The sequence below is a fragment of the Salvelinus fontinalis genome, chromosome 15, assembly GCF_029448725.1.
Source record: "Salvelinus fontinalis isolate EN_2023a chromosome 15, ASM2944872v1, whole genome shotgun sequence".
Classification (NCBI taxonomy): Eukaryota; Metazoa; Chordata; class Actinopteri; order Salmoniformes; family Salmonidae; genus Salvelinus; species Salvelinus fontinalis.
Genome location: NC_074679.1, coordinates 26,506,701 through 26,782,958, shown reverse-complemented (window position 1 = coordinate 26,782,958; position 276,258 = coordinate 26,506,701). Strand labels below are relative to the sequence as shown.

The 276,258-nt window shown below is 47.5% G+C and overlaps 2 protein-coding genes and 1 non-coding gene across 3 annotated transcripts; 2 read left to right on the top strand and 1 right to left on the bottom strand.

The window, feature by feature from the left end:
• The first annotated feature begins 74,723 nt into the window (after positions 1 to 74,723).
• Positions 74,724 to 224,275, top strand: LOC129811654 (latent-transforming growth factor beta-binding protein 2-like). The gene is made up of 41 exons (XM_055863125.1): positions 74,724 to 75,643; positions 84,006 to 84,079; positions 102,744 to 103,020; positions 145,311 to 145,531; positions 146,505 to 146,681; positions 151,252 to 151,455; positions 154,913 to 155,232; positions 157,838 to 157,940; positions 172,173 to 172,247; positions 186,616 to 186,738; positions 186,846 to 187,022; positions 188,493 to 188,936; positions 189,589 to 189,608; positions 189,796 to 189,832; positions 190,371 to 190,469; positions 191,427 to 191,552; positions 191,997 to 192,125; positions 192,302 to 192,421; positions 192,728 to 192,847; positions 197,252 to 197,374; positions 197,563 to 197,685; positions 197,796 to 197,921; positions 198,034 to 198,159; positions 198,275 to 198,400; positions 198,498 to 198,623; positions 199,154 to 199,279; positions 200,003 to 200,128; positions 200,480 to 200,599; positions 202,759 to 202,839; positions 206,459 to 206,581; positions 207,278 to 207,406; positions 216,819 to 216,953; positions 217,162 to 217,296; positions 218,193 to 218,405; positions 218,589 to 218,675; positions 219,170 to 219,298; positions 219,407 to 219,547; positions 219,791 to 219,964; positions 220,208 to 220,507; positions 220,630 to 220,779; positions 222,067 to 224,275. The coding sequence occupies exons 1-41, from the start codon at positions 75,180 to 75,182 to the stop codon at positions 222,252 to 222,254; spliced, it is 6,417 nt and encodes a 2,138-aa protein (XP_055719100.1). The 5' UTR covers positions 74,724 to 75,179; the 3' UTR covers positions 222,255 to 224,275.
• Positions 200,808 to 200,883, bottom strand: trnaa-ugc (transfer RNA alanine (anticodon UGC)). Its single transcript has one exon. It is a non-coding gene; the product is annotated as a tRNA-Ala (tRNA).
• A 6,924-nt stretch (positions 224,276 to 231,199) lies between the features above and the next one.
• Positions 231,200 to 274,429, top strand: LOC129811653 (protein lin-52 homolog). The gene is made up of 6 exons (XM_055863123.1): positions 231,200 to 231,303; positions 232,819 to 232,893; positions 232,976 to 233,013; positions 233,132 to 233,198; positions 233,308 to 233,391; positions 273,627 to 274,429. The coding sequence occupies exons 1-6, from the start codon at positions 231,285 to 231,287 to the stop codon at positions 273,680 to 273,682; spliced, it is 339 nt and encodes a 112-aa protein (XP_055719098.1). The 5' UTR covers positions 231,200 to 231,284; the 3' UTR covers positions 273,683 to 274,429.
• The last annotated feature ends 1,829 nt before the right edge of the window (positions 274,430 to 276,258 follow it).

Here is a 276,258-nt window from a genome sequence, read left to right as displayed (position 1 = left end):
AATTAAGGTCACGGTTATGAAAACTTAAGACACTAAAGAGGTCTTTCTACTGACTCTGAAAAATACCAAAAGAAAAATGCCCAGGGTCCCTGCTCATCTGCGTGAACATGCCTTAGGCATGCTGCAAGGAGGCATGAGAACTGCAGATGAGGCAAGGGCAATAAATTGCAATCGCCGTACTGTGAGACGCCTAAGACAGCGCTACAGGGAGACAGGACAGACAGCTGATCATCCTCGCAGTGGCAGACCACTTGTAACAACACCTGCACAGGATCGATACATCCGAACATCACACCTGCGGGACAGGTACAGGATGGCAACAACAACTGCCCGAGTTACACCAGGAACGCACAATCCCTCCATCAGTGCTCAGACTGTCCGCAATAGGCTGAGAGAGGCTGGACTGAGGGCTTGTAGGCCTGTTGTAAGGCGGGTCCTCACCAGACATCACCGGCAACAACGTTACCTATGGGCACAAACCCACCGTCACTGGACCAGACAGGACTGGCAAAAAGTGCTTTTCACTGACGAGTCGCGGTTTTGTCTCACCAGGGGTGATAGTCGGATTCGCGTTTATCGTCGAAGGAATGAGCATTACACCGAGGCCTGTACTCTGGAGCGGGATCGATTTGGAGGTGGAGGGTTCGTCATGGTCTGGGGCGGTGTGTCACAGCATCATCGGACTGAGCTTGTTGTCGTTGCAGGCAATCTCAACGCTGTGCGTTACAGGGAAAACATCCTCCTCCCTCGTGTGGTACCCTTCCTGCAGGCTCATCCTGACATGACCCTCCAGCATGACATGCATGACAATGCCACCAGCCATACTGCTTGTTCTGTGCGTGATTTCCTGCAAGACAGGAATGTCAGTGTTCTGCCATGGCCAGCGAAGAGCTCGGATCTCAATCCCATTGAGCATGTCTGGGACCTGTTGGATCAGAGGGTGAGAGTGAGGGCCTTTGCCCCCCAGAAATGTCCGGGAACTTGCAGGTGCCTTGGTGGAAGAGTGGGGTAACATCTCATACCAAGAACTGGCAAATCTGGTGCAGTCCATGAGGAGGAGATGCACTGCAGTACTTAATGCAGCTGGTGGCCACACCAGATACTGACTGTTACTTTTGATTTTGACCCCCCCTTTGTTCAGGGACACATTATTCCATTTCTGTTCGTCACATGTCTGTGGAACTTGTTCAGTTCATGTCTCAGTTGTTGAATCTTGTTATGTTCATACAAATATTTACATATGTTAAGTTTGCTGAAAATAAAAGCAGTTGACAGTGAGAGGACGTTTCTTTTTTAGCTGAGTTTACATGGACAATATCTTCAGAGACACTGGTCTCAGAACAGCTGTCATGAACAACAGAGAGCTATGGCATTCCATCATCCGACACATTGCACCACCATAAGCAAGCAATTAATTTACTCCATTATGGTACTGCAAAAGATCAATCAAGTATGCTTAGTTACATTGGTCAAATAATGTTCACCTTCATTGCAAATACCATTAATAAAAAATGAGGGAGGAAATTATGCAAAACGAGAATTTGATTTGAACAATGTTTTGGTGTAATTTAGTGATCAAAGCATTGAATTGATTCATTATTACCGTTCAAAAAGAGGTCAGGGACCTGGACCAATCCATGGCCCCCTGACTAGTGACTCCAAACTTTGAGAGCCCTGTGTCTGACCCTCTCTGATGTAGAGTGAGACTAAGGCTGTGAGTATGAGAATCCGGACTAGGCCCCAGCTCTCTGACTGCTGACTGAGCAGAGTGTGGTGGAACTACATGACAGTAATGAATGCAGCAGCCTGGCTGGCTAGTGAATACAGCATGTGCCCTTTCACTGCAACCCGGACGCACCAACCATCCTCTCCACACTCCAAAATGAAAGATTATTCCCAAAGACAGACAAGGTCTTGCTCCTTCCAGGATGATTTCTATTTTATGTGACATCCCAGCGGTCTGTCCTTGGACACAATCAAAGGAACGGAGAGGAGATTCCATCCGGCAGCCTCACCATAGCCTGGCCTCAATTATCCCATCTAGTGACAGGCCAGTCTCCCGGTGCAGAAATGGGAAGGCCTAATGTTGCATTAGAATTTCATTAAGATTACATGTAGAGCATAACCAGATGCTGCCTGACTGCCACATGCTGAGAATATCTGGAGCCCTGCTATTCACCTGGACTGGAGCTTCTAGTTGGCTACCAGACTGCTTTCATTTCCCTCCTACTATTGATTTATTTATTATGCCTGTCATTTGTGTGATTGGCATGTTATGTTTAGCTAGTGCATAAAAAATGACCTTCATAACAATGGACACACTTTCTTTCATCATTGCCTTGGCCTGTAGGCCTGTAAAGTAGTATGCCATCTCATCACTTTAGTCATTAGAGGTTTTTTGCTTTGTATTGGTGGAACATACTTCAAAATGTTCTTCAATTTGATGTTTTGGTGCTTCTAAAGAAAGCTGATTGAGGACCTTATTATTGATGATGAATGTGTTTGTTTTTTAGGGTGGCAGGTAGCCTAGCGGTTAAGAGTGTTGGGCCAGTAACTGAAAGGTCGCTGGTTTGAATCCCAGACCTGACTAGGTGAGAAATCGGTTGATGTGCCCTTAAGCAATGCACTTCATCCTAATTACTCTGGATAATAGTGTCTGCTAATTTATACAAATGTATGACCGTGTTATCTTGCAATTTGTATTTGTTTATCGATGTGCGTATTTCTGTTTTTTTCTGTAATTCAGGGCTCATCTGTAAAAGAAACATTGGTCTCAGTACAACTCCCTGATAAAGGTAAAAAATAAAATAATGAATCACATGATTCCAACAGAATACGATGTTCTCTCAAACACAAGGGGGCAGTATTTCTACATGAGAAGTAAAGCAGCAACAGCGTGGCAAGACTCCCTCCAGTCAGCACAGTTTACCGCTAACTCTAGAGACAGATCCCACTAAGAGTAACTGATGAGGGGCTTTCCTCTCTTCAACTGGCCAACACGCCTGTCCTGAAATCTCCAGTCCTGCACAGTCAGGAAGAGTTAGAGTCCAATGATTAATGGTTCAGATTACCGATGTCTGATTTATTTATCTAGTGAGTTGATTCACTTCAGCGAACCAGCCTACTCACACCTCATTGCTGTTTAAAAATAAATACGCCTTATTCAATAAGACCAGTTAAATACTTAATTAGGTCAACCAATTGAGTGTTCTACTGTGCACTGGAATGTGATAATTGAGTATACAGAAGTGATAACCGGTGCCAAAAGAAGGATTTGTGGCTGTAAATGGCAGGTTAAGACAACCATCACTGTGCATGGACTACATATATCCAGTGTAGAGCCAAGCCTAGCATTTAATGGTTTTGTTGTTGGAATGGGGAGTTCTCCAAACATGCAAAACCCCTGGCCCTCCACACTACATCCACATGCTCACAAACTGCCTGCCTCCCAGCAGTGTTGTGTTAATCCTATCAGGGCTAGGCGAAGGCATCTTGAAGCACTCGGAAACAGGGGTTCAGTCCCTCAGTCTTGGCATGCACCTGGGTATTTGCATAATTGCCCCTTTCAAATTCCCTGCAGAAATGCTCGATACATAAGGACCACAAATCAAAATGGCTGCCTCTGGCCCTCCATTGTGATATTGTACCATATTTGTTTGTTTGTTTGTTGATTTGTTAACCCCCTACCATGAGCAATATCGTGTGAAAATAATCTATGATGTATACAATGAATTCACAGAACCATCTTCATCAATAGGAATCCTTTGGGACCTCATCAATTTCTGACAATGTTCCAATTCTTAGGCAATGGTCTTAACAAGTGCAGTTGTGGGTGGTTAGCTGAAACCATTGGATTGCCTTGAAAGGGTTGAGCTCCATTTCCTCTCCCGACTTAACCATTCTATTCCTGAGGGGAAGTCTATCTGTTTGTCTGCTAGCCCATTACAGGATAATTGTGCACAGACAGTACTGTACCGTGTCGAAAAGAGAGTAGAAGTGTGGCCCGTCAGTCTTAATGTTTGAAGAACATGACTGATGTTTTCTCCTGCTGGACAGCCTCAGGGCCCTCTGCTCCCAAATCCAAAATGGGCTCCTGATTACCTGACTGGACGGCGCTGATTAACTGGCAACCTGATTGGCTGTAGGTATTTATCATCCGTGCTGATTGAGGGGCCAGTCTCAATCAGTATTAAAGGATAGGACAGGCAGGCAGGCGCTCTCCAGGAGCAGCCTTGGCAAGACTTCTCCATGGGCCTCCATCCTCCTCTCCTTGCAGGCACAATGGAGGACTGACTTCATGTTACGTGTGATCGGATCCTTAGGCCTAGGTCCAAACTGTGGAGAACGTCAGCCACATGGAGCGTCCTCCTCAAAATGAGACCAAATGCTCTCAGCACGGAGTAGAGCACAGCGGCTGGGCAGTCACAACAGCTCTGACAAAGTGATGGATTGACTAAATTACTTTGGTGGATATTTACCACCACCGGTTCCGTCCCCTCCAGAAATTCCTGCTGGACCGCTGCCAGGGCCAGCATTGTGTGGCTTTATGATATGGTGACAGTGTGGCGGTGACAGTGGCGTTGTGGGGGATTATGGGGGAAATGACGGTGATCCTGGGGGAGATGGGCTGCCAGGTGATGACGGCGCTCTGGCAGTTCACTGGTGGAGGAATGTGTGGATGGGATGCGGATGATTAAAGACCTCTCTTTCTCTTTTTCTCCTTCTCTCTCTTTCTTTCGCTCTCCCTCACGCTCTCTCTATCTCTCTCTTACTCATTACTTCCTCTCTCTTGTTTGCACTGAGACCTGGAACTCATCACCCTTATTGAGACGCTCGGAATGACTCCAATCTGAACAAGGCCTGGAGCAGAGACCAGAGACTGCTCTCGCTTACCTCATAGCAGGAGCTATGTACCAGGGTGAGAGATTTCCATACCCTCAGCTGCACCACCACTACTTGCCTACATACAGTACAATAGACTATAGGTGATGCAAGTGGCTGTAATGTATGTAGTGGCTTTAAATACAGAGATTTCTCATACTTATCCACAGGAGGTGAAGTCACTACAGTGTCTACAGAATGTGAGATATTTATGGTGTTTAAATGTTAATGTCAAAGAGGGAAAGAGAGGGGCCGTGAAGAGGCCACACACAGCTGTTCTCTCTAAAATGTAGCCTACGTCCTCGTTAAAAAACAACCGACACGGGTTATCTGCATAGTGCAGGCTGAGGTCAGACATGTACAGATTCTTTCATCCTCTTTCATCCAAAATATTTTAAAAAAACTAGCAATGGACTTGGAAAGATGTTTGGAGTTAGAGTAAATGGAATGCTCCCCAGTCTGTTACTGTCTGTGTTATATATTGTGTTGGAGTAGGCCACCTTGATTCATGGGGTTGCTGGTCCTGCTGGGATGTGCAGCCGTATTCTTTTCTGTGTCAGGAAACATTTACATTTAATGTCCTCATATTTCCTCTGCACTGCCTGGCTCTCTGAAGCTCAGTCCTCGATTGTTAGACGTCCTCAATTGTCTCTCTCTCCCCCAGCATACAGGGTCCCCCACCACCACCATATCAGGTATGAAAGGGTTATAAAGTGGAGTCCACCTTGTCTTTGGAAACAGGAACTGTGTAAAGGTAAATAAAACAAACACCATGGAACAGCACAGTGTTTTCTCCTGGTCACATAAACATGTCCATGTCAAATTGTCCCTTATACAGCAAACGCATATTAAAACACTTCATCTTCGCCCATGCAGAAGGACATGGTACAGTTTAAGACATTTTCTCCTGGTGTGTGTGCAAATGGCGGGGACCTTGGCCATGGGACGGCTATGCTTAAGTTCAAGGTCACAGTCAAAGTCAATGTCATGAATTCAATCTGCACAATGAGAGCCTTTCTGCCTGCTTGTATCACAAGCCTTTGGGGCTTGAGTGGATGTTTACATCTCTGAGGGCCTCGACATGCACCAAGGTCTGGCTGGCAGTGCCCAGGAATGGGTTTGGCACAAGCCCCTATTCCAACCGCAGTGACTGACGGCAGGCTTACAGAGTGATCCCGGCCACTCAGGAGGACCTGAACCCAGCCAGGTCGGAGCACTGCTACTCTTCAAAGAGTTGTTCAGACTTAACACAAATACTGTATGAGAGAGTGGATGTATCCGGTCTTGGATCTGAAGGGAGAGTACAGTACAAAGTGGTGCTATATAGCTATATAGTATAGCTGTTGTACATTTCCTGCTTCTGTTGCAGTTCCCCTGGTGACACACAGGGCTTCATTTACAGTATATTTGTTTTACTACCCTCAGTAAATCCTTGGAATGGGGTTCTGCTGTAACAGTTGATGACAATGAACATTGTGCTGACCAGTAACCTTATTTTATGGAAATTCAAAGTAGTGTTGGTTTAAGTTAGATTTAGTGCAATCTGCACATGTAAATTAGCGAGATATGCATTCTCTGTCTCTTGTAACCGAGCATGCTGGATTATCTGGATTATTTTTAACCCCTGTTCCTCATTGAGAGGCTAAACCTGGTTCTCTACTGTAGAAACAGACACACCACAGTGGTTGTGTTGTGGTCTGTGGATGAGTCTCTCCAAGTCAAGGAGCTGTGGTATGATAGTGGGAGCCTCCGTGCCAGAGAGAGGAGTGAGTATGTGCAGCACCAAGTGTCTCTTTGAGATTTGTAATCACACAGTTGATCTAGTCTGTGGAGAATGTATTCATAAAGTCTGTGGAGAATGTATTCTTTGCCCCTGCTTTCCCCCAACTAGAGAAGAGGAGGTTTTAAATGGATAAATATGCCAACAACTGAACAACCACAACAATAGCAACATCTGGTGACCACATGTATCATAAGCCCACTATCAGTGGCACCTCTTTGTGTGGGTCAGTCAGTAATGGTACTGTACTATGATACCCTCTCCCAATCACGTTTTGTTGCTAGAGCAATCTCACACAGTGTAGGAAGGAGGGGAAAACAGACAAAACATTTTTTACAGGCATTTGAAAGGAGCACTAAAGACAGGATGTAGAAATTTGCCAAATAAGGAAGCTGCTCAGCCTTGCGTTTAGCTCGGCCAGGACAGTGGTGCATGTGTCTGTACTGGCACTGAGCAGGGCTGGAGCTACGCAGGGGAAACTGAGGGACGTGCCTCTGCAGAGGAGGGCTGATTGGAGGATGGGTGGGGTGGAGGGAAAGGGTAGGTTGTGCTGGACAGAGGGACCAGGGGGAATACACCTGCTGGAAACTGCTGAGTCAGTGAAGTGTGTTCCTGTCTGTCTGGCCCTGGCGTGGGTGATATCCTCTGCCAAGCCTTCTCAACAGCCTACAGATCCATGGGACCACCCTGGTGGTGCGGTAACAGAGAACAGGGCGAGGCTCTGTTCAACACGACTGGAAGATTGACTGAATACTATTAGGTAACTATACTGCCTCCATGCCCACCACCACTCAATCTATATACAGCTATTATGTGTGGTAAGGCTGATTTGAGTCCAGCCAATTGTGTCTGCCATAGGTTAGTTCAGAAGTGTTTCTGCTTGACAGATTATGTAATGCATTTTGAGGGTGAAGACCCAAAATGACCCAGATACAGACACAGGAGGCGGATAGTACAATTCTCAGAATATTTATTATAACAAGGAGGGCATGCAAAAGGCAGGTCGAAGGCAGATAGAGGTTCGTAAACCAGGTCAGTCAGGCAGGTACGGGACGGCAGGCACGCTCAGGGTCAGGACAGGCAGAAAGGTCAGACCCAGGAAGACTAAAAAACAAAAACTTGAGAACAGGAAAAACGGGAAACACGCTCGTAAACCCTGACAAGACAAGATGAACTGGCAACGGACAAACAGAAGACGCAGGTATAAATACACAGGAGATAATGTGAAAAATGGGAGACACCTGGTGGGGGGTGGAGACAAGCACAAGACAGGTGAAACAGATCAGGCTGTGACATTGTCACGCCCTGACCATAGAGAGCCCTTGGTTCTCTATGGTGTTTAGGTCAGAGCGTGTTCTAGTCATTGGTTTTCTAAATTGGTAATTTTGTATGGTTCCCAATTAGAGGCAACTGGTAATCGTTGCCTCTAATTGGGAATCATATTTAGGAAGCCCTTTCTCCCACCTGCTTTGTGGGATATTGTTTTGAGTGAGTGAATGTAGCACTACGTTTGTTCACGGTCGGTGGTTTATTTAGAAGTTTCACTTTAAATAAATATGTGGAACTCAAATCACCCTGCGCGTTGGTCTGTCTTTCCACACGACCGTGACAGACATGCAAGGTAAATTAGCATGTGTATAATCTCACTGCTTGGAAGTATTTATTTCACTAGAAAATGAACGGGTTCATGAATGTCCTTGATTTCCACTGTCCTCCCAGTGCTGAGCTAATTCCTGATTATTGTATGAGGGCAAAGGTGGACAATTTCCATGCTTCTCTCCATCTCTCAACACATTATGACACTGTTGGTCCCTTAGTTATTACCAGGTGCCAGCAGGATGTGATATAATACTCACACCATCCTCTACTAACTGTCTTAGTGCTGTGGGTCAGTGCAAGAGCCTCTTCCTGTTTAAAAGTGTCAGCCACCCAATGTGGTGATGAGGATAACATCCAATGCCCTCTGGAGGATATTAAAGGCCAGATACATGTGAGATACATGAGAAGGCCCACAGCCATGGCAGACTGTTGACTTTGTTTGGAGTGGGAGCCGTGAAAGGAGCTGGCTGTATATTTATTTTATGGTGATTGGAAGAGAAGCCTCAGCAGCGGAGGTCCTCTGAGAGTCGTCACACTGTTCGAACCTGGAATATCAGGGAGAAATGTGTAAAAAGATCTGTCTTTTTAATAACTGCCTTTACTCTTTCAGTAAGATGATCCGTGCCTATTTCAAAGCTTTTTTCTTTACCAAGAAAAGTTTCTTGGACCCATTTCAGACTTTTTAGTAAGCTAAATTAAAATGTGTAACAAGGTTGAGTAAAGTTGACAGACGGCATTGTTATTAGCTTATATATTAAAGCAGTTGTAATTTCTCAGGCATTCTGACTGATTTGAGTGGTAGAATGGTCCTTGAATCAGACATCAAAGATGAGAAACATCTGGAGATGACTTAACTTTAAAATGTATTATTACTCTAATAATTACCAGTGACAACATCAAAGTCAGATGAATAGAATGCAATGGAATTATCTTGATGTCTAAAAGAGGGAGACATGCTGCCTCGGAATGTCAGTATGCACGTAAATTCAATTGAAAATACATACAGTATATTGCCCTTCTGTGTTGATTGACAGAGGAGTCTGACAGGCTTCTGATTTGTTTGCTTCCTTTGGACAAGGCTGTAGTTCAGAGAGGCCCGTTGGTGTTTCTTCTCCAGGCTGCAGAGATGCAGAACCTGGTCAGAGGGACGTTAGGTTATTGTAGGGTGGAGGCAGGTGGAAAGGAAATAGTAACAGCTGCTGGAGGCCCCAACTGAGAGGACAGTAGGTAAGTTAGGATTTATTTATGATTTGTGGCAGGAATAGATGGAGTATAATGCAAATTCTTACTCCCTCTCCCTATTTTTTTTTGTCTCATTCTCTCTCACACACATGCACACACTCATGCAGGATGGAGCCATTCTGACATCAAAGACTTGACTCTTCTCTCTCTGCTTTTTCCCCAGTGTCATTCTCCACAAAGCTAGTTAGCAGCGATAAGTCATTAAAGTGACCTTTTGAAGCAGCCCATTCCACACTGCTGCTGTCACAGAGGGGGCTCAACCTCCTAGCCGGGCTCTCAGCATGGGTCAGCCCAGCCTGGACGTAGATTCTAATTTTGTCAGATATGCCACACTGTGCAAACACACCATGGTTTGAACATATCCTTTTCCGTCCGACGAATCAATCTTTGATCCGTGTGTTGCTTCTTTAGAGAACTCTGGCTACACTAAGATTTCTGTGGCAAAAGAAAACATGTCAGCGCAGACTTTGACTATAAAGACTTCTGCATTGAGGTTTGGCATGGACATTAACTCGAATTAATGAGTTCATTTGTAACGCTGGGAGTCAGGAAGCAAGTTCATGGAGTGCATAATTTAATTTAAAAAATGAACAAAACAACAAACACGAACAACGCACAGACAGGAAACAGAAACAATGACGCCTGGGTAAGGAACCAAATGGAGTGACATATATATATAGAGAGAGAAGGTAATCAGGGAAGTGACAGTTCCGGTTGAGCGTAATGATGGTGACAGGTGTGCGTCATCACGAGCAACCTGGTGACCTAGAGCTAGGAGAGGGAGCACAAGTGACACTATTACATAATGGCATTCATTTAGTCCAAGGTTATGGTACTGTGTGTGGTTGTATTGTATAAGCTATTGTTAGGATACACGCATTACCAGTTAGCTACACTATACAGTTGAAGTCGGAAGTTTACATACACTTAGGTTAGAGTCATTAAAACTCGTTTTTCAACCACTCCACAAATTTCTTGTTAACAAACTATAGTTTTGGAAAGTCGGTTAGGACATCTACTCTGTGCATGACACAAGTCATTTTTCCAACAACTGTTTACAGACAGATTATTTCACTTATAGTTCACAGTATCACAATTCCAGTGGGTCAGAAGTTTACATACACTAAGTTGATTGTGCCTTTAAACAGCTTAGGAAATTCCAGAAAATGTCATGGCTTTAGAAGCTTCTGTTAGGCTAATTGACAATTTGAGTCAATTGGAGGTGTACCTGTGGATGTATTTCAAGGCTTACCTTCAAACTCAGTGCCTTTTTGCTTGAAATCATGGGAAAATCAAAAGGAATCTGCCAAGACCTCAGAAAAAAAATGGTAGTCTGGTTCATCCTTGGGAGCAATTTCCAAACGCCTGAAGGTACCACTTTCATCTGTACAAGCAATAGTACGCAAGTATAAACACCATGGGACCACACAGCCGCCATACCGCTCAGGAAGTAGACGCGTTCTGTCTCCTAGAGATGAACGTACTTTGGTGCAAAAAGTGCAAATCAATCCCAGAACAACAGCAAAGGACCTTGTGGAGATGCTGGAGGAAACAGGTACAAAGGTATCTATATCCACAATAAAACTAGTCCTATATCGACATAACCTGAAAGGCCGCTCAGCAAGGAAGAAGCCACTGCTCCAAAACCACCATAAAAAAGGCCAGACTACGGTTTGCAACTGCACATGGGGACAAAGATCGTACTTTTTGGAGAAATGTCCTCTGATCTGATGAAACAAAAATAGAACTGTTTGGCCATAATGACCATCGTTATGTTTGGAGGAAAAAGGGGGAGGCGAGCAAGCCGAAGAACACCATCCCAATCGTGAAGCACGGGGGTGGCAGCATCATGTTTTGGGGCTGCTTTGCTGCAGGAGGGACTGGTGCACATCACAAAATAGATGGCATCATGTGGGAGGAAATTTATGGGGATGTATTGAAGAAACATCTCAAGACATCAGTCAGGAAGTTAAAGCTTGGTCGCAAATGGGTCTTCCAAATGGACAATGACCCCAAGCATACTTCCAAAGTTGTGGCAATATGGCTTAAGGACAACAAATTAAAGGTGTTGGAGTGGCCATCACAAAGCCCTGACCTCAATCCTATAGAAAATGCGTGGGCAGAACTGAAAAAGCGTGTGTGAGCAAGGAGGCCTACAAACCTGACTCAGTTACACCAGCTCTGTCAAAAGGAATGGGCCAAAATTCACCCAACTTATTGTGGGAAGCTTGTGGAAGGCTACCCAAAACATTTGACCCAAGTTAAACAATTTAAAGGCAATGCTACCAAATACTAATTGAGTATATTTAAACTTCTGATCCACTGGGAATGTGATTAAAGAAATAAAAGCTGAAATAAATAATTCTCTCTACTATTATTCTGACATTTCACATTCTTAAAATAAAGTGGTGATCCTAACTGACCTAAGACAGGGAATTTTTACTAGGATTAAATGTCAGGAATTATGAAAAACTGAGTTTAAATGTATTTGGCTAAGGTGTATATAAACCTCCGACTTCAACTGTATATGTGCCATTCAGAGGGTGAATGGGCAAGACAGGGTATGGTAGTAGGTGCCAGGCGCACGCTGAACAATTTCCCTTCTGTATCAAGTATGGTCCACCACCGAAAGGACATCCAGCCAATTTGACACAACCGTGGGAAGCATTGGAGTCATCATGGGCCAACATGCTTTTGACACATTGTAGAGTCTATGCCCTGATGAATTGAGGCTGCTCTGAGGGCAAAAGATGGTGCAACTCAATATTAGGAAGGTGTTCCTAATGTTTGTTGTACTCAGTGTTTATTTGGTCTACATATTTGTATATGGCAGGATGCTATATTTATTTTTACCTTTATTTAACTAGGCAAGTCAGTTCAGAACATATTCTTATTTTCAATGCGGCCTAGGAACAGTGGGTTAACTGCCTTGTTCATGGGCAGAACGACAGATTTGTACCTTGGGAATTCGAACTTGCAACCTTTCGGTTACTAGCCCAATGCTCTAACCACTAGGCTACCCTGCCACCCCATATATATGTTATGATATATGTACAACATACTATACATTCCCAAATTAATTTGTTAACCTGTACAGCATTTATTGCAGTTCTAATTTTCATAATACATTTTCATACTTTTTTCATTCCCCCTTCACACAAGAACAAAGATGTCATAACAATAGAGATACTTTAAAAGTTGACTTAATGTAGTACTTTTGCGCCTTTGCCAAAGCTATTGAGTATTCTCTATTAAGTTAGGCCTTTATCAGTCCACACCACAGGTTGAATCCAGATTTGGTCCCGCATGCCTTTCTGAATATAATGAATAATACTTTGAAATGATTTCCAATTTAAAAGATATGTTTTAGCTGACACCATCCATCATTTTTTTTTTTTTTATTTATTTAACCTTTATTTAACCAGGTAGGCAAATTGAGAACACGTTCTCATTTACAATTGCGACCTGGCCAAGATAAAGCAAAGCAGTTCGACACATACAACAACACATAGTTACACATGGAGTAAAACAAACATATAGTCAAAAATACAGTGAAAAAAAAATAAGTCTATATACAATGTGAGCAAGTGAGGTGAGATAAGGGAGGTGAAGGCAAACAAATATATGTATAAATAAATAAAAATATAAAAGGCCATGGAGGCGAAGTGAGTACAACACAGCAAGTCAAATAAAAACTAAAAAAACACTGGAATGGTTGGTTTGCAGTGGAAGAAAGTGCAAAGTAGAGACAGAAATAATGGGGTTCATCATTAAACATGATGCAGTGATCTGATAAGCAGACCAGTCTCCAACCAGCAAACATGTCACTCCTCAGCAGACTGCTGGACAGATGATCTGACCCCTCACCAAGTGATCACAGCCAGCATTTATTCCGCTTCTCATCACAGTCACAGGCTATCCATAAGGGGGATGAAAACACAAATGTGGTTGAAGGAAACAGTAGGACAAACACAAACATGGCCACTACTACAGCCCTTAGCGTAATCCAACCCTTACGGAAATCACTGTTTTTTTCTGCGAACTCTCCTCTGCTGTCCATTTCATGAGTGAGGACATTCTGTCTTGTTAGAATGTGCATAGTCATGGTGCCAAATGCGACTGAGTCTGTGTTTATTTTCAAAGGGATCAGGAAAATGCTCTGAATATATCCATGGTAAACAGGGCTGTATATTAGTATCACAGGCCAGTCCTAATTTGTGAACACTGACTGGCTTTCATCAGCTCACTCAAAACACACTATATTTTCTGAAACAATGACAGCCTTATGGTCCTACTTCCACAGACACACAATTCATTTAAACACACTCTTTTCTGAATGAAAGATATGATTCCCAACAGCCATAGGGCAGCTGAAGAGCATTAACCCAACACCTCCCAGACAGTAAATTAAAAGTTGTAATCTACAGTATATTTGTAAAGTGTGTCACCGTGTATCTGTAACTCTTCTCATTCGAAGTAGGAAGTATAGCTACACTATCTGAGGTTCAATATAAAATATTAATATTTGAGAGAAAATTATGTAAATCAATGTAACAAGTTAAAATGCTTGTTTCATTTCTAAAGGTTTATCTGTGTGGCTGCTTTCTGCCCACATTCCAGGAGTCAGCCCAGTTAAGTACAAAATGCTGAAAGATAACTGTGAAATATTATTTTGTTCGTTCACAGGTTTTGATACTTGTTTTGTCTGTCATCAGGTGCCTGTCTCCAAAGCTGTCATTCTGTACCTTTTTAATCAACCTTTTCCCTACAGTCTCAATAGGACAGTTCCCAGCATGGGCCAAATTTGAAAAGGACAGTGAAAGGACTGAAACTGGGGGACTCACGTTGACAGGAGATTGTTTTGAGACCATCATGGTCTGGTGGTAATGCCACAGCCTCCTTGCCTACTCCCCTTTGATCCAACCTACCGCCTGTTGACACAACCTCTCTCTATCTTTACCCACTGTCATCCTCTCCTACTGTCCATCCACCATCAGTGCATACAGTGTAACAGATGACTGTTATAGTACTACTTCTCTAGTACAGTTCTATTACACCTGGTTCTGGCACCCTGGACCATAGGTTTTATAGTGTGTGTATTTTAAGTTTTATCTGAATGGAGAGCTATTCATAGTATTCCTGCGGGGTGATGGTTATGGTGTACAGTACATCTAGTATACATTTGTGCGGGTGTGGGGATGAATCCGAGAGGCCTTTGAGCAAGGAGGCAGCCTGACACCCTACTGATGTGTCCATGTTCCCACCACCCCCCAACCCTGCCTTCCTCAATTTATCAGGAAGGCACTAACATTCTTATGACTACTGGTTCAACCCATCCATGTAAGACAACAGCTATTGACAAAGTATCTGAAAAGCTACTGATCATCCTGTGTTACGGGTGAATGTTGGAGACTGAGCGGTGTTTGGCTGCAGGTCATTCACGATATCTGGTGTCATGAGGGAGAAAGAAGTGAGTGCACAAAAGAAAAGCACCTTTCCTGGCACTTGGGCTGTGTAGTAGCATGTCTGTCTGCAGGCTTATTAAAACTTGGCTCCTTAATGACCGTTCACCCTTGAAGCCTGCTGGGTGCTCAGCAGCACTCGGGAACCATGGAGCACAGCGCCTCTCTTCCTGCTCTCTCCTGACTGCTCAACTCTATGTAGCCACCAAAGGCTGCATGGGGGAATTATGATAGTGATCTTGATATCAAGTTCTTCTAACATAAATACAAAAACTGTACAGTATGGTAACACACGGTGGTTGTTTCGTCAACATGTTATGCAGATACAGTACCAGTCAAAAGTTTGGACACATTGACTCATTCAAGGGTTTTTTCTACATTGTAGAATAATAGTGAAGACATCACAACTATGAAATAACACATATGGACTCTTGTAGTAACCAAAAAAGTGTTAAACAAATAAAAATATATCTTAGATTTTAAATTCTTCAAAGTAGCCACCCTTTGCCTTGATGACAGCTATGCTCAGTCTTGGCATTCTCTCAACCAGCTTCACCTGGAATGCTTTTCCAACAGTTTTGAAGGAGTTCCCACATGGTGAGCACTTGTTGGCTGCTTTTCCTTCACTCTGCGGTCCAAATCATTTTTCTTTGATTTTATTTCACCTTTATTTAACCAGGTAGGCTAGTTGAGAACAAGTTCTCATTTACAACTGCGACCTGGCCAATATAAAGCAAAACAGTGCGACACAAACAACAACACAGAGTTACACATGGAATAATCAAACGTACAGTCAATAACACAAAATAAAAAAAATAAAGTCTATATACAGTGTGTGCAAATGGCAATAGGCCATAGTAGCGAAGTAATTACAATTTAGCAAATTAACACTGGAGTGATAGATGTGCAGATGATGATGTGCAAGTAGAAATACTGGTGTATCCCAAACCATCTCCATTAGGTTGAGGTCGGGTGATTGAGAAGGCCAGGTCATCTGATGAAGCACTCCATCACTCTCCTTTTTGGTCAAATAGCCCTTACACAGCTTGGAGGTGTGTTGGGTCATTGTCCTGTTGAAAAACAAATGATGGTCCCACTAAGTGCACACCAGATGGGATGACATATCGCGGCAGAATGCTGTGGTAGCCATGCTGGTTAAGTGGGCCTTGAATTCTAAATAAATCACTGACAGTGTCACCAGCAAAGCACACCCACACCATGCGGAGATCATCCGTTCATCTACTCTGCGTCTCACAAAGACACGGCGGTTAGAACCAAAAATCAAACATTTGGACTCATCAGACCAAAGGACAGATTTCCACCGGTCTAATGTCCATTCCTCGTGTTTCTTGGTCCAACCAAGTCCCTTCTTTTTGGTGTCCTTTAGTAGTTTCTATGCTGCAATTCGACCTTGAAGGCCTGATTCACGCAGTCTCCTCTGAACAGTTGATGTTGAGATGTGTCTGTTACTTGAACTCCGTGAAACATTTATTTAGGCTGCAATTTCTGAGGCTGGAAACTTTAATGAACTTATCCTCTGCAGCAGGTAACTCTGGGTCTTCGTTCCCTGTGGCGATCCTCATGAGAGCCAGTTTCATCATAGCGCTCAATGGTTTTTGCAACAGCACATGAAGAAACTTTCAAAGTTCTTGACATTTTCTGGATTCGCTGTCCTTCATGTCTAAAAGTAATGATAGACTGTCATTTCTATTTGCTTATCTGAGCTGTTATTGCCATAATATGGACTTGGTCTTTTACCAAATAGGGTTATCTTCTGTATACCAACCCTACCTTGTTACAACACAACTGATTGTCTCAAACTCATTAAGAAGGAAAGAATTAAAATTAACAAATTAACTTTTAACAATGCACACTTGTTAAATAAAATGCATTCCAGGTGACTACCTCATGAAGCTGGTTGAGAGAATGCCAAGAGCTGGTGTGAGTTTGTGTTAGATGGGAGGCAAGGGTGACATGGGAAGGATTGGGCCACATAGGCTTGCCCCTAGTCGACTCCCGCTGACGCCATGACTTAAGCCTGCGGACAGTGCCCCTGGTGTGTGTGTGCGTGCATGTGTGTTTGTGTACACTGAGTGTACAAAACATTAAGAACACCTTCCTAATATAGAGTTGCACCCCCCCCCCCCCCCCAAGACTTAAAAATCCTTCTGTCAAATCAAATGTATTTATATAGCCCTTCGTACATCAGCTGATATCTCAAAGTGCTGTACAGAAACCCAGCCTAAAACCCCAAACAGTAAGCAATGCAGGTGTAGAAGCACGGTGGCTAGGAAAAACTCTCCTAGGCCAAAACCTAGGAAGAAACCTAGAGAGGAACCAGGCTATGAGGGGTGGCCAGTCCTTTTCTGGCTGTGCCGGTTGGAGATTATAACAGGACTTGAAAATTCTTTAACCTGTCTCCACCCCTTCATCTCCGCCGATTGAAGTGTATTTAACAAGTGACATCAATCATAGCTTTAAGGGATCATAGTTTTCATGTGCATCACACTAGGCTGTGTCTGTGTGTGTGTGTGTGTGTGTGTGTGTGTGTGTGTGTGTGTGTGTGTGTGTGTGTGTGTGTGTGTGTGTGTGTGTGTGTGTGTGTGTGTGTGTGTGTGTGTGTGTGTGTGTGTGTGTGTGTGTGTGGACAACATTACACAATAATAACATGGCTGCCCCCGTACTTCCTACAGACTGTGATTTACTAGCTGGGCAGTGATGAGGCACACCAGGGAGAATGTGTTTAAATAAGGATCGGACCCTTTTATCAATTTTTGCCTAAAATGACAGACCCAAATCTAAATGCCTGTAGCTCAGGACCTGAAGCAAGGATATGCATATTTTTGATACCATTTGAAAGGAAGCACTTTGAAGTTTGTGGAAATGTGAAATTAATGTAGGAGAATACAACACATTGGATCTGTTACATGTTTTTTTATACATTTTTTCTCATCTTTGAAATGCAAAAGAAAGGCCATAATATACTATTGCAGTTTAGGTGCGATTTAGATTTTGGCCACTAGATGGCAGCCGTGTAAGTGCAACGTGAGCCATTGCAATACGTCAGAAAATGTTATATCAAGTCTGCCCAAATGTGCCGAATTGGTCAATTTATACATTTTCAAGTACATAACTATAGAGAACATACAAAAATGATATGGTAATAAAAAATGTAAGTTTACACACCCCCAGGTAGGTCATGCATGATGGAAAATTAGCTTCCAAACAGAAAAGACACTAACCTTCACACATCTAGATTGACGGGGAGGGGGGGTTCAAACTTTAGAAGCGTTCCTACATTTGAATATAAAAATGTATTTTATCAAACAAAACTATGCTACATTTTATCTCTAGGACCCTCAGGATGACAAATCAGAGCAAGGTTACTGAATGTAAGTATATTATTTACCTTCAGAGGTGAATGTATCAACCCAGTTGCTGTGATAAAAGCATGGTATTTTTTCACTGTAATAGCTACTGTAATTTGGATAGTGCAGTTAGATAAACAAGAATTTAAGCTTTCTGCCCATATGAGACATGTCTATGTCCTGGGAAATGTTCTTGTTACTTACAACGTCATGCTAATCACATTAGCCCACATTAGCTCAACCGTCCAGGTGGAGGAACACCGATCCTGTTTAATGCAGTGTGTGTAAATCCCAGATTGGGTAATGAAGTTGTGAACAAGGCTGTGAGTTGTATTTACCGCTTTACAGAACACTTTGGTTTTGACGGTGGGACATAGCCTGTAGCATCTTGCAGATAAAGGTCTGATCCACAGCTCCACAGCCTGAGTTGATAAAGCTGCCTCTGCACTGACTGATATAGGTTGACACAGAATAAAAGGAAGTTCAAAGAGCTGCCATTAAAGTGGCATGACGAATGGAGCCCTTTTTCCTAACATCTGTCTGAAGCACTGTGAAGGGAAGGGCCTAGAGTGTCTTCCTGCCTGGAGGCCTCTGCAGCAGACCAGCTAGGTCAGGGAGAGGGGCCTGTTCCCCAGCCTCAGAAACACTGCCTTCCCCATCACACTTCTTCACTCCCATTCCTCTCAGACTGTCCTCTCACCCAGGATCACATGACCCTAACAAGGTTTAATTGATTTTCATACACAGAGACAGAGAGCTTCACTCTTAGTGTTGCTGAGGAGACAGCGCTTCACTCTCAGTGGTGTCGTTAGCTATCAGTGTTAGCCTTCTGAGCTCTGACCTGAAGGGAACCTTACCTCCTGCTCTTCTGGAGTCTAATGATTAGTTATGTTTAGTGACAGAAATCACTGTTGATCTCTTATTTGTGGTGTCATCCCTTGTTAATGTAAACAAGTTCTCAGAGGGCAAATCCTAACTTTCACTTAAGTCAATTCACTTTGTCATGCGTTGATGTCAATGGAAGACTAAGTGATTCGTCCTGTGAACAGAGCTCAAGTAAACCTCGTCAGCTGAGTGTGCTGAGTAAGCCTAAGTGGGATATGTTAAGGTTTAATGGTTTGAAAAATAATTAATTTATGATGCTTAATGGAAACCTATTAAGGTCAAATTTGCCTCATGTTGTGGGTTAAATCTCATCATAACGTTCTGACACTTAAACCTCATTGTTAATTGGGTTCAATTGAGGCTTATACTTTGTTGAGATCTCCTCCAATGGGCACTGAAGAGAGCACATGATGAACCTCAGCTCACAGTTAATCAAGCATGGCTTCTTTCCAGAACAAAATAACATTGTGGGAATGGTTGATAAATCCATATGGAACCAAAATTATATTTTTGTTGTTGTCGAATGTTACATAATATAAACATCTACCATAGTATGTTAAATGGATTATGTCAAATAAAATAAAATTGTATTTGTCACATGCGCCAAATGCAACGGGTGTAGACCAAAATAATAACACGAGGAACAAAAATACACAAGAATGGAGCTATATACAGGGAGTACCAGTACCAAATCAATGTGGAGCTATATACAGGGATTACCAGTACCAGATCAATGTGGAACTATATACAGGGATTACCAGTACCAGATCAATGTGGAACTATATACAGGGATTACCAGTACCAGATCAATGTGGAGCTATATACAGGGAGTACCAGTACCAGATCAATGTGGAGCTAAATACAGGGAGTACCAATACCAGATCAATGTGGAGCTATATACAGGGAGTACCAGTACCAGATCAATGTGGAGCTATATACAGGGAGTACCAGTACCAGATCAATGTGGAGGGGTATGAAGTATTTGAGGTAGAAATGTACATGAAGGCAGGGTGTGACTAGGCATCAGGAAAGATAATAATAATAATAATAAAATAAAGAACTGAGTAGCAACAGCATATGAGTGTATACGTGTTGCTTCCAGTAACCATATCCTAAAATACTCAGTTGATTTCCTGCCTCTGCTTGTAAAATAGGTACTTGTACGGCATCATGGCTGGAACACAGAAGTCCGACCAGTGGAGGTGGGCTGCAGAGGTTTTGTGGCGACAGCTACAACCAGACTGCTTAGAGACCTGGGAATTAAGGGCCAGAGCCAGCGTTCGGCAATCAAAGCTGTATCAGAGGTGGCAGAAGGCAGCAGTCAATGGCTCTGGATGAAGAGGAAAGACCCCAGCTGGGCCCCAAAGTGAGAAGGCCAGGAGGTATGCGGTCAACAATGCTTGACTCAGGGAGGAAGACGCCCCTGCCATGCATAGTCCCATGGGATGTTGGCTATCAACAACAAGGCAACTCCTATGACTAATTGGGAATGGGACGCAAGCGTAGGATTGATCACCCTGTCGCTGGCCGCCTTTGGGGAGGGTGTATAGTGTGAAAGGCCGAAACACCCTAGGAACCAAAGGTACACTACTGACGATGCGCTCCCCAAATTTCACCAGTCTCACTGTTCATGAACTCTTGGAAGTGCTTGCACAAAGGATAGTAACATCTCATCCTGTGTTCTTGGAATCTTGTCATCAATGAGTCAACCACCAAACATTGTGTATGCCTCATGTAAAGGTAAGTAAAGGTAAACACACATTTATGTTCATTAGTCAACTGACTGCAATGCCTAGTAGTATCAAAATTGACATTTTGACTTGTTTCGCAAATCCTTTCCTGCATTTGCTGCATTCCCCCTGTCCTACCCAGCTCTGTCTCTCTCTGACTTAAAGTATCAGGCTTTTGGCTGTTGTATGGTGGGATTGGGAAAGAAAAGAACAGTGAAGAACCAACAGACTATGATTGATTACTAAACACGTTTCAGCTTCAGTAGATTACAATTACTGTCAGGACAGGTCGCTGGAACAGTAAACTGTAATTTGTGTTTGTGTGCAGGGCTCTAAATTAACATTTTTGATTGTTAGCACTGGTGCTCCCAACTTAAAACTGTTTAGGAGCACAACATAAAAATTAGGAGCACCAGAAATAAAGATTTATTTTATTGATTGAGATATAGCCTATTTTATATACAGGGCCTGATTAATTCAGGGGCTTACTTGATTGGGTAACTGATTAATGCAACAACCAAACTGCCTAATAAATACACGTGACTGGTCAATTGTGTGATTCAGGGGCTGGGACCAAGTCCAAAGGCAAACAGGCAAAAAATATATATATATTATGTTATTTTATATATTATTATAATTTTATATCCAACCACAGGAGCCCGCACTCAATGCTCAAAATAAACCAGAGCGCATAATTTAGCCACAGAGGATCAATACTTCATCAGAAACACATACAGATATCTTAGAAAATTAAGGAAACACCAACATAAATTGTCTTGGCATAGATTCTACAAGTGGACCTAAACCATGCCAGGAAATGCAACTTTTGTGTGAGAAAATGCGTATATTTTTTAATATTTGCATGAAACTCTGTCGCCAATTGGATGGAAACCTAGTTGCAATGTTATAAATATGTGGAGATTTTAGGGGAATGTTTACACGTTTGACATCTACATTCACTCCTTTAACAGCAGGTGTAATTTCTCTAAGTAACCAGGTAAAGTACATGTTTGTCACGTTCTGACCTTTATTTCCTTTGTTTTGTCTTTATTTAGTATGGTCAGGGCGTGAGTTGGGGTGGGCAGTCTATGTGTGTTTTTCTATGTTGGGGTTTTGAGTTCGGCCTGGTATGGTTCTCAATCAGAGGCAGCTGTCAATCGTTGTCCCTGATTGAGAATCATATTTAGGTAGCCTGGGTTTCACTTTTGGTTTGTGGGTGTTTGTTTCCGTGTGAGTGTTTGTCGCCACACGGTACTGTTTCGGTTTCGTTCGTTTCACGTTTATTGTTTTGTATTTTGGAGTGTTCAGTTTATGTCTTAAAATAAACATTATGGACACTTACCACGCTGCATATTGGTCCTCCGATCCTTCTCGCTTCTCCTCGTCAGAAGAGGAGGACGACAGCCGTTACAATGTTGGATAAGAAATACCACGACAGACCTAATGGAAACAGCACATTTGTCTGTAAACTTTCCAAATGTTGACTGAACAAAAGACGATAGACTAGGTGGGATCTTTTTTTGTTGGTAGAATGAATTACGTGAGAAATTGAGGTGCAAACATCTTTATTCACACATATTGATAGTAGACTTGGAGTCACGCGATGATATTGTGTGGTCCTCCAACTACGATTTGGGAAAACATGTAATTTATTAGGCTACAGATGAAATAAGTTATGATGAACTTCACAGGGTGCTGAAAGTGCAAGGTGATGAGGTTGATGCTCCTTTCCAATAAATATCAAGGGTATTCTTCTGATGACATGATGATCGATGATTGGCTGCCGTTTGACAAATAAACATTATATTGATCTTTATGTCCATAACAATCTCATCATGTAGGCAATACCCGCACTGTATCTGTGAGCTGTTGGCTAGAGCACATGTGTCAAGACCAGAACGGGCACATTTGCTATATAACACCACATTGTTTGTGACAAAACTATCAGTAGAGTTGAAAATGCCTTAGAAACCCATTTAACTTGTATTTTTTATTCAGTACATGGGAATTTAACCGCAAAAGTTATTTTATGTGCTCTACGTCATTACGCACAACCTTTTATCCACTACAAGTCAATTTGATGGAAACATTTCTCTGGTGGGAAAATGTGCATATTGTTTTTATGCAGGTTTTAAAATATTCGCATGAAAATCTGTCGGCAATTGGATGAAAACCTAGCTACTGGGGTAAAAACTGTACTGAAATGTAAGTAACCTTCTGGAGATGATCAAGCAAATTAAGTGAATCCAATATTTTTTTCCTCACAGAAATTGTATTAAAATGCATTTTACTGCTCCTGGTTCAAGTATAAATCAGTTTAATAAGGTCTCTATGACATTCATCAATGTGAGCTAAAGGAAAGGGGAAGCAGTCTTTATGTTTCTCCAACCTCAGTGGAAGCTTTAGGGCCATGATGTTGTTTTACAACAAACTGCAAGGCAGTTTCATTTAATCTAATCCTTGTGCCTTTTTAAACAATTAGGTAATTGTTTATACATTCTGTGGAATAAACCTGGATGGTAGAGAAAAGGAAATCCATTAGAATGATGTGCCAGACAGTTGGCATCTGTACTGCAACTTCTGTCTCACCTTTCCCCCATTTCTTTTACAGTAAGAACCCTCCTTCCAATGGACTTCCAGATGTCATTCATGCCATTGGTTATGAAGATACAAAAAGTGTTTATGAAATTATGCCGAATAGAGACATCAGTTTCCATTAGCCGTGGCCACATTGTTGGGAGAAATAAGTGTGTGTTATGTTTAGTGCTGAGTACATTTTTTTTTAGGGAATTATTACAACGCAGCAGATATCCATTTCTATCCTCCTGGGTAGTAAAGCTGCTAATGTGGAAAATGCTTGACCCAGATTTTCCATGCTCTGCTGGTGGAGCAACGTGAATGGGGAGCATGGCTGTGATTCGAAAAAAGGAGCTAAAGGCAGCTTCAGAGCGCAAAATGACAATCTTATGTGGAATCCCAGAGGTGGACCCATTCCAAATAGCACAGTTGACCAGGCCACAGCAGTGGAGAGGACAACCATGGGGTTGTACCACTGGGTATGTACGTGTGTTGTGCTGAGGGTGAAGGGAGGGGGGAATGGGAGGGAGAGGGAATAGGACTTCAAAGACCCATCCATCACATCCCATAAACCCCCACAGACATCCCTCCTCTCTAGAACATGGGCTCTGGTAAAAGCCAATCAAAACATGATGACTCTCATTAAGTATTTGGAGTTCACCAGGGACTATGCAACAGGGCACTACACCCCCATCCCACAGCACAGGACACTCCCACAGCACAGGGCATTCCCCAATCCCACAGCACAGGGCACTCCCACATCCCACAGCACAGGGCAATCCCCCATCCCACAGCACAGGGCAATCCCCCATCCCACAGCACAGGGCAATCCCCCATCGCACAGCACAGGGCACTCCCCCATCCCACAGCACAGGGCAATCCCCCATCCCACAGCACAGGGCAATCCCTCATGCCACAGCACAGGGCAATCCCCCATCCCACAGTACAGGGCACTCCCACAGCACAGGGCACTCCCCCATCCCACAGCACAGGGAACTCCCCCATCCCACAACACAGGGAACTCCCCCATCCCACAGCACAGGGCAATCCCACATCCCACAGCACGGGGCATTCCCCCATCCCACAGCACATGGCACTCCCCCATCCCACAGCACAGGGCACTCCCCCATCCCAAAGCACAGGGCACTCCCCACAGCACAGGGCACCCCCCCATCCCACAGCACAGGGCACTCCCACAGCACAGGGCACTCCCCCATCCCACAGCACAGGGCACTCCCCCATCTCACAGCACAGGGCACTCCCCCATCCCACAGCACAGGGCACTCCCCCATCTCACAGCACAGGGCACTCCCCCATCCCACAGCACAGTGCACTCCCCCCATCCCACAGCACAGGACACTCCCACAGCACAGGGCATTCCCCAATCCCACAGCACAGGGCACTCCCACATCCCACAGCACAGGGCAATCCCCCATCCCACAGCACAGGGCAATCCCCCATCCCACAGCACAGGGCAATCCCCCATCCCACAGCACAGGGCAATCCCTCATGCCACAGCACAGGGCAATCCCACAGCACAGGGCACTCCCACAGCACAGGGCACTCCCCCATCCCACAGCACAGGGAACTCCCCCATCCCACAGCACAGGGAACTCCCCCATCCCACAGCACAGGACAATCCCCCATCCCACAGCACAGGGCATTCCCCCATCCCACAGCACAGGGCACTCCCCCATCCCACAGCACAGGGCACTCCCCCATCCCACAGCACAGGGCACTCCCCCATCCCACAGCACAGGGCACTCCCCCATCCCACAGCACAGGGCACTCCCCCATCTCACAGCACAGGGCACTCCCCCATCCCACAGCACAGGGCACTCCCCCATCTCACAGCACAGGGCACTCCCCCATCCCACAGCACAGTGCACTCCCCCCATCCCACAGCACTGGGCACTCCCCCATCCCACAGCACTGGGCACTCCCCCATCTCACAACACAGGGCACACCCCCCATCTCACAACACAGGGCACACCCCCCATCTCACAGCACTCCCTCATCCCACAGCACTGGGCACTCCCCTATCCCACAGCACACCCCCCATCCCAAAGCACTCCCCCATCCCACAGCACACCCCCCATCCCACAGCACAGGGCACTCCCCCATCCCATAGCACAGGGCACTCCCCCATCCCACAGCACAGGGCACTCCCCCATCCCACAGCACAGGGGCCTCCCCCATCCCACAGCACAGGGCACTCCCCCATCTCACAGCACAGGGCACTCCCCCATCCCACAGCACAGGGCACTCCCCCATCCCACAGCACAGGGCACTCCCCCATCCCACAGCACAGGGAACTCCCCCCATCCAACAGGACAGGGCACTCCCCCATCCCACAGCACAGGGCACTCCCCCATCCCACAGCACAGGGCACTCCCCCATCCCACAGCACAGGGCAATCCCCCATCCCACAGCACAGGGCAATCCCTCATGCCACAGCACAGGGCAATCCCCCATCCCACAGTACAGGGCACTCCCACAGCACAGGGCACTCCCCCATCCCACAGCACAGGGAACTCCCCCATCCCACAACACAGGGAACTCCCCCATCCCACAGCACAGGGCAATCCCACATCCCACAGCACGGGGCATTCCCCCATCCCACAGCACAGGGCACTCCCCCATCCCACAGCACAGGGCACTCCCCCATCCCAAAGCACAGGGCACTCCCCACAGCACAGGGCACCCCCCCATCCCACAGCACAGGGCACTCCCACAGCACAGGGCACTCCCCCATCCCACAGCACAGGGCACTCCCCCATCTCACAGCACAGGGCACTCCCCCATCCCACAGCACAGGGCACTCCCCCATCTCACAGCACAGGGCACTCCCCCATCCCACAGCACAGTGCACTCCCCCCATCCCACAGCACAGGACACTCCCACAGCACAGGGCATTCCCCAATCCCACAGCACAGGGCACTCCCACATCCCACAGCACAGGGCAATCCCCCATCCCACAGCACAGGGCAATCCCCCATCCCACAGCACAGGGCAATCCCCCATCCCACAGCACAGGGCAATCCCTCATGCCACAGCACAGGGCAATCCCACAGCACAGGGCACTCCCACAGCACAGGGCACTCCCCCATCCCACAGCACAGGGAACTCCCCCATCCCACAGCACAGGGAACTCCCCCATCCCACAGCACAGGGCAATCCCCCATCCCACAGCACAGGGCATTCCCCCATCCCACAGCACAGGGCACTCCCCCATCCCACAGCACAGGGCACTCCCCCATCCCACAGCACAGGGCACTCCCCCATCCCACAGCACAGGGCACTCCCCCATCCCACAGCACAGGGCACTCCCCCATCTCACAGCACAGGGCACTCCCCCATCCCACAGCACAGGGCACTCCCCCATCTCACAGCACAGGGCACTCCCCCATCCCACAGCACAGTGCACTCCCCCCATCCCACAGCACTGGGCACTCCCCCATCCCACAGCACTGGGCACTCCCCCATCTCACAACACAGGGCACACCCCCCATCTCACAACACAGGGCACACCCCCCATCTCACAGCACTCCCTCATCCCACAGCACTGGGCACTCCCCTATCCCACAGCACACCCCCCATCCCAAAGCACTCCCCCATCCCACAGCACACCCCCCATCCCACAGCACAGGGCACTCCCCCATCCCATAGCACAGGGCACTCCCCCATCCCACAGCACAGGGCACTCCCCCATCCCACAGCACAGGGGCCTCCCCCATCCCACAGCACAGGGCACTCCCCCATCTCACAGCACAGGGCACTCCCCCATCCCACAGCACAGGGCACTCCCCCATCTCACAGCACAGGGCACTCCCCCATCCCACAGCACATTGCACTCCCCCCATCCCACAGCACTGGGCACTCCCACATCCCACAGCACAGGGCAATCCCCCATCCCACAGCACAGGGAACTCCCCCCATCCAACAGCACAGGGCACTCCCCCATCCCACAGCACAGGGCACTCCCCCATCCCACAGCACAGGGCACTCCCCCATCCCACAGCACAGGGCAATCCCCCATCCCACAACACAGGGAACTCCCCCATCCCACAGCACAGGGCACTCCCCCATCCCACAGCACTCCCCCCATCCCACAGCACAGGGCACTCCCCCATCCCACAGCACAGGGCACTCCCAACAGCACAGGGCACCCCCCCATCCCACAGCACAGGGCACTCCTCCATCCCACAGCACAGGGCACTCCCCCATCCCACAGCACAGGGCACTCCCCCATAACACAGCACAGGGAACTCCCCCATCCCACAGCACAGGGCACTCCCCCATCTCACAGCACAGGGCACTCCCCCATCCCACAGCACAGTGCACTCCCCCATCCCACAGCACAGGGCACTCGCCCATCTCACAGCACAGGGCACTCCCCCATCCCACAGCACAGGGCACTCCCCCATCCCACAGCACTGGGCACTAACCCATTCCACAGCACTGGGCACTCCCCCATCCCACAGCACAGGGCACTCCCCCATCCCACAGCACAGGGCAATCCCCCATCCCACAGCACAGGGCACACCCCTCATCCCACAGCACTCCCCCATCTCACAACACAGGGCACACCCCTCATCCCACAGCACTCCCCCATCCCACAGCACTGGGCACTCCCCTATCCCACAGCACACCCCCCATCCCACAGCACTCCCCCATCCCACAGCACACCCCCCATCCCACAGCACAGGGCACTCCCCCATCCCACAGCACAGGGCACTCCCCCATCCCACAGCACAGGGCACTCCCCCATCCCACAGCAAAGGGCAATCCCCCATCCCACAGCACAGGGAACTCCACCCCTTCCAACAGCACAGGGCACTCCCCCATCCCACAGCACAGGGCACTCCCCCATCCCACAGCACAGGGCACTCCCCCATCCCACAGCACAGGGCACTCCCCCATCCCACAGCACAGGGAACTCGCCCATCCAACAGCACAGGGCACTCCCCCATCCCACAGCACTCCCCCCACCCCACAGCACAGGGAACTCCCCCCATCCAACAGCACAGGGCACTCCCCCATCCAACAGCACAGGGCACTCCCCCATCCCAAAGCACAGGGAACTCCCCCCATCCAACAGCACAGGGCACTCCCCCATCCAACAGCACAGGGCACTCCCCCATCCCACAGCACAGGGAACTCCCCCCATCCAACAGCACAGGGCACTCCCCCATCGCACAGCACAGGGCATTCCCCCATCCCACAGCACAGGGCACTCCCCCATCGCACAGCACAGGGCACTCCCCCATCCCACAGCACAGGGCACTCCCCCATCCCACAGTGCACTCCCCCATCCCACAGCACAGGGCACTCCCCCATCCCACAGCACAGGGCACTCCCCCATCCCACAGCACAGGGCAATCCCACAGCACAGGGCACTCCTCCATCCCACAGCACGGGGCACTCCCCCATCCCACAGCACAGGGCACTCCCCAATCCCACAGCACAGGGCAATCCCCCATCCAACAGCACAGGGAACTCCCCCCATCCAACAGCACAGGGTACTCCCCCATCCCACAGCACAGGGCACTCCCCCATCCCACAGCACTGGGAACTCCCCACAGCACAGGGTACTCCCCCATCCCACAGCACAGGGCACTCCCCCATCCCACAGCACTGGGAACTCCCCACAGCACAGGGCATTCCCCCATCCCACAGCACAGGGCACTCCCCCATCCCACAGCACAGGGCACTCCCCCATCCCACAGCACAGGGCACTCCCCCATCCCAAAGCAGTCCCCCATCCCACAGCACAGGGCACTCCCCCATCCCACAGCACAGGGCACTCCCCCATCCCACAGCACAGGGCATTCCCCCATCCCACAGCACAGGGCATTCCCCCATCCCACAGCACAGGGCACTCCCCCATCCCACAGCACAGAGCACTCCCCCATCCCACAGCACAGGGCACTCCCCCATCCCACAGCACAGGGCACTCCCCCATCCCACAGAACAGGGCACTCCCCCATCCCACAGCACAGAGCACTCCCCCATCCCACAGCACAGGGCACTCCCCCCATCCCACAGCAAAGGGCACTCCCCCATCCCACAACACAGAGCACTCCCCCATCCCACAGCACAGAGATCTCCCCCATCCCACAGCACAGGGCACTCCCCCATCCCACAGCACAGGGAACTCCCCCATCCCACAGCACATTGCACTCCCCCCATCCCACAGCACAGGGCACTCCCCCATCCCACAGCACAGGGCACTCCCCCATCCCACAGCACAGGGCACTCCCCCATCCCACAGCACTCCCCCATCCCACAGCACAGGGCACTCCCCCATCCCACAGCAAAGGGCACTCCCCCATCCCACAACACAGAGCACTCCCCCATCCCACAGCACAGAGATCTCCCCCATCCCACAGCACAGGGCACTCCCCCATCCCACAGCACAGGGAACTCCCCCATCCCACAGCACAGGGCACTCCCCCATCCCACAGCACAGGGCACTCCCCCATCCCACAGCAAAGGGCAATCCCCCATCCCACAGCACAGGGAACTCCACCCCTTCCAACAGCACAGGGCACTCCCCCATCCCACAGCACAGGGCACTCCCCCATCCCACAGCACAGGGCACTCCCCCATCCCACAGCACAGGGCACTCCCCCATCCCACAGCACAGGGAACTCGCCCATCCAACAGCACAGGGCACTCCCCCATCCCACAGCACTCCCCCCACCCCACAGCACAGGGAACTCCCCCCATCCAACAGCACAGGGCACTCCCCCATCCAACAGCACAGGGCACTCCCCCATCCCAAAGCACAGGGAACTCCCCCCATCCAACAGCACAGGGCACTCCCCCATCCAACAGCACAGGGCACTCCCCCATCCCACAGCACAGGGAACTCCCCCCATCCAACAGCACAGGGCACTCCCCCATCGCACAGCACAGGGCATTCCCCCATCCCACAGCACAGGGCACTCCCCCATCGCACAGCACAGGGCACTCCCCCATCCCACAGCACAGGGCACTCCCCCATCCCACAGTGCACTCCCCCATCCCACAGCACAGGGCACTCCCCCATCCCACAGCACAGGGCACTCCCCCATCCCACAGCACAGGGCAATCCCACAGCACAGGGCACTCCTCCATCCCACAGCACGGGGCACTCCCCCATCCCACAGCACAGGGCACTCCCCAATCCCACAGCACAGGGCAATCCCCCATCCAACAGCACAGGGAACTCCCCCCATCCAACAGCACAGGGTACTCCCCCATCCCACAGCACAGGGCACTCCCCCATCCCACAGCACTGGGAACTCCCCACAGCACAGGGTACTCCCCCATCCCACAGCACAGGGCACTCCCCCATCCCACAGCACTGGGAACTCCCCACAGCACAGGGCATTCCCCCATCCCACAGCACAGGGCACTCCCCCATCCCACAGCACAGGGCACTCCCCCATCCCACAGCACAGGGCACTCCCCCATCCCAAAGCAGTCCCCCATCCCACAGCACAGGGCACTCCCCCATCCCACAGCACAGGGCACTCCCCCATCCCACAGCACAGGGCATTCCCCCATCCCACAGCACAGGGCATTCCCCCATCCCACAGCACAGGGCACTCCCCCATCCCACAGCACAGAGCACTCCCCCATCCCACAGCACAGGGCACTCCCCCATCCCACAGCACAGGGCACTCCCCCATCCCACAGAACAGGGCACTCCCCCATCCCACAGCACAGAGCACTCCCCCATCCCACAGCACAGGGCACTCCCCCCATCCCACAGCAAAGGGCACTCCCCCATCCCACAACACAGAGCACTCCCCCATCCCACAGCACAGAGATCTCCCCCATCCCACAGCACAGGGCACTCCCCCATCCCACAGCACAGGGAACTCCCCCATCCCACAGCACATTGCACTCCCCCCATCCCACAGCACAGGGCACTCCCCCATCCCACAGCACAGGGCACTCCCCCATCCCACAGCACAGGGCACTCCCCCATCCCACAGCACTCCCCCATCCCACAGCACAGGGCACTCCCCCATCCCACAGCAAAGGGCACTCCCCCATCCCACAACACAGAGCACTCCCCCATCCCACAGCACAGAGATCTCCCCCATCCCACAGCACAGGGCACTCCCCCATCCCACAGCACAGGGAACTCCCCCATCCCACAGCACATTGCACTCCCCCCATCCCACAGCACAGGGCACTCCCCCATCCCACAGCACAGGGCACTCCCCCATCCCACAGCACAGGGCACTCCCCCATCCCACAGCACTCCCCCATCCCACAGCACAGGGCACTCCCCCATCCCACAGCACAGGGCACTCCCCCATCCCACAGCACAGGGCAATCCCACAGCACAGGGCACTCCTCCATCCCACAGCACGGGGCACTCCCCCATCCCACAGCACAGGGCACTCCCCAATCCCACAGCACAGGGCAATCCCCCATCCAACAGCACAGGGAACTCCCCCCATCCAACAGCACAGGGTACTCCCCCATCCCACAGCATAGGGCACTCCCCCATCCCACAGCACTGGGAACTCCCCACAGCACAGGGTACTCCCCCATCCCACAGCACAGGGCACTCCCCCATCCCACAGCACTGGGAACTCCCCACAGCACAGGGCATTCCCCCATCCCACAGCACAGGGCACTCCCCCATCCCACAGCACAGGGCACTCCCCCCATCCCACAGCATAGGGCACTCCCCCATCCCAAAGCAGTCCCCCATCCCACAGCACAGGGCACTCCCCCATCCCACAGCACAGGGCACTCCCCCATCCCACAGCACAGGGCATTCCCCCATCCCACAGCACAGGGCATTCCCCCATCCCACAGCACAGGGCACTCCCCCATCCCACAGCACAGAGCACTCCCCCATCCCACAGCACAGGGCACTCCCCCATCCCACAGCACAGGGCACTCCCCCATCCCACAGAACAGGGCACTCCCCCATCCCACAGCACAGAGCACTCCCCCATCCCACAGCACAGGGCACTCCCCCCATACCACAGCATAGGGCACTCCCCCATCCCACAACACAGAGCACTCCCCCATCCCACAGCACAGAGCACTCCCCCATCCCACAGCACAGGGCACTCCCCCATCCCACAGCACAGGGAACTCCCCCATCCCACAGCACATTGCACTCCCCCCATCCCACAGCACTGGGCACTCCCCCATCCAACAGCACAGGGCAATCCCCCATCCCACAGCACAGGGAACTCCCCCCATCCAACAGCACAGGGCACTCCCCCATCCCACAGCACAGGGCACTCCCCCATCCCACAGCACAGGGCACTCCCCCATCCCACAGCACAGGGCAATTCCCCATCCCACAACACAGGGAACTCCCCCATCCAACAGCACAGGGCACTCCCCCATCCCAAAGCACTCCCCCCATCCCACAGCACAGGGCACTCCCCCATCCCACAGCACAGGGCACTCCCAACAGCACAGGGCACCCCCCCATCCCACAGCACAGGGCACTCCTCCATCCCACAGCACAGGGCACTCCCCCATCCCACAGCACAGGGCACTCCCCCATCTCACATCACAGGGAACTCCCCCATCCCACAGCACAGGGCACTCCCCCATCTCACAGCACAGGGCACTCCCCCATCCCACAGCACAGTGCACTCCCCCATCCCACAGCACAGGGCATTCCCCCATCCCACAGCACAGGGCACTCCCCCATCCCACAGCACAGGGCACTCCCCCATTCCACAGCACAGGGCACTCCCCCATCCCAAAGCAGTCCCCCATCCCACAGCACAGGGCACTCCCCCATCCCACAGCACAGGGCACTCCCCCATCCCACAGCACAGGGCATTCCCCCATCCCACAGCACAGGGCATTCCCCCATCCCACAGCACAGGGCACTCCCCCATCAGACAGCACAGAGCACTCCCCCATCCCACAGCACAGGGCACTCCCCCATCCCACAGCACAGGGCACTCCCCCATCCCACAGAACAGGGCACTCCCCCATCCCACAGCACAGAGCACTCCCCCATCCCACAGCACAGGGCACTCCCCCCATCCCACAGCATAGGGCACTCCCCCATCCCACAGCACAGAGCACTCCCCCATCCCACAGCACAGAGCACTCCCCCATCCCACAGCACAGGGCACTCCCCCATCCCACAGCACAGGGAACTCCCCCATCCCACAGCACAGAGCACTCCCCCATCCCAGAGCACAGGGCACTCTCCCGTCCCAGAGCACAGGGAACTCCCCCATCCCACAGCACAGAGCACTCCCCCATCCCACAGCACAGGGCACTCCCCCATCCCAGAGCACAGGGAACTCCCCCCATCCCACAGCACAGAGCACTCCCCCATCCCACAGCACAGTGCACTCCCCCATCCCACAGCACAGTGCACTCCCCCATCGCACAGCACAGGGCACTACCCCCATCCCACAGCACAGGGCACTCCCCCATCCCACAGCACAGTGCACTCCCCCATCCCACTGCACAGGGCACTCCCCCATCCCACAGCACAGGGCACTCCCCCCATCCCACAGCACAGTGCACTCCCCCCATCCCACAGCAATGGGAACTCCCCACAGCACAGGGCACTCCCCCATCCCACAGCACTGGGAACTCCCCACAGCACAGGGCACTCCCCCATCCCACAGCACAGGGCACTCCCCCATCCCACAGCACAGGGCACTCCCCCCATCCCACAGCACAGGGCACTCCCCCATCCCACAGCACAGGGCACTCCCCCCATCTCACAACACAGGGCACTCCCCCCATCCCACAGCACAGAGCACTCCCCCATCCAACAGCACAGGGCACTCCCCCCATCCCACAGCACAGGGCACTCCCCCATCCCACAGCACAGGGCACTCCCCCCATCCCACAGCACAGGGCACTCCCCCATCCCCCAGCACAGGGCACTCCCCCATCCCACAGCACAGGGCACTCCCCCATCCCACAGCACAGGGCACTCCCACATCCCACAGCACAGGGCAATCCCCCATCCCACAGCACAGGGCAATCCCCCATCCCACAGCACAGGGCAATCCCCCATCGCACAGCACAGGGCACTCCCCCATCCCACAGCACAGGGCAATCCCCCATCCCACAGCACAGGGCACTCCCACAGCACAGGGCACTCCCCCATCCCACAGCACAGGGAACTCCCCCATCCCACAACACAGGGAACTCCCCCATCCCACAGCACAGGGCAATCCCCCATCCCACAGCACAGGGCATTCCCCCATCCCACAGCACAGGGCACTCCCCCATCCCACAGCACAGGGCACTCCCCCATCCCACAGCACAGGGCACTCCCCACAGCACAGGGCACCCCCCCATCCCACAGCACAGGGCACTCCCACAGCACAGGGCACTCCCCCATCCCACAGCGCAGGGCAATCCCCCATCCCACAGCACAGGGCACTCCCCCCATCCCATAGCACAGTGCACTCCCCCCATCCCACAGCAATGGGAACTCCCCACAGCACAGGGCACTCCCCCATCCCACAGCACTGGGAACTCCCCACAGCACAGGGAACTCCCCCATCCCACAGCACAGGGCACTCCCCCATCCCACACCACAGGGCACTCCCCCCATCCCACAGCACAGGGCACTCCCCCATCCCACAGCACAGGGCACTCCCCCCATCTCACAACACAGGGCACTCCCCCCATCCCACAGCACAGGGCACTCCCCCCATCTCACAACACAGGGCACTCCCCCCATCCCACAGCACAGAGCACTCCCCCATCCCACAGCACAGGGCACTCCCCCCATCCCACAGCACAGGGCACTCCCCCATCCCACAGCACAGGGCACTCCCCCCATCCCACAGCACAGAGCACTCCCCCATCCCACAGCACAGGGCACTCCCCCATCCCACAGCACAGGCCACTCCCCCATCCCCCAGCACAGGGCACTCCCCCATCCCACAGCACAGGGAACTCCCCCATCCCACAGCACAGAGCACTCCCCCGTCCCACAGCACAGGGCACTCCCCCGTCCCACAGCACAGGGCACTCCCCCCATCCCACAGCACAGGGCACTCCCCCCATCTCACAACACAAGGCACTCCCCCCATCTCACAACACAGGGCGCTCCCCCCATCCCACAGCAATGGGAACTCCCCACAGCACAGGGCACTCCCCCATCCCACAGCACAGTGCACTCCCCCCATCCCACAGCAATGGGAACTCCCCACAGCACAGGGCACTCCCCCATCCCACAGCACAGGGCAATCCCCCATCCCACAGCACAAGACACTCCCCCATCTCACAACACAGGGCACTCCCCCCATCTCACAACACAGGGCACTCCCCCCATCTCACAACACAGGGCACTCCCCCCATCCCACAGCAATGGGAACTCCCCACAGCACATGGCACTCCCCCATCCCACAGCACTTGGAACTCCCCACAGCACAGGGCACTCCCCCATCCCACAGCACAGGGCACTCCCCAATCCCACACCACAGGGCACTCCCCCCATCCCACAGCACAGGGCACTCCCCCATCCCACAGCACAGGGCACTCCCCCATCTCACAACACAGGGCACTCCCCCCATCCCACAGCACAGAGCATTCCCCCATCCCACAGCACAGGGCACTCCCCCCATCCCACAGCACAGGGCACTCCCCCATCCCACAGCACAGGGCACTCCCCACATCCCACAGCACAGAGCACTCCCCCATCCCACAGCACAGGGCACTCCCCCATCCCACAGCACAGGGCACTCCCCCATCCCCCAGCACAGGGCACTCCCCCATCCCACAGCACAGGGAACTCCCCCATCCCACAGCACAGGGCACTCCCACATCCCACAGCACAGGGCAATCCCCCATCCCACAGCACAGGGCAATCCCCCATCCCACAGCACAGGGCAATCCCCCATCGCACAGCACAGGGCACTCCCCCATCCCACAGCACAGGGCAATCCCCCATCCCACAGCACAGGGCACTCCCACAGCACAGGGCACTCCCCCATCCCACAGCACAGGGAACTCCCCCATCCCACAACACAGGGAACTCCCCCATCCCACAGCACAGGGCAATCCCCCATCCCACAGCACAGGGCATTCCCCCATCCCACAGCACAGGGCACTCCCCCATCCCACAGCACAGGGCACTCCCCCATCCCACGGCACAGGGCACTCCCCACAGCACAGGGCACCGCCCCATCCCACAGCACAGGGCACTCCCACAGCACAGGGCACTCCCCCATCCCACAGCGCAGGGCACTCCCCCATCTCACAGCACAGGGCACTCCCCCATCCCACAGCACAGGGCACTCCCCCATCTCACAGCACAGGGCACTCCCCCATCCCACAGCACAGTGCACTCCCCCCATCCCACAGCACAGGACACTCCCACAGCACAGGGCATTCCCCAATCCCACAGCACAGGGCACTCCCACATCCCACAGCACAGGGCAATCCCCCATCCCACAGCACAGGGCAATCCCCCATCCCACAGCACAGGGCAATCCCACATCACACAGCACAGGGCAATCCCTCATGCCACAGCACAGGGCAATCCCCCATCCCACAGCACAGGGCACTCCCACAGCACAGGGCACTCCCCCATCCCACAGCAGAGGGAACTCCCCCATCCCACAGCACAGGGAACTCCCCCATCCCACAGCACAGGGCAATCCCCCATCCCACAGCACAGGGCATTCCCCCATCCCACAGCACAGGGCACTCCCCCATCCCACAGCACAGGGCACTCCCCCATCCCACAGCACAGGGCACTCCCCCATCCCACAGCACAGGGCACTCCCCACAGCACAGGGCACCCCCCCATCCCACAGCACAGGGCACTCCCCCATCCCACAGCACAGGGCACTCCCCCATCCCACAGCACAGGGCACTCCCCCATCTCACAGCACAGGGCACTCCCCCATCCCACAGCACAGGGCACTCCCCCATCTCACAGCACAGGGCACTCCCCCATCCCACAGCACAGTGCACTCCCCCCATCCCACAGCACTGGGCACTCCCCCATCCCACAGCACTGGGCACTCCCCCATCTCACAACACAGGGCACACCCCCCATCTCACAACACAGGGCACACCCCCCATCTCACAGCACTCCCTCATCCCACAGCACTGGGCACTCCCCTATCCCACAGCACACCCCCCATCCCAAAGCACTCCCCCATCCCACAGCACACCCCCCATCCCACAGCACAGGGCACTCCCCCATCCCATAGCACAGGGCACTCCCCAATCCCACAGCACAGGGCACTCCCCCATCCCACAGCACAGGGGCCTCCCCCATCCCACAGCACAGGGCACTCCCCCATCTCACAGCACAGGGCACTCCCCCATCCCACAGCACAGGGCACTCCCCCATCCCACAGCACAGGGCACTCCCCCATCCCACAGCACAGTGCACTCCCCCCATCCCACAGCACTGGGCACTCCCCCATCCCACAGCACAGGGCAATCCCCCATCCCACAGCACAGGGAACTCCCCCCATCCAACAGCACAGGGCACTCCCCCATCCCACAGCACAGGGCACTCCCCCATCCCACAGCACAGGGCACTCCCCCATCCCACAGCACAGGGCAATCCCCCATCCCACAGCACAGGGAACTCCCCCATCCAACAGCACAGGGCACTCCCCCATCCCACAGCACTCCCCCCATCCCACAGCACAGGGCACTCCCCCATCCCACAGCACAGGGCACTCCCCACAGCACAGGGCACCCCCCCATCCCACAGCACAGGGCACTCCTCCATCCCACAGCACAGGGCACTCCCCCATCCCACAGCACAGGGCACTCCCCCATCTCACAGCACAGGGAACTCCCCCATCCCACAGCACAGGGCACTCCCCCATCTCACAGCACAGGGCACTCCCCCATCCCACAGCACAGTGCACTCCCCCATCCCACAGCACAGGGCACTCGCCCATCTCACAGCACAGGGCACTCCCCCATCCCACAGCACAGGGCACTCCCCCATCCCACAGCACTGGGCACTAACCCATTCCACAGCACTGGGCACTCCCCCATCCCACAGCACAGGGCACTCCCCCATCCCACAGCACAGGGCAATCCCCCATCCCACAACACAGGGAACTCCCCCATCCCACAGCACAGGGCAATCCCCCATCCCACAGCACAGGGCATTCCCCCATCCCACAGCACAGGGCACTCCCCCATCCCACAGCACAGGGCACTCCCCCATCCCACAGCACAGGGCACTCCCCACAGCACAGGGCACCCCCCCATCCCACAGCACAGGGCACTCCCACAGCACAGGGCACTCCCCCATCCCACAGCGCAGGGCACTCCCCCATCTCACAGCACAGGGCACTCCCCCATCCCACAGCACAGGGCACTCCCCCATCTCACAGCACAGGGCACTCCCCCATCCCACAGCACAGTGCACTCCCCCCATCCCACAGCACAGGACACTCCCACAGCACAGGGCATTCCCCAATCCCACAGCACAGGGCACTCCCACATCCCACAGCACAGGGCAATCCCCCATCCCACAGCACAGGGCAATCCCCCATCCCACAGCACAGGGCAATCCCACATCACACAGCACAGGGCAATCCCTCATGCCACAGCACAGGGCAATCCCCCATCCCACAGCACAGGGCACTCCCACAGCACAGGGCACTCCCCCATCCCACAGCAGAGGGAACTCCCCCATCCCACAGCACAGGGAACTCCCCCATCCCACAGCACAGGGCAATCCCCCATCCCACAGCACAGGGCATTCCCCCATCCCACAGCACAGGGCACTCCCCCATCCCACAGCACAGGGCACTCCCCCATCCCACAGCACAGGGCACTCCCCCATCCCACAGCACAGGGCACTCCCCACAGCACAGGGCACCCCCCCATCCCACAGCACAGGGCACTCCCCCATCCCACAGCACAGGGCACTCCCCCATCCCACAGCACAGGGCACTCCCCCATCTCACAGCACAGGGCACTCCCCCATCCCACAGCACAGGGCACTCCCCCATCTCACAGCACAGGGCACTCCCCCATCCCACAGCACAGTGCACTCCCCCCATCCCACAGCACTGGGCACTCCCCCATCCCACAGCACTGGGCACTCCCCCATCTCACAACACAGGGCACACCCCCCATCTCACAACACAGGGCACACCCCCCATCTCACAGCACTCCCTCATCCCACAGCACTGGGCACTCCCCTATCCCACAGCACACCCCCCATCCCAAAGCACTCCCCCATCCCACAGCACACCCCCCATCCCACAGCACAGGGCACTCCCCCATCCCATAGCACAGGGCACTCCCCAATCCCACAGCACAGGGCACTCCCCCATCCCACAGCACAGGGGCCTCCCCCATCCCACAGCACAGGGCACTCCCCCATCTCACAGCACAGGGCACTCCCCCATCCCACAGCACAGGGCACTCCCCCATCCCACAGCACAGGGCACTCCCCCATCCCACAGCACAGTGCACTCCCCCCATCCCACAGCACTGGGCACTCCCCCATCCCACAGCACAGGGCAATCCCCCATCCCACAGCACAGGGAACTCCCCCCATCCAACAGCACAGGGCACTCCCCCATCCCACAGCACAGGGCACTCCCCCATCCCACAGCACAGGGCACTCCCCCATCCCACAGCACAGGGCAATCCCCCATCCCACAGCACAGGGAACTCCCCCATCCAACAGCACAGGGCACTCCCCCATCCCACAGCACTCCCCCCATCCCACAGCACAGGGCACTCCCCCATCCCACAGCACAGGGCACTCCCCACAGCACAGGGCACCCCCCCATCCCACAGCACAGGGCACTCCTCCATCCCACAGCACAGGGCACTCCCCCATCCCACAGCACAGGGCACTCCCCCATCTCACAGCACAGGGAACTCCCCCATCCCACAGCACAGGGCACTCCCCCATCTCACAGCACAGGGCACTCCCCCATCCCACAGCACAGTGCACTCCCCCATCCCACAGCACAGGGCACTCGCCCATCTCACAGCACAGGGCACTCCCCCATCCCACAGCACAGGGCACTCCCCCATCCCACAGCACTGGGCACTAACCCATTCCACAGCACTGGGCACTCCCCCATCCCACAGCACAGGGCACTCCCCCATCCCACAGCACAGGGCAATCCCCCATCCCACAGCACAGGGCACACCCCTCATCCCACAGCACTCCCCCATCTCACAACACAGGGCACACCCCTCATCCCACAGCACTCCCCCATCCCACAGCACTGGGCACTCCCCTATCCCACAGCACACCCCCCATCCCACAGCACTCCCCCATCCCACAATACACCCCCCATCCCACAGCACAGGGCACTCCCCCATCCCACAGCACAGGGCACTCCCCCATCCCACAGCACAGGGCACTCCCCCATCCCACAGCAAAGGGCAATCCCCCATCCCACAGCACAGGGAACTCCACCCCATCCAACAGCACAGGGCACTCCCCCATCCCACAGCACAGGGCACTCCCCCATCCCACAGCACAGGGCACTCCCCCATCCCACAGCACAGGGCAATCCCCCATCCCACAGCACAGGGAACTCCCCCATCCAACAGCACAGGGCACTCCCCCATCCCACAGCACTCCCCCCACCCCACAGCAGAGGGAACTCCCCCCATCCAACAGCACAGGGCACTCCCCCATCCAACAGCACAGGGCACTCCCCCATCCCACAGCACAGGGAACTCCCCCATCCCACAGCACTGGGCACTCCCCTATCCCACAGCACACCCCCCATCCCACAGCACTCCCCCATCCCACAGCACACCCCCCATCCCACAGCACAGGGCACTCCCCCATCGCACAGCACAGGGCACTCCCCCATCCCACTGCACAGGGCACTCCCCCATCCCACAGCACTCCCCCATCCCACAGCACAGGGCACTCCCCCATCCCACAGCACAGGGCACTCCCCCATCCCACAGCACAGGGCAATCCCACAGCACAGGGCACTCCCCCATCCCACAGCACGGGGCACTCCCCCATCCCACAGCACAGGGCACTCCCCAATCCCACAGCACAGGGCAATCCCCCATCCAACAGCACAGGGAACTCCCCCCATCCAACAGCACAGGGTACTCCCCCATCCCAGAGCACAGGGCACTCCCCCATCCCACAGCACTGGGAACTCCCCACAGCACAGTGTACTCCCCCATCCCACAGCACAGGGCACTCCCCCATCCCACAGCACTGGGAACTCCCCACAGCACAGGGCATTCCCCCATCCCACAGCACAGGGCACTCCCCCATCCCACAGCACAGGGCACTCCCCCATCCCACAGCACAGGGCACTCCCCCATCCCACAGCACAGAGCACTCCCCCATCCCACAGCACAGGGCACTCCCCCATCCCCCAGCACAGGGCACTCCCCCATCCCACAGCACAGGGAACTCCCCCATCCCACAGCACAGGGCACTCCCCCATCCCACAGCACAGGGCACTCCCCCATCCCACAGCACAGGGCACTCCCCCATCCCCCAGCACAGGGCACTCCCCAATCCCACAGCACAGGGAACTCCCCCATCCCACAGCACAGAGCACTCCCCCATCCCACAGCACAGGGCACTCCCCCATCCCCCAGCACAGGGCACTCCCCAAACCCACAGCACAGGGAACTCCCCCATCCCACAGCACAGGGCACTCCCCCATCCCGCAGCACAGGGCACTCCCCCATCCCACAGCACAGGGCACTCCCCCATCCCGCAGCACAGGGCACTCCCCCATCCCACAGCACAGGGCACTCCCCCCATCCCACAGCACAGGGCACTCCCCCATCCCACAGCACAGGGCACTCCCCCCATCCCACAGCACAATGCACTCCCCCCATCCCACAGCACAATGCACTCCCCCATCCCACTGCACAGGGCACTCCCCCATCCCACAGCACAGGGCACTCCCCCCATCCCACAGCACAATGCACTCCCCCATCCCACTGCACAGGGCACTCCCCCATCCCACAGCACAGGGCACTCCCCCCATCCCACAGCACAGTGCACACCCCCAATCCCACAGCAATGGGAACTCCCCACAGCACAGGGCACTCCCCCATCCCACAGCACTGGGAACTCCCCACAGCACAGGGCACTCCCCCATCCCACAGCACAGGGCACTCCCCCATCCCACAGCACAGGGCACTCCCCCCATCCCACAGCACAGGGCACTCCCCCATCCCACAGCACAGGGCACTCCCCCCATCTCACAACACAGGGCACTCACTCCATCTCACAACACAGGGCACTCCCCCCATCCCACAGCAATGGGAACTCCCCACAGCACAGGGCACTCCCCCATCCCACAGCACAGAGCACTCCCCCATCCCACAGCACAGGGCACTCCCCCATCCCACAGCACAGGGCACTCCCCCCATCCCACAGCACAGGGCACTCCCCCATCCCACAGCACAGAGCACTCCCCCATCCCACAGCACAGGGCACTCCCCCATTCCACAGCACAGGGCACTCCCCCATTCCACAGCACAGGGAACTCCCCCATCCCACAGCACAGAGCACTCCCCCATCCCAGAGCACAGGGCACTCCCCCATCCCAGAGCACAGGGAACTCCCCCATCCCACAGCACAGAGCACTCCCCCATCCCACAGCACAGGGCACTCCCCCATCCCAGAGCACAGGGAACTCCCCCATCCCACAGCACAGGGCACTCCCCCATCCCACAGCACAGTGCACTCCCCCATCCCACAGCACAGTGCACTCCCCCATCGCACAGCACAGGGCACTACCCCCATCCCACAGCACAGGGCACTCCCCCATCCCACAGCACAGTGCACTCCCCCATCCCACTGCACAGGGCACTCCCCCATCCCACAGCACAGGGCACTCCCCCCATCCCACAGCACAGTGCACTCCCCCCATCCCACAGCAATGGGAACTCCCCACAGCACAGGGCACTCCCCCATCCCACAGCACTGGGAACTCCCCACAGCACAGGGCACTCCCCCATCCCACAGCACAGGGCACTCCCCCATCCCACAGCACAGGGCACTCCCCCCATCCCACAGCACAGGGCACTCCCCCATCCCACAGCACAGGGCACTCCCCCCATCTCACAACACAGGGCACTCCCCCCATCCCACAGCACAGAGCACTCCCCCATCCCACAGCACAGGGCACTCCCCCCATTCCACAGCACAGGGCACTCCCCCATCCCACAGCACAGGGCACTCCCCCCATCCCACAGCACAGGGCACTCCCCCATCCCACAGCACAGTGCACTCCCTCATCCCACTGCACAGGGCACTCCCCCATCCCACAGCACAGGGCACTCCCCCCATCCCACAGCACAGTGCACTCCCCCCATCCCACAGCAATGGGAACTCCCCACAGCACAGGGCACCCCCCCATCCCACAGCACTGGGAACTCCCCACAGCACAGGGAACTCCCCCATCCCACAGCACAGGGCACTCCCCCATCCCACACCACAGGGCACTCCCCCCATCCCACAGCACAGGGCACTCCCCCATCCCACAGCACAGGGCACTCCCCCCATCTCACAACACAGGGCACTCCCCCCATCCCACAGCACAGAGCACTCCCCCATCCCACAGCACAGGGCACTCCCCCATCCCACAGCACAGGGCACTCCCCCATCCCACAGCACAGGGCACTCCCCCCATCCCACAGCACAGAGCACTCCCCCATCCCACAGCACGGGGCACTCCCCCATCCCACAGCACAGGGCACTCCCCAATCCCACAGCACAGGGCAATCCCCCATCCAACAGCACAGGGAACTCCCCCCATCCAACAGCACAGGGTACTCCCCCATCCCAGAGCACAGGGCACTCCCCCATCCCACAGCACTGGGAACTCCCCACAGCACAGGGTACTCCCCCATCCCACAGCACAGGGCACTCCCCCATCCCACAGCCCTGGGAACTCCCCACAGCACAGGGCATTCCCCCATCCCACAGCACAGGGCACTCCCCCATCCCACAGCACAGGGCACTCCCCCATCCCACAGCACAGGGCACTCCCCCATCCCACAGCACAGAGCACTCCCCCATCCCACAGCACAGGGCACTCCCCCATCCCCCAGCACAGGGCACTCCCCCATCCCACAGCACAGGGAACTCCCCCATCCCACAGCACAGGGCACTCCCCCATCCCACAGCACAGGGCACTCCCCCATCCCACAGCACAGGGCACTCCCCCATCCCCCAGCACAGGGCACTCCCCAATCCCACAGCACAGGGAACTCCCCCATCCCACAGCACAGAGCACTCCCCCATCCCACAGCACAGGGCACTCCCCCATCCCCCAGCACAGGGCACTCCCCAAACCCACAGCACAGGGAACTCCCCCATCCCACAGCACAGGGCACTCCCCCATCCCGCAGCACAGGGCACTCCCCTATCCCACAGCACACCCCCCATCCCACAGCACTCCCCCATCCCACAATACACCCCCCATCCCACAGCACAGGGCACTCCCCCATCCCACAGCACAGGGCACTCCCCCATCCCACAGCACAGGGCACTCCCCCATCCCACAGCAAAGGGCAATCCCCCATCCCACAGCACAGGGAACTCCACCCCATCCAACAGCACAGGGCACTCCCCCATCCCACAGCACAGGGCACTCCCCCATCCCACAGCACAGGGCACTCCCCCATCCCACAGCACAGGGCAATCCCCCATCCCACAGCACAGGGAACTCCCCCATCCAACAGCACAGGGCACTCCCCCATCCCACTGCACTCCCCCCACCCCACAGCACAGGGAACTCCCCCCATCCAACAGCACAGGGCACTCCCCCATCCAACAGCACAGGGCACTCCCCCATCCCACAGCACAGGGAACTCCCCCATCCCACAGCACTGGGCACTCCCCTATCCCACAGCACACCCCCCATCCCACAGCACTCCCCCATCCCACAGCACACCCCCCATCCCACAGCACAGGGCACTCCCCCATCGCACAGCACAGGGCACTCCCCCATCCCACTGCACAGGGCACTCCCCCATCCCACAGCACTCCCCCATCCCACAGCACAGGGCACTCCCCCATCCCACAGCACAGGGCACTCCCCCATCCCACAGCACAGGGCAATCCCACAGCACAGGGCACTCCCCCATCCCACAGCACGGGGCACTCCCCCATCCCACAGCACAGGGCACTCCCCAATCCCACAGCACAGGGCAATCCCCCATCCAACAGCACAGGGAACTCCCCCCATCCAACAGCACAGGGTACTCCCCCATCCCAGAGCACAGGGCACTCCCCCATCCCACAGCACTGGGAACTCCCCACAGCACAGGGTACTCCCCCATCCCACAGCACAGGGCACTCCCCCATCCCACAGCACTGGGAACTCCCCACAGCACAGGGCATTCCCCCATCCCACAGCACAGGGCACTCCCCCATCCCACAGCACAGGGCACTCCCCCATCCCACAGCACAGGGCACTCCCCCATCCCACAGCACAGAGCACTCCCCCATCCCACAGCACAGGGCACTCCCCCATCCCCCAGCACAGGGCACTCCCCCATCCCACAGCACAGGGAACTCCCCCATCCCACAGCACAGGGCACTCCCCCATCCCACAGCACAGGGCACTCCCCCATCCCACAGCACAGGGCACTCCCCCATCCCCCAGCACAGGGCACTCCCCAATCCCACAGCACAGGGAACTCCCCCATCCCACAGCACAGAGCACTCCCCCATCCCACAGCACAGGGCACTCCCCCATCCCCCAGCACAGGGCACTCCCCAAACCCACAGCACAGGGAACTCCCCCATCCCACAGCACAGGGCACTCCCCCATCCCGCAGCACAGGGCACTCCCCCATCCCACAGCACAGGGCACTCCCCCATCCCGCAGCACAGGGCACTCCCCCATCCCACAGCACAGGGCACTCCCCCCATCCCACAGCACAGGGCACTCCCCCATCCCACAGCACAGGGCACTCCCCCCATCCCACAGCACAATGCACTCCCCCCATCCCACAGCACAATGCACTCCCCCATCCCACTGCACAGGGCACTCCCCCATCCCACAGCACAGGGCACTCCCCCCATCCCACAGCACAATGCACTCCCCCATCCCACTGCACAGGGCACTCCCCCATCCCACAGCACAGGGCACTCCCCCCATCCCACAGCACAGTGCACACCCCCAATCCCACAGCAATGGGAACTCCCCACAGCACAGGGCACTCCCCCATCCCACAGCACTGGGAACTCCCCACAGCACAGGGCACTCCCCCATCCCACAGCACAGGGCACTCCCCCATCCCACAGCACAGGGCACTCCCCCCATCCCACAGCACAGGGCACTCCCCCATCCCACAGCACAGGGCACTCCCCCCATCTCACAACACAGGGCACTCACTCCATCTCACAACACAGGGCACTCCCCCCATCCCACAGCAATGGGAACTCCCCACAGCACAGGGCACTCCCCCATCCCACAGCACAGAGCACTCCCCCATCCCACAGCACAGGGCACTCCCCCATCCCACAGCACAGGGCACTCCCCCCATCCCACAGCACAGGGCACTCCCCCATCCCACAGCACAGAGCACTCCCCCATCCCACAGCACAGGGCACTCCCCCATTCCACAGCACAGGGCACTCCCCCATACCACAGCACAGGGAACTCCCCCATCCCACAGCACAGAGCACTCCCCCATCCCAGAGCACAGGGCACTCCCCCATCCCAGAGCACAGGGAACTCCCCCATCCCACAGCACAGAGCACTCCCCCATCCCACAGCACAGGGCACTCCCCCATCCCAGAGCACAGGGAACTCCCCCATCCCACAGCACAGGGCACTCCCCCATCCCACAGCACAGTGCACTCCCCCATCCCACAGCACAGTGCACTCCCCCATCGCACAGCACAGGGCACTACCCCCATCCCACAGCACAGGGCACTCCCCCATCCCACAGCACAGTGCACTCCCCCATCCCACTGCACAGGGCACTCCCCCATCCCACAGCACAGGGCACTCCCCCCATCCCACAGCACAGTGCACTCCCCCCATCCCACAGCAATGGGAACTCCCCACAGCACAGGGCACTCCCCCATCCCACAGCACTGGGAACTCCCCACAGCACAGGGCACTCCCCCATCCCACAGCACAGGGCACTCCCCCATCCCACAGCACAGGGCACTCCCCCCATCCCACAGCACAGGGCACTCCCCCATCCCACAGCACAGGGCACTCCCCCCATCTCACAACACAGGGCACTCCCCCCATCCCACAGCACAGAGCACTCCCCCATCCCACAGCACAGGGCACTCCCCCCATTCCACAGCACAGGGCACTCCCCCATCCCACAGCACAGGGCACTCCCCCCATCCCACAGCACAGGGCACTCCCCCATCCCACAGCACAGTGCACTCCCTCATCCCACTGCACAGGGCACTCCCCCATCCCACAGCACAGGGCACTCCCCCCATCCCACAGCACAGTGCACTCCCCCCATCCCACAGCAATGGGAACTCCCCACAGCACAGGGCACCCCCCCATCCCACAGCACTGGGAACTCCCCACAGCACAGGGAACTCCCCCATCCCACAGCACAGGGCACTCCCCCATCCCACACCACAGGGCACTCCCCCCATCCCACAGCACAGGGCACTCCCCCATCCCACAGCACAGGGCACTCCCCCCATCTCACAACACAGGGCACTCCCCCCATCCCACAGCACAGAGCACTCCCCCATCCCACAGCACAGGGCACTCCCCCATCCCACAGCACAGGGCACTCCCCTATCCCACAGCACAGGGCACTCCCCCCATCCCACAGCACAGAGCACTCCCCCATCCCACAGCACGGGGCACTCCCCCATCCCACAGCACAGGGCACTCCCCAATCCCACAGCACAGGGCAATCCCCCATCCAACAGCACAGGGAACTCCCCCCATCCAACAGCACAGGGTACTCCCCCATCCCAGAGCACAGGGCACTCCCCCATCCCACAGCACTGGGAACTCCCCACAGCACAGGGTACTCCCCCATCCCACAGCACAGGGCACTCCCCCATCCCACAGCCCTGGGAACTCCCCACAGCACAGGGCATTCCCCCATCCCACAGCACAGGGCACTCCCCCATCCCACAGCACAGGGCACTCCCCCATCCCACAGCACAGGGCACTCCCCCATCCCACAGCACAGAGCACTCCCCCATCCCACAGCACAGGGCACTCCCCCATCCCCCAGCACAGGGCACTCCCCCATCCCACAGCACAGGGAACTCCCCCATCCCACAGCACAGGGCACTCCCCCATCCCACAGCACAGGGCACTCCCCCATCCCACAGCACAGGGCACTCCCCCATCCCCCAGCACAGGGCACTCCCCAATCCCACAGCACAGGGAACTCCCCCATCCCACAGCACAGAGCACTCCCCCATCCCACAGCACAGGGCACTCCCCCATCCCCCAGCACAGGGCACTCCCCAAACCCACAGCACAGGGAACTCCCCCATCCCACAGCACAGGGCACTCCCCCATCCCGCAGCACAGGGCACTCCCCCATCCCACAGCACAGGGCACTCCCCCATCCCGCAGCACAGGGCACTCCCCCATCCCACAGCACAGGGCACTCCCCCCATCCCACAGCACAGGGCACTCCCCCATCCCACAGCACAGGGCACTCCCCCCATCCCACAGCACAGGGCACTCCCCCATCCCACACCACAGGGCACTCCCCCATCCCACAGCACAATGCACTCCCCCATCCCACTGCACAGGGCACTCCCCCATCCCACAGCACAGGGCACTCCCCCCATCCCACAGCACAGTGCACTCCCCCCATCCCACAGCAATGGGAACTCCCCACAGCACAGGGCACTCCCCCATCCCACAGCACTGGGAACTCCCCACAGCACAGGGCACTCCCCCATCCCACAGCACAGGGCACTCCCCCATCCCACAGCACAGGGCACTCCCCCCATCCCACAGCACAGGGCACTCCCCCATCCCACAGCACAGGGCACTCCCCCCATCTCACAACACAGGGCACTCACCCCATCTCACAACACAGGGCACTCCCCCCATCCCACAGCAATGGGAACTCCCCACAGCACAGGGCACTCCCCCATCCCACAGCACAGAGCACTCCCCCATCCCACAGCACAGGGCACTCCCCCATCCCACAGCACAGGGCACTCCCCCCATCCCACAGCACAGGGCACGCCCCATCCCACAGCACAGAGCACTCCCCCATCCCACAGCACAGGGCACTCCCCCATTCCACAGCACAGGGCACTCCCCCATTCCACAGCACAGGGAACTCCCCAATCCCACAGCACAGAGCACTCCCCCATCCCAGAGCACAGGGCACTCCCCCATCCCAGAGCACAGGGAACTCCCCCATCCCACAGCACAGAGCACTCCCCCATCCCACAGCACAGGGCACTCCCCCATCCCAGAGCACAGGGAACTCCCCCATCCCACAGCACAGAGCACTCCCCCATCCCACAGCACAGTGCACTCCCCCATCCCACAGCACAGTGCACTCCCCCATCGCACAGCACAGGGCACTACCCCCATCCCACAGCACAGGGCACTCCCCCATCCCACAGCACAGTGCACTCCCCCATCCCACTGCACAGTGCACTCCCCCATCCCACAGCACAGGGCACTCCCCCCATCCCACAGCACAGTGCACTCCCCCCATCCCACAGCAATGGGAACTCCCCACAGCACAGGGCACTCCCCCATCCCACAGCACTGGGAACTCCCCACAGCACAGGGCACTCCCCCATCCCACAGCACAGGGCACTCCCCCATCCCACAGCACAGGGCACTCCCCCCATCCCACAGCACAGGGCACTCCCCCATCCCACAGCACAGGGCACTCCCCCCATCTCACAACACAGGGCACTCCCCCCATCCCACAGCACAGAGCACTCCCCCATCCCACAGCACAGGGCACTCCCCCCATTCCACAGCACAGGGCACTCCCCCATCCCACAGCACAGGGCACTCCCCCCATCCCACAGCACAGGGCACTCCCCCATCCCACAGCACAGTGCACTCCCCCATCCCACAGCACAGGGCACTCCCCCATCCCACAGCACAGGGCACTCCCCCCATCCCACAGCAATGGGAACTCCCCACAGCACAGGGCACTCCCCCATCCCACAGCACTGGGAACTCCCCACAGCACAGGGAACTCCCCCATCCCACAGCACAGGGCACTCCCCCATCCCACACCACAGGGCACTCCCCCCATCCCACAGCACAGGGCACTCCCCCATCCCACAGCACAGGGCACTCCCCCCATCTCACAACACAGGGCACTCCCCCCATCCCACAGCACAGAGCACTCCCCCATCCCACAGCACAGGGCACTCCCCCCATCCCACAGCACTGGGAACTCCCCACAGCACAGGGTACTCCCCCATCCCAGAGTACAGGGCACTCCCCCATCCCACAGCACTGGGAACTCCCCACAGCACAGGGTACTCCCCCATCCCACAGCACAGGGCACTCCCCCATCCCACAGCCCTGGGAACTCCCCACAGCACAGGGCATTCCCCCATCCCACAGCACAGGGCACTCCCCCATCCCACAGCACAGGGCACTCCCCCATCCCACAGCACAGGGCACTCCCCCATCCCACAGCACAGAGCACTCCCCCATCCCACAGCACAGGGCACTCCCCCATCCCCCAGCACAGGGCACTCCCCCATCCCACAGCACAGGGAACTCCCCCATCCCACAGCACAGGGCACTCCCCCATCCCACAGCACAGGGCACTCCCCCATCCCACAGCACAGGGCACTCCCCCATCCCCCAGCACAGGGCACTCCCCAATCCCACAGCACAGGGAACTCCCCCATCCCACAGCACAGAGCACTCCCCCATCCCACAGCACAGGGCACTCCCCCATCCCCCAGCACAGGGCACTCCCCAAACCCACAGCACAGGGAACTCCCCCATCCCACAGCACAGGGCACTCCCCCATCCCGCAGCACAGGGCACTCCCCCATCCCACAGCACAGGGCACTCCCCCATCCCGCAGCACAGGGCACTCCCCCATCCCACATCACAGGGCACTCCCCCCATCCCACAGCACAGGGCACTCCCCCATCCCACAGCACAGGGCACTCCCCCCATCCCACAGCACAGGGCACTCCCCCATCCCACAGCACAGGGCACTCCCCCATCCCACAGCACAATGCACTCCCCCATCCCACTGCACAGGGCACTCCCCCATCCCACAGCACAGGGCACTCCCCCCATCCCACAGCACAGTGCACTCCCCCCATCCCACAGCAATGGGAACTCCCCACAGCACAGGGCACTCCCCCATCCCACAGCACTGGGAACTCCCCACAGCACAGGGCACTCCCCCATCCCACAGCACAGGGCACTCCCCCATCCCACAGCACAGGGCACTCCCCCCATCCCACAGCACAGGGCACTCCCCCATCCCACAGCACAGGGCACTCCCCCCATCTCACAACACAGGGCACTCACCCCATCTCACAACACAGGGCACTCCCCCCATCCCACAGCAATGGGAACTCCCCACAGCACAGGGCACTCCCCCATCCCACAGCACAGAGCACTCCCCCATCCCACAGCACAGGGCACTCCCCCATCCCACAGCATAGGGCACTCCCCCCATCCCACAGCACAGGGCACTCCCCCATCCCACAGCACAGAGCACTCCCCCATCCCACAGCACAGGGCACTCCCCCATTCCACAGCACAGGGCACTCCCCCATTCCACAGCACAGGGAACTCCCCCATCCCACAGCACAGAGCACTCCCCCATCCCAGAGCACAGGGCACTCCCCCATCCCAGAGCACAGGGAACTCCCCCATCCCACAGCACAGAGCACTCCCCCATCCCACAGCACAGGGCACTCCCCCATCCCAGAGCACAGGGAACTCCCCCATCCCACAGCACAGAGCACTCCCCCATCCCACAGCACAGTGCACTCCCCCATCCCACAGCACAGTGCACTCCCCCATCGCACAGCACAGGGCACTACCCCCATCCCACAGCACAGGGCACTCCCCCATCCCACAGCACAGTGCACTCCCCCATCCCACTGCACAGGGCACTCCCCCATCCCACAGCACAGGGCACTCCCCCCATCCCACAGCACAGTGCACTCCCCCCATCCCACAGCAATGGGAACTCCCCACAGCACAGGGCACTCCCCCATCCCACAGCACTGGGAACTCCCCACAGCACAGGGCACTCCCCCATCCCACAGCACAGGGCACTCCCCCATCCCACAGCACAGGGCACTCCCCCCATCCCACAGCACAGGGCACTCCCCCATCCCACAGCACAGGGCACTCCCCCCATCTCACAACACAGGGCACTCCCCCCATCCCACAGCACAGAGCACTCCCCCATCCCACAGCACAGGGCACTCCCCCCATTCCACAGCACAGGGCACTCCCCCATCCCACAGCACAGGGCACTCCCCCCATCCCACAGCACAGGGCACTCCCCCATCCCACAGCACAGTGCACTCCCCCATCCCACTGCACAGGGCACTCCCCCATCCCACAGCACAGGGCACTCCCCCCATCCCACAGCACAGTGCACTCCCCCCATCCCACAGCAATGGGAACTCCCCACAGCACAGGGCACTCCCCCATCCCACAGCACTGGGAACTCCCCACAGCACAGGGAACTCCCCCATCCCACAGCACAGGGCACTCCCCCATCCCACACCACAGGGCACTCCCCCCATCCCACAGCACAGGGCACTCCCCCATCCCACAGCACAGGGCACTCCCCCCATCTCACAACACAGGGCACTCCCCCCATCCCACAGCACAGAGCACTCCCCCATCCCACAGCACAGGGCACTCCCCCCATCCCACAGCACAGGGCACTCCCCCATCCCACAGCACAGGGCACTCCCCCCATCCCACAGCACAGAGCACTCCCCCATCCCACAGCACAGGGCACTCCCCCATCCCACAGCACAGGCCACTCCCCCATTCCCCAGCACAGGGCACTCCCCCATCCCACAGCACAGGGCACTCCCCCCATCCCACAGCACAGGGCACTCCCCCATCCCACAGCACAGGGCACTCCCCCCATCCCACAGCACAGGGCACTCCCCCATCCCACAGCACAGGGCACTCCCCCATCCCACAGCACAATGCACTCCCCCATCCCACTGCACAGGGCACTCCCCCATCCCACAGCACAGGGCACTCCCCCCATCCCACAGCACAGTGCACTCCCCCCATCCCACAGCAATGGGAACTCCCCACAGCACAGGGCACTCCCCCATCCCACAGCACTGGGAACTCCCCACAGCACAGGGCACTCCCCATCCCACAGCACAGGGCACTCCCCCATCCCACAGCACAGGGCACTCCCCCCATCCCACAGCACAGGGCACTCCCCCATCCCACAGCAAAGGGCACTCCCCCCATCTCACAACACAGGGCACTCACCCCATCTCACAACACAGGGCACTCCCCCCATCCCACAGCAATGGGAACTCCCCACAGCACAGGGCACTCCCCCATCCCACAGCACAGAGCACTCCCCCATCCCAGAGCACAGGGCACTCCCCCATCCCACAGCACAGGGCACTCCCCCCATCCCACAGCACAGGGCACTCCCCCATTCCACAGCACAGAGCACTCCCCCATCCCACAGCACAGGGCACTCCCCCATTCCACAGCACAGGGCACTCCCCCATTCCACAGCACAGGGAACTCCCCCATCCCACAGCACAGAGCACTCCCCCATCCCAGAGCACAGGGCACTCCCCCATCCCAGAGCACAGGGAACTCCCCCATCCCACAGCACAGAGCACGCCCCCATCCCACAGCACAGGGCACTCCCCCATCCCAGAGCACAGGGAACTCCCCCATCCCACAGCACAGAGCACTCCCCCATCCCACAGCACAGTGCACTCCCCCATCCCACAGCACAGTGCACTCCCCCATCGCACAGCACAGGGCACTACCCCCATCCCACAGCACAGGGCACTCCCCATACCACAGCACAGTGCACTCCCCCATCCCACTGCACAGGGCACTCCCCCATCCCACAGCACAGGGCACTCCCCCCATCCCACAGCACAGTGCACTCCCCCCATCCCACAGCAATGGGAACTCCCCACAGCACAGGGCACTCCCCCATCCCACAGCACTGGGAACTCCCCACAGCACAGGGCACTCCCCCATCCCACAGCACAGGGCACTCCCCCATCCCACAGCACAGGGCACTCCCCCCATCCCACAGCACAGGGCACTCCCCCATCCCACAGCACAGGGCACTCCCCCCATCTCACAACACAGGGCACTCCCCCCATCCCACAGCACAGAGCACTCCCCCATCCCACAGCACAGGGTACTCCCCCCATTCCACAGCACAGGGCACTCCCCCATCCCACAGCACAGGGCACTCCCCCCATCCCACAGCACAGGGCACTCCCCCATCCCACAGCACAGTGCACTCCCCCATCCCACTGCACAGGGCACTCCCCCATCCCACAGCACAGGGCACTCCCCCCATCCCACAGCACAGTGCACTCCCCCCATCCCACAGCAATGGGAACTCCCCACAGCACAGGGCACTCCCCCATCCCACAGCACTGGGAACTCCCCACAGCACAGGGAACTCCCCCATCCCACAGCACAGGGCACTCCCCCATCCCACACCACAGGGCACTCCCCCCATCCCACAGCACAGGGCACTCCCCCATCCCACAGCACAGGGCACTCCCCCCATCTCACAACACAGGGCACTCCCCCATCCCACAGCACAGAGCACTCCCCCATCCCACAGCACAGGGCACTCCCCCATCCCACAGCACAGGGCACTCCCCCCATCCCACAGCACAGGGCACTCCCCCATCCCACAGCAAAGGGCACTCCCCCCATCTCACAACACAGGGCACTCACCCCATCTCACAACACAGGGCACTCCCCCCATCCCACAGCAATGGGAACTCCCCACAGCACAGGGCACTCCCCCATCCCACAGCACAGAGCACTCCCCCATCCCAGAGCACAGGGCACTCCCCCATCCCACAGCACAGGGCACTCCCCCCATCCCACAGCACAGGGCACTCCCCCATTCCACAGCACAGAGCACTCCCCCATCCCACAGCACAGGGCACTCCCCCATTCCACAGCACAGGGCACTCCCCCATTCCACAGCACAGGGAACTCCCCCATCCCACAGCACAGAGCACTCCCCCATCCCAGAGCACAGGGCACTCCCCCATCCCAGAGCACAGGGAACTCCCCCATCCCACAGCACAGAGCACGCCCCCATCCCACAGCACAGGGCACTCCCCCATCCCAGAGCACAGGGAACTCCCCCATCCCACAGCACAGAGCACTCCCCCATCCCACAGCACAGTGCACTCCCCCATCCCACAGCACAGTGCACTCCCCCATCGCACAGCACAGGGCACTACCCCCATCCCACAGCACAGGGCACTCCCCATACCACAGCACAGTGCACTCCCCCATCCCACTGCACAGGGCACTCCCCCATCCCACAGCACAGGGCACTCCCCCCATCCCACAGCACAGTGCACTCCCCCCATCCCACAGCAATGGGAACTCCCCACAGCACAGGGCACTCCCCCATCCCACAGCACTGGGAACTCCCCACAGCACAGGGCACTCCCCCATCCCACAGCACAGGGCACTCCCCCATCCCACAGCACAGGGCACTCCCCCCATCCCACAGCACAGGGCACTCCCCCATCCCACAGCACAGGGCACTCCCCCCATCTCACAACACAGGGCACTCCCCCCATCCCACAGCACAGAGCACTCCCCCATCCCACAGCACAGGGTACTCCCCCCATTCCACAGCACAGGGCACTCCCCCATCCCACAGCACAGGGCACTCCCCCCATCCCACAGCACAGGGCACTCCCCCATCCCACAGCACAGTGCACTCCCCCATCCCACTGCACAGGGCACTCCCCCATCCCACAGCACAGGGCACTCCCCCCATCCCACAGCACAGTGCACTCCCCCCATCCCACAGCAATGGGAACTCCCCACAGCACAGGGCACTCCCCCATCCCACAGCACTGGGAACTCCCCACAGCACAGGGAACTCCCCCATCCCACAGCACAGGGCACTCCCCCATCCCACACCACAGGGCACTCCCCCCATCCCACAGCACAGGGCACTCCCCCATCCCACAGCACAGGGCACTCCCCCCATCTCACAACACAGGGCACTCCCCCATCCCACAGCACAGAGCACTCCCCCATCCCACAGCACAGGGCACTCCCCCCATCCCACAGCACAGGGCACTCCCCCATCCCACAGCACAGGGCACTCCCCCATTCCACAGCACAGGGAACTCCCCCATCCCACAGCACAGAGCACTCCCCCATCCCAGAGCACAGGGCACTCCCCCATCCCAGAGCACAGGGAACTCCCCCATCCCACAGCACAGAGCACTCCCCCATCCCACAGCACAGGGCACTCCCCCATCCCAGAGCACAGGGAACTCCCCCATCCCACAGCACAGAGCACTCCCCCATCCCACAGCACAGGGCACTCCCCCATCCCACAGCACAGTGCACTCCCCCATCGCACAGCACAGGGCACTACCCCCATCCCACAGCACAGGGCACTCCCCCATCCCACTGCACAGGGCACTCCCCCATCCCACAGCACAGGGCACTCCCCCCATCCCACAGCACAGTGCACTCCCCCCATCCCACAGCAATGGGAACTCCCCACAGCACAGGGCACTCCCCCATCCCACAGCACTGGGAACTCCCCACAGCACAGGGCACTCCCCCATCCCACAGCACAGGGCACTCCCCCATCCCACAGCACAGGGCACTCCCCCCATCCCACAGCACAGGGCACTCCCCCATCCCACAGCACAGGGCACTCCCCCATCCCACACCACAGGGCACTCCCCCCATCCCACAGCACAGGGCACTCCCCCATCCCACAGCACAGGGCACTCCCCCCATCTCACAACACAGGGCACTCCCCCCATCCCACAGCACAGAGCACTCCCCCATCCCACAGCACAGGGCACTCCCCCCATCCCACAGCACAGGGCACTCCCCCATCCCACAGCACAGGGCACTCCCCCATTCCACAGCACAGGGAACTCCCCCATCCCACAGCACAGAGCACTCCCCCATCCCAGAGCACAGGGCACACCCCCATCCCAGAGCACAGGGAACTCCCCCATCCCACAGCACAGAGCACTCCCCCATCCCACAGCACAGGGCACTCCCCCATCCCAGAGCACAGGGAACTCCCCCATCCCACAGCACAGAGCACTCCCCCATCCCACAGCACAGGGCACTCCCCCATCCCACAGCACAGTGCACTCCCCCATCGCACAGCACAGGGCACTACCCCCATCCCACAGCACAGGGCACTCCCCCATCCCACTGCACAGGGCACTCCCCCATCCCACAGCACAGGGCACTCCCCCCATCCCACAGCACAGTGCACTCCCCCCATCCCACAGCAATGGGAACTCCCCACAGCACAGGGCACTCCCCCATCCCACAGCACTGGGAACTCCCCACAGCACAGGGCACTCCCCCATCCCACAGCACAGGGCACTCCCCCATCCCACAGCACAGGGCACTCCCCCCATCCCACAGCACAGGGCACTCCCCCATCCCACAGCACAGGGCACTCCCCCCATCTCACAACACAGGGCACTCCCCCCATCCCACAGCACAGAGCACTCCCCCATCCCACAGCACAGGGCACTCCCCCCATTCCACAGCACAGGGCACTCCCCCATCCCACAGCACAGGGCACTCCCCCCATCCCACAGCACAGGGCACTCCCCCATCCCACAGCACAGGGCACTCCCCCATCCCACAGCACAGTGCACTCCCCCCATCCCACAGCAATGGGAACTCCCCACAGCACAGGGCACTCCCCCATCCCACAGCACTGGGAACTCCCCACAGCACAGGGAACTCCCCCATCCCACAGCACAGGGCACTCCCCCATCCCACACCACAGGGCACTCCCCCCATCCCACAGCACAGGGCACTCCCCCATCCCACAGCACAGGGCACTCCCCCCATCTCACAACACAGGGCACTCCCCCCATCCCACAGCACAGAGCACTCCCCCATCCCACAGCACAGGGCACTCCCCCCATCCCACAGCACAGGGCACTCCCCCATCCCACAGCACAGGGCACTCCCCCCATCCCACAGCACAGAGCACTCCCCCATCCCACAGCACAGGGCACTCCCCCCATCCCACAGCACAGGGCACTCCCCCATCCCACAGCACAGGGCACTCCCCCATCCCACAGCACAATGCACTCCCCCATCCCACTGCACAGGGCACTCCCCCATCCCACAGCACAGGGCACTCCCCCCATCCCACAGCACAGTGCACTCCCCCCATCCCACAGGAATGGGAACTCCCCACAGCACAGGGCACTCCCCCATCCCACAGCACTGGGAACTCCCCACAGCACAGGGCACTCCCCCATCCCACAGCACAGGGCACTCCCCCATCCCACAGCACAGGGCACTCCCCCCATCCCACAGCACAGGGCACTCCCCCATCCCACAGCACAGGGCACTCCCCCCATCTCACAACACAGGGCACTCACCCCATCTCACAACACAGGGCACTCCCCCCATCCCACAGCAATGGGAACTCCCCACAGCACAGGGCACTCCCCCATCCCACAGCACAGAGCACTCCCCCATCCCACAGCACAGGGCACTCCCCCATCCCACAGCACAGGGCACTCCCCCCATCCCACAGCACAGGGCACTCCCCCATCCCACAGCACAGAGCACTCCCCCATCCCACAGCACAGGGCACTCCCCCATTCCACAGCACAGGGCACTCCCCCATTCCACAGCACAGGGAACTCCCCCATCCCACAGCACAGAGCACTCCCCCATCCCAGAGCACAGGGCACTCCCCCATCCCAGAGCACAGGGAACTCCCCCATCCCACAGCACAGAGCACTCCCCCATCCCACAGCACAGGGCACTACCCCCATCCCACAGCACAGGGCACTCCCCCATCCCACAGCACAGTGCACTCCCCCATCCCACTGCACAGGGCACTCCCCCATCCCACAGCACAGGGCACTCCCCCCATCCCACAGCACAGTGCACTCCCCCCATCCCACAGCAATGGGAACTCCCCACAGCACAGGGCACTCCCCCATCCCACAGCACTGGGAACTCCCCACAGCACAGGGCACTCCCCCATCCCACAGCACAGGGCACTCCCCCATCCCACAGCACAGGGCACTCCCCCCATCCCACAGCACAGGGCACTCCCCCATCCCACAGCACAGGGCACTCCCCCCATCTCACAACACAGGGCACTCCCCCCATCCCACAGCACAGAGCACTCCCCCATCCCACAGCACAGGGCACTCCCCCCATTCCACAGCACAGGGCACTCCCCCATCCCACAGCACAGGGCACTCCCCCCATCCCACAGCACAGGGCACTCCCCCATCCCACAGCACAGTGCACTCCCCCATCCCACTGCACAGGGCACTCCCCCATCCCACAGCACAGGGCACTCCCCCCATCCCACAGCACAGTGCACTCCCCCCATCCCACAGCAATGGGAACTCCCCACAGCACAGGGCACTCCCCCATCCCACAGCACTGGGAACTCCCCACAGCACAGGGAACTCCCCCATCCCACAGCACAGGTTACTCCCCCATCCCACACCACAGGGCACTCCCCCCATGCCACAGCACAGGGCACTCCCCCATCCCACAGCACAGGGCACTCCCCCCATCTCACAACACAGGGCACTCCCCCCATCCCACAGCACAGAGCACTCCCCCATCCCACAGCACAGGGCACTCCCCCCATCCCACAGCACAGGGCACTCCCCCATCCCACAGCACAGGGCACTCCCCCCATCCCACAGCACAGAGCACTCCCCCATCCCACAGCACAGGGCACTCCCCCATCCCACAGCACAGGCCACTCCCCCATTCCCCAGCACAGGGCACTCCCCCATCCCACAGCACAGGGAACTCCCCCATCCCACAGCACAGAGCACTCCCCCATCCCAGAGCACAGGGCACTCCCCCATCCCAGAGCACAGGGAACTCCCCCATCCCACAGCACAGAGCACTCCCCCATCCCACAGCACAGGGCACTACCCCCATCCCACAGCACAGGGCACTCCCCCATCCCACAGCACAGTGCACTCCCCCATCCCACTGCACAGGGCACTCCCCCATCCCACAGCACAGGGCACTCCCCCCATCCCACAGCACAGTGCACTCCCCCCATCCCACAGCAATGGGAACTCCCCACAGCACAGGGCACTCCCCCATCCCACAGCACTGGGAACTCCCCACAGCACAGGGAACTCCCCCATCCCACAGCACAGGGCACTCCCCCATCCCACACCACAGGGCACTCCCCCCATCCCACAGCACAGGGCACTCCCCCATCCCACAGCACAGGGCACTCCCCCCATCTCACAACACAGGGCACTCCCCCCATCCCACAGCACAGAGCACTCCCCCATCCCACAGCACAGGGCACTCCCCCCATCCCACAGCACAGGGCACTCCCCCATCCCACAGCACAGGGCACTCCCCCCATCCCACAGCACAGAGCACTCCCCCATCCCACAGCACAGGGCACTCCCCCCATCCCACAGCACAGGGCACTCCCCCATCCCACAGCACAGGGCACTCCCCCATCCCACAGCACAATGCACTCCCCCATCCCACTGCACAGGGCACTCCCCCATCCCACAGCACAGGGCACTCCCCCCATCCCACAGCACAGTGCACTCCCCCCATCCCACAGGAATGGGAACTCCCCACAGCACAGGGCACTCCCCCATCCCACAGCACTGGGAACTCCCCACAGCACAGGGCACTCCCCCATCCCACAGCACAGGGCACTCCCCCATCCCACAGCACAGGGCACTCCCCCCATCCCACAGCACAGGGCACTCCCCCATCCCACAGCACAGGGCACTCCCCCCATCTCACAACACAGGGCACTCACCCCATCTCACAACACAGGGCACTCCCCCCATCCCACAGCAATGGGAACTCCCCACAGCACAGGGCACTCCCCCATCCCACAGCACAGAGCACTCCCCCATCCCACAGCACAGGGCACTCCCCCATCCCACAGCACAGGGCACTCCCCCCATCCCACAGCACAGGGCACTCCCCCATCCCACAGCACAGAGCACTCCCCCATCCCACAGCACAGGGCACTCCCCCATTCCACAGCACAGGGCACTCCCCCATTCCACAGCACAGGGAACTCCCCCATCCCACAGCACAGAGCACTCCCCCATCCCAGAGCACAGGGCACTCCCCCATCCCAGAGCACAGGGAACTCCCCCATCCCACAGCACAGAGCACTCCCCCATCCCACAGCACAGGGCACTACCCCCATCCCACAGCACAGGGCACTCCCCCATCCCACAGCACAGTGCACTCCCCCATCCCACTGCACAGGGCACTCCCCCATCCCACAGCACAGGGCACTCCCCCCATCCCACAGCACAGTGCACTCCCCCCATCCCACAGCAATGGGAACTCCCCACAGCACAGGGCACTCCCCCATCCCACAGCACTGGGAACTCCCCACAGCACAGGGAACTCCCCCATCCCACAGCACAGGGCACTCCCCCATCCCACACCACAGGGCACTCCCCCCATGCCACAGCACAGGGCACTCCCCCATCCCACAGCACAGGGCACTCCCCCCATCTCACAACACAGGGCACTCCCCCCATCCCACAGCACAGAGCACTCCCCCATCCCACAGCACAGGGCACTCCCCCCATCCCACAGCACAGGGCACTCCCCCATCCCACAGCACAGGGCACTCCCCCCATCCCACAGCACAGAGCACTCCCCCATCCCACAGCACAGGGCACTCCCCCATCCCACAGCACAGGCCACTCCCCCATTCCCCAGCACAGGGAACTCCCCCATCCCACAGCACAGAGCACTCCCCCATCCCAGAGCACAGGGCACTCCCCCATCCCAGAGCACAGGGAACTCCCCCATCCCACAGCACAGAGCACTCCCCCATCCCACAGCACAGGGCACTACCCCCATCCCACAGCACAGGGCACTCCCCCATCCCACAGCACAGTGCACTCCCCCATCCCACTGCACAGGGCACTCCCCCATCCCACAGCACAGGGCACTCCCCCCATCCCACAGCACAGTGCACTCCCCCCATCCCACAGCAATGGGAACTCCCCACAGCACAGGGCACTCCCCCATCCCACAGCACTGGGAACTCCCCACAGCACAGGGCACTCCCCCATCCCACAGCACAGGGTACTCCCCCATCCCACAGCACAGGGCACTCCCCCCATCCCACAGCACAGGGCACTCCCCCATCCCACAGCACAGGGCACTCCCCCCATCTCACAACACAGGGCACTCCCCCCATCCCACAGCACAGAGCACTCCCCCATCCCACAGCACAGGGCACTCCCCCCATTCCACAGCACAGGGCACTCCCCCATCCCACAGCACAGGGCACTCCCCCCATCCCACAGCACAGGGCACTCCCCCATCCCACAGCACAGTGCACTCCCCCATCCCACTGCACAGGGCACTCCCCCATCCCACAGCACAGGGCACTCCCCCCATCCCACAGCACAGTGCACTCCCCCCATCCCACAGCAATGGGAACTCCCCACAGCACAGGGCACTCCCCCATCCCACAGCACTGGGAACTCCCCACAGCACAGGGAACTCCCCCATCCCACAGCACAGGGCACTCCCCCATCCCACACCACAGGGCACTCCCCCCATGCCACAGCACAGGGCACTCCCCCATCCCACAGCACAGGGCACTCCCCCCATCTCACAACACAGGGCACTCCCCCCATCCCACAGCACAGAGCACTCCCCCATCCCACAGCACAGGGCACTCCCCCCATCCCACAGCACAGGGCACTCCCCCATCCCACAGCACAGGGCACTCCCCCCATCCCACAGCACAGAGCACTCCCCCATCCCACAGCACAGGGCACTCCCCCATCCCACAGCACAGGCCACTCCCCCATTCCCCAGCACAGGGCACTCCCCCATCCCACAGCACAGGGAACTCCCCCATCCCACAGCACAGAGCACTCCCCCATCCCACAGCACAGGGCACTCCCCCGTCCCACAGCACAGGGCACTCCCCCCATCCCACAGCACAGGGCACTCCCCCCATCTCACAACACAGGGCACTCCCCCCATCTCACAACACAGGGCACTCCCCCCATCCCACAGCAATGGGAAGTCCCCACAGCACAGGGCACTCCCCCATCCCACAGCACAGTGCACTCCCCCCATCCCACAGCAATGGGAACTCCCCACAGCACAGGGCACTCCCCCATCCCACAGCACAGGGCACTCCCCCATCCCACAGCACAAGACACTCCCCCATCTCACAACACAGGGCACTCCCCCCATCTCACAACACAGGGCACTCCCCCCATCTCACAACACAGGGCACTCCCCCCATCCCACAGCAATGGGAACTCCCCACAGCACAGGGCACTCCCCCATCCCACAGCACTTGGAACTCCCCACAGCACTGGGCACTCCCCCATCCCACAGCACAGGGCACTCCCCCATCCCACACCACAGGGCACTCCCCCCATCCCACAGCACAGGGCACTCCCCCATCCCACAGCACAGGGCACTCCCCCCATCTCACAACACAGGGCACTCCCCCCATCCCACAGCACAGAGCACTCCCCCATCCCACAGCACAGGACACTCCCCCATCCCACAGCACAGGGCACTCCCCCATCCCCCAGCCCAGGGCACTCCCCCATCCCACAGCACAGGGAACTCCCCCATCCCACAGCACGGAGCACTCCCCCATCCCACAGCACAGGGCACTCCCCCGTCCCACAGCACAGGGCACTCCCCCCATCCCACAGCACAGGGCACTCCCCCCATCTCACAACACAGGGCACTCCCCCCATCTCACAACACAGGGCACTCCCCCCATCCCACAGCAATGGGAACTCCCCACAGCACAGGGCACTCCCCCATCCCACAGCACAGTGCACTCCCGCCATCCCACAGCAATGGGAACTCCCCACAGCACAGGGCACTCCCCCATCCCACAGCACAGGGCACTCCCCCATCCCACAGCACAAGACACTCCCCCATCTCACAACACAGGGCACTCCCCCCATCTCACAACACAGGGCACTCCCCCCATCTCACAACACAGGGCACTCCCCCCATCCCACAGCAATGGGAACTCCCCACAGCACAGGGCACTCCCCCATCCCACAGCACTTGGAACTCCCCACAGCACAGGGCACTCCCCCATCCCACAGCACAGGGCACTCCCCCATCCCACACCACAGGGCACTCCCCCCATCCCACAGCACAGGGCACTCCCCCATCCCACAGCACAGGGCACTCCCCCCATCTCACAACACAGGGCACTCCCCCCATCCCACAGCACAGAGCACTCCCCCATCCCACAGCACAGGACACTCCCCCATCCCACAGCACAGGGCACTCCCCCATCCCCCAGCCCAGGGCACTCCCCCATCCCACAGCACAGGGAACTCCCCCATCCCACAGCACGGAGCACTCCCCCATCCCACAGCACAGGGTACTCCCCCGTCCCACAGCACAGGGCACTCCCCCCATCCCACAGCACAGGGCACTCCCCCCATCTCACAACACAGGGCACTCCCCCCATCTCACAACACAGGGCACTCCCCCCATCCCACAGCAATGGGAACTCCCCACAGCACAGGGCACTCCCCCATCCCACAGCACAGTGCACTCCCGCCATCCCACAGCAATGGGAACTCCCCACAGCACAGGGCACTCCCCCATCCCACAGCACAGGGCACTCCCCCATCCCACAGCACAAGACACTCCCCCATCTCACAACACAGGGCACTCCCCCCATCTCACAACACAGGGCACTCCCCCCATCTCACAACACAGGGCACTCCCCCCATCTCACAACACAGGGCACTCCCCCCTTATTTACTAGTTTAGTAAAGTCATTTCTCTATTGATTTATGCTTGACTGATTCTATATGAGTATGAGCGAGTCTCAGACTAAGTTTGACTGATGAATGGAAGGCCTCTCATATATGGAAAATGTATACATGCTGGAAAGTTATGGCAGCAGGGTCTTTCTTGGCCTAATTGTCTGCCAGCGTGATCCGCCCTTTGAATTGGTTCCAATGGCATTTATCAACAAGGGCCAAGACATCATGCAGAGCTTTGTTTATAAAGTGGACACTTCTAAATCAAATTTCCAGAGACATGAGGACTGTCTGCCTTCCCCACCATGTGCAGCAGAGACAAGCTGAGGTGGTGACTTAAGAACCCATTCACAATTAATGTGTTTGTTTATTTCCTGCCTGGCTAGAATGGAAATGTTGACCTGAACAGAGATGTTTTAAGGGCCCACCTGGGTTGCCATGGACAAAATAACTCTGATGTGATAAATCTGAGACAACTATGAAACAGTCCTCTTCATGTTGGTCTGGTCTATGTCCGAGGTTCTGCTGCCCTTGATCCAAGTCCCCTGGCCCAAATCACACTTCACTTCAGCAGCTGAACCAAAACCAGATGAATGAGGAGGGCATGGAGCTGGGCAATTAAATCTCAAGCACCTTAACATTGTGATTTATGCTAATGAGAGGCAGCTGGCCTGATCACATTTCAAATTTCAGTCGTTATGTTTGGTAAACGAGCTTCTCAGAGAGTTGGGCCGACAGAGCTGGATGGGACCGGCGGGAGACCCTGTTCACCTTCAGCCCGTTGCATTCCAGCTTACAGATGAGTTCAATCTCTGCAGGGAAGGGCCGGCAGGCGGCCCTCATGGGGCTCTCCATGCAGACCGCTCAGGAGGGAGAGTGAGAGAAGAGAGTCTATGAGGGAAGCCTGGCTTGTTGAAACACGGGCTCCATGTGTTAAAATATTGGCTTCCTCTGATTTCAGAGTAAGGGCCCCGTCCACTATAGACACAGTTTATTGCATGGCCAGAAGACACACAAACAGAGTCGCTGAGCCCCTGCCGTGCAACCCCAAACATCAGAAACAAGACAAAAACTCTGAGCGCTACCCACACAACACATAGTCCCCCTCAAGTCCCCGCAGAGACCTTACTGATCAGCCTCAACCAACACTGGACCCTGGATGGTCAGTAGGGTCATTGAGTCATACGTACGTATACCTAACAAACACAGACTCATAACACATGGAAAAATAAAGTTTGGTGGGATGAATTGAGTCCTTTTGTGCTGCAGAAAGGCCCTGACTTCAGGCCTTACCTCATTTGCTGCAGCTGGCCCCTGGATCCCTATAACACGGCCAGGAGTCATCCATATCACACACTTTGCTGTGGGAGTAGCATGTGCATTATGTACTGGCAGTGCCTTTGCCAAGAAGATGTTAAGAGCAAGCACTTGTCCAGTTCATGAAGGTTTGGGAGGGTCAAAGGGGTGATTTTCATTAAGAGGTTGTGGATTTGAGGGAGCTCTACTCGGAAGTTCTTAATCTGGTCACGTCATCTCTGTGTGGCTAGTGCATGAAGTCTTTTTTAACCTTAAACAACTCATACCCGCAAATGAATGAAACGATCATTCAGCTGTGAAATAATGCAGTGTGGATGTAATGCTAGTACTGGATGACATACTTGAAACTCATTGCCAAGGGTGCTGAGTTCTGTGTAACTTTGAAGTGTTACTAGACTCCCACTCTCATTTTAACAGAGTTGAGAAATGTTTCCACTTCTTCTCCACAATCCAGGAACTGAACAATGACACACGTACACAAACACAAAGTCTATATCGGTGTAGTGTAGTGCTCTCTCAAGCCAGTACTCGCAATTCCACATAAAACATTTAAAAAGCCAAGTATGAGTATCATGAAAGGAGAAGTGGCTGTCTTAAAGGCAGGTTACCGTTTTTCGTCTTATATCTTGTTCTGGAGGCAGCTCTGCAGAGTGGTCACAGGTTGGCACAACCACAAAGTCATACAATTTTGACTTTGCTGCTGGCCTATCTCGTGGAAATTGCTCTGTTCTACCTCCAGGACAAGACTCATCCCAATAAATGTCAACCTTCGCCCATGTGACCTAGTTCCATTGCCCCAATCTGACAGCACCTCATTCGTGCGGTACAAGCTGGGGAGGACACCTCAGTCTAAGCACATTACAGTTATCTTCCACCGCTTCCTTTTGGTCAGGGACTGGCTCTTCTATGTAAAGTTTTTACGATGGAGGTCTAAAATGATATCTGCTCCAAGGAGAAGCTGTAAAAAAAAAGATAATTAATAGAATGGATATTCTATTTAAGCTGTTCCAAAATGTTATTCCATCAAAACGAGTCCCATTTCTCTTTAGCTTATAAGATTTGTATTCCCTCCCCTTTTCCCCGGGTCTTGACTGCTGCCCAGCCTGAACAATATCTGTATTATGTCTGCAGTTGGGCAGATAAAAGGGAGCTGAGGACCTTGGTACAAATGGCAAAAGGTAGCTAAAAGATTGACATTCCACATGGTCTCCTCCATCAAGGGTAGTCACTGAGGCTGGTTCAAATTGAACACTTACAATTCCGGAGCCATGGCTTAGAATGTACTGTTGATACTTGATTACAATGAGGACCCTACATTCTGAGTGTAATGATACTGTTTGGGTTTCTAATGGGAACACTTGAACTCTGACCCCAAGGCAGCACTCTAATGGTGACGGCTCATTCAGTCATTGTGCCTCTGACCAAACTAACACAAATGTGTCACTACTGGAACAGTTCCACTGACAGGCAAATCCTTCAGTGTTTGTTCCCGGATAGAATTGATTAGAAGGTGTCAAATCCATAGAATATGATGACTCAATGGCCCCACAATGCTGACACAGCCTCAATGGCCTCTCATTTCACAGCACAGAGTGATCATTCAAGGGAGGGATCAGTGAGGCCCAAAGCAAAGGCACAAAGACCAGCCTGGCCTCAGAGCCATACAAAGCATACTTTACATATTCCAGAGCACCTCCAAGACGTATGACACCTACTAATTGTCTAGTTACTTTAGACAGAAACAAAAGTAGGAAGTTGGTCGGGGAGGATGGATGGGTGTAATCCGCGACAAGCTAGCAATCTGAAGGTTGCGTGTTCGAGTCACGTTAGGGACAGCTGTAGCATTTTAGCTAACCCTTCCCCTAAACCCTTATTCTAAACTTTACCAAATTCACCTAACCACCATGTTACGCTCGTTGAAAGATGAAGACGAAGGTGCAGCGTGGTAGACGTACATTTTACTTTTATTTAAAATTACACAAAAAAAATACAAAAAAATTACAAAACGAACGTAAAGCTCTGTAGCGCTAAACAGCAACTATACAAAGACAAGATCCCACAACTGAAGGTGGGAAAAAGGGCTGCCTAAGTATGATCCCCAATCAGAGACAAAGATAGACAGCTGCCTCTGACTGGGAACCACACCCGGCCAACAAAGAAATAGACAAACTAGAATGCTCACCCAAATCACACCCTGACCTAACCAGAAGTATAAAGGCTCTCTAAGGTCAGGGCGTGAGAGTACCCCCTCCCCCAAAGGTGCGGACTCCGGCCGCAAAACTTGACTCTATAGGGGAGGGTCTGGGTGGGCATCTATCCTCGGTGGCGGCTCCGGTTCGGGACGTAGCCCCGTTCCGCACGCTGATCCCTCCGCTTCCGTGGAACCGGACCGTGGATCCGGACCGTGGATCGTCGCCGGAGACTCCGGACCGTGGATCGTTGCCGGAGACTCCGGACCGTGGATCGTTGCCGGAGGAACCGGACCGTGGATCATCGCCGGAGGCTCTGGACTTGGAACCCCCGCTGGAGGCTCTGGACTGCAGACCGCCGCTGGAGGCTCTGGACTGCAGACCGCCGCTGGAGGCTCTGGACTGCAGACCGCCGCTGGAGGCTCTGGACTGCAGACCGCCACTGGAGGCTGGACTGCAGACCGCCGCTGGAGGCTCTGGACTGCAGACCGCCGCTGGAGGCTCTGGACTGCAGACCGTCGCTGGAGACTCTGGAATGCAGACCTTCTCAGGAGGTTCCGGACTGTGGACCGTCTCAGGAGGTTCCGGACTGTGGACCGTCTCAGGAGGTTCCGGACCGTGGACCATCACTGCAGGCTCCGTGCCGTGGATCATCACTGCAGGCTCCGGGCCGTGGATCATCACTGGAGGCTCCGGGCCGTGGATCATCACTGGAGGCTCCGGACCGTGGATCATCACTGGAGGCTCCGGACCGTGGATCATCACTGGAGGCTTCGTGCCATGGATCACCACTGGAGGCTTCGTGCGTGGAGCAGGCACAGGACGTACTAGGCTGGAGACACACACTGGAGGCCGGGTGCATGGAGCTGGCACAGGATATACTGGACCGTGGAGGCGCACTGGGGGTCTGGAGCACAGAGCTGGCACAACCCGTCCTGGCTGAATGCTCACTTTAGCCCGGCAAGTGCGGGGCGCTGGCACAGGACGCACTGGGCTGTGAAGGTGCACTGGCGACACAGTGCGTAGAGCCGGCGCAGGATATCCTGGACCGAGGAGGCATACTGGAGACCAGGAGCGCTGAGCCGGCACAACCCGTCCTGGCTGGATGCTCACTTTAGCCCAACACGTGCGGAAAGCAGGCACAGAATGCACCGGGCTAAGGGTGCGCACTGAAGGCACGGTGCGCAGAACCGGAAAACATGGTATCTGAACCGTGACCTACTCCTCATCGTAATTACAGGGAGTTGGTTCTTGTTCCCACCTTTGCTCCACTCGCCACCCCGTGTTGCCCCCCACTTTTTTTTTAGGCTGCCTCTCGGGCTTCCGTCGTCTCCTTGATTCCTGGTTTCGTCGTCGTTCCTCTCTCGCTGCCTCCGCCTGCTTCCATGGCAGGGTGTTGTCCCCTGCCATAACCTCCTCCCATGTCCATGATGTCCTCTACTCACTTTTCTCCCGGGCCCAGGATCCCTGCTCCTCCTGACCACGCTGCTTGGTCCTTTGGTGGTGGGATCTCCTGTTACGCTCGTTGAAAGATGAAGACCAAGGTGCAGCGTGGTAGGCGTACATTTCACTTTTATTTAAAATGACACCAAAAAAAAAAAAAAAATACAAACGAACATAAAGCTCTGTAGCGCTAAACAGCAACTATACAAAGACAAGATCCCACAACTGAAGGTGGGAAAAAGGGCTGCCTAAGTATGATCCCCAATCAGAGACAACGATAGACAGCTGCCTCTGATTGGGAACCATACCTGGCCAAAAAAGAAATAGACAAACTAGAAAGCCCACCCAAATCACACCCTGACCTAACCAAATAGAGAAATAAAAAGGCTCTCTAAGGTCAGGGCGTGACACACCATTTATTTTCCCCCCCATACTTCTTCTTTGTTGTTACAACGCAACAAGGTTCTTAATGATTTTCTGAGGTCCTTAATGATCTTCTTGACCTTCCTTTGACACCGGGTGCTGTAGATGTTCTGGAGGGCAGGCAGAGTGCCGCCGGTGATGCGTTTGGTTGCATGCACCACCCTCTGGAAAGCCATGCGGTTGAGGGTGGAGCAGTTGTCTTACCAGGCGGTGCTGCAGCCCGACAGAATGCTCTCAATGGTGCACCTGTAGAAGTTCATGAGGGTCTTAGGGGCCATGCCAAAATGTATGATACGTAACTTACGTCATCCAATTCATATGCTATTGTACAACCAGGTAAGATATTTTACGACCGCTATTCCATTTATAATGTAACCTAACGTAACATATCATACTGAATGGAGTATTACATATTTACATACATTATAATACGAAATGCACTGAGACCATGTTGCAGAGACAGACATACTCTCACACACATGCACACATGCATAGGTTATGTAATACATGTATATCAATTTGTATTTGTATAAAAAATATAAACAGTTATTTATGTGTATTTGCATTTATAACATGACTCTTGGTTGCAGTCATATACTACTAAATAGTGCACTGTTTGTATTGTAATTGTCACGATCGTCTTGAGGATAATGAGTGGACCAAGGCGCAGCGTGTGAAAAATACATCTCTTTTATTTGAGACAAGTGAAACACGAAACAAACACTTATAACAAAACGAAACAACAAACGACCGTGAAGCTACAAACGTAAGTGCAATACAAAAGCTACAAACGTTCTACATAGACAATTACCCACAAAACCCAATGCTTATGGCTGCCTTAAATATGGCTCTCAATCAGAGACAATGAACCACAGCTGCCTCTAATTGAGAACCAATCCAGGCAGCCATAGACATACAAACACCTAGACAAGACACTGACCCATTTAACATACAAACCCCTAGACAATCCAAAAACACATACATTCCCCATGTCACACCTTGACCTAACTAAAATAATAAAGAACACAAAGAATACTAAGGCCAGGGCGTGACAGTAATTTATGTTCTGAGTAACTGTACTGTTTGTCTACTGCCAGCTATCATTTTGTTTTCTGTTTGAAATTGATAGGAGTGGCTTGGTTGTCATGCTGGAGTTTTTTGAGGACTCTGTGGAAAAGCTTCAGAGAGATCGAGAGACTCTCTTCTAGAACAACACACTCCTACAGAGCAGCAAAGACAGTAGCAGAGAAACCCCTCACTAACTGACCCTCTGAACTCATATCAAAGCTCAACAGACACAACACTCAATCCACCAAACTCATTGAGCGCATGTACAGTAGGCTATGTTATAGACCTAGCAATTACCACCAATGCTTTATCAGATGATAGTGGTCAATTAGCCAGGGAGTGTTTACTGCATAGACAATATAACATGTTCTATATCTATGATGTTAGGAGCAACCTTAGGAGCCTCCCAGACAATAGAGGCCAGGGGCAGGCCAACCACCCTGACGCCCAGGGCAACACACCAGGGGATCGGAATGAGCACCATCGAATCAACCCCAGAGTCATAAGACAACTGCAGCTTCCGGTTTAATTAGATTTCCCATGGGCAAGAGGAGCAGAAGCGCTAATCAGCTCCAGTATATCTCCACTACACAGCCCATGTCAGCCCTGCTCTCCTCTCCTGACACACTGGACAGTACACAGCCCTGGTCAGCTCTGCTCTCCTCTCCTCACACACTGGACAGTACACAGCCCTGGTCAGCCCTGCTCTCCTCTCCTCACACACTGGACAGTACACAGCCCTGGTCAGCTCTGCTCTCCTCTCCTGACACACTGGACAGTACACAGACCTGGTCAGCTCTGCTCTCCTCTCCTGACACACTGGACAGTACACAGACCTGGTCAGCCCTGCTCTCCTCTCCTCACACACTGGACAGTACACAGACCTGGTCAGCTCTGCTCTCCTCTCCTCACACACTGGACAGTACACAGCCCTGGTCAGCTCTGCTCTCCTCTCCTGACACACTGGACAGTACACAGCCCATGTCAGCCCTGCTCTCCTCTCCTCACACACTGGACAGTACACAGCCCTGGTCAGCTCTGCTCTCCTCTCCTCACACACAGAACAGTACACAGACCTGGTCAGCTCTGCTCTCCTCTCCTGACACACTGGACAGTACACAGACCTGGTCAGCTCTGCTCTCCTCTCCTGACACACTGGACAGTACACAGCCCTGGTCAGCTCTGCTCTCCTCTCCTGACACACTGGACAGTACACAGCCCTGGTCAGCTCTGCTCTCCTCTCCTGACACACTGGACAGTACACAGCCCTGGTCAGCCCTGCTCTCCTCTCCTGACACACTGGACAGTACACAGCCCTGGTCAGCTCTGTCCTCCTCTCCTGACACACTGGACAGTACACAGACCTGGTCAGCCCTGCTCTCCTCTCCTGACACACAGGGCAGTACACAGACCTGGTCAGCCCTGCTCTCCTCTCCTCACACACTGGACAGTACACAGCCCATGTCAGCCCTGCTCTCCTCTCCTGACACACTGGACAGTACACAGACCTGGTCAGCCCTGCTCTCCTCTCCTGACACACAGGGCAGTACACAGACCTGGTCAGCCCTGCTCTCCTCTCCTCACACACTGGACAGTACACAGCCCTGGTCAGCCCTGCTCTCCTCTCCTGACACACAGGGCAGTACACAGACCTGGTCAGCCCTGCTCTCCTCTCCTGACACACTGGACAGTACACAGCCCTGGTCAGCTCTGCTCTCCTCTCCTGACACACTGGACAGTACACAGCCCTGGTCAGCCCTGCTCTCGTCTCCTCACGCACTAGACATGTTTGGGTTGGAAATTATCATGACTCTGAAGGGGAGAAGCTGAGCAGAGCAGGAGCGAGCTTGGTGGGTCCAATGCTCCTCTGTCAGCTGTTACTCAGAGGAAAGACAGCTGGCTTTGCTACTCCCAAACACACAGTGAAGTTATGATGATTGTCCTGCATGTAGTAACTTCTGTTCATTAATTCCCAAGAAACTAGGTCAAAGAAAGACAAACATAGCCTACTTCACTTACGTGGGATAGAAAACAAATGGACAGACCATGCATGCTAACCCAACTAGCCATTTACTGTTGTGATTTTTGGAAGATGTGTGTAACAGTAATGGTGTTGGCATGGTGGAGACAGGAGAGGAAAGACATACTGTATAAGTGTATCATTGTGGTTTGGATGGAATGATGCGGCCAACTCTCTATTGGTTGTTTAAGATCTTATGGGAGAAAATAAATGTTGCTTCCAGACAGTCAAGGACAGGGAAACTGATGATGCAGCATGAATGAAAGGGGAAGATGAATGGGATTTGTTATATAACTTCTCTAGTTTTCCAAGAACTCAAATTGAGCTTTAATTATGTGTGCATTACCCATATCCCCCACATTGTGTGACACAAAGATCATATTGTTATGTCAATGTTCAATTATGAGTGTTTGCTGTTCTACTACTACTCAATAGTTAGCCGTTTATTAAGTGCTATATTATACATGCATGACAAATTGACTTAATCTAGCATAGCCTACTAAATCTAAATTTGCCTTGATTAGAATGACCATTACAAAAGACTCGCAGAATATACAATTGTCTAATTCCCAGAAAATCTGAACGCTGTAGCCTTCTGTAGTATCCAAATTGCGTGCTACACGTGCGTTTTATTCAATGGCAGAATAGACGAGCGTATTTTATTAACACACAAGGAAATATTATATCATACTGTAACTTGGTAGAAATTGCGTGGCCGCTGGGCGCTTGGACCGAGGGGGGCTGAGCGTAGGCATCAATAAGACCACGAAGGGGGAGTTTCTTCTTGTAAAATGCACGCAAAGCCTCACAAAAATTCCCGGTGATTTCAGATCCAAGAAGGTGGTTTTATCCATGGGAGCACCATTCAAAGTCGAGAACTTTCACTTCGAGTAGTACTGCGGCTCCAACCCTGGAATCTCATTGCATGAACTATTACAGATGGATTAAAATGTATCTGAAATAATTTTAATAATCTATTGTTTTTGTAAGTACAGGGAAGCTTTACATTTTCGATTTTATGAGCATATGTTAATCCTGCGAATTGATATACTTATATTTGAGATATTGAATCCATTCTGCGCAATGCTTACCTGGACATTATGAAGAGCATTTTGCATGCTTGGGAAAGTATAGGCCTACATTGCAGCTACATAATTCTGTCCGCTTCAATTTAACCACTTGATATCGCGCGTGGCTATCGAAAAAAACTGAATCTTGATACGTCTCCAGCGTACACGCAGCGGCAATTACATTTTTGACAAAAATATGAACCGGTTGTGTTTTGCAGTTTTAGTGGTTTTAACCATTGCAGTTGTACGAATGTGTGACTGTCGGAAGGACTCAACAGGTGGTGGACAGGAGATGTGGGATCAGCTCCGGGCGCGAGCCAGGGGGCAAGGTCACTCCGCAGGGGGAGCGAACGACGCTGACCACGCCAGACCATCCAGAGAAAGCTCGCACAGGTCCTCTCACAATGTATCGCACTCCGGTCGCGTGGCTCCAGTCAGCTCATTATATCAACGAGATAACAGGCACACGACGGTAATTAAACCAGTTCCAGCTCCCAATACAGAAGCTTCCCACCCGGCGGACGATTCCACCGTTGCACTAGATGCTGCCCGTAGAGCCGCAAGACAGCTCCGTACCCATCACTCATCACAGTACAGACCCCGAATAATTTACAGACAGAGGAACAAATCCAGCTCCACGCACACCAGGCGCCTTGCAGGGTAAGATTTTGCTTGTTATCGGTATTTTGCCTGCAGGAGTGCGTTTGAGTTTGTCTACAGATGTAGGATCTTAATTTGAGCCAGTATGCTACAGCAGGAAAATAATCCTTTAGGGTTTGATACATTTTTCGTAAGGGAAAATCAAGACTGACATTTCAACGTGGAAATTACAAACTTCTCAAGCCTTTGTAAACCTCAAATACACTACAAGTCAAACACACTCCTGCAACAGTGTGATGAAATTAAGATCCTACATCTGTACCAATCATTTAAATCATTTTTTTTTAAACATAAAACCTGCTGTCTCTTCCCGGGGTTGTAAAGTGAGTATAGGGTTCAGTGAGTGTAGGCCTAGGGTAGTTATGAACACCTGTATCAAGGCTACATATTCGTCATTGGTGTTCAGAGACAGTGATTGATGTTGGTGTCCTGTGGGGAATGTCATGAATAAACACAAGTCTATTAGAGTGAAACTTTTGCTTAGTTGGTAGGCATACACTTGCTGTTACTCTGCTATACAACAATGATTGTATTATACCATCGAGCAGGGTTCCCCAACAGGGGGTGATTTTATTTGAACCCCCAAGTTTTCTGAGCAAAAAATATATGAAAACAACCCAAACATTTTTTAAACATCAAATCAAATCAAATGTATTTATAAAGCCCTTCTTACATCAGCTGATATCTCAAAGTGCTGTACAGAAACCCAGCCTAAAACCCCAAACAGCAAGCAATGCAGGTGTAGAAGCACGGTGGCTAGGAAAAACTCCCTAGAAAGGCCAAAACCTAGGAAGAAACCTAGAGAGGAACCAGGCTATGAGGGGTGGCCAGTCCTCTTCTGGCTGTGCTGGGTGGAGATTATAACAGAACATGGCCAAGATGTTCAAATGTTCATAAATGACCAGCATGGTCAAATAATAATAATCACAGTAGTTGTCGAGGGTGCAGCAAGTCAGCACCTCAGGAGTAAATGTCAGTTGGCTTTTCATAGCCGATCATTAAGAGTATCTCTACCACTCCTGCTGTCTCTAGAGAGTTGAAAGACCGTAAAAACACCAGCAAATCAGCTCCGAGTGATTTACATTTTTGAAATCTGTGCCAAAGTATTCCCCCACGTAATAAAGAGATGTGTGATTGTATGCAAATGTAAACAAGGTTTGAAATTATTAGGTTTTAGTCAAATGTTATATTTGTTTGGAGTTCTTGTGGTCAATTTGCAATCTAAAAATGATTTGTAATTATGTTCCAGCCCCCTGACCATCCGCTCAAGAAAAAATCGTCCCACAGCTGAATCTAGTTGGTGATCTGTAGCCTATGCAGTTGTGTGCTTGCTATCTGAAAACTGGGCGCTTATTTCACACATACAGGCTGGGAAACATTGGCTATATTGTATTCATGGATGTCAAGGGAAGCCAGGCTTCCCCTTTGTCTCTGTATGTGTAGGCCATCTATCTGATGCTGTCTGGTCCAAAAGAGTATGATATTGTTGCGCCTCTAGCATTGAGTGCAAGGGAAGCCAGCGAGCATTTGGCCTCCCTTGATATTTTTTTTGTATAAAATAATAGCCAATCAATGTTGAGCTAAACTGAATGAGCTCAACTGTGAACGGCCCTGGCGCACCAAAACAAAAGTGTCAAGGGAAGCCAGTTTGTATTTGGCTTCACTCCAATCACATCGCACGAGAGCATACGTTTTGACAGAAACTTTGCGCATCTCGTTGTGTTGTTGGCCTCCGGTGGCTAGCTAGCTAGCTAAAATTGGCCCTTTCCTAAATTAGCCATGGATGGAGATAGGGATTTGGACTCGGCCTTAGGCCTATATATCACGGTCGCAAGGCATATGAACTAACAGGTCATAGAGCAAGTAATGCAATTATCACGACACATAGGTTGTAATATGGCATTTTTTTCTGGCTTTGCTTCCCCAGTGATTTTACCCACCCACCTCTACTGTATATTGTTCTAGTCTAATCTAATTAATGAAATAACTCTATATATTGAAGAAAAATATAAACGCAACATGCAACGTTTCAAAGATCTTATTGAGTTACAGTTCATATAAAGAAATTAGTCAATTGAAATAAACGAATTAGGTCCTAATCTATGGATTTCACATGACTGGGAATACAGATATGCATATATTGGTCACAGATACCTTTAAAAAAAGGTAGGGGTGTGGATCAGAAAACCATTCAGTATCTGGTGTGACCACCATTTGCCTCATGCAGCGCGATCACATCTCCTTCACATAGAGTTGATCAGGCTGTTGATTGTGTCCTGTGGAATGTTGTCCCACTCCTCTTCAATGGCTGTGAGAAGTTGCTTGATATTGGCGGAAAGTGGAACACACTGTTGTACACGTCAATCCAGAGCATCCCAAACATGCTCAATGTGTGACATGTCTGGTGAGTACAGTATGCAGGCCATGGGAGAATTGGGACATTTTCAGTTTCCAGGAATTGTGCACAGATCCTGCGCCATGGGGCCATGCATTATCATTCTGAAACATGAGGTGACGGCGGCGGATGAATGGCACAACAATAGGCCTCAGGATCCCGTCATGGTATCTCTGTGCATTCAAATTGCCATCGATAAAATGCAATTGTGTTCATTGTAGCTAATGCCTGCCCATACCATAACCCCACCGCCACTCTGTTCACAACATTGGCATCAGCAAACCGCTCACCCACACAACGCCATACACGTGGTCTGCGGTTGTGAGGCCGGTTGGACGTACTGCCAAATTCTCTAAAACAACGTTGGAGGTGGCTTATGGTAGAGAAATTAACATTCACTTCTCTGGCAACAGCTCTGGTGGACATTCCTGCAGTCAGCATGCCAATTGCACACTCCCTCAAAACTTGAGACATCTGTGGTATTACAAATTTTAGAGTGTATTTTTATCACCCCCAGCACCTGTGTAATGATCATGCTGTTTAATCAGCTTCTTGATATTCCACATCTGTCAGGTGGATGAATTATCTTGGCAAAGGAAAAATGCCCACTAACAGAGATGTAATCAAATGTGTGCACAACATTTGAGAGAAATAAGCTTTTTGTGCATATTGAACATTTCTGGGATATTTTATTTCAGCTCATGAAACATGGGACCAACACTTTACATGTTGTGTTTATATTTTTGTTCAGTGTAATTTCTCTTTGGTCTCTCTCTCTGTTTTCATCATTTTCAGTCGATTCGCAAGTCACTGAATCTCACCTGAGAAATCATCCGAGCTAGGGAAACAGCACCCCTTTGTCTCAGTATGTGTAGCCCATGTATCTGATGCTGTCTGGACCAAAAGAGTATAACATATTGTCGCCGTAGCATTTGATTGATTGATACCAGCAAGCATTTAGCCTCCCTTGATTTTTTCTAAAAGTATTAGCCAATCAGCGTTAAGCTGAGCTAAACTGTGGGTTGCCCTGGTGCAGCAAAACCTCCCCCAAGGGAGGCCAGTTGGAATTTGGCTTCACACCAATCAAATCACTTCCTAAGCAAAATGTCATTTTCAGAAAAACGTGTCTGTTTCTGTGCTGCTTATGTTTATGTCCTGCAGTAGCTAGCTTGCTAAATCGGCCCTTTCTTAAGCCATGGATGGAGATGGGGATTTGGACTTTTGATTTAATTCTCTCTACAGGCCAATGATTATGACGGCGATTCTGATCTAACCATAAATTAATATGTTGTGCCACTGGCCAAACAGAACCACCATCGGTTGTGTCCATTAAAACCTATTTATTTTTGCTAAATGAACCCTTGTGCAGCCAACCCTGTTTGTTCCACAAGACAAAGCATGGCACACATAGGAGAGAGGTGTTTACATTATAATCAGAATGGACTTTAAAAGTTCACCTTGGGTTACAGACATTACCTGAATGTTAAATGGAATATTCTTGTTTGAGTATGTCATTACAGGGCCGCTCACCGAGCCCTATAGGAATCAGGTTATATATATGGCCAATTTCTGAGGGACACTTTATTAGCAATATGAGGATCCATTCTAATTGGGGGATGAAAGCACATACACTGCTGTATAGGCATGGTGAGGAATGCCTAGCGGACTCAATGTCTGACATTGAGTGCCCTGATTTCAACCCCCGTTCTGCTTTTGATATCTTGCTCAGGTAGGCTTTGTTGCTTGGTTCCAGAAAAGCAAACACAACACATACATTGGTCTATGGTTCCCATAGCCTTTCACAGGGAGATTTAGAGACACTCAAGCACCAGTGTGTTCAGCACTAGAGGTCGACCGATTAATCGGAATGGCCGATTAATTAGGGCCGATTTCAAGTTTTCAAAACAATCGGGAATCGGTATTTTTGGACACCGATTTGGCCGTTTTTTGTTGTTGTTTTTTTTACACCTTTATTTAATCTTTATTTAACTAGGCAAGTCAGTTAAGAACACATTCTTATTTCCAATGATGGCCTAGGAACGGTCGGTTAACTGCCTTGTTCAGGGACAGAACGACAGATTTTTACCTTGTCAGCTCAGGGATTCAATCTTGCAACCTTACAATTAACTAGTCCAACGCTCTAACCACCTGCTTTACATTGCACTCCACGAGGAGCCTGCCTGTTACGCGAATGCAGTAAGAAGCCAAGGTAAGTTGCTAGCTAGCATTAAACGTATCTTATAAAAAACAATCAATCAATCAATCAATCATAATCACTAGTTAACTACACATGGTTGATGATATTACTAGTTTATCTAGCGTGTCCTGCGTTGCATATAATCGATGTGGTGCGCATTCGCGAAACAGGACTGTCGTTGCTCCAACGTGCACCTAACCATAAACATCAATGCCTTTCTTAAAATCAATACACAGAAGTATATTTTTTTATACCTGCATATTTAGCTAAAAGAAATCCAGGTTAGCAGGCAATATTAACCAGGTGAAATTGTGTCACTTCTCTTGCGTTCATTGGACGCAGAGTCAGGGTATATGCAACAGTTTGGGCCGCCTGGCTCATTGCGAACTAATTTGCCAGAATTTTACGTAATTATGACATAACATTGAAGGTCGTGCAATGTAACAGGAATATTTAGACTTATGGATGCCACTCGTTAGATAAAATACGGAACGGTTACGTATTTCACTGAAAGAATAAACGTTTTGTTTTCGAGATGATAGTTTCCTGATTCGACCATATTAATGACGTAAGGCTCGTATTTCTGTGTGTTATTATGTTATAATTAAGTCTATGATTTGATAGAGCAGTCTGACTGAGCGGTGGTAGGCAGCAGCAGGCTCGTAAGCATTCATTCAAACAGCACTTTCGCGCGTTTTGCCAGCAGCTCTTCGCAATGCTTCAAGCATTGCGTTGTTTATGACTTCAAGCCTATCAACTCCCGAGATTAGGCTGGTGTAACCGATGTGAAATGGCTAGCTAGTTAGCGGGGTGCACGCTAATAGCATTTCAAACATCACTCGCTCTGAGACTTGTAGTAGTTGTTCCCCTTGCTCTGCATGGGTAACGCTGCTTCGAGGGTGGCTGTTGTCGATGTGTTCCTGGTTCGAGCCCAGGTAGGAGCGAGGAGAGGGACAGAAGCTATACTGTTACACTGGCAATACTAAAGTACCTATAAGAACATCCAATAGTCAAAGGTATATGAAATACAAATCGTATAGAGAGAAATAGTCCTATAATTCCTATAATAACTACAACCTAAAACTTCTTACCTGGGAATATTGAAGACTCATGTTAAAAGGAACCACCAGCTTTCATATGTTCTCATGTTCTGAGCAAGGAACTTAAACGTTAGCTTTCTTACATGGCACATATTGCACTTTTACTTTCTTCTCCAACACATTGTTTTTGCATTATTTAAACCAAATTGAACATGTTTCATTATTTATTTGAGGCTAAATTGATTTTATTGATATATTATATTAAGTTAAAATAAGTGTTCATTCAGTATTGCTGTAATTGTCATTATTACAAATACATTTTAAAAATCGTCCGATTAATCGGTATCGGCTTTTTTGGGTCCTCCAATAATCGGTATCGGCGTTGAAAAATCATAATCGGTCGACCTCTATTCAGCACCAATGTCTCTTTTACTGTAACTGAAAGCAGCGTATGAAGCACTCACGTCAACACAACACTATGGGCTTGATTCCATCATACTTTATAACCAAAAACATCTTATTTATTGTGCTTTAAGAATGCACGTTTGGATTCATGTACTCAGCAAGCCAATGTTACAAAATGTGAATAAAAAATTAATTCCAATCCATGTGGCTGTAAACATGCTTTTTCACTGCACAAACAGCAGGTGCGCAACTTTCACTGGGGACGGGGCATGCCCCCCCCCCCCCCCCCCACACATTCTGAAATTGCAATTTTGTCCCCCACGGTTTTATCATTTGAATGTGATACAAAACGATGCACCGGTGTGCTTTAGGACCATGCGGACGCCTCCGAGTGATCGGGTAGGCTGTTTAAGTGTTTATCCCACTGGATAAAAAAATAAAAAATAATATTATGACCCCCCCACTTCTAAAACCAAAGTTGTGCCCCTGACAGAAAGAGTGTTATTATTTGTTTATCCAGAAACCTAGTTACTAGTTTGATTGAATAGGGCACTGTGAGTTTAAGGGGGTGTAACAGTTAAGGTGCCATAAATCTTCAGAGGCATTACCCCGTGGTAATTCAATTTTTTTTCACCTCTTTCTGATTCATTAGCTTGAAATGAATCCTCTGCTGGTCGTTAGAGAGCGTGTGTCTGCATGACACATTTACTCTTGGAATTCCCGCTCTCTCCTTACTCACCATCTGGTTTCTGGTGAGCCCTCGGGGAGAGGGAGTTTCATACGGTGTACCTGTCATGTCGTCTCCAGCAAAGTCTGTCAGGAAGACCGCTGACTGCTCCAACTCAGAAAACTGCTCAACCTGGCTGCATGAAATGGGTCATGACGAGTGCAAATATGACATCATTGATATTTATATAGCTTTTATGAATGGTTTCGCTATGAAGAGCTTGGAATACTTTTACCATGCTAGTGTACTCTCCATGAGGCTATCAGGAATGATCCATCCATATCAGGGCTCTACAGTGCGACCATTTTACTCGCATATGCGCCTAAATATTTCGCTGTGCACCCTGGAATTTTAATTTAGGAGCACCAGTGCGCCTAGAAAAATAAAGAATTGTAGCTTTAATACCTCAAATATTTTTTCTTTTTTCTTTGATTGCGCCTGCATTTTTCAACTTAGGCACACATGTGCTCCTTCTAAAAACTGTCAGCGTAGAGCCCTGCATATAAGCATCAACATCCCCACAGACCTGGTCTGTTTTGTGTGGTTCATATTCATAATTTATCTTTATAAAAATGTAGGACTATTTTATGGGAGGTATTGTTTTCTAAGTATTGTGTAGTTCTTGAAAAGGTAAAGGTAATTAATTACCTTCCTAGCAACTACTTTGCTAAAATCTGATTGGTCAGATGTGTATTAATTGTCAAAGGAGAACAGTTGACTTGATGCATGTTTGTGAATGTGGTCAGTTCATCATTAAATGTGCAAAAGAGTTACTGGTCACCATCCAGTGTTTGTCTACACAGAGAGTCATCCATCCATCCACCATCTAAAGAACTCTCAAACTAGAAAAGCAACAGCTGTCTGACCAGGTGATGTTAACAGAAGGCAGACAGTCCTACTGTATCCCTGTGTTTACACTCTAACAGTTTACTAGTCATCTCCTGACTCAGACCAGATATCGTACCGTATCTGCATAAGTCATACAATCACTCAGCAAACTGCCATTAATATCTTGTGGCAAGATGATGGGAGGTCGATTTATGCAAGCACTATTGTTTTAGGTTTCGAATTTGCCCTGGAGTTGCTCTTGTGGTGTGGTGGCTTTTCGTGTATTTCCCTGTAAAAATTGGCCAGTGCTGTTGTTACTGATTAAAGTATGTAAATAACCCAGTTATTACAGTTTGCCTGGAGATTTATGTAATGCTTTTCCTGTTTCTCCTCTTCCCTCCTGGGCTCAGATAACCACGTATTTGTTTTCACTCTAGACTCTATGCAACACAGAGAGAGAGTGGTGTGTGGCTCTACACTCATAGATAGAGTTTCATGCTTTGCCTGAAAATGTTATTGCATCAAATGCAATTATGTTCGAATCTCTAAGGTGCTCCTTCAATAGGCCAACCACATTAAGGGATGTGGAACTATAGTGGGGTCAGAATTAAATCTCAGATAGGAATGTTATGGTTTGAGACCATGAACATTCAAACCATTTCCCTTATGAATTATGAATTGTGGGGTACTGTACTTCCTGCATGCCAGTCCATTTTAAACATTACGTACAGTATATATTACATATCCCATTTCTGTCTCTCTCTCTGCAGGCCTAATGTATGTGGAGGTCACCAGTGCTGCTCTGGATGGGCTGTGGCTTCTGGGACCAACCGCTGTATAAAGCGTAAGTATTCATATCTGCCCTTAGGTAAACAATTATTAATGATAATCTGGATCCTTTGGCATGACTGTCTCGTGATCATCTCTCTCAAACATGTCTCAAGTTGTTAACTGCTCATTCTCAGGCTTGGCCCTGCGTATGAAACACACCAAATCCAATGCCTACCAACTGTGCAAGAATATAGTGGCAGGTGGTATTACGAGTGTGTCAATATTCCCTCCATGGTCATGTTATTCATGTAGATTTGCATGCTCTATCATGTAGAGTTTTAACATGGAAATGACCGGTGCTTAGCATTTGGCTCGCTCTGTTGGACGCAAGCACTTCATTTTGGGTGTAACTGCACTATTTTTACCACAGAAATATTGGATATCTTAACTGCCATATAAAAGTCAATGGCAGATACTGGGGGTGAGTGAATAATTGCCCACTTTTTAAAACACAATTTCGGCAGAATTTTAACAGCTTACAAGTGTTACCGAGCTTTTCATTGTAACATTCTTGACATTTGCCTTTTTACTGTTCTGTGGGTTGTTAAGTGCTCTGTATGCTTCCTAGTAGGGGGCAGCAGCCTTAAATAATCTCTTTTGTTGAGAGAGGATTGTGATCTACAAACCAGCTCCTGGTTGCAAATATTATCAAGGCTTTTCTACAGCCTACCAAAACATTTTGAAAATGTTTTTCCTTTTATTTTTGTCTGTCATCATGTTGCAGACTGAAATATCAGGATTTATAGAAGATGCTGTTTCATAAAGAGTTATCTTTAAGCTTTACAAGCACAGAATGTGAAACCCTCACAACCTGCATTTCTAGGCTGAAACAGTTCCCACAAAGACTAGACAGCAGTACACACACACCCAATACACTGTCCTACGCTACAGAAGCTGATGTTGTTTGCCTATCAAGTCAGTCAATAAAGTCACCTCATCCGATTACACAGCAAGCTCATTAGCCAGCCTCCTAATTATCCCTCTCTCCCACCTCTGGTTCTGCCTCTTTTTCTCAAGCCAGCCAAAGGCACACTTACAGAGTTGTCAATTACTTAGGTTGAAGCAGATTCACCTTCTAGAAAGTAACAAGTCCCTTCTAAACCATTCATGTTAAACACAGTACTGTAGACCATCTACGAAGGCAAGGTCTCCATCCCACTACCATCTGGTATCTGTTAGTAGTTTGGCCCTCACCCAGGTGTGGCTGGAGGGTAGGGTACTATCAGCTGTGTAGTGAACCCCACACCACGACCCCGGGTCGGGCTCTGGCCTGGTGCTAACACAAGCCCATGGACCCCCCTTAATGGAGAACCTCCACCGTGGTGGTGGAAACCCCTCACTAACTATCACATTCTCGTAGTGTGTTACTGCAGACCCTAACAGGGCAGCAGTAGTTGGGGGCGGCCGCATGAGAAAACATTTTAACTAACCATGGGGGAAAGAAAAGGAACAAACATGTCTGGGCAATAAGTAAAAACATATCCTCACTGAGCCACGCCGAGAAAATTCTATGTGAAGAATTTGAAGTGGTAAGTTTCACCTGGGAAAGCGGATTTGGGACTGTGAATTTGGTGTCTTGTTGTGGTTTCTCAACAATACATGCTTGTTGAATCAGGTTGCAGTTACAGCAACCACTGTATATGGCAGGAGTTAGCATGTTAGTTGTCCAGTTAGAATGTCGACAAGGATTTTGAAATGTTATGTTTATAAAAGGTCTGGGTTTTTTGGTGATGTACAGTTGAAGTCGGAAGTTTACATACACTTGTGTGAAGAGTGTGAAGGAATGTGAATGAATGTCTGTGGTGTCAATATGCGTGTGTGTGTGTCAGTGTGTGTGTTGGAGTGTCAGTGTAGTATGTGTGAGTGTGTGGTTAGAGTCCAGTGACTGTACATGGAGCCTGTGCAAGAGAGTCAGTGCAACAAATAATAATACAGTTGAAGTCGGAAGCTTACATACACTTATACCCTGACTACACCTCTCGCGTCTCATGCGCGCGCGTTTGGTGTAGGGGGACAAAATGAATTTATGCACAATAGCGCACGATGGCACACACACACACACGGTTTTGGTTCTGTGTTAGGTTGGAGTCATTAAAACAAGTTTTTCAACCACTCCACAAATGTCTTGTTAACAAACTACAGTTTTGGCAAGTCGGTTAGGATATCTACTTTGTGCATGACACAAGTCATTTTTCCAACAATTGTTTACAGACAGATTATTTCACTTATAATTCACTGTATCACAATTTCAGTATCACAATTTCAGTGGGTCAGAAGTTTACATACACTAAGTTGACCGTGCCTTTAAACAGCTTGGAAAATTCGCAAAAATTATGTCACGGCTTTAGAAGCTGCTGATAGGCTAATTGACATAATTTGAGTCAATTGGAGGTGTACCTGTGGATGTATTTTAAGGCCTACCTTCAAACTCAGTGCCTCTTGATTTTCCCATGATGTCAAGCAAAAAGAAATCAGCCAAGACCGCAGAAAAAAAATTGTTGACCTCAACAAGTCTGGTTCATCCTTGGGAGCAATTTCCAAACGCCTGAAGGTACCACGTTCATCTGTACAAACAATAGCACGCAAGTATAAACATCATGGGACCGCACAGCCGTCATACCGCTCAGGAAGGAGACGCGTTCTGTCTCCTAGAGATGAACGTACTTTGGTGCGAAAAGTGCAAATCAATCCCAGAACAACAGCAAAGGACCGTGTGAAGATGCTGGAGGAAACAGGTACAAAAGTATCTATATCCACAGTAAAACGAGTCCTATATCAACATAACCTGAAAGGCCGCTCAGCAAGAAAGACGCAACTGCTCCAAAACCGCCACAAAAAGGCCCATCTATGGTTTGCAAATGCACATGGGGACAAAGATCGTACTTTTTGGGGAAATGTCCTCTGATCTGATGAAACAAAATAGAACAGTTTGGCCATAATGACCATCGTTATGTTTGGAGGAAAAAGGGGGAGGCTTGCAAGCCGAAGAACACCATCCTAACCGTGAAGCACGGGGGTGGCAGCATAATGTTGTGGGGGTGCTTTTCTGCAGGAGGGACTGGTGCACTTCGCAAAATAGATGGCATCAGGAGGAAGGAGAAATATGTGGATATATTGAAGCAACATCTCAAGCCATCAGTCAGGAAGTTAAAGCTTGGTCGCAAATGGGTCTTCCAAATGGACAATGACCCCATTGGACAGAGGAGCCTCTTAAAGAAGAAGTTACAGGTCTGTGAGAGCCAGAAATCTTGCTTGTTTGTCGGTGACCAAATACTTATTTTCCACCATAATTTGCAAATAAATTCATAAAAAATCCTACAATGTGATTTTCTGGATTTATTTTTCTCATTTTGTCTGTCATAGTTGAAGTGTACCTATGATGAAAATTACAGGCCTCTCTCATCTTTTTAAGTGGGAGAACTTGCACAATTGGGGGCTGACTAAATACTTTTTTGCCCCACTGTATTGTCAAAAGCGCAACATGACTGCTAAAGAGACAGGTTAGAATGTCAATTCTCATCAAATAAATTAGAAATCTGACAGAAATACTGAACAAATCTATTTTTGTTGTTGTAAATTAGTGGTGTTTTAATTTCTATATAAAATGTGGGACATGATTATTTGTGTCACGCCCTGACCGTAGATTACTTTGTATGTTTCTATTTTTAGTTTGTTCAGGGTGTGATGTGGGTGGGTATTCTATGTTGTAGGTCTAGGTTTACTATTTCTATGTGTTTGGCCTGGTATGGTTCTCAGAGGCAGCTGTCTATCGTCGTCTCTGATTGAGAGCCAAACTTAGGTAGCCTGTTTTCCCACTTTGAGTTGTGGGTGGTTATTTTCTGGTTAGTGTTGTTGCACCTGTCAGAACTGTTCGTTGGTCCTTTTGTTGTTTTTGTTCGTGTATTCATCTTGATTAAAAGTAATTATGGATAGGTACCACGCTGCACTTTGGTCCTCCTCTCCTTCAGCCCGCGACGATCGTTACAATTTGAATGCGGGACTGCGGCATATGTGGTCATCCTAGTCTGGTGGGGGATCTAGATATGGATTAAAATTGTTTTAAGAGTTCTTGTCCTGTTGTGTGTTTGGTCCAACATGGGCTCTTGTCCCAGATTCTTCCAATAAGATCCTGATTCTGTCTCTGTGTTGTTGTAGAAGGATGGATGGTTAACACAGTTGTTCTTTATATGTTGTGTTGCTTAGTAAGTTGCATCTGTCTAAAAGAGTTTGGCGCTATGTAATATATATAAGCAAGAACAAGAAATATATACAGTGCAGTCGGGAAGTATTCAGACCCCTTGACTTTTTCCACATTTTGTTATGTTACAGCCTTATTCTAAAATGTTGAAAGATAATCGCAATCTGCACACAATACCCCATAATGACAAAGTGAAAACAGGTTTTTAGTAATTTTTGCACATTTATTAAAAATAAAAAACAAAAATATCTTATTTACATAAGTATTCAGACCCTTTGCTATGAGACTCGAAATTGAGCTCAGGTGCATCCTGTTTCCATTGATCATCCTTGAGATGTTTTTATAACTTGATTGGAGTCCACCTGTGGTAAATTCAATCGATTGGACATGATTTGGAAAGGCACACACCTGTCTTTATAAGGTCCCACAGTTGACAGTGCATGTCAGAGCAAAAACCAAGCCATGAGGTCGAATTAATTGTCCGTAGAGCTCCGAGACAGGATTGTGCCGAGTCACAGATCTGGGGAAGGGTAACAAAAAATATCTGCAGCTTTGAAGGTCCGCACGAACACAGTGGCCTCCATCATTCTTAAATGTAAGACGTTTGGAACCACCAAGACTCTTCCTAGAGCTGGGCGTCCGAACAAACTGAGCAATCAGGGGGAGAAGGGCCTTGGTCAGGGAGGTGTCCAAGAACCCAATGGTCACTCTGACAAAGCTCCCGAGTTCCTCTGTGGAGATGGGAGAACCTTCCAGAAGGACAACCATCTCTGCAGCACTCCACCAATCAGGCCTTTATGGTAGAGTGGCCAGACGGAAGCCACTCCTCAGTAAAAGGCACATGACAGTCCACTTGGAGTTTGCCAAATAGCACCTAAAGGCCTCTCAGACCATGAAAAACAAGATTGTCTTGTCTGATGAAACCAAGATTGAACTCTTTAGCCTGAATGCCAAGCGTCACATCTGGAGGAAACCTGGCACCATCCCTACGGTGAGGCATGGTGGGGGCAGTATCATGCTGTGGGGATGTTTTTCAGTGGCAGGGACTGGGAGACCAGTCAGGACCATGGTAAAGATGAACGGCGCAAAGTACAGAGAGACCCTTGATGAAAACCTGCTCCAGAGCGCTCAGGGCCTCAGACTGGGGCAAAGGTTAAACTTCCGAAAGGACAACGATCCTAAGCAAACAGCCAAGACAACTCAGGAGTGGCTTCGGGACAAGTCTCTGAATGTCCTTAAGTGGCCAATCAGAGCCCGGACTTGAACCCGATCATCTCTGGAGAGACATTTAAATAGCTGTGCAGCGACGCTCCCCATCAAACCTGACAGAGCTTGAGAGGATCTGCAGAGAAGAATGGGAGATGTGCCAAATACAGGTGTGCCAAGCTTGTAGCGTCATACCCAAGAAGACGCGATGCTGTAATCGCTGCCAAAGGTGCTTCAACAAGGTACTAAATAAAGGGTCTGAATACTTATGTAAATGTGATATTTCCCGTGAATTGTTTTTTATACATTTGCAAGAATGTCAAATAACTTATTTTTGCTTTGTCATCATGGTGTATTGTGTGTAGATTGATGAGGGGGGAAAATTATTTGGCAGTATGTCCAACAAGCCTCACAACCGCAGACCACGTGTCCTGAGCCCAGGTCCTCCAGCTTCTTCACATGTGGGATCGTCTGGGGGGGGGGGGGGGGTTGGCTAGGCCTGGCAGACAATTATCATGGCTGCACCCCTGCCCAGTCATGTGAAATCCATAGATAAGGGCCTAATGAATTTATTTCAATTGACTGATTTCCTTATATGAAATGTAACTCAGTAAAATCTTTGAAGTTGTTCCAGGTTGTATTTATATTTTTGTTCAGTATACATTCTAATCAGGCTTTGAAGTTCATGTTTGACGCTTTTGTCAGCATGGTCAGATCTGACCGTGGTCTGATCCAGATGATAGCTTTCATAAGACATATAGCTCTTTGGGTATTTCTGCTTGGATTGACAGAAGCCATAAAGTGAAGCGTGATGTAACTGTGGCCAATGGCCATAGAAAAATGGCCCATTTATATTCATATTTTTTTTAGAATCAGCATTTAGCCTAGCTACACCCCACAGGACCGAAATGGTGCATCTGGTTTGGGGGTTATCCTCAGTTCTCGTTACAAAAAGAAGCCTCAGTCCCAGAGAGCAAGTTGTACTGTAAAGCCCTAATACTGCTCCACACATTTTTTTCCATGATAAAAAATAAGTGCAGGTTCCTCCTTTTGCCAGAACCGGGTTTAGAAATGAACTTAGTCAGTGGCCAATATTAATTTACGATCACAATTCACAGTTTTAAAATCAAAGCATGAATTAATACTTCCCCAGCAAACCAGTAATTCATGAAATGAACCAGGAATGGTAAGCAGTGGGAATGCAGTCCATCTTGATAAACAATTATTGCCAGAAAAAGAGAGGCTGAACATCGGATTAGTGGAATTCCTTTGCTTTGTATCGTAAACAGCCACAGTAACCTGTTTCCAAAATAGCAAACCCTCCAAATTAAATCAAAGGAGGTGGAAATAAAAGGTCACCTTGTTAGATGGAAAGACATTTATCTTTCTGATTTATTGTCACTACTGTACCAGAATTGGAATCCAGTATTTATAATTCAGTAGATAGAAATAGTCGCTTTCCTGTTCTACTCATGCTTCACTTAGATATCTCACTCTAATCTATGGACCTGTGGTATTGAAAGTAAGATTATCTCACAGTGAACATTATCTGGGCTACAGTATTACACAAAGTTGATCTGAGCCAACTGAGCATTCAGCTCTCATCTATTAGTAGTGTTTATTTCTGGTTGGTAAGGAGGTTTATTCCTATTCCTTTATTCCTATCAAAGTTGCAATTTAAATCCTGACCAACAGGTGTTTACATACTGATTATGGCACGTGGTGATGAAAACATGGACTTCCACCGGCCATAGAGACAGGGCTAGCCCTTAGCATCTACACCGCCCGGGTCACTATGCATCAGTGTCATTGGGTTTGAAATGGATTCTCCTCCCCACAATTTAGGACAGAATGCAGAATGCCTCTCACAGGAGAGAGAGTCCCCACCGTGCACACTGTGTCCTCCTGACCATCTCACCCCAGCACACTGAGTTTACCCAGTGTCATGGCACAAAGACTTATCGATCCAGTAAGCTATTTCTGCAGTCATACTTACTGTACCTACTATAGTAAAGACAAAATAGTGCATGGTATGTATTTAATTATTTCATCATTCAACAAGTATAATCAGCCATGAAAGAATGGCCCCACCATGAAAGGCATAGCATTGCCTCTTGATTTAAATCCTTAGCTGTCTTTGAGAGGGCAGATGAAAGGTGCATCATTCAAGAAAATAAATAACGTTGTTCTCAGCCTCTTAAGTAGCCGGTGATTGACAGAGTGAAATGCAGTAGAAAGGAGGTTCTTTTTGATTTTCCTTCCAGCTTTCTTTGGCCTGCTGTGCTGCTCAAGGCCCCATCCAACCCTAAAATAACTCTTCATGCAGAAAGTCTGCCTCGGTCTCTTTCATTCACCCATTCCTTGCTATTTCTCTGCCTCTTTCCAAACATAAAATTCTCACATGTGGAATGTTTCTTTAATTCCATCATATGCTCACTGCTGTTAGGGCTAGATTAAAGCCTTCCAGTGCACTTAGATTTGGAGACACCGTTGGGAATTATATATATTTTGCGTCAGGCTGTGCTGTGCTGCCCATGCTCAGAATGACATACTTTGTCGTTACCTCATAACATATGCCTATGTACTGTACATATGCTGTATGTATGAGTCGTGGGGTTGAAAACTGTTCAATTGGGGAAAATAGTCACATTTCACAGATGAATATAATATATGTGAAATTGGGTTAATTTACCTGTCAGTTCTTGTAAGAGTAATTTGTTTAACTGATTGAGTTCTTTCGGTCCATGTTGTAAAATAGACGGCTGGCTGTAGTGTACATGTTGTACGTGCTCTCCCACAGTGTCTTCTCTTACAACACTAAACCCCAGTGGTTTACAACCATCCTACTGAAACCACATACCTGCCTGGATCTCTCATTGGGGACCTGTCATGAAGCTGTCATTGGGGACCTGTCATGAAGCTGTCATTGGGGACCTGTCATAAAGCCTTGGTGTGAAACAGAGTCCACTTTTAATATATGTTCCTCTCACATCAACATGTGTCCACAAGCTGGTACAGTAAAGTATCAAGGACATACATGTGTGAGCGTTTTGTAAAGAGTACCTTCACATAAAGAGCTTCACAGTCATGTTGGGTATTATAGATGAAAAAATGTTTTGGCTTGTATTAGTGGTGCTTTTTTCGGACTAAATAGATGATTGTGCTCCAGATACAAGGCATGCATTGCAACAGTTCAAAATATGTTTTAGCATGAAGTCTGTCTTTGCATTCAACCACTGCATATTCAAGCCTATCATTGAATCTGACAGTGTTCCTTTGCCTCCATGTCTGTGGGCCAGTTGCTCATCCTTATCAAAACCATTGGCTTGTCAGCCAAGTCACCTGTATGAGTTTTTGTTGGGGGGAATTTTTTTAATGTTCCATTCAATTGTTTGAAGAGCATACACTGCTAAATGCATTAGCTGTATGGAAGAGATATCAGGCCAATATACTGTCGAAAATGTGGTTTATATGTATTGTCATCTAGCATCACACACACATAGAGTTTAGCCTGAAATCTCTTCGAAAGGAGAGAGCATACTCAGTTTATGTATATAGGGGACGTTGATCAAATCTGCCTAGAAATGTGGCTTGTCTTTAAGCCACTGGCCTCTCTGGTGATGTTGTTCAGTCAGGGGTGAAATAATTGCTACACAGACAGCCGTGTAGGCCAACTCTGCTTTACAGGCACATTGCGGATTAGCAGAGAGTTGCACAGTTCACAGTTCAGGGGCATAACTCTCCCTGGCAGTCTGGATGGCTTTATGGGCCATTAGACAGATCCTGTAATCAATACACACACCATGCTCACACAGCCCTATCATTACCCACACACTGGACACTTTACATTACTCTTCCCAAACCAGGAGTCCTGCCTTCTCCTCACCAGCTGCTGTCTGTGTGGCAATCAGGTGGCAATCAGGTTCTTTTTGGGCCTCCTCTGGCCATATGTTTTTCTAATTGCTACCATGGACCACAACATAGCTAGAATGAGTTACATGGACCACAACATAGCTAGAATGAGTTACCATGAACCACAACATAGCTAGAATGAGTTATTATGGACCACAACATAGCTAGAATGAGTTACCATGGACCACAACATAGCTAGAATGAGTTATTATGGACCACAACATAGCTAGAATGAGTTACAATGGACCACAACATAGCTACAATGAGTTATTATGGACCACAACATAGCTAGAATGAGTTATTATGGACCACAACATAGCTAGAATGAGTTATTATGGACCACAACATAGCTAGAATGAGTTACAATTGACCACAACATAGCTACAATGAGTTATTATGGACCACAACATAGCTAGAATGAGTTATTATGGACCACAACATAGCTACAATGAGTTATTATGGACCACAACATAGCTAGAATGAGTTACCATGGACCACAACATAGCTACAATGAGTTATTATGGACCACAACATAGCTAGAATGAGTTATTATGGACCACAACATAGCTAGAATGAGTTACAATTGACCACAACATAGCTAGAATGAGTTATTATGGACCTCAACATAGCTAGAATGAGTTATTATGGACCTCAACATAGCTAGAATGAGTTATTATGGACCTCAACATAGCTAGAATGAGTTACCATGGACCACAACATAGCTAGAATGAGTTATTATGGACCTCAACATAGCTAGAATGAGTTATTATGGACCTCAACATAGCTAGAATGAGTTACCATGGGCCACAACATAGCTAGAATGAGTTATTATGGACCACAACATAGATAGAATGAGTTATTATGGACCTCAACATAGCTAGAATGAGTTACCATGGGCCACAACATAGCTAGAATGAGTTATTATGGACCTCAACATAGCTAGAATGAGTTACCATGGACCACAACATAGCTAGAATGAGTTATTATGGACCTCAACATAGCTAGAATGAGTTATTATGGACCTCAACATAGCTAGAATGAGTTACCGCACTGTCTCTCCATATAGTTGTTTTTGTGTGGATGAGGAGGTGAAAGGGTTGTTTTTCTGTTTACACATTGGTTGTGGTTGGCGAGCCTCTGTTGATGTAGGGCCACTAGAGAGGGGAGTTGAGCGCTGCTACACTGCTCCAGCCATAGGAAGTCTGACCAGTGTAATACATTCTTCAATTACATTTAGCTGTTTCTGTTTCTTTGTGTGTGATGTAACTGGTGTCATGATGCAGAGAGTGGATCTGTCAGAAATCTCTTAACTGGAGAGACTAGAGAACTGCAAGACTGCTTTTTTATTGATTTATTTAACCCTTATTTTACCAAGTAAGTTGACTGAGAACACATATTCATTTACATACATAACACCAAACAAAAAACCATCCCCACCTCTGCGTCCCCCCAACACACTATCACAGTTTATTGTGAAATAAACACAAATTACTTATTTGAAATTCGTGACACCACGTGGTTTTCTGTTTCATAACGCATTTGTGTCCAGTACACAATTTCTTCAACACAAATTCCAATTTGTCGTGGCTAAAGTTAGCTAGGTGACTAATGTTAGCTAGGCTAGGGGTTAAGGTTAGGAGTAGGGGTTACGATAAGGGTTAGAGTTAGGTAACATGCTAGCTAAGTAGTTAAAGGGTTTTAAGGTTAGGGTTAGCTACCATGCTAAGTAGTTAATAAGTAGTAAGTAGTTTCAAAGTTGTCTATCATGTCATTTGAACACACAACATTTGGGTTGCTAGACCTTCGCGTTATACGCCTACACATCCTCCCCGACAAACCTTCTTCCTATTGTTTCTGTCTTAAGTAACCTAATGTCTTTATCTGTGATTTAAATGCACAGTATACAACATTTTGTGATGACTTTTTTCATGTGTCTGTCATGAATTTCACGTAAGTAACTTTTATCTATTTCACATAATTTGTGATAGCCTTACACTCTCCTGCATGCCACAGTTTAGTCAGAACAACACATAGCCTATCATATATCATGCTCCCTCCGGCTCCATGGCCGTATGGAAACCGTTGTGATGTTATCCCCAGGAGAATGGAGTTTGTGGGTTTTGGTGACCACGTCTCACATTCTTAAATTACACGTACTGTAGTGGGCACACACCCCTAGATATCCCCCAGTACATTGCTTGTTATAGGCTGAAGGAGGGAGTCTGTGGGGTGCGGCGAAGAGACATAGTGTGGCTAAAGGTAATGTACACAATGTCATGGGTCAACCTCAGGTTAACTAAACCCCCCAGACAACTTGATGTGGTTGGAGAGAGAGTGAATTCCCTAACTTCTGTATTAGGTTGAAAAACTGCAATGTGACAAAAAAAGTGAAAAGATATGGAAAGGGCACCTCCATTTTCTGAAAGATTACCCCTTAAGGATTTACCATAAAGGGAAAAGAGCACAAAGTACCACAGAACTACCACAAAGTACCACAGAACTACCACAAAGGACCACAGAACTACCACAAAGGACCACAGAACTACCACAAAGGACCACAGAACTACCACAAAGGACCACAGAACTACCACAAAGGACCACAGAACTACCACAAAGGACCACAGAACTACCACAAAGTACCACAGAACTACCACAAAGGACCACAGAACTACCACAAAGTACCACAGAACTACCACAAAGTACCACAGAACTACCACAAAGGACCACAGAACTACCACAAAGTACCACAGAACTACCACAAAGTACCACAGAACTACCACAAAGGACCACAGAACTACCACAAAGGACCACAGAAATACCACAAAGTACCACAGAACTACCACAAAGTACCACAGAACTACCACAAAGGACCACAGAACTACCACAAAGGACCACAGAACTACCACAAAGTACCACAGAACTACCACAAAGGACCACAGAACTACCACAAAGGACCACAGAACTACCACAAAGGACCACAGAACTACCACAAAGGACCACAGAACTACCACAAAGTACCACAGAACTACCACAAAGTACCACAGAACTACCACAAAGTACCACAGAACTACCACAAAGGACCACAGAACTACCACAAAGGACCACAGAACTACCACAAAGGACCACAGAACTACCACAAAGGACCACAGAACTACCACAAAGGAACACAGAACTACCACAAAGGACCACAGAACTACCACAAAGGACCACAGAACTACCACAAAGGACCACAGAACTACCACAAAGGACCAGTCATCAGTCAGTCCTGACCTGAGCTCCCTCACTTCGGCTGGTAATGATTAGGCTGCTAGATAGTGGTGGGTGAGAGGGATGATTCATCACTTCTGTTTTTGGATGATATATTGGGCAATGGACAGTGACAAACTCTGAAATGCTTCTTAGGGATGTTAAATGATGGTACTGAAATGTGCAAATGCTCACTTTTGAAAACAATATAACCTGTGCTATTGAATAACATACATAATCTGATCAATATCAGGGGTGCTCAAATACCAGTGTATCACAATTCTGCTGAGACAATTCTGCAGTGTTACTTATTTGTTAGGAAACATTTTAGACATGGTTCTTTCCACTTGTAGTACATATATACTTTCCACATATACTACAAGTGGCAATATATCTAGCCGATCCCAGAATCCATAACACTTAACCTATAAATGGCTTCTGTCCGATCTCTGGTTCTTACCCTTCAATAGAAACGATTTCACCTCCCAGAGCCTGGCCTACCGTTTAATTATTTTAAAAGACATCCATTCAGTAGCAAAATACAAGAGTCCTTTCCTTAGTCAGTCTAACGTAAATGATGATGAAAATGTGCTTTAATAAAACCTCCTGGGAGCAGGTTGTTGTTGTAATGTAGAAGGTGAGAGAGAGTGGTAAAGTGAGGGCCACGTGTTAGTGTTAGGACTTCTCTCTGATATCACACACATGGCTCAGTCTTCCAGAGTTTAGCATGTTTCCATTCTTAACTTTGAACAGATATTTTTCCATATATTTTGAAAGGGCCTTTGGTGGTGAGCTCTTTAGTTATTTGTATTCTCTACAAAGTGAGCCTGAATCCTAATTTGTTGAATGGCTCCTTGGCCCTAATGTTCTGAATGGCACATCATTTCCTCCAACCGTATATTGAGGGGTTCCCCAAGATTATCACGATTCCGCTGTCATTATTTATATAATTTTCAAAAAGCACCAATATCAAGTTAGCGGAGGTAGTATTGTTGACCTGTGAGATACATTTGAGACTTTTATGTGTTTGAGTTTCAAATTTCCTGGGCAGAGAGAGAGGATTGTAAAAGTTTGTGAGGTGGAGAGAGGGGGCAAATCTGCAGCAAATAGTAATGGCCTGAAGACATGCACTCTGTTGGAAACGAGAGCCCGGCCCCATGCAGTGAATAGAAGGACTGGGAATTGCTAGGGACCTCACGATACGATATTATAACGATGCTTAGGTGTTGATACAATATGTATTGCGATTCTCACAATTCTATATGTATTGCAATTCGATACTGCGCTTTTTAATTTTTTATATTACCTTTATTTAATTAACCAGGTAGGCCAGTTGAGAACAAGTTCTCATTTACAACTGCGACCTGGCCAAGATAAAGCAAAGCAGTGCGACAAAAACAGCAACACAGAGTTACACATGGGATAAACAAACTTACAGTCAATAACACAATTTAATAACCTGTATATAGTGTGTGCAAATAAAGTAAGGAGGTAAGGCAATAAATAGGTCAATAGTGGCGAAGTAATTACAATTTAGCAATTTACACTGGAGTGATATATGTGCAGATGAGGATGTGCAAGTATAAATACTGGTGTGCAAAAGAGCACAAAAACAAAAACAAATATGGGGATGAGGTAGATATTTGATTGGATGGGCTATTTACAGATGGGCTGTTTACAGCTGCAGCGATCGGTAAGCTGCTCTGACAGCTGACGCTTAAAGTTAGTGAAGGAGATATAAGTCTCCAACTTCAGTGATTTTTGCAATTCGGTCCCGTCATTGGCAGCAGAGAACTGTAAGGAAAGATGGCCAAATTAGGTGTTGGCTTTGGGGATGATCAGTGAAATATACCTGCTGGAGTGCGTGCTACGGGTGGGTGCTGCTATGGTGACCAGTGAGCTGAGATAAGGCGGGGCTTTACCTAGCAAGGACTTATAGATGACCTGGAGCCAGTGGGTTTGGTGATGAATATGTAGCGAGGACCAGCCAACGAGAGCATACAGTTCGCAGTGGTGAGTAGTATATGTGATAGACTGCATCCAATTTGCTGAGTAGAGTTTTGGAGGTTATTTTGTAAATGACATCGCCGATGTCGAGGATCGGTAGGGTAGTCAGTTTTATGAGGGTATGTTTGGCAGCATGAGTGAAGGAGGCTTTGTTGCGAAATAGCAAGCCGATTCTAGATTTAACTTTGGATTGGAGATGCTTAATGTGAGTCTGGAAGGAGAGTTTACAGTCTAGCCAGACACCTAGGTATTTATAGTTGTCCACATATTGTAAGTCAGAACCATCCAGAGTAGTGATGCTAGTCGGGTGGGCGGGTGCAGGCAGCGATCGGTTGAAGAGCATGCATTTCGTTTTGCTAGCATTTAAGAGCAGTTGGAGGCCACAGAAGGAGTGTTGTATGGCATTGAAGCTCGTTTGGAGGTTTTTTAACACAGTGTCCAAAGAAGGAAGAAGGGCCAGATGTATACAGAATGGTGTTGTCTACGTAGAGGTGGATCAAAGAATCACCCGCAGCAAGAGCGACATCATTGAAATATACAGAGAAAAGAGTCTGCCCTAGAATTGAACTCTGTGGCACCCCCATAGAGACTGCCAGAGTTCCGGACAACAGGCCCTTCGATTTGACACACTGAACTCTGAGAAGTAGTTGGTGAACCAGGCAAGGCAGTCATTAGAGAAACCAAGGCTGTTGAGTCTGCTGATAAGAATACGGTGATTTTACTGCAATTCGATCTTCCAAACATATTGTTGCAGAGGGACAAGAGAGAGCCATAAGAAAATTAGATTTGATCAGTCATGGGAATAATAGTGCTAAAACATGTTGTCTCACAATTTAAAAAGAAGATGGAGAACAACCTATAAAAGGAAGAATACTGGAGTTTTGGCGAAGGTACAGCTGTCTAGCGCAAAAATTATATTACAATACTGACAGAAATTATATTGTGATATATTGTCAAATTATATCCCGATCTGTAACTATATCCATTTCTTCTCCCATCACTAGTGGATAGGGGCTGCTGCCTACCTCAATCTTCTCTCCGTCCCACACAGGGCCTTCATAGGTAATTCAGGCCTGCTGTGCTGTGGGAACTATGAATGCTATTTGAATGCTATAAAGGTCCTGTCTTATTTTAATATACACAATTTACCACTAAATCAATCAAGAACTCATACAATACAATATCTTCAAATACTGTATATGCCTGCTTTTTTAGAATGGTTTTTATGGTGTGTTTTACAGGATTACTTTGGCCACAGAGTGAATGTTGTTTGGAAAGTAGGGATTCAGCAGTAGACCTCAGCTGTCATGGATTTGTTCAGGACTGTTATCCCCCTGACATCCCTCCCTCTCCATTCCTTAAAACTGCCCTCAAATAACTTGGACTGGAGATTGGTTTTAAGGACAGAACTTGGACTGGAGATTGGTTTTAAGGAACTTGAACTGAATTTCACATTCATACAGTTACATGTTTGAACTGAGCTCACAAAGTAGAGCTGTGATTAATGGGCAGTATCTGCTTGCATGGAGACTTGGAGTATATGCTTCCATTGAATGACCAGGTCCAGTAATGTCCACGTTTATGCACTTTTCAGATGACTGGCTCTGGAATCTGTCTCTTTAAATTGCTCATTCAGTCTCAGTCATAATTAAGCACAACAATGACCCTGCCAGGAATATGTTTCGCAACTTCTGTTAGTGTTTCAAAGAAAATTTGTATTTATTAATATTCCCCAATGCAATAATTAAACCACATATTTGTGAAATAGATGGAATGTGAGGCAATTAGTTTTAATGATGTGCAAGAAAAATCTCCACGACAGCAATTACCGTGACAAAGTGTTCAACAGCCAGGCAGGCAGGCATGCCAGCCCCATGCAGCAGGACAGACCAAGGGAAGAGAAACAGACAGTGACACTGCAGCAGCCAGGCTTGTGTGGAACTCTAGTAAGAGTCAAAAGGGCCAAGGTCAGTGCCCACTGCTCAGCCAAGCCCATTGTCAATTAATGGAATGCATGTTTGGTGCCACATTGTGTCACTTTAATGACTGCTGTTGGGCGACAGAGCTGAAGAGGGTCATGTATTCAGGGTCACATACACAGACTGTGATGTATATCAACTGTACAATTAGGCAATTTTCTTGGCCAGTTACACAAATTGATAAATTAGTATACATATTTGTTCCAATTCAGATGGCACGGTGTCAGAGTGGGTGTGGTGGTTGGGAGGGGTGGAATGGGAAGGGTGGGTCGCTCATTTACTGAACTCTCCCTCAAACCCTTGTAATCTTTGAGGTTGAACAGACTATGGACACGACGGTGGCAACAGGCCAGCCTCAAGTCTGGTTAGTGGATGATATATTTAACTCTTTGCCAAATAGAGACAAAGCATTTCTTATTTTATCCCATAGTGTACTAGAGAACTCAGATCACATACCAAGTTACATTTCCCTGACTGAATGTGTAGTATACTTCATCAGAAAGGGCTGGATTTTCCCCAAAGCAGTTTAAACTAATGCTCTAGCAAATGTGTGGGTTTAAATAGAATAGACTTCACCATAAACCACAGGAATATGGTCAGGGACTATTATTTAATTCCCAATTTGTTCCCTTTTGTCATCATGTTGCGATGATTGACTGTTTGTATTGCATACTCTCAATTAGCATACATCATGTTGTGAGAAAGTTGTGCTGAATTCAAAACCATGTGGTGGCAATTTTAGGTATATTGTTCGGATACAATTAGAGAGAGTGAGAGAACAAAAGACTGAAGCCAAGCTGTGAGCAATAATAATAATTAAAACAGTAAAATTAAATGTTTTGTCATACCCGTGGTATATGGTCTGATATACCACGGCTGTCAGCCTATCAGCATTCAGAGCTCGAACCACCCAATTCAAAAAGTTGAATAATCATGTTCCTTGGTGTGGCAGCCAAGGACTCGGTCATCCTCATGCCATAGAGGACACCTAGTAGGTCCATTCTCTCACACCAGACAAACTGGTCCCCATGTCTGAATGGCATCATATTGCTAAAACAGGAAGCCTACAGCAGGTAGACCATGCAGCCAGTGGGGCCCTTAGCTACCAGCTCTCCTCACAGTGCCAAAAGCAGTGGAAGCTTTCCTGCCTGCGATCTGTCAGTGGCACGGCATCTGTGTCAATAGCATTCCACCACTGTTGACAGAGCACTGCAGTTTGCTTTAGCCACCAGATGGTAGCAACCTGATTTAGTGTTTGAGAACAATGTCATCAATTCTACAGTGCTATCCAGTACATACATTTGTGTCACAAGATGGAAAGGTTGTTTGCTTTGAATCGCATGCCACAGGTCTAAGAATAGTGTTCAAGTAGCCAGAGTGAGGTGCAGGGAGGGCCTAGATTTGGACGTGTGCAGATTGTTTTGTCATAACCATGAAATTACCTCAACGATTGCTGTATTTGCAGACAATTGATAAGTATTGTTTATACATCAATCTTTGACCAGACAAGGAAAACACATCCCCTCAGATTTGGTTTAGTTTTTTTTAAATATAGAAATATTCTGCACAAGCCATACCATATATGAAGTGTGAGGCATTTACAGACAGATTCCAGTTAGGCTCCAAGCCGGTCTGTGGAATCTAGTTTTGCATTCACAATTTTTTTATGTGCTCTTTTAATTACCTTTTTAAGCTGTTTGTCTTTATAACTGTAACAGCACACATTAGATTTGGAATCAGTGACCAAAGGAATTTCTAGGAAAACTGCTGATCATTGGAGCACCAGCAGCATTAAGCACAGCCAAGGAGCTGAAGTGACTCTTACCTTAGTGAGAAATGGGTTAAATGTAAGAGATCACATACATTTAGACTTAACAGAGCTGTCTTGGGCTCAGGTGAAATTGAACATGACATTCCCTCCAGGCTTTGTACTATAAGGAAACCAGAGTAAAAGCAACGGCATGGACACACAACTAATTGACCCTTGATTGAATCACTTAAAGTAATGCCGGCTAGCGCTGAGATAATGTAGGCCATGTCTGGAGATGCTCTTTTATGTGAAAGGCCACATGTTCTAACATGACACCATTAAAGATCTGCCTCCATCTCTCTATCTCTGCCCCCTGCAGCCGACTGCCAGCCCCCCTGCCAGAATCGCGGCTCCTGCAGCAGGCCCCACACCTGTGTGTGCCGCTCTGGGTTCCAGGGGGCCCACTGCGAGGAGGCTGCCCCAGAGCAGGTGTACATCCACACCGGAGGGTCCCTGAGGCGCATCCAGCCAGGCACCAACCCCTTCCAGAGGGAGCAGCCCAGGAGGAAACCCACAGAGAGGCAGGCCATAGACAATCCCAGCCCTAGGGCCCAGACCCCCAGACCTGAGACCACCAGACAGTCTCTCCAGCCTGTGTAAGTCCATCATTGCACTGTACCTTCTTCCTGATGGAGTATTTAGACATTTATAGATGGTTACTCACTGACCTTATTTTTCTCTGTTTAGCTGGAGGAACAATTTGTTTTCCCAACACAGCTACACTCTTAGAAAAAGGGTTCTTCGGTTGTCCCCATAGGGGAACCCTTTTGGGTTCCATGTAGAACTCTCTGGAAAGGGTTCTATCTGGAACCAAAAAAGGTTGTTCAAAGGGTTCTCCTATGGGGAGCAGCCAAATAACCCTTTTAAATCAAATAAAATACAATTTGCGCCAAATGCAACAGGTTGTAATGATGGGGCGGAAGCAGGTAAAACATTTGAATAAAACCAAGAACACGCCACTAACTTAAGGCAGACCACCGCTACACAAGAACAATACCGACTGGTGAGTGAACATGGGAGAGTGACATATGAAGGGGAGGAAATTATGAAGGTAATGGAGTCCAGGTGTGAATCATAATGATTAACAGGTGCGCGTAATGAGGAGTGCCAGGTGTGTGTAATGATGAATCCTAGGACCTGTGGTTAGTACTCTGGCGACATCGTACACCGGAGGGGAGGAGCAGGAGCAGGAGCAGACATGACACAGGTGTAATCCTTACCATGAAATGGTTACTTTACGAGCTCTAAACCAACAATGCATAGTTTATTTTTTATTTTATTTATTTCACCTTTATTTAACCAGGTAGGCCAGTTGAGAACAAGTTCTCATTTACAACTGCGACCTGACCAAGATAAAGAAAAGCAGTGTGACAAAAACAACAACACAGAGTTACACATGAGATAGACAAACGTACAGTCGATAACACAATAGAACAATCTATACACAGTGTGTGCAAATGTAGTAAGATTAGGGAGGTAAGGCAATAAATAGGCCATAGTGGCAAAATAATTATAATTTAGCATTAACACTGGAGTGATAGATGTGCAGATGATGATGTGCAAGTAGAGATACTGGTGTGCAAATAGCAAAAAAAATAACAATATGGGATGAGGTAATTGGGTGGACTATTTACAGATGGGCTGTGATCAGTAAGCTACTCTGACAGCTGATGCTTATAGTTAGTGTGTAACAGTCCTGACCTGTTTTATGTTGTTTTTATGTGTTTATGGTCAGGGCATGTGTTTTGGGTGGGCAGTCTATGTTATTCGTTTCTATGTTGGTTTTGGTTTGCCTGGTATGGCTCTTGATTAGAGGCAGGTGGTTTGCATTTTCCTCTAATCAAGAGTCATATTTAGGTAGGGCATTCACACTGTTTGTTTGTGGGTGGTTGTCTCCTGTGTCTGTGTTATGTCTTACACCATACGGGATTGTTTCGGTTGTTCGTTTCGTTTCGGTTTATGTAGTCTGTTCCTGTGTCAGCGTGCTTCGTGTATATGTAAGTTCGTTTGTTCAGGTCTGTCTACATCGTTTTGTTATTTTGTTAGTTATATCCAGTATAGTTCGTTTTCGTCTTTGTCTATTTTGTTTATTTAATAAATCATTATGTGTTCAAACTTCGCTGCGCCTTGGTTCCCTCAATACTCCTCCTTTTCCGAAAATGGAGAGGAGGAGGAACGCCTTAACAGAACCACCCACCAACCCAGAGCCAAGCAGCGGAGTCAAAGGAGAAAGGGACAGGAAAAGAAGGAGCAATGGACATGGGACGATGTGTTGGATGGAAAGGGTGTCTACACATGGGAGGAGATCCTAGCTGGTAGAGATCGCCTCCCATGGGAACAGCTGGAGGCACTGCGGAGAGCAGAGGCTACCGGAGAGAGGAACCGGAGCTATGAGGGAACGCGTCTGGCACGGAAGCCGAAAAAGCCCGTGAGTAACTCCCAAAAATTTCTTGGGGGGAGGCTAAAGGGTAGTGGGCCAAGGGCAGGTAGGAGACCTGCGCCCACTTCCCGGGCTTACCGTGGAGAGCGGGAGTACGGGCAGGCGCCGTGTTACGCAGTAGAGCGCACGGTGTCTCCTGTACGAGTGCATAGCCCGGTGCGGGTTATTCCACCTCCCCGCACTGGGAGGGCTAGATTGGGCATTGAGCCAGGTGTCATGAGGCCGGCTCAACGCGTCTGGTCTCCAGTGCGTCTCCTCGGGCCGGCATACATGGCACCTGCCTTACGCATGGTTTCCCCGGTTCGCCTACATAGGCCGGTGCGGGTTATTCCACCTCCCCGCACTGGTCGGGCAACCGGGAGCATTCAACCAGGTAAGGTTGGGCAGGTTCAATGCTCAAGAGTGCCAGTACGCCTCCACGGTCCGGTATTTCCGGCACCACCTCCCCGCCCCAGCCTAGTACCTACAGTGTCTACACTATGCACTAGGCTACCAGTGCGTATCCTGAGCCCTGTTCCTCCTCCACGCACTCTCCCTGTGGTGCGTGTATTTAGCCCGGTGCCTCCAGTTCCGGGCCCACGCACTAAGCTACCAGTGCGTCTCCAGAGCCCTGTACACACTGTATATTCTCCCCCTACTAATCCTGATGTGCTTGTCCTCAGCCCGGCGTCACCAGTGCCGGTACCACGCATCAGGGATAGAGTAGGCTTTGAGAATACAGTGTGCCCTGTCCCTGCTCCCCGCACTAGTAGGAAGGTGCTTGTCATTAGCACGGTGCCTCCAGTTCCGGCACCACGCACCAGGTCTACAGTGCGCCATATCCGGCCAGAGCCATCCGTCTCCCCAGCGCCATCTGAGCCATCCGTCTCCCCAGCGCCATCTGAGCCATCCGTCTCCCCAGCGCCATCTGAGCCATCCGTCTCCCTAGCGCCATCTGAGCCATCCGTCTCCCCAGCGCCATCTGAGCCATCCGTCTGCCAGGAGCCTGCAAAGCCGCCCGTCTGCCATGAGCCTGCAAAGCCGCCCGTCTGCCATGAGCCTACAGAGCCGTCGGCCAGACAGGAGCCGCTAGAGCCGTCAGCCAGACAGGAGCCGCTAGAGCCGCCCGCCAGACAGGATCTGCCAGAGCCGCCAACCAGACAGGATCTGCCAGAGCCGCCAACCAGACGGGATCTGCCAGAGCCGCCAACCAGACAGGATCTGCCAGAGCCGCCAACCAGACAGGATCTGCCAGAGCCGCCAGCGAGCCATGAGCAGCCAGAGCCGTCAGCGAGCCATGAGCAGCCAGAGCCGTCAGTGAGCCATGAGCAGCCAGAGCCGTCAGTGAGCCATGAGCAGCCAGAGCCGTCAGAGAGCCATGAGCAGCCAGAGCCGTCAGAGAGCCATGAGCAGCCAGAGCCGTCAGAGAGCCATGAGCAGCCAGAGCCGTCAGAGCGCCATGAGCGTCGAGAGCCGTCAGCCTGCCATGAGCGTCGAGAGCCGTCAGCCTGCCATGAGCGTCGAGAGCCGTCAGCCTGCCATGAGCGTCGAGAGCCGTCAGCCTGCCATGAGCGTCGAGAGCCGTCAGCCTGCCATGAGCGTAGAGAGCCGTCAGTCTGCCATGAGCGTAGAGAGCCGTCAGTCTGCCATGAGCGTCGAGAGCCGTCAGCCAGCATGGACCTGCCAGAGCCGTCCAAACAGGACCTGCCAGAGTCCTTCAACCGGGATCTGCCCCTTGTCCCGGTGTTGCCCCTTGTCCCGGTGCTGCCCCTTGTCCCGGTGCTGCCCCTTGTCCCGGTGCTGCCCCTTGTCCCGGTGCTGCCCCTTGTCCCGGTGCTGCCCCTTGTCCTGGTGCTGCCCCTTATCCTGGTGCTGCCCCTTGTTCCGGTGCTGCCCCTTGTTCCGGTGCTGCCCCTTGTCCCGGTGCTGCCCCTTGTCCCGGTGCTGCCCCTTGTTCCGGTGTTGGCCGTTTATTTAGGGGAAAGTGGTTTTAGGGTGGTCATTAGAAGGGGTAGACAGAAGAGGGGAGTGACTAAGGTGGTAAGGGGACAGCGTCCTGAGCCGGAACCACCACCGTGGTCAACTGCCCACCCGGACCCTCCCCTGGACTTTGTGCTTGTGCGTCCGGCGTGCGCATCTTGAGGGGGGGGTACTGTAACAGTCCTGACCTGTTTTATGTTGTTTTTATGTGTTTATGGTCAGGGCATGTGTTTTGGGTGGGCAGTCTATGTTATTCGTTTCTATGTTGGTTTTGGTTTGCCTGGTATGGCTCTTGATTAGAGGCAGGTGGTTTGCATTTTCCTCTAATCAAGAGTCATATTTAGGTAGGGCATTCACACTGTTTGTTTGTGGGTGGTTGTCTCCTGTGTCTGTGTTATGTCTTACACCATACGGGATTGTTTCGGTTGTTCGTTTCGTTTCGGTTTATGTAGTCTGTTCCTGTGTCAGCGTGCTTCGTGTATATGTAAGTTCGTTTGTTCAGGTCTGTCTACATCGTTTTGTTATTTTGTTAGTTATATCCAGTATAGTTCGTTTTCGTCTTTGTCTATTTTGTTTATTTAATAAATCATTATGTGTTCAAACTTCGCTGCGCCTTGGTTCCCTCAATACTCCTCCTTTTCCGAAAATGGAGAGGAGGAGGAACGCCTTAACATAGTGAGGGAGATATAAGTCTCCAGCTTCACTGACTTTTGCAATTCGTTCCAGTCATTGGCAGCAAAGAACCGGAAGGAAAAGCGGCCAAAAGAGGTGTTGGCATTGGGGATGACCAGTGAAATATAGCTGCTGGAGCGCATCATACGGGCGGGTGTTGCTATGGAGACCAGTGAGCTGAGATAAGGCGGTGCTTTACCTAGCAGAGACTTATAGATGACCTGGAGTCAGTTATACAACGTAAGTAATAAAAATGGGCTAAATAAACTAAAGGAAAAATAGTAAGACAATAAAAATAACAGCAACAATAACGAGGATATATACTGTAGAAGGGTTACCGGCACTGAGTCAATGTGCATGTAGGTAGGGGTAAAGGGACTATGCATAGATAAACAGAGAGAAGCAGCAGCCTGGGTGAAGAGTGTGAAGGAATGTGAATGAATTTGTGTGGTGTTAATATGCATGTGTGTGTGTCAGTGTGTGTGTTGGAATGTCAGTGTAGTATGTGTGAGTGTGTGGTTAGAGTCCAGTGACTGTACATGGAGCCTGTGCAAGAGAGTCAGTGCAACAAATAATAATACAGCTGAATTCGGAAGTTTACATACACTTAGGTTGGAGTCATTAAAACTCGTTTTTCAACCACTCCACAAATTTCTTGTTAACAAACTATAGTTTTGGCAAGTCGGTTAGGACATCTACTTTGTGCATGACACAAGTAATTTTTCCAACAATTGTTTACACACAGATTATTTCACTTATAATTCACTGTGTCACAATTCCAGTGGGTCAGAAGTTTACATACACTAAGTTGACTGTGCCTTTAAACAGCTTGGAAAATTCCAGAAAATTATGTAATGGCTTTAGATGCTTCTGATAGGCTAATTGACATAATTTGAGTCAATTGGAGGTGTACCTGTGGATGTATTTCAAGGCCAACCTTCAAACTCAGTGCCTCTTTGCTTGACATTATGGGAAAATCAAAAGAAATCAGCCAAGACCTCAGAAAAAAATGGTAGACCTTCACAAGTCTGGTTCATCCTTGGGAGCAATTTCCAAATGCCTGAAGGTACCATGTTCATCTGTACAAACAATAGCACACAAGTATAAACACCATGGGACCACAATGCCGTCATACCGCTCAGGAAGGAGACGCGTTCTGTCTCCTAGAGATGAACGTACTTTGGTGCGAAAAGTGCAAATCAATCCCAGAACAACAGCAAAGGACCTTGTGAAGATGCTGGAGGAAACAGGTACAAAAGTATCTATATCCACAGTAAAACGAGTCCTATATCAACATAACCTGAAAGGCCGCTCAGCAAGGAAGAAGCCACGGTTCCAAAACCGCCATAAAAAGGCCAGACTACGGTTTACAACTGCACATGGGGACAAAGATCGTACTTTTTGAAGAAATGTCCTCTGATCTGATGAAACAAAATAGAACTGTTTAGCCATAATGACCATCGTTATGTTTGGAGGAAAAAGGGGGTTGCTTGCAAGCCGAAGAACACCATCCTAACCGTGAAGCACGGGGGTGGCAACATAATGTTGTGGGGGTGCTTTGCTGCAGCAGGGACTGGTGCACTTCACAAAATAGATGGCGTCATGAGGGGGCAAAAGTATGGGGATATATTGAAACAACATCTCAAGACATCAGTCAGGATGTTAAAGCTTGGTCGCGATTGCGTCTTCCAAATGGACAATGACCCAAAGCATACTTCCAAAGTTGTGACAAAATGGCTTAAGGACAACAAAGTCAAGGTATTGGAGTGGCCATCACAAAGTCCTGACCTCAATCCTTTAGAAAATGTGTGGGCAGAACTGAAAAAGTGTGTGCGAGCAAGGAGGCCTACAGGAGGAATGGGCCAAAATTCACCCAATTTATTGCTACCCGAAACATTTGACCGAAGTTAAACAATTTAAAGGCAATGCTACCAAATACTAATTGAGTGTATGTAAACTTCTGACCCACTGGGAATGTGATGAAAGAAATAAAAGCCAAAATAAATTATTCGCTCTACTATTATTCTGACATTTCACATTCTTAAAATAAAGTGGTGATCCTAACTGACCTAAGACAGGGAATTTTCACTCTGATTAAATGTCAAGAATTGTGAAAAACTGAGCTTAAATGTATTTGGCTAAGGTGTTTGTAAACTTCCGACCAACTGTAGATAAAGTAAAGGGGTCAATGTAAATAGTCTGGGTAGCCATTTGATTAACTGGTCAGTAGTCTTTTGGCTTGGGGGTAGAAGCTGTTATGGAGCCGTTTGGTCCCAGACTTGGCACTCTGGTACCGCTTGCCGTGCAGTAGCAGAGAGAACAGTCTATGACTTGGGTGGCTGGAGTCTATGACAATTTTTATGGCATTCCTCTGACACCGTCTGGTATGTAGGTCCTGGATGGTAGGAAGCTCAGCCCCACTGATGTACTGGGCCGTACACACTACCCTCTGTAGCGCCTTGCGGTCGGATGTCGAGCAGTTGCCATACCAAGCGGGAAAGACAGGATGCTTTTGATGGTGCAGCTGTAGAACTTTTTGTGGATCTGAGGACCCATGCCAAATCTTTTCAGCCTCCTGAGGGGGAATAGGCGTTGTCGTGCCCCCCTTAAGACTGTGTTAGTGTGTTTGGACCATGATAGGTCCATAGTGATGTGGACACCAAGGAACTTGACACTCTCAGCCTACACCAATACAGCCCAGTCGATGAGAATGGGGCGTGCTTGGCCCTCCTTTTCCTGTAGTCCATGATCAGCTCCTTTGTCTTGATCACGTTGAGGGAGAGGTTGTTGTTCTGGCACTACACTGGCAGGTCTCTTACCTCCTCCCTATAGGCTGTCTTATTGTCATCAGTGATCAGGCCTATCACCGTTGTGTTGTCGGCAAACGTAATGATGGTGTTGGAGTCGTGCATGGCCATGAAGTCGTGGGTGAACAGGGTGTACAGGAGGGTATTAAGCATGCACCCCTGAGGGGCCCCCGTGTTGAGAGTCAGTGTGGTAGAGGGGGCAGCCCGTCAGGAAGTCCATTATCCAGTTGCAGAGGGAGGTGGTCATTCCCAGGGTCCTTAGCTTAGAAATGAGCTTGGAGATCACTATGGCGTAGTCAATTAACAACATTCTCACATAGGCGTTCCTACGGGGCAGTAGTCATTTAGGCAGGTTACCTTGGCTTTCTTGGGCACAGGGACTATGGTGGTCTGAATTGATTTAGCATTGATTTGATTTAGCCCGTCTGTTAGGCTGGCGTCACTGGGCAGCTCACGGCTGGGTATCTATTTGTAATCCGTAATGGTTTGCAAGCCCTGCCACATCCGACGAGCGTCAGAGCTGCTGTAGTGGAATTCGATCTTAGTCCTGTATTGACTCTTTGCCTGTTTGATGGTTTGTCGTAGGGCATAGCAGGATTTCTTTTAAGAGTCCGTATTAGTGTCCCGCTCCTTGAAAGCGGCAGCTATAGCCGTTTTTCTCAGTGCGAATGTTGCCTGTAATCCATGGCTTCTGGTTGGGGTATGTACGTACAGTCACTGTGGGGATGACGTCCTCGATGCACTTATTGATAAATCCAGGGACTGATGTGGTGTAGTCCTCAATGCCATCGGAAGAATCCCAGAACATATTCCAGTCTGTGCTAGCAAAACAGTCCTCTAGCTTGGCATCCGCTTCATCGGACCACTTCCATATTGAGCATTTTGCTGTTACTTCCTGTTTGAGTTTTTGCTTGTAAGCAGGAATCAGGAGGATACAGTTATGGTCAGATTTGCTAAATGGAGGGTGAGGGAGAGCTTTGTACGCGTCTCTGTGTGTGGAGTAAAGGCGACCTAGAGGTTTTACCCCTAGTTGCACATGTGACATGCTGGTAGAAATGAAATAAAACGTATTTCAGTTTTCATGCATTAAAGTCCCCGGCCACTAGGAGTGCCGCCTCTGGATGAGCATTTTCTTGTTTGCTTATGGTCTTTTACAGCTCGTTGAGTGTGGTCTTAGTGCCAGCATCGCTATGAAGAATATACAGTCGTGGCCAAAAGTTGCGAGAATGACACAAATATACATTTTCACAGTCTGCTGCCTCAGTTTGTATGATGGCAATTTGCATATACTCCAGAATGTTATGAAGAGTGATCAGATGAATTGTAATTAATTGCAAAGTCCCTCTTTGCCATGCAAATGAACCGAATCCCCCAAAAACATTTCCACTGCATTTCAGCCCTGCCACAAAAGGACCAGCTGACATGTCAGTGATTCTCTCGTTAACACAAGTGTTTGTTGACGAGGACAAGGCTGGAGATCACTCTGTCATGCTGATTGAGTTCGAATAACAGACTGGAAGCTTCAAAAGGAGGGTGGTGCTTGGAATCATTGTTCTTCCTCTGTCAAACATGGTTACCTGCAAGGAAACACGTGCCCGTCATCATTGCTTTGCACAAAAAGGGCTTCACAGGAAAGGATATTGCTGCCAGTAAGATTGCACCTAAATCAACCATTTATCGGATCATCAAGAACTTCAAGGAGAGTGGTTCAATTGTTGTGAAGAAGGCTTCATGATGCCCAAGAAAGTCCAGCAAGCACCAGGACCGTCTCCTAAAGTTGTTTCAGCTGCGGTGATCGGGGAACCACCAGTATAGAGCTTGCTCAGGAATGGCAGCAGGCAGGTGTGAGTGCGACTGCACGCACAGTGAGGCAAAGACTTTTGGAGGATGGCCTGGTGTCAAGAAGGGCAGCAAAGAAGCCACTTCTCTCCAGGAAAAACATCAGGGACAGACTGATATTCTGCAAAAGGTACAGGGATTGGAACGACGAGACAGCCTATAGGGAGGAGGTCAGAGACTTGGCTGGATGGTGCCAGAATAACAACGTAACCAAGACTAAGGAGATGATTGGACTACAGGAAAAGGAGTTCCGAGCACACCTCCATTCTCATCGACGGGGCGTTAGTGGATCAGGTTGAGAGCTTCAAGTTCCTTGGCGACCACATCAACAAACAAACTAGAATGGTCCAAACACACCAAGACAGTCGGGAAGAGGGCACGACAAAGCGTATTACCCCTCAGGAAACTAAAAAGATTTGACATAGGTCCTGAGATCCTCAAAAGGTTCTACAGCTGCAACATTGAGAGCATCCTGACTGGTTGCATCACTGCCTGGTACGGCATATGCGTACGGCCCAGTACATCACTGGGGCTAAGCTGCCTGCCATCCAGGACCTCGACACCAGGCGGTGTCCGAGGAAGGCCATAAAAATTGTCAAAGACCCCAGCCACCCCAGTCATAGACTGTTCTCTTCTACTGCATGGCAAACGGTACTGGAGTGCCAAGTCTAGGACAAAAAGGCTTCTCAACAGTTTGTACCCCGAAGCCATAAAACTCCTGAACAGGTAATCAAATGGCTACCTGGACTATTTTCATTGTGTGCCCCCCCCCCCCCCCCAAACCCTCTTTTTACGCTGCTGCTACTCTCTGTTTATCATATATGCATAGTCACTTTAACTATACATTCATGTACATACTAGCTCAATTGGGCTGACCAACCAGTGCTCCCGCACCTTAGCTAACCGGGCTGTCTGCACTGTGTCCCGCCACCCACCGCCCGCCAACTCCTCTTTTACGCTACTGCTACTCTCTGTTCATCATATATGCATAGTCACTTTAACCACATCTACATGTAAATACTACCTCAATCAGCCTGACTAACCGGTGTCTGTATGTAGCCTCACTACTTTTATAGCCTCGCTACTGTATATAGCCTGTCTTTTTACTGTTGTTTTATTTCTTTACTTACCTATTGTTCACCTAATACCTTTTTTGCACTATTGGTTAGAGCCAGTAAGTAAGAATTTCACTGTAAGGTCTACACCTGTTGTATTCGGCGCACGTGGCAAATAAACTTTGATTTGATTTGATTTCTTCACTTTGCAGTTTATCCACAATAATAACATCATCCTCCTCTGCTGGAGAGCTGGAGGCCCTTTACAGTGGGACCTCGCTAGCGTGACCATGAAAGAACATCTTTTTAAGAACATCTGATGCTACAGGATTGCCTTTTTCATTTTTCTACGTTTGGGTTTGGTAAAATTACATTTAAGTGTCTCACTCTCTGGGAATTTCTGCCTGTGTGAGTCAAGTCAACTTCAAATTCCAAGCAGAGTCTGACAGACAATGAGTAATAGAATGGATTTAACAGCCTTCCCATATAGTGGTAAAGTGAATGAAGTGCAGGCTGAATTATGACTAAAAGAGGTCCATTATGACTAATATGGCATCACCATGTTGTTTAGACAGCGGTAGCCACAAACCCAAGCATGGCACCAAGTGACAGAACTACCGATCAGTGACACCTGCTGGCAGGGCAATTCCTAAGGAACTGTCCATCCGCTGCAGTGAAGAGTTCAGCGTTCCACCTGCTGATGATAGCCAGTCAACAAAGGTGGAAACAGAGACAAACCCTGATGCAGAATGTTATTGGCATGGTTACAGTAAAACATGTCATCTGCAAACATCATGAACACACTTTTCTTTCCTGATTGGCCTCTTTTACTACTCTACACAGGCCTTCTGTAAATTGAGTTAAGTGCAGCAAAAATCTACACCTGTTTTACTGGAATGTCTTACAGACCGTCCCGATATTCCCAAGTGTTGACAAACCACTTCACGAAATACAGTAGACAGTATGCTTTCCCCATCTGCTGCTGACGCAGTGCACACAGGGTGATTTCATTACCGAGGGAGGCCAACTGGCAGGTCTGGAGAGCAGGCCGTCTGGACTCCCAACCCACTCCACGTCAGCCAGCCAGGCGACTCCTCATGCCCTTATCACTGCTGGCCAATTTGGCCCACCTTAAGCCCAGCTCCGCTTGAAGACGCTAATAAAAATGCCCCCATTGTCAGTGCACAACCCAACAGGCAGTACAGGCAAAGTCAGCAACTAGGTGCTACTGGCGTAACCACCCAAATCTGTTTCCCAGACATACCTCACACCTTCCCTCTTGTGGAGAACAGGAAATGCCTGCACAGGCTGGACGCAGGAGAGGAGAGGCAGCAGAGGCAGGGGTCTGGGGATGTTGTGCCCTTTCTCCAAGCCAAGAGAGGAGAGAGGGTAAAACCTGCAGGACGTTCTAATCTTTGCAGAGACGGCTACCCTGACTCGTTAATTTGGGCTTGGCACCGCTTTACACTCTCTCAGTGACCTCATATTGCTCCTACACCTTTGGCCACAGCACAACCAAAACCTGATATCTAAGACAAAGACCGAGGTCCCCTGATGATCCAGGGGTAAATTGCTCCACCTCTGGCTTCCAACAGAGCCTGAGCGGAGAATGTTGCTCACTAGAACTTGACCAACAGAATACATCACATAAACATCTTCTGAGAACCAGCTCTCTACTAACTAAATACAGACACATGTGAATCTCCCACATGAAAAAATACTAAAGTATACTATGGTATAAATACTATAGTATTCACTGTAGAGTTTTTGGAGACTTTAATGTAGTTTTCACTGTAGTTTTTTTTTTCAGACTAAAGTCAGCAAAAACACGACAGCGAATACAATAGTAAATACTCCAGTAAAAGAACTAGAGTACATACTATAGTAATTAATGTAGTGTTTTTGTGGATTGTAGTATACTATAGTATTTACTTTAGTGTTTTTGTGGACTGTAGTATACTGTAGTATTTACTATAGTGTTTTTGCAGACATTCCTGTGCTATTTACTACATTGTTTTTTAGTGGATAATACTGTAGTATTTACTATAGTATTCCACAGTGTACTACAACAATCTATAGTAAGTAATAAATATGTTCGAGGGATAATACAGTGTGTATTTAGTATGGTATTCTACAGTATACTACAGTTTATTATAGAATTCTATAGTAAGTACTGTAGTATTCTATAGTAAACTATAGTATTTTTTCATGTGGCCTGGCACTCTCCGAGTGGGCTATATGAATAATATTTTCCAAATGTCCACACACACTGTTTTCTATACTTCTCATAGTTTGGCCCTGTTTCTGTCTTCAAATCCTCTTTTTTTCTAAATGGCTGGGTTTGCCAGCGTGTCCACAAGCTTTCATTTGAGCGGGCTTGTGTTGTGGAATAGGAAATGGCTCATCTTCAGATTAACAGCACCTGCTGAGATGTGTTAGTCAGCTCCATTAGAGACAAGAGAGATCAGGCTGCAAATCGCTTGGTTGTGTGTGACTCAGTAATGGTGTCTGCCTCTTCTAATGTAAAATGTGCAGTTTTGCTCTCTTATTTGTCCCAGATCTGTGACTCAGGCTACAAATATTTCCACTACATAAATATCAAAGCAAACATATGCATAGCAACTGTGCACTTCTGACACACGCCTTGCATTGATTACATACTAAAGATTTATCGTGACTAAGAAACAATGCAAGTGAAAAAAGAGAAACTGTTTTAGGAAAACATCTGCCAAAACATTTACTTGGGTTACTTCAAGCTACTACAGGCATCAGAGGGGTTTTGCCAGAGTAATTCCATAACACAGAAATACGATGTGACATAACTACGTAAAAGGCACTCGCTATTAGAACATACTGGACCATAAACGTCAACTGTAATCGAATAGAATACGGAGTTTTCAGAGAACGATATTACCCAGATGACACTTTGGCTGAAAATGAAGGGTGACCTCAGTGCTCAAACTAATTATGGCACTTTATACAACTGCCTGAGGATTAGAAAACCATTGGGCTCTCATCCAAGGCAGAGAAGCATTTGACAAGATAAACCTATCCCATACATAGCAAAGAAATATGCCTGAACAGTCATAGACACAAACAAGCATCACCTTTCAAGACCCTCAGTCAGAAATATGGTTCAAACCATAACACAACCTTAATCAGAAGATTTGGCAGTGACCTCCAGGCTTAACAATGTCCTTAAGCAAACAGTGGAGGGAGGAAAAAACTCAATATTGTGAGCAGAAAAATGCTTTTGAGTTTCATTTCCAGAGTAATTGCGACAAAAATAGACTGCTGTCGAAGCCAAAAGTCTGATGCCATTCTCTGGTTTGATTAATGGTCTTCTGAGAGTAGCTGAATGTGCTGTGAGAAGGCCTAGTCTGACCAGTTGTCACGCTATGTGCATCGGTAGTCATTGTTAGTCCAGTCCAATGAGTCGTAGAATAAATGTCATTTTTTATAGTGTTACACAAACCCAAAGAAGATACATTATTCATTCAAATCAGATTTATATATTCATAGCAAATGGCAATTTATATATTCATAGCAAGTGACTTTCCTATCTGGCCAATCAGACGTTGTTTCCTTTCATTCTACATGTTGATCATCATGGTTTTTCAGCCATGGAGCAGCTCTTTTCAATGGTGAAGACGGAAAGACATGCTAGGTTGTTCAACTCTGGTTTTACACAGCATTAAGCATGAAGTATTACACATTTAACATATGGACCCGCTCATCTGGTTTGATTCAACCAAATAACAAACACAAATCATAATGCAAACCAGAATAAAAAACTTCTGTATGCCGTATGTTGTACATACACATCACAGAGAATATCATTGCACTTGCTTCTCATGACAGCATTTATTACATTGTCTATGTAACTGTTGTTGTAGTGTAACTAATGGTGGTGGGTAGAGTTCATTGCCTTTCTTCTCCCTTTACTTACTCCTGTCAGAATAAGGCTGATTTTCATTAGATGAGAAATAAGTATTATGTGTTCGTACTTTATAAATGAGGAGCTTAGAGGCAATAATCATTTTTATATGAGAAACGTTTATCAGAATAAACCGCAGAATCAACACTTGAATCGAAGTTTGACTTAGACAAATTCCATGTTCAAATGAAGAAGGATATCAGTGTGCCATGACTCCGGCCAAAAACATTTCAATACGCCTCGGGGTTGGCATGCCCACATGTCAGACTGCCATCATAGATCAAAATAAATGGCATCGGAGGTTTAAATCCTCTTCTGAACAACAATAATATAAACAAATCTCAGATGTCAGTGATCTAGAACATCAGTATTGATTAGTCTACTGTGATAGCAAAACAGTCCTGTAGTTTAGCATCTGCTTCATCTGACCACTTTTTTATAGACCGACTCACTGATGCTTCCTGCTTTCATTTTTTGCTTGTAAGCAGGAATTAGGAGGATAGAGTTGTGGTCGGATTTATCAAATGGATGGCGAGGGAGAGCTTTGTACGCGTCTCTGTGTGTGGAGTAAAGGTGATCTGGAATTTTTTTCCCTCTGGTTGCACATTTAACACGCTTCAAGATTGCTTCGATCACGTGGACTGGGATATGTTGCGCATAGCGTCGGACAATAACATTGATGAATATGCTGATTCGGTGAGCGAGTTTATTAGCAAGTGCATCGGTGATGTTGTAAACACAGCGACTACTAAAACCTTCCCCAACCAGAAACCGTGGATTGATGGCAGCATTCGTGCAAAACTGAAAGCGTGAACCACTGCTTTTAATCAGGGCAAGGCGACCGGAAACATGACCGAATACTAACAGTGTAGCTATTCCCTCCACAAGGCAATCAAACAAGCTAAGTGCCAGTATAGAGACAAAGTAGAGTCGCAATTCAACGGCTCAGACACGAGAGGTATGTGGCAGGGTCTACAGTCAATCACGGACTACAAAAAGAAAACCAGCCCCGTCGCGGACCAGGATGTCTTGCTCCCAGACGAACTAAGCCACTTCTTTGCTCGCTTTGAGGACAATACAGTGCCACTAACACAGCTCGCTACCAAAACCTGCGGGCTCTCCTTCACTGCAGCCAACGTGAGTAAAACATTTAAATGTGTTAACCTTCGCAAGTCTGCCGGCCCAGACGGCATCCCTATCTGCGTCGTCAGAGCATGCGCAGACCAGCTGGATGGTGTGTTTACGGACATATTCAATCAATGCTTATCCCAGTCTGGTGTTCCCACATGCTTCAAGAGGGCCACCATTGTTCCTGTTCCTAAGAAAGCTAAGGTAAATGACTATCGCCCCGTAGCACTCACTTCTGTCATCATGAAGTGCTTTGAGAGACTAGTCAAGTACCATATCACCTCCACCCTACCTGACACCCTAGACCAACTCCAATTTGCTTACCGCCCCAATAGGTCCACAGACCACGCAATCGCAACCACACTGCACACTGCCCTAACCCATCTGGACAAGAGGAATACCTATGGAAGAATGCTGTTCATCGACTACAGCTCAGCATTTGACACCATGGTACCCTCCAAACTCGTCATTAAGCTCGAGACCCTGGGTCTCGACCCCGCCCTGTGCAACTGGGTCCTGGACTTCCTGACGGGCCGCCCCCAGGTGGTGAGGGTAGGAAACAACATCTCCACCCCGCTAATCCTCAACACTGGGGCCCCACAAGGGTGCGTTCTCAGCCTTCACCTGTACTCCCTGTTCACCCATGTCTGCGTGGCCATGCACGCGTCCAACTCAATAATCAAGTTTGCAGACGACACTACAGTGGTAGGCTTGATTACCAACAACGACGAGGCGGCCTACAGGGAGGAGGTGAGGGCCCTCGGAGTGTGGTGTCAGGAAAATAACCTCACACTCAATGTCAACAAAACAAAGGAGATAACCGTGGACTTCTGGATACAGCAGAGGGAGCAGCCCCCTATCCACATCGACGGGAGAATAGTGGAGAAGGTGGAAAATGTTAAGTTTCTCGGCGTACACATCCCGGACAAACTGAAATGGTCCACCCACACAGACAGCGTGGTGAAGAAGGCACAGCAGCGCCTCTTCAACCTTAGGGTGTTGAAGAAATTCGGCTTGTCACCAAAAACACTCACAAACTTTTACAGATGCACAATCGAGAGTATTCTGTCGGGCTGTATCACCGCCTGGTACGGCAACTGCTCCGCCCACAACCGTAAGGCTCTCCAGAGGGTAGTGAGGTCTGCACAACGCATCACCGGGGACAAACTACCTGCCCTCCAGGACACCTACACCACCCGATGTCACAGGAAGGCCAAAAAGATCATCAAGGACAACAACCACCCGAGCCACTGCCTGTTCACCCCACTATCATCCAGAAGGCGAGGTCAGTACAGGTGCATCAAAGCAGGGTACAAGAGACTGAAAAACAGCTTCTATCTCAAGGCCATCAGACTGTTAAACAGCCATAACTAACATTGAGTGGCTGCTGCCAACAAACTGGCTCAACTCTAGCCACTTTAATAATAAAAATTGGATGTAATAAATGTTTCACTAGCCACTTTAAACAATGCCACTTTATATAATGTTTACATACCCTGCATTACTCATCTCATATGTATATACATTTACATTTTAGTCATTTAGCAGACGCTCTTATCCAGAGCGACTTACAGTAGAGTGCATACATTTTATTACATTTTACATACTGAGACAAGGATATCCCTACCGGCCAAACCCTCCCTAACCCGGACGACGCTCTGCCAATTGTGCGTCGCCCCACGGACCTCCCGGTTGCGGCCGGCTGCGACAGAGCCTGGCCGCGAACCCAGAGACTCTGGTGGCGCAGCTAGCACTGCGATGCAGTGCCCTAGACCACTGCGCCACCCGGGAGGTGGCGCAGTGGTATATACTGTACTCTATACCATCTACTGCATCTTGCCTATGCCGTTCGGCCATCTCTCATCCATATATTTGTATGTACATATTCTTATTCATTCCTTTACACTTGTGTGTATAAGGTAGTTGTTGTGAAATTGTTAGATTACTTGTTAGATATTACTGCATGGTCGGAACTAGAAGCACAAGCATTTCGCTACACTCGCATTAACATCTGCTAACCATGTGCATGTGACCAATAACATTTTATTTGATAACATGTTGATAGAAATTTGGTAGAACTGATTTAAGTTTCCCTGCATTAAAGTCTCCAGCCACTAGGACCGCCGCCTCTGGGTGAGTGGTTTCCTGTTTGCTTATTTCCTTATACAGCTGACTGAGTGGGGTCTTAGTGCCAGCATCTGTCTGTGGTGGTAAATAAACAGCCACGAAAAGTATAGCTGAAAACTCTCTAGGCAAGTAGTGTGGCCTGCAATTCATCACAATATACTCTACTTCAGGCGAGCAAAATCTAGAGACTTCCTTAGATTTTGTGCACCAGCTGTGCACCATACACAAATATGCACAGACCACACCCCCTCGTCTTACGGAGTGTGCTGTTCTATCTTGACGGTGCAGAGTATATCCCGCTAGATGAATATTCATGTCGTCATTCAGCCACGATTCCGTGAAACGTAGGATATTACAGTTTGATGTCCCGTTGGTAGGATATTCGTGATCGTACCTCATCTAATTTATTGTCTACTGACTGCACGTTGGCGAGTAGTATTGTTGGTAATGGCAGCTTTCCCACTCGCCTTCTGCGAATCCTTACGAGGCACCCCGCTCTGTGTCCTCTGTACCTGCGTCTCTTCCTCTTGCAAATAACTGGGATGTTAGCCCTGTGGGGTGTTTGGAGAATGTCCTGTGCGTCCTCCTTGTTGTAGAAAAAATATTTGTCTAATCCAAGGTGAGTGATCGCTGTCCTGATATCCAGAAGCTCTTTTCTGCCGTAAGATACGGTTGCAGAAACATCATGTACAAAATAAGTTACAAAAACGCAAAAACCCCCCACATAATAGCACAATTGGTTGGGCGCCCGTAAAACTGCTGCCATTTCTTCCGCCGCCATTTTATGAGTGACAGTCAGGGGGTATCAGTGCTGAGTCAATGTGCGGGGGTACAGGTTAGTCGAGGTAATTTGTAAAGTGACTATGTATAGATAACAAACAGCAAGTAGCAGCAGTGTAAAAACAAAGGGGGAGGGTGTCAAGGTAAACAGTCCGGGTGGCCATTTGATTAATTGTTCAGCAGTCTTGTGGCTTGGGGGTAGAAGCTGTTAAGGAGCCTTTTGGTCCAAGACTTGACCCTCCGGTACCACTTGCCGTGTGGTAGCAGAGAGAACAGTCTATGACTTGGGTGACTAGAGTCTTTGATCATTTTTTGGGCCTTCCTCTGACACTGCCTAGTGTATAGGTCCTGGATGGCAGGAAGCTTGGCCCCAGTGACGTACTGGGCCGTACACACAACCCTCTATAGCGCCTTACGGTCAAATGCAGAGCAGACCTGACAGAGGTTCAGCGGAACGCAAGATTTCCTGTGGGGGCCTTTGCTCAGCTTAAGTAGTGAAACTTCCTTCCCTGCCAGCATGAGATCCTGGTGGTCACAGCCAGTCTGTCAGCCCATTTTATGAGGGTCAGGGCCAGCCATGAACCGCTCAACTCCAGGCCCAGCTGAATCGGTGATAAAGAACGGCATGGAGGACACATTCACTGCCTCCCCTGGGTCCTTCCTCTCTACCGTCCCTCTCTGACATCAGGCCTCCACAGGAAACAGCCCAGGCCAGGGGCAGAGCAGGATGTGTGTGCAACATGCACTGACATCTCTCCAAAGGTGATTTCTCTCTGTGCTCCATGATTACATAATCACACATGGAGGGAGGAGGAGGAGGAGGAGGAGGAGGAGGAGGAGGAGGAGGAGGAGGAGGAGGAGGAGGAGGAGGAGGAGGAGGAGGAGGAGGAGGAGGAGGAGGAGGAGGAGGAGGAGGAGGAGGGACCTGGATCCTACTGCATGACATCCCAAATAGCAATCTTTCCACTTGTGCTAGCTTATCTGGACTAATAGAAATATATGTGCTAACTGCAGGTTGCATTGTTGGAGCAGGTATTGGATTCAAAGCTAAATCTTTACTATAATTCTCTACAAAAACACAATGGGAATCTTCCTGGGATCCATGCAGAGCTGTTTCACTTGTCGTAGCTTACTCATTCAGCCGTTTCCCAACTCCAGTCCTCAAGTACCTCCAACAGTACACATTTTTAACTAATCATCAAGCCTTCAATCAATTAAATCAAGTATGTTTGTTCGGGGCTACAACAAAAATGTCTGCTAACCTGCTAACTTATTGGAGTGATGTTAAGGCCAAAATGACCCTTAAGTAAGTGATGTTGATATATTTACACTACCGTTCAAAAGTTTGGTGTCACTTAGAAATGTCCTTGTTTTTGTTTTCGTCCATTAAAATAACATCAAATTGATCATAAATACAGTGTAGACATTCTTAATGTTGTAAATGACTATTGTAGCTGGAAACGGGAAATTGTTTATGGAATATCTACATAGGCATACAGAGGCCCATTATCAGCAACCATCACTCCTGTGTTCCAATGGCACAGTGTGTTAGCTAATCCAAGTTTATCATTTTAAAAGGCTAGTTTATCATTAGAAAACCCTTTTGCAATTACGTTAGCACAGCTGAAAACTGTTGTGCTGATTTAAATAAGCGATAAAACTGGCCTTCTATAGACTAGTTGAGTATCTGGAGCATCAGCTTTTGTGGGTTCTGATTAGCTTTTGTGTATTTCTGATCAATTTGATGTTATTTTAATGGACAAAAAATGTGCTTTTCTTTCAAAAACAAGGACAATTCTAAGTGACCCCAAACTTTTGAACGGAAGTGTATCTTACTGCAGGCAGTAACTGTTTTCCTCATATCGGCCCACCTTTGTTGCTGGTTGACTAATAGGCCCAGTGGTTACAGAGCTTGTTGACTCGAGGCTTTACACTGACCCACACAGTCACTTTTCAGAGGAAACTGTGGTCAGTGAGGGAGTTCTCCATGTTAATCATGGAACAGTCATTCCTTTTAGCCTAACCCCAGACAGACCACACCACTCTCACTACTGGAAGCTACTGTCAACATGCCACCGTAGGTGTTTACGGAGCTGCCAGAAAATATTACTGTTTCCACATAAAAAAATACTCTAGTGTATACTATGGTAGGAATATTATAGTATTCACTTTAGTGTTTTTGCGGAGTTTACTATAGTATTCACTGTAGTCCGCAAAAACCCTACAGCGAATACGGTAGTATTTACTGTAGTATTCTGTAGGCAGGTAGCCTAGCGGTTAAGAGTCTTGGGCCAGTAACCGAAAGGTCGCTAGTTTGAATCCTCAAGCTGATTGGTGAAAAATGTGCCCTGGAGCAAGGCACTTAACCCTAATTGGTCCTGTAAGTCAAATCACATTTTCAAATCAAATTGTATTTGTCGCATGCGCCGATACAACAGGTGTAGACCTTACAGTGAAATGCTTCCTTACAAGCCCTTAAGGGACTCTGGTGAATAAAGACAAGCTCAGATTTCTGACTTCCTGTTTTGATTTTAACTCAGGATTTTGCCTGCCAATATGAGTTCTGTTAATCTCACAGACATAATTCAAACAGTTTTAGAAACTTTGGAGTGTTTTCTATCCAATACTAATAATAATATGCAAATATTAGGAACTATGACTGAGGAGCAGGCCGTTTGAAATGGGCACCTTTCATCCAAGTTACTCAATACTGCCCCTTCAGCCATAAGAAGTTAACCAACTACGCAGTTTTAAGAAAAATAAGTGTTAAGTAAGTCACTCTGGATAAATGACTAAAATGTAAATGTATACTGTAATATTTACAATAGTGTTTTTCTGGACTGTAGTACGGTATAATGTAGTATTTGCTGTAGTGTTTTTGTATACTGTTGTATTTACTGTAGTGTTTTTGTGGGCATTACTTTAGTATTTACTGAAGTTTGTTTTATTATCTTTGACATACTGGAGAAATACTAAAAGAGCAAATGTTCCATAACGTGTAGGTAGGACAGGGTTGTGATCAGAGAGTTCAAAGCTTCTGCTCTTTTCTATACCCATAGGGAACAAAATATATGGTGTGTATATACTTTGAATGTAGGTTTCTCATGTATGTGTGGCACAAACTGGGAAATGGGGGAGGGGAATTGGCATGGTATATGCAAATTAAACACTGTAGTATTTTCTATAGTAAAATGTTTTATGTTTTTGGGGACTGTAGTGTTTTTGCAGACATTTCTGTCGTATTTATTACAGTGTTTTTGGGGGGATAATACTGTAGTATTTACTATAGTATACTACAGTATACTACAAAATGATTTACTAAGTACTATACTACACAGGGGGATACTACAGTGTGTAGTATAGTATTTGCTGGGAGGCCTAGTGAGGGTGATATAGATGGTTTTTCAGTACACAACACACTGACGTCAGGCTCGGATGTGCACACATCAAGGATGCAGAAAGAGCGCCATCCCATCTGCCCCCATTTAACATAGCTTACATTTACGTAATTATTACTTTTAAATCAAATAAAACACTTTTGGAGGTTCTGATATGCTTACAATGTTGTTTTGATTATTGCTTGAAAAGTCACTAAGATTATATTTGGCTGTCATCTTTGCAAAATAACTATTTTGAATGCAATTGTTAGCTAGAATGCTAACGGTCATTGACATAGGCTGTAGCAAATGCAAGCCAAAGAGACATTTTACTGGTTGAAGTTGTTTTGAAGTGTAATAAGGTTGATTTGTGATGATGACACAAACATTATTTTAAGCAGGACATTCATACAAGCCTTAAATTCAAATTATAATCCAAAAATAGTGTGAAAAGCACTCATAAGCAACATGTACATGGCACTCTATGAGATCTACTGTGTTCTGCCATTAACATGGCACGCATCGCTCTCAGTTACAAACACAGAAAGGGGTCTATTAGTGGTAGAATGGCAAATGTAATGTTGAAAGCAAGGAAATACATTTTTCCTCATAACTACAGAGTAGGGAAAAATGTCAAAGAGCAAATCCCATGGTAGCTTTAGTTTAGGTCTCTGATACTCTTGGCACTTTCAATCCTGTATGCTCTTTATGCTAAGCCGTTCTGCCTGGGAAAGTTATCCTGCCATCTGGTAGTCAGCTCTCCTAATCAGGGAGGAAGACCAAGAGTCATCCCCTTGTGTCCAGATTCTGCAGCCAAAAGAGTATGCCTTGAGCTGGGGGAATAGAGGGCTATGGAGGGGGAATTCGGAATCAGTGTTAATTCACATATGTCATAACTGTTTAACCTTTACCCATTTCACTTCAATCTGTTCTTTCTAACCTCTGCAGGGATAGACTGTAGGGTGTGGATCCCTGATCTGTTTCACTAGTCTGGGTGTGAATGAACTTGAATGAGGCCTGGGCAGGGTTAGTGTGCAGTGTTAGGGAGGGAGGGACAGGCTGTTTGTCTTTGTACTGATGCTACAAACTTGACCTCTGGCTCGACCCTGGTCACCGATGAGCACTTTCACTTGTGATGTGAATGGATAAGGGCATTGTGTTTCTCTGCTAACACTGGATTATAGAACGTCACATGGCAACAAGTGCTGACTCTGCTCTGGAGGCTACTTTGTCCTCACATGAACCCCTGTGGGGCTTAGGATGTGAAGGTGTGGGGATGTTTGGAATTGGTACAAATCAGCTGACACATTTAAAGTTACTTGTTTCTGCATACTTGTTTGTGTGTTTATGTTGGTATTTTATGGAAGCGCTGGTTTCTTGTATTTCAGCCAAAGTTGACATTTTACATGAAATTGAGGGAAACAAAAGAATGGGAAACAGGAAATTAGAATGTTTCTGGTGATATTTACATTGTAATTATATAAGCATGTACTAACTACAGTGTGGGTATACAATGCTACATACTTTTGCTACATACAATGCTACATATACAATGCTACATACAACTATTACAGGGTTAGATGACTGATTTGGGAGAGGGAAGTCAACTCAACACAAAGAAAGCAGCATTTAGCACAGACACAGGGATATTGACAGAGTAAGACTGAAGATTACAGTGTGTTCCCCTGTTGCAAAGATAAGCCCAACAAAGACCCATGAGTGGTTGACTTCCTTGTCAGGCCACAGGAAACAAGGTTCTTAGAAAGCGCTGCAGCATGGAACAGATATGGCTCTATGTTCGCCAAGCTCTCTAGGGCCTCGTCAGACACCCACTTACTGCCACAGTGCCGGCCCAGCCTGGCCCGGCCCGGCGGGCTGTAGGTTCCAAGCCAAATCCTAATCCATCACATCAATCAGCAGGCCTCTCTGATGCAGCTGTCGTTAGCAGAGACAACAACAACAATTTATGGGAAACAAAGTGTCCCTCCCACACTGCACTTCACCATCCAGCACAACATCGGTCTGAGTTCCCATGATTGGGCTTGTTGTTGAAAACAGGAATTATCAGTATGGCTGTGCATGCATGGGACCAGTTAATCTGCAGAGGTTAGAGCGCTGGATCCCTGGGGACTAAGGTCGTGTCTACACTTGACACTTACATGCGACTTCTGCTATCAGAATCCGAAGATCACATTGAAAAGACGGGTCTAGACACATAAAGGTCGCTTTGTAGTCGGATTGTGTTCAGATCTGGCTGACCACATCAGGAGGTGGTCATGGATGCATTGTGTGAGGATTTCTCCTCAGTCTGGACCCAATCAGGCTACCGAAAGCGCATACAGTGGGCGACGTCATCAGCATTCCTCCCACAAGTCTCCAGAAAACGTGTTTTGGAACAGTGATGCACCTTTGAATTATAACGTTGGAGGAAATACATTCCCAGCGTGTGAGGAATGTGTTTGCTGGCCTCATAAATGCTAGCCAACTAGCTAATATTAAGAAAAATGTTTTGGGCTGGAGTTATGCTAACCCGTTTGCAATCCCTTTAGCATTGCTTGCTAGCTTGCTGGCTAGCTACATAAGTTAGCTGGCTAGTTAGCTACAGTAGTTAGCTACTGCCATCAGTTGTTGTTGAGTTAATATCATATTTTCCCTATTCTACCGTTTGTAGAATGCACACTGGCATTTTAATATAGCACTGGAAAAGGGAATTCGGACACACGGTAGACACATTTAAATGTAGGTGTAGACACATAACGCGCTTGGAATTTCATGATCAGAACTCAAAACAAATCAAAATCAAATCAAACGTTATTTGTCACACACTCCAAATACAACAGTTGTAGACCTTACCATGAAATGCTTACTTACTTATTTAACCAACAATGCAGTTCAAGAAATAGAGTTAAGAAAATATTTACAAAATTTAAAAATAAATAAAAAAAAGGATAAAAAGTAACACAATAAATAGCAATAACGAGGCTATATACAGCGGGGTACAGGTTAGTCGAGGTAATTTCTAATATGATCAGAATGCTAAAGCTGCATGAACTGTCAAGTCTAGATACAGCCTGAGGCAGTGGAGTGCAACTTCCAGCTCAAAATATCTAACAATGTCAGCCTCTGGTCCTTGGTGAGCACTAGCTAGTTTATGTGCTGCTCAATAGGTAATTACATAAATTTTTGACATGTGTGGGTCCCCCAACTGAATTTTTTTTATTTATCGCCGGTTCTTGTTTCCAGATGTCGGAAAACGATTTTTGTTGGACATTTTTGCTGTTTTTAGGTTGTTCATGGCTGTGCATGCATGGGACCAGTTAATCCAGGCAGAGGTCAGAGAGCTGGATCCCTGGGGACTGAGGCAGTAGAGCACAACTTCCAGCTCAAAATATCTAACAATGTCAGCCTCTGGTCCTTGGTGAGCACTAGCTAACTTATCACCATTGCTGCTCAATAGGTGATTACATACATATCTGATGTGTGTAGGTCCCCCACTGAAAAATATAATTTATCGCTGGTTCTTGTTTCCAGATGTCGGGAAAAAAGAAATCTGGCCTTTTTTGCTGTTTTTAGGTCGTTCTCAGTATAAAGAAATGTTTTGTATTGCTTTTAAATTAACTTCCTCGGGCCGTATCAAAATCCCCTTCATCAGTCGTCTTGTTTGTGCACCTGCTAAGCTTAAAGGGCCAATTAGCAGTTGAAACAATAACAAAGCTTTTTCCCCGCCACCGTTTCAGTAAACGCTGAGGGATGGGGGTGGAGAAATGTAATCACTCTCAAATTCATAGACACCTATGGATGCAAGGACTGACCATCCATGATATCAACATAGTTTTAACTAGGCTATACAGTGTTTGTTTACATTTACTTTGTTTACACAAATTGGAGTTAAACAAACTTATATTTTGGGTTAGGATGGGGAACGACAGTTTAACTAAGCTCATGAGACATTTATACGTTAAATTCTTCAAGAATGAATGAGTACATACCAATAAAGGTAGACTCAGCTAATTTGATGTACACGACATGACCAAAAGTCATTCATTCCAAAATCATGGGCATTAATATGGAGTTGATCCCCCTTTGTTGCTAGAGACTCCACTCTTCTCGGAAGGCTTTCCACTAGATGTTGGAACATTGCTTAGGGGACTTGCATCCATTCAGCCACAAGAGCATTAGTGAGGTTGGGCGCTGATGTTGGGCGATTAGGCCTGGCTCGCAGTTGGCGTTCCAATTCATCCCAAAGTTGTTTGATGGGGTTGAGGTCAGGGCTCTGGGCAGGCCAGTCAAGTTCATCCACACCGATCTCGACAAACCATTTATTTTTGGACCTCGCTTTGTGCACGGGGGCATTGTCATGCTGAAAGAGGAAAGGGCCTTTCCCAAAATGTTGCAACAAAGTTGGAAGCACAGAATTGTCTGGAATGTCATTGTATGCTGTAGCGTTAAGATTTCCCTTCACTGGAACTAAGGGTGAAAAACACCCCAGACCATTATTCCTCCTCCACCAAACATTACAGTTGGCAATATGCATTGGCCCAGGTAGCGTTCTCCTAGCATCCAACAAACCCAGATTCGTCCTTCGGACGATTCATCACTCCAGAGAACGTGTTTCCACTGCTCCAGAGTCCAATGGCAGCGAGCTTTACACCACTCCAGCCGACGCTTGGCATTGCGCATGGTGATCTTAGGCTTGTGTGAGTCTGCTCGGCCATGGAAACCCATTTCATGAAGCTCCCAACAAACAGTTATTGTGCTTATGTTGCTTCCAGAGGTAGTTTGGAACTCTGCAGCGAGTGTTGCAACCGAGGACAGATGATTTTTACGCGCTGCACTTCAGCACTCGGCGGTCCTGTTCTGTGAGCTTGTGTGACCTACCATTTTGCGGCTGAGCTGTTGTTACTCCAAGAGGTTTCCACTTCACTTACAGTTGATTTGATTTAAGTTGACCGGGGCAACTCTAGCAGACAGAAATGTGACAAACTGACTTGTTGGAAAGGTGGCGCCCTATGACGGTGCCACGTTGAAAGTCACTAAGCTCTTCAGTAAGGCCATTTTACTGACAATGTTTGTCTATAGAGATTGCATGGCTGTGTGCTCGATTTTATATACCTGTCAGCAACGGTATGGCTAAAATAGCCAAATCCACTAATTTGAAGTGGTGTCCTCATACTTTTATAAAAATAGTGTAGATGCAGAAAGTGAACAGCAAAGTGGGTCAATTTCCGCAACAACTACGAGTGTTGAAGCGTGAGGCTCAAAATCTCTGTTTTGGCCAAGCGGCTACCACGATGTCAACAGCGTGAATCGAACCCATACACATGTGCAGATACTGTGTGTGACTGGGTGAGAGTGAAGTCTTGCATATAGCTCATCTCAATATCTGCAATGCTGCTCGTGACAACCTCGTTTAGCTGAGTCTACCTTTAATTAACATCCAAAAATGTATGTAGCAACTGCTGATTGAAAACCTAGGAATATCTGACATTTCAGTACAAAACCATGCTTTTATGTTATTAGGACTTGGCATCACAGAACACCTCTTCCTGCTGAGCTGTCTCGCTATAATTTGGTAAATTAATTATCAGAGCGACTGTAATATATTGGAGAGGTTTGAATGGCCTCTCAGTTTTGCATGTCTTTTGGGCCTAGTCCCTGAACCAGACAAACCACAGGCCTCTCTTCCCCTCCCATCCCGTCCAGGCACAGCTCTCTGGCCTGCCTCTCACAGCTTTACACTCAAGCTTTACACTCCTCACGCTCTCCAAGAACCCAGGTGGAAATTGTTGGACTGGCGAGGGAGTCACATAATATGGCCCCCTAGGGAGGACGTAACAACAGATTATTTCACAGATTTTTGGCCAGAAGTATACCGGCCAGAAATATTGTGGACGGAAGTATAGTGGACAGAAATATAGTGGGCAGAAAAATAGTGGGCATGAATGTAGTGGACAGAAATATAGTGGACAGAAATATGGTGGATAGAAATATAGTGGACAGACATATAGTGAACAGACATATAGTGGACAGACATATAGTGGACAGACATATAGTGGACAGACATATAGTGGACAGAAATATGGTGGACAGAAATATAGTGGACAGACATATAGTGGACAGACATATAGTGGACAGAAATATAGTGGACAGAAATATGGTGGACAGAAATATAGTGGACAGACATATAGTGGACAGAAATATGGTGGACAGAAATATAGTGGACAGACATATAGTGCACAAAAATATAGTGGACAAAAATATGGTGGACAGACGTATAGTGGACAGACATATAGTGGACAGACATATAGTGCACAAAAATATAGTGGACAGAAATATAGTGGACAGAAATATAGTCATTCACTTGCACATAGAGCATCTGTGGACCTCGTTGGAATCAAGGTTAGAAAAAGTATATTCTGATGTAAATCATCAGGGGGAAAATGAAGGAAAAGGGTTTCAGTTCTATGTGGTTAGCACCTAAATCAAACCCATTAGAGTACCTTGTGGAGAGGAGAGGGGACTGTGCTGTGCTCGCTCTCCTCTGCAAGGCACAGTTTGTCCTCTGATTTAAGCCTTGTCCCCTGGGGGCACATAAAGGCTGAGGTAGGAGTTGGCATGGAGCTACTTCAATACATCTCACAGATTTAATCTAACTATTTTCTAATTCATTGCACCCAGGCAATGGCTGCTACCAACAGGATTCCTGGAAGGCTAGACAGGAGAACCTGATTTAATCCAGCATCTACGGCTAGTGCGATCCGCTCTGTGACGCACCCAGATTGTCATGAGTGGGAAAATAATCTGCCAGGAGCCACAATTAGCCAAGCCATAATGACTAGAGATGCTATCAAAGCACAATAGGCCAATCTTAGCTTGATGTTTGGCCCAGTGCAACTATGTAATGAGAAGACCCAGAACTCTCCCCTGTTCTATGGCTAGAACACTATGTCCACTAACCAGGTGTTTTTCTCTTATGAGATGGGACCAACAATAGCACTAATGTGCAGTGTGGTTGGTTGCATGCATATACTCTGGAGAAAATACCTCAAAGTAACATCTAGTTTCAGGAGACAGGGTTGTTTAGGGATTCATCAAACACATAGGAAAAACACATAGACGTGTTGTAAGATTTGTTACTTGAATTGTAGTCGCTCTGGGTTTGAGGATGTGTGTGGATTACAGGGGATAGAGGGAGGTATTTGCTCAGAAGTGCAGCCATGGTGGATGTTCAACATCACTTTTCAGGCTGCTTCCAACATGGAGGTCAGTGGTACAGCTTCTATCTGCATAGCGATGTGTTATTTATTTCAACAGTTGGTTGGTGCTTTTTAATGTGGTGCCGATCTGCAGCCAGGAGAGGGTGAAACTTAATATAAAATCCTCAGTTAGCTTCCTCAGCTGCTCTTTTGCTGCTCCCATAAAAAAAGTATTTTGGATAATGTTGTAATGGGAGCTCGCTAGAGAACGCTCCTCGTATCCCCCTGTGTCCTCGCTCCTGATTGAATCCACATATATCTGGTAAAATGTTACTACATGGCAAATTGATAATGAGGACATTGTTTCCTTACATCCCGTAAGATCGAGGCAGATGTCAATAAACATGAATTGCTAAGGATTGTGTCCAAAGGAACAACTGATAAGGTTTTATGACATTTTCGGATGAAGATGTATTGCTTGGTTGAGATACAAAGGAGCTACAGTGTAGGAGCAACAGCTCAGCGCCAGTTCTGAAAACAGGCCAATGGCTTTTTTTGTCCCCAAGCTTTCACTTTACACCACAACCCAGCAGATATGTAGGGCCCGGTCTACACGACTGACCACAGATTAAACCTTCACAGAGGCTATAATTATAGGTCAGGCTTTGATCTGACAGAGACTACTGGGTTATTTTAGGTTTTCCAATGAACACCAACGTTTCCGCGGCTCACTGAATTGTCCATGTTGCCATGAGGAATAAGCTACAACAATACATGAAATAAGCCCAGTGCTGTCAGAGTATCATATTTATTATAGCCTGTTCAGTGTCAAGCTTTGAGGTCTTTATTGAAAGGAGCACAGAGAGAGCTCAATTCACCCATTGCGTATGGGCTCCAGAAATAAAGCCAGGGAAATGAGATATGCCACTGGAGCGGTGGTTGACCACTGTGGGGGCAGCGGTGCTGCTATTCTGTTTAAGTAATAGAACATTAATGCTCTCACAGCCTCTTCTCACTGTTTCCCAAACAATCCAGTTGAATCTACAATGAATTTCCAGACAAATAAGAGATACAGTTGATGTCGGAAATGTACATACATCTTAGCCAAATGCATTTAAACTCAGTTTCACGATTCCTGACATTTAATCCTAGTAAAAATTCCCTGTCTTAGGTCAGTTCGGATCACCACTTTATTTTAAGAATGTGAAATATCAGAATAATAATAGTATCAATTATTAATTTGTAGACAAACTGGAATTAAAGCCAGACTAAGTCAGTGGCACAGATGGAACTACCCAAGCAGAAAATACATCTTCAAATGTTGAATTTTGGTTTCGTTGACAACCAAAAACTATTCAATATCACTTTTGAAATACAATAAATGAACTATTAACTTGTCGACAACTGAAGTGAAAAATTTTATGTTGGATTCACGTCTCCAACTCAAAAAAAATGAGTTAAAGAATCAGATTAAGCCAGTGGCTCAGATGGAACTATCCAAGCAGTAGATAGGCCTACATCCAATGTTCCCTCTAAGCTGTGCGCAGCTCCCCCGGAACTGCTGCGCAGAAGAAATATCAACCCGCTCAGAAGAGCAAGAGATTGAACTTCACTTAACTTTCTGGTTTTCCCCTTTAGTTAACACTATCAATGTTTCCCTTTACTGTGTGAATTGTGATCGAATCAACGCAATACTAGCCACTTTAAATGCAATATACCGAAACAAAACAAACTATGCAAGAGATTTCTTGTAGGCAGAGCGCATTGGAGTAGGATTCTATTGCTTTGACAGGGACGACTCAGGCCCATACGCTACACAGATTGGTGCACCTTAACCAATCAGAGCTGCAGTATCCCTATATGCAAATAGACCATTTCCATATATGGATCTGTACCATTCACTTTGAACTGGACTGTGTTTACACCATGAGTGGTCGCGAGTAGATGCGCTTGTTTTCAGATCAAAGCAAGAGCTGCATGTAGCCACATGTGTACATTTGTCATATTCTTTGCTAGTAATTGAGTTATTAAGTTTCAAGTTTCAATCCCAGTTATAGCTAATTTCTAGTCAACAATGGATTAGTAGTTGCTTCCTACAAGAGCACAAAGGTGTGCATTTCTAGACATATTTGAAAAGAAAGTCAGGTAAAGAGCTTGTCTTAAAGTGGCAGTGTTGTATTTTGAGAGGGGCTGGAATAACCTAAGTAGCCAATAGGCAGAGGGTAGCATAATTTGTCTGATTCTCTGTAATAACGGTATGGGAATTATAATTAATGTTATTTTGTGAAGTGGTTTCTTGCATCAAAAAACTACATTTTCAGTAAACTCCTTGTCTGAAAGACGAGTAGATTAACAGGTTAAGGTCAATGTTTACATGTTTTTTTCAGAAGTATCATGGAATGTGAGCCTACATTGAACACTACACATTGGCTGCTACTGTAGGCTGAATGATAGAACAGCTATTTCCATGTTAAAATGTTATGGGATGCATTTTCTCCAATGTTTTTTTATGGTAGGCCACATTGATAGGCCTACATTATGATCAAATAGCCACAGTAGCCTACTTGGCCACTGTTATAACTGTAACTTAAAGCTGGTACGGCCTCAATGTTCCCAGTAAAGGCGCGCCAGAAGTGCCGGAAAAAGTGATAGGGAACATTGCCTACATATCCTTTAAATGTTGATATTTGGTTGCATTGTTAACCAAACAAAATTCGATATTACTTTTGTAATACAGTAAATAGCCTTAATTTTAACCTATCTTACAAACTAATATAAAACAAACCTTAAAATGTGTAACACATCCATGGTGACATTTTGAGGTTACTGTAACTATAAATGTCTTCTAATGTAATTATATAAAGTGTGCATGTTCAAGATAACATGCAGAGGTCGTTGCAGGTCTGTGGAGATTTTCACAATTGCTGTAATCACATGCACCATGTACTTTTAATGTAATCTCAACTGCCATCCAGGTCATTTGATTCTGCTAATAGATGAAGCACAGCGATAACACATGAATACGGCATTGTATTTCCATTTGTACGTCCCTGTGCTTTGAAATGGTTGAAAGTGCAGTGATAGACATTTGGTTGAAAACAAAAAACGGACATTGTTTTTCCATTGGATTTTGGTTGTGCTTTTAGATGGTTGAAAGCATAGTGATAAAGCATTGGAAATTCAACTATCTTTTGGCTCTTTTTGAGTGAGTTGTAATTGATCAACGTCTCAACCAAATATTACCCATATCCACGTTGAAATGGCATAGTGTGGCCAGTGGGAAGCTTACAGTAAAGAATTACACAGTTCACTGTTCAAGCTCATTCTCACAATATACCCATAAATCGTCTCTACTTTGATTGCCAAAAAAGGTGTTTACAGTACAATGACTGTGTAGTACAACGTTATCACTGTTGAAGCCACAATCTGTAAAGAATTAGCCCATTTGCCAGGTTACTGTTGTTCCTCCAAATGAGTCTGATGATCTACATATTCAATCTTCAGCAGTGAAGTGAAGTTCTCTCGCTTATATTTTCTCATAATGAGAAAACATGTACAAACTTGGATTTCTACTTGATCCTTGATGACCATAATTTACTTTCCTATTTGACAACTAGCCTTCAAATTGCTGCTAATTGCGAGCGACTGTTTTGCAATAACAGCATTTTGGACGAGGATCACGTTTCGAAAGAGGTAAATGGAGCCATTAAAGCTGGAATCCTTAATGGTGAAACAGCTACGTCCGTTTGCGATATTACAACAACAAAGAAGTTAGTCAAAACAACGGACACAGTTTTTTCCCCTCGGACATCATTGCACATACAATTAAAGAGCGCGTTATATACTGTATTTTCCCCCCCATGCTGTGTGACACTCCTCAGCTCGGCAACTAAAACAATAACAGCGTTGTTGGGGCGGCCAGTGGACCTGTTTCCCCCTACTGCGGATTCCATCTTCAAGCATTTTGTGTAAATAAAGAGAGAAAAAAATCACTGGGTTATTATTGCCATGATAGCGTGAGCTATTCTTCTGGTGATTAGTTGTGGCATTATAGATTGGCTCTGGGGACATGCCACATTTCTTTCTGGAGGCATGTTCAGTGCGAAGCTAAATATAAGGGCTGTACAAAGGAGGCAATGTGGCTGAGTGTTGGGCCACCGTGCACTGAGCTGTGTGCTGTAGCGGTCAGACCCAGACAAGGACGGCCATGGCAGACACTTCTGTCTGCCGTCAGACAAGCTTGTTTAGACAGTCGATTCAAAGCCAAATTGATTTTTCCAACATCCATATCGGTCTACACTGAGTGTACAAAACATTAGGAACACCTTCCTAACATTGAGTTTCACCCCCTTTTGCCCTCAGAACAGCCTCAATTCGTCAGGGCATGGACTCTACAAGGTGCTGAAAGCGTTCCACAGGGATGCTGGTTGTGTTGACTCCAGTGCTTCTCTCGGTTATGTCAAGTTGGCTGGATGTCCTTTTGGTGGTGGACCATTCTTGATACACACAGGTTTCTTTTGAGCCTAGCAACATTGCAGTTCTTGAAACATTCAAACCAGTGCGCCTGGCACTTACTACCATACCCCGTTCAAAGGCATTTTATAATTTTTTCTTTCCCATTCACCCTCTGAATGGCACACATACACAATCCATGTCTCAATTGTCTCAAGGCTTAAAAATCCTTCTTTAACGTGTCTCCCCCCATTCATCTCCACTGATTGAAGTTGATTTAACAAGTGCCATCAATAAGGGATCATAGCTTTCACCTGGATTCACCTGGTCAATCTATGACATGGATAGAGCAGGTGTTCCTAATGTTTTGTACACTCCGTGTATTTTCTGCATTAATCTGCCTGTCACTAGCCAAAGCCATGCCATTAGATGTGTGTTCTGAGTACAGTATTTTCAAACAAATCTAGTTGAAAAGTGATCATTGCCAGGGTAAGACAGTTGTGTCGAACAGAGTCTCTCAAAGTTCTGAGAGAGCTGTATAAAACGTGTTTGAATGAAAGCCCTGTGCATCTTTCCAGGCCATCTGTCTCTCCAAGTCCAACGAAACAAGATTCTGTTATTGAAACGCATTAGTCTCTAACTGACTGACTTATGATATTATTAGTGTGGATTAGCAGTGATCAGACAGCATTCTGGAAGATGCTACAGTATGTCCTGTATTGTCCTAAACTATGGATCCTCTTTGTATGTTTACCAGGCTGACAATGTGCAGTAGGCCCGTGATGATTAAGGGGTTAGTTTGAGAATAGGGCTGGCCGATATGGCCAAAATATCATATCGCAATATTTTTCACATTTTTGGCAGTATGTGGCGGTATTTGATGTTTCTGAATGGGTGGAGCAGGGTAGTGGTGGGGTGGGTCTAGGGGGTGAGGGGTGGAGCAGGGTAGTGGTGGGGTGGGTCTAAGTGGTGAGGGGTGGAGCAGGGTAGTGGTGGGGTGGGTCTAAGTGGTGAGGGGTGGAGCAGGGTAGTGGTGGGGTGGGTCTAGGGGGTGAGGGGTGGAGCAGGGTAGTGGTAGGGTGGGTCTAGGGGGTGAGGGGTGGAGCAGGGTAGTGGTGGGGTGGGTCTAGAGGGTGAGGGGTGGAGCAGGGTAGTGGTGGGGTGGGTCTAGGGGGTGAGGGGTGGAGCAGGGTAATGGTGGGGGGTAGAGCAGGGTAGTGGTGGGGTGGGTCTAGAGGGTGAGGGGTGGAGCAGGGTAGTGGTGGGGTGGGTCTAGGGGGTGAGGGGTGGAGCAGGGTAGTGGTAGGGTGGGTCTAGGGGGTGGGGGGTGGAGCATGGTGGTAGTGTATCTGGGACCATCAGATGAAGCTAGCTTAGAGTGCTGCTGTTTCTGACGTGCACCACTAGCAGAAGTGATCTGTTTTGAGAACCCCCCTAGTATCTGGCTGTTCCTGGTAGCACAACAAAGCCGCCTCGCAGAATATCACAACGAAAGCATCGTTTTTTATACCCCCCACTTCAAAGAATGCCTGCCATTTTACTGGGGGGTTATTGTCATTGAAAGCTATTAACAACTCGATTTACGGGAATCTTCTTCAGTTCCTGGTTCTGTCCTCTGTTTTGATTGGGCTGTACTATCAGCACAGGGCAATATCGCGCCTTAATTGGCCCCTGATCTCTCTCTTATTATTGTCAAATGCCACGGTAGGAGCAGCCAATCACATTGCCTGCCACTTTTAGCAAGACGTGTTATGCCTATGTTGTAATGCTGAAATGGGTTTGAAGATCATAACAACTCCTTGCCATAATAGTTATAGGTCTACAGTGTAATGCTTAGGAAGGGCTACGATATGTGTTTTTCTACCAAGCAGGACTAGACTGTTACAGTGATTAGTGATTTCCCAAACGTGATAACTTCAAATTTTCTCCCACATATGTAGAATGACGAACGAAAGCAGTCACTGCCAAACCGAGCTTCTCGCTCAGAATGATTCCCTGCTATCAGTTGTAATCATCCCAGGGCTTTCTTCATGTGTGTAGAGTCAGCATAAATGTACGTGCATATTACTTGTGAATGAGCAGATGATGGAATGAGTGTGTGTGAGTGTGTAGGGCCCAGTGAGTGTGCATAGAGACAGTGCAACACTAAAAGGTCAATAAGGATACAAGGTTAATTTGTTTTGACAGCAACGTATGTTTCTAACAACTTTATATCATCCATCACACGCATGCACACACACGTCCCCTTAGTGTGGCTGTCAGACGTTTGTCATTTCATTTGCTGAGTGGTAAACGTAATTATTATTTGGTCTCACATGAATTCCATCATGAAGTACTCAAAAGCCTAAGGTCTAATGAGGTGGGGGACAGTTCAGTTGGTAATTAGTTGTTAGTTGTTCAGCTGTGTTTTAGCTATATAATCCTATTCACAGCTCTCACAGCATTTACACAGAAAGCCCAATTCTGATCTTTTCTTCACTAATTGCTCTTTTGAACAACTAAGCTCTGAAAAAGATCTGATGTGATTGGTCAAAAGAATAATTAGTGGGAAAAAGATCAGAATTGGGCTGCCTGTCTATACGCAGCCTAAAGGCATCTGCATGCTTACCAGTCAAAACAGTTCGGAAGAGTTTGTGCGTATATTATGATGACATTTTTTAACGTTTTTGTTTGATTTTGGACACAACATTTCGGAGCCGAAGTCTACGCTCCTTTGTCGGTGATTGGTCAACAGTAGAGATTCTTCAATAAAGTATTTGTTGTCATTCAACGAGCGATGACTCGCTTTCATACACATTTTTACATTGGGAAATACTGCACCAAACATCTTAGTTAGATGTATAATTGCACGACTAAGATCTCCTCGGCAAACACGTACACATTTATGACAGATTTCTTGAGTTATCTTAGATTAATTTAGACTATTTTGAGGAAGTGTATACTGGCTACGGCGCCTCCAAATGGACAAACTTTTCCGGCTGCTTTTTTCTTGTTTTTCAAGCGAATGTCTTTTAAGACCACTCGTTCGGTTCGGCTAGTCGACTTCAGCTAGGTGCCAGCCGAACTGAAACATGCTGAGGCCTTAAGAGATTCCAGCCTGGTTTATTACTACCAGCCTGGTTTATTACTACCAGCCTGGTTTATTACTACCAGCCTGGTTTATTACTACCAGCCTGGTTTATTACTACCAGCCTGGTTTATTAATACCAGCCTGGTTTATTACTACCAGCCTGGTCCGTGGAGTTCAGCAACACATATCTGTGTGTGAGTGGTGACATGAGACTCAAGCCAGTATTTCTATATTGGACTATAGAAGGCAAGAGCAAATTCAATACATTTGTTTCAACTAATTCAATCATTCCTCATTGCTGTCTTTGTTCTTCATCATCATCATGAAAATGTGGCCCTCCCTGTCATGGCAGATACTGATTTAATTAAAATGGCATGGTATATAATTTTCTACTGAGTGTGGACCCATTGCACCTTTCTGTTTGTGTGAATTCGCTGGTTTTACACATCAGCCAAGCTTCTTGGAGAGCGCGATGGTTCCCTTTTGATATAATTTTATACTGAATATTGTTTTTACGGCTCCCATTGACCTCATGCTGTGAGGAAATAGTTTGCGATTGGGAGCAAAAACATCTGGCTTGGCCCAGGAAGTGAAGTGAGGCAGGATGCGTGCAGGCCAGGTGTCACACACTCAGGAACAGAAAAAACCCCATCATGACCTGGGCTGGGCTGGCAACCGCACCGCCATGCACCTCTCCCCTGCTCCACCACCCGGCTGATTGATGACTGATACAAGCACATCAGGTTTCCCCAATGTCATTTCCTACGGAGAGGGTCTCTAGTAGGGGAGTCAGGAAGGACTGGGTCAACAGCTGTCAGCTAGGTGCATGTTGTCTTTCTGAAGGATGGTTTATATGAGGACCGTTATCAAATGCTGTTTGTCTCCATTTCTCCTTTTCACTGAGGGTCATGTTACGCTGGCAGCAGGAATGTGGTTTGGACTCTCTGAATAGCAACATGCTGAGTCTTGAGCTGCTCAGTACAGCTGAGGCGGTGGGTTTGTAGTTTTTTAAGATAGAAGATCCGGCAGCCAATTTAGTTAGATGGTGTGGAGCAGCAACATCCTAAAAGGACCGACCCTCACCTGACATAAACCATTCACATTTTAAACAGGTACATTGTTAATGAACAGTTATTATGCACTTTTACAGCAATAATAGGGCTATTGCACGCTTTACATTACAATGGCTGTTAACTTGTTCATAAAAACAAAGGCATGATAAGCATAAACATTTGCGTTTCTGATAAGCAATGAAAACACCCCCGAAACGGGAGAAACCAATTACCAGGAGGCGTGTAAATACAATGCTAAACATTTCTAAATAAATGATAAAGGTAACCAGACTGCCATTTGTTCAGTCAATAAAAATGTTTGATGGGACTAGTGTTTGATGACCATGTTGACAATGTTTGATGGGACTAGTGATAGCATAGGCCTAGCTAATTTAACAAGCAATGTTTGGTGAGAAATCGAGGGAAATTCCTGACGTCACATGACGCATATACAGTGTGTGTATTTATGTTTGTGTTGGTGTGTGCCTGACTGTGTCTGAAAACCACATATGTAATGAATGTTATTGTTATTCTAAATCAGTGGTTTCATTTAATCCTTAAATAACTTGAAGCGTTGCAGGTGTACAACTGTGAGGAGCTGGTTCTCTGACTAAGGGCTTGGGTCTGTCACCTCTCTGTCTTGTGTTGTAGTCTGCAGACCAGTGTGGTCGGTGGGAGACCAGACCAGTGGGATGCAGATGTTTTAGGGGGTGAAGTAATTCCCGTCCGTGGCGTAATGCTGCCCACAGAGCCCAGGTAGAGGAGGTCTGACAGGGCAAGCACGTGCCTGGTCCACTGCTCTCACATGAGCTCAGCTTCTCCCCGCACACTGCTGGTGTTTGTAATTACACCAAATCAAATGCTCACAGCACAGGCAGCCAGAAGTGTGACCGCTTTGTTCTTCCACCAGATTTGTAATACTTCCTCCAACACTGTTTAACACTCGGGCTGATGCCCACCAGGCACACACACACACACACACACACACACACACACACACACACACACACACACACACACACACACACACACACACACACACACACACACACACACACACACACACACACACACACACACACACACACACGCGCAGATGGATCCAAAGGGGAAATCATGAGTGTTATTCACCCAATTCCTGGATGCTTTATTTTCTCTTAATCAGTGGTGACTGGTCGTATATAACAACATTTTATACTAAACATAATCTTCTATTAATTAGCCATGCACATGCTGCTCTGACCAACAACAGATGTGAGTCAGTGGATTACTATAGGCCCTAAGTACGGTATAATATTCTTGATTCAATTAAAGCAAAATATGTAAAAACATATGGAATCAATTAATGCTATGACCTAAGACAGATATAATGCTATGACCTAAGACAGGTATAATGCTATGACCTAAGACAGATATAATGCTTTGACAAATAATGATGGCGCCGGAGGGACTGGCTGCTGTTTTATCGGCTCTTAACCAACCATGCCATTTTGTTTGTTTTTTTGCGTTGTTCGTAACTTGTTTTGTACATAATGTTGCTGCTACCATCTCTTATGGCGGAAAAGAGGTTCTGGACATCAGAACTCCAATTACTCACCTCAGATTAGACAAAGAGTTTTTCTTCAATGAGTCGGACGGGAGGGATATACTGCAGACACCCAACCAGGCACAGATCCTCGTCATTCGCTGGAGAAGGAAACTGAGATTTCGCAGAAAAAGATCAGGGTGCCTTGTCAAGATCAGGCGACGAGTGGCTAATCTGCCTCTGCCTTCCATCCTGCTAGCTAATGTTCAATCGCTGGAAAATAAATGGGACGAACTGAAAGCACGTATATCCTACAAACAGGACATTAAAAACTGTAATATCTTATGTTTTACCGAGTCGTGGCTGAACGACGACATTAAGAACATACAGCTGGCGGGTTATACACTCTATCGGCAGGACAGAACAGCAGCCTCTGGTAAGACACGGGGCGGTGGGTTATACACTCTATCAGCAGGACAGAACAGCAGCCTCTGGTAAGACACGGGTCGGGGGCCTATGCATTTATGTAAACAACAGCTGGTGCACGATATCTAAGGAAGTCTTGAGGTTTTGTTCGCCTGAGGTAGAGTTTCTACCAAGAGAGTTTTCATATGTATTTTTCATAGCTGTCGGCATACCACCACAGACCGATGCTGGCACTAAAACCCCACTCAATGAGCTGTATACCGCCATAAGCAAACAAGAAAGAGCTCATCCAGAGGCGGCGCTCCTAGTGGCTGGAAACTTTAATGCAGGGAAACTTAAATCAGTTTTACCTAATTTCTATCAGCATCTTAAATGTGCAACCAGAGGGGAAAAAATTCTAGACCACCGTTACTCCACACACAAAGACGCGTACAAAGCTCTCCCTTGACCTCCATTTGGCAAATCTGACCATAATTCTATCCTCCTGATTCCTGCTTACAAGTGAAAATTAAAGCAGGAAGCACCAGTGACTCAGTCTATAAAAAGTGGTCAGATGAAGCAGATGCTAAACTACAGGACTGTTTTGCTAGCACAGACTGGAATATGTTTCGGGATTCTTCTGATGGAAATGAAGAGTACACCACATCAATCACTGGCTTTATCAATAAGTGCATCGATGACATCGTCCCCACAGTGACTGCACGTACATAACCCAACCAGAAGCCATGGATTACATGCAGCATTCGCACTGAGCTAAAGGGTAGAGCTACCACTTTCAAGGAGCGGGACTCTAACCCGAAAGCTTATAAGAAATCCCGCTATGCCTTCTGACGAACCATCAAACAGGAAAAGCGTCAATGCAGGAGTTAGATCGAATCGTACTACACCGGCTCCGACGCTCGTCGGATGTGGCAGGGCTTGCAAACTATTACAGACTACAAAGGGAAGCACAGCCAAGAGCTGCCCAGTGACATGAGCTTACTAGACGAGCTAAACTCCTTCTATGCTCGCTTCGAGGCAGGTAACACTGAAACATGCATGAGAACATCAGCTGTTCCGGATAACTATGTGAGTACACTCTCCGCAGCTGATGTGAGTAAGACCTTTAAACAGGTCAACATTCACAAGGCCGCAGGGCCAGACTGATTACCAGGACGTGTACTGCGAGCATGCTTGTCTTCACTGACATTTTCAACCTCTCCCTGTCTGAGTCTGTAATACCAACATGTTTCAAGCAGACCACCATAGTCCCTGTGCCCAAGAACACTAAGGTAACCTGCTTAAATGACTACCAACCCGTAGCACTCACGTCTGTAGCCATGAAATGCTTTGAAAGGCTGGTCATGGCTCACATCAACACCATTATCCCAGAAACCCTAGACCCACTCTAATTTGCATACCCACCTACCGATCCACAGATGATGCAATCTCTATTGCACACCACACTGTGCCTTTCACACCAGGACAAAGGAACACCTATGTGAGAATGCTATTCATTGTCTACAGCTCAGCGTTCAACACCATAGTGCCCTCAAAGCTTATCACTAAGCTAAGGACCCTGGGACTAAACACCTCCCTCTGCAACTGGATTCTGGACTTCCTGACGCGCCGCCCCCAGGTGGTAAGGGTAGGTAACAACACATCCGCCACGCTGATCCTCAACACGTGGGCTTCTCAGGGGTGCGGGCTCAGTCCCCTCCTGTACTCCCTGTTCACCCATGACTGCATGGCTAGGCACGAATCCGACACCATCATTAAGTTTGCTGATGACTCAACAGTGGTAGGCCTGATCACCGACAACGATGAGACAGCCTATAGGGAGGAGGTCAGAGACCTTACCGTGTGGTGCAAGGACAACAACCTCTCCCCCAACGTGATCAAGACAAAGGAGATGATGGTGGACTACAGGAAAAGGAGGACCCGAGCACGCCCCCATTCTCATCGACAGGGCTGTAGTGGAGCAGGTTGAGAACTTCAAGTTCCTTGGCATCCACATCACCAACAAACTAACATGGTCCAAGCAAACCAAGACAGTCGTGAAGAGGGCACGACAAAACTTATTCCCCCTCAGGAGACTGAAAAGATTTGGCATGGTTCCTCAGATCCTCAAAAGGTTTTACAGCTGCACCATCGAGAGCATCCTGACTGGTTGCATCACTGCCTGGCATGGCAACTGCTCGGCTTTTGAACGCAAGGCACTACAGAGGGTAGTGCGAACGGCCCAGTACATCACCGGGGCCAAGTTTCCTGCCATTCAGGACCTCTATACCAGGCAGTGTCAGAGGAAGGCCCTAAAAATTGTCAGACACCAGCCACCCTAGCCATAGACTGTTCTCTCTGCTATTGCACGGCAAGCGGTACTGGAGCAAGTCTAGGTCCAAGAGGCTTCTAAACAGCTTCTACCCCCAAGCCATAAGACTCCTGAACATCTAATCAAATGGCTACCCAGACTTTTGGCACCCCCCCCTATTTTACACCGCTGCTACTCTCTGTTGTTATCATCTATGCATAGTCACTTTAATAACTCTACCTACATGTACATAAGCATAAGCAAGTAAGTAAGCATTACTACACCTGTTGTATTCGGCGCATGTGACAAATAACATGTGATTTGATTTGACCTAAGACAGACATAACGCTATGACCTAAGACAGACATAACGCTATGACCTAAGACAGACATAATGCTATGACCTAAGACAGACATAACGCTATGACCTAAGACAGACATAACGCTATGACCTAAGACAGACATAACGCTATGACCTAAGACAGACATAACGCTATGACCTAAGACAGACATAACGCTATGACCTAAGACAGACATAACGCTATGACCTAAGACAGACATAACGCTATGACCTAAGACAGACATAACGGTATGTTTTGTGTCAAACTCTCACATATACAGTAGGACGTTTTGTTTAACATGTTGACCATGTGTAAGTGGACTATATGGCGGTTCCGTATGTTGTTTGTGTATGTTTAGTGACTGCTGTTGAGAGAGAGTTTTAAAGGATCTGGTGTCATCTGTCTTGTTACCAGGACCCAGGTGAGGCGAGGACCAGCCGACTCTTCGTCTCCACAGCAGACTGGGACGTCTCGCACAGTCAAACGATACCCATCATCCACTGGCCCCATCACCTCCAACGCCCTGCCCAATGGCAACGCACATGACAATGGGAAGGGGAATGGTCGTAACGGCCACAGACCCTCCACCAATGTCCACACCAACAGACAAGTCAACGATGCAGTGGCGCCAGCAGGTAATGACCTGAAGAAAAAAAAAAGTTTCATCCATGTTGATACCACTGTTCTTTATTTCTTTATTACCCTGCTTTCTAACAAAGTTAAAACAAATATACCCTACGGTATGTAGGACACACACACACACACACACACACACACACACACACACACACACACACACACACACACACACACACACACACACACACACACACACACACACACACACACACACAGTGAATTTCTGTCTTCACTGAATGGAACATTAGATTTCAGGGGGAGTGGTGTTGGCTCCGTCCCAGGCTCCCCTCCCTCCCTCCCTCCCTCCCTCCCTCCCTCCCTCCCTCCCTCCCTGTGGTTTTCATCACATGAGCGACAGACGTTTGATATCCGCTCTCTGCTCTGGAGTGTCTGCAGTGTTCAATCACAGGACAACCGTGCTCCCTCCCTTAAGACCCAGAGAGGGAGGTGGGAAGAAGGGGGAGGCACCACGGTCCTCATTGTCACCTCGGCCCCATGACAGGCTGCACCCTGACAGAACCCTCCCCCCCACCACCAGAAACTTCCAGAAACCCCTCCAACCTTCTCAGAACAGAGCCCTCTTTAAAGCTGTCTGCTGTCTAAGTTTGTCTTGTTTTTCCCTCCTACTAGGGCAACGGTGTTGAACAGCTTCCCACCATTACACAAGGTTTACTCACACATCTAAAACACCCTTTCCCAATAATAAAGGCTTGGAGGACATGCATCCTCCTCTCAGCTGTACCGTTCCATTGCCAAGGCACTGTCACAAACACACTCACGCATAAACAAACACACACACGCCCAAACACACACACTCATATTAACCTCCCCTTCTGTTGGGCTAGCCAGGCAGCAGGGCCAGAGATTGTGTCTGTCTGTCTGTCTGTCTGCGGCTCGTTAAGAATGCAGCTCTTCTCCAGCGCAGCGCTGCCCTGCTCACCCAGGTCTCTGTGTGTCGCTGTGCTCCAGGGGCCAACCTTACCTCCAACCTGGACCGCATCAAAATCGTCTTCACCCCCATGGTGTGTCGGAGGGTGTGCAGTGGTGGCCGCTGCTACAACAACTGTGAGAAGGGTGACACCACCACCATCTACAGTGAGAACCAGCACCAGCACCAGCCACCCAAGACCCAGGGCTTCAGACTCTGTGAGTTCCCCCTTTTCTTCTCTCTGTCTCTCTTCCTACACTGTCTGAATGTAGTCCAGGGATGAGAGGGGGAAAGAGGGGCTCCTGATAGGTAAACCCATTTCCACTACGGAACTGTCAACACTGAATAGCAGGCAGTCAGGGAGAGAGAGGGGACAAAGTGGGGGAGATTATGCATGGTCGGGAACAGTGTGAAAGAGAGAGAGATGGGCAGAGGGGAGAGAGCGAGGGAGAGGGGAGAGCAGATTAAGAGCAGGTCTCCCTGCCCATTGTGTTGCAGGGCTCAGTGGAGGGGGTTAAACTGACCACACACGTGGAAACAGCGCTCTCACGCTCCCAACACTTACCACAGTCTTTTTGTGGTTTACGTCTCGCTCTCAGCGCCACTGTTAACCATTTAACGTGCTCACTGGGAGCGATGGAGGGAAGGAAATAGAGAGAATGAGCGAGGGAGAGAGAAAGAGAGGGAGTAACAGCGTGAACAGGATTTTATAGGGATTATATTAAAGCTGCCATTTATCCACAGGCTTTGCTACAAACTCACACAGGAGAGTCGTCTCCCTCCCTGTCTCTCCATGGTGGGGGAGAACAATAACCAATGCTGAGGTTCCGGCCCTGTTTTCATAGTGTTCCCCTCAGCCCCTACCACACAACTAAGGCTAACAGTAATCACTCAATCTGATTAGAAGTGAAGAGCGCCCATATCAAATAAACACACCGCCGCCGCCCCACACTTAACACACAAAGCACCTCATGGGAGAAACTGGCTGAGTTCTGAATAGATAAACAGATTGTTTTGCAGATTTATGCTCCCATTAATAGGTTTTGCGAAAATGTTAAGTTACTCCAAACTTCAATGGCTTGGCAGAGCCGTTTCACAATGCATTCTTGGCACTTCTGGGTGATCCTGAGAAGTAGTTTGTTTTTGTTTGATTTTATTTTAAAGAAATCTCTGACCATTAAAACATCTGTAAAAAGACTCTGTTAAAGGAAATTTCTCGACATCCAAGCTGGCATTTTGTTGTTGCTGCGTGTTCCTCAAGGAATGTCAAGTGGACAGCGAACAGTTATGTCAGGTTGTTGTTATGTTCCCAACGTGGGGCAGTAAAAACTAGGTGGATAACATCATTACACTGTTGGGCTCCCTGGATTCACAACATTGAACAGTTATTCTAAACCCTGACATTACTGGGACAAGAGACTTAGAGAAGCCATTTAACAATGCATTTCAAAGACGTTGGTGGTGGTGTGTGGCACGGGCCTGAATTGTATCATCCTATCTGTCTGGTAGGTAGAGGTTGGGTAAGAGAAAAAGTCAGGTTGTTGTCTAGGAATAATTCCTGCCCCATGCTGTTAACTAGGGCTAGGCTGAAGTTGAAGCTGGGACTGAGACTGTATCTGCGGCGAGACTGAGAATGTGTCTGCGGCGAGACTGAGGCGGAGACAGACTGTGTCTGCGGTGAGACTGTGTCTGCGGCGAGGCTGAGACTGTATCTGCGGCGAGGCTGAGACTGTGTCTGCGTCTGCGTCTGCGACGAGACTGAGACATACCTATATGCATACCTATATAACGTAGATACATGACGTGACGCCACGTAGAATTTTGCGCTATATGTGCAACACAGCATTCCTTAAATAGCCCACAATGTCTGCTGTGTGGATGGAGCAGTCAACAAGTCGAGCAGTCATTTGAAGCGTAACACAATGTCAGCGAGACAACTCAAAGGCGAAATGCCAAGAAAATGGAATTCATTGCCCTTGACAATCAACCGTTCTCTGTCGTGGGTGATGTTGGCTTTCGCCGACTGGTCAAGCACCGGTACACACTACCAAGTGCGCTATTTTTCAGATGTTGCCCTACTGGAGTTACACAGTAATAACGTCACTGCTATTAGCTTCACGACATACATACTATGGAATGTCGTTTGGGTCTTTGCAAGTCAAACGATGTGTTTACAATACCATGTTGGTAATAAAGCATAATTTCTTCGACCGCAACTTCTGGGGTAGCTAGCTTTAGCTTGGTACCTAGCTAGCACCAATACAACCAGCCTGAAAAAAATGACTAGTAGCAACTGCAGTCATTTTCATTATTCTTAGCAATGATTTAGGAATCCTTGTGAGTAAGTATTAGCTAGGTTGCCAGTTGTTGTTCACCTATTGAAATTGAACATCAGTTCATGAAAATAAATAGCTAGCCAGCTACTTAACACTGTTGCCCAAAGCTAACATTATAAGCAGCCAGCTAGCTTCATCTGGCAAGTGAGGCTCGACCGGACCAGGTGATGTGTTGTGAAGCTAGCTACAATAAGGATTAGGCACAATAGTGGAATTTGCGGTTTGCCTTCAAAATAAAAGTATGTCATTGACAGTGATGCAACTTTACCAGCATCATAGCATACGTATCGATGAATCGTTGTGACATATGAAATACGAGTGATAGTGTAATCAATGTGTAATAACTACGTAAAAAATGTGTTAAATTAAGTGACCTGCAGTCATATTCAGGTCCTGATTGGTCAACAAGCTTATTTGACATGTCAAATAGTGTTAAATAGTATATGTTTTGACACGCAAAGACCCAAACGGCATTCCATAGAAATCCTGGTTGAGAATGAAACGACTGAACAAATGAACAACGAAACAGCACAGCAAGTAAGTGACAGAAATAGGTTTTGATTGTTTTACTGGTAATGGGGACATACAAAAATGCCATCAAAATGACTTTTTGGTCAGTGTGGTGTGTGTGGACCTTTAATTTAACTAGGCAAGTCAATTAAGAACAAATTCTTATTTACAATGACGGCCTACCACTGCCAAAAACGGACGATACTGGGCCAATTGTGCGCCGCCCTATGGGACTCCCAATCACAGCTGGATGTGATACAGCCTGGATTCAAACCAGGGACTGTAGTGACTCCTCTTGCACTGAGTTGCAGTGCCTTAGACCGCTGCGTACATGTGTGTGTTAACTATTTAACTGTACTAGAATACTTAAAAGTCTGCAGAAATGTTAAATATCGGTATCGTTATTTTTGGCAAGGAAAATATTGGTTATCAGTATCGGCCAAAAATGTCATATCAGTGCATCACTAGTCAGGATAAGTCTAGATATGCAGCATAAAAAAAATCTGGGTCATTTTTGGTACTTTTGGACCAAAAAAGGAATCAACATTTTTTATTTTGTTCACTTAGAATATTACCTTTTATTTGGGCAAGGCTGTTATCAATTTTTCATTTTTCAGGCTTTGAAGTATGAGTGAGTTGAGGTTAAGGTTTGAGCTCCTTTGTATATCCTGGTATGGAGCAGGTATGTAGGACACTGGGACCTTTGCCAAGAGATGAAAAGGCTATCAACTCAACCTGTCAAGCACCAGCTGCTTCTCATTGTAGAGGAAGATTGCAGGGTTGCAGGGTGTAAAGCAAAGTAAATCAAATCAAAGTATTCAAAGAAAGACAGTGTTATGTAGGGATTCAATAGTCTTATTATAAGGCCACAAGGCAAGACCCAAATGCAGACACAGGAGTCAGATGGTTGAGCTCCGATATTTATTACAACAAAAGGGGTAGGCAAAAGGCAGGTCGGGGATAGGCGAGAGTTCATAAACCAGGTCAGAGTCCAGGCGATATGCAGGCTCGAGGTCAGGACAGGCAGGGGTTCAGTGATCAGGTCCGAGTCCAAACAGTACCAGGCGATAGGCAGGCTCGAGGTCAGGGCAGGCAGGGGTTCAGTGATCAGGTCTGAGTCCAAACAGTACAAGGGGATAGGCAGGCTTGAGGTCAGGACAGGCAGGGGTTCAGTGATCAGGTCTGAGTCCAAACAGTACAAGGGATAGGCAGGCTCAAGGTCAGACCAGGCAGAGTGGTCAGGCAGGCGGATTCGGCATCAGGACAGGCAAGGGTCAAAACCAGGAGGGCTAGGAACAAACAGAGACTGGGAAAAACAGGAGCTAGGAGAACTGCTGGTTGACTTGGCAACACAAGACAAACTGGCACAGAGAGACAGGGATAAATACAGCAGGGACTAATGGGGAAAACAGGGGACACCTGGAGGTGGGTGGAGACAATCTCAAAGACAGGTGAAACAGATCAGGGCATGACATTTATCTGCTCAAGAACCAATTGCCTCACTCCTTTGAAATAGGTGAGAGATTCATTTTCAACAGAGAAAGTATCAAATATAGGAGTGTGTACATTCCTTATTTTATTGAAACCTGGGTGTTTAAATGAGGCACAAACACACATCATGGGACAGCTGAGAAAGGCTTGGCTTAATAGGGAGGGGTGATATTATGAGTGTGTGTTGCCCTCAGGGTGAAGTTGGAACTTCATAAACCCATGTCAAAGGAGGTGTCTGCTAGTGAATGTGGTTATGTGAACATTACATTCCAGAAAACAAGTTGGCCGCATGAAGTCTCCGTACACACTTTCTTTTAGAACTATCCCTCCTGCTTCTCATTATGTGTATGGGTCCAAGCATAAATCAACTAATTAAAGCTGGCGGTTCCTTACACTAACTAACCTTTCTCTCCGGTAATGACCTTGGTCTCTCTTGCTCTCTCTCCTGCAGTCTTCTGTCAGATCCCCTGTCTGAATGGTGGGCGCTGCATTGGCAGGGACCAGTGCTGGTGCCCATCAAACTCGACAGGGAAGTTCTGCCACCTCCCGGCCCCCCCTTCTGCCAGACCCACCCTCAGCCGGAAGGACGGCAGCCTGGCCGGACTTAACTCCTCATCCCACTCCATGTACACGCTGCCGCTGTCCAATCAACAAGGTAATCACCTAGCCATCTGTCTGGCTGGCTCGATGGAACACAAGGACACAGTCTCTGGCAAGGTCTCCAGGGCCTTCCCAGCCCGGTCTCCTGTAGACACACTGTTTCCTCTAGTTCTGCTCCAGTTCTGCAGTTTAATGCTGTCCTTTATAAATTGAATTAATCATGCCCTCTCAACTGTTCTGGTTCTGTTTGAACTAACTCAGGTTTATTTGTTGATGTGCATTGGCCCAGTTAGTAACTGTGCCGTAATCTACCTTTGCGAACCAGCAGTGAATGGATTCTCAGTAGAATATGTAATGGGGTGTTTTGAGGATAGTGCTCCATCTATAAACAGAAGGTCCTATAGTGAATTAGAAACAGATCATGCCCTAACCAGTGCCATGAAGAGCAGCTAAAATGAGCAGCCAGGGGGGTGCTGTGGGATTATTTAAGATGTCCTTGAAGAGGTAGGGTTTAAGATGTTTTGGGAAGATGGGCAGAGACTATGCTGTCCTAGTTTCAGGGGGAAGCTGGTTCCACCATTGGGATGCCAGGACAGGGAAGCGCTTGGACTGGGCTGAGTGGGAGTTACCCTCCAATAGGGGTGGGAGGGCCAAGAGACCAGAGGTGGCAGAACGGAGTACTCGGGTTTGAGCAGAGGCTGAAGGTAGGTAGGGGCAGTTCCTGTTGCTGCTCCGTAGGCAAGTAACATGGTCTTGTAGTGGATGCAAGCTTCGACTGGAAGCCAGTGGAGTGTGCAGAGGAGCGGGGTGACATGGGAGAATTATGGAAGGTTGAACACCAGGCAGCCTGCAGCTTTCTTGATGAGAAGCAGGGGTTTGATGGCACAAGTGGGGAGCCCAGCCATAAGCGAGTTGCAGTAGTCCAGACGAGAGATGACAAATGCCTTGATTAGGTCCTGCTTTGCTTCCTGTGTGGAGTAGTGTCATACTCTACGAATGTTGTAGAGCATGAACCTGCAGGAGCGGGTCACTGCTTTGATGTTTGCAGAGAATGACAAGGTGTTGTCCTGGGTCACGTCAAGGTTCTTTACACTCTGGAACAGGGATACCAAGAAGTTGTCAACAGTGATGGAGAGGTCTTGGAGCAGGCAGGCCTTCCCCGGGAGGAAGAGCTTGTCGTGGTTGAGCTAGAGCTGGTGAGCCGACATTCAAGTTGATATATCTGCCAGGCACGCAGAGATCTGTGTTGCCACCTGGGTTTCAGAAGGGGGAAGGAGAAAGGTAGTTTATTGCAGAGCCGACTGATTTGGTGTATAGAAAGAAGACAAGAGGGCATAGAACCGTGCCCTGAGGGACACCAATAGTGAGAGTACTTGGTGCAGATCCTCTCCGCCACTTGGTAGGAGCGGACTGCCAGGTAGGATGCAATCCAAGAGTGTGCAGAACCTGAGACCCCCAGCTCTGAGAGGGTAGAGAGGATAATCTGATGGTTCACGGTATCAAAGGCAGCAGATAGATCTAGGAGGATGTGAAAAGAGAAGAGAGAGTCAGCTTTGACTGGTTAGGGTCAAGAAGATAGTTCTGAGAGAGATTGTGAGAGAGTTGGTCAGAGACAGCACGCTCAAGTGTTTTGGAGAGAAAAGAAAGAAGGGATACCGGTCTGTAGTTTCTGACGTCAGAGGGGTCGAGTGTTGGTTTCTTGAGGAGGGGAGCGACTCAGGCCATTTTGAAGTCAGAGGGGACACAGCCAGTGGTCAGAGATGAGGAAAGTGAGGAATGGGAGAAGTTCCCAGAGATGGTCTGGAGAAGGGAGGAAGGGATGGGGTTGAGCAGGCAGGTTCGGGCTCCCGGACATCACTAGTCGCATGATTTCATCTGTGGAGAGATGGGAGAAAGAGAGCAAGGCGTAGAGTTAACTTTCTGAGTCAAAATGCAAGCCGAGCTCTACCGCTCAGATTGTTTTGAACATGACATAAAAAACATAAGCCTATGCAACATTAATCTATTAAAAACAGTTCTGTAGCAATGAGGTTTGTGCAGTAGGCTATAGGTCCAATACAGTATCACCGCATATTGGCTTTGCTTGAATTTCCAATAAAATAAAATAAAACTTCAACATTTGAGGTAGGCTATATGATCACACTGGTAATAGATCAGTTGTTGTATTACATGTGAGGCACAGCTGAGTGAGCATACATTTACATAATTTGCTTTTTATTTTTATTTTACTGTACTGATGGTGCCTGCATCTGAGGGTCAGTCTCAGCGGAGGGAGAGAGCAGCAGACTGAGGGTCAGTCTCAGCGGAGGGAGAGAGCTGCAGACTGAGGGTCAGTCTCAGCGGAGGGAGAGAGCTGCAGACTGATGGTCAGTATCAGCGGAGGGAGAGAGCTGCAGACTGAGGGTCAGTCTCAGCGGAGGGAGTGAGCTGCAGACTGAGGGTCAGTCTCAGCGGAGGGAGAGAGCTGCAGACTGAGGGTCAGTCTCAGCGGAGGGAGAGAGCTGCAGACTGAGGTTTTGCCTCTCAACGTCCCTCCACTCTCCCTGTCCTCCACTATCACTGACCAAAAAGGGACACCGTCTTCCAGCTGATGGCGGAACTCGTGTCGCATCGCATTATTTCTGCCTCATGCACAAATTCATGTTGTTACTCCTATAAACAGAGAAATGTAATTATCCCCCCCAAAACCAAGCCGCTAATAACAACAACACAAGCCTATAGATGCACTTTCCTACTCATTCATTACAGCTTCAGTGCTTGTTGTAGCGCGAGTGGAATTATGAAGAATGCACATTTTATGGCTTATAAAAGTGTTGACAGTGCTGAGCGAGAACTTAAACATGAACTCAGTCATATAAACATCAGCTCTGTAATGTATTTGTTGACGGTCTCTCTCTCTAGTCATGGTTTTAAAAGTTTTGAAATCTCACAGTATCAACTTTGCTGTAGCTTTCTTTTATGCCTGCTACGTTACTGCAGACAGTCATCTGAGCCATCCGAATGGCCAGCAGTAGGCCTACAGTGCACGTGATTTGCCCACCGGGCCCGCCAGGAAGGCAGAGTTTGTACCTTCAGACACATGAAATGGTTCAAACACCTGGTTGATGTGCTAACAATCATCTGCAAGTTATGAGCAGTCAGCAGTTCACACATCAAGTAGGCTACTGGGAAGACAGGCAGCACTTAAAGTAGATGGCCCTAGTAAAAAGACAGTACTAGACAACACCAGATTAAGACCTTTAGCTATGGAATGAAGCACTTTAGTATGTTTTAAGTGCCCTTTCATTTGTACTGTATCTCTATATGCTAAGACCTGGCTTGGGCTGAAGAGGTTATTTATAGCCTTTTGGGAACATCCTTTGAGAAGCATTGAATTTCAGATTTTACTGCAAGGTCAGGTCCAGGACATCATGTTCTTTACCATGTCCATCCAGACTGGGTTCAAGGTGTTTCTGCTGGTGTGATGGTAGAGAGTTTTGCCTGACTGACTGTGCGTTCTGTGTCCTGTCCAGTCTCTCTACATCCGTCCCTGGTGAATGTCCACATCCAGCACCCCCATGAGGCTGAAGTCCAGATCCACCAGGTAGCCCGGGTCAAGCTTGGCCAGAGACCCCCCGCAGCCGAGGGGGGTCACTCTATACAGCAGCGCTCCCAATCTGGCCATGGCAACGACAATGGGCCTGGGTATGGGCACTCCAATGGAAACGAACATGGGAATGGGCACGGAAACGGACACACCTTCGCCAACGGGAACGGCAGTAGCCACTCCAGACCCCACAACCGGCAGAACGGATACGTGGGAAGGTGCTTCCAAGAGACCGTCGATGGACAGGTACAGTGCTCTGAGTGAAGTACACTGAACACAGTACATTATAGTTGATGATGATCCTAGCTAGGGCTGTGGCGGTCATGACATTTTGTCAGCCGTTAACTGTCATGCAAATAACTGCCGGTGTCACGGTAATTGACCCTTAATTAATATAAACACGTTTAGTATCTGCAGGCTTTCATGCATAGCCTACAAGCCACTGATGCGGACCTTTGGAACATCTACATTTTAAAAAGTTTAATAAATGTATTTAATATAGCCTACACCATCACAATAAATCCATTATTCATTTTAGGCAGGTCTAAAGAAATGATGATATGAAGAAAATGTAGTTTATTTCAGAAGAACAGAATAGCGTATTCTGAGTTGTCCTTATATTAGGGCCTGATATGGCTGTGGGCAGACAAGATTTGCTAAGAATTCCCGTACCATTGTTTTATAATAAGAATAATACAATTGAACATAGCTGAAAAAAATAGAAAGGATATTTTGCCCAAACGATTTCCTGAGGGAGTGCGCACATGCTGTAACGTTCGTCTAATTCCTTCTCCTCGGATGAGGAGGAGCATGTGTAACGGATGTGAAATGGCTAGCTAGCTAGCGGGTACGCGCTAGTAGCGTTTCAATCAGTTACGTCACTTGCTCTGAAACCTAGATGTAGTGTTGCACCTTGCTCTGCAAGGGCCGCGGCTTTTGTGGAGCGATGGGTAACGACGCTTCATGGGTGTCAGTTGTTGATGTGTGCAAAGAGTCCCTGGTTTGCGCCCGTGTCGGGGCGAGGGGACGGTTTAAAGTTATACTGTTACACATGGATCAGATCAACACGCAGCGAGGTATGAAGACATGAATGAATTTATTAAACAAGACGAACACTGACACGAACTACACTTGAATAACTACAAAACAACAAAACGACGTAGACAGACCTGAACTTGAGAACTTACATAGACACGAAGAACGCACGAACAGGAACAGACTAACCTTACGAATGAACAAACGAAACAGTCCCGTGTTGTGCAACGGACACAGACACAGGAACAATCACCCACAAACAAACCTTAATATGGTTCTCAATCATAGGAAACGTCAAACACCTGCCTCTAATTGAGAACCATATCAGGCAACACATTTAACCCCACATAGAAACACATAACATAGAATGCCCACCCCAACTCACGCCCTGACCAACTAAACACATACAAAAACAACAGAAAACAGGTCAGGAACGTGACACATGCAGCTATTCTGTGTCGAGCGATTAACAAAGTCATAATTTGAAACAGGTCCTCCTATATGCTTGAATTATAATTATTTATTCAACTTTAATTACATTGTAAGGCTGCATGATGCGACTCTAATGATGATTTAAAAATAGGCTACGCTAACAGTTATGTGGCCACTTTAGTTGTGATACACACCTTATATAGGCCTATGGGCAAGGCTACATGATGCGTGTCAGTCACTATGATTTGAAAAGGTCGCAAAATAATGCATGCTCTGTTTCTTGCCTTAGACTGCCCACACTAGGCATCATTCACAAGTGATAATATTCTCACTCGTCAGACTATTTTCAATGTAAACTTGTCTTTAAATACAATATACTAATTAATATATGTGTGAAATTAGGTTTGGTTTAGAATGGACCATTATCATGCACCTGTCGGAACAAGAGCAGGGGGAAAATAGACATGTCATCAGTATGCACTTGAATAGCGAATGGAGGATGCTTTTCCCACGGTTCATTTTCATGCCAGCCAGGTAGGCTACTCTGGTGTAAAGCAAACCAGTGTGCTAATATTAGGAAAGTTGAGAAATAAATATAGTAGGCCTTAATAGAGGTTTTCTCATGCAAATGCATAGGATAGCCAATAGAAATGTTGCATAACATGGGTTTATAAGAACACTTATTTCATTCCGTTCATCAACCAGCTATGAGGAGCTGGCTCTCGCTCCACAACAGGTGATCCTATTCTGCTCAAACTCTGAATGCAAGAGCTCTAAGTGTTTGATTTTCAATTGCATTTGCATTGACATCAGAGTGATTAGAGGGACAGTAGAGCCCTGAGTACCAGGCTATTAGTGACTGGCCGTTAGCAAGTTTGGTCTTGACTGACTTTGCCAGTGCCCTAGTTAGATGTTCCATAGCAATGTTTCCTTATCTTTTCTTCCCAAAGATCTGTGAGGCACCATTTGCCAGGCAGTGAGGTTTGATAATAATCTCTCCAAAATTAGCCAAGCTCCTTAACAAACCATGCCAGCAGCAGCAGCAGAGCTATTTGTGGAACAGCCTGATTATGTCCTCTGCTGCTGTCTAACCAGTCTCAGGTGTGTTCTGTTCAGCTCACTCTGTCCTCATTCCGATGGGAAGACTCACACACTACTACACACCCATGCATAAACACACAACACACACACACAATCCAATTAAACACACACACACACACACACACACACACACACACGCACACACACACACACACAGGTATTACACACACACAAATACAGTGACGTTAAACAACATACTATCAAATGAAGTGGAAAGGAAGGTGTCAGTGATGTGTCCTGTGTTGTGTGAGTGTGTTGAGATGTGTGTGTGTTGTCATTGCAGTGTGGGAAGCCTCTTCCTGGCCTGACCAAACAGGATGACTGCTGTGGAAGTGTGGGAGCCTCATGGGGTCTGAACAAGTGCACAGAGTGTCCAACCAAACCAGGTGAGTCCCCTCACATACTGAACACACTGAACCACTGAACCTCCTCCAGTGCTTTACCTTGTGTTATATCTTTGTTATGATGTGTTACTGTAGCCAAACATTTCCTTTTACTTCATTCATAAACACAATGTATCTCTGAGAATAACAGTCAGTTACTTTAACATGGGGTGATAATTCAGGATGATTACTGATTTGTGTATCCCAGATTAGAAGGATTGTACCTCGACTCCATTCGCATCGGGACTTACTTGTCGTCTTATTATAAAATTAAGCAGTTTTCACTTCTTGAAAAAAAACAAGGCACCAAATGAAAACACATTTAGCATGAATAACAGAGGCTGGCAGGAGTGCCACCCAGCCTGCGGGCAGGCAGAGAGAGAGAGGCTGGCTCTCCCTCTCCTACTTTAAGTAACAGAAGAGAATGAACAGCTGTGGTCCCTGACCTAAGCTGCCTGGACTGTCGCTGCTGTGTGTTCCCTCATTGTGTTTGTAATAGAAGAGCACTCCTGACCCCTGGTGACCCCCCCAAGGACACCCAAGTTCTGTTACTGCAGTTCTCCAAGGGGGTGTGATGGTTGGGAGGGACTGTCCCTGCCCTTCAGTGTTAATTCCTATTAGGAAGAGGTCTGGCTGCGGTAGATGTCAATTGCCTGCACAGGGTGCTGTCATAGCCTGTCCCTGTTTAGTGTCTGTCTGTCTGCCGGAGCTCTAATCACGAGCAGACATCATCTCACTCAGGTCCATTCATCACAAACACAAATCTATTCTTCTCTTCTCTCTGTGCCAGAATCTCTCTCTCTCATGACCCACATCAGCATCTCTTTTGGATCCCAGATGTTTTCCTCTCCTCTGTCCTTTGAAGTGGGGAGAATCAGAACTATCCCTCCGTTCTCTCATTTTGTAGTAGTTTAGGGGCAGCTTGGGCCTCAGTCCCAGGTCACATGCAGAGTCAGATGAGAGAATGAAAGACAAAGAAGAGAAAGATGAAGCCACATAGGTCCTGTGCTAGTTGGTATACTTTGAAGGACTTAATAGGGAATACTTGGCATTTCTTTCCAGTCTTATTGTTCCCTGTATAGAAATGTGTCCAGAACTCACTTTAACTGGCTTGATTATACTTTGTAAACTAAAACAAGTGGACAAGCATAAATTAAGAGTAATCATTTTGTCATCCCGTACATCTCTCTGGGACTGGTCAGGTCAGTCAGTTGAGGGCTTGATGACAAGTATCTGTAAGGAAGTAATTTTGTCATACAAGTGATTGCGGACATCGACGTCTTGCTCCCAGACAAATTACACAACTTCTTTGCTCACTTTGAGGACAATACAGTGCCACTGACAAGGCCCGCTACGAAAGCCTGTGGGCTCTCCTTCACCGTGGCCAACGTGAGTAAAACATTTAAGCGTGTTAACCCTCGCACGGCTGCTGGCCCAGACGGCATCCCTAGCCACGTCCGCAGAGCATGCGCAGACCAGCTGGCTGGTGTGTTTACGGACGTATTCAATCAATCCCTATCCCAGTCTGCTGTGCCCACATGCTTCAAGATGGTCACCATTGTTCCTGTTCCCAAGAAAGCTGAGCGTGGTGTCAGGAAAATAACCTCTCACTCAACATCAACAAAACAAAGGAGATGCTCGTGGACTTCAGGAAACAGCAGAGGGAGCATCCCCCCATCTACATCGACGGGACAGTAGTGGAGAAGGTGGAAAGTTTTAAGTTCCTCGGCGTATACATCACAGACAAACTGAAATGGTCCACCCACACAGACAGCGTGGTGAAGAAGGCACAACAGCACCTCTTCAACTTCAGGAGGCTGAAGACATTTGGCTTGTCACCTAAAACACTCACACACTTTTACAGATGCACAATCGAGAGCATCCTGTCGGGCTGTATCACCGCCTGGTACGGACACTGCTCCGCCCACAACTGAAAGGCTCTCCAGAGGGTAGTGAGGTCTGCACAACGCATCACTGGGGGCAAACTGCCTACCCACTAGGACACCTACACCACCCAATGTCGCACAAAGGCCAAAAAGATAACTAAGGACAACAACCACCCGAGCCACTGCCTGTTCACCCCGCTATCATCCATAAGGCGAGGTCAGTACAGGTGCATCAAAGCTGGGACCGAGAGACTGAAAAATAGCTTCTATCTTAAGGCCATCAGACTGTTAAACAGCCATCACTAACATAGAGTGGCTGCTGCCAACATACAGTACAGACTCAAATCTCTGGCCACTTTAATACATTTAATAAATGGATTTAATAAATGTATCACAAGTCACTTTAAATAATGCCACTTTAATAATGTCTACATATCCTACATTACTCATCTCATATGTATATACTGTATTCTATACCATCTACTGCATCTTGCCTATGCCGCTCGGCCATCGCTCATCCATATATTTATATGTACATATTCTCATTCACCACTTAAGATTTATGTGTGTTAGGTAGTTGTTGGGAAATTGCTAGATTACTTGTTAGATATTACTGCTGTCGGAACTAGAAGTACAAGCATTTCACTACACTCACATTAACATCTGCTAACCATGTGTATGTGACCAATAAAATTATAATTTTTTATTTAACTAAGCAAGTCAGATTTTTACCTTCTCAGCTCGGGGATTCAATCTAGCAACCTTTCGGTTACTAGTCCAACACTCTAACCACTTTGATTTGATACCTTAGAGAACTATTTATTACTATTTATAACTTGTCAGAAACTACTAAATGCTTTTTGCACCCCATGACAAAATGTGTAGAATTGCAGGAAATAAGCTTTAAACGTGCAACAGTTCCTCTCCACCAACAAGAGGGGTGTGAACAGTTTGTGTCATGAACAGTGCTTGTGCCCATAGAAATAGACGTGGCATCTACTCACATGCACAGGGGAGTGCGGGATGTTCCCCAATGCTGGAAGGGGGGCCCCCCGAGTGAAAAAGCTTGGGAACCCATGGCTTAGACCACTTGTTCAACCTACTCTTTCCAGAACCTTTTAATGTGTCTCCTCTGGTCAGCTCTAAGTTAAATCAGTTTTAAGAAAATATCACAGATAATAAAAAATACCAAAATAATTAAAAAGCAGCAGTAAATAACATTAGCAGGGCTATATACAGGGGGTACCGGTACAGAGTCAATGTGTGGGGGCACCGGTGTCGAGGTAATTGAGGTAATATGTACAGAGTTATATGTACAGAGTAATTAAAGTGACTATGCATAGATTACAACAGAGAGTAGCAACAGCGTAGAGGGGGGGGGGGGGCAGTGCAAATAGTCAGGGTAGCAATTTGATTAGCTGTTTAAGAGTCTTATGGCTTGGGGGTAGAAGCTGTTTAGAGCCTCTTGGACCTGCACCTGGTGCTCGGGTACCGCTTGCCTTGCGGTAGCAGAGAGAACACTCTCTATGACTAGGGTAGCTGGAGTCTTTGACCATTTTTAGGGCCTTCCTCTGTCACCGCCTGGTATAGAGGTCCTGGATGGCAGGAAACTTGGCCCCAGTGATGTACTGGGCCGTACGCACTACCCTTTGTAGTGCCTTGCGGTTGGAGGCCGAGCAGTTTCCATACCAGGCAGGATGCTCTCGATGGTGCAGCTGTAAAACCTTTTGAGCGTCTGAGGACCCATGCCAAATCTTTTCAGTCTCCTGAGGGGGAATAGGTTTTATCGTGCCCTCTTCACAACTGTCTTGGTGTGCTTGGACAATATTAGTTTGTTGGTGATGTCAAGGAACTTGAAGCTCTCAACCTGCTCCACTACAGCCCTGTCGATGAGAATGGGGGCATGCTCGTTCCTCCTTTTCCTGTAGTCCACAATCATCTCCTTTGTCATGAGCACGTTGAGGGAGAGGTTGTTTTCCTTGCACCACACCTTCAGGTCTCTGACCTCCTCCCTATAGGCTGTCTCATCGTTGTCGGTGATCAGGCCTACCACTGTTGTTTCATCAGCAAACCTAATGATGGTGTTGGTGGTGTTGGAGTCGTGCCTGGCCGTGCAGTCATGAGTTAACAAGGAGTACAGGAGGGGACTGAGCCCGCACCGCTGAGAGGCCCCCTGTGTTGAGGATCAGCATGGTGGATGTGTTGTTACCTACCCTTACCACCTGGGGGCGGCCCATCAGGAAGTCCAAGATCCAGTTGCAGAGGGAGGTGTTTAGTCCTTAGCTTAGTGATAAGCTTTGAGGGCACTATGATGTTGAACGCTGAGCTGTAGTCAATGAACAGCATTCTCACATAGGTGTTCCTTTTGTCCTGGTGTGAAAGGGCAGTGTGGTGTGCAATAGAGATTGCATCATCTGTAGGTGCTGTATGCAAATTGGAGTGGGTCTAGGGTGTCTGGGATAATGGTGTTGATGTGAGCCATGACCAGCCTTTCAAAGCATTTCATGGCTACAGATGTGAGTGCTACGGGTCGGTAGTCATTTAGGCAGGTTACCTTAGTGTTCTTGAGCACAGGGACTATGGTGGTCTGCTTGATACATGTTGGTATTACAGACTCAGGCAGGGAGAGGTTGAAAATGTCAGTGAAAACACTTTCCAGTTGGTCAGCGCATGCTCACAGTACACATCCTTGTAATCCGTCTGGCCCTGCGGCCTTGTGAATGTTGACCTGTTTAAAGGTCTTACTCACATCCGCTGCGGAGAGCGTGATCACACAGTCATCCGGAACAGCTGATGCTCTCATGCGTGTTTCAGTGTTACTTGCCTCAAAGCGAGCATAGAAGTTATTTAGCTCGTCTGGTAAGCTCATGTCACTGGGCAGCTCTTGGCTGTGCTTCCCATTGTAGTCTGTAATAGTTTGCAATTGCTGCCACATCCGACGTGTGTCGGAGCCGGTGTAGTACGATTCTATCTTAGACCTGTATTGATGCTTTGCCTGTTAGATGTTTCATCGGAGGGCATAGCGGGATTTCTTATAAGCTTCCGGGTTAGAGTCCCGCTCCTTGAATGCGGCAGCTCTACCCTTTAGCTCAGTGCGAATGTTGCCTGTAATCCATGGCTTCTGGTTGGGGTATGTACGTACAGTCACTGTGGGGACAGCGTCCTCGATGCACTTATTGATGAAGCCAGTGACTGATGAGGTGTACTCCTCAATGCCATCAGAACAATCCCGGAACATATTCCAGTCTGTGCTAGCAAAACAGTCCTGTAGTTTAGCATCTGCTTCATCTTACCACTTTTTATAGACCGAGTCACTGGTGCTTCCTGCTTTAATTTTTTGCTTGTAAGCAGGAATCAGAAGGATAGAATTATGGTCAGATTTGCCAAAGGTCGCCTAGAATTTATTTTCCTCTGGTTGCACATTTAACATGCTGATAGAAATTAGGTAAAACTGATTTAAGTTTCCCTGCATTAAAGTCCCCGGCCACTAGGAGCGCCGCCTCTGGATGAGCTCTTTCCTGTTTGCTTATGGCGGTATACAGCTCATTGAGTGCGGTTTTAGTGGCAGCATTGGTCTCTGCTCCCTGTCTTTGTCTTCAGTCCTAACTCTGATTCCCACACCATTCCCACATCTTTCTCCTGTAGTCCTCCCTCTATCAGATGGCAAGGATTCACTGAACTCTGACTGATTTGGTAAGAGACCTCCCATCCAAGACACTGCCAGACTACATTGTTATTTTTGGTAGTTAAAGTATTATTATTGTTATATGGAGTGGAGAAAGCCATGGTGCAATGGGGAAACGAATGGGTGTGTGTTTTTGGGAAGGATGGAGGTTGACGTAATGGAGGTTAAGACAGTGAGATGTGCTTGTCAGTCCCAGGCCTACACTGTGGAAGCCCCAGCCCTGTTCAGCCTTGTAGGATCGAATGCACTGTAAACCCACATGCTGCAAATTCCAATGCGTAATTAACTCCAGATAAAATAAGACCCAGGTCCATCTCTCCTCTCCCTTTGGTTCTTATGAGACTGAGAGAGAGAGAGACCTTTTTAAATTTCAGGTTTGAAAAGGTTGACGTGTGTCGAGATAGAAGCAGTTAGAGCTGCTTGTCCCCCTGGGCTGCAAGATGAAACCTGATTGGATGAGGAAAGGCAAGTCTTAGGTATGTAGTTGACAGCTAATTTGCTTTCGAAGATTATTAGGAAACGTATCTAATGAAGTGAATCCAGCTCTTTGTAGATCAGATCACTAAAATGATAGTGCCCGAGAAGCCGGTGTTTGGAGGATACATTGGCACGGTGTTGTTGTCGAGGGCTGGCTGGTCGTTCTTTCTGTCGGATCAGTTGCCAGAGACGCAAACCAGTCGTTAAGTATTTTTGTTCTGTATCTATGGACGCTACCCAGTCGTTGGTTCTAAATGTTCCATTGCCATCCCGGCTGGCAACATTATTTTCCCTTGCTTGTTAGCTAGCTTACTACAGCTAACTTAGTCACGTCAAACAGTGCAGCTGGGAATAACAACAAAGTAGCCTCATTTTCATTTGTTTAAGCTGTTTTCTAGTGACATTTATTTGGATACATCCATAACAATGAGCTAATGATGCGCGATTTTGCCTGGCATAGAAAATGTGCTCTCTCGTTAGGACACTGTTGTTCAGAGGACCGAGCCAACAACACCGCTAACACAATCACTGCAAACTAGCTGCATTTCATTTTGTTTTTAATCTGTTTTCTATTGACATTTATTTGTATTTATCCATACAAATGCTACCAGCTGATTCATGATTTCGACTGGCTGAGAAAAGCTGTCTGCCTGTCTGTCTTGCCCCAACTTACGACACATTCATTTCTATAGGACAGCTGGAGATCGAATTTCAGTATTAAAACAATGTTGCAAATGTTGAAGAGACAGACAGCAAGGTTTATACAAATTGAAGTTGAAAACCAAATGCTAGTCTAAAAGAAGATAACGTCTAGATGCTTATTATAGTGCAGATCAAGTTTATAAATTGCCTGGCTGGGCTGATAAGACAGTATATTGCTCAGTGAGATGGAACAGAGTAAATAGGCATTTCACCATCATAGCTTTAGCCGGTGGTAACTTGTGGAATAGACACCGGCTGGAATGCGGTTTTAACCAATCAGCATCCAGGATTAGACTCTCCCGTTGTATAATGACTGATATATCAGTACTTTTTGGAACAGGGACCAACATGCTCTGGTTTTCTACATTGATCACTTTAAGTGAAAGGTTCATCATGTAAGTTAATCTGAGGTACTTGAGAAGAGGCCACTGGCTCTGCCCTGAGTGTGACTCTTTGACCTGGTGTGAGAGTGGCATGGCCATTTCCATGACTCTATATGGAGTAGATGGCCACCCATAGTAATTCTATTTCTATGGTGCCACTAGGGTTTGGCGGTATACAGTCAGAGACTGTATAAAATGTTCTCAATGGGCTCATTAGCATTTAGCTGGATACCACCTAATCGCCACCACTCCCTGTGTGTTCCATGGCTTATGTAATTCCATAAAGCATGGCTCCGGTTGTCTCCCTATCTGTCATTCCGGGAAGTCTTCCCTCCCATTGACTCTTCTACTCCGGGACGCTGGGATGCTTCTCAGGGAGCAGGATCAGAGGTACCTCGGGGCCCACATAAATCACAGTCCCAACCACAGGAGCCCTGGCCCTGGAGCCACTTCCTCCCTAGGCCACTGAGGTCACAGCGTGATGTCACAGAATGATGATGTCAGCCTCCTGGCCCTCTGCCCCTCCTTCCTCAACCCATCCCCGCCCTATACTGAGAAAGCACCCTCTCTTTGACTCTGCCTCTGTTTCTCTCTCTCTCTCCCTCTCTCTCTCATGGGGATGTTATTCATGAACATTAGATCAATAAAATAAGATGAGGAGGAGAGGGCAAGTTACAAATCGACCCACATGAGATCATCACTCCCAGTTCCATGGAGAAATATTCAATCTGCCATTCATTTAGGACCAAAGCATGTGCGTATTACTTTTTATTAGCAGTGATCAAACATTGAACACTTGTTAATGACCAAGATCAAAACCGAGCAAAGGGTGTGACTTTGCTAAACATCTGCTGTGGTCCATGCCAAGGTTCCAGGCTGCTCTCTCTCTTTGCTGCCGCATCCTCTCTCTCATGGTGATTAAACAGAGACGTTTCCATCCTTTGATACGTTCTGATTCATTCTGTGTTGATTTAGCTTAACGCCGGGTGCAAACAGTGTGAATCTTTTAGATAGACAGCAGTGTGGCTAAGGAGGACTGACTTGGCCTGGCTGCTCACAGGTATAAATCCTAATGCAGACATAATCTATCTGTCCCAGAGAGCACCGCTGTCCAAGGCACCGTGCCAGTGAGTTGGAGGCACATGGAAATGAAATCTGTGTAATAAGAAACATGTTAGGCTTGTTCATCATAGGGTATGGACTGTACCATGTCATCTCTTGGCCTTGCCCCAGTGGTAAATATTTCATATCGAGTGGGGGCAGTGGGGGATTATGGGAGAATGTGTGTCTGTTTTAAATGGGAGGTCACAACCACACCGCCATGGGCATCGTGAAGAAGGGAGGAGAGAAAATTATAAACTGTCAAACTACGAACAAAGATGCAAAATGCATCAAATTATGTTAAACACTTAGACAATTAATAGGATGTTTTTGAATAAGGATTCAATCAAACCAAACCGAACCGATTGAGATCAATGCCTTGATCGAAGCAGCTCAATTGTCTATATAGCTTGTCTGCCACAACATGGTAATTGTCAGTGCCTGTGAACACACAGCTGGGAATTTAATTGACTCAATATCAAACTTTTAGCTGATATACTTAGTTTTTTTGTAAGACAAATGTTTGCTTTGCATTAGTGTGTTTATGTCTGGGGCTGATCTCATCATGGGGATGTTGATCGAGAGCGTGTAACGATCGTCGTAATCCTCCTCCTCGGACGAGGAGGAGAGGCGAGAAGGATCAGACCAATATGCGGAGTGATTAGTGTCCATGATTATTTATTATATCGAAACTGAACACGAAACAAAAGAACACCATGAAAACAATCGACAAACAGTCCCGTGTGGCACGAATGCAGACACGCGATACAACCACCCACAAAACACACGTGAAACCCAAGCTGCCTTAGTATGATTCTCAATCAGGGACAAACGATCTACAGCTGCCTCTGACTGAGAATCATACCAGGCCGAACACAAAAACCCCAACATAGAAAAACATACATAGACCAACCCACCCAACTCACGCCCTGACCAACTAAATAAATACAAGAAAAAAGGAAAACAGGTCAGGAACGTGACAGAGCGACTGGTCCCCCGTGGGAGTCGTTGCAAGCGCCATGCTCTACCAACTGAATCACAGGGGACCTAGGCTCATGTGACTGTCTCATCTGATGTCCCAGCGCTTGACTGGCTGGCTGCTACTGAAGGTCTTATTTACAGGGCTGGTGATATGGGCCATGCCAGATTGGCAAACTTGGCGTGTGCCAAACAGACTTTCTGCTTTGAAAGCAAATGACTTCCCCTTAGCTGTTTTCTCTAATCAGCCGTTGGCCTGGAGGCCAGAGGGAGATGACTTGTTTTTCATCTTCACCTCAAAGGGAATGAAACAACTCCTTGTGATTAAAGAGTTGAGTTTGCTTTGCCCCTTGGGTCTATCCATGGCACCAGTTTGTCCCATGGCGGTTTGTTCTCAGAAAGCATGTCACTTAAAGGGTCTTGAATGGTCTTGGCACTCATGTCTGTTGTGTTCCTATAGAATATCTAACGTTGGAATGGAGAGGGAAGAGTGTCTCCCCTTCTCCTGTGGATTGCATCCATTCCCCCTCTCTGGTCGATCTCTTCTTCTCAGGTTCTCCAGCTGGGGTTCTGGATTAGCCTGGAGGTAGGGAGTCACTGGGGGCAGACCTCATGGGGGAGCTGGATAATAGTGCTGAGGCAGTACAGTACATTCTGGGTTCAGTACAGTGCTATGCCTGTGAAGGATGTGCCAATTGGACCTCTAAATAGGCCTCCACATAATGATTGCACTAAATTTCCAATTAGATTTCTGTCAAGCAGAACCCATTTGACTAGCTAGACCGGCCCCTCTTCCTCCAAACTCCCCCTCTCTCTCCTTACCATCACTCCTCTTTTGCGTAACCTCTCCTCCTCTCTAAATACCCTCAGTAAACCCCCACATGTCAAAATGCCTATTTTGAAGACTGTCCTAAGGTAGCTTTGACACCAGTTTTAGAGTAGAGCTTTCACTGACATTTATTTGGCTCTCAAAAGAAAGAAATGCCACTTACTAAGAAATTATATATGATGCTTTAAAGCTTCTATATGTATCTTTTTGGGCGACCAGACCAAATTCACATAGTAATGTGAGTTATAGATCTGCCATTCATTGAAAGCAAGTCTAAGAAGCAGTAGATATGTTCAGATGTGCTTTTTCTATGCTTCCTGTTCTTAAGTTTCATTTTGCGTCTTTTACTTTCGGTTTTGTACACCACCTTCAAACATCTGAAAATACAATATGTGAGGTTTGAAAATGTATTTCACAACAGTTTAGATTAAAATTAGGCAAACTATTAGAATTTTAGCAATCAGGAAATGGTGAAGTGATTACATCATATTGCACCATTAACTGTTTACAAGCAAATAGAGCTGAATGGTTGCAAATAAAATTTCTGACGCAATTTCAAGATTATTGTTGAAGTACAACAATTCAGTCATGGGTGACAGTCTTTTGCAGTGAATGAATGAAGGGGGATACAACTAAGGCCAACAGTCTGTGTCCCTGTGCTTCCTCTTTGTAAAGCACAATGAATATGCACCAGTCTAGTTTCTCTGTCCCAGCATCCATGTAACCAGGGGGAACACTAATGATGCAGCAAGGTCACTCTTGCGTTCGACTGCTTTGGGATCTGTGACAATGAACATTGTCTGGGTCAGCATGACGGCATGTCAAAACCATTCCCCTGCGGCATTCTACCCACAAAACATCCTGAACTAGGATATATGCTAGATACATAGCCTACAATACATTTCGCTCTTTGGGTATGTTTGTTGTCGAGTGCACTAGCCTATAACTAGGGCCCAGAGTTTTTCCTGGTAGGGTAGTTAGGCAAAACTTCTGGTCCTATTTATGCAATATTTTTTGTTTGCCATTGTCTTTAGCAGTGGGTTGACCATAGAGATGATGACTTGTCATCTCAGGTAACCTGCTGGTGAAGCTACTTCAGACAGACCTGCCCTCCTCTGTGTTCCCTCTAGTCTCTCAGTACTAATAAGCTTGACTGGGAGGCCCGCCCCCTGCTGGGCATCCCTTGGCATGTGCTCCTGCAGTCACTCAGGGCAGAATCTGATCCTGTCCTCATGGGGGGTCGCACCTGCACCACCCGCTGCCCCGTCACAACAGCTCATTACCCAGAAGCATCCCTGGGATTCCATGGGCGCAGGACGGGGCGGGCAGACAGGAACAGGCGCTTCACTTTGACACAATTATCTCAGACCCAGCAGAGGAGCTCCCGTCTGGTCTGACTCACTTCTGATCTGCTGTGTGAACCTTCAGGTACTTCCACTAGCCCTGCCTGCTCCACAGCCCTGAACTCACACTGTTAGACTCTCACAACCACTCAGAACACAGATGGGATAACATGGAAAATGATTAAACACCATAAATAAGATTGTCTATCAGACTGTCAGACTGCCTGTCTGTGACACCACTGTCTGTCAGACTGCCTGTCTGCGACACCACTGTCTGTCAGACTGCCTGTCTGCCTGCGACACCACTGTCTGTCAGAATTCCTGTCTGCGACACCACTGTCTGTCAAACTGCCTGTCTGTGACACCACTGTCTGTCAGACTGCCTGTCTGCGACACCACTGTCTGTCAGACTGCCTGTCTGCGTCACCACTGTCTGTCAGAATGCCTGTCTGCGACCCCACTGTCTGTCAGAATGCCTGTCTGCGACACCACTGTCTGTCAAACTGCCTGCCTGCGACACCACTGTCTGTCAGAATGCCTGTCTGCGACACCACTGTCTGTCAGAATGCCTGTCTGCGACACCACTGTCTGTCAGAATGCCTGTCTGCGACACCACTGTCTGTCAAACTGCCTGCCTGTGACACCACTGTCTGTCAGAATGCCTGTCTGCGACACCACTGTCTGTCAGACTGCCTGTCTGCAACACCACTGTCTGTCAGACTGCCTGTCTGCCTGCGACACCACTGTCTGTCAGAATGCCTGTCTGCGACACCACTGTCTGTCAAACTGCATGCCTGCGTCACCACTGTCTGTCAGAATGCCTGTCTGCGTCACCACTGTCTGTCAGAATGCCTGTCTGCGTCACCACTGTCTGTCAGACTGCCTGTCTGCAACACCACTGTCTGTCAGACTGCCTGTCTGCAACACCACTGTCTGTCAGACTGCCTACCTGCGACACCACTGCCTGGCAGACTGCCTGTCTGCGACACCACTGTCTGTCAGACTGCCTGTCAGCCTGTGTCACCACTGTCTGTCAGACTGCCTGCCTGCGACACCACTGTCTGTCAGACTGCCTACCTGCGACACCACTGTCTGTCAGACTGCCTGCCTGCGACACCACTGTCTCAGAATGCCTGTCTGCGACACCACTGTCTGTTTGACTGCCTGCCTGCGTCACCACTGTCTGGCAGACTGCCTGTCTGGGACACCACTGTCTTTCAGAATGCCTGTCTGCGACACCACTGTCTGTCAGAATGCCTGTCTGCGACACCACTGTCTGTCAGACTGCCTACCTGCGACACCACTGTTTGTCAGACTGCCTGCCTGCGACACCACTGTCTCAGAATGCCTGTCTGCGACACCACTGTCTGTCAGACTGCCTGCCTGCGTCACCACTGTCTGTCAGACTTTCTGCCTGCATCACCACTGTCTGTCAGACTGCATGCCTGCGTCACTACTGTCTGTCAGAATACCTGTTAGCGACAGCACTATCTGTCAGACTGCTTGTCGGCGACACCACTGTTTGTCAGAATGCCTGTCTGCGACACCACTGTCTGTCAGACTGCCTGCCTGCGACACCACTGTCTGTCAGAATGCCTGTCTGCGACACCACTGTCTGTCAGACTGCCTGCCTGCGTCACTACTGTCTGTCAGAATGCCTGTCTGCCACACCACTGTCTGTCAGACTGCCTGCCTGCGACACCACTGTCTGTCAGACTGCCTGCCTGCGACACCACTGTCTGTCAGACTGCCTGCCTGCGTCACCACTGTCTGTCAGACTGCCTGCCTGCATCACCACTGTCTGTCAGACTGCCTGTCTGTCAGACTGCCTGCCTGCGACACCACTGTCTGTCACTCTCAGGCCTCCAGATCAATACCCTGCGACACCCTAGATACTGATGGTACTTATTGAGCTCACATATACAGTTTGTCATACTGTGTACGTGTTTCAAGCTATGAATGAGCGTATAGACAGTTTATGCTGGAATCTGATCAACTGGAACATGTCTGATGATATTCTAGGAGGCTCTTCGTCTGCGTCTCCTCTTTCAGTTTTCCATAACTGTGAAATCTGTGACTAATCACATTGCTCCTGTTCAGCATTCGGCTCCGATTTGCACCTACCTCAATCCCACCTCATCCCCTTCCCCCTATCCCTACAGGTAACGGCTCAGTGATTGCCATCTGATATTGACAATAGCCTCCTTCCCCAGTACCAACAACTAAAGGAGCATGCCCTGCCCTGACTGGGTGCAGAATGAATAATGACATCATGTTTTCAGGCCTCAGTAAGTGTATGGCTGCGCTGGGGGCATGAATGGACACAGAGTGTTATTCACAACGCCACTTCTGTGAACCTCTAAAGTACCCTGCTGAAAGACATGCTGCATGATTGTTTTAGTAGAACAAGCAAAAAGAGATATGCGCAGCACCCTTGTAAGGACCCCAGGAACTGGATTTTTACCATGGTTGGTGACACAGGTCATTGCTGTGGCATGTGTTTCTTCGAAACAATGTATGATTTACTGGCTCTGTTTTTCTGTGTATGTGTCCCCAGGGTCTGTGTAATATGATTATTAATGATGTTGTGTGTTGTTGATGATTGTGTGTGATGGCAGTACTGTCTTATAACTGAGGTTGATGGGGATCCATTTACATGGCAGCGTTGTGGTGTCCCGCAGGGCCCAGCTGTGGGTCCCCATCTAATTTCTCCACCCGCTAAGCTCAGCACATCTGTAACATATGGTCCTCCATCTCTGTGTTATGGATGCAATGCTTTTTAAAGTAGACAAGCAGAATGTGATGTCTCTTTCTCTGATCAGTGCTTTTTCTTTTTTCTTTTATCCCGCAGCGTATGCAGTGATTGCGAACGGCCAAGTGGAATGCCCCAAGGGTTACAAGAGGGTGAACCTGACTCATTGTCAAGGTAAGGGGACGGAGATGACGGAGATGAAGATGATGTCCTGTTGTTTTGCTTGTGTTTAGTAATACCAATAGCGCAGTGGTCACCAACCTATTCTGAGTCAAGCTCACTTTCACAGTCAAAAAGCAAGCTGAGAATATACCTCTCAGAATATTTTTTAAACATGACGTAACATTACCCTAATAATAACAGTTCTGTAGGAATGATGTTTGTGCAGTAGGCCTAATACATTATCACAGCATATTGGCTCAATGCCTGGCCTGCCAATATTGTTCTTCTTAGACCATATTATATCTCAAACTTGAGTTTTGATAACAAAATAGATCAGTTGGTGTAGCACTTGCGAGGCAACGCTGAGCATAAAATGAAATCATTTGCAAATCATTTGCTTTTTATTTGACTGGACTGATAGTACCTGCTTCTGATGGTCATGGTGCTTTCAAGACAACTGGGAACTCAGGGGGAAAAAACTAGGTCAAAACATGATGCCAGTGATCTTCAGGTCGAAAAGTCGGAGCTATAGAAAGATGCCAACGATTCCCCGCCAAAAAATCCCAGTCGGATCTTGTTTTTTTAGGGGGGGAGTTCCAAGTTGTCTTGAACGCACTGAAGTTGTAAGTCGGAGATTTGCGAATTTGTTGTTTTGAACACGGCATTAGTCTCAGCAGGAAGGGAGAGAGCAGCAGAGGGTCCGCCTCTCACGGTCCCTACTCTCTCCTTCCATTCCTCTGGTGAGACTAACCAGAGAGAGGAGACACCGTCTTCCACCCGATGGCAAAACTACAGTCGCACCTGCACAAATTCATGTAGTTCCTATGACCAGAGAAAGTGAAATATTCCTCTATATTAAAATAGACACGACCAGCTGCTAATAATAAGAAACGCAGGGCTATCGATACACTTTGCTACTCATTTATTGCAGCTGCATTGCGAGTGGAAGTAGGGAGAAGTGCGTTTTAAGTTTTTAATAATGTTGAAAAGTGTTGACAGTGCTGAATGAAAACTTCGATATGATCTCACTCATAAAAACAGCCGTTCTTTGCTGTATTCTTTGACGTTCTCTCTGGTCATTGTTTTAAACCGGGATGCTGGCCTTCTAGGCAGAGTTCTTCTCTCCAGTGTCTGTGTTCTTTTGCCTATCTTAATCTTTTATTTTTATTGTCCAGTCTGAGATATGGCTTTTTCTTTGTAACTCTGCCTAGAAGGCCAGCATCCCGGAGTCACCTCTTCACTGTTGGCATTGAGACTGCTGTTTTGCGGGTACTATTTAATGAAGCTGCCAGTTGAGGACTTGTGAGGTGTCTGTTTCTCAAACTAGACACTCTAATGTACTTGTCCTCTTGCTCAGTTGTGCACCGGGGCCTCCCACTCCTCTTTCCATTCTGGTTAGTGCCAGTTTGCGCTGTTCTGTGAAGGGAGTAGTACACAGCGTTGTACGAGATCTTCAGTTTCTTGGCAATTTCTCACTTGGAATAGCCTTCATTTCTCAGAACAAGAGTAGACTGACGAGTTTCAGAAGAAAGTTCTTTGTTTCTGGCCATTTTGAGCCTGTAATCGAACCCACAAATGCTGATGCTCCAGATACTCAACTAGTCTAAAGAAGGCCAATTTTATTGCTTCTTTAATCAGAACAACCATTTTCAGCTGTGCTAACATATTTGCAAAAGGGTTTTCTAATGATCAGTTAGCCTTTTAAAATTATAAACTTGGATTAGCTAACACAATGTGCCATTGGAACACAGGAGTGATGGTTGATGATAATGGGCCTCTGTACGCCTATGTAGATATTCCATAAAAAAATCTGCCGTTTCCAGCTACAATAGTCATTTACAACATTAACAATGTACAGTGTATTTCTGATCAATTTGATGTTATTTAAATGGACAAAAAAATTGCTTTTCTTTCAAAAACAAGGACAATTCTAAGTGACCCCAAACCTTTGAACGGTAGTGTATGAAAAGAAAAGAAAAGTTGCGGACAAGGACACTTTATGCTGTCCAAAATGGTGTCAAGAGTTGCCAGCAAACGCAGTAATTAATTTAACTTTGATTCAACTTGCTTTTTCTGATAACTTCAAGATGTTCTCCCCTAACAGTCCCTCATTTTTTGAGGGTGAAAAACCAAACTGACAGATATTCACAATATTTACTGGCCAGCTTCAAAGTCTTATTCCCATTCTGCTGGAGCTCCATTCCCAAAAATCATTTTGAATTTCAGCCTTTAGAACAACTGCCAAGGATGCAAAATGGAGATTCTTCTGGGATTCTGTCATTATTATCAAGCAGGTGTCCTCCTTGCCAAAGTGTGATTCCTCACAGGAGGAGAAAGAGTCTTGTGTCATATTGTGTGTCTGAGCACAGACGTGATTCGCCCTGCTCTCTCTTTTTGCTCCTGGTGCTGGGCTCGGGGGCGTACAGTGGGCCTCGCGTCACAGATAGAATGGCCCCTCAGAAACACAAGCTGTTTTGTGACCTTAGGACAGGCCCGTGTCTTTGAAACACTCAGGAAAAACACTGTAGAGGAACTGGTTCGGCTGGAGTCACCTATAGGGTTTCTCATGTAATGGAACATCTATGGCCTCACTGCAATACGTTTAGTATGGGCTGAATCATTATTTATTTTTTTACCCCCGGTCTGAGATATGGCTTTTTCTAGAGAGAATATAGGCAGGAAGACAGACAAGCATTTCCACATTGGGCTTTTGAGGAAGAACACATTGCTGTTCAGCTAAGGACAGGTCAAGTTCTTAACTGAGAAACATGCATCTCCAATTAATAGCAGCTTTGGAAAGGTTTGGAAAAGGATCACTCACTTCCCAAGTCCTCGAATGGATGGGGTTTTTGCCTCATGACTTATGTTTAGTGTCTGATTCAAAACATTTAAACAGCTCTGTCTTATTTGACAGAGAACCTCCCAGTCCCCACTCTAGCAGTACTCAACAATAATCCTGGATATTACTGTTAAATAAAGTATGGATAGTTATTTCCTTTACAATGGCAGTAAATAATTCTCATGGTTGTTTATGTGAATCCTCTACAAGTTTATTTTGGCCTTGCAGTCATAAAGTAAGAAATTACAGGTCGAGTGAGTTCAGGACAGGCAGGTTGTCAGTTTAAGCGCAGTCAGGGGACTCTTTGGATGGAGTCATCATTCTGCGTCATTACTACAATAACAATGGTGTCATGAGAAACCTGTTGAGGAGAACTCTGATGGATGTCTGTGTGTTCCATCTGTGCCGTGTACAATAAAAGAATGAGTGAGCGAGTGACCAACCATGAAGTCAGATAGGTGTTGAGATTAGTGGAGGTCATGACAGGCTTTCATTCTAGTCAGTTCCAATCCCTTACCCTCGACCAGACTGTAGCACTAACACTAACCTGAATCAACCTGACCCTGGATTACAGACCCCATGTGATGAAGGAAGGCTGAGCCTAACGTTGAACTTCAGCCTTCAGCTCAACATCCAGATAACATGCAGCTTAAACTGGTCTCAAGTAGTCCCTATAGTCCCACAGCGCCTCCACAGCAGTGCTGTTGTCTCTCTGGGTGGGAGCTAGCAGAGTTACGTTTCCCTAAGAGACATGGTTTGGTTAGAGGTCACAGTGTTTAACCCCATGACAGCAGTTGTCCATTGCATCTTCTTTATGTGCCGCGTGGCTCACCCAAACAGGAAATATTGTCCACCCATTTGCTTACAACTGAGTCAGCCTGTTTACATCATTAATAACAGAGGGGCTGGGGAAAGGTCATGAGGGGGTCAGCTAACGTTATGACCTTGAACTGGTTCCCCTTTTAATCCCCCATACCACCAACACACACACACAGACACAGACACAGACACACACATATACAGACACAGACACACAAAGACAAGCACACAGGCATGGACATACAGATACACACACAACCACATACACACACACACACACACACACACACACACACACACACACACACACACACACACACACACACACACACACACACACACACACACACACACACACACACACACACACACACACACACACACACACACACACACACACACACACACACACACACACACACACACACATACACGTACACAGACACACAAAGACAAGCACACAGGCATGGACACACAGATACACACACAGACACACGCATGCACACACAACCACGCACACACACACGCACACACACACACACACACACACACACACACACACACACACACACACACAGGCACGTACACAGACACACAAAGACAAGCACACAGGCATGGACACACAGATACACACACAGACACATGCATGCACACACAACTACATACACACACACACACACACACACACACACACACACACACACACACACACACACACACACACACACACACACACACACACACACACACACACACACACACACAGACACACAGACAAGCACACAGGCATGGACACACAGATACACACGCATGCACACACAACCACGCACACACACACACACACACACACACACACACACACACACACACACACACCGAGAGAAGGAGAGGCCTGTACTCTCATGATAGTTTTGCTTTTCCTCCCATCACTCCCCAGACTATTCCCCTATAAGCTATCGTTTTCCACCGGCCAGCAAAACAAGAGCAGATTCATTATTATTGGGAAAATCTGCCATGGCAACTTGTCAGGTTCCAGTCGTCACGGCGATGAGAAAAGGCCTAATGATTTACTGTTGTTCAACACTAGAACCGCCATAGGCCAATGGACACTGACGTTTCATTTTGTAAATAAAAAATATCAGCCCCCAAAAAGCTGTCCTGCTTCTTCCCTGACGTTTCCTAAATGTTTGTATTTTACACTGCTCATTTGTCAGCATTTTGGAATTGTCACGGTCGTCTGTTGAAGAAGGAGTGGACCAAAGCGCAGCGTGGTACGTGTTCATAATATTTTTTATAAATTAGAATACTTGAACAAAAATAACAAAGAAACAACACGAAACAGTTCTGTCTGGTGAAGACACAAAAACAAAAACCATGTGGGAAAAAGCTACCTAAGTATGGTTCTCAATCAGAGACAACGATAGACAGCTGCCTCTGATTGAGAACCATACCCGGCCAAACAACAAAGAAATACAAAACATAGAAAATTAACATAGAATGCCCACCCAAATCACACCCTGACCAAACCAAAATAGAGACATAAAAAGCTCTCTACGGTCAGGGCGTGACAGTACCCCCAACCCCCCCCCCCCCAAAGGTGCGGACTCCGGCCGCAAAACCTGAACATATGGGGAGGGTCTGGGTGGGCATTTCACCCAGTGGTGCGGGACGTAGACCTCGCCGCCAACCCCGGACTGGGGACCCTCGTAGCGGGCCCCGGACTGGAGGGCGACTCTGGAGGCTCCGGACTGGAGGGCGACTCTGGAGGCTCCGGGCTGGAGGCCGTCTCTGGAGGCTCCGGGCTGGAAACCGTCACTGGAGGCTCCGGGCTGGAGGCCCCCGTTGGAGGCTTCGTGCCATGTCTCACCTCTGGAGGCTTCGTGCCATGCATCATCACTGGAGGCTTCGTGCCATGGATCATCACTGGAGGCTTCTTGCCATGGATCATCACTGGAGGCTTCTTGCCATGGATCATCACTGGAGGCTTCGTGCCATGGATCATCACTGGAGGCTTCGTGCCATGGATCACCACTGGAGGCTTCTTGCCATGGATCACCACTGGAGGCTTCTTGCCATGGATCATCACTGGAGGCTTCTTGCCATGGATCATCACTGGAGGCTTCTTGCCATGGATCATCACTGGAGACTTCGTGCCATGGATCACCACTGGAGGCCAAACCAAAATAGAGACATAAAAAGCTCTCTACGGTCAGGGCGTGACAGGAATCACATACAAAAAAGTATTTAGGGTCTTTTTACCTTTTCACACCTATTCCCAACTTAACCCGCCAAGACAATGTGCTGTAGGATGTTGGTACCCAGCCAGGCGCTAATGCTTATTTCTCTCCTCACTGAATTAATGACAAATGAACGCATGTATGATAATATGCACCTTACTTCACAATTGAATTTAAATTAGGCCTAACTGAATGATAAGGAGGGTAATGAGGTTGATTAATGATGAGTTTGTGTTATGCCTATTTACAGTTGAAGTCGGAAGTTTACATACACTTAGGTTGGGGTGATTAAAACTTGTTTTTCAACCACTCCACAAATGTCTTGTGAACACACTATAGTTTTGGCAAGTCGGTTAGGACATCTACTTTGTGCATGACACAAGTCATTTGTCCAACAATTATTTACAGACAGATTATTTCACTTATAATTCACTGTATCCCAATTCCAGGGGGTCAGAAGTTTACATACACTAAGTTGACTGTGCCTTTAAACAGCTTGGAAAATTCCCAAAAAATGATGTCATGGCTTTAGAAGCTTCTGATAGGCTAATTGACATCATTTGAGTCAATTGGAGGTGTACTTGTGGATGTATTTCAAGGCCTACCTTCAAACTCAGTGCCTCTTTGCTTGACATCACGGGAAAATCAAAAGAAATTAGCCATGACCTCAGAAAAATAATTGTAGACCTCCACAAGTCTGGTTCATCCTTGGGAGCAATTTCCAAACACCTGAAGGTACCACGGTCATCTGTACAAACAATAATATGCAAGCATAAACACCATGTGACCACGCAGCCATCATACCGTTAAGGAAGGAGACGTGTTTTGTCTCCTAGAGATTAACGTACTTTGGTGCGAAAAGTGCAAATCAATCCCAGAACAACAGCAAAGGACCTTGTGAAGATGCTGGAGGAAACCGGTACAAAAGTATCTATATCCACAGTAAAACGAGTCCTATATCAACATATCCTGAAAGGTCGCTCGGCAAGGAAGAAGCCACTGCTCCAAAACAGCCATAATAAAGCCAGAGTACGGTTTGCAACTGCACATGGGGACAAAGATCGTACTTTTTGGAGAAATGTCCTCTGTTCTGATGAAACAAAAATAGAACTGTTTGACCATAATGACCATCGTTATGTTTTTTAGGAAAAAGGGTGAGGCTTGCAAGCCGAAGAACACCATCCCAACCGTGAAGCACAGGGGTGGCAGCATCATGTTGTGGTGGTGCTTTGCAGCAGGGGACTGGTGCACTTCTCAAAATAGATGGCATCATGAGGGAGGAAAACTATGTGTATATATTGAAGCAACATCTCAAGACATCAGTCAGGAAGTTAAAGCTTGGTCGCAAATGGGTCTTCCAAATGGACAATGACCCCAAGCATACTTCCAAAGTTATGGCTTAAGGACAACAAAGTCAAGGTATTAGAGTGGCCATCACAAAGCCCTGACCTCAGTCCTATAGAAAATTTGTGGGCAGAACTGAAAAAGCGCGTGCGAGCAAGGAGGCCTACAATTGTGATTCAGTTACACCAGCTCTGTCAGGAGGAATGGACCAAAATTCACCTAATTTATTGTGGGAAGCCTGTGGAAGGCTAACCAAAACGTTTGACCCAAGTTGAACAATTTAAAGGCAATGCTACCAAATACTAATTGAGTGTATGTCAACTTCTGACCCACTGGGAATGTGATGAAAGAAATAAAAGCTGAAATAAATCATTCTCTCTACTATTATTCTGACATTTCACATTCTTAAAATGAAGTGGTGATCCTAACTGACCTAAGACATGGAATTTTGACTAGGATTACATGTCAGGAATTGTGAAAAACTGAGCTTAAATGTATTTGGCTAAGGTGTATGTAAACTTCCGACTTCAACTGTATCAGCAGCAAATAATTTGACCACACACCTTGGGGGTTGATACCATTCTCTTTTATGTTTTACTTTGTAAAAATAAGCTGTTATGGGACTGTTTTATTTACTATTACTCTATTACTAATCGAATGTATTGTAAGGGAAATTAAAACATGCTATGTGTTGCATTAAGCCTTTAGAATAATGCAAAACATATCCTTGACTATCTAACTTATGGATCGGGAAACAACTGATACTAGTCAGCCTGCGCAGCTGGCCCATCGAAACTACACCTTAACTATACCGAAACTAATTTCACACATAATAAGAGTTTGCCTTTAGGCAAAATTAAATTGACAATCTGATGAGCATATTCTGCAGGTTCTATTACACTTACCTTTGTCAAATAGCTCTCATAATTCAAGTTTAGTTTAGTTTATTAATTCGACCATTTAAAAAAACAAGCGCACATAAAACTTGAAAAAGCAATACATCCACATGAGTAAAATCATGGAGGATAACACACAATCAAGTCTGGGACTTATTTCCATTGTTAAATCATGGAGGATAACACACAATCAAGTCTGGGACTTATTTCCATTGTTAAATCATGGAGGATAACATATAATCAAGTCTGGGACTTATTTCCATTGTTAAATCATGGAGGAAAACACACAATAAAGTCTGGGACTTATTTCCATTGTTAAATCATGGAGGATAACACACAATAAAGTCTGGGACTTATTTCCATTGTTAAATCATGGAGGATAACACACAATCAAGTCTGGGACTTATTTCCATTGTTAAATCATGGAGGATAACACACAATAAAGTCTGGGACTTATTTCCATTGTTAAATCATGGAGGATAACACACAATAAAGTCTGGGACTTATTTCCATTGTTAAATCATGGAGGATAACACACAATAATGTCTGGGACTTATTTCCATTGTTAAATCATGGAGGATAACACACAATAAAGTCTGGGACTTATTTCCATTGCGGTCCTCTTGAGACAAGATGGCTAGGCAAGATTGAATACAGTTAAACACAGTATGGCATTGAGATAATAAAACATAAAAACAAAGAAGAACAACATCTATCTCATCATTGCAGTTACATTGTAGGGTTCATTCATATGGGCACAGAAGACATCAAACATATTTTTGCTTATTTTTAAAGTTGCCCAGAGAGGACGTCATTTTTATGGGCAGAGGAAACTCATTCCACTCTGAGGCTCCAGTATACAAGACAGTACCTTTCCCAGCATTACTCCTGAACCTGTGTAAGCACACATCAGCAACACCTGATCTGGTGCTGTGATTGTGTTTATCCCTAACATGGGGAAAGTAATCACTTAGATATCTGGGCGCAGAACCATAAATACTCCTGTAAACCAAACCTAGTCTAATCTGGGACACCCTAGCCTCAACAGGCAGCCAGTTGAGTTCCTGAAAGCAGCTCCTGCCTATGTGAGTATGTGGACTCACCTTCAATACTACCCTGATCAGCTTATTCTGGGCTATCTGGAGCTTCCCCTTCATAAGCTTAGATAAGCCCCCAAAACAGGAAGTACTACCATAGTCAAAATGGCATTGAATGAGGGCAGTGGCTAGCACTTTCATGGAGTCCTTATCAAGCAGCTTGGACTTTCTAGCCAAACACTTAGTCCTGGCCCTAACCTTCCCTAGCACTTTATTGGCCATGCTCACACCTCCCAAGCTTCCATCAAGGATACATCCCAAGTAGCTAACAGAGGTTTTAGTAGTCAGCACCTCCCCCCTTAACTCCACTCTGATTTCAGAGGACCTACTCAATTCAGGTCTGGATCCAAAACGAATTGCCTCAGTTTTCCCTAAGTGCAGAGATGGCTTATTATCTCCAAGCCATTTGCTAATGTTAGTAAGCTCTGTGCTAAGTATGCTCTCCAACATAGTTTTACTTTTGTGAGACACCAGAAGTGTAGAGTCATCCGCATAAAGGAAAAGACGGCAAGAACAAGCATCTTTCATATCGTTAATATACCGTAAAAACACTAGAGGCCCAAGCGGTGCAGCTCTCTTTCCAAATGTCACTTTTTCCAAGAATATCGGTGCTGTCCATGCATTCAACACATGACCACTCGCCGGCAGCATTGGTCTGGCAACTAAGCAAAAACGAGTAGCATAAAAAACGTACCAATTTAAATATGCTATTCGGTCGCCAATTGATCAATCAATCAAATTTATTTATAAAGCCCTTTTTACATTAGCCGATGTCACAAAGTACTATACAGAAACCCAGCCTAAAACGCCAAACAGCAAGCAATGCAGATGTAGAAGCACAGTGGCTAGAAAGGCAGTTTTTCCGAGCCACCGTGAATGGGCAATGAACGGGCAATAGTAACCAGATAGAAACTGATAATTGTGCATGTGACTTCAGTGAACTGAATGATGAGGAGGGTGAAGAGGGTGATTTAATTTAATTGATCTGAAGGATGAGGGTGAAGAGGATGATTGAATTTAGAAAAATAGTGTAATTTTGATGAAGAACTGTGGGCGGTCTTGTCACGCCCTGACCTTAGAGATCCTTTTTATGTCTCTATTTTGGTTTGGTCAGTTGGGGTGGATATTCTATGTTCTATGTTGTGTATTTCTTTGTGTTTGGCTGGGTGTGGTTCTCAATCAGAGGCAGCTGTCTATCGTTGTCTCTGATTGAGAACCATACTTAGGTAGCCCTTCTTTCCACCTGTCTTTGTGGGAAGTTGACTTTGTTTAGGGCACATAGTCTTTGAGCTTCACGGTTTGTTTTTGTACTGTTTATTGTTTTTGTTCGGCGTCATTTTGATTCAATAAAAGAAAATGTACGCTCACCACGCTGCACCTTGGTCCTCTCCTTTCAACAGCCGTGACAGGTCTAATTATTTTATTATGAAAGGCTGGACATGGTATATCATTTCCCCTGGGAGAGTCAACTGAGTACAACATACAATGTGTGTAGTTCACAATGGCAAGCCGAACCAAACAAATGGCCGCACTGACAGCATTGCAAATGCTGCAGAATCTAGATGAGTTGGAGTCGGATGGAGGATCAGATATTGAGCTTGAAATCGACGTTTCTGATGAAGAGTCTTCATCTGATTCTGATGTTGACTTCGAGCCTCTGCCTTTGATGCTGAGCACTGCAGAAAAAACAGAACAAAGCCAACTGAGACGGTGATTCCAACTGCCACGGTGAGACAGGAGTCTGGGAGGGATGGCACGGTGAGACAGGAGTCTGGGAGGGATGGCACGGTGATACAGGAGTCTGGGAGGGATGGCACGGTGAGACAGGAGTCTGGGAGGGATGGCACGGTGAGACAGGAGTCTGGGAGGGATGGCACGGTGAGACAGGAGTCTGGGAGCGATGGCACGGTGAAACAGGAGTCTGGGAGCGATGGCACGGTGAGACAGGAGTCTGGGAGGGATGGCACGGTGAGACAGGAGTCTGGGAGGGATGGCACGGTGAGACAGCAGTCTGGAGGGATGGCACGGTGAGACAGGAGTCTGGAGGGATGGCACGGTGAGACAGGCGTCTGGGAGGGATGGCACGGTGAGACAGCAGTCTGGGAGGGACGGCACGGTGAGACAGGAGTCTGGGAGGGATGGCACGGTGAGACAGCAGTCTGGAGGGATGGCACGGTGAGACAGGAGTCTGGGAGGGATGGCACGGTGAGACAGCAGTCTGGAGGGATGGCACGGTGAGACAGCAGTCTGGGAGGGACGGCACGGTGAGACAGGAGTCTGGAGGGATGGCACGGTGAGACAGGCGTCTGGGAGGGATGGCACGGTGAGACAGCAGTCTGGGAGGGACGGCACGGTGAGACAGGAGTCTGGGAGGGATGGCACGGTGAGACAGGAGTCTGGGAGGGATGGCACGGTGAGACAGGAGTCTGTGAGCGATGGCACGGTGAGACAGCAGTCTGGGAGGGACGGCACGGTGAGACAGGAGTCTGGGAGGGATGGCACGGTGAGACAGGAGTCTGGGAGGGATGGCACGGTGAGACAGGAGTCTGGGAGGGATGGCACGATGAGACAGGAGTTTGGGAGGGACGGCACGGTTTGGGTAGAACAGAGATGCACATGTTGCAGCCCATCAGAGATCGTACTGTTGCTCATGCACACAGAAAAGGAAACAGTAGGTGGGCTCCTACTTTGTCAAAATAAGCTGTAACTGGACTTAATTTATTACTATGTCTTTATTACTACTCAAATCTACAAATAAAGTTGATCAAATGGATTACACTGTAATGTTTTTATTGTAAAGGAAACGAAAATATGCTATAGGCTGTCACGCCCTGACCTTAGAGATCCTTTTTATGTCTATATTTGGTCAGGGCGTGAGTTGGGGTGGGCATTCTATGTTTTTGTTCTATGTTGTCTATTTCTATGTGTTTGGCCGGGTGTGGTTCTCAATCAGAGGCAGCTGTCTATCGTTGTCTCTGATTGAGAACCATACTTAGGTAGTCTTTTCCCACCTGTGTTTTGTGGGTAGTTGTTTTCTGTTTTGTGTTTGCACCAGACAGGACTGTTTTGTTTGTTCCGTTTTGTTATTTTTTGTTCTAGTGTTCAGTGTTATTAAAAGTCATGAACACGTACCACGCTGCACCTTGGTCCTCTCCTTCTTTCTCAGACGAACGTCGTTACATAGGCCTACATTTTGTCTAGGGCTTTTTGTCACACCTGCTTCCGCTCCCCCTCCCTGGTGCTCGAGGGCGCCAGGCTGCCCATCAGTACGCACACCTGTCACCTTCTTTACGCGCATCAGTGCTTCATTGGACACACCTGTACTCCTTCACGTTTTGATTGCCTTCCCTATATCTGTCTGTTCCCCTGTTTCATGCCCGTGTCAGTATTATTGTCATTATGTTTTTCATGTCCAGACACTATTCTGTCGTCTTCAATCGTCTGTCCTTACAATTTTAGGCTGAAAGGTCAGGCAGTTCTAGGGCATCTATCATCTGTCATCTAGGGCATCTATCATCTGTCATCTAGGACATCTATCATCTGTCATCTAGGACATCTGTCATCTAGGGCATCTATCACATGTCATCTAGGGTATCTATCACATGTCATCTAGGGTATCTATCACATGTCATCTAGGGTATCTATCACATGTCATCTAGGGTATCTATCATATGTCATCTAGGGCATCTATCACATGTCATCTAGGGCATCTATCACATGTCATCTTGGGAATCTATCACATGTCATCTAGGGCATCTATCATATGTCATCTAGGGCATCTATCATATGTCATCTAGGGCATATATCACATGTCATCTAGGGCATCTATCACATGTCATCTAGGGCATCTATCACATGTCATCTAGGGCATCTATCATATGTCATCTAGGGCATCTATCATATGTCATCTAGGGCATCTATCACATGTCATCTAGGGCATCTATCACATGTCATCTAGGGCATCTGTCACATGTCATCTAGGGCATCTGTCACATGTCATCTAGGGCATCTATCACATGTCATCTAGGGCATCTATCACATGTCATCTAGGGCATCTATCATATGTCATCTAGGGCATCTATCACATGTCATCTAGGGCATCTATCACATGTCATCTAGGACATCTATCATATGTCATCTAGGGCATCTATCACATGCCATCTAGGGCATCTATCATATGTCATCTAGGGCATCTATCACATGTCATCTAGGGCATCTATCATATGTCATCTAGGGCATCTATCACATGTCATCTAGGGCATCTATCACATGTCATCTAGGGCATCTATCACATGTCATCTAGGGCATCTATCACATGTCATCTAGGGCATCTATCATATGTCATCTAGGGCATCTATCACATGTCATCTAGGGCATCTGTCACATGTCATCTAGGGCATCTATCACATGTCATCTAGGGCATCTATCACATGTCATCTAGGGCATCTATCATATGTCATCTAGGGCATCTATCACATGTCATCTAGGGCATCTATCACATGTCATCTAGGGCATCTATCACATGTCATCTAGGGCATCTATCATATGTCATCTAGGGCATCTGTCACATGTCATCTAGGGCATCTATCACATGTCATCTAGGGCATCTATCATATGTCATCTAGGGCATCTATCACATGTCATCTAGGGCATCTATCACATGTCATCTAGGGCATCTATCACATGTCATCTAGGGCATCTGTCACATGTCATCTAGGTCATCTGTCACATGTCATCACTTGCCAGTAGCTCATGGTTTTGATTACTTACACCCCATATTACTTCTTGGGCACATCTCAATGAGTGAAGATGACAAAGAACTAACTTCATCCATCTTCTCTAGCTGTCAGAAACATTGTAGAATACAACACATTTTTGTGTATGGGAGTCTGTAATAAATATAGACTTAGGGATGAGAGTAAGTAACTTATTCCTATACATGGAGGTGTGTAATTGGATATGAGTTCAATATTACATAATGAAAGAGGTTTTTGTTAGTCAGGTTGTTTTTTTTGCCATCCTGACACCAAAAACATTGCCTTGATGCCTTGTTATAACCCAACAATCAGATACTGTATTATTTATTTATGTATTTATTTAACCTTTTTTAACTAGGCAAGTCTACCATGATGTGTTTTCTTCTCCTAGACATCAATGAGTGCCTGATGAATGGGATCTGTAAGAAAGCTGAGTGTCTGAATACCAGAGGAAGCTACAGATGCACCTGTAAACCAGGCTACATGCTGGACCCTGCCAGGAGCCACTGTGTCTGTGAGTACTCCTACTGTCTGTTGCTATGACTGATGGCCTGTCTGTCATATGGTCTTTCCTTGGTGTGTGAAGTCTGTCTGATGAAGGCGTAAATGTTTTTTGGACAGCGGACAAGGCTGTGTCGGACCAAAGGGGGATGTGTTACCGCTCAGCATCAGCAGGGACCTGCTCTCTGCCCCTCACCCAGCACATCACCAAACAGATCTGCTGCTGCAGCCGTGTGGGCACGGCCTGGGGCACGGCCAGGGACACGGCCTGCGAGAGGTGCCCTCTGCCAGACACAGGTACCCACACACACAGATCCTACTTCTACCACTCTGTCTGTTGCGCTCTTTTTCTCTAGTAAATGTGGTGGAGATGGCCACTCCAACCTCGATGAACTGGTCAAATACTTTGATTACACTAGGTGAACATTTGTTGGCTGGGTTGGATTTGAAAGGTGGTATGAAATGTGTGATCGTAATGAAAGCATACGTGCTACTCAACACAACAGTCGTTCAGGCTTCACTCACCGTATTATACTGGCTGCCTCTGCCCGCCAGTCATGTAATGCAGTTCAAAGATAACCCAAAGTGTTTAATGTGGAATAAGCTCAAAACAACAGAACCTTCATATGTCAAAGCTGGATAATATTATAATAGTGGGAGTCAATCTTGTATCACACAGGTTCTTGGAGGGAAATGCCAGTAATAGTCCAGCTAGCAACCCCCCCCCCCCCCCCCCCCCAAAAAAAAGAGTCAAGCCAAATGAAACATGGAAAATGGTTTTCATCCTATTTTATACTTGCAGATTTTATCTTCAAAGTCAGAGAAAATAACATTATTTAGAGTGGTGCCTGTTTCGGTGAGTGATTCATGGAGGTTGTCACAGATCAGATATTTGAGAACCAGACCAGACCTCCATGGTGCTCTGCCAGACTAGTACTCTACTCTGTTGCTCTGTGTGCAGATATAGTCCACATACAGCCTGAGTACCCTGAGTCAGACACTGGCTGTTGTATGACCTGACAATCTGTCAGAGCCATGTTGAACACAGAGAATCCCAACTCATTATTAGTAGTCTGGTAATAGGAGCACGTTGACTTCACATCATGTCAGACTTAAGGCTCTGATGTGTATAGAGCCACAAACCCCCAGCTCCATCCGCATTATAGACATCAGTCAGGAGACTATCATCATATCCACGCTTCCTGCACTTAACCACAATGCTATCAGTATTAGAGATTCTCCGTCCTTTATAACATTCGCCTCTGTTCCAGAGGCCTCTGTTCCAGGTCAGACAGGGGACAATACTGTTTAACTGTAATAGATTTACCCCTGCTGAAGTCTGTTGGGCTCCAACACAAAGAGATGCAATCACCCTCCTTTTATCTCTTCAGTCAGTCTTCTACTGCCCAGAGTTCAAAGGTCAGATATGTTACATGATCCTCTACTTCCCCCTTGGCACTGCCCTGAGTGTCTGACACATCCAAATCCACCCTGTGATACCCTCTCTGACGGCTGTCACTGCCCTGGCAGCTCCCTCCCTGGCCATGGCTGAAACCCAATCGCCTTCACAGAGGAGAGACATGCTGGTATGGCATGCTGTACATAATGGTATTACACGGATGGCTTATGGTATTGCTGCGAACACCAGACAGAAATGCGATCCATAATTACTGTCTGGCAGCGTTTCATGTTAGCTCAGGAGCCCAAGGGGGGAATAAGGCCTTATGATGTTTTCTATGGTTCTTTGTTGCCCCTGTACGCCTGCAGATCATTTCAAGGAGATCTGTCCCGCTGGCCACGGCTACACATACTCGCGCTCCGATGTGCAGATCTCCCTGAGACAGCTGGAGGAAGAGGAGCTGAGGAGGACAGGTGTTTCCTGGGAGGCCCAGAATCCTAGCCACCCCCAACTGCCCCAGCAGCCAGCTCAGCCCCCGCAGCAGCTGCCCCACGTCCCACTGACCCCACAGATCCCACAATACCCACACCATCCACAGGAGATCCCCCAGACCCCACAGTACCCCCACCATCCACAGCACCCCCAAGAGCTCCCACAGCACTCCCACCATCCAGAGCAACCCCACCATCCAGAGCACCCCCAGACACCTCAGAACCCTCAGTACCCTCACACCGTACAACAACCCCGGTACCCTCTCCATCCAGACCCAGACACACAGCTTCCAGCTGAGGAGACCCACAGCCAGCCACAAGGTGAGAACAAGGATATTATTATACATACTTTGTGGCCTTTGTATCGACCACTGATAATAGTATTTCTACAACACACTGTACTAACATTGATTTAAAGTTGCAAGGTTACACAATGGAAACCCTTTTAGTAGACAAGGATAAAGTAGCTATTTACACAGATGAAAACATCAACAGGATGTTTTTTATCCACAAATAACACCTTTATCCTCATCTACTAAATAGGAAACAGTATTTGCTTCCTCTATCTGTCAGAATACACCTCCCTGAAGTGTTTGAGCAGAGGACTTAATCCACACAGGTCAAACATCTGCCACCTCTGGATCTTCTGTGAAACACTCTTCTGATTTGCAGTTATGAGATCATTTATCGCCATGGCCCGAGCAAAATGATTTATAGATTGTGTCTTAATTATCTAAGATATCTATTCTCCCTTCTTTATTCCATGGACTGTAGTGTACATTATTATCAGAGTCCAGGTCTTCTCCCTTAAGGGATAAATGTTTTATTAGAAACAAAGACCTTAAGATGGCGTCTAAACAGTAAAATGCCCGATGAGAACATAGATTGATATCTCAATGGTTATATGTGATAATGCAAACAGAATGTCAGCTTTCTCTACTGATAAAACGGCCTCTTCTCTGTCTCCTAACAGATGTGGAAATATTGAACACGGTGAGTTCCTCTTCTCCAAAAAAAGCACATGCTTTTGAAATGTTTATTGTAGAAAAAGCTTCCAGCATCTCTGTAAGACACATATGGTATTAAGTCTTTCCATACAACATATGAAGAATGTATTTGAGTTTGATGATTATAACGTGTATTATAACCCAATTATAACCTATTCTTGCTTTTTCCACAGTCTCCTGTTGCGACAGACTCACCATTGAAGTACTCCGGTAATTTATCTAATTTCCAATTCATCAAAGAACCTTGTCACAATGGTGTCTATTCATATTCATAACTCATGATCCCGGTTTCAGCCTGTAATTTACTGTGGTGTTTTTACACAGAGGTCCTGTAGATCATGGTGCATTGATAAAGCAAATGAGCACACCAGAGAAAACAGAGGTTTTACCATGCAGTAAGGCACGTGGGGTCCTGATCCATTTTCTATGAATCACTCACACACAGCACACAGCAGAGGCAGCCTGCGCCGGTACTCCACTGCCAATGACATTGATAAAGTATATAGGTTGAGTTGATCTATGAGTCCCGCTGATGTCTTTTATTGTGCTTTTTTTAGCAAGCAGAAAGGGCATATTTCATCTTTACATCCCTGCCATGCTACCGTAGGATGACCTGAGGATGACCTGAGTGATTGTCATGACATTGCCGGTTGGAAAAGCAGATACTATATCAGTGTCTCTCTCTCTCTCTTTCCCTCTCCCTCCCTCTCTCTCCGTCTCTCTCCCTCCCCCCAACTCTCTCCAGTAGATGTGGTAGAGAAAGTCACTCCTGACTCTCCCATCAACCTGGGGCCTGAGTCTGATGGCCAGCGTACAGCCTCCATCATCGTGGCCACTCAGGTCACAGGTGAGAGTCATGGTCACAGTACACTGCATGGCCACGCCACTTCAATGAAATTACGTTGAACCAACATGGAATAGATGTTGAATTGACATCACTGTGCCTTCGACATCCACTGATGTTACGTTAGTAACAGTACATTAAGAGATGCAGTTTTATTTTGATTTGATGGGGTGATGGTCAGAAGAACAGTCTACTCATAATTCTCCCCAATAACTATTTAAATGATGACTTGCAAGTTAACTTTATTCTTTCTAGATACAGATGGGATTTCTCAATTAATTTGTGAGTTGTGTCCAACAGGCCTGTTTGATAGACATTTCTGAGAGCTGACCTGTAGTTTAGCAAGGGGAAGCAGAGCATGTGTTGTCCTCTTAGTGGACCCTCTCCTCCAAGCCAACTTGGCTTCAGGCTTCCGAGTAGCACAGAGGGTGAGAAGGGCGAGAAACCAGATAGTGTGCCTTTTGGAAGAGATAAATGGACTGGACAGCTGCCAGGCGCTGGGCCTGCATGAAAAGAAGAGAGAGAAGACTGTGTGTTTGTGTGTGAGTGACTCGCGGTCATCCTATGGAGAGGGTCAGAGCTCTGAGCCAAACCCAGTAGCCCACCCTCAGCTTGTGCTTACAATAACCACTTTGGACTGAAACAAACAACCGACAAGTCCAATGACAGGCTTAACAGTGCTTTGCCCTTCTTCTCGTCCTGACCCTTAATGCGCGCCCCCTGTTACAACACTACACCAACCTGTCCTCCCATCCAAGGCTCCACCATAAAACAGCCTGAACGTTTCCATGGAGAATAACATGTGGTGGACGAGTTCATTTTCTTTTCAGTAGATCGTGTTTAGGAAGAGTTGTGTACAAAGGGTTACCCAATAGGATCGGACGAACACGGCATGTCTATGTACTGAGGTATTGTATTGAATGTTCACACAGGTTACTCAGTGTCAGTATCTTCTCACAGATATTGACAAGTGCGCCATCACTCCAACCATATGTGGCCATGGGCTGTGCGTGCCAGTGCAGACAGGCTACACCTGCTACTGTGACCCCGGCTACAAGCTGAACGCGCTCCAGACCAACTGCATTGGTAAGACGGGAAGAGGCGGGCGGGTAAAGGGGGCTTCTCCGAGGGTTCTGTCAGCTCTCCATATCATTGTCTCAACACGAGCTTCGCTGTTCACACCACATACTATACAAGCACAGAGGCCTTGAGAAATCAAGAGCCAAGTGAAAGCAATCCCTGTGTTTATGTTGACCCGTTATGCGATGCCTGACAACACGGTCGGAGTGATCCAGAGAGCTGCCATGGAGCTTTAATCTGTTACCTCATTCTGCAGTCGCCGTCCAAGCCCTGCTCTGGGCCATCACGGAGGAATGCCTGCACTCAACTGCACTGTGGAGGGGCTCCAGAGTGAAGGGTTGGAAAGTGCAAGGTCTTCAGTGGTGAAATGTAACTGAAATGTAACACTCTGGCCTCTCCTCCCACTTTCTCTCTCTCTCTCTCTCTCTCTCGCTCATTCTTTCTCTCCAGATGTGAATGAGTGTGAGGAAGACCCTTGTGGAGGGAAGGGCCGTTGTGTGAACACCTTTGGCTCCTACACTTGCCACTGCTACAGAGGCTACAACCAGGTCATCACCCAGAACAGGAAGTTCTGCCATGGTAAGAGGAGGAGGCAAAGCATGCTGGGTGCTGTAGTCTTAGCTGTAGTTTTCCTGCTCTCATACCAGAATAGAACTGGTAAGGACAAATTCAGACAAGCAATGTTCCTCTAATGAGCCAGATTTGTATAACAAGTCTTCTTTGTTACTCTGACTTGTTCGGGTGATTTTGTGCAGATATAAATGAGTGTGACATGGCCAACAAGTGCCAGGATGGGGACTGTCTCAACACAGAGGGATCTTACACCTGTGAATGCAAGAGTGGCTACGCCAAGTCCTGGAGGGGACAGTGTGAAGGTGAGTCCAGCACAGAGACAGATAGGCTTAACACTGAACTAACAGAACATCACACTGCAGCTTGGCCTGCGGTGTTTATTGACTGCCCTGGGTTCATATCCAATCCAGCCACAGAACAGCCATTGTTGTTTTTTCCTTAGTTCTGAGCCAATGTAGAGACTTTAAATTGGAGGCCGTACCAGAAGGAGGCTGTGTGCATGGGTATTGGTCTGTGTGTGTGTAAATGCAGACTGGATCCATCTAATCGAAGGCTTGTTTTAATGGTATTTCCTCACCTCCCCTCTCCCTCCCCTGTTCCCTGGCCAGATGTGGATGAGTGCCAGGACCCCCGCTCATGCCCCAGTGGAAGGTGTGTCAACGCCCCAGGCTCTTTCCAGTGCCAGGCTTGTGGCCCCGGGTTCAAGGCTGCCAGAGGGAGATGTCTGGGTAAGAGTGGCCTCCAAAGGCCACGCCTGGAAATGAACTGGGTTTCCCTCTTAAACTTCTTTATGATTGGATAATATTCCCCCAGCCTGCCTGGCACACTTTACGTGAGCAAAGCTTGCTGTTGGTAACACCAGAAATGACCAATAAGACGTCATCAGTGCAACAGTGAATGGTCTTAAGGACGTGTTGACAGGCCTGATACTCCACAGTTCGACATCAAATTGGATACAGCTGAATTAGATTTTTCACTTGTGTTTTAGCTCAAAAGTCTGGAGTCATTGAGGATTCTAGAAAAATTATCTCAGGGCTTGAGTGAGTGACTCCTAGACTAGGTCCTCTACTCTCTCACGTTTTAATCGTTTCTTTTCCCCCCCCCTTCAAATACAAACTTATACATATAACAACAACTTACAGACACACACAAACAATGACTACATCTTATCTGCCCAGACCCGCATGCTCACTCCCCCATCCCTCATTATTGTTTGCCACTTGGCCTTAAATTTTAGCAATTCGTTTTTTCTCGGTCGCCCATGGTATTTCAAAATTACAATAATAAATCATTAGATTTTTTCCATTGCGTCAATGATGGCAGATTGATTGACTTCCAAGATTTTAGTATACGTTTTTTCAAGATGAGTGATGAGAAGAAAATCATCCTGCCCATTGGGTCTCACTACACCCCCATATGCCATGTGTTGAAATATGCAGACAGATGGATTCAAAATAAGTTTACATTGTAATACAGTACTTCTGACAGCCAACTTTCTAGCTCTGCCCACAACTTCCAAGACTTTATAGCATTCCAAGAAACCATGGATTATTGAGTCATTATTAGTTTTACACTTGAGACATGACTCTGCCTGTAGAATTTGTGAATTTCGTCTCTTGTATAAAAAATTCTAAACATTATTTTATACTGGATTAGGCATAAATGAACTGTAATTTCATTAGTTGTGCTCCAACTTTCCCTCCATCTTGTGCCAACATCAGTTATTTTTAAGTCTTGGTTCCAACAGTTTATATTTTTTTCTAAGAGATTGTCAGTTGGATAGGCTCTCTGCAAGGTTTTATATATCTTACCTATCATATGAATATACTTTTCTTACTCAAATAAGATTCCCTCAAGGCTGCTCTGATGTCCAAAAGTGATATGCAACTTTTAAATTAAAACGATCTACATTGGTCAGTCCAAAATTAATTTTTAATTCTGCCATGGAAATACATGTATTTCCTGTTACCAAGTAATTTATGGTTTCTATGCCTTTAGTATTCCATGTGGACCAATTCATTGGTAAATTCTGAAACGCTATCAAAGGATTGTTTCATAAGGTTGTGTTTTTAGGGAGTGATATTGGTTGTAGAATACGGTTCTTGTAGAATCCGTTTCATTGTCTTCCATATTGTTGTAGTGTTCTTAACTCTGAAGTTGATCATGTTCTTAGCTTTATCCTTTGAAAGTAGACACGACTGAAATAGATTTTTCACTTGTGTCTTAGCTCAAAAGGCTGGAGTCACTGAGGATTCTAGAAAACGTATTTCATGCTGTAATCCTCTTTTTAAAAGGCTTAATATTGGATGTTGTATTTTCAGGGGACTGCCACATCACCCCAACCACAGGGCAGAGTAGCAGTAGAGGCTTGGTGGGGCTTGAGTGATGGCAGTGAGTTAGTTACTCCTAGGCTAGGTCCTCCACTCTCTCACTCTTTCCCTTCCAGTGGCTCCATTATTTGTGTAATATCTGCCCCTCCTGCTCTCCCCACCTATCCCTAGCCCCCGGGGCCAGACCCATATTGTTTAAACACATCGCCTTGTTATTGCTGATCTTTTCATATCATCTGCTGCTGTAAAAGATTGTTTATAATACTTCATTTTGGGAGAGTCAAAATATTTTCCCTTGGCCACAGCCTTAAACAAACAGCCTATTCTTTTTTGAATGGCTCTGGCCACTGCAGTGGAGTCCAGCAGGGCTAGGTCTTTAATACGGGTGCAGGACTGGAGTGAGGACTGAGATATATGGAGGGGTCAATATTACCCCACTGTTAAAATGCCCTGTCAGACAAACAGGGCTGTGGTTAGTCACCTATAGCCCTGCCTCTGTTACACTATAACACCTCTATGAGGGTTTATACAGCTCCAATACACAGTCCATGACACACTATACAAGGTCTGTAGCATGCTGAAGGAGCCAACAACACAGCGTAGCAACACAGCGTAGCAACCCCCCTAACCTTGAGGTGCTCATGTTACATAAGAGGCACTCCTGGCTGGTATTGCGTCATCTTCTCCCTCTCGTCACTACCACCCCCACTCATCCAGAAAAGGGTTGAATATTTGAGCTTCTGAGGTGATTCATTTGTCAAATTCAAGTTCTCCCAGTCAGTGGTGTAAAGTACTTAAGTAAAAATATTTTAAAGTACTACTTAAGTCATTTTTTGGGGTATCTGCACTTTACTTTTTTTTACTAAAATTGTGCAATCGGGTTTGCTTAATATAAGGAATTTTAAATTATTTGTACTTTTACTTTTACTTTTGATACTTAAGTATATTTTAGCAACTACATTTACTATTGATCCTTAAGTATATTTAAAACCAAATACTTTTAGACTTTTACTCAAGTAGAATTTAACTGGGTGACTTTCACTTTTACTTCATTTTCTATTAATATTAAGGTATCTTTTAATCAAGTATGAAAATTGAGTACTTTTCCCACCACTGCTTCCAGTCTGAACTCACATGTGAAAGGTGAACGTAATGTTCAGGCAGTTTTTGACATTTCTAAAATGTCTTGCCAATGATTCCTATGACTAAACAAGGCTGGAGCTTACCTCATGGGTTCTTTGATGACTTCAATCTGATTACTTTCCCTTCAAAGAAAGTACTACATTAGCTCCACTGTTGTCTGCTAAGAGGTCTTTAAACACATACAATCAATCCTCTCATAGCGTTCTATGTTATGATGTGGAGTATGACTAGCTGCTGAGAGGCACTTCCTCTGGAAATGAGGTGGAACACAGGAGTTAAATAAACCCCCACTAACAGGACCAGCAACAGGCTAATATCCACATGGTGAAGGAACTCAACTAAACCAGGGACCATGTATGCAAGCAGCAAGTGTGTTCCCCGTGTTTGTTTCCAGCATCTGCCTTAGTCAATTGCCCGTACACTCTTTACACTCTTAGAAAACCTAAAAGGGTTCTTCGGCTGTCCCCATAGGAGAACCCTTTTTGGTGCCAGGTAGAACCCTTTTGAGTTCTATCTAGAACCCTTTCCACAGAGAGTTCTTCATGGATCCCAAAAAGTTTAACCTGGAACCAAAAATGGTTCTCTTATGGGGACAGAACTAAAAAACCCTTATGGAATCCTTTTTTCTAAGAGCGTAGGGCAGTAGTTGTAATCCAATTGGATAAGCCTAATTGGTTGTGCGATAGAGAGAACAGCTCCAGTCCCATGTCAGGCTTATCGTAGAGGACTGAGAGATGCCAGGAGATTGCAGAAACAAAGTTTTGGGCCGTACTGACAGACGTCTGGCTAGAGCCACCGCAGGCGAGGCAAGGCACACACAAAGCCCTGCCTGTGTTCCAATGGATGTTTTCAGTGCTGTAGCCGTCTGTTTCTACTGTCTCATTCACCTCACATTAAAGCTGCCTGCACAGCTGTGTGGAGAGAGTTCAACTCTGCCCACTCAAACATCTCCATGCTCGATCCACACACGAGAGAGCTGTCTGGCACATGCTTAGATCCATGAAATACAGTTTTTGTTTTACACCTTTTGGAGTCTACTTTAAAACAATGTTTTTGCATGATTGTTTCTACAAAAATAAATTGTTTCTGCCGTTATCCTGTGTATTGACTTAGAGCATGCAGGGGAAAAGTGTAAGGCAGGGCAATAGATAACTGTAACGGCTGTCAATGTCGTTCTCCTCCTCAGACGAGGAGGAGCATGGATCGGACCAAGATGCGGAGTAGGAGGTATTCATGATTTTAATGGCAAACCGACAAACACTACAAATTAACAAAACAACAAACGTGACTAACCTGCAACAGTCCTGTGTGGCCCAAACGCTAACACAGGAAACAAACACCCACAAAACACCAGTGAAACCCTGGCTGCCTTAGTATGACTCTCAATCAGAGACAAACGACACACACCTGTCTCTAATTGAGAATCATACCAGGCCGAACACAAAACCCCACATAGAAATAGAAAACATAGACTGCCCACCCAACACTCACGCCCTGACCAATAAAGACATATAAAACAAGAGAAAACAGGTCAGGAACGTGATAATAACGACAAACATCCACGGTAACAGTGTATTCCTACTAATCATGTCATGGGTTGTGGGTGTTTTTGATACCTGTCATGGTGACCTTAATGTTAGTGACCTGTCTCGCCCTCAGACGTAAACGAGTGTTTGGACCAATCGGTGTGCTTCCATGGTAGGTGTGTCAACTCCGAGGGCTCTTACAGCTGTAACTGTTACCAAGGATACCAGGCCTCTTTGGACAACAACAGTTGTCAAGGTACTTGTTTGTGAAAACAGTCACACATCATACATTTTCCAGGTTTGGTCTTAAAGTAACAGTTCTCTGAAGGGGCAATAGTGCTACTGAAGAAGCCTTAGAGGTCCAGGGGCTTTCAATAAATGTTGTTAACAGTGAGGAGCAGTGGTGGTTTAACGAGGTCCTCCTCCATACTGTTTTTTCTCCAGATATGGATGAGTGTCTGCTCCCTGGTGCCTGCCTCCATGGCAGGTGTGTCAATCTGGATGGCTCCCACAGGTGCAGCTGTAACCCTGGTTACCAAACCACTCCTGACAGCAGGGCCTGTGAAGGTCTGTAAAGGATTAGATGTGTGGAATATGACTCTTCACGGTATAACGCTGTTCTCTTTGAGCCCTGAGCTCTCTGTGGCTTTTTTAATGCCTCATCATTGTTTTATTAGATGTCGATGAGTGTGCTACTCCTAATGTGTGCCCCGGGGGAATTTGCACTAACACCGAAGGTTCCTACTCATGCAAGAACTGCAGCCCGGGATTCCAGCGATCAGCGGATAAACAGAGATGTGAAGGTACTGTATGTAACCTGTACAACCTTTAGTGTTTCTGTCAATGACTACCATGTCAGACAGTGTGTAGCAACTTACTGTACATTCTTCATGGTAATCCGTGTCTTTGTTCCAGATGTGGATGAGTGCTCCCAAGCAGACATGTGTCTTGGAGGGGTATGTGCCAACACAGAGGGCTCCTTCACCTGCACCAGCTGTAAAGATGGATACAGGGTTTCCCAGGACAGGCAGAGGTGTGAGGGTGAGTCCAGCCAAAGCCTTCCCCAGCTGGCATATTCACCCACGTCTTCTAAGACTTTCCCTTTGTGTGTATCAATAGTAAATCTTGTCTGTGCTGGTCTGCGTGTCTCCTCCAGATATTGATGAGTGCCAGTCTGGGTCTGTGTGTGCTAACGGAATCTGTCTGAACGCTGAGGGCTCCTACTCCTGCATCACCTGTCCCTCAGGCTACAGCGTCTCCCTTGATGGAGAGCTCTGTGAAGGTTTGTCCATCCTCCCTGATACCACATCTAATGGTCTGTCCTGAAGGAGTTGTATGTTACTGACCAGTCTGAGTTTGTTTGTTACTTATTGGAACAGATATTGATGAGTGTGTGCTGCCCACTACGTGCCCCAAGGGAACATGCACCAACACAGAGGGTTCTTTCATCTGCACCACCTGCAGGCCAGGCTACAGAGTGACTGAGGATGGGCTGGAGTGTGAAGGTGTGTTACGTTATGCTGTGTAAGGATGTAAGGTTCTGCCCTCGGCCCTGCGTGTGTCAGATGTAAGAGAGTGTGCCAGGTTATGACCCACTGGGCCCTGTGTGAGTCAAGCCAGGCCTCTCTCTCACACGTTGCCTGTGTTAACAGCAGGCTCAGGTTGTCTGTAAATGGCATCAGGTGTGACGACTTGGACACAAAGCCCCTCTCCTGAGCTAAAGATCCCAAAATACTCCTTCCAGACATCACATCATAACTGGGTCCTGGATCCCTCTCCCTCTGGCACCATGTGTTCAAAAGAATGAGCCATAGGCCTCAAATAAAACAGTGAAGTCAGCCAGTCTCACTGATAGATCAGCTGGAGAGATAGATGTGTTGACAGTGGAACTTTATGCCATATCATTTATAAACTGATCAAAATTATTACATTAAATGATAAATGAAAACACTGTCATGTTTTCTACCAGGCTTGCTGTCCTCTGCTACAGCTCAGGGATGTAGTTAACAGGGCTTCTCTCTGTCCTGTTGTTCAGATGTGGATGAGTGCTTGGTGGCTAACGTGTGCCCAGGCCAGCTGTGTAGGAACAGTCCTGGATCCTTCTCCTGCAGGAGCTGTGGGACTGGCTTTACCCTGTCTGAGGATGGCTCCCACTGCATGGGTAAGACTGCCTAACTAACCTCTGGAAAACACTCACCCCCACCCTCCCCTTCTTCTCCCCAAGAGGAAGACTACAGATCCATTCCGATATTATTCAATGTTATTTCATGGAAGGGTGGATCGAGACTAGGAAGAAGATCTCCTTTTTGAAATGTTTTGCTCTGGGAAAATCCTGAAAACAAGTTCAATTCAGATTTTGATTGGGTTTTAATGGATGTCTCCGTGCCAGGAAAAGATTAACGGCCTAATTTGAAATTAAACCGACCTCTGCCCTGCTCGTATGTAGTCAGCACACACTGTGGAACTCCTCTTTTGACCCACAGGCAAACGGAGCCATTTCAATCACTTAACAATGGACTGCACTATTTTCCCAATATTAAATATAATCTGTATCAGAGCAAGGAATTTCCAATGATCACATAACAGAGAGCCAGGGAGTGTTTGTTGATACAGTAATTATACCCCACCTGTAATAGCTTGCTGTTTTGGAATTGATGCCTGTCCTGCATACTTAGCCTATCTCTCCACCCTTTTTAATAAAGCACTGTCAGTGCAAGCTAATAAAGGAGGCTTTGCTTACTGTATGTGCAGACTGACTCCTTACATTCAGCCATTAGTCATGTTATCAGGCCAGAGACTCCTAGAACTGATGGGCTAGATCTCACCTCACTCATGTTATGATGCTCTCTCTGTCAATCTCTCTCCTTCTCTCTCTCTCCTTCAGACATAAACGAGTGCCTGTCCACAGGGGTCTGTCCCATGGGCGTTTGCAACAACACAGAGGGTTCTTACTCCTGTATGACCTGTGACCTTGGCTACACGCTGGCGCCCAATAAGCTCTCCTGTGAAGGTACACATTTTTTTACTGGGGACTAAACACTAATGTCCCTTCCCTCATGCTGGAAGTTCTCCTCTTATGCTGATGATTTATTTACAGTCAGTCACAGCTCTGCATGGTAGACCAGCACTGGCAGGTGTCATATGAGTCGTCATAATTCCCTGAAGTCATTTCTGAAAATGATGCATATTCTTGTGGGAGGTTGTGACACTTTCCTCCAAATTTTGGCTGCATTATTTGGAGGATAAACTGAGAACCCACTTGGATTAATAGCCAATGATCTGCCATCTGTGGTGTGAATGTGTCACGCTACATTAGACTGTATGGTATGTGTGTTTCCCCTCCGTGTCCCCTCCCCGGCAGACATCAATGAGTGTGAGGACAGCGGTCTGTGTCTGGGAGGACAGTGCACCAACAGCCCCGGCTCCTACAGCTGCTCCTGTCCCCCGGGTCTGGAGCTGGTGGATGGGACGTCCTGCAGAGGTACACACACAAACACATCAAAAGCGGAATTCTAGGATTCCACGGCCAACACAACCACAGAGACAGGTACAGTGCCTTCAGAAAGTATTCATACCATTTACATTTACGTCATTTAGCAGACGCTCTTATCCAGAGCGACTTACAAGTGCATACATTCATACTTATTTTTTTGTTGTTTATTTTATTTTTTATTTTTTATTTTTTGTACTGGCCCCCCGTGGGAATCGAACCCACAACCCTGGCGTTGCAAGCGCCATGCTCTACCAACTGAGCCACACGGGGCCCTTGACTTATTCAATTTTTTTGTGTTACAGTCTGAATTCACAGTGGATTACATTCTTTTAAATTCACCCATCTGCACACAATATTCCATAATGACAAAGTGAAAACATGTTTTTAGAAATGTTGGCAAATTTATTGATAATGAAGTACAGAAATCTTATTTACATAAGTATTCACACTCCTTTGCTATTACACTCCAAATTAAGCTCAGGTACATCCAATTTCCTTTTATCATCCTTGGGATTTCACTACAACTTGTTTGGAGTCCACCTGTGGCCAAATAAATTGTTTGGACATGATTTAGAAAGAAATACACCTGTCTATAAGGTCCCACAGTTGACAGTGCATGTCAGAGCAGAAATAGTACCATGAACTCCAAGGAACTGTCCGTAGATCTCCGAGGTAGAATTGTGATGAGGCATATATCTGGGTAAGGATATACATCAATTTCTAGAGTGTTGAAAGTTTTTTAAAGCGCACCGTGGTCTCCATCATTGGCAAATTAAAAAATATGGAACTACCAAGACTCTGCCTAGAGCTGGCCACCCAAACTGAACAAGAAGGACCCTGGTCAGGGAGGTGACCAAGAACCCAATGACCACTCTGACAGAACTACAGAGTTCCTTGAGATGGGAGAACCTGCCAGAAGGACAAGTCTCTACAGCACTTTACCAATCTGGGCTTTATGAGAGAGTGGCCAGACAGCATCAGGGACTGGGAGACTGGTAAGTATAGAGGGAACAATGAATGGAGCCAAATACAGACAAATCTTTGACGAGAACCTGCTTCAGAGTGCAAACGACCTTAGACTGGGGCGAAGATTTAAGTTCCAACAGGACAATGAGCCAAAGCATACAGCCAAAGCAATGCTGGAATGGCTTCAGAACAAGAATGTGAAAGTCCTTGAGTGGCCCAACCAAAGCCCAGACTTGAATCCGTTTTGAAAATCGGTGGAAAGACTTGAAGATTGCTCTTCACCGCCGCTCCCCATCGAACTTAACAGAACTTGAGAAACTCTGCAAGGAAGAATGGGAGAAAATCCCCAAATCCACAAGTGCAATGCTGATAGACATACCCAAGGTGACTCGGAGCTGTAATCACCCCCAAAGGTGCTTCTACAAAGTATTGACTCAGATGTATGAATACTTATGTAAATGTGACATTTCTATATTTCATTTAATAAATTAGCAAAAATGTCTAAACATTTTCTCACTTTGTCATTATGAGGTATTGTGTAGACGGGTGAATTCAGGCTGTAGCACAACAAAATGTGGAATAAGCCAAGGGGTATGAATACTTTCTGAAGGCACTGTAAGTACAATGAAAAGGCTCTTTATTGCTGATCTTAAATAGCATTAGTTGATTGTTTCTGTTTTAAACTAAGCGGCCAGTTAAACGTTTAAGCAGGCTAGGAGGACTGCGGTATAGCCTGAATTTAACATTGAGCCCAGAGGAAAAACTAACAGCTGCAGAGTTACTTCACTCACACAGAGCATTGGTTTACGTTCGTGCAGGGTTGCCCACCGTACGTGGCTTCATTGCGGGATGTGGCATCGGCGTTGAAACTGTGTTCCCCAACAACTCTGGTGGGGAACCTAAGTACTGTACACAGTGGCTGTGTACAGTACTTAGGCTGCACTCACATACTGGAATAAACACTTTCCTTTAGATGGTGCTATTGTGAGCGTTGTACAAGTCCACTCTCTGTAGTCGAAAGCTGGATGGCAGGCTCTCCCTGCTGCGCCAGGCGTGTCCCCCATGTCTGTAACATTCAATTAGAGCATGTACTGACCTACAGCTTGGAATCACACACACTAGGCAAAAGCACTTTACTTTAGTGTTCTAGAGAGTGTTGTAATGTAGTCGTTTTCTCCCAGGCGATCAGTGGAGAAAGACAGTGGTGGAGGTGCAGCGAGAAGTCAGAGTGGAGAGGTTCCAAGTCCAATGGCGTGCTGAAGGTAAGCCTCCATTTACTGTTGCCTCTAGTTCTGGGGCGTGTTTAGCAATTAGTTCGGAGAGGGAGGACGTGATAGGGATTGACAACAGCTGTCTCATGGTCAGTATAGTCCATGCCAATCTGTAGAATCACAGCACAACCTGTGAAGAAACTAAATAGTTCATGCAATTCAATTTCACACGTGAGAATAGCAAACGTAAATAACACAGCACACTTGAGTGAAAGGCACTCATAAAATAGGGGATGCTAGCAAAATATGACATGCTGATAAGTAATATAATACATATGCTGATAATATAAAGTATACTGAACAAAAATATAAATGCAACAATTTCAAAGATTTTACTGAGTTACAGTTCATATAAGGAAATCAGTCAATTGAAATGTATTAGGCCCTAATCTATGGATTTCACATGACTGGGAATACAGATATGCTTCTGCTGGTCACAGATACCTTAAATAAAAAAAGGTTGGGGCATGGATCTGAAAACCAGTTAGTATCCGGTGTGACCACCATTTGCCTCATGCAGCATGACAGACACATATCCTTCGCATAGAGTTGATCAGGCTGTTGATTGTGGCGTGTGGAATGTTGTCCCACTCCTCTTCAATGGCTGTGAGAAGTTGCTGGATGTTGGCGGGAACTGGAACACGCTGTTGTACACGTCGATCCAGAGCATCCCAAACATGCTCAATGGGTGAATGTCTGGTATGTAAGCCATGGAAGAACTGGGACATTTTCAGTTTCAAGGAATTGTGTACAGATCCTTGCGACATGGGACCATGCATTATCATGCTGAAACATGAGGTGATAGCAGCGGATGAATGCCACTACATTGGACCTCAGGATCTCGTCATTTCCATTGATAAAATATTGTGTTCGTTGTCCGTAGCTTATGCCTGCCCATACTATAACCCCACCTCCACCATGGGGCACTCTGTTACAACGTTGACATCAGTAGACCACTCGCACACATGACACCATACACATGGTCTGCGGTTGAGAGTCCTGTTGGACGTACTGCCAAATTCTCTAAAATGACGTTGGTGGCAGCTTATGGTAGAGAAATGAAATTCTCTGGCAACATCTCTGGTGAACATTCCTGCAGTCAGCATGCCAATTGTACGCTCCTTAAAAACTTGAGACATCTGTGGCACTGTGTTTGGTGACAAAACTGCACATTTTAGAGTGGCCTTTTATTGTCCCCAGTACAAGGTGCACCTGTGTCATGACCATGCTGTTTAATCAGCTTCTTGATATGCCACGCTTTTCAGGTAGATGGATTATCTTGGCAAAGGAGAAATGCTCACTAACAGGGATGTAAAGACATTTGTGCACAAAATTTGAGATAAATAAGCTTTTTGTACGTATGGAAAATGTAGGGGATCTTTTATTTCAGCTCATGAAACATGGGACCAACACTTTACATGTTGCGTTAATATTCAGCAAGAGTCCGTATCATTTGTGACACACCCACCCTCTCTCTGGGGATGTCCTTAGTGTGTATCAGTCATGTGGATTTGGAGGAAATGGGACAGTTAAATCTCCTGTTCAGCTGTGGATGAGTGTCAGTCTAGGGTGATCAGTGGAGAAGCGGACTGTCTGAACACAGATGGTTCCTACCTCTGCATCTCTCCCTATGGATGCACCACTGAGGGAAACGGCTGCCAAGGTGAGCGAGAACAACCTATAATGCTAGGATTATAACTAACTACCAACTGGTTTGAATACATTACCACAATTAGCACAAGCCACAAGTTCCTCCTGTCTGGGTAAGGACAGACATTGCATGCAGAGGGCAGCTTGTACACCCTGACCCTGTCTCTCTCTGGGCTGGCCCCTTTCCCCCTTGCTCTCCCCACAGCTCCAGCTCTGGGGTGCCTAGGTGTCCACTGGTTCCCCAGGCCAGTTAGGCAGCAGGGATCAAACCCAGCCATTTTTTCTAATAGGCTATTGCCAGACATCAACAGTCTCACTGCTCCTCCTCTTTCACCTCCAATTGACCAGGTTTGATGTCATTCCAGCCGTACCCATTGCCCTGGTCACACCAGAGAGAGAAATGCTGCTCCTGACTGTTGGCCAGAGCGCTAGCTAGCCTTTCACTGGAACTTTCTGGAGCATTAGCTGTCAAAATACAGAGGAATGGAGCACTCTGGAAGAATCAATATGAAAGGAATGTAACTCCGGCTAAATGTCTGAGCTGCATATTATTGATTCTGGCCTGTTTTACTGCTGAGAGGTATCTAGCATTAGCTTAACCTGGATGACAAATCATTGGGCAGTACACTGAATATGTTATCGCTGTGAAGCAGGCAAGCATGTAGCAGGGCCACTTTCTGGGGGTGGAAGATCCTGGAGGGGGCTATAGTGGGTGAGGGGCCCATGGTGCGAGGTGACGAACTCTTCTAGGCCATACGTACCCGGCAGGCTAGTCAGCCCCTCCCCAATGCCCTGTGATGATGGCTGGGCTTTCCCTTCAGTCCGCTGGGCTGTGGCCATATACAGTAGCACCAGACATCATCCACAATAGTGAGCAAGGCAGGTCCAACCTGCACTCCCCTGGCCCTCTGCCACAGCAAATATTATCCTATAAATCAGAGGCTGGGTATATTTATGTCGTCTGCCATTGTGTGTGCAGTGCTGACTCAATGAAAGCCAGGCCTCTCTGCCATGGGCCCTGCAGGGAGAGGAGAGGGGGTGCATGGGAAGGAGAGGGTCAGGTGAGCCCGAGTGGTTGGCCTTCTGTTTGGATCACAGGTGAACTGGCTGGATGGCTTGCTGCTTACAGGACTATGGGCGCTGGTACTGTCTGGGACATAACCATAGACAGTGGAATAACCTCAGTAAATCATAAAGATGAACTACTAATCACTAGTCAATCTAGTATAACCTGCCATACAGCTCTGTTTTAGATAAATCATTGCTGTAAATGTTTGTTATCGAATCACATGGCTATTAAACCGGAACATAAATTGGGGTGCTGTCCCATGCTGTTTTCAGACTGTTTTGTTCCCTTTACCTCTACATGTGTTTACTGTCTACATTGAAAAATTTGTCTCATTATCAGCCCTTGGCAAAATATGTTTTATTTTTGTTGCTTTTCTGCCTTGACCCCACTTATTAGGCTATTCAGTCCAAATACCTTGTAAGTTGTGTTGTAATGTGGCAATTACACCAATCTATATTTAATCAAGCATATAGCCATCATTATATAGCTAGGGTATATAGCTAGGGACCAATAGCTAGGGTACATACTGTTTTCATATTTTCTGTTTGCCAGTACCATAAAGTGTTCCAAATGGACAATGTATCTTATGCTCAGACAAGCCCTTGATTGCAGACATGTATTATTTTCTTCATGTTAAGAGAGAATGAGATTCTCGTGGCTGACTGATTCATAGTACACCAAAGAAGAAAATACGCCATGACTTTCATAAACAAAGAACACTTTCTTTCACACTTTCCTCTCTTCTTATCTCCATTTTTCTCTCTCTGTCTCGCTCTCTCTGTGTGTTTCTCTGTCTGTTTCTCTCTGTGTCTGTGTCTCTGTCTTTCTGTGTCTGTCTGTCTCTGACTGTCTTTCTCTCCCCCCTCTCCTGCTCCTCCTCTCTCCCTCCAGATGTTAATGAGTGCAGTAAGGACGGTGTGTGCTCCCATGGCCAGTGTCTCAACACAGATGGCTCCTACCTCTGCCTGTGTGAGGCTGGCTTCAAGTACTCTGCAGACACAGCTGACTGTGAGGGTAAGAACACTCTACCAACTTCATAACTCCCTCACTCTACCCACAATCCACTGCTTCTGCCCCAGCTGAAACACAGTGTTTTCACAAAATTTCAGAAGAGTTAATAGAACATTCCGGTCCCTTTAGACCAGAGTCCGCCGTTTGTGAAACGTTTTTGTAATGATTGATTATGTAGCTGTAGTCTATGCAGTGTCAATGGTGACATTCCCTAAGTGAGAGTTCAACTATGGCTCAGAGGCTTTCCTCTGGGTGTAGTCTTGCGTAAGGGAGCTCCCTGTGGCTGGAGCTCTGCTCCCCATCTTCCCTTGGGGAGTATGAATTACCCCATTGTGGGATGGAGGTGTTTCTCCCTCTGGAACGTGTCCCTTTGCTTCTTCACAAGTTCTTCAGTTCCTGTGCAAATATTGTTCTTGGCCATGCCCAGTGTCTGCTGCTGAGCACTGAGGACAGCAGCACCACAGGCCTCCTGGCCGGGCCTACTCATGCTGGGGAAACATTGTACTGTGAGGAGTGGAGGGGGAATTGGATTGGTGATTGAGTGAGTGTGTGTGCATGTGTGTGTGCATGTATGACATAAGCACATGGATATCTCAGGTCTCCTGGCCGGGTCTACTCATGCTGGAGATCAATGCTGCTGTGAAGGGTGAAGAATAGGAATGATGTGTGTATGACATTAGTACATCTTTCTCTCCACAGATCAGAATGAGTGTAAGGAGTATGGTAGCTCGGTGTGTGGCATCTGGCTCTGTGAGAACACCATTGGATCGTATCGCTGCTTCATGGGCTGCCAGCCTGGCCTGTATGGACAGGACAACCCAGACTGTGGTAAGTAAGGGGACCACAGGCCCTGTGCTTAGTCAACAGGCAATGTACTTACTTAGTGGACAGCTGAAGGCACTTGAATATCAGCCTTACTGCTCATTCACCTTGGGCAGTTGTCTGAAAGAAACGCTCTGCATTGTCTCGATGGCCCTCCAGCCCACCCCCATCCTACAGAGATACCGATATCAGCCTGGCACTCACACACACAGAGGCTCATGTGAATCAAATGCTATCAGGTGCACTCAGTCTTCCTGGTCAGGGGATCAGAGTGAGGGGAAATGGGCCCTGAAATTGGGCCACTTGATAATAGGGCCAGGTCTCATCCTCCAGACAATGGGGCTAATGGAGGTTTTTTGGCAAGGGTGATGGGTGTAACCTGATCGCCACTGTTCTCCTCTCTAAGTGGGGCAGGGCTGTCATCTGATGGGACATACGGTACGCTTCTGCTCCGTTGGGTAGCCATGTTGTTGTGTAACTGTCTCCTCTTTCTTATCTAACCACCAATAAGGTTTTTCCACAGCAGCTTGACTGTTACGATCACACATTGTGGATCATGATCCACCACACTGTTTAGGTTGAGCCTGTTAAAACTCAACAGTCCAAGTTATAATACCCCAGAGCATTGTAACAGCTCCATCCTCTCTGGTCCAGTCCAGTGATGCAGCCAGCCGTGGCCATCTCTGACCCACTCCCTCTTCACCTCTGTTCTGATGCCAGCCTCCCTCCTCTCTTCCAGGCTACCCAGCATCTCCCTGGGACATACATACAGTATATCCCCACAAAGCATCACAGACATTGACCACAGAGCTTCTCCTCCCCTCCAGTCCCTGGCCTCAACTCCCTCAGCCTGGGCTGTGGAATCTGAGGACCAAGCCCTCTCACCTCTTTCTCGCCCCTCCACAGCTCAGCATCTTGCACAAAGGCCACTTATTCCAAGGCATTATGGGAGGTTATGGGAGATGCTGCCGTCACCCCAATAAAACGTCCAGGGAGGGAGCTCAATTACTCTTCAACATTTTTGTCTGCTTGTAAAAATCATCCAATATTTAAGAAGGCCATACGCTGTAATTTGCCATTTCTCAGAGGGGCGTTGATTTCTTTTTACTCCCGGGCCTCCGATGGGGCGGCGGTTGTCTTTGGCTCTGCTCACCACACTCAATTTGTGGCCATAATACAAAATGGAAAAACAGACGTTCTCCTCAGCAGAGCTTCAGCTGCAACTACGCTCTACCTCCATCCATTGGAGTTGTTCACTCAGCCCTGCTATGACAGCCTAGTGTATAGAGTGACGAAGGTAACGTGTTACGTAATCAGATTACTTTTATATGTAGTAAAGTTACGCAGTACTTTTTGAAAGTGGGTAATACTATTACAGTTACTTTGTCAAACAATGTTTGCATTACTTTCTGAATTATATCTCTACCGGGCGCGTGTTTCCACGATCCGATCTTGACTTGTTTCCTAATTTACTTTTCGAGTGAGCAGAGAAAGGTCATGACTACAGCTGTTATGGTGACCATATTACCGCCACACCAGCGGTCACGAGTCATGACCGCAGTCAAATTCCATGTGAGCATTTAGTCATGGTAACTAGGCTTCTCCAAGCTCTGATGCTGCTGACGGTCATTAGTAGCCTATCAAACCTACTAACTGCCTGGTACTCAGCACTCTACTGTCCATCTAATCACTCTGACATAAATGCAAATGTAAAATCTGAACACTTCATGGGAGCCCTTCAGCTCATGTTGCACAAAATGTTTATAGGCTGTGCAATTGCGTGAGAGAACAGCGTTTTGATGGCCTCTATTAAAAAGAGGAGGATCTCATCAGCTTTCTATAGGATAGGCCTACTATATTTATTTATCAACTTTCCTTATATTAAACACATTGCTTTGCTTTACAACAGGAGTATTGCCTACCTAGCTGGCATGAATACGGGAAAAGGGGAAAAGTGTCCTCCACTTAAGTGCATAGATTACATATTTTTCCCCCCTGTTCTGAGACAGGTGCATGATAATGGTCCATTCTAAATCAAAACAAATGTCACACATGTATTATTTAGTATATGTAAAGACAAGATTAAATTAAGAATAGTCTGATGGGTGACAATATTAGCCTACAGTGTGTGAAGTAAGGCAAGATAATAATATGCCCAGTGTGTGAAGTAAGGCAAGATAATTATATGCCCAGTGTGTGAAGTAAGGCAAGATAATTATATGCCCAGTGTGTGAAGTAAGGCAAGATAATAATATGCCCAGTGTGTGAAGTAAGGCAAGATAATAATATACCCAGTGTGTGAAGTAAGGCAAGATAATAATATGCCCAGTGTGTGAAGTAAGGCAAGATAATAATATGCCCAGTGTGTGAAGTAAGGCAAGATAATAATATGCCCAGTGTGTGAAGTAAGGCAAGATAATAATATGCCCAGTGTGTGAAGTAAGGCAAGATAATAATATGCCCAGTGTGTGAAGTAAGGTAAGATAATAATATGCCCAGTGTGTGAAGTAAGGCAAGATAATAATATGCCCAGTGTGTGAAGTAAGGCAAGAAACAGGCCATGCCTTTTTTTTGTGCGACTTTTTCAAATCATAGTCACACACGTCATGTAGCCTAGCCCATAGGCCTATATGTTTTGATTTGGTTTGTATCACAACTAAAGTGGCCAAATAACTGAGGATCCCTACAGCTTTCTATAGGCTAGGCTAGCTTACTATATTTATTTCTCAACTTTCCTAAAATTAAGCACATTAATCCGCTTTATAACCGCTGTAGAGCCTAACTGGCATACATAGGCGGCGCGCAAGTTTCAAGTTTGGGGAAGGTAATTTTCACCATAAAATTGCACCTTTATAATAAAGTATTACATGCATAATCGCATTTGTGGTCATTTTTGAGAATGGTGTTTTTCTGCTAATTGATTACATTTGGAACAATCGTGCCTATAGCCTACTGCCGCGTGCACATTGCTGCGCTTATAATGTGAAGAAATAGCCTAATAGTTTATCAACATTTATCAACATCTGTTGCATCAGCTTCATTGCTTTTAAAAGTTTTTTTTGATGCAAGTGGTTGTATTATTTGGAATCTATCGCATCCCACAACCTGTACTATGCGGGATAGTAGATTCACATAGGCGAGTGCTTTTGCTGTTCATTAGGCCTACTCATCTTGTTGGCTGACGAACAGTTCTGGACAGTTCTTATAACATCAATATGCGCCTCGGAATTCAATAAGAATTGGGGGCGCAGTTGCGTCCCCAATGTGTCTGTCTTCACTTGTAGCCTACTTCGGGGGCTGAGATGCCATACTATGTTGTCGTCTTAGGTCTCTCTTTATGAAGTGTTGCGTTGTCTCTTTTGTCATGATTTGTGTTTTGTCCTATATTTTGTTTTAAATGTTTACATTATTTTTAATCCCAGCCCCATCCAAATTAGAATTTGTTCTTAACTGACTTGCATAGTTAAATAATGGTTACTTTAAAAAAAAGAAGAACCCAATCAGAAATGAGATATCTTCAGAGAGACATGTGGCCACACACGGGTGATGTCACAGGGATGACGTTGGAGAGGTGAAGCAGGTACGGGGAGTCAAACATTTAATATGGAACGGACATGGAACGAGACAGGAACAGCGTCAGCACATGGGTAACACAGACAAATAACAATCAATGCAGCAGCGGGAAGCAGAGCTGGGGAACTGACAAATATAGGGGAGGTAATAAACAGATGATGAGTGAGTTCAGGTGAGTCCAATATCGCTGATACGTGTGACAAGGGAAGGCAGGTGTGCGTAATTGATGATGGCAGGAGTGCGTGATGCAGGACAGCCTGGCACCCTTGAGCGCCAGGTGGGAAGAGCGGGAGCAGGTATGACAGGGGATGCCGCCGGGAAATTCGAGGCCTGGTGAGAATATGATCAAGTGCTTGTCAAATTGTGAATGAGAGACTGATTAAGTGTGTGCAGCCTGCACAAAAAAAACAAAGCAGGGCTCATGCCTTTAGAGTCGCATCATTGAGCCTTAGAATGTATAAAAAATCTAAACATATAGCCCAATGTTTGTATCACAACTAAAGTTGCCTAAATAACTCTAAATTAATCATATAGGAGGACCTGTTTCTTTGTTAACCGTTAACACAAAAATAGCCGCATGTGCTCACTCCTTCTGAAATCATTTGGAGAAAATATCCTTTCTGTTTTATTCAGCTATGTTCAATTGTATTCTTCATACTATAAAAAATATAAAATAATGCCATGAAATTCTAAGCAAATCTTTTCTGCTAAATGAACTAGTGTAGCCCAAAGCAATATGGCATAGCCAGATCAGGGCCTAACATAAGGACAATTCAGAGTATGCTATTCTGTTCTTCTGAAATAGACTTATCATGTTTCTTTAGACCTGTCTAAAATGAATAATGGATTTATTGTGATGGTGTAGGCTATAATAAATTGATTTATTCGATTTTTTCAAATGTAGCTGTTCCAAAGGTCCGCATCAGTAGCTTGTAGGCTATGCGTGGAAGCCAGGAGATGCTAAACATGTTTATGTTAATTAAGGGTCAATTACTATGAGACCGGCAGGTATTTGCTTGACAATCACCGGCTGACAAAATTTCATGACCACCACAGCCCTAGTCATGACAGCTGCTGTCCATAGAAATGTATAGAGGGCGCACCTCTGATCGTTGCAATTGATCGCTTCGGTGATAGCAAAGTCCATAGAGGGCTTTCCCTTCTAGTGGCAAGTGTGCCCTCTACATCTCTATGGTCCATGTACTTGCGATCTATAACCAGAACTGGTGGCTCAAGAGAAAGATTTTGAATGAAAAGATAGGAAATCTGTACAGATGTTGGCTTAAAGTATATATGGCTAATTAAGCAGCCAATATACACTGCTCAAAAAAATAAAGGGAACACTTAAACAACACAATGTAACTCCAAGTCAATCACACTTCTGTGAAATCAAACTGTCCACTTAGGAAGCAACACTGATTGACAATAAATTTCACATGCTGTTGTGCAAATGGAATAGACAAAAGGTGGAAATTATAGGCAATTAGCAAGACACCCCCAAAAAAGGAGTGATTCTGCAGGTGGTGACCACAGACCACTTTTCAGTTCCTATGCTTCCTGGCTGATGTTTTGGTCACTTTTGAATGCTGGCGGTGCTTTCACTCTAGTGATAGCATGAGACGGAGTCTACAACCCACACAAGTGGCTCAGGTAGTGCAGCTCACCCAGGATGGCACATCAATGCGAGCTGTGGCAAGAAGGTTTGCTGTGTCTGTCAGCGTAGTGTCCAGAGCATGGAGGCGCTACCAGGAGACAGGCCAGTACATCAGGAGACGTGGAGGAGGCCGTAGGAGGGCAACAACCCAGCAGCAGGACCGCTACCTCTGCCTTTGTGCAATGAGGAACACTGCCAGAGCCCTGCAAAATGACCTCCAGCAGGCCACAAATGTGCACCCCACTACGCTGACAGACACAGCAAATCTTCTTGCCACAGTTCGCATTGATGTGCCATCCTGGATGAGCTGCACTACCTGAGCCACTTGTGTGGGTTGTAGACTCCGTCTCATGCTATCACTAGAGTGAAAGCACCGCCAGCATTCAAAAGTGACCAAAACATCAGCCAGGAAGCATAGGAACTGAGAAGTGGTCTGTGGTCACCACCTGCAGAATCACTCCTTTTTTGGGGGTGTCTTGCTAATTGCCTATAATTTCCACCTTTTGTCTATTCCATTTGCACAACAGCATGTGAAATTTATTGTCAATCAGTGTTGCTTCCTAAGTGGACAGTTTGATTTCACAGAAGTGTGATTGACTTGGAGTTACATTGTGTTGTTTAAGTGTTCCCTTTATTTTTTTGAGCAGTGTATATAGTGTAGCACTTGTAGACTTCCACAGGAAAGCCGTGCAACAGATGAAAGGGGAAACTAGTGATCAAACATGAGTAAGTAACCTATTTTTGGTAGGGCTTACCTTGCTCCCTCCGACAGTCAAACAATTAGATTTTTTTTTTTTTTTAATGAAAGTAACCCAAAGTAATATAACTGGTAATATAACATGTTACTTTCCACACAGAATAATATTGTAAAGTAACGTGTTACTTTTGTTCAATGTAACGAGTAATATCTATCTCAACTAATCCCAACACTGGTGAGTACTGTATGAGAAAAGCAGTGTGTGATTGTCAATGTGTTGGAAAAGAAACCTGCATCTCATTTTGATCCTTTCTTTCCAGCTGCAGTTCGGCATTGTGGCTATCAATTTTGTGTGGCTACGGCTTGTCTTTAATAAGGCATACAGGGCTGGAAATGGTTTGTGGTCACACTGTCTCCTACCTCCCACACTTACTAATGTATGGAAATGTGACGGGTTTCAAAAGACATTTAGCACGCTGTGGTCACTGTGGTCTAGATGTAGGGCAATGTCAGGGAATGTATGGCGATTATGAGCAATGGGCATGCATACACATTTTATAAAACAGGGTTTAACCTTGGAGGTGACCCAGGTCAGGCGGGGTCGGGAATGAAACGACAGATGAAACAGGGAAAATAAATATCCCTCCTCATCCCGACCAATCCTACGCATCAAATAACCCTGGCCTGCATATGGGTCCAATCAGGCCAGGGTTTAACCAGGGAACCAGGAATAGGGGAGACGTGTGAAGGGTGAGCCAGCAGTCAGCTAGCCTCACAGGCCCACCATGTGCTCCACATTACAACACGGCACAGAGACCCCCACTTAACCTGCTTACCTGATCTAGCCTGCACCATTACCAAGCCGGGTGGATCCACACTCAGGAAGGGGCTCCTGGGTTAGACCATTAGGAAGGGGGGGGGGGTAATGGAGAAGATGGCCCCAGATAGCCTGCATTGTTAGAGTATGCATTTCCCACAGGCCATTTAGCCTCAGATATTTTATTAACATGCTCACTCTCTGGCTGGACAGTCAGTCTTAATTAAAGAGTTTAGTAGCTCTGTTAGTCCAAGGGTTTCGAAGAATCCGAGTCAAAGACATGGCCATGGAAAGACTATTAAAGACATTTGGCCCAGACATTCCCCTTGGTCCCCGAGATGATGATTTGATAGCATCATGCACGCCACTACATGTAAAAATGGGAACATTGTTTCCATGTTTCAGATGGATGAAAACCTTGAGGCAGACACTGATTATTTCATGTAGCAGCTGAGTGCTTAGATGACCTTCCTGAGAGACCTCCCAGCTGGCTGCATTACTTACGCTGACATCCAAAACCCCACTTAAGTTTTTCGCCAAAATTTTCTTCAGTGTTACAGTATACATCTCATCTTACTACAAGTCTGTAGCAAGGCCTCAAAGTCCAAAAGTAAACATTTTAATGGGGAAACGGCTACATGTTTTTGATAATTGCCCCCTCTAATATGTTTGTAAACACAAAGTTTGGATTTTGGTGGCTCATATTTATGTCCCAATGTCAACTTTCGTCTTCATCATGTCAGAGTCATTTGGCTGATATCACTATTAGCACCATCTTCTGGATGGCTTTGCCTCTCCCTGCCCTCTGGACAGTGGGCCAGGCCTCCCAGAATGCACTCCTCTGTAATGTAATAGTACAGCAGGACCCAAGCCAAGCCCTCTCCGTCCCTGCTGAATAGATTGCTTAATGCAGTCGCTCTGGCTGACTCTCCTCATTCCTCGAATGATGCAGCATTTACGAGAGCTAGGAGACAGAATAAAAATCTGATAGACAATATGTGAATGTCATTAATTTTTTTCCTCTACAAATCTGCTGACTTATGTATCCACTGTATTTTCATTTGCTGCCAATTGATGCGTTAGCATGTTTAATAAGACACACTGGGCTACTGTATACTTTACTACCTACTGTACCTGGCATTATGTCATGCACATAATGTTGTGACATATAGCGAAAAGAATACACTACCAGATACCTCTCCATTTTCCCACTACTGTAAATGCCCTGTAAACCATTAGCTTTCGCTGAGTCAGGCGTTTTGATTCTAATTAGAAAATAACACACACAGCATGTGGCCTCTATCAATGGAGATGTTAGCAAACTTCCCTCAAATTCCTCAACAAAGGTGCCCTTCCAAAAAATGTATTCTTTATGAATGTGGCTTTTGTGTGCATTTTACCTTTGTGTGATCTCTAGGGCAGGCTTTCCCAAACCCGGTGCCCCCCCTGGGTGCACGTTTTGGTTTTTGCCCTATCGCTACACAGCTGACTCAAATAATCAATACTTGATGATGAGATGGTTATTTGAATCAGCTGTGTAATGCTGGGGGGGGGGGTTGTGTGTCACATAACCTGGTGACTTGGAACATGGCCAGTGCACAAGCAGGTTAACATTGACCAGTGATCAAACCATATGTTTGTTTTTTTAAACAATTATAATCAGTCTGGCCTCTAAGAGTATCTGTCTTTGGCCTCTGTGCTGTGCAATGTACGCCAAGAAATACGAAATGATGTATGTGAGAAATTGCTAACAAATGCTCCCTTAAAACAGAGGGTGGTTGAGAATCAGAGCTGTTAGCACTAGTGTTATATGGTCCAGTGTTAAGGTCCATGCGTTCCTCTACTCACACATTCAATGTACACATAACAAGGTCTTTCCCCTGGCTTCATTAAACATGCTTTATGATATATGGCTGTGCATGCGAGCAGCTGCACACAGTTGCCAGGTCTGGTCCTCTCCATCCTTTTGCACGCAGAAAATATTCTGAATGAGTCCAGATCAGCTCCCCTGTTTAGATTTCTTGCATGGGACACATTTTTGGAATTACAAAAGTAAGATGTCAAATAAAAAAATAGGGAAATTTAGGGAACAATGCGGGCCTGTAAGAGTTGTTGCACGAAATGTGCATTCATTCAAATCTTAGTTACCCGTAGCCGTTTTGACAAAATGTCTCTGAAGTAGCTTATGTGGATGTGCAGGCCCCTCCATGTCTGTAAACCAGTCCCCTGTTGTTACATAATCCAAGACCTCACTGGGCCAGAAAGTAAGCAACAGGTCACTTCTCATTCCATAGACCCCAGCAGAGGAACCCTTAGATCCTAAAGGCTTCCAGATGCTGACTCTACTTTAACACAATGTAGCCATGCTGAGAGGCAGCCCTTACAGACGTTTCACTGGGCTCATTGATAGCCATCGGAGTCAGCAGAATGGATTCAATCAATTGATCTGTGTCCCCCACAAGCTGTAAACGATCCCATTCTCCCTTTGTATTCATTTGACATGTTATGATGATGGTGATTGCTATTGCAAGTTGTAGCGGTAGTAGTGTTTATTTTAGTATTGCAACACACTCTCATTAGCAAGCCAGTCATGTGAAATGGTACAGTTCTACACATGTAGCAGAGAAACATTGGAATGTGTTATTTTATGCTCACCTTTGGGTGCCCTCTTGTTTAGATATCGATGAGTGTGTGAATGAGACCATCTGTGGGGACCATGGCTTCTGTGAGAACACAGACGGCTCCTACCGTTGTCAGTGTGACCGGGGTTACACCAACCCCCCTGGTGATGCCGGGGCCCATGGCTGTGTAGGTAAGTAACTGTTAAATGATACACTCCACTGGTTAGCATGGTCAGTTACTGTATACAGTACCAATGTGCAGTACGTACTGTATTCATTGTACATGGTGGTATGTGTGTACGTGTGTGTTTGTATGCACACTTGTGTCTGTGTGTATATGCTTTGCATCCGTGTGTGAACCTCAGTGTGACTTTAACCCCCCTCTCCCATTCCGTGGAGACGTGAACGAGTGTGAGATGAGCGCAGCGCTGTGTGGAGAGGCCCTGTGTGAGAACGTGGACGGCAGCTTCCTGTGCATCTGCCCCAGCGACAATCAGGAATTTGATCCCATCACCAGCCAGTGCCGACCGCAGGGTAACAGCACACACAGGGACTTATGGGACTTAAGTGTTCGTCCTATCGCTGGGGGATTGAATTTTCACTGTCTTCACATCTGGGGAATAAATTGCAGGAAAGAACAAATTGCAGAAAAACTATTCCAGCTATCCTTTACAGAATTGATTTGCTGTGCTCAGAACAACTCACTCCAAATTCTCCCTCATGGTCAAATCTCCCCCAGTCAAATTCCCCCGAAGACATACAAGGATAAGGTATAGCTATTGGCAAAACTGCCATGGAAAGATCTCTCAGAAACACTAACAGTGTTCACTGTAAACAGATTACTGAAAGAAAGGTCCAGCTTACCTTGTCTGTGGTATTGGCTTGTCTTTAGCTTGACATGGGCATGTATACACAGACGGGACATATTTACATTAATAAGCACAATGTTCTCGGCGGGGATGTTTTTGTTCTCGTTCAGTATTAAGCCCCAAGTATGCCTTGTGTACTTTGACCACATTTTACTTTTGACGTGTGCTAATCAATCATGTCAGAATGAATGGTGTGTTGACTCCCATGCCAGTGTTTCCATTTGGCAATGCCCACTGCTTAACAGTGAATGCCTGAGACCATGTCTGTGGATAAATGAGCAGCTGAAGGTACTCCAGCCTACTGCCTGCCTGCCCTACTTTAAGACATGGTTCTCTTGACCAGGGGAAACAGTGGCACTCATTAATACTGTTAGACATGGGGCCAATTTGACTGACTGATTCTCACTGATATCATGATGGCAATAAATATGATATCTAGTGGTAATAGATGTAGTCTTTACTCTAGTAATTCAACTAGAGTCACAATTTATTCTGCAAATCCCCTCCAATTATTCACCTCTGCATCTATTTCTCTTCATGAGTGGTCTGATTGTCCCACAGCTGCTACAGATGAAGATGCTCCTCCTCATCCTCCTCCTAAGCCAGCCTCACCCACAGAGGAGCAGAGGAAGGAGTGTTACTACAACCTGAACGATGCTAACTTCTGTGACAACGTGCTGTCTCGCAATACGACCAAGCAGGAGTGCTGCTGCACGGTGGGGTCCGGTTGGGGGGACGACTGTGAGATCCACCCCTGCCCTGTCCCAGGGAGAGGTAGGCTTACTACAGTACTATTTGGGACTGAGTGACACTCCCAAGAGGGATCATATCATCACGATTTAGGAGATAGATTCAGATACAACTTTTCACATACTGTAGGCTTACTCCCTCTCAATACACTATGTATGATGCAGTGTTACACTATGTTTGTCCATTCATTCTTGTTTGTTTCTTCAGAGGAGTATAACCAGTTGTGTCCACATGGTAGTGGTCTTCTGCCCCAAGCGGTTTCCTCCCACAGCCTGGAACAGCAGAGTTTCAAAGGTACTTTACTCCCATGTTGCCTCCTCAAGCCACTGGCTTCTGTTTACAGTCGGTATAACTGAGGTTTCACAGTTTTTCCTTCTCCCATAACTTTGTACCAACACAAAGAAAATTGCAGTTTCAGCTCCCCTTTTATTTCCACCCATGGCAGCTGTTAAAAACATCCGGAATAATTTCCCACCTCATTTATGGTTCTCTTTCAAGCTAGCCATTTACACCGTGACGAGATACCTGCATACCCAGCTAATTAAGCACAAGTGTTGCACCCAGTGCTGTAGCTAGTTATAGCAAATGCATACATTTTTGTAAGATTCTATAGACATTCACCTTGGCCTACACAAAGGCAGATTCTAGAGGTGAAATAGGAAAGAAAAGGTGATTTTGTGTATAGTGTATGTGAATTTATTTGAACAGGTATTGATTCTTCGCCCCTCTTTCCCTCCCTCTTGTTCTCTCTCTCTGTGTTTGTCCGTCTCTCCTCTCTCTCTCACCAGATGTGGATGAGTGTAAGATGTTTGAGCCAGATATCTGTAAGAATGGCCGTTGTTCTAACATCTTCTCCTCGTACTCCTGCTTCTGCCGTACAGGCTTCTACTACGACAACATCCGTCTGGAGTGTGTGGGTAAGGGCCGCTCGCTGTCTCTCTGCTTTTCCCTGTTCCACGAAACCTGCTCCAAATCTCAACTTTTAGACCCAGTTGTTGACGTGTGTTTATGTGTGTGTGTTCCAGATTATGACGAGTGCCTGACAGAGAAGGCGTGTGTCGGTGGGGTGTGTGTGAATACCCCTGGCTCTTTCAACTGCTTCTGCAGTCCTCCTCTGGTCCTGGACACCACCTGCCGCCACTGCATCAGCGTCAACACCACCGAGGGTGCGATTCAGACACACACTCACACAGCAGCAGCAGCACACTTTTACAGATAAACTACATCCTCCGTCTCAGTTTATCCAGATTAAATGGTTACCAGCCAGATTATTGATTCATCTGTTCAACATTGACAACCTAAAGTTTGTAAAACCTCCTCCAACTCCATCCTTTCCTCTTTTGTAAATCACTCTCTTCCCTTCTTCCTTCCTTCCCTCTCTCATCTCTCCTCCATCCCCTGCCCCACAGAGATTGATGAGCCTGATGAGGACATCCATCTGGACATCTGCTGGCGGGACATGATAGAATTGTATGTGTGTATCCAGCCCCTCATCGGATGGAGGACCACCTACACAGAGTGCTGCTGTCTCTATGGAGTGGCCTGGAGTGAACAATGTGCCTTCTGCCCCAGTAGGGACTCTGGTAAATAACAAATGGCAGATGTAGTTGTCATTCATAGTTATTATGTAGCTGAAATCATTTGTGTGGCGGCTTGTAACGGTCTAAATGCAACACTGACGTGTGTGTGTGTGTGTGTGTGTGTGTGTGTGTGTGTGTGTGTGTGTGTGTGTGTGTGTGTGTGTGTGTGTGTGTGTGTGTGTGTGTGTGTGTGTGTGTGTGTGTGTGTGTGTGTGTGTGTGTGTGTGTGTGTGTGTGTTGGATCAGATGACTACGCATTACTTTGTAACCTGCCTAGGAGAAGGGGCTCTGACAGTCTACGAGAGAGGCCAGGCAATGAGTTCGGCCCTGGTGTCGAGGGTCCTGAAGGGCCCTATGTCCCCCCCTACTGGGACAACTATGGAGGAGGGCCCATTTCTGGGCCTGGGGGTACCTACTACAACCCAGAGGACACCCAGGGCAATACCAACGACTATGGCTCACGAGTAAGAGACAGAGAACCGTCACTACGCGTCCCCATCCACCGGCCAAGAGAGTTCCAGCCTCACCCTGTAGACTCTAACAATGGTAACCTCATTAGAAATATATATATATTTTTAAAGACACATTTATTAATATTATTGCTAATGCATGGTGAAATGCTACCTCTGTAGGGACTCCTAATTATTTCATATTCTGTTTGCAATCAGACCACTATGATGGCTTTGAAGGCCTGCGAGCAGAAGAGTGTGGTATCCTGAACGGCTGTGAGAATGGCCGGTGTGTGCGCGTGAGGGAAGGTTACACCTGTGACTGCTTTGATGGATACGAGCTTGACCTCACCAAAATGGCCTGCATCGGTAGGTTCCTCTCCCAGTGTCTCATAATGAACCACCCACATTCAGACTCAGATTCTCCTCTGTGTTTCAAGTAAATATATCATTGCTTTTTGGAATTCCTAGAAACAAATTATTCAATGATCTGTTCCATTTTCCCACTTTTGAAAATGATGTATGTTGTGGGGCTAAGATCAAACCCTGCTTTAGAATGAAGAAGCCTCCCCGAGGTTTATGCCTTTTGGAGACGGGTCTCTCTTGATGAGGTAACTCACCCTGCAATATCACGCAGCCCAATGAAAGACTCACATTTACCATCTTGCTTTGGTTATTTTTAATGGGAAACTGATCAAAGTACTCTGACTGGATTGTTCTTTACCCTCCTGACTGAATATATAGACACACCCTGCCAACAGGCCGAGAGGCCTTGAATCACAGCCACATCGTGTAATACATGGATATTACACATTTTAAATGTGTCGGGTTTGTTTAATTTGAAAGTAAAACCCCTCTCTCATAATGATGTGCTGAGATTACTGAATGGACCAGGACTCTATCCCCATAGAGAATCATCAGGCCCAAGGCCAACACAGGGCGAATGGAGTGGATCCCCACTCTGTGGTTCTAATTTGTGAAAACACTTGTGGGAGCGAAGCTTTCCTTTCCAAGTGTCATGTTATAAATACCACCAACTTTTCCCACACAGAAATGAGGTAAACAGAGAGAGGAGGTTTGAGTTTGACTGCAGAGAAATGACACCAAACCACCCATGCCAGATTAGGAAATAGAAACCACTTGAAGGCCAACAATGTAATGGCATTTTAGTGTAAGCAAAAACTTCTGACTTGTCAGATGTACTGTATGTATGGCCAGAGAAGAGTTCATGTCTTATCAAACACGCAATACGATGCCATGCTTGATTTGTGTAAATGATTAGTGTAAAGATGTGCTGCTGCCTTTCAGATAAAATTGCATAACATGTATACAGAGAGGGGGGGGCAGAAAGAGAGAGATGGGTGTGTGACAGAGAGTTGGAATGAGTGAACAGGGATATTGTTAATGTGGGAAGCAAGAAGAAAAGTGCTTAAGTGATACGTATGAATGTAGTTTTCATAAGTACTGAGAGTCGGGCATCCCTTTAGGCCCCTCTGTCGCCAGAGAACTGCTGTGACTGTGGTGCCATCCTACCACCCACACTGACCAGGCCACTCCGCTGGACTGTTGACACAGGACGTGTGGTGGGAACAGCTGCAGGCAGTTGCAGTGAAATTGGTCTACTCTCTTAACACTGCCTGTCTCCTTTTCCTGCAGACATAAACGAGTGTGAGGACATCAGTGATAAAGTGGCGCTGTGTAAGAATGGGGCCTGTACCAACACTGAGGGGTCGTACAAGTGCACCTGTCTGCCCGGCTTCCAGGCCTCCGCCAAGCCCCATGAATGTATCCCAGAGGTCCCATTGTCTGGCCTCAGAGAGAGTGGCTGGAAACTGAGAGTGTAACTGTTGGGAGGTTCTACTCTCCTCCCTCCACCACCCCTCATCCCCGCCCTCTCACGGGGCCTGGCACTAAACCTCCAAGAACGCTGAAACGTCCACGCTTATCCCCTAAACACACACACCGACACACATACAATTCTCTCATTGGCTTTTTCATATTTTCTTTCTACCACACACACATACTCATTCACATTTCCACAGGGGACCAGAAGCTATGCAGTGAATGTATTCCATGGGATATCCTATTTCTTAAGATTTGCATTTTGCCTTAAAGGGATTTTTTGAGGACTGACCTTTTATTCAGTGACCCCAGACAGTTTGCTATGCATACATACATATTTTATGCATTGTTTTTCTCCTCCATTTCTCTTTTGGGTTAATTATTTATTTCATGTACATGACAAGGCTCTGCAAAGTTACAATGAAAACCATTTCAGAGGGCAGATATGATTTATATTGTCTTATTTGTCAGACCTATAGACTTTACTAATGATGAGGGGAAACAGTGTGAATTGTTTTTGAAGTTGGATAACTAAACCTGGAGGAAGCTGATTGCTTGCCACATGTTATTCATATTGTAACATAATAATCACATTGCTATACAGGGAGTCACTTTGAAACCACTTTTTACTTGTATTTGGGATGCTTTTGTGGTCAGCGAGGCCTAGAAAAAGAACCAACCACTTCTCCCACTGGTCTTCTGTGTTTCTCTGGGTCTTGAAAAACCACTTGGACTTGCATAACAGTCCTTAGTCCTCATCCTTCAAGCTAAAAAGGTTCCAATGGTGGCATGGTAGTCTCAAGAGCAAGAACTGGGATCAAACAAGGTCCAGCTCATCTTCATAGGCTGTTACGATGTTGCTTCAATCTGTCACCAGTACAAAAGTATACTGAAGAAAAAGAGGGCATTGAGTATGGAGCATTGTAAGACAGCATTGAGTACGGGCTTGGAAAGGCTGTATATGTATATGATGGTCTATGATAGATATGTAATATGTTTGTATAGGGTCCACTAGCACTCTCCCACTAGTCAGAGTAGAAGACACGTACAATATCCCGTGGCAAATTCTCCTTATATTCAACCACACATTCACAATTGACATCAGATCCCATGTAAGAACATTCCCATTGATGCATCTCTGAATGTGAGTAAAGGCTTTGTTGAAAAGGTTTGGGATATTTTGTACAGATCTAGTACTATGTATTAATTTTTTGTTACATTCTAATAATGCATATAGTGCAACCAATATTTTTGTTTGACAAAAAAAATTCCAGCATTACAGCTTAGCCATATGTAGATTTATATATATTTCTGTTAAAATGTTTTTAAACATATCTTTGTATGAGAAAAGTGGTTTACACTGTACCAGATAAAGTATATGTATCCTGCCCTGTGGAGCAGACATTGAAATGTAATTTTAGGGGAATGGCAGCAATGTTTTCAACACAATGTGGTGCCATTGATCCTACAAGTACAATACAAAGACACATGCCTTTTAAAATACAACCATTATCTGTTGTGCCATTAAAACTAAACCTTTTTTGCCTTTCAAATAATCTTACTGGGATCAGCATGTCATTCTAGTGATGTTTTTCAATACATTTAGTGATCACATTCAGCATTTCCAATTAAAAATAAACATTGTCCTTTGCATTCAAGTCACTAGAAACACATGATTGCTGATTGGTCATGTTCTCAAACTTTCCATTCAGAGAGATCTTGCCAGAACCTATCTTATACATATTTGGAGGATGCCTTCTTTCAATGACTGATGCCCTTGGCCTATATTCAAAGAGATGTTTATGGTCTGTACTCTATCTATACTGTATGATTCATTCCTCCACAAGTCTTACATTGATGTTATACAAATTGTGAACATGTATTTTGATATTACTTAAGGCTTTGTAAACCACAAGTTGTGGTGTAGGCTGTGGTCTATGAAAATATCATGTTCATTCCTTTTGTTTACCTCTAAACTATAGTTACTAATCAGTCATCAAAATAAAATGCGAAAATATCTACATTTCTCTCCCTTATCTGTGGAATATGCGACACACATTACACAATAATATACTTCATTACAATAATATTTCTAAACCGTATGTTTATAATGCAAATATACTGTACTTTCAGTTCAAATATTCCGCTCAAATGGAAAATGTTATGCATTGTGAGCATCCGTTGACAGTGTGAGCCTGTGATTTCTTGTGCTCTGACGCCACCCAGTGGCCTTCTGGTACAGCTCAACCACGGCGAGTGCAAAACAGATCCTTGGGTCGTCCCTACCCTAAACCCTAACCTTAAATGCTACCCTTATCTTAACTAGAACCACAACCATTACCTACCCCTAACCAATTTAAATGACAACTTCAATTGGATAGGGACGTCCCAAGGACTCCGGATAGCACGGACCGCTCAACCACAGCGTTTGGAAGGCTTTTCCCACTGTTATGAGGCTAGTACTGAATTTTAGTTGGATACTGGGAAATTGTGTCCATATCGGTAGATCCTATTCCTTTCGTGAAGGATGGAAAAGCATACATATCCCAGAAACCACGTGGCGTGCTGCTAAATTTGGAGTGTTGAGAAGCGACTACATTGCGCGCGTGCGTGGTGCGCACTTTTTGCAGATCTTTTATGAAACACATCGGGTAATTTTGAAATCTGTGCACCATGTAGCGCGAACGCAGAGAGGAGTGCATGCCAGGATGGAAGTTTTATTTTGAGAAATGCTTGTTTCCAAAGCCGTTTTTTTTGCCAACAATCGCATAGGCTGTGAAGTCCTGCTTTTAATGCATTACATACACTGAATATCATGTGAAAACAAGAATGAGAAGAACTGATTAGATTTACATCCCCTTTGGGCTCCCGAGTGGCGCGGTCTAAGGCACTGCATCTCTGCTTGAGGCGTCACTACAGACACCCTAGTTCGATTCCAGGTTGTATCACAACCGGCTGTGTTTGGGAGTCCCATAGGTTGGCGCACAATTTGTTCTTAAATGGCTTGCCTAGTTAAATAAAGGTTTAATAAAATAAAAAAATAGGTACAAAGCTGTTTGATAGCTGCTTCTTCGAGCTAGCTTGCTACAATGCTAACTAGTGTGTAGGGCTAACATTACAAGTGATACATTCATTGTCATTTATGCTATGTTCTTACTAGTTAGCTATTCCCTGTACAGTGTAATAGGGGACTTGTCAGGCTGCTTTTGTTGGCTATGTTGCAGCAGGCTGTCACAAACATTCCACTGATAAGAATTATTATTTCCTAAGTTATCTTTGAACAGTTAGGGGAGGTCAAAGAAAACCAATTGACGGACCGTGTTCCAGTTTTAATTAACATATCTGAAGGAGACCCCAAACTCTCAATGGAATATTGAGGATCACATCAAAACCAAATGTATCCTACTTTCCTTTGTTTTTTTATGGTGTTCCCACTGATTGATATGTGATGTTGTGTATGTACTTAATGCCTAATATTCATTGAAATGTGTGTTTTTTGTGTGTATTGATAGTGCCCAACATTAGCCTTTCATTGCCAAAACCCCACTTCCTGGATATTTTGCTGGAGTTCCACATCATCATGATCAGGGTGAGAGAACAAAAGAACACACATCTCACTGTATGTCACATTTTCCCACATACTTATTTGATTAAATACAACAAAATGTCTATTTTTACAGGGTAACTGGGTTGCAGCCCAAAGACAATGAAATTAACCCTAAACCCTGGCCAATCAACTACCAGGTTAGCATGTTGAATACTTCAGTGTGGTTTGACAGTCCCATAAAAATATTAACTTATCACTGTGCCTTTGTTCTGTTTCTGTAAAGGGATGGAGGTTCTCAGGAGTGAATGAGACGGAATACCGTGTCTACCTGTTAGGGAGCCCTGTAAGTACCTCTCTGCACTCAGTATGCTAATACACATAACACTGCTACAATGTAGATAAATCTGGAACTCCTCTGCAGCTGATCTTGTGGCTGAACCTGGTCAGTCTGGGCATGTATGTGGTTATGGTGGCAGCAGCCTCTCTGGCCCTCTGCAGAGGAGTCCAGCTGGACAAGAGAAAAGTAGGTAGGAGGATTTAGAACTTCCCTGTCACTGTCATGAGTAACTATTTTGAGTACCTCATTCTAACGCTGATGTGTATGTGCAGAGCATTGTTGCGTGCTGATGGAAGGTGGAGGACTGCTGCTCCTGAGCTGGTTGCTGCACTACGTACCCTTCTACACCACGGACCGCATCCTTTACTACCACCACTACTTCCATGCCATGCTCTTCAGCAGCATGCTAACAGGTACAGTGGGCCTACCACAAAAACACATGCTCCCCATAATTCCCCTGGTCATGTAGACCAACTCAGTGGCCTTGTGGTTAGTGTCGGTCCTTGGAGTGGAAGGTTGGGAGTTCGATTCATATCAAAGAATGTGATCCGATGCGTCTCTGCTTGGAGCCACCACAGCATTAAGGAGATCGATTGGGGGTAAGGCCATCAAGCTGCCTCATGCTGCAGAAACAGGAGGTAGGCTCCTGCTCCTATGAGCTGTTCCGGCTCGCACAAGGCTACTTACAGTTGAAGTCGTAAGTTTACATACACTTAGGTTGGAGTCATTAAAACTCGTTTCTCAACCACTCCACAAATTTCTTCTTAACGAACTTTAGTTTTTGGCAAGTCGTTTAGGACATCTACTTTGTGCATGAGACAAGTAATTTTTCCAACAATTGTTTACAGGCAGATTATTTCACTGTATCACAATTCCAGTAGGTCAGAAGTTTATATACACTAAGTTGACTGTGCCTTTAAACAGCTTGGAAAATTCCAGAAAATGATGCCATGGCTTTAGAAGCTTCTGATAGGCTAATTGACATAATTTGAGTCAATTAGAGGTCTACATGTGGATGTATTTCAAGGCCTACTGTCAAACTCAGTGCCTCTTTGCTTGACATCATGGGAAAATCAAAAGAAATCAGCCAAGACCTCAGAAGAAAAATTGTAGACCTCCACAAGTCTGGTTCATCCTTGGGAGAAATTTCCAAACGCCTAAAGGTAATACGTTCATCTGTACAAATAATAGTACGCAAGTATAAACATCATGGAACCACGCAGCCGTCATACTGCTCAGGAAGGAGATGCGTTCTGTCTCCTAGAGATGAACATACTTTGGTGCTGTCACGTTCCTGACCTGTTTTCTGTTGTTTTTGTATGTGTATAGTTGGTCAGGGAATTGGGGTGGGCATTCTATGTTATGTGATTCTATGTTGGGTTCAATGTGTTGCCTGATTTGGTTCTCAATTAGGGGCAGGTGTTTGACGTTTCCTCTGATTGAGAACCATATTAAGGTAGGGTGTTCACACTGTTTGTTTGTGGGTGATTGTTCCTGTGTCTGTATGTCGCACCACACGGGACTGTGTGTTCGTGTATGTGTATGTTCCTGTTCGTGCGTTATGTTATCTCGTTCAGGTTTGTTCACATCGTTTCTTGTTTTGTAGCTTATTCAAGTGTATTTCGTGTCAGTGTTCGTCTTGTCAATTTAATCAAATCATTATGTCTACATACCGCGCTGCATGTTGGTCCTTGTCTGAGGAGGAGAACGACTTAGACGAACGTTACAGGTGTGAAATGTGCAAATCAATCCCAGAACAGCAGCAAAGGACCTTTTGAAGATGCTGGAGGAAACGGGTACAAAAGTATCTATATCCACAGTAAAACTAATATCGACATAACCTGAACGGCCGCTCAGCAAGGAAGAAGCCACTGCTCCAAAACCGCCATTAAAAAAAGCCAGACTACAGTTTGCAACTGCACATGGGGACAAATATTGTACTTTTTGGAGAAATGTCCTCTGGTCTGATGAAACAAAAATATAACTGTTTGGCCATAATGACCATTGTTATGTTTGGAGGAAAAAGGGGGAAGCTTGCAAGCTGAAGAACACCATCCCAACCGTGAAGCATGGGAGTGGCAGCATCATGTAGTGGGGGTGCTTTGCTGCAGGAGGGACTGGTGCACTTTACAAAATAGATGGCATCATGAGGGAGGAAAGTGATGTGGATATTTTCGAAGCAACATCTCAAGACATCAGTCAGGAAGTTAAAGCTTGGTCGCAAATGGGTCTTCCAAATAGACAATGACCTCAAGCATACTTCCAAAGTTGTGGCAAAATGGCTTAAGGACAACAAAGTCAAGGTATTCGAGTGGCCATCACAAAGCCCTGACCTCAATCCGATAGAACAATTGTGGGCAGAACTGAAAAAGCATGTGTGAGCAAGGAGGCCTATAAACCTGACCCAGTTACACCAGCTCTGTCAGGAGGAATGGGCCAAAATTCATCCAACTTATTGTGGGAAGCTTGTGGAAGGCTACCCGAAACATTTGACCCAAGTTAAACAATTTAAAGGCAATGCTACCAAATACTAATTGAGTATGTAAACTTCTGACCCACTGGGAATGTGATGAAATAAATAAAAGCTGAAATAAATCACTCTATTATTCTGACATTTCCCATTCTTAAAATTAAGTGGTGATCCTAACTGACCTAAAATAGAGCATTTTTACTAGAATTAAATGTCAGGAATTGTTAAACTGAGTTTAAATGTATTTGGCTAAGGTGTATGTAAACTTCCGACTTCAACTGTACTTATGCTGATCACACGTTACAGACTCATCCAGAAGTTATGCATTAAATAATGTTGGAGTAGTTCAGATCAGTTATATTTATGAAGATCGTGAATTGTTTTCTCTATCTCAGGGATCACTTTGGACACCCTGCTAGAGTGCTGACCTGTGGCTCTGCCTACACTATTCCCACTGGCTGCTCAGAGGAGGACAGGCAATGCTATTCCTCACCATCTTCTACAGGTGAGCTAATAATACGGCCTCCTTGTTATTCATACTGTTGATATGCCTTGGAGCTTAATACAATTTTAACTTCAAGTTCTGTTCATGTTAGTGTTATTGCCTACAGTATGACATTGGGGCAACAGTAAATCTACACACAAAAAAACATACATTTTGAAATTGGGTTATGTTCTCTTCAGCTTACATTTCAGTTTCCCTCTCAGCCTTTCTAACCCATGCAGATTTTACCTGTTTAAACCTCTGTCTTATGGTATGAGAGGGCCGCTAGCCCATGACCCTGCCAGTACCATGGCTGGCCTGAAGTGAATGGACTCCTGGGAGTTTTAGTCAGCTGAAAGGTCAGGGAGAGTTCTGACTGACATAGTGATATCGTTTTTACATTTTTTTTTATCAGTGGTATTTTATTGACTGCTAAAGATGTCTACTAAACTACCTTAACATGTGTTTTGTTTTTTATTGACTGAGTTGCAATAATGAGCTAAGTGCCCAAATACTTTTGAGAATCCAAATATTCTATTTAAATGTTTTATGATATGAATGAATGAACCGGTTTCTCTTTTTATAATATCAAATATTGACTGTTGTATTTCTTTGTTTATCTTGCAATGTTTGCTCAATCTTAGTGTTCACAATATTGTATGAATCTTTGGCAAGATAGTGCTTTCAATGATTTTCAGTTCTGCATTGTGCTTTCTCGAAGAAAGGGATCTGTTACTTTAATACAACTTTTCAAAACAACCGTTATTTACCTGTTGGTTTGTATATCTTTTTGTTCATTTTAATAGTAAATATTAATGGCCTTTTTCATTGCTCTTGGTGTGTCCCATTTTTATTTTTTGCAGTGTATGGAGCTCCAGAGTGGCGCAGCGGTCTAAGGCACTGCATCTCAGTGCTAGAGGCGTCACTACAGACCCTGGTTTGATTCCAGGCTCGATCACAACCGGCCGTGATTGGGAGTCACATAGGGTGGCGCACAATTGGCCCAGCGTCGTCCGGGTTAGGCCGTCATTGTAAATAATAATTTGTTGTTAACTGACTTGCCTAGTTAAATAAAGGTAAAATAAAAGGGTCTTATGTTGTGTGGTTATGAATAATGACTTTTATACATTTTATCATGACATCGTCTTACTTCTCGAATACAGAAAAAAAGCACTGAATGTCATGAATACATTTTTTCTATATAGAAACAAGCAATGGATATTTTTGGAATCCATATTATACCTAGGCTATATTGTAGACTGCAGTCATGTAATCACCCAGAGGTTCATCTAGATTTTTTTATTGAGCATACAGTCACAGATATGAATGCTTTTCTTAGATATTTTATGATTTATCTATACTGAACAAAAATATAAACGCAACATGCAACAATTTTACTGAGTTACAGTTCATATAAGGAAATCAGTCAAACAATTCATTAGGCCCTAATCTATGGATTTCACATAGGCCCACCTATGGAAGCCAGGACCCCACAAAAGGGCTTTATTACAGACAGAAATACTCCTCAGTTTCAACTTTCTGGTTGACTGGACTCAGATGATCCCACAGGTGAAGAAGCCGGATGTGGAGGTCCTGGGCTGGTGTGGTTACATGTGGTCTGCAGTTAGGCCGGTTGGACATACTGCCAAATTCTTTAAAATGACGTTGGAGATGGCTTATGGTATCTGGCAACTGCTCTGGTGGATATTTCTGCAGTCAGCATGCCAATTGCACACTTCCCCCAAAACTTAAGACATGTGGTATTGTGTGACAAAACTGCACAATTTAGTAGCCTTTTATTGTCCCAAGCACAAGGGGAACCCGTAACGATCATGCTGTTTAATCAGCTTCTTGATATGCCACACCTGTCAGGTGGATGTATTATCTTGTCAAATGAGAAATGTTCACTAACAGGGATGTAAATAGATTTGTGTCAAAAAATTGAGATAAATAATTATTGTGCATATGGGGAAATTCTGCTTTCTTTTATTCCAGCTCATGAAACCTGGGACCAACACTTTTCATATTGCGTTTATGTTTTTGTTCAGTCGAAGAATCTTTGATGCAGTTGTGTGGCACTGTGATACATATGCCACCTGCTGACAGACGTTTGTAGTGCAGCCTGGTGCAGACACGTCAATCTGAAGCAACATCAACCTATTGGCTTGATTCTATCACGTGTGTGGATCTGAAGATGGCGTCTCCAAATGGAGGTAAATTCTAATTTCGTTGTTGGGTGTAAATTGACATATTGATACCGAGATGCTAATGAAACCCGTATGCTTCGTATTTCTATTTGCTGAAACATTCTGAGTTCATATGTTGTACAAATGTCTCACGTTTTTCACAAGGCTATGCTCACACAACAGGTATGTCTGCCAAACCAAAACAAGCCAGCTAGCAATGCCCTTCCTACTTGATAAGATAACTATGCAGTTTGTCTTATTAGCCATCTCGGCCTATCCAATTTATCAGTAACAGCCATTTTAAAGGACACTGACCTAGCTAGGTGATCAGCAAAGGAACAGTAGCTGTAATGACGAATTCATGTGCATGCTAGTAGTTAGCTACAGACCGTACGCCAGATAATGTGATGTAACCAAAGATTGGGTGTCCAATACTGGGCGTTACAAGAAACCCCCTTACAAACCACCACCAATAGATGTGCCAACTAACCTGTTCTTGGCAATACTTTCTTCATTATTGATTCTGTGGGGGAAAAAGTACCAATCTTAGCAATGTCCGTTTCCAGTTGCAGGTGGTTCTACAAAAACCAGCGAAAACTCAAAGATCATCCACGTTTTGAGAACCGAGAACGAAAGTGATCTATACTGTTCTGGAACGAACCAGTTATTACCGTTATTTTACATATTCCAGTCCCACAAAAAAACGCAACAAAGCGCCTATGCAAAGTCCTCACTGTTACTCAGAAACTTATTCCAGTGTCTGCCTGCCAGCTGAAAATCTTTGCCAGTTTTTGTGTAGGCTACCTCCCCCCCTTCTGAAGCATGCATAGTCTAATGTAGCTACTGACATTACAGGTGTGATTTAGAAGTTAGGGAGAGGTTTTTTAATTAGAGAACAATGGATTAACTTTTTCAATGTTAAGGATGCTATAGTTATCACGTTTCACATTGGATTTATTAACTACAAAAAGGTAAGATGTATTTTATTTTAATTCTGGTGCCACTCTGCTCACACAAGTTTGTGTCTGATCTAGCGCTCAAATTCTAGGCAGCATTATGTGTAATGTAGTGGAACTGAGAGTCATGATCAAGAGCTAGCTCTGGTCCAAAGTTAGTTAAGCCAACTCTCTGAAGTTCAAAGACATTCAAAGTTCCTTCATAAAAGCTGCTCCTCCGTAGGTATAATTCTGTGGGCCTAATTCTGATAATGCATGTCATAAAAACAAGATGCCCAGTGCTCTCCTCACCTGCAAAATTTCAGTCGCATGTCGCACCCTACACTACACTTGTCTGTCCAATGCATGTACATAGCTTTCCCGTTCCGTAGCAAGCAGCTTTATCCATTGGTGATCTAATTTAATGTTGTTTTCAGAGGTTTAAAAAGGAACAGAGAGGAACAATATAAACCGTTACTTTTTGGGGGTTTGAACCGGCAAGCACAATGACTCAGCGTGAACAGCACTTGGCGAAAGGCTACTCTTTCACATTTAGTAGTGTTGAATCGGTTGATGATGACTAAAATAAATTTTTCCCCTTTGTAAGGTGATGATTTTGAGTCCTCTCTGCTGAGTTTTGAGAAGCTGGATAGAGCATCTCCTGACCTATGGCCAGAGCAACGTAAGTTTGTCTTCTCCTCTGTGTTCGCTTCATAAAGCCTATCATTGCAATTGACTCATTCCCGATTCTGAATCTCACACAGTGCCGGGAGTTGCAGAATTTGCTGCATCTTGCAAAAATGTGAGTGTTTTTCAAAGATCTATAGCTACCGTTGATCTATAGCTAGCCCAAAATATATATGAATAGACCTACATGGCTGAGAGAATGCACATTCTTATTATTATTTTTTGTTTTGCAGCCAATTACCAATTCTCCACCCAAATGGATGGCTGAACTGGAGAGTGAGGACATTGAAATGTTAAAAGGTAAAGTACAGTAGTGTCATATGGTACACTTACTGTTGAGCATTGCCTACTTGTGAAAATAGACTAATAAGTATTCACTGACTGTACTCCAACTCTATTCCTCCCACAGAGCTGGGGAGTCTGACCACAGCAAACCTGATGGAGAAGGTCAAAGGTCTACAGAACCTGGCCTACCAGCTGGGCCTTGAGGAGTGTAAGTATACACTTATGATACACATACACACTCACAACCAGTTGGGGACCAGAGCCCTGCACTGGCATATATTTTAAGGCCTACCCATGCCTGTGATACTCAGGCCCTACCCTACCCGGGCCTGATTGCTTCTGCCAAATTTAAGACCCTGCCTGAAATTAGAAATAGTTTCCTCCGTTAGTAAATCCATAACTTTCCCATTGCGCGCTCTGCATGCGCTCTGCTCATGGCGGCTCTGGATCTGTGAGTATCATAGCAACGGCTCCGCTTGAGCTGCTCTGCTCATTGACGAGACATATATAGAGAGCGGTTAGCTACTTTTCATCACTCTAAACTCTTACAAAACTCAATGAACATGATTACTTTCTGTGAAATAATCTCTCGTCTTATATTTGACGAGATTGAAGCGCTTCTGACACCATGTTGTGATCTTAGTCAGATACTGTTGACTGTACTGCGCAGCAGAGCACAAGGAAATGACTCCGCTTCAAAATGTTGGTGATCAATTTAGTGATACCCAAGCCCTGCCCATACCCTAGCTATTGATGATAAAACAGGCCCTAACCAAGGCCCATCAGGCTCGGGTCGTGTAGCAGAGCTCTAGTTGTCATTCCATAGGCTACCTCTAGATGGTGCTGCTAGCCTTATGGCTAATTTATGTCTGACCAGTCAAGGAACATCTCAAGTAGCCATTCAACTCATTTTACATTTCACGAAGTAGACACTTTTTAAGATTCAATGTATTTCTAATCTTTCTGAATATTGTTGTAATGAATTAGACAGAAATAGATTGTAAATGGAGAGTATTGGAGTGATTCCTCATGAAATCCAGACAAAAAAATTACGTGATTTTTGTAATTTTCACAAAATGTGATCCATAGAATAGTCCATTGGAGGATGGATTGTTGAGATATATTTGACATTTGTATCTAAAAACATAATTGAGAAATAATTAAAGTTGGCATATTTATGACATTTTAGCCTTAACCAAAGACTACATCATTTTTCATCTTTCATCAGATGCTACAAAGCCAAAAAAATGGTGTCATTTGAAGCTTTACCGCTTGCTCTGTAATATTTTGATTTAAATATATATATATTTTTTTATGGATATTGAAACTTCTAAACATGAAAATATATTTGAAAAATTATTTGGCAAATATTTCAATACAATGCCTTCAGAAAGTATTCATATCCCTTGACTTATTTTACATTTTGTTGTTACAGCCTGATTTTAAAAAAAAAATGTTTTAAGTCAGCCATCTACAGTACTCACAATACCTCATAATGACAAAGTGAAAACATGTTTTTAGATTTTTTTGTTGCATTTATTGAAAATTAAATACAGAAATAACTAATTTAAATAAGTATTTACCCCTGAGTCAATACATGTTAGAATCACCTTTGGCAGTGAATACAGCTGTGAGTCTTTCTGGGTAAGTCTCTAAGAACTTTGCACACCTGGATTGTACAATATTTGCATATTATTCATTTTTTTATCCTTCATGCTCGGTGAAGTTGGTTTTTGACCATTGCTAGACAACCAGTCTTGCCATAGATGTTCAAGCCCATTTAACTAAAAACGGTAACTAGGACACTCTGGAACATTCAAAGTCGTCTTGGTAAGAAACTCCAGTGAATATTTGACCTTGTGTTTTAGGTTATTGTCCTGCTGAAAGGTGAATTTGTCTCCCAGTGTCTGTTGGAAAGCAGACTGAACCAGGTCTTCTAGGATTTTGCCTGTGCTTAGCTCTATTCCGTTTATTTTTATCCCAAAAAAACCTCCCTTGCCGATGACAAGCATACCCTTAACATGATGCAGCCTCCACCATGCTTGAAAATATGAAGAGTATTTCAACACGACACTTTGTAATCAGGGTATAAAAGTTTATTTCTTTCTTTGTGTTTTTTTTGCCTGTTTTGGAATATTTTTATTCTGTACAAATGTCCTTTGTTTCTCTTTGTCATTTAGGTTAATATTGTTTAGTAACTACAATGTTGCCCTCATGATGAAATCCCTGAGTGGTTTTCTTCCTCTCCAGCACCTGAGTTAGGCAGGACCTCTGTATCTTTGTTGTGACTGGTTGTATTGATACACCATCCAAAGTGTCATTAATAACTTCAACATGCTCAAAGGTATATTCAATGTCTGCTTTTTAAATTTTGACTCAAGACATTTCAGCTTTTCAGTATTAATTAATTTGTAAAAATGTCTAAAAACATAATTCCTCTTTGACATTATGGGGTATTGTGTGTAGGCCAGTGACATAAAATCTCAATTTAATCCGTTTTAAATTCAGGCTGTAACACAACAAAATTTGGAAAAACTCAAGGGGTGTAAATACCTTCTGAAGGCACTAATATCTGCTAGTTTAAAGTTATAGCTATTTTATACAGAGAAATTGGCAGTAGTAGGCAATCACAGCCATCTTTTTACTTATCATTGCACGTCAGCAGAGGGCAACCATTTTGAATGCATTTTCACATTAAAGGGTAGTTAGTATGAACTTAGCCACATGTAACAAATGGATTTACATTAGTATACGCATCAAAATATCCAATGCAAAGTTACACCTCACTTTTCAGAACTTGTTTTGTTATTAAATAAAATGGATGAGAATGCCGAAATCATGACGGAAACATTTTTGAGGGATGTGAAGGTATATGGAGGACCCGGCAAGCCAGCCTATTCCCTATAATGTAAACTCCAGTAGAAATTACTTCAAATGTATAACTTTAAATTAAACCAAATCGTTTGCACTCATGACTATGGGTTTCAATTTAATTTTCAGCCAATTTACAAGCAAATACTTGGATTTATTGTTACAAATCAGCTTACTAGTGTCGTGTCTTTGGCTATGCCGGATTAAGTGATATGACATGCTATTCTATAAAATCGTTTCTCCGTAATTAATATTACCTAATTGAGCTAATCATGTAAATGTAATTAACTAGAAAGTCGGGGCACCACGAAATAATATTTATAGAGCTGTTATCTTCCGAATAAACTCTTAAAGACCTAGTAATATTTTACATCAATAGCAGTCAATATTAATCGTCACCTTATTTCAGTCTCATCTGAAAGTTGTAAATTCTTGGTTATCTTCACGAACCCTGGCTAACAAGTTGAATCAGCAATACAAAATTGGGTTTAATTATTTATTTACTAAATACCTAACTAATCACACAGAATTACACATACATATAATTAATCATAACTTGATTACAAATTACGTCATAAAGGAAAACGTCCCTAGCAGGCGGAACAGATATGACAGCTGGTTACACAAAAGAAAAGGGGGCTGGGTTTGAGTGAAAGAGCGGGAAGACTTGAGGAACAAACGGAGACGCCATGCTATCGTAAATACAGTATCCTATGCATTCTAAATTACCGCCCATTTGGAAAAGGAAAATGCAATAAATATTTACTCTGAGCTGCGCTTCGGTAGGTTGGTGGTAGGTGGAAGGCCGTGTTGCCCAACCGAGTCCTTTGTCCTTTGAAGAATGTCTCTGCTGGTCAATTGGATACATTGTAGTAACATCGTTGTGTGGTAGACGGGATACTCTCTGTCCTATCCTAATTTACGTTTGCAGCTGCTGTTGCTAACTCAACGTCTAGGAGGTATCACTTCAATAGTGAATAAGAGTTCAAAGTTCATACCATTCGCAACCAAAGCTCACGCTGATGTTGGCTTCGTTCTGTAGTTATTATCTGAACCATTCTGACATCGGACCGTCGTCTTCACATCCTCGGAACAGGAAGGTTACATTTTCGTCAAGGGTTTATATAGTGGAGGGAGAAAAGGGGTGTGTTTCATAATTTACAACCTATGTCTCTTCACGTGGGCGGGCCACTGAGTCGGACCTAATTCACTCATGAAAACCCAATTCTCACATTTTAGAAGCTAAAATCACATTTCATCCCATCACGAATAATTTCATATTCAAACATTTCAAGTGAACAACAATTCCATGTGAATCCGATAACTCTGATGTGTAGACTTTCCACTGTAGAGTTTGTTTTTCTATCATTGATGAGAATGTGCCAGATGACAACTGAACTGACATAATATACATTAAGTACCACCGCATATGTTCAATTGGTCGGATTACCAGAATATAGTTCATTCCCCCCCCAACTTCTGATGTTCCCAGACTCTCTATGTTAACCAAGGGGTTTTCTAATGTCACATCAGTAGAGTAGAGAGAGGAAGAAGGGGGGAAGAGGTATTTGACTGTCATAAACCTAGGCCAACGTCATGACACTAGGTTGCTAGCCAACTAGACTGCTAACGTTGGCCATACTTGCATGCTAAAGTTAACCCTACCAGCCTGCTAACGTTACGTAAGCACTTCAAGTGTCAGCCAGTTGCTATCAACACCAACTTACAGCTACATTAAAGCACTGGAGTGACTGCGGTTCCGACATGCCGTAGCTATTGATACGAATATTTCTGCGCAGGTGCAGGAATTTGTTTTACTTAGCTGCTGCACACTCCTGCCAATGTAACTTCTGCTCTGTGTTCCCACTGCTCCGCTGCCACTTCCATGAAGGGGGAAACTTCATGTTGTGCACTAAAGATATGGTTGAAATGTTCCAACTATGCATTCCATGCCTCAAGTGCGATTTCATGTTCTTTTTTCAGTAGGGGTGTTAAGCTACATACAACTATCATGTTGTACACCGAAGACATGAGTGTGCAAAGCTGTCATCAAGGCAAAGGGTGGCTACTTTGAAGAATCTCAAATATAAAATATATTTTGATTTGTTGAACACTTTTTTGCTTACTACATGATTCCATATGTGTTATTTCATAGTTTTGATGTCTTCACTATTATTCTACAATGTAGAAAATGAGTAGGTGTGCCCAAATGTTTGACTGGTACTGTAACTCAGTGTAAAACAACAGCAATTCAACATTGCATTTAGAAGTCTGGTGATGTAGGGGCAGGTCTCACATAACACAACAAGTATTGAAGCATGTGATGGATGCAAAATGTGGATTGACAGATTTTCTGCATCCATTGTCCTAATCCATAAAGTGTGGATTAGAGAGATGTAGCCTAGCTAAGTGCTCCTTTTTTTCCTAAGAGGAATATGGGTACTTATTTCGCTATGGACAAAGCACACCATGCACAAACCCAGAAACAAAACACCGTGACAGAGATTTGATACAGACTTAAATCATTTCCTCTCAAAGTATTTTTTGCTGCCAAAATAAAAGTATTGTTGAATTCTAACTATGCATTTAACGTTGGCTGCACTTGTTTTGCACACACTCTTGTTGTAGAATAGAGCACTCCCTTAAATCTATGCTCTCTGGGTGGGGTTCTACCTTAAATCTGGATTGGATTTAGCCTCCATTCAATGCTTAAACAGAAACTGTAATCTTGTACAGTGAGGACGAGGAACCCTCTAACCCCCCTTTGTGATTCTGAGAGATGTAGAGCATGTTGGTTATGCAGAAGGGGTGCAGGGCTGATAGGTCTCGCTCCACAGCGAGCGCACCGCTGATTTGTCAAATTCCATAAAGACAGGATGATTAAAGTAGACTCATTCTGGAAAGGATTATGCCAAACATGATTTGTCTGGGCTTTGCCCTGCTCGCTCATAGAAATGAGAGATATATTTTTGTTTAATGGCAACGTTTATGTTGATCGAGCAAGCAAGCTACCTCAAGATATAGCGCATGACTTGACCGCTTGAGTGACAATGAATTGCCTCAAAGTGCACGTAGACTTGGTGGGGATGACAAAAGCAATGACACTGCTTGAATGTCTCATTATTATGCAGCAGGCGTTATGAAAGCTCAGATTAGTGTCATTGACTTCAGCATAGCTGTAGATAAAATGTGTTATCTGCTTATTCCAGGCTCATATTTACAGGTCAGGATCCTCTCTGTCTACCACACACATTATAGCTAAATATTATAACTAAATACAAATTAAACAAGCTGATCATACAGTCTGATCCAGGGTCTGTGGGACCAGTCTCACCCAAACGGATAAGCTTCATTTACAGGCATTTATGGGAAAATGAAGCTATCTGATGTCCCTCACATTTTTCAGATCAGCTTGTCTCATGCCCTGAGCATGCAGTGATCTGTTAATGTTCTTTCATTTGATTAAATGCTTCATGTTGTCTGCCATACGACATATGTGTTTGTTATAAAGATGTTAGCAGCCATAAAGGAAGGGATGTTGTCTTTGCAACCATGTCATGTACCTCGGGATGAAGTAACACAATGATGGTTATTATCGGTCTCAGAGCAGCTTGTAATGATGCCTTTTTAATGTGCTCTGGTTTAATTTTCTTGTTTTCCCGGCTGTCAGAGGAGGCCTTGTAAATCTCAGCTACTTTTTCATCATGTTTGTTTCCTTAGAGAGAGAGAGGGAGATAACACAAACCAGGGCAGGGGACAGGATTTACTACCCCCCTTTAAACATGTGGCCCATTAAATTGAGCTGGTTAATGGGCAGAGTACAATCAGCCAGTGAAAACACCCGCCTTGATGCCTGTGGAGGAAGGGGACTGGCCAGACGTAGACACCTCTGACCTAGAGGACACTGATTTCACCTGAACCTACAGAAGGACTTGGAACACCAGCCTAATGTCATGTAAAATGGCTAAATGTAGCCTAATCTTTTGAGATCCATAGGCAGAATACCTGTAGAACAGAGGCCCCAAGTGTGGAAGGCAAGTGGGGCAGCACTGCATGTATATTATGCATGCACATATGTGTTAGTATGGGTGTGTGTGGCAGGCCCTCTGTTCCCTGGGGGCCCCCCCTCCACCCCACCCCCCCTCCACCCCACCCCCCCCGATGGCTGTATGATGCTGCAACAGTGTGCCCCAGGGGGGACCTGGCGCATGCCTCCTCCCCAGACCCCAGCTGCTGCTCCGACCTGTGATGAATGCTCCTGTTGTGGGCCGCTGAGCTCGGCATCAGGCCCTGGGTCCCAGGAGAGTGCTGACTACTGTGATAAGTGCTGTTATTGGAGGTAATTGAAAGGGGATTGGTCCTGAGGGACAGGCCTCAGGCTGCTGCTCTAACACACTTGTAGGTTTCACTGATCCCCACCACCACCGGCTGACTGGACTGACTGGGACTTGGCTCCTTGCTAATGCAGTGATATCTTTCTCTATGATGGGGCCTAATATGGAGTCAAGCAGCTTCCCTATGCAGAGACCATTTAGTGTAGACTGATATCATTTTTCAGTATAATTCTTTAGAGTCAGATGATGAGGACAAGTACTGTACAGAACCAGCCTCCTGATTTTTCACTGCAATGTATTTGTTGGAAATAGATTCAGATTTAAGTAATGGGGCCAATGTGTGACATTGGGATTAAAATTTCTAAATGGTTTGAAACAGAATTTTTGAAATTATTTTCATGCAGGAAAAAAAGTGAATTTTTGCAAATTGGCTATTAACTTCACCTATACAGCATCATATGCCTAGGACTATACATCCCTTTAAGAAGGGTTCATAAAACATTGGCAAGTCAAATTCAAGGACTTTCAGGAACTTTTTTAAGCATTTAATTGTAATTGAAGGACCTCTGTTTTACAACTGTAAAGACAGAATTTTATAATATAGACCCCCCCCCCCCCCAACAAAAAGCATTTAAGAATAATTATTTTTTGGGGGGGGGGGGTCTTGCCAATGCATTGATTTTCAAATTATTATTACATTCTAAAATATGTGAGAATAATGTGGACATTACCTGACTAAATAGATTGGATGGCCATTTTTCTGTAGACTGTGGCCGACACAGGCACACATAATAAAGCCATGAATAGCGATAGCATTCATCTCACCATTTGAATCTCACCATCGCTGTTCTCATAATGAGAAAGTGAGTAAAAACCAGGTTCCTTTCTTATTGGAAGAATTTGTCAATCAATTGAAGTGGCGGGAAACAAACAAAAGTGGCCACATCTCTCACAATAACGGATTAAAAAATGAAATCATGGAAAATTATAAGGGAGCAGGAGAACTTATAAATTGGCTACAATATTTACAAGGACTTTTCAAGCACCAAATTGATTAAATGTCTGATTTTCAAGGTAGGCCTATTCAAATACTTGAATTTCTGGCCTCCAAATTAAAGTTCAAGTAGGCTACTTCAAGCCCCTTGTACTGTTTAAAATTGCAGGTGTAACATGGAAAACAAAATGTATTTCTCATGTTATTTCATTACCAGGTTATATTGTGAATAAGCCCACTGGGGCATGTAATTTGTCATTATATCCAGAATAATTAATAGGAATAGCGTTGGGAGTTGCGCAAAAGCCTATCCTACACAATTGAGCGCAGTAGACTCGGTGTCCAATCCGAGGCACAAAGATTTTATGAAAACATGAACTCATTACCATAATACTTTCTCTGTTAAATCTAACGATACCCTGCTCTAAATCAAGCAGACAACAACAGATTATCAATATCAATTCGCTAGGGATATTAGATCCAACGTGAATCCAGGCACAAATGTCTTCACCGGCAACAAATGAGATACACATATTCCTCGCAAACTCCATTTTTTTCCAGCACTTGAGCTGTTGTTGCATGGCATGCGCTATCACAACAGCTGTCTGTCACTTGACTGTCCTTCCTTCATGGATCAGATGATCCTGGCTAAATTCCCAATCTGGCCCTCAAACCATCATGGTCACCTAATAATCCCCAGTTTACAATTGGCTCATTCATCCCCCTCCTCTCCCCTATAACTATTCCCCAGGTCGTTGCTGCAAATGAGAACGTGTTCTCAGTCAACTTACCTGGTAAAATAACGGTAAAATAAAATAAAAATAAAATAAATGATGATGTGTGAAGATATCATGGTGTAACTAATCAGCTGGATGCCAAATGCCCATCGAATAAGTGTTATACATAATTATTGAAGAACCACGTTAATGACAGTATTGATTTAGGTTTTAAGTATCAAGGTAAGGTGACACTTTTGTGTTAGAAGCATGCGATTTTGCAATGTCATACATAATTTTTGATTTGTGTGCCCATGAAAACAGTTTTCACCCCGTAACAAAAGGAGACTCGAAATGTTACCTAGTTACACTGCATTTCTGTGATCTCTATACAAAAAACTGTCCAACAGATAGATCAAGGATTCTTACAGGGTTCAAGTTCAATATCTAATTTAATTGATTCATACTTAATATATTATATAATGACAACTTGCACTGCCATAAAAGCAAGGACAGAAAAGTAACGTTTTATGTCACACAATTTTTGACAAATCCGTCAAGACACCAACCATGATAAAGGGTTAAACAGGTTTTAAATCAACTCGTGAATTTTTTTGAATATAGCTATGTTCTCCCCGTATATCTTCATGTAATGAGATGGAAAAATTGGCAGATTATTATCAATAGCTTATCAACAGCTGTAACAAGTTGTCTAGTGTAGGAAATCCTTACTGGTGCCCTAGTTTATATAAAGATCCATTTGCATGTAAAAGTGCTTAAAGTACATATTAGTCTAAGATCTTGTTAATTTTGAAGTATTGCACTTGAATAAAATACTTTCTGTCTCTGTTGGTTTTTACTTTTGGCTGCCTGTAGCTGTGGCCAGAGGGGAGGGGTTGGAATTTGGTGTGGAGTGGATGGAAAGAGTCTGATGTGATTTTAGTCGCCTTCTGCAGAGCTCTGCACAGATGGACAGATGACAGGTCTTGCTGCTGCCACATTATTTTACAGCAAGACCTGCCAATCCTCCTCAATGAGGCTGTCATAATCATCCAGGTAATCCTCCAGGTTTGGTTTGATACAAGGGAACGCCAGTCAAGACCAGTCCTGCTTAGTATTGGCTGGCGGTGGCAAAGAGCTGTCCTGGTCTAAACACCACTGTGATGCCAGGATGACCCCTACATCCCTGCCTATGTGGAGTTGAGGCTGAAGGTCAGTGCTGACAGCTCCTAATGGCCCAGCATCAATCTCCTTCCTATTAAGAGGCCAGGGCTGCTGAATATGATTGCATTCACACTGGCCCATGGTGCTAATGTGCCTTCATCAATCCATCAGGGCGGCCTGAGCGACCGCGGGGCGGGCCGTTATGAAGTTCTGCTCCCTGACAACCTCTGAATGAGGAACAGGGGACCCACCCCCTCCTCTCCTCTGTCCTCCTCTCCGCACCGGCCTGCTTTATGAGCTCATAGTGGAGATGAATAGCAAGGCCCACCCGCTGGAGAATTGTCCGTGGTGAAGACGCCATTAGGAATGGCGTGATGGGAAACTGAAACGAGTCAAACGATGATGTGTGTTGATAAGTTTTCTGTATCAAATTATTGAATTTTTTTGCAATTTGAGATGCATACTTTGGGGGAAATGCTGTTTGGCTTGAGGAGATGAAATTGCTGGTATGAGAAAATTGTCCCCCAAAAAAAGTTTCTGTTTAGCAAAATATGTACCAAGTTAATCCAGAAGCCTCAAACCAGTGTTGCATGGTTAGTTTCCTGACTGTTTATGTTTAGTGCAGCTGTTGAAGCATGTAGTGACAGTCAGTGCTGAATCGCAATCGTACAATCAGAATTGTGGTTCATCAAACTCTTGAAATTCTTCAGTTCACTTTTAGCAATTTTGAATGTTCGACTATTACACTAAGATTGTCTAAACAGCCTAGAAGCTATGGTGAGGTGCCCTCTGTCTCTGTATCAGTGTTGGAGGTGTGTATCTTGGTAGAGGGAAAGAGAGCTGCACACACCGCCTGTTCTTCAGCCCTGCCTGCCTGAGCAGATCGGAAATGACACCTCATTTCCATAAACGCATTAGGAATTCATTGGATTTTCTTTCCCAGCTAATCATAGTGGCGGTGTAAAACCTTTTAGGCATTTTAATGAATGAATTTTGACTGATTGCCTATTAATAAGGACACCTCTTGAACAGGGATAGGCTGTGGCATGGGTGGGGAGGTGTAGATGTGTTTGTTTGTGCGAGCGTGTGTGTCTCAGTGCACACAGGCAGGAATATATTGGAGGGAGAGAAGAGGGGGGGAGGAGAGGAGCGCTCTCGGTTGGGACATAAAGAGGAACCAGTGGCTCCCCAGGGAAATCACTGGCTGTGTCTGCATCTTAAATATCCCTGTGAAGTATCAATAAGTAGGTAATTGAATTGTGAACACAAACATGAGCGTCAGGTGTAGGCTATGTTTTGCGAGGTGGGTGGGTATATGGGAAGGGGGGGTGAGTGAATGTGTTAATGGGGGAAGGAGGGGTTTGTGGGGGGTGTCATCCCCGGGTCCCAGGGGAAGTGGACAGTGAGAATGGATGTTAAATCCATTAAGTAAAGCTTACAACCAGTAATAGCTGAGTGGCACTTAAAGATGGGCAGCAGGGGTCAGATTAGTCTGCTTGACTCTTAATGATAGTGAATTGTGGAAGTCGGGGCTGGAGGCTGGGATGCCAGTTAACCCAGGTGGTCATCTGTCTCTAGGGCTAACAGGGGTCTGGCTGGCTCCTCTGGCGTGTGCCTGGAGTGGTGAAGCGGCCTCACCATGATTACTACCATTCTACACACGGGGGGTGGGGTATGTGACAATGACACCCAGATCACACACTCCAAACGGTAGGAAAGTGATGTCACACATTTAGGCTATACATTTACATTGGGAGAATGCTATTTTGAGAAGTGCTGGTGGATGAATATTGTATTCAGTATTGGATATTCATTTGGTTGAGGGGGACATTTTGTCATTTAATTTCCCATCAGTCCCACGTTGTGATGGCATCCCCAGGCCAGCCCAGCCAGGGCTAAATGATAATTAGAGCACAACTAATCAACAGGGTGAAGACATGGCCCTCACAATCCATAAGGTGTTATTTAGTATGGCTGGCAGCTGTAACAAGTCACTGATAAATAAGTACAGAATTAGTGATTGACCTTTGTAATCAACTAAACACATCTCTAACTCCCTCTAATCAGTATTGATTGCCCCTGCCGTGTAACCGCGTCTATGTGTGGGCATGTGCACATGCATCCGAGTGTGTGTTTCTGGGTGGGGGGGGGGGGGTGTCTGCCATCTATGTTGGTGTCTTCCACTCTGTGTGTGTGAGTCCAGTTGCCTGAGGGTGGCTGACTGGCTGATCATTTCTCTTCCTGCTTTTAATATTTCTCTTACAATGCAAATCATATGAGTTTCTATGTGACAGAGGCGGATGCTAAACTGAACTCGTAATTAATGAGTGGCTCAGAGGGGTTAGTCTTGATCAAGGGGGGGGGGGGGGGGCTACAGCCACAGACCAGGCTGCTCTCATTTATTGTTGGGGTGATCGAGAGAGATACGGAGGGAGAGGGCCACCAGTCTCTCCCATTAGCAGGCCTATCCAGAAACCAGTGGTCCATTTAACACGCTCTTAGCAGAGAGATCAGAAAGATAAACTGGGATTAGGAGACCAATGACTCAATAGTATTCTCTAAAGCAGGGGTATTTAACTCTTAGGGTGTTTTCTCAGTCCTCTTTAATGTGAACTCGGGGGTAAAAAAAGAAGCAAAATAACTCTGTACTCTTTGTATTCACACTGCCCTTGCATTTGCATGAGGACTCAACTCTTTTGCCAGTTCATTTCACCTTTTTTGAGGTCTGAGTCCTCTTTGCATTCAAATTGGTATGTTCTGAAAGGAACCAATATATTTTTCCAACATTCACTCAATGCACTCTGGGTAAAAGTACAGGACAAGCCATTCCATCAGAACATGTTATCGGACAGCTAGATATACCAACGTACATTTGTAAACTAATTGATTTAGTTAAAAAACATTATTGTAATCAGAAGATAATATTAACATGTAAATATCATTGATAACAGATTAAATATCAGAAGAATTACTGGAGATTAAATAATGCTGTAGGCCTAACTGAAAATTGTGCACCCAATGTAGGCTACTGCCCCTTTAAGAGTTGGAATGGATTTTGTACCTTATCTTTTGATTATCAGCAACTATGTTGTTGTCTTCTCGCACCATTCAAAGCCCACAACTGAATAATCAGTTTATGAATCTCTCTTAGCCTATAGATCAATATATTGGAAACAAATCATCTCAACATTCGTGTCAGTACAAAACTCCACATATATTTAAGAATTTCTTTGCATCCTTGACAATCACTAGTCAAAATCCAAAACCAGTTTTTTCTACGAGCCTGCACATCATCTTCTCTCTCCAATGTGAGGTGTTTTGGCAGGTGAAACTGTGTTGCAGTAGTCTAGTGTGATGGGTTATGGCAGGAGAAACTGTGTTGCAGTAGTCTAGTGTGAGGGGTTATGGCAGGAGAAACTGTGTTGCAGTAGTCTAGTGGGTGGGGTTATGGCAGGAGAAACTGTGTTGCAGTAGTCTAGTGTGAGGGGTTATGGCAGGAGAAACTGTGTTGCAGTAGTCTAGTATGAGGGGTTATGGCAGGGGAAACTGTGTTGCAGTAGTCTAGTGTGAGGGGTTATGGCACAGGAAACTGTGTTGCAGTAGTCTAGTGTGAGGGGTTATGGCAGGGGAAACAGTGTTATAGTAGTCTAGTGTGAGGGGTTATGGCACAGAAAACTCTGTTGCAGTAGTCTAGTGTGAGGGGTTATGGCAGTTGAAACTGTGTTGCAGTAGTCTAGTGTGAGGGGTTATGGCAGTTGAAACGGTATTGCAGTAGTCTAGTGTGAGGGGTTATGGCAGTTGAAACTGTGTTGTAGTAGTCTAGTGGGTGGGGTTATGGCAGGAGAAACTGTGTTGCAGTAGTCTAGTGTGAGGGGTTATGTCAGGGAAAACTGTGTTGCAGTAGTCTAGAGTGAGGGGTTATGGCAGGAGAAACTGTGTTGCAGTAGTCTAGTGTGAGGGGTTATGGCAGGAGAAACTGTGTTGCAGTAGTCTAGTGTGAGGGGTTATGGCAGGAGAAACTGTGTTGCAGTAGTCTAGTATGAGGGGTTATGGCAGGTGAAACTGTGTTGCAGTAGTCTAGTGTGAGGGGTTATGGCAGGGGAAACTGTGTTGCAGTAGTCTAGTGTGAGGGGTTATGGCACAGGAAACTCTGTTGCAGTAGTCTAGTGTGAGGGGTTATGGCAGTTGAAACTGTGTTGCAGTAGTCTAGTGTGAGGGGTTATGGCAGGAGAAACTGTGTTGCAGTAGTCTAGTGTGAGGGGTTATGGCAGGTGAAACAGTGTTGCAGTAGTCTAGAGTGAGGGGTTATGGCAGGAGAAACTGTGTTGCAGTAGTCTAGTGTGAGGGGTTATGGCAGTTGAAACTGTGTTGCAGTAGTCTAGTGTGAGGGGTTATGGCAGTTGAAACGGTATTGCAGTAGTCTAGTATGAGGGGTTATGGCAGGAGAAACTGTGTTGCAGTAGTCTAGTGGGTGGGGTTATGGCAGGGGAATCTGTGTTGCAGTAGTCTAGTGTGAGGGGTTATGGCAGGAGAAACTGTGTTGCAGTAGTCTAGTGTGAGGGGTTATGGCAGTTGAAACTGTGTTGCAGTAGTCTAGTGTGAGGGGTTATGGCAGTTGAAACGGTATTGCAGTAGTCTAGTGTGAGGGGTTATGGCAGGAGAAACTGTGTTGCAGTAGTCTAGTGTGAGGGGTTATGGCAGGAGAAACTGTGTTGCAGTAGTCTACTGTGAGGGGTTATGTCAGGGAAAACTGTGTTGCAGTAGTCTAGTGGGTGGGGTTATGGCAGGGGAATCTGTGTTGCAGTAGTCTAGTGTGAGGGGTTATGGCACAGGAAACTGTGTTGCAGTAGTCTAGTGTGAGGGGTTATGGCAGGTGAAACTGTGTTGCAGTAGTCTAGTGTGAGGGGTTATGGCAGGGGAAACTGTGTTGCAGTAGTCTAGAGTGAGGGGTTATGGCACAGGAAACTGTGTTGCAGTAGTCTAGTGTGAGGGGTTATGGCAGGAGAAACTGTGTTGCAGTAGTCTAGTGTGAGGGGTTATGGCACAGGAAACTGTGTTGCAGTAGTCTAGTGTGAGGGGTTATGGCAGGGGAAACTGTGTTGCAGTAGTCTAGAGTGAGGGGTTATGGCACAGGAAACTGTGTTGCAGTAGTCTAGTGTGAGGGGTTATGGCAGGAGAAACTGTGTTGCAGTAGTCTAGTGTGAGGGGTTATGGCAGGAGAAACTGTGTTGCAGTAGTCTAGTGTGAGGGGTTATGGCAGGAGAAACTGTGTTGCAGTAGTCTAGTGTGAGGGGTTATGGCAGGAGAAACTGTGTTGCAGTAGTCTAGTGTGATGGGTCATGGCACAGGTAACTGTGTTGCAGTAGTCTAGTGTGAGGGGTTATGGCACAGGTAACTGTGTTGCAGTAGTCTAGTGTGAGGGGTTATGGCACAGGTAACTGTGTTGCAGTAGTCTAGTGTGAGGGGTTATGGCAGGGGAAACTGTGTTGCAGTAGTCTAGTGTGAGGGGTTATGGCAGGAGAAACTGTGTTGCAGTAGTCTAGTGTGAGGGGTTATGGCAGGAGAAACTGTGTTGCAGTAGTCTAGTGTGAGGGGTTATGGCAGGAGAAACTGTATTGCAGTAGTCTAGTGTGAGGGGTTATGGCAGGAGAAACTGCTGTTGCAGTAGTCTAGTGTGAGGGGTTATGGCAGGGGAAACTGTTACAGTAGTCTAGTGTGAGGGGTTATGGCAGGTGAAACTGTGTTGCAGTAGTCTAGTGTGAGGGGTTATGGCAGGGGAAACTGTGTTGCAGTAGTCTAGTGTGAGGGGTTATGACAGGTGAAACGGTGTTGCAGTAGTCTAGTGTGAGGGGTTATGGCAGGGGAAACGGTGTTGCAGTAGTCTAGTGTGAGGGGTTATGACAGGTGAAACGGTGTTGCAGTAGTCTAGTGTGAGGGTTTATGGAAGGTGAAACTGTGTTGTAGTAGTCTAGTGTCAGGGGTTATGGCAGGTGAAACTGTGTTGCAGTAGTCTAGTGTGAGGGGTTATGGCACAGGAAACTGTGTTGCAGTAGTCTAGTGTGAGGGGTTATGGCAGGTGAAACTGTGTTGTAGTAGTCTAGTGTCAGGGGTTATGGCAGGAGAAACTGTGTTGCAGTAGTCTAGTGTGAGGGGTTATGGCAGTTGAAACTGTGTTGCAGTAGTCTAGTGGGTGGGGTTATGGCAGGAGAAACTGTGTTGCAGTAGTCTAGTGTGAGGGGTTATGGCAGGAGAAACTGTGTTGCAGTAGTCTAGTGTCAGGGGTTATGGCAGGTGAAACTGTGTTGCAGTAGTCTAGTGTGAGGGGTTATGGCAGGAGAAACTGTGTTGCAGTAGTCTAGTGTGAGGGGTTATGGCAGGTGAAACAGTGTTGCAGTAGTCTAGAGTGAGGGGTTATGGCAGGAGAAACTGTGTTGCAGTAGTCTAGTGTGAGGGGTTATGTCAGGGAAAACTGTGTTGCAGTAGTCTAGAGTGAGGGGTTATGGCAGGAGAAACTGTGTTGCAGTAGTCTAGTGTGAGGGGTTATGTAAGGGAAAACTGTGTTGCAGTAGTCTAGTGGGTGGGGTTATGGCAGGGGAATCTGTGTTGCAGTAGTCTAGTGTGAGGGGTTATGGCAGGAGAAACTGTGTTGCAGTAGTCTAGTGTGAGGGGTTATGGCAGTTGAAACTGTGTTGCAGTAGTCTAGTGTGAGGGGTTATGGCAGTTGAAACGGTATTGCAGTAGTCTAGTGTGAGGGGTTATGGCAGGAGAAACTGTGTTGCAGTAGTCTAGTGTGAGGGGTTATGGCAGGAGAAACTGTGTTGCAGTAGTCTACTGTGAGGGGTTATGTCAGGGAAAACTGTGTTGCAGTAGTCTAGTGTGAGGGGTTATGGCAGGTGAAACTGTGTTGCAGTAGTCTAGTGTGAGGGGTTATGGCACAGGAAACTGTGTTGCAGTAGTCTAGTGTGAGGGGTTATGGCACAGGAAACTGTGTTGCAGTAGTCTAGTGTGAGGGGTTATGACAGGTGAAACTGTGTTGCAGTAGTCTAGTGGGTGGGGTTATGGCAGGGGAATCTGTGTTGCAGTAGTCTAGTGTGAGGGGTTATGGCAGGTGAAACTGTGTTGCAGTAGTCTAGTGGGTGGGGTTATGGCAGGGGAATCTGTGTTGCAGTAGTCTAGTGTGAGGGGTTATGGCACAGGAAACTGTGTTGCAGTAGTCTAGTGTGAGGGGTTATGGCAGGTGAAACTGTGTTGCAGTAGTCTAGTGTGAGGGGTTATGGCAGGGGAAACAGTGTTGCAGTAGTCTAGTGTGAGGGGTTATGGCACAGGAAACTGTGTTGCAGTAGTCTAGTGTGAGGGGTTATGGCAGGTGAAACTGTGTTGCAGTAGTCTAGTGTGAGGGGTTATGGCAGGGGAAACTGTGTTGCAGTAGTCTAGTGTGAGGGGTTATGGCACAGGAAACTGTGTTGCAGTAGTCTAGTGTGAGGGATTATGGCACAGGAAACTGTGTTGCAGTAGTCTAGTGTGAGGGGTTATGGCAGGGGAAACTGTGTTGCAGTAGTCTAGATTGAGGGGTTATGGCACAGGAAACTGTGTTGCAGTAGTCTAGTGTGAGGGGTTATGGCAGGAGAAACTGTGTTGCAGTAGTCTAGTGTGAGGGGTTATGGCAGAAGAAACTGTGTTGCAGTAGTCTAGTGTGAGGGGTTATGGCAGGAGAAACTGTGTTGCAGTAGTCTAGTGTGAGGGGTTATGGCAGGAGAAACTGTGTTGCAGTAGTCTAGTGTGAGGGGGTATGGCAGGAGAAACTGTGTTGCAGTAGTCTAGTGTGATGGGTCATGGCACAGGTAACTGTGTTGCAGTAGTCTAGTGTGAGGGGTTATGGCACAGGTAACTGTGTTGCAGTAGTCTAGTGTGAGGGGTTATGGCACAGGTAACTGTGTTGCAGTAGTCTAGAGTGAGGGGTTATGGCAGGAGAAACTGTGTTGCAGTAGTCTAGTGTGAGGGGTTATGTCAGGGAAAACTGTGTTGCAGTAGTCTAGAGTGAGGGGTTATGGCAGGAGAAACTGTGTTGCAGTAGTCTAGTGTGAGGGGTTATGTAAGGGAAAACTGTGTTGCAGTAGTCTAGTGGGTGGGGTTATGGCAGGGGAATCTGTGTTGCAGTAGTCTAGTGTGAGGGGTTATGGCAGGAGAAACTGTGTTGCAGTAGTCTAGTGTGAGGGGTTATGGCAGTTGAAACTGTGTTGCAGTAGTCTAGTGTGAGGGGTTATGGCAGTTGAAACGGTATTGCAGTAGTCTAGTGTGAGGGGATATGGCAGGAGAAACTGTGTTGCAGTAGTCTAGTGTGAGGGGTTATGGCAGGAGAAACTGTGTTGCAGTAGTCTACTGTGAGGGGTTATGTCAGGGAAAACTGTGTTGCAGTAGTCTAGTGTGAGGGGTTATGGCAGGTGAAACTGTGTTGCAGTAGTCTAGTGTGATGGGTTATGGCACAGGAAACTGTGTTGCAGTAGTCTAGTGTGAGGGGTTATGGCACAGGAAACTGTGTTGCAGTAGTCTAGTGTGAGGGGTTATGGCAGGTGAAACTGTGTTGCAGTAGTCTAGTGGGTGGGGTTATGGCAGGGGAATCTGTGTTGCAGTAGTCTAGTGTGAGGGGTTATGGCACAGGAAACTGTGTTGCAGTAGTCTAGTGTGAGGGGTTATGGCAGGTGAAACTGTGTTGCAGTAGTCTAGTGTGAGGGGTTATGGCAGGGGAAACAGTGTTGCAGTAGTCTAGTGTGAGGGGTTATGGCACAGGAAACTGTGTTGCAGTAGTCTAGTGTGAGGGGTTATGGCAGGTGAAACTGTGTTGCAGTAGTCTAGTGTGAGGGGTTATGGCAGGGGAAACTGTGTTGCAGTAGTCTAGTGTGAGGGGTTATGGCACAGGAAACTGTGTTGCAGTAGTCTAGTGTGAGGGATTATGGCACAGGAAACTGTGTTGCAGTAGTCTAGTGTGAGGGGTTATGGCAGGGGAAACTGTGTTGCAGTAGTCTAGAGTGAGGGGTTATGGCAGGAGAAACTGTGTTGCAGTAGTCTAGTGTGAGGGGTTATGGCAGGAGAAACTGTGTTGCAGTAGTCTAGTGTGAGGGGTTATGGCAGGAGAAACTGTGTTGCAGTAGTCTAGTGGGTGGGGTTATGGCAGGAGAAACTGTGTTGCAGTAGTCTAGTGTGAGGGGTTATGGCAGGAGAAACTGTGTTGCAGTAGTCTAGTGTGAGGGGTTATGGCAGGAGAAACTGTGTTGCAGTAGTCTAGTGTGAGGGGTTATGGCAGGAGAAACTGTGTTGCAGTAGTCTAGTGTGAGGGGTTATGGCAGGAGAAACTGTGTTGCAGTAGTCTAGTATGAGGGGTTATGGCAGGAGAAACTGTGTTGCAGTAGTCTAGTGTGAGGGGTTATGGCAGGGGAAACTGTGTTGCAGTAGTCTAGTGTGAGGGGTTATGGCACAGGAAACTCTGTTGCAGTAGTCTAGTGTGAGGGGTTATGGCAGTTGAAACTGTGTTGCAGTAGTCTAGTGTGAGGGGTTATGGCAGTTGAAACGGTATTGCAGTAGTCTAGTGTGAGGGGTTATGGCAGGAGAAACTGTGTTGCAGTAGTCTAGTGTGAGGGGTTATGGCAGGAGAAACTGTGTTGCAGTAGTCTACTGTGAGGGGTTATGTCAGGGAAAACTGTGTTGCAGTAGTCTAGTGGGTGGGGTTATGGCAGGGGAATCTGTGTTGCAGTAGTCTAGTGTGAGGGGTTATGGCACAGGAAACTGTGTTGCAGTAGTCTAGTGTGAGGGGTTATGGCAGGTGAAACTGTGTTGCAGTAGTCTAGTGTGAGGGGTTATGGCAGGGGAAACTGTGTTGCAGTAGTCTAGAGTGAGGGGTTATGGCACAGGAAACTGTGTTGCAGTAGTCTAGTGTGAGGGGTTATGGCAGGAGAAACTGTGTTGCAGTAGTCTAGTGTGAGGGGTTATGGCACAGGAAACTGTGTTGCAGTAGTCTAGTGTGAGGGGTTATGGCAGGGGAAACTGTGTTGCAGTAGTCTAGAGTGAGGGGTTATGGCACAGGAAACTGTGTTGCAGTAGTCTAGTGTCAGGGGTTATGGCAGGTGAAACTGTGTTGCAGTAGTCTAGTGTGAGGGGTTATGGCACAGGAAACTGTGTTGCAGTAGTCTAGTGTGAGGGGTTATGGCAGGTGAAACTGTGTTGCAGTAGTCTAGTGTGAGGGGTTATGGCAGGGGAAACTGTGTTGCAGTAGTCTAGTGTGATGGGTCATGGCACAGGAAACTGTGTTGCAGTAGTCTAGTGTGAGGGATTATGGCACAGGAAACTGTGTTGCAGTAGTCTAGTGTGAGGGGTTATGGCAGGGGAAACTGTGTTGCAGTAGTCTAGTGTGAGGGGTTATGGCACAGGAAACTGTGTTGCAGTAGTCTAGTGTGAGGGGTTATGGCAGGAGAAACTGTGTTGCAGTAGTCTAGTGTGAGGGGTTATGGCAGGAGAAACTGTGTTGCAGTAGTCTAGTGTGAGGGGTTATGGCAGGAGAAACTGTGTTGCAGTAGTCTAGTGTGAGGGGTTATGGCAGGAGAAACTGCTGTTGCAGTAGTCTAGTTTGAGGGGTTATGGCAGGGGAAACTGTTACAGTAGTCTAGTGTGAGGGGTTATGGCAGGTGAAACTGTGTTGCAGTAGTCTAGTGTGAGGGGTTATGGCAGGGGAAACTGTGTTGCAGTAGTCTAGTGTGAGGGGTTATGACAGGTGAAACGGTGTTGCAGTAGTCTAGTGTGAGGGGTTATGGCAGGGGAAACGGTGTTGCAGTAGTCTAGTGTGAGGGGTTATGACAGGTGAAACGGTGTTGCAGTAGTCTAGTGTGAGGGTTTATGGAAGGTGAAACTGTGTTGTAGTAGTCTAGTGTCAGGGGTTATGGCAGGTGAAACTGTGTTGCAGTAGTCTAGTGTGAGGGGTTATGGCACAGGAAACTGTGTTGCAGTAGTCTAGTGTGAGGGGTTATGGCAGGTGAAACTGTGTTGTAGTAGTCTAGTGTCAGGGGTTATGGCAGGAGAAACTGTGTTGCAGTAGTCTAGTGTGAGGGGTTATGGCAGTTGAAACTGTGTTGCAGTAGTCTAGTGGGTGGGGTTATGGCAGGAGAAACTGTGTTGCAGTAGTCTAGTGTGAGGGGTTATGGCAGGAGAAACTGTGTTGCAGTAGTCTAGTGTCAGGGGTTATGGCAGGTGAAACTGTGTTGCAGTAGTCTAGTGTGAGGGGTTATGGCAGGAGAAACTGTGTTGCAGTAGTCTAGTGTGAGGGGTTATGGCAGGTGAAACAGTGTTGCAGTAGTCTAGAGTGAGGGGTTATGGCAGGAGAAACTGTGTTGCAGTAGTCTAGTGTGAGGGGTTATGTCAGGGAAAACTATGTTGCAGTAGTCTAGAGTGAGGGGTTATGGCAGGAGAAACTGTGTTGCAGTAGTCTAGTGTGAGGGGTTATGTAAGGGAAAACTGTGTTGCAGTAGTCTAGTGGGTGGGGTTATGGCAGGGGAATCTGTGTTGCAGTAGTCTAGTGTGAGGGGTTATGGCAGGAGAAACTGTGTTGCAGTAGTCTAGTGTGAGGGGTTATGGCAGTTGAAACTGTGTTGCAGTAGTCTAGTGTGAGGGGTTGTGGCAGTTGAAACGGTATTGCAGTAGTCTAGTGTGAGGGGTTATGGCAGGAGAAACTGTGTTGCAGTAGTCTAGTGTGAGGGGTTATGGCAGGAGAAACTGTGTTGCAGTAGTCTACTGTGAGGGGTTATGTCAGGGAAAACTGTGTTGCAGTAGTCTAGTGTGAGGGGTTATGGCAGGTGAAACTGTGTTGCAGTAGTCTAGTGTGAGGGGTTATGGCACAGGAAACTGTGTTGCAGTAGTCTAGTGTGAGGGGTTATGGCACAGGAAACTGTGTTGCAGTAGTCTAGTGTTAGGGGTTATGGCAGGTGAAACTGTGTTGCAGTAGTCTAGTGGGTGGGGTTATGGCAGGGGAATCTGTGTTGCAGTAGTCTAGTGTGAGGGGTTATGGCACAGGAAACTGTGTTGCAGTAGTCTAGTGTGAGGGGTTATGGCAGGTGAAACTGTGTTGCAGTAGTCTAGTGTGAGGGGTTATGGCAGGGGAAACAGTGTTGCAGTAGTCTAGTGTGAGGGGTTATGGCACAGAAAACTGTGTTGCAGTAGTCTAGTGTGAGGGGTTATGGCAGGTGAAACTGTGTTGCAGTAGTCTAGTGTGAGGGGTTATGGCAGGGGAAACTGTGTTGCAGTAGTCTAGTGTGAGGGGTTATGGCACAGGAAACTGTGTTGCAGTAGTCTAGTGTGAGGGATTATGGCACAGGAAACTGTGTTGCAGTAGTCTAGTGTGAGGGGTTATGGCAGGGGAAACTGTGTTGCAGTAGTCTAGAGTGAGGGGTTATGGCACAGGAAACTGTGTTGCAGTAGTCTAGTGTGAGGGGTTATGGCAGGAGAAACTGTGTTGCAGTAGTCTAGTGTGAGGGGTTATGGCAGAAGAAACTGTGTTGCAGTAGTCTAGTGTGAGGGGTTATGGCAGGAGAAACTGTGTTGCAGTAGTCTAGTGTGAGGGGTTATGGCAGGAGAAACTGTGTTGCAGTAGTCTAGTGTGAGGGGGTATGGCAGGAGAAACTGTGTTGCAGTAGTCTAGTGTGATGGGTCATGGCACAGGTAACTGTGTTGCAGTAGTCTAGTGTGAGGGGTTATGGCACAGGTAACTGTGTTGCAGTAGTCTAGTGTGAGGGGTTTTGGCACAGGTAACTGTGTTGCAGTAGTCTAGAGTGAGGGGTTATGGCAGGAGAAACTGTGTTGCAGTAGTCTAGTGTGAGGGGTTATGTCAGGGAAAACTGTGTTGCAGTAGTCTAGAGTGAGGGGTTATGGCAGGAGAAACTGTGTTGCAGTAGTCTAGTGTGAGGGGTTATGTAAGGGAAAACTGTGTTGCAGTAGTCTAGTGGGTGGGGTTATGGCAGGAGAAACTGTGTTGCAGTAGTCTAGTGTGAGGGGTTATGGCAGGAGAAACTGTGTTGCAGTAGTCTAGTGTGAGGGGTTATGGCAGGAGAAACTGTGTTGCAGTAGTCTAGTGTGAGGGGTTATGGCAGGAGAAACTGTGTTGCAGTAGTCTAGTGTGAGGGGTTATGGCAGGAGAAACTGTGTTGCAGTAGTCTAGTATGAGGGGTTATGGCAGGAGAAACTGTGTTGCAGTAGTCTAGTGTGAGGGGTTATGGCAGGGGAAACTGTGTTGCAGTAGTCTAGTGTGAGGGGTTATGGCACAGGAAACTCTGTTGCAGTAGTCTAGTGTGAGGGGTTATGGCAGTTGAAACTGTGTTGCAGTAGTCTAGTGTGAGGGGTTATGGCAGTTGAAACGGTATTGCAGTAGTCTAGTGTGAGGGGTTATGGCAGGAGAAACTGTGTTGCAGTAGTCTACTGTGAGGGGTTATGTCAGGGAAAACTGTGTTGCAGTAGTCTAGTGGGTGGGGTTATGGCAGGGGAATCTGTGTTGCAGTAGTCTAGTGTGAGGGGTTATGGCACAGGAAACTGTGTTGCAGTAGTCTAGTGTGAGGGGTTATGGCAGGTGAAACTGTGTTGCAGTAGTCTAGTGTGAGGGGTTATGGCAGGGGAAACTGTGTTGCAGTAGTCTAGAGTGAGGGGTTATGGCACAGGAAACTGTGTTGCAGTAGTCTAGTGTGAGGGGTTATGGCAGGAGAAACTGTGTTGCAGTAGTCTAGTGTGAGGGGTTATGGCACAGGAAACTGTGTTGCAGTAGTCTAGTGTGAGGGGTTATGGCAGGGGAAACTGTGTTGCAGTAGTCTAGAGTGAGGGGTTATGGCACAGGAAACTGTGTTGCAGTAGTCTAGTGTCAGGGGTTATGGCAGGTGAAACTGTGTTGCAGTAGTCTAGTGTGAGGGGTTATGGCACAGGAAACTGTGTTGCAGTAGTCTAGTGTGAGGGGTTATGGCAGGTGAAACTGTGTTGCAGTAGTCTAGTGTGAGGGGTTATGGCAGGGGAAACTGTGTTGCAGTAGTCTAGTGTGATGGGTCATGGCACAGGAAACTGTGTTGCAGTAGTCTAGTGTGAGGGATTATGGCACAGGAAACTGTGTTGCAGTAGTCTAGTGTGAGGGGTTATGGCAGGGGAAACTGTGTTGCAGTAGTCTAGTGTGAGGGGTTATGGCACAGGAAACTGTGTTGCAGTAGTCTAGTGTGAGGGGTTATGGCAGGAGAAACTGTGTTGCAGTAGTCTAGTGTGAGGGGTTATGGCAGGAGAAACTGTGTTGCAGTAGTCTAGTGTGAGGGGTTATGGCAGGAGAAACTGTGTTGCAGTAGTCTAGTGTGAGGGGTTATGGCAGGAGAAACTGCTGTTGCAGTAGTCTAGTTTGAGGGGTTATGGCAGGGGAAACTGTTACAGTAGTCTAGTGTGAGGGGTTATGGCAGGTGAAACTGTGTTGCAGTAGTCTAGTGTGAGGGGTTATGGCAGGGGAAACTGTGTTGCAGTAGTCTAGTGTGAGGGGTTATGACAGGTGAAACGGTGTTGCAGTAGTCTAGTGTGAGGGGTTATGGCAGGGGAAACGGTGTTGCAGTAGTCTAGTGTGAGGGGTTATGACAGGTGAAACGGTGTTGCAGTAGTCTAGTGTGAGGGTTTATGGAAGGTGAAACTGTGTTGTAGTAGTCTAGTGTCAGGGGTTATGGCAGGTGAAACTGTGTTGCAGTAGTCTAGTGTGAGGGGTTATGGCACAGGAAACTGTGTTGCAGTAGTCTAGTGTGAGGGGTTATGGCAGGTGAAACTGTGTTGTAGTAGTCTAGTGTCAGGGGTTATGGCAGGAGAAACTGTGTTGCAGTAGTCTAGTGTGAGGGGTTATGGCAGTTGAAACTGTGTTGCAGTAGTCTAGTGGGTGGGGTTATGGCAGGAGAAACTGTGTTGCAGTAGTCTAGTGTGAGGGGTTATGGCAGGAGAAACTGTGTTGCAGTAGTCTAGTGTCAGGGGTTATGGCAGGTGAAACTGTGTTGCAGTAGTCTAGTGTGAGGGGTTATGGCAGGAGAAACTGTGTTGCAGTAGTCTAGTGTGAGGGGTTATGGCAGGTGAAACAGTGTTGCAGTAGTCTAGAGTGAGGGGTTATGGCAGGAGAAACTGTGTTGCAGTAGTCTAGTGTGAGGGGTTATGTCAGGGAAAACTATGTTGCAGTAGTCTAGAGTGAGGGGTTATGGCAGGAGAAACTGTGTTGCAGTAGTCTAGTGTGAGGGGTTATGTAAGGGAAAACTGTGTTGCAGTAGTCTAGTGGGTGGGGTTATGGCAGGGGAATCTGTGTTGCAGTAGTCTAGTGTGAGGGGTTATGGCAGGAGAAACTGTGTTGCAGTAGTCTAGTGTGAGGGGTTATGGCAGTTGAAACTGTGTTGCAGTAGTCTAGTGTGAGGGGTTGTGGCAGTTGAAACGGTATTGCAGTAGTCTAGTGTGAGGGGTTATGGCAGGAGAAACTGTGTTGCAGTAGTCTAGTGTGAGGGGTTATGGCAGGAGAAACTGTGTTGCAGTAGTCTACTGTGAGGGGTTATGTCAGGGAAAACTGTGTTGCAGTAGTCTAGTGTGAGGGGTTATGGCAGGTGAAACTGTGTTGCAGTAGTCTAGTGTGAGGGGTTATGGCACAGGAAACTGTGTTGCAGTAGTCTAGTGTGAGGGGTTATGGCACAGGAAACTGTGTTGCAGTAGTCTAGTGTGAGGGGTTATGGCAGGTGAAACTGTGTTGCAGTAGTCTAGTGGGTGGGGTTATGGCAGGGGAATCTGTGTTGCAGTAGTCTAGTGTGAGGGGTTATGGCACAGGAAACTGTGTTGCAGTAGTCTAGTGTGAGGGGTTATGGCAGGTGAAACTGTGTTGCAGTAGTCTAGTGTGAGGGGTTATGGCAGGGGAAACAGTGTTGCAGTAGTCTAGTGTGAGGGGTTATGGCACAGAAAACTGTGTTGCAGTAGTCTAGTGTGAGGGGTTATGGCAGGTGAAACTGTGTTGCAGTAGTCTAGTGTGAGGGGTTATGGCAGGGGAAACTGTGTTGCAGTAGTCTAGTGTGAGGGGTTATGGCACAGGAAACTGTGTTGCAGTAGTCTAGTGTGAGGGATTATGGCACAGGAAACTGTGTTGCAGTAGTCTAGTGTGAGGGGTTATGGCAGGGGAAACTGTGTTGCAGTAGTCTAGAGTGAGGGGTTATGGCACAGGAAACTGTGTTGCAGTAGTCTAGTGTGAGGGGTTATGGCAGGAGAAACTGTGTTGCAGTAGTCTAGTGTGAGGGGTTATGGCAGAAGAAACTGTGTTGCAGTAGTCTAGTGTGAGGGGTTATGGCAGGAGAAACTGTGTTGCAGTAGTCTAGTGTGAGGGGTTATGGCAGGAGAAACTGTGTTGCAGTAGTCTAGTGTGAGGGGGTATGGCAGGAGAAACTGTGTTGCAGTAGTCTAGTGTGATGGGTCATGGCACAGGTAACTGTGTTGCAGTAGTCTAGTGTGAGGGGTTATGGCACAGGTAACTGTGTTGCAGTAGTCTAGTGTGAGGGGTTTTGGCACAGGTAACTGTGTTGCAGTAGTCTAGAGTGAGGGGTTATGGCATGAGAAACTGTGTTGCAGTAGTCTAGTGTGAGGGGTTATGTCAGGGAAAACTGTGTTGCAGTAGTCTAGAGTGAGGGGTTATGGCAGGAGAAACTGTGTTGCAGTAGTCTAGTGTGAGGGGTTATGTAAGGGAAAACTGTGTTGCAGTAGTCTAGTGGGTGGGGTTATGGCAGGGGAATCTGTGTTGCAGTAGTCTAGTGTGAGGGGTTATGGCAGGAGAAACTGTGTTGCAGTAGTCTAGTGTGAGGGGTTATGGCAGTTGAAACTGTGTTGCAGTAGTCTAGTGTGAGGGGTTATGGCAGTTGAAACGGTATTGCAGTAGTCTAGTGTGAGGGGTTATGGCAGGAGAAACTGTGTTGCAGTAGTCTAGTGTGAGGGGTTATGGCAGGAGAAACTGTGTTGCAGTAGTCTACTGTGAGGGGTTATGTCAGGGAAAACTGTGTTGCAGTAGTCTAGTGTGAGGGGTTATGGCAGGTGAAACTGTGTTGCAGTAGTCTAGTGTGAGGGGTTATGGCACAGGAAACTGTGTTGCAGTAGTCTAGTGTGAGGGGTTATGGCACAGGAAACTGTGTTGCAGTAGTCTAGTGTGAGGGATTATGGCAGGTGAAACTGTGTTGCAGTAGTCTAGTGGGTGGGGTTATGGCAGGGGAATCTGTGTTGCAGTAGTCTAGTGTGAGGGGTTATGGCACAGGAAACTGTGTTGCAGTAGTCTAGTGTGAGGGGTTATGGCAGGTGAAACTGTGTTGCAGTAGTCTAGTGTGAGGGGTTATGGCAGGGGAAACAGTGTTGCAGTAGTCTAGTGTGAGGGGTTATGGCACAGGAAACTGTGTTGCAGTAGTCTAGTGTGAGGGGTTATGGCAGGTGAAACTGTGTTGCAGTAGTCTAGTGTGAGGGGTTATGGCAGGGGAAACTGTGTTGCAGTAGTCTAGTGTGAGGGGTTATGGCACAGGAAACTGTGTTGCAGTAGTCTAGTGTGAGGGATTATGGCACAGGAAACTGTGTTGCAGTAGTCTAGTGTGAGGGGTTATGGCAGGGGAAACTGTGTTGCAGTAGTCTAGAGTGAGGGGTTATGGCACAGGAAACTGTGTTGCAGTAGTCTAGTGTGAGGGGTTATGGCAGGAGAAACTGTGTTGCAGTAGTCTAGTGTGAGGGGTTATGGCAGGAGAAACTGTGTTGCAGTAGTCTAGTGTGAGGGGTTATGGCAGGAGAAACTGTGTTGCAGTAGTCTAGTGTGAGGGGGTATGGCAGGAGAAACTGTGTTGCAGTAGTCTAGTGTGATGGGTCATGGCACAGGTAACTGTGTTGCAGTAGTCTAGTGTGAGGGGTTATGGCACAGGTAACTGTGTTGCAGTAGTCTAGTGTGAGGGGTTATGGCACAGGTAACTGTGTTGCAGTAGTCTAGTGTGAGGGGTTATGGCAGGGGAAACTGTGTTGCAGTAGTCTAGTGTGAGGGGTTATGGCAGGAGAAACTGTGTTGCAGTAGTCTAGTGTGAGGGGTTATGGCAGGAGAAACTGTGTTGCAGTAGTCTAGTGTGAGGGGTTATGGCAGGAGAAACTGTGTTGCAGTAGTCTAGTGTGAGGGGTTATGGCAGGAGAAACTGCTGTTGCAGTAGTCTAGTGTGAGGGGTTATGGCACAGGTAACTGTGTTGCAGTAGTCTAGTGTGAGGGGTTATGGCACAGGTAACTGTGTTGCAGTAGTCTAGTGTGAGGGGTTATGGCAGGGGAAACTGTGTTGCAGTAGTCTAGTGTGAGGGGTTATGGCAGGAGAAACTGTGTTGCAGTAGTCTAGTGTGAGGGGTTATGGCAGGAGAAACTGTGTTGCAGTAGTCTAGTGTGAGGGGTTATGGCAGGAGAAACTGTGTTGCAGTAGTCTAGTGTGAGGGGTTATGGCAGGAGAAACTGTGTTGCAGTAGTCTAGTGTGAGGGGTTATGGCAGGAGAAACTGCTGTTGCAGTAGTCTAGTGTGAGGGGTTATGGCAGGGGAAACTGTTACAGTAGTCTAGTGTGAGGGGTTATGGCAGGTGAAACTGTGTTGCAGTAGTCTAGTGTGAGGGGTTATGGCAGGGGAAACTGTGTTGCAGTAGTCTAGTGTGAGGGGTTATGACAGGTGAAACGGTGTTGCAGTAGTCTAGTGTGAGGGGTTATGGCAGGGGAAACGGTGTTGCAGTAGTCTAGTGTGAGGGGTTATGACAGGTGAAACGGTGTTGCAGTAGTCTAGTGTGAGGGTTTATGGAAGGTGAAACTGTGTTGTAGTAGTCTAGTGTGAGGGGTTATGGCAGGTGAAACTGTGTTGCAGTAGTCTAGTGTGAGGGGTTATGGCACAGGAAACTGTGTTGCAGTAGTCTAGTGTGAGGGGTTATGGCAGGTGAAACTGTGTTGTAGTAGTCTAGTGTCAGGGGTTATGGCAGGAGAAACTGTGTTGCAGTAGTCTAGTGTGAGGGGTTATGGCAGTTGAAACTGTGTTGCAGTAGTCTAGTGGGTGGGGTTATGGCAGGAGAAACTGTGTTGCAGTAGTCTAGTGTGAGGGGTTATGGCAGGAGAAACTGTGTTGCAGTAGTCTAGTGTCAGGGGTTATGGCAGGTGAAACTGTGTTGCAGTAGTCTAGTGTGAGGGGTTATGGCACAGGAAACTGTGTTGCAGTAGTCTAGTGTGAGGGGTTATGGCACAGGAAACTGTGTTGCAGTAGTCTAGTGTGAGGGGTTATGACAGGAGAAACTGTGTTGAATTAGTCTAGTGTGAGGGGTTATGGCACAGGAAACTGTGTTGCAGTAGTCTAGTGTGAGGGGCTATGGCAGGTGAAACTGTGTTGCAGTAGTCTAGTGTGAGGGGTTATGGCAGGGGAAACTCTGTTGCAGTAGTCTAGTGTGAGGGGTTATGGCAGTTGAAACTGTGTTGCAGTAGTCTAGTGTGAGGGGTTATGGCAGTTGAAACTGTGTTGCAGTAGTCTAGTGTGAGGGGTTATGGCAGGTGAAACTGTGTTGCAGTAGTCTAGTGTGAGGGGTTATGGCAGGGGAAACTCTGTTGCAGTAGTCTAGTGTGAGGGGTTATGGCAGTTGAAACTGTGTTGCAGTAGTCTAGTGTGAGGGGTTATGGCAGTTGAAACTGTGTTGCAGTAGTCTAGTGTGAGGGGTTATGGCAGTTGAAACGGTAATGCAGTAGTCTAGTATGAGGGGTTATGGCAGGAGAAACTGTGTTGCAGTAGTCTAGTGTGAGGGGTTATGTCAGGGAAAACTGTGTTGCAGTAGTCTAGAGTGAGGGGTTATGGCAGGAGAAACTGTGTTGCAGTAGTCTAGTGTGAGGGGTTATGTAAGGGAAAACTGTGTTGCAGTAGTCTAGTGGGTGGGGTTATGGCAGGGGAATCTGTGTTGCAGTAGTCTAGTATGAGGGGTTATGGCAGGAGAAACTGTTGCAGTAGTCTAGTGTGAGGGGTTATGGCAGTTGAAACTGTGTTGCAGTAGTCTAGTGTGAGGGGTTATGGCAGTTGAAACGGTATTGCAGTAGTCTAGTGTGAGGGGTTATGGCAGGAGAAACTGTGTTGCAGTAGTCTAGTGTGAGGGGTTATGGCAGGAGAAACTGTGTTGCAGTAGTCTAGTGTGAGGGGTTATGTCAGGGAAAACTGTGTTGCAGTAGTCTAGTGGGTGGGGTTATGGCAGGGGAATCTGTGTTGCAGTAGTCTAGTGTGAGGGGTTATGGCACAGGAAACTGTGTTGCAGTAGTCTAGTGTGAGGGGTTATGGCAGGTGAAACTGTGTTGCAGTAGTCTAGTGTGAGGGGTTATGGCAGGGGAAACAGTGTTGCAGTAGTCTAGTGTGAGGGGTTATGGCACAGGAAACTGTGTTGCAGTAGTCTAGTGTGAGGGGTTATGGCACAGGAAACTGTGTTGCAGTAGTCTAGTGTGAGGGGTTATGGCAGGGGAAACTGTGTTGCAGTAGTCTAGAGTGAGGGGTTATGGCACAGGAAACTGTGTTGCAGTAGTCTAGTGTGAGGGGTTATGGCAGGAGAAACTGTGTTGCAGTAGTCTAGTGTGAGGGGTTATGGCAGGAGAAACTGTGTTGCAGTAGTCTAGTGTGATGGGTCATGGCACAGGTAACTGTGTTGCAGTAGTCTAGTGTGAGGGGTTATGGCACAGGTAACTGTGTTGCAGTAGTCTAGTGTGAGGGGTTATGGCACAGGTAACTGTGTTGCAGTAGTCTAGTGTGAGGGGTTATGGCAGGGGAAACTGTGTTGCAGTAGTCTAGTGTGAGGGGTTATGGCAGGAGAAACTGTGTTGCAGTAGTCTAGTGTGAGGGGTTATGGCAGGAGAAACTGTGTTGCAGTAGTCTAGTGTGAGGGGTTATGGCAGGAGAAACTGTGTTGCAGTAGTCTAGTGTGAGGGGTTATGGCAGGAGAAACTGTGTTGCAGTAGTCTAGTGTGAGGGGTTATGGCAGGAGAAACTGTGTTGCAGTAGTCTAGTGTGAGGGGTTATGGCAGGAGAAACTGCGTTGCAGTAGTCTAGTGTGAGGGGTTATGGCAGGGGAAACTGTTACAGTAGTCTAGTGTGAGGGGTTATGGCAGGTGAAACTGTGTTGCAGTAGTCTAGTGTGAGGGGTTATGGCAGGGGAAACTGTGTTGCAGTAGTCTAGTGTGAGGGGTTATGACAGGTGAAACGGTGTTGCAGTAGTCTAGTGTGAGGGGTTATGGCAGGGGAAACGGTGTTGCAGTAGTCTAGTGTGAGGGGTTATGACAGGTGAAACGGTGTTGCAGTAGTCTAGTGTGAGGGTTTATGGAAGGTGAAACTGTGTTGTAGTAGTCTAGTGTGAGGGGTTATGGCAGGTGAAACTGTGTTGCAGTAGTCTAGTGTGAGGGGTTATGGCAGGAGAAACTGTGTTGCAGTAGTCTAGTGTGAGGGGTTATGGCACAGGAAACTGTGTTGCAGTAGTCTAGTGTGAGGGGTTATGGCACAGGAAACTGTGTTGCAGTAGTCTAGTGTGAGGGGTTATGGCAGGTGAAACTGTGTTGTAGTAGTCTAGTGTGAGGGGTTATGGCAGGAGAAACTGTGTTGTAGTAGTCTAGTGTGAGGGGTTATGGCAGGTGAAACTGTGTTGTAGTAGTCTAGTGTGAGGGGTTATGGCAGGAGAAACTGTGTTGCAGTAGTCTAGTGTGAGGGGTTATGGCACAGGAAACTGTGTTGCAGTAGTCTAGTGTGAGGGGTTATGGCAGGTGAAACTGTGTTGTAGTAGTCTAGTGTGAGGGGTTATGGCAGGAGAAACTGTGTTGTAGTAGTCTAGTGTGAGGGGTTATGGCAGGTGAAACTGTGTTGTAGTAGTCTAGTGTGAGGGGTTATGGCAGGAGAAACTGTGTTGCAGTAGTCTAGTGTGAGGGGTTATGGCACAGGAAACTGTGTTGCAGTAGTCTAGTGTGAGGGGTTATGGCACAGGAAACTGTGTTGCAGTAGTCTAGTGTCAGGGGTTATGGCAGGTGAAACTGTGTTGCAGTAGTCTAGTGTGAGGGGTTATGGCACAGGAAACTGTGTTGCAGTAGTCTAGTGTGAGGGGTTATGGCACAGGAAACTGTGTTGCAGTAGTCTAGTGTGAGGGGTTATGACAGGAGAAACTGTGTTGCAGTAGTCTAGTCTGAGGGGTTATGACAGGAGAAACTGTGTTGCAGTAGTCTAGTGTGAGGGGTTATGGCAGGGGAAACTGTGTTGCAGTAGTCTAGTGTGAGGGGTTATGGCAGGGGAAACTGTGTTGCAGTAGTCTAGTGTGAGGGGTTATGGCAGGAGAAACTGTGTTGCAGTAGTCTAGTGTGAGGGGTTATGGCAGGAGAAACTGTGTTGCAGTATTCTAGTGTGAGGGGTTATGGCACAGGAAACTGTGTTGCAGTAGTCTATTGTGAGGGGTTATGGCAGGGGAAACTGTGTTGCAGTAGTCTAGTGTTAGGGGTTATGGCAGGAGAAACTGTGTTGCAGTAGTCTAGTGTGAGGGGTTATGGCACAGGAAACTGTGTTGCAGTAGTCTAGTGTAAGGTGTTATGGCAGGGGAAACTGTGTTGCAGTAGTCTAGTGTGAGGGGTTATGGCACAGGAAACGGTGTTGCAGTAGTCTAGTGGGTGGGGTTATGTCAGGGGAAACTGTGTGGTAGTAGTCTAGTGTGAGGGGTTATGACAGGGGAAACTGTTACAGTAGTCTAATGTGAGGGGTAATGGCAGGAGAAACTGTGTTGCAGTAGTCTAGTGTGAGGGGTTATGGCAGGTGAAACTGTTACAGTAGTCTAGTGTGATGGGTTATGGCAGGAGAAACTGTGTTGCAGTAGTCTAGTGTGAGGGGTTATGACAGGAGAAACTGTGTTGCAGTATTCTAGTGTGAGGGGTTATGGCACAGGAAACTGTGTTGCAGTAGTCTATTGTGAGGGGTTATGGCAGGGGAAACTGTGTTGCAGTAGTCTAGTGTTAGGGGTTATGGCAGGAGAAACTGTGTTGCAGTAGTCTAGTGTGAGGGGTTATGGCAGGAGAAACTGTGTTGCAGTATTCTAGTGTGAGGGGTTATGGCACAGGAAACTGTGTTGCAGTAGTCTATTGTGAGGGGTTATGGCAGGGGAAACTGTGTTGCAGTAGTCTAGTGTTAGGGGTTATGGCAGGAGAAACTGTGTTGCAGTAGTCTAGTGTGAGGGGTTATGGCACAGGAAACTGTGTTGCAGTAGTCTAGTGTAAGGTGTTATGGCAGGGGAAACTGTGTTGCAGTAGTCTAGTGTGAGGGGTTATGGCACAGGAAACGGTGTTGCAGTAGTCTAGTGGGTGGGGTTATGTCAGGGGAAACTGTGTGGTAGTAGTCTAGTGTGAGGGGTTATGACAGGGGAAACTGTTACAGTAGTCTAATGTGAGGGGTTATGGCAGGAGAAACTGTGTTGCAGTAGTCTAGTGTGAGGGGTTATGGCAGGTGAAACTGTTACAGTAGTCTAGTGTGATGGGTTATGGCAGGAGAAACTGTGTTGCAGTAGTCTAGTGTGAGGGGTTATGACAGGGGAAACAGTGTTGCAGTAGTCTAGTGTGAGGGGTTATGGCAGGAGAAACTGTGTTGCAGTAGTCTAGTGTGAGGGGTTATGGCAGGAGAAACTGTGTTGCAGTAGTCTAGTGTGAGGGGTTATGGCAGGAGAAACTGTGTTGCAGTAGTCTAGTGTGAGGGGTTATGGCAGGAGAAACTGTGTTGCAGTAGTCTAGTGTGAGGGGTTACGGCACAGGAAACTGTGTTGCAGTAGTCTAGTGTGAGGGGTTATGGCAGGGGAAACTGTGTTGCAGTAGTCTAGTGTGAGGGGTTATGGCAGGAGAAACTGTGTTGCAGTAGTCTAGTGTGAGGGGTTACGGCACAGGAAACTGTGTTGCAGTAGTCTAGTGTGAGGGGTTATGGCAGGGGAAACTGTGTTGCAGTAGTCTAGTGTGAGGGGTTATGGCACAGGAAACGGTGTTGCAGTAGTCTAGTGTGAGGGGTTATGGCACAGGAAACTGTGTTGCAGTAGTCTAGTGTGAGGGGTTATGGCACAGGAAACCGTGTTGCAGTAGTCTAGAGTGAGGGATTATGGCAGGGGAATCTGTGTTGCAGTAGTCTAGTGTGAGGGGTTATGGCACAGGAAACTGTGTTGCAGTAGTCTAGTGTGAGGGGTTATGACAGGGGAATCTGTGTTGCAGTAGTCTAGTATGAGGGGTTATGGCAGGAGAAACTGTGTTGCAGTAGTCTAGTGTGAGGGGTTATGGCAGGAGAAACTGTGTTGCAGTAGTCTAGTGTGAGGGGTTTTGGCAGTTGAAACTGTGTTGCAGTATTCTAGTGTGAGGGGTTATGGCAGGTGAAACAGTGTGGCAGTAGTCGAGTGTGAGAGATTATGGCAGGGGAAACTGTGTTGCAGTAGTCTAGTGTGAGGGGTTATGGCAGGGGAAACTGTGTTGCAGTAGTCTAGTGTGAGGGGTTATGGCAGGGGAAACTGTGTTGCAGTAGTCTAGTGTGAGAGATTATGGCAGGGGAAACTGTGTTGCAGTATTCTAGTGTGAGGGATTATGGCACAGGAAACTGTGTTGCAGTAGTCTAGTGGGTGGTGCGGGAATAATGACAAGTGAACCTGGGAAGCTTTGTGTTCACGTTGCCCTAAAAAAGGGAATTGGGCCTGCCGAGTGGTGCAGCATTCTAAGGCACTGCAGCGCAGTGCTAGACGCGTCACTACACACCCGGGTTCGATCCCAGGCTGTGTCGCAGACAGCCGCGACGGGGAGACCCATGAGGCGGCACACAATTTGCCCAGCATCATCCAGGTTAGGGGAGGGTTTGGCCGGCCGGGATGTCCTTATCCAATCGCACTCTAGTGACTCCTTATGGCGGGCCGGGTGAATGCGCGCTGAATTTGGTCGCCATGGTGTTTCCTCCGACACATTGGTGCGGCTGGCTTCCGGGTTAAGCAAGCAGTGTGTCAAGCAGCAGTGCAGCTTGGTGGGGACGTGTTTTGGAGGACGCATGGCTCTCGACCTTCGCCTGTCACGAGTCCGTACAGGAGTTGCAGTGATGGGACAAGACTAACTACAAATTGGATATCACGAAATTGGGGAGAAAAAGGGGTAAAATAAGGGAACCGGACCGTGGAATTCAAGCAAACCGAACTCAGACCACATATCAAGATGGTCTCAGTTTTGGTTAGCTTTGGGGTCTCTTTTGATGTGTCTGAGTTACTTTTGGAGTCTTCACACTCCACAAAAGATGAAGCGAACCACACCGAGTTCCCACAAATTGTCTGAAATGAACCAAGTGTGAAAACACCCTTACCCTACGATGTCCGGAGCGTGCTGGTTTTCTGTTCTGCTTGATAATTAATTGCACACAGGTGTTCCAGGTCTAGAGGGCAACAATGAGAAAATGCAGTGGAACTGGCTTTGAGGTCCAGAATTGAGTTTGAAGGCTCTAGAGGTTCTGTCTCTATCCACATGAAGTATGTAATTTGAATATGAATGCAATATAGCGATAAATCTATCATTTTAGGTTATAGTTTTATCTACACTCTTGTCTTTTTATTTAGTGTCATCATCAAATACAAGGTCATAGCAGACTACTAATCATGCTGTTGGATCTATCTTCTCTATTTAACATGTAGATCTCTATTCCTCTGTGCGGTGTGTAGGCCCAATTAGTGATATTAAACACCGTTGTGGTAGCCTTTGGCTCACCAAGACCAACTCTTCCAAATAGGGAAATGATATCTGTGCACCAGTCATTTTGGGTCATCCTAATTCATTACATCCCACCTGATACTGATTGTTTAATTCGATCTAAGACCCTGTCTACCTGTCTGTCCGGGGGCTCTGATTATTTTGTTTAGTGTTATTCGAAGATACAGCAGCGCCGCACAAAATGTATCAATCCCAATCCAATTAGCGTCATGTTAACCTGCTGATGGACACCTCAAGGTGAAGCGGCCCTTGCTCAGCCGGGGCATTATCATTCCAGGCGGGGCGGCTCATCTAAATTACAATCCACCCTGGTTTTTCATTAGCCGCTAACCCCTTCACCATGCACCACACCGCTCTGCACAGCCCAACAAGCACCCAGACACCCAGGCTGCTCATCAGCTCTGGTGTCAGGTTCAACGAGCAGAGACAGACACTTCTACTACTGTGAACCTTCTGTGTGGGTGGGAAAGCTTGGGACTGTGGTATTTGTATGCATGTTTTTCCAAAAAGATACAAGATGGAAGGGCCACTGCCCACTTGAAATGTGTTGCCTGTATTGCTCTTCATGTCCTGGTGGGTATGCTTAGCAACTGTATGAAGGAGGGGATTTTTGTGCGGGTTCAAAGAGGTGATCCCTGCTCCCCTCTTGGCCCTGCCTGAGCTTTGATTCTCTGCTGGTGCTAAGAGTCTTCTTCTCTTATTACCAAGAACACAGAGTAATTACTGGACCTGGATGAGACCTCTCCAGAGTCACACTGATGCTGGAGGAACATCCCTGTAGCTTCCATTGTGACATAATCTGGCTATTGTTGACTGAAAACCTCCTGAAATACTCTCCTTACAAGATAGAAGCAAAGTGACAAAAGGCCTTCAGTTGGGGCCAATCTGTTGTCGAGCTACAGTATGGGGTTGGCACGGATCCAGAACTATTGCGCAGAGCTTGTTTTGTAGACCCCCACCAAGTGCTTTTCATTATGTCTCTACAAAGTACTTCTCCCAGTTCATGGGCTTTTCTAGCTGACCTTTATGGTTTGTGTTGGGAGTGCTATCTGATTACTGTCTTCGGTTCTTACTACGGTATTTCAGTGGTAAGTGTAAAGTAATGGCAGTCAGTGAGGAAAAATGTGGATATCGCTTTAGTCTCTTACACATAAGGCACTATATGTTGGAAAGTTGTGGATTAGGTATGGGCACTGTTAATCAAATATCCAGATATCCAAACAGACGTTCGTATTCAATTACTTGAGTGAGTGTCATCTTTGGAGAAAAAAAATTGTAGGCCTATTTTTAAAATGAAAAAGTTCTGTCTAAATTGTGACATTTTTACCTACAAGGATATTTTAAATTCTTAATTTAATAAAACAACAAACTTTTGAAAATGTTTATAACCTTGCGTTGAGCTACTGCTGCGCATTTATCCCTCCAGGCTGCCCTTACATCGTTATGCCGTTTCCTTTCAAAAGCAATTACAGGCACTCACCTAACAGAGTTTCCACAAGACTAGACAGATCAATGCAAAATACTCACCAGGAAACCTTTTTGTAACAGAATCTGTTCTATCATGGCGAAAATCGGACTTCTCTTTTGCTGTTGCAGTTAGCCAAACAACCAGAGAAAAGCAAGCAGCTGATCTGCTGTTTACACCTGCCATGTGTATTTGCGTCATTCTTATAGGTTGAGTCATTATTATCGACTATCCGGATATCTGAAAAATGGTCATATTATTCAATTAGTAAAATCATTTCAAATGCCTAACACTATGTGGATTGATTAGTTTGCGTTCCAGAGAACAGTATCTTTCAGGCAACAAATACCCCTTTCTCTCCACCTATCTTTTTTGTTGTTGTTATTTTTTATTTTTTATTTAACCTTTATTTAACTAGGCAAGTCAGTTAAGAACAAATTCTTATTCTTGAACACACTTGCATGCCTGCAAACGCCAACACATATACACTACCGGTCAAAAATTTGTGGTCACTTAGAAATGTTCATATTTTTCAAAGAAAAGCTATTTTTTTGTCCATTAAAATAACATAACATTGATCAGAAATACAGTGTAGACATTGTTATTGTTGTAGATTACTATTGTAGCTGGAAACGGTAGATTTTTTATGGAATATCTACATCTATGAGGTAGGGTATGTAAACATTATATAAAGTGGCATTGTTTAAGTGACTAGTGATACATTTATTACATCCAATTATTAAAGTGGTTAGAGATTGAGTCTGTATGTTGGCAGCAGCCACTCAATGCTAGTGATGGCTATTTAACAGTCTGATGGTCTTGAGATAGAAGCTGTTTTTTAGTCTCTTGGTCCCAGCTTAGATGCACCTGTACTGACCTTGCCTTCTGGATGATAGCGGGGTGAACAGGCAGTGGCTCGGATGGTTGTTGTCTTTGACAATGTTTTTGGCCTTCCTGTGACATCGGGCGGTGTAGATGTCCTGGAGGGCACGTAGTTTGCCCCAAGTGATGCGTTGTGCAGACCTCACTACCCTCTGGAGAGCCTTACGGTTGTGGGCGGAGCAGTTGCCGTACCAGGCGGTGAAACAGCCCGACAGGATGCTCTCAATTGTGCATCTGTAAAAGTTTGTGAGTGCTTTTGGTGACAAGCCAAATTTCTTCAGCCTCCTGAGGTTGAAGAGGCGCTGTTGCGCCTTCTTCACCACGCTATCTGTCTGGGTGGACCATTTCAGTTTGTCCATGATGTGTACGCCGAGGAAATTTTAAACTTTCCACCTTCTCCACTACTGTCTCGTCGATGTGGATAGGGGGGGTGTTCCCTCTGCTGTTTCCTAAAGTCCAGGATCATCTCCTTTGTTTTGTTGACGTTGAGTGTGAGGTTATTTTCCTGACACCAGGAAACCCTTGAGACACTTGAGAGAATGTGAATGCTCAGATACCATCTGTAGAGGTGCTCTTTATCAGCATCATAAAATCTGATAGTATTTCAACCACATGAAATATGCATCGAAGCCGAACTCAAATCTTATCAGAAACACATTGGGTCGTTTTCACAGCTTTCTATTTCCGTTACAACCAGTCAGACAGCTGTCATTTGGACATTTTGTAAAGAAAAACTTTTCCTTTTTTGTGTGTGTGTGTGTGTTATTGCATTGCTTCGTGAAATAAGATGACAGAGAGAACTTTACCAATGTCAACTAGATTGAAGCATTCATTCTATAAATCTATTACATTATTCTGTTGAGCAAGGGTTTATTTAGTGTTCTAGGGCAATGACATTAGAGAAGGTGCATGTATTTAATTATAGACTAACAAACAGCCTACCAAAATGATGGAAATTATACGCAGAATCATACACTATATATACAAAAGTGTGTGGACACCCCTTCAAATGAGTAGATTTGGCTATTTCAGCCACACCCGTAGCAGACAGGTGTATAAAATCGAGCACACAGCCATGCAATCTCCATAGACAAACATTGGCAATAGAATGGCCTTACTGAAGTGCTCAGTGACTTTCAAAGTGGCACCGTAATAGTATTTCACCTTTCCAACAAGCCAGTTCATCAAATTTCTGCCCTGCTAGAGCTGCCCCGGTCAACTGTAAGTGCTGTTATTGTGAAATGGAAATGTCTAGGAGCAACAACAGCTCAGCCACAAAGTGGTAGGCCACACAAGCTCACAGAACCCGATTGCTGAAGTGCGTAGCGCGTATAAATCGTCTGTCCTTGGTTGCAACACTCACTAATGAGTTCCAAACTGCCTCTGAAAGCAAAGTCAGCACAAGAACTGTTCGTCGGCAGCTTCATGACATGGGTTTCCATGGCCGAGCAGCCACACACAAGCCTAAGATCATCATGTGCGATGCACTTCGGCTGGAGTGGTGTAAAGCTCGCCGCTATTGGACTCTGGAGCATTGGAAACACTTTCTCTGGAGTGATGAATCCAGCTTTACCATCTGGCAGTCTAACGGATGAATCTGGGTTTGGCTGATGCCAGGAGAATGCTACCAGTCCCAATGCATAGTGCCAACTGTAAAGTTTGGTGGAGTAGGAATAATGGTCTGGAGCTGTTTTTATGGGTCGGTCTAGGCCCATTACTTCCAGTGAAGGGAAATCTTAACACTACTGTACAACTAGGGTTGCAAAATTCCGGGAACTTTTAATTCCCTGGTTTTCCAGAAATCCTGGTTGGAGAATTCTGGATTTCCTGCTTATTCCGGGAAATCTCCAACTGGGAATTTATTGAAAGTTCACGGAATTTTGCAACCCTAGCTACAACGTACAATGAAATTCTAGATGTTTCTCTGCTTCCAACTTTGTGGCAACAATTTTCTATATTTACTGGTTAGGGTTGGGTGTGGACTTTCACTATCACACATAGTCGGGCGGTTGCGGATGGGTTATTAGCAATTGTGGGCAGGTGAACAAACAGCAGACCCGTGCATCACTAGTTCCCAGAAGCATATAGAGAATCAGTGGAAATACTTTCAATTAACAAATTGTTTTTAGGTAGGTTACCTCAAGTTGAATAAGAGGTGCTCCAAAACGTTTAATTTCTGAAATGTTCCGTTGTTGATATTTACATTGTATAATTTGTTCATTCTCCAGCCAGGGAGATGACCAGGGGAAAGTTCCTGAACATCCTGGAGAGACCCAAGAAGTGAAGACCCCAGGACTGCTCTTTACACAGTATGTGTCTGCAAAGAGAGTAATACAACACCCAGACGACTGATTTAAGACTCAGAATCAGACTTATGCCTTCATGTATACACTCATACTACAGCCATCATCAAGTTCCTGGACTTTTCATTTAAATAGAGACAGTTGGGCTAAATTCACTCACTGCAGAGTTCTCCTCTAATAGACCCTACCCTATGCAAATGGGGAGTGTCGTATATGATCCGTTCCAGAATTTGAGCCGCACAAAGTACGTAGAGCATTATGTATTTGGAGCATTATTTTCACCCCCTGTTGCATAATTAGGTGAGACAATGCCTCGGACTGTTCCCGGCTGGAGATGTCGCAGGGGCTCTGGCCGCGCTGGGGAGCACTCCACAAGTTACAAATCTCCACAGGCCACTAATAAGCCCCTAATTGTCTTTCCAATTGACACAGACAGAGGCATCCACTGTCCTAAGGGCTGCACCCCCTGCCTCGTTTGCGTAAAGTGTGTAACGTCCTTTAGAGTCCAAGGGCTGTAACACTTTTCACCTCCTGTGGTCCTCAAAGACAGTTCCATTTACTTTTAGAATGATTTGAAATAGTGAGTCGCTTTCAATTTCCTTTTTAGCTAGCTCATAGGACTGTTTTGTAAATGAGTGTGTATTCTGTATTTGTTAGTATTTGGAGCATTATTTACATTTTGGCAATTTGTAGAAGAAAATTATGTAATAAAGTTCAAATGTAAAATATTTTTCCTCCATCATTTTAGAGCTGGGCGATATGGCCAAAATATCATGTGAAAGTTTTTTTATTTTTTTATTTGACGATATGATTGCAGGGCAGGAACCGTTTTGATAAGTGTTTCCTAGGGAACCCTATAAGCTTTGGTTACATTTAATGTTTTCTCTAATCTACTTCACGTAGCTTACATTCTTGCTTTGCGTATTCCTCTATGATTTAGAAGACACTGTTGCACAAACAACTTGCTGATTTAGGTCTACGCAATCATTGCAATTATCAGGCTGTATAGCTAATTACGTTTGCTCGGACAGTACATTTATTAGCAAGCTAGCCAGCTAACTAGTGATTAGCATTAGCGGCTAACAAGATTTAGGCCAAACTTGCTAAGAAAAGACAAACCAGCTGTTTGCAGACGTAAGAAACACAAACGAATAGTGTCATTGTAGAACGCTAGTGGATTTATATTAAGAAGAAAAGTGAAAACAGCATCGTCATCAACATTGACCATGCAGACTGAACGTGCATTTCTGGTGGTCGAGGAACAACAAATACACTCCTTGAGTGATGGGACGGGGCTAGGTCTGTGTGGAAAGCGGCATGGAGAGAGCAGAGAGAGATGGCTCATGTAGCAAAATAAACGATACTGAACAAAAAATATAAATGCAACCTGCAACAGGATTCTACCGAGTTACTGTTCATATAAGGAAATCAGTCAATTGAAATACATTCATTAGGCCAAAATCTATGGATTTCACATGATTGGGCAGGGCGCAGCCATGGGGGAGCCAGGTCCAGCCAATCAGAATTCATTTTTCCATACAAAAAGGCTTTATTAGTGACATAAATGCTCCTCAATTTAATTGGCTGTCTGGTCAGCAGGTGAAGAATCCAGATTGGTAGGTCCTGGGCTGTCATGGTTAAGAGAAATAAGCTTTTTGTGCAAATGGAAAATGTATGGGATCTATTATTTCAGCTCATAAAACATAAAACACAATTTACATGTTGCGTTTATACTTTTTTTCAGTATATAAAACACACAGCTTTTCACATTTAGCAAACCAAACATTCAAATACCGGTATAGAAGGTAAAGTAAAAACCCAAACCGGTCTGTGCATCGATACCGGTATATCATAAAATACGGTATATCGCCCAGCCCTACATCTTTTAGTGTAGTAACATATTTATTAATCGTCCTCATAATCAAACAAATTGGAAATCAACCTCAGTGTGTGTCTGTGGATACAATTGCATCTTTCAATGGGTTAGGATACAATGGAATTCACTTGAGAAACTGGTTTCATGATGCGACAGTTTTTGGGGGGACTCAAACTTTTAATTAGGGCAATAACTTCATGCATGTGCCACTCCATAGACACTCTGTTAAAGCACCTCTCTGGCGTTGGACATGTAAGGAGCTCTGACATGAGAGTGCTTCCCCCGCTACAAGGGCATTTTTCAATTTAATGAGGATTGGAAGTAGAGGCCCTACACAAAACAATGCGTAAAAATAATATTGCTCATTCTCATCCCTTTTAATGAGAGCTGACATAACTACTAGGACCATTTATTTTCTAATTAGCACACTTCCAGCGACGTCGGAGCTAGCGGCCAGGCAAAAGGGGAATCAGACAGGCATGCTGAATGGTAAACAAAAAGAAGTCCGTCCAGCATAATTAGGTGAGACAATGTCTCGGACTGTTCCCGGCTGGAGATGTCGCAGGGGCTCTGGCCGAGCTGGGGAGCGCTCACTCTCCACAAGTTACACATCTCCACAGGTCGCTAATAAGCCCCTAATTGTCTTTCCGATTCACACAGACAGAGGCAGCCACTGCCCAA

Bases quoted from the DNA above. Each gene is read 5' to 3' on its own strand.
- LOC129811654 (XM_055863125.1), top strand. From the start codon at position 75,180: ATGAACCGGTTGTGTTTTGCAGTTTTAGTGGTTTTAACCATTGCAGTT. The intron at 84,080-102,743 runs GTAAGTATTCAT...TGCCCCCTGCAG, and splicing joins GACCAACCGCTGTATAAAGC to CCGACTGCCAGCCCCCCTGC. The intron at 197,375-197,562 runs GTACTTGTTTGT...TTTTTTCTCCAG, and splicing joins GGACAACAACAGTTGTCAAG to ATATGGATGAGTGTCTGCTC.
- LOC129811653 (XM_055863123.1), top strand. The intron at 232,894-232,975 runs GTAAGTTTGTCT...AATCTCACACAG, and splicing joins TGACCTATGGCCAGAGCAAC to TGCCGGGAGTTGCAGAATTT. The intron at 233,014-233,131 runs GTGAGTGTTTTT...TTTGTTTTGCAG, and splicing joins TTGCTGCATCTTGCAAAAAT to CCAATTACCAATTCTCCACC.